The sequence below is a fragment of the Dasypus novemcinctus genome, chromosome 10, assembly GCF_030445035.2.
Source record: "Dasypus novemcinctus isolate mDasNov1 chromosome 10, mDasNov1.1.hap2, whole genome shotgun sequence".
NCBI classification, from domain to species: domain Eukaryota; kingdom Metazoa; phylum Chordata; class Mammalia; order Cingulata; family Dasypodidae; genus Dasypus; species Dasypus novemcinctus.
The window spans coordinates 2,117,507-2,403,813 of NC_080682.1; the positions used below are offsets into that span (position 1 = coordinate 2,117,507).

General features: G+C 50.6%; 4 protein-coding genes and 3 long non-coding RNA genes across 24 annotated transcripts in view; 5 read left to right on the top strand and 2 right to left on the bottom strand.

Annotated features, from left to right (window-relative positions):
- The first annotated feature begins 28,365 nt into the window (after nt 1-28,365).
- On the top strand, nt 28,366-47,060 carry TSPAN32 (tetraspanin 32). Of its 2 annotated transcripts, XM_058304956.2 has the most exons (8): nt 28,374-28,609; nt 29,268-29,376; nt 31,266-31,363; nt 34,310-34,384; nt 37,928-38,029; nt 38,385-38,471; nt 39,775-39,858; nt 39,949-47,059. In XM_058304956.2, the coding sequence occupies exons 1-8, from the start codon at nt 28,544-28,546 to the stop codon at nt 40,042-40,044; spliced, it is 717 nt and encodes a 238-aa protein (XP_058160939.1). In that variant the 5' UTR covers nt 28,374-28,543; the 3' UTR covers nt 40,045-47,059. The 2 variants fall into 2 exon arrangements, with proteins under 2 accessions (XP_058160937.1, XP_058160939.1); XM_058304954.2 differs by having other exon boundaries at nt 28,366-28,609; nt 39,775-47,060.
- A 26,778-nt stretch (nt 47,061-73,838) lies between these two features.
- LOC131279953 (uncharacterized) lies at nt 73,839-239,053 on the bottom strand. Of its 12 annotated transcripts, none has more exons than XR_011649830.1 (14): nt 238,678-239,053; nt 228,921-229,099; nt 198,357-198,581; nt 194,354-194,443; nt 192,057-192,262; nt 189,354-191,482; nt 142,918-143,142; nt 132,874-132,963; nt 127,870-130,778; nt 105,533-111,177; nt 101,526-101,615; nt 97,475-99,434; nt 96,526-96,825; nt 73,839-74,538 (listed from the first exon to the last, which is right to left on the bottom strand). It is a non-coding gene; the product is annotated as an uncharacterized lncRNA (long non-coding RNA). The 12 variants fall into 12 exon arrangements; XR_011649837.1 differs by having other exon boundaries at nt 127,870-129,541; nt 130,573-130,778; nt 189,354-192,262; XR_011649828.1 differs by having other exon boundaries at nt 127,870-129,999; nt 130,573-130,778; nt 189,354-192,262.
- Nucleotides 239,054-251,472: 12,419 nt separating this feature from the next.
- Nucleotides 251,473-266,462, top strand: CD81 (CD81 molecule). The gene is made up of 8 exons (XM_058304958.2): nt 251,473-251,717; nt 260,864-260,978; nt 263,659-263,756; nt 264,083-264,157; nt 264,336-264,440; nt 264,747-264,848; nt 265,685-265,771; nt 265,864-266,462. The coding sequence occupies exons 1-8, from the start codon at nt 251,652-251,654 to the stop codon at nt 265,924-265,926; spliced, it is 711 nt and encodes a 236-aa protein (XP_058160941.1). The 5' UTR covers nt 251,473-251,651; the 3' UTR covers nt 265,927-266,462.
- Nucleotides 266,463-268,241: 1,779 nt separating this feature from the next.
- Nucleotides 268,242-271,796, top strand: TSSC4 (tumor suppressing subtransferable candidate 4). The gene is made up of 3 exons (XM_004457591.5): nt 268,242-268,676; nt 270,293-270,428; nt 270,560-271,796. Exon 3 carries the CDS (start codon nt 270,583-270,585, stop codon nt 271,567-271,569), a length of 987 nt encoding a protein of 328 aa, XP_004457648.2. The 5' UTR covers nt 268,242-268,676; nt 270,293-270,428; nt 270,560-270,582; the 3' UTR covers nt 271,570-271,796.
- Nucleotides 271,797-272,166: 370 nt separating this feature from the next.
- TRPM5 (transient receptor potential cation channel subfamily M member 5) overlaps nt 272,167-286,307 on the bottom strand; it is a 30,564-nt gene continuing 16,423 nt past the window's right edge. Inside the window, exons 8-24 of one of the 2 annotated variants that reach the window (XM_058304964.2) lie at nt 281,984-282,102; nt 281,337-281,678; nt 280,934-281,074; nt 280,696-280,819; nt 280,269-280,414; nt 279,547-279,659; nt 279,266-279,358; nt 278,752-279,004; nt 277,915-278,033; nt 277,686-277,818; nt 277,308-277,482; nt 275,411-275,564; nt 274,278-274,459; nt 274,008-274,140; nt 273,150-273,222; nt 272,880-272,946; nt 272,167-272,577 (exon numbers count right to left, since the gene is read on the bottom strand). In XM_058304964.2, the coding sequence (XP_058160947.1) occupies nt 272,501-272,577; nt 272,880-272,946; nt 273,150-273,222; nt 274,008-274,140; nt 274,278-274,459; nt 275,411-275,564; nt 277,308-277,482; nt 277,686-277,818; nt 277,915-278,033; nt 278,752-279,004; nt 279,266-279,358; nt 279,547-279,659; nt 280,269-280,414; nt 280,696-280,819; nt 280,934-281,074; nt 281,337-281,678; nt 281,984-282,102 (2,444 nt within the window). In that variant the 3' untranslated portion in view covers nt 272,167-272,500. Of the gene's footprint in view, nt 272,578-272,879; nt 272,947-273,149; nt 273,223-274,007; nt 274,141-274,277; nt 274,460-275,410; nt 275,565-277,307; nt 277,483-277,685; nt 278,034-278,751; nt 279,005-279,265; nt 279,359-279,546; nt 279,660-280,268; nt 280,415-280,695; nt 280,820-280,933; nt 281,075-281,336; nt 281,679-281,983; nt 282,103-286,307 lie in introns of both variants that reach the window. The other variant, XM_058304961.2, reaches the window with a different exon arrangement.
- On the top strand, nt 275,470-280,183 carry LOC139439780 (uncharacterized). The gene is made up of 3 exons (XR_011649825.1): nt 275,470-277,535; nt 277,719-279,028; nt 279,259-280,183. It is a non-coding gene; the product is annotated as an uncharacterized lncRNA (long non-coding RNA).
- LOC131279954 (uncharacterized) overlaps nt 281,576-286,307 on the top strand; it is a 15,368-nt gene continuing 10,636 nt past the window's right edge. The window contains exons 1-2 of one of the 5 annotated variants that reach the window (XR_009187466.1): nt 281,576-281,669; nt 283,001-283,172. This is a non-coding gene — a long non-coding RNA (uncharacterized lncRNA). Of the gene's footprint in view, nt 281,670-282,265; nt 282,281-282,301; nt 283,173-286,307 lie in introns of those variants that run through there. The other 4 variants (XR_009187465.2, XR_011649824.1, XR_009187464.2 and 1 more) reach the window with 4 other exon arrangements.

Here is a 286,307-nt window from a genome sequence, read left to right on the forward strand (position 1 = left end):
TAACAGCCATTTCTTGTTTTTAAAATCCTAGCAAACTAGGTATAGGAAGATACGGTCTCAGTCTGATATAGGACATCTGTGGCAGCCTTACAGCTAACATCAAACATAATGGGGAAAGACTAATGCTCTTCCCCTAAGATCAGGTATAAGAAAAAGATGTCTGTTCTCACTTCTTTATTTATTTATTTATTTAAAAATTTTTTAAATTTCTCTCCCCCCTCTCCCCACTAGTCTGTTCTCTGTGTCCATTTACTGCACGCTCTTCTTTGTCTGCTGAATCTGCTTCTTTTTGTTGCATCATCTTGTTGTATCAGCTCTCCATGTGGGCGGCACCATTCCTGGGCAGGCTGCACTATCTTTCGCACTGGGCAGCTCTCCTTACAGGGCGCACTCCTTGCACGTGGGGCTCCCCTATGCGGGGACACCCCTGCATGGCATGGCACTCCTTGCGTGCATCAGCACTGTGCATGGGCCAGCTCCACATGGGTCAAGGAGGCCCGGGGTTTGAACCACAGACCTCCCATGTGGTAGACAGACACCCTAACCACTGGGCCAAGTCTGCTTCCCCACAACTTCTATTTAGCATTGTTCTGGAGGTTTTAGCCAGTGCAATAAGGCAAGAAAAAGAAAAGTAAATGTGTCCATTTTGGAAAAAAAGAGCAAAATTGTCTTTATTCACAGAAAACAGGAATCTATAAAGAAAACCTGAGAGACTCTACATATAAAGCACTATAACTAGTAAGTGAGTTTAGCAAAGCGCAGTATACAAAATCAGTTTTCACAGTCAGTTGTATTTCTATGTGTCAGTGGTCAACAACAAGAACTGGAATGGCAAATGCCATTTATAATAAACAAAAAATATGATTGGGTATAAATACGGAAAAAGATATGCAAACCCTATACATTGAAAACTACAAAACATTGCTGTGCTGGTTTGAGTCCTTTGTGGACCCCAGAAAATCCTGTTCTTAAAGTGAACCCATTCCTGTGCCTATAAACCCATTGTAGATGGGACCTTTTGATTAGATTCAGCTAAGGAATTTTTTATTAGACCACTTTTGATTGGATCACTTCAGTTCAGGGCCTTTGATTAGACTGTAGAACCCAGGGTGAGTCTTACTCCTCTTACTAGAGTCCTTTATAAATGAATGATTAAAAAGCCTCAGACACAGGAAAAAGAAACACAGAGACAAAAAGAAGCCAAGAGAGGAGCCACCCCTGCCATGATGCCCTTCCACATGTCTGATTGCCCACAGCTGAGCCTGGAGAAAGGGAGGCTGGAGGACAGGGCAGAGACCGGCCAAGCTGCCATCATGCCTTGCCGTGTGACAGGAGTCTAGGGTTGCTAGCAGTATGCCTTTGGTGAGACAGTGTACTAGTCAGCCAAAAGGGGTGCTGATGCAAACTACCAGAAACCTGTTGGCTTTTATAAAGGGTATTTATTTGGGGGAGAAGCTTATAGTCACAAGGCCCAAAAGAGTTCGACTCACAGTACCATAAGAGATACTTTCTCACCCAAAGTCATTTGTGTCTGCGAGGGTTCAGCCTGCCTCCTTCCTCTTAAGGCTCCATGGTCCCAGCTTCTTCTGATCTCTGCTGGAGGCTGGCTTAAGGCTCATCTCTCTCCCAGGACTCGTTTCTTTCCTGGCTCAGCTGCTCTGGTCTCTTCACAAGGTCAGCTGTAAATTATCAGGCAAATGGCTCAACTCTCCCCAGGGCTCCAGCGTCAAGACTAAGTTCTCTCCTCTGCCTTTTTCTGTGCTCTTCTCTGTGTATCTTGTGGGGAACAAAGGCATGTTGTTTCCATAATAGCAAGTTACTTTCTGACCACTGGGTCATGCTGTCCCTAGAGATATACGTGCAGGTGGCTAATCTCTCAGGGAAACATAACATTCTGGCAGAACCAGGACTTGATAGTACGAATAACCTGGGCAACAAGATTTATGAGTATATTTGTTTCAATAACATAATAGAACATCTTGAGCTTTGGTTACTATCTTATCCACTGTGCACTGTGTTTTCAAGAATGAGGCAATGGGAATAGTTAGCTAGAATAGTTGCTGGTTCTCACGATTGCTTGAGGTATATAAAGAAGCCCCTGAGATTAATAAACTTGTCTGATGCGCTTGAGGCTTCAATGCTCTCAGATCCCCTGATCCCAATCTCTCTTTGTCTTTCATTCCCGATACCATTCGGGTCCACAACTCTGACATCTGGCACCCAACGTGGGGCCCAAAGTAGTGACTGCAGCAGAGATTCTTCCACGGCAGTATCGGGAACGCGGAAACGGAAAACCTTCCTGAAAGGTTGAGGCATCCATTGAAAGGCGACTTGAGTCTGACAATACAGTGGTAAGAATCTTAATTAATTTTGTTTCTGCTAGCATCAGGGTATGGGAAATCAACCAGGACGTCTGGAAGAATATTCACAGGTACTAAAAACTCTTTTAAATACTGTCGGAGTCTCAGTAAAAACTGCTGATTTACTTGAACGTGTTGCTCTAGTACAAAAACACTGTTATTGGTTTCAGCCACAAGGGAAAGGTCTTTTAAATCTTAAACAGTGGAAACAGGTAATGAAGCACTACATAGAGCATATCAAAAAGGAGAAGCCATACTGTTATCAGTGTGGACGCTGGGGCAACAGATTGCAGCAGCCTTAGATCTGCTGCAGTCTGAAGTGGAGGAGGAAGAAATTACCATCTTTTCCAGGGAGCCCCATGACACGGGTCATCAGAGTGAGGACAGGGAGGAAATAGAGGACAAAGAGGAGGATGATCCTTCCAATGAAAAAGAAACTAATCCTCTTCTGCCTAAGCAAATGTCTAACTTGAATATTTCTAAAGCTGGCATTTATCCTAATTTATGTAATGCTGCCCCTACGGCTCCAGCGATTACTATGCCTGCAGCCCCGGGGATATTTACTGACCCCATTGACACCCAATCATATATTAAAAGCATATTTATACCCAGTCCAGCTCCTACGACTCCAGTGATGCATTGCTTATTACAAGGATCCCGAGAAGGGGATCCTGAGGCAATGCAATTATTACAAGCATTCCCAGTAAATATTCAACAAACTCCCCGCCCATGCCAACAACCCCCAAGGGGGAATATGTGCTCATCACGAACCATCGCCATTTAAAGTTTGGAAAGAACTTAAAGAAGCGTGTGCACAATTCGGAACTACTAGCCCTTATGCTTTTGGTTTGGTACAAGGGTTGGCTCAAACTGGCCGCCTTATTCCATGGGACTGGGAAATGTTAACTAGAGCAGCTTTAAACCCAGCTGAGCTCTTACAGTTTAAAACCCAGTGGGCGGATGAAGCCCATATGACTGCGCGCCGTGATGCTGTGCAAATCCTCCTGCTCTTACCTCTGCTGCGCAGCTGTTAGGTCCTGGTGAATGGTCCGGCGTCAGCGGCAGCTTCACTGTGACGGTCAGGCCATAGCCCAGGTGCGTGGCTCATGTCTGGCCGCCTGGAAGCGGGTTTGTGCTCCTGGAAGGCCAATGCCGTCTTTTGCGAAAGTAATGCAGGGAGTTAATGAACCTTATGTAGAATTTGTAGCCCGATTAACCGACGTTCTGATGAAAACAATCGAGATTCCAGAAGCAAGAGAGTTGATTTTGCTAACACTCGCAGCTGGTCAGGCTAATGGTAAATGTAAAAGGGGAATTCGACCCTTAAAGGCAGCAGGAGGCTCAGCCCAGGATTACAGTAAAGCTTGTCAGGATAGTGGCTCCACCACCCACCAGAGGGCGGTCTTGGCCCAGCTTTTAAAGGCAGTAAAAAGGAGGAAGGAAAGAAAGGGAATTGTTTTAAATGTGGAAAGCTTGGTCATTATCAGAAAGAGTGTCGATCTTATCCGGCTTGTCCCGCTCCGAATAGAAGTCAGCAGTCTCCATCTAAGATATGTCCAGTGTGTAGAAAAGGATATCAGTGGGCCAATGAGTGCAGGTCTAAATTTCAGAAAAATGGAGCTCCAATTGGGTCGGGAAACCACTTTGCGGGCCTGGCTCAGGGCCCTCAGACAAACAATATGAGCCTGGGCAAACAATATCCGGTCAGCAACGGCCAGTACATGCATCCCAGTTTCAGAATTAAGAGCTGCCACGAGAGGCAGTGCTGCAGTGGATCTCCCATCTACAAAACTAAGCTTATAACACCGGCAGTGGGTATGCAAACTATATAAACCAGAGTAAAAGGACCATTGCCCTCTGATACTGTCGGTTTGATAATAGGAAGAAGTAGTCTGACTATGAAGGGATTATTGGTTCAAACTGGTATTACTGATAGTGACTTTAAGACATAAAAGTAATGGTACAAGCAGTGAGTCAAGTTCAAATTAATGTTGGACGAAGGATTGCTCAATTATTGTTGCTTCCTTATCATAAACCAAGTACCCTCCCCTTTAACAGAAAAGGTGGATTTGGTTCTACAGGAGAAAGAATTTATTGGCAGACTTTTGTAGGTGATGATGGGCCAGAAACAACAATTACCATCAATGGGAAGGTATTTTTTAGACTAGTAGATACTGGTGCTGATGTATCTATTATTGCTAAGTGACATTGGCCTCCATCTTAGATGCTGCCAAAAGTACCCTCTGTGTTTACTGGCATAGGTACAATGACTGATGTATACCAGAGTACTACTACATTTGATGTTTTAGGTCTGGATGGACAGAAATCTACTTTACAACCTTATGTAGCAGATGTGGTTATTAACTTGTGGGGACATGATTTGCTTGGTCAATGAGGAGCTTTTATTGACATTCCTACTTTGTCAGAACAAGCAAAGTCTTTATATTTGGATGTGCATTATAATACTAGAAGAAAAAGAGATCACAGAGGATTTGGGTATCATTTAGGTCGACAAAATTCTGGGCAGGAAAATTTACCATAGGGGCCATTGAACAAAAGGGCAGCCCAATGCCTACAAGTTGGCTAACAGATATACCTGTATGGGTGGATCAACGACCCCTCACAGTTGAAAAACTTAATGCCCTTCATATTCTTATAACAGAACAGTTAACTCAGAAACATACTGAGCCTTCTAATAGCTCATGGAATTCCCCTGTGCTTGTTATTAAGAAAAAATCAGGGAATTGGAGACTGTTAACTGATCTAAGAGCTATCAACAAGGTCATGAGCCCTATGGGACCTTTGCAACCTGGGACTCCACAACCATCCATGATTCCAAAAGATTGGCACATAATTATTATTAATTTAAAGGATGCTTTTTTCACGATTCCTTTGCATCCTGCTGACAAAGAAAAACTTGCTTTTTCAGTACCTGCTCTTAATAATCAGGCACCTAGAGTGTCTACAACTGGAAGCGGGAGGAGTGCATCCAGTACCCATATGGAATCTAAGCCCTCACTTGACATAGATGTGCAATGGACACAACCAATCCAATGTCCACAGAGAAAATGTGGAATGGGTGTGGGAACGGTAGCCATGGGGGCTGCTGGGTGTGGGGAACGGGAGGAAGAGATGAGATGTGGAGGCGTTTTCGGGACGTGGAGTTGTCCTGGATAGTGCTTCATGGACAATTATGGGACATTATAGATCCCCCCAGGGCCCACTGGATGGAACGTGAGAGAGTCTGGGCTATGATGTGGACCATTGACTATGGGGTGCAGTGATGCTCAGAGATGAACTTACCAGGTGCAATGGATGTGTAATGATGATGGGAGAGAGTGTTGCTGTGGGGGGAGTGGGGGGCGGGGGCGGTGGGGTTGAATGGGACCTCATATTTTTCATAATGTAATTTAAAAAAATAAATAAATAATTAAAAAAAAAATCAGGCACCTATGCAAAGATATCAATGGTGTGTATTATCACAAGGTATGATGAATAGTCCTACCATGTGTCAATTGTTTGTGCATCAACCTTTAGAAGCATTAAGAGCAAAATTTCCAAAAGCAATGATTATTCATTATATGGATGATATATTGTTTGCTCATGCTTCAAATGACAAACTGCAACAGTTATTTCAGTATGCTGAACAAATTCTTCCTGAGTATGGTTTGCAAATTGCCCCTGAGAAAATTCAAAGGAATGCACCATATTGTTATTTGGGCATGAAATTGGCTAATGGACGTATTACACCACAAAAGGTGCAAGTACGCCGAGACAAGTTAAGTACTTTAAATTATTTCCAATAATTGCTAGGAGATAATAATTGGATTCAACCAACATTAGGAATCCCTAATTACATGTTAACTCATTTATGTCAAATATTAACAGGAGATTCTGATCTGTCTAGCCCTAGGATCTTGTCTAACAAGGCTGAAGAAGAATTGGTGTCGGGGGGAGTAGTGGGGTGAGGGGGGTGGGGGGTATATGAGGACCTCATATTTTTTTAATGCAATATTAAAAAAATAAATAAAGACAAAAAAAAAAGAATTGGCTTAATAGAGGATCGAATTCGAATTCTCAAGGGCAATTAACACAAATAGACCCTGATAAATCTGTTGATTTAATTATTTTCTCAACCCCTCAATCTCCTACAGCTTTATTTTGGCAAGAAGGTATATTGGAAAGGGTTTTTCTACCTAATAATAAACAGAAGAGATTGCAAACATATCTCCAAAAAATTATTTCCATACTAGCAAAAGGCCATGTGAGGTTGTTACAATTAAAGGGGTCTGACCCAGACAGAATTATTTGCAATCTTTCTCATGAAGAAATTCAACATTTATATGTAACTAATCCTCAATGGCAAATTGCTATTAGTAATTTTCAAGGCATTATTGATGATCATTATCCTACTTCCAAACTGTTAACATTTTTACAAAGAACCACTTGGATTTTACCAAAAATTGTGAAAACTGTTCCTATTGAAAATGCATGTACAGTATTTACTGATGGTCATAGTAATGGAAAAGCAGCATACATTACCTCTCATAAAGAACAGGTTTGGCAGACTCCTTATTCATCTGCTCAAAGCACAGAGCTTTCAGCCATCATTAAGTGCGGCGGCTTGCTCGGTCGGTAGAGGTGGGGTCTGGCTGCGGACGAGGGGTCGGTCCAGCTCTGGTTGAGGGGTCGGTCCCGCTTAGGACGAGGGGTTGGTCCCACCTGGGACGAGGGGTCGGTCCAGCAGCAGATGAGGGATCGGTCTCACAAGGGGTTGCGCGGTTCGGCTGACGGGGTCGCCCGGCGAAGCCGGCGACGAAGGGGTCGCCCGGAGAAGCAGGCGACGAACTGGGGACAAGGGAGGCCAGGCCCTTGTTGGGGGCTCTCAGGACTGGAGGGCGCACGGCAGAAGAACTACCGCGGAGACAAGGTAAACACGCAAGTCCACTTTATTGAGGGAGAGGCAACAGTTTTATAGGGGCTGGGGAAGGCTGATTGGTCGAAGCCACGCCCTGTTCTGATTGGTTGCCGGAGAAAGGTCAGTGGGCAGTACTGGATGGGGGAGGGGTGGTGATTAGGGATTGGCTGTTGCTGGGGGAAGGGGCAGGGTTTAGGGATTGGTGGCTGCTGTTGCTGGGGTGGAGGGCAGACTTGAGTTTTCCGCCCACGCCTGGCTGTTGCTGCTGTCGGGGGAGGGGAAAAGGGCAGACTGGAATTTTCCGCCCTGCGCCTGCGCAGGGAGAAAGAAGAAGAAGGGTGCCGCCCCACAGGCATCGTGTGGCGCTATCCGGGAGGAGGGGCGGCCGTGGAAGCATGGCTGCCGAGAAGGGGAGACCCGAGGGCACTCTGCGCCCATGCCGAGCTCCCTTCAGGGGTGGCGGTGGGTCCGACCAGCCACCCTATTATGGGGGCAGCGGCTTGGAATTAGGCCTACCGCGGCTGCTCCCCTGCCAGGCCAGCAAACCACACTTCAGCCCGAGGGGTGACCACATTTCCCCCTTCTTTTCAAATAAGGGCCAGGATGGCAGCAGCAACAAGTAGCCGAGGCCCAAGAGGCAGTAAGCAATGAGGGAAGCGGGGCTGAAGAGGGAGGTGAGTATGACGGGGATATAAATGTACAATTTGGGGGGCAGTATCTTGCCGTTGCAAGCAAGGGTGGCCAATGTCCAATTCTCGTTGATCTCGGCGGCTATAAGGTCCATCTGTTGTTAAAAGTCCAGGATGACAGCGCGTTGCAGGTAGTTGATCTCTCCTTGGCAGTGAAGACATTGTAGGAGAGGATTACTTTTTCCTGCCAGAGGCTTACTGTTCAATTAAAAGGCTGATGGCTGGGGTTGGTGAGTGCAATGGGGAGTGTGAGGAAAAGAAGGGTGACGGTTTTGGACAAGAGGAGGCTTGGCGAAGTCATTATGGGAGGAAGATAAGGAGTAAAGCATAAAAGAGGATAATAAACAGAAAGGCGATGGAGAGTAGAATTCGTTGGCCGAGGTTCCAATCTTCTGGTGCGGTAGCGGCTAGACAGATAGCGGAAAATATTATCAAGAAAGCAAAGGTTATGAGAAAGAAATAGAATATTAAAGGCTGTGGGGGAAGTGAGAAGATCATTTAGAGGATAGGGTTGAGAATGGTATGTTTAAGACAGAAGCTTTGTGGTTTGTAGGAGACTGCTTTATAAACGAAGGAGAATGAGGGCAGTAAATATAGTAACGATAGATAGGAAGATGACAGTGAGGAGGAGTCTTTGTTTAAGGTTCCAATCGTCCGGCGCAACAGTGGCTAGGCCGATAGCGAGGGGTGTTGCTAAATAGACAATGGCTGCAAAGACAAAATCATCTTCTGTTTCCTTAAGAATAACTTTTCTTTAAATACTTAGTAGCATGCAATATTAGAAACCGTTTCCTAAAAGCAAGTTGGCAGGGGAGCTTGGTTGCTGTTAATCTTTCCTGTTATAAAATTACCTTTTATTATTATTATCATCAATTCAGTTTTATATATATATATTTAAGAATGACCTTTTGGAATTAGCCATTTAATACCTTAATGTAAATTATTGAAGATAAATTTTATCTTTACAGAACACATTCCCTTACGTAAAGTTATCACAATACCTTTTACACTTGCCACATGCAAATTAAATTTCAAGAGTTTATGAAAAATTAGCCATCCTACTTTAGGACAAAATACGTCTTTTTGCAAAACTTATTACATTTCCGTTAGCATTTTTACAAACTTTTAACCTTTTTAATATTCATATAAGTTTTACATTCTTTATATTATCCTGTGAAGAAAAATAAGTTATTCATTTTAATCTAGACAAGAACAATTTTTTATGAAGACGTACAGTTAATTTTGTTAATTAAGACTTACAATTTTTTTTAAATTGTAGATACCTTATTAACATTTAAACTTATGTATTAATATAATAAACTTAAGTATTAATATAAGCGCTTATTTAATTTTTGGCCATTTGAATAGAGCTCTTTTAAAGATTTCTAGTAATTTATATTTACCATCCGGAGGTATCACAATATACATTGACATTGAACGAACAGACAGACAAACACAGAACAATTACAACACAATAACAGAAATATATAATTTATTTACAGTTGACTCATAATTCTTACTTTCTTGGTATAGCTGCTTTTAAATCCTTTTTTATATAGCATATCATAGATTATACCCTTCAAGATTTCTTCTGGACTTCATGTTGCCTGTAATAAGCCAGGAGGGAATCTTTTACCTTCCTGCTCCACAGCAAAAGTGACCCTATCTATAAGGCGAGTATAGGTGTCCGGGTCCCAAAGCTGACACGTGGTAAGCCATGGATTAAAGGGGAGAAGAAGGTCCCAATATACTTGGAGCTGTTTCAAAGAGATCTTACACCGGTGAGTGTCTAGGAGACCGGCGAGGGCCCGAACTTGTGGGGCTTGCTTAGCAGATAGGATGTTACCCATTGCTAATGGCCTTTTGGAGCCGATAAGAAAAGGGGCCCTTACCTTGAGAGCGCGGCGATGGGAGCCGAGGTGCGCAGTGAGACGAGGGGTCGGAGCCGGTGGGGCTCCGACGGTGGTCGCGGGCCAAGAGAAGGCCCCAACGAGGGGAGGGTGGAATGACGAGCAGTGGAGCAAGGCAAAGGGGAGCAAGCGCGGAGGGGAGGAGGCAGAGGTGAAGGCAGGGGTGGAGGTGCTCAGGCACGCGCTCCTGAGAGTTTTATTGGCGCCTCTTAATCATAGCGGGTCGGTATAAGCCCCCGACATGGAAGGAGAAAGCCATCCAGCGATTCTCCCAGACCGCCGTGGATCATATGAGGTAGCCAAGGCTCAGGTAGCAGCAATGTTGCACGAGAGAAGTCTCAAGGTGAGAAGAGAGAAGGGCGTAGGGCTGTGGTAGGATTACTTCAGACGTGCAAGCGCGCGCTCCCGAGAAATCCAAGGCTCCTCTTAATCATAGCGGGTCGGTATAAGCCCCCGACATGGAAGGAGAAAGCCATCCAGCGATTCTCCCAGACCGCCGTGGATCGTATGAGGTAGCCAAGGCTCAGGTAGCAGCAATGTTGCATGAGAGAAGTCCCAAGGTGAGAAGAGAGGAGGGGGGGGCCGCCAGGTTATGGAGTGAGGCTGTGGTGGAGTTGCCTTGCCCCACGTTGGGCGCCAACTGCGACGGCTTGCTCGGTCGGTAGAGGTGGGGTCTGGCTGCGGACGAGGGGTCGGTCCAGCTCTGGACGAGGGGTCGGTCCCGCTTGGGACGAGGGGTCGGTCCCACTTGGGACGAGGGGTCGGTCCGGCAGCAGACGAGGGATCGGTCTCACAAGGGGTTGCACGGTTCAGCTAACGGGGTCGCCTGGCAAAGCCGGCGACGAAGGGGTCACCCGGCGAAGCCGGCGACGAAGGGGTCGCCTGGAGAAGCAGGCGACGAAGGGGTCGCCCGGAGAAGCAGGCGACGAACTGGGGACAAGGGAGGCCAGGCCCTTGTCGGGGGCTCTCAGGACTGGAGGGCGCACGGCAGAAGAACTACCGCGGAGACAAGGTAAACACGCAAGTCCACTTTACTGAGGGAGAGGCAACAGTTTTATAGGGGCTGGGGAAGGCTGATTGGTCGAAGCCACGCCCTGTTCTGATTGGTTGCCGGCAAAAGGTCAGTGGGCGGTACTGGACGGGGGAGGGGTGGTGGTTAGGGATTGGCTGTCGCTGTTGCTGGGGGAAGGGGCAGGGTTTAGGGATTGGTGGCTGCTGTTGCTGGGGTGGAGGGCAGACTTGAGTTTCCCGCCCACGCCTGGCTGTTGCTGCTGTCGGGGGAGGGGAAAAGGGCAGACTGGAATTTTCCGCCCTGCACCTGCGCAGGGAGAAAGAAGAAGAAGGGTGCCGCCCCACAGGCATCGTGTGGCGCCATCCGGGAGGAGGGGCGGCCGCGGAAGCATGGCTGCCGAGAAGGGGAGACCCGAGGGCACTCTGCGCCCATGCCGAGCTTCCTTCAGGGGTGGCGGTGGGTCCGAACAGCCACCCTATTATGGGGGCAGCGGCTTGGCCTGCCGCAGCCGCTCCCCCGCCAGGCCAGCAAACCACACTTCAGCCCGAGGGGTGACTGCAATTAAGGTTTTACAAACATTTCAAGAGCCCTTGAATATTGCCTCTGACTCTGAATATGTGTGTTTAACTGTAGGCTATATTGAAACAGCTCATATTTTTATTACTGATGAATTGTCTCAACTTTTTGCTGACCTCCAAGCCCTCATTCGGCAAAGAAGTCAGCCCATATATATTACTCATATCCGGTCTCATTCTTCCCTTCCTGGTCCTCTAGCTACCCAAAATACAAGAGCTGATTTATTAGTAGGATGTTTGCAAGATGCTAGTAAATATCATGCATTAACTCAAATTAATACTAAGGGACTTAGACATAAACTTCCTCAATTAACAAAACATCAAGCTCAAGAAATTATTCGTATCTGTCCCACCTGTGGACCCTTAACCACAGTGCATTTTCAGGCTGGGACTACTCCCAGAGGCCTGGCTCCTAATCAACTGTGGCAGATGGATGTTACTCACATACCATCATTTGGTAAATTATGATATGTCCATGTTTGCATTGATACTTACTCTCATTTTTTGTGGGCTACTGCACAAAGTGGTGAACGTTTTCATCATGTTCATTCCCATTTGTGGTCTGCTTTTGCTGTAATGGGATGTCCCTTGAAAATTAAAACTGACAATGGTCCTTCTTACATCAGTAAGTCTTTTACTTCTTTTTGTTCTATGCATGCTATAGAGCATGTTATGGGCATTCCTTATAATCCTGCAGGTCAAGCCATAGTTGAACGCAGCCATCATACCATAAAAACTACGCTTTTAAAACAAAAAGGGGGAGATGATGGTATTATAGCACCAAAAGATCAATTGGCAAAAGCTTTATTTACTTTAAATTTTTTTAATGTTTATAATTCATTGACACCTGCGGAATGTCACTTTAGAAAATGTCGAACATCTACAGTGGATGCAAGAAATAAAGATCAACCAATATTTTTGAAAAATATTTTAAGCAATGAGTGGAAAAAAGGCAGGATCAAAGTATGGGGGCGAGGTTATGCTCTTGTCATTTCAGAAAATGGAGAACAAATTTGGTTACCTGCGAAGAAGATTAAACCTTGGAATGAAGAAATTGGGTCTTCTACAACTTCTGATGATGGTGATCCTAAGTACTGAGGAAGCTGCCGGTAATTACACTTATTGGGCCTCTATACCTAACCCCCATTACTTAGAGTGTTAACCTGGAAAGATCCATTCTTTCATATATATCTGAATAAGACCCATATATTTCCTGGACCAATTGATGATCAGTTACCAATTAAACCCCATGAGGAAGGACAAAGAACCTATAATCTCGTATTACCATTTGATTATCGACCCTTATGCATTGGTAGCCATCCCTCCTATATGTATGTTAAAAATTGGACCATGATTATATTTGAAAATAATAATAGTCTATTGTGACTTTATTTCCCTCTTACAATTTTATCATGACCAAAAATCCTACTTATGATTGTCCACAAAAAGACAGTAGGGATAAAGAAGGATGGCAAGAGTGCCATATAGGAAGAGGATCTGTAGTTTTTAATGATTCCTATGGAATAGTGTGGGAGAGTGCCCCAATGGGGAGTCCCTCTCCATAGAATGGCAGATTTATTTGGTATGGTCTAAATAGTAAAGGACAGCAAATTAGTAATATGCAATATCCTTTTCATGAATCCCTTGATTTGGATGAAAAAATAATCTTTACTAAAAATAATAGTGTTTGGAAATATAAAGGGAAATGGATCCCTTCTCCATGGTGTAACATTACATCTATACATAAGCAGAAGAATTTGTGGAAAGTTTTTCTAGGAATAGCTCTTACTATAGAATGGATTGGGAATAATAGTAAGAATGGTCAATATCTGCATTTAGATCAAATTCATCATTTTCAATTGTGTGTAAGAGATCCTTATGTGTTTGTGGTCGGAAAATTAACCATAACCAAGAATGCTCTATTTTATAAAAGTGGGGCCTTGCATATCTGTTTGTCTGAGAACATTTTACAGAATGGAGATTTCCTTACAATGGCGTGAAGGTGGCGGGGAATGTGGATCCCAGTGCGACTGAACCGAATTTGGCAATTGTCACCTGAGAGTCAACTGCTGTTCCATATGGCTCGAGAAATCCTTTTGTGCTCGAAGCGATTTGTGGGACTGATAATAGCTGGCATATTAGGACTGATTGGTGTCATTGCAGCTGCTACTACAGCTGCAGTGGCCTTGCATGAGATGGTGCAGACTCAACAATATGTGCATGAATGGCATAAGAATGCTAGTGACTTATGGCATAGTCAAGAATATATTGATGGAGAATTAAACAGTAGAGTTAATGATTTAGAATCAGCAGTTTTACATCTTGAAGATAAAGTATATAACTTTAATCTACTTAGGGGATTGAAATGTGATTGGAATGAAAGTAACTTTTGTATTACTCCACTTGCTTATAATAATTCTATGTTCGATTGGGAAAAGATTAAAAATCATTTGATAGGTCATAAAGGTAATATGTCATTAGAAATAGAAGAATTACAAAAAAAGATATTAGAAATGTCTCATAATCAGATTTATGTAGCTGAAGATAAGGATATCTTTAAATGATTTGATTTTTCATTTCAATAAGTTTAATCCAATAAATTGGTGGAAGTCTCAACAATTTTTATCAGCATTAGGAATAGGACTTTGTGTGTTAATCTTGTTGCTCATCATTGTTGCTTGCCTGGGATGGGAGGTATGCCAAAGATTGCACCATGTTGATGCGATGGGACAAGCTAATAATTTGGTACTTGCAAAAAATCTGATATAGTTCCCCATGGTCAGAGTGCTTGGCTGATAGTCAATGATGGGTAAGACTCTCAGAGGAGGGCAACCTAAGACAGGCACAGCTACCCTGACTAAAACTAAAAGGGGGGAATGTGGGAAACAAAGGCATGTTGTTTCCATAATAGCAAGTTACTTTCTGACGACTGGGTCATGCTGCCCCTAGAGATATACATGCAGCTGGCTAATCTCTCAGGGAAACATAACATTCTGGCAGAACCAGGACTTGATAGTATGAATAACCTGGGCAACAAGATTTATGAGTTTATTTGTTTCAATAACATAATAGAACATCTTGAGCTTTGGTTACTATCTTATCCACTGTGCACTGTGTTTTCAAGAATGAGGTAATGGGAATAGTTAGCTAGAATAGTTGCTGGTTCTCACGATTGCTTGGGGTATATAAAGAAGCCCCTGAGATTAATAAACTTGTCTGATGAGCTTGAGGCTTCAATGCTCTCAGATCCCCTGATCCCAATCTCTCTTTGTCTTTCATTCCCAATACCCTTTGGGTCTGCAACTCCGACAGTATCTACCTCCTTGTATTAGTCTGTTTTATCAACCAAGGGGGCTGGGACTCAACACTGAGTCACACTCGAATGATGTCATGGAATCAGAGCCCTAATCTTAACAAAATTTAATCAGACGCCTCAGCTGAATCTAATACAATCAAAGGGTTATTGCACCCAGAGGAACAGACAGTATACAAACAATCTCTCTTTGTGGAATTCGTATAATCTTAAACTGCCACAGACGGCATCACTGATGCTGCCTTAATCTGGACATTTTCACAATCTCAGAACTGTAAGCTTTTAATCTAAAAAATTCCCAATGTAAAAGCCAACCCATGTCAGGTATATTACAATGGCAGCCTTTAGCAAACCAAAACAATTGGTGAGAAAAATTAAAGAAGACTTTAAAAATGGAGAGATATATACTGGGTTCATGGATTGGAAGACCCAATATTGTTAAGATGTTAATTTTCCCCAAATTGATCTCTAGATCCAATGCAATCAGAATCCCAGCAGGCCTTTTTGTGGCAATGGACAAACAGATTTTAAAATTCTTATGTTCTTTGTTACTCATGCAAGTTTATTTTCATTCTTCCATTGATGTATTATTTCACCTGTGAAAATTTGGGGGATATCTTGGGTTGGGGTGTAGCATATCATAGTTTTTCCCATTAAAGTTGTTGACATAATTTTTTTTCCTTTAATGGCTTTTAACTTCCCAGCAGGGCTCTCAGGAACAAATTAATGTATTTTAGTGCAAGATAAGTGTGTCCAGGAGATTTTTTCTAATCTCTCTCCTCCTTATCTCTGGTCTGACTGTAGTCCTTGTGCCAGGACCATGCAGCTTGGGGTTTTGATACCATGGCTTTGTCACAGACTTGATATCAGGTGGAGTAAGTTCCTCTTCTTTGTTCTTTGTCTTCAAAGTTGACTAGCTGCTCGAGGACCTCTATACTTTGACATCAGTGTGACAGTAAACACATTGAGCTCTTCATACACCCCGATGGAGATGCAGAATGGGATTGCACCGGATGTCTAGATTAATTTAGGGAGGTATATTAGTCAGCCAAAAGGGTGCTGATGCAAAGTACCAGGAATCTGTTGGCTTTTAGAAAGGGTGTTTATTTGGGGTAGAAGCTGACAGTTACCAGGCCATAAAGTATAAGTTACTTCCCTCACCGAAGTCTGTTGCCATGTGTTGGAGCAAGATGGCTGCTACCATTCAAGATGGCTGCCGACGTCTGCCAGGGTTCAGCCTTCCTCTTCCTCTAAGGCTCCATGATCCCACCTTCCTCTGATCTTCTGATCTCAGCTGTAGGCTGGCTTAAGGCTCATCTCTCTCCTGGGCTTCTTTTTCTCTCCAGGCTCAGCTGCTCTGGTCTCTCCACAAGGCCAGCTGTAGACTCTGAGGCTCCCTCTCTTCCCAGGGCCTCTGCCGTGTCTACAGAGCCGTCACTATTCCTCTGTGTTCTTCTTCTGTGTATTTACTTCCCGGAACTCCAGCAAGAGAACTCCCACTAATTCCTGTGCCTTGACGTTTTCTCTGTAAGTCCCCTCCCACCAGGCGGACAGGAACTCAATGGCCTACTAATGTGGCCCAATCAAAGCCCTAATCATAATTTAACCACACCCAGAGGAACAGACCAGTTTACAAATATCATCCAATATCTATTTTTGGAATTCATGAACAATATCCACCTGCCACAGGAGGTTTGACATCTTTGTAATGTCTATTTACTCCACGCAAGGCCTACTAGCGTCCTTCTTTGAATCTAGCATTTTCCACATGGAGATTTGGCTTATTCTTGTTCCATTAACTTCTAGACACCTCCAGTGTTGTTGCTGTTGCAGGCGGCCTCTTGTCTTTGGTTGCACTTCCTGGTTGGTTGTTGCAGCACTGAGAGCAGCCATGAGCCCTGCTGTAGCCCTTGCAGCACCTGCCGGGATTGAGTTCTCTTCTTATTTGGGAGCTTCCTTCAACACGTTGGCGAAGGGGGTGCTGACGTGGCAAATACGTAGAGGGCTTCTGTGCATGGAAGTATCTTTATTCTCCCCTACACTTACTCAGCCTAGCACCCTGCACAATTCGATATTCAACTTCATTTTTCTTCAATGCCTTCAGAATATCACGCGTTCATCTTCTCTGCCCCGCGCTGCTCTAGAGAGGACGGACGTGATTCTCATTCTCGTCCCTTCAGGGGTTCTGTGATTTCCTCTGGAACGTTTTAGGACTCTGGCTTTGACGACACACACACTCATAAAATTTCCACTGTAACCACTTTGAAGTGCACGATTCAGTAGTATTAATTATATTTGAAAATTTGTACTACCATCACCAACATCTGTTTCCAAAACTTCCCGACGCTTTTGGAAAAGAACCGCCAGAAAGGAGCTCACACAGATCTGGAAAGAGTTTGTGTTCCCATCAAACTACACAATGCACACAATACACAGGGCAGCAGGCAGAGTCCTTGGGAGGTCTTGCCTTAGCAGTGATACAAAATTACCCTCAGATTAAATGCTACTCTGGACTCACCATAATGAAGTTTAGCAGCAAGACTCAAAGGAATTCAACTGATATCAAATAACTGTGTGCCAGAACAAAGTCTAACACTAACTAGAGGAATACAAGTATACTCAGCACCTAACAATGCAAAACCCACAGCAGAAAATTACTAGGCATGCAGAGTATACCAAAACCAGGAGAAAACTCAGTCTTAGGAACAGACCCAGATGTGACAGAGATGCTAGAATTAGCAGATAAAGACACAAAACAGCTATTATAGATATGCCCCATAGGTTCAAGAAGTAGATTATATTATATATAAAGAGAATGATAAAAGGCTTACAATTGGAGTATGGGTAGAGAAGTCAGGATATCTTTGCAGTATTCTTCTAACTTTTCTGCACATTTGAAATTATATCAAAATACAAGAGGGGAGGAGCGAGTGCCAGGGCTGGAGTCTTGGGACAGGAAACTGATGCCTTCTCTCCTACTCTGCACACCTTCTCTGAGATTCACCTTTAACCCTGGGGGAAAGGCCGGCTTGGGGAAGAGACCATCTGCTCAGCGGCCACCCCAGCCCTGAGATCAGGAGACAAAGACGGAAACGCAGCCGCTTCCTCCAAGCGCCCCAAGGAGGGTTGCGGGCCTGCCCTTCCGCTGCGCCATCTGGGCCGCGCTCCAGTGTCTGTGTGCAGGGCTCGGGAAGGGTCGTCCTGAGGCCGCCCAGGGAGAAGGCGAGGGTCCGCACCTGGTCACCGCACTGCCCTGATGCCCAGGCAGCGGCGACCACCACTACACATGCATGTGCACGCACACCGGGCACCACAGCTTGGTGCTCCTACACCACCACACACGCGTGCGCCTGCACACCAGCTCACCACAGCCATAAGTGCGTCTCGCAGTCTGTCACAGCTGGTTCTTCCGCAGCCCTGTCTTTGCCTCTAGGTCCTGGGCTTCTGCAGGGTTGATCTGGGTGGGGGCGCCAGCATCTTCAGGATGATCCTTCGACTGTCAAGTGGAGGACACAGTAGAGGGTGCAGGCAGACCAGAGAGCCCGTGAGGCAGCTGCTGTGCTCAGAGGAGTGGGACGTGACGGCCCCTGGCCTGGTCACGGCAGTGCAGGAGAGACGCGCAGGCGTGGGGACGTCTGGGGAAGCCTCAGCTGTCGCTCTGGACTGGGATGCATGGAGAGGGGTCTCAGGGGGCTTTGGGCTTTGGCTTTAGTGGATGCTGAAGCTGTTGCCTGAGATGGGACGAGGTGGCCGGCCATGGGGGAAGGATGGAGAGGAAACCAAGGGTTGCTTTTTGGGCACGTGTAGCTTGGGGTATCTGGAAAATATCCGAGTAGAAATGGGGGCTAGGCCATTGAGATTCCAACGTGGGGCTCCAAGGAGGGGTTGGAATTACAGAGACCTCCGCATTTAGTGACGCTTAAGTCCATGGGAGTTGGTGAAACCATCCAGGGGTGAGAGAGAGATGGGAAGGGGGCTTGCCTCTAGCCGGAGGAACCCCAACATTTAGGCAGCAGGGAGTGGCATAGAGCGTGGGATTTCCTCCCCTGCGGGCTTGATTAACTGGTCACGTGCAGCTCTTGGTCCTGCACCTGGTGCTGGGCCTGAAGCCAACTGCCCGGCCCAGGGGTAGGAGAAGCAACGGGAGGAGATGGGAAAAGTCCACACCTCCGGGATGGCACCCAGCAGCCACGGGCCCGGCGCCCGGAGCTCACCTGCCGAGCATAAGAGGAAGAGGGCGGCCGCTTTGCTTCCACCTCCCAGGGCCCACACGGTCACCTGGCCCGAGCTAACCTGGAACTGGGCAGGGAGGGAATTCTGGGAAAAAGAGCCCCGGTGTAGCCACGGTGACACCAGGTAAGTCCATGCATGGTATTTGCATCCTCTTTTTTTGTTTTTATTGACAGCTTTGTTGCTATAATTCACATACCATAAAGTCACCCTTTGAACGTGAGCACGCTTTCTCCCCAAGAGGAGGTGAGCCCCCCTCTCCATCCTCGGGGGCCATTCCTTCCTTTGCCAGGGGACTCATAGTCCCCCCTTGATGTTCTAGAATGCGTGCACTGAGCTATCAGGTTAACCACTAGGAAAGCATTTCACATTAAATAGTGGGAGGATGGAAGAGGAGAAGAGAAGGCACTTAGTGTCGCCGGGCACGAGACAGTCATCTCAAAATAAGGAGGAAATGCTGGTTACTGTCTCAGGCGCCGCTTCTGCCGCTGGGCAGGAGCTCGTAGCTGGGTGCTCAGCTCTCTTCTTCCATACCGGTTTGTCCTCAGCCAGTGCCACACCTGGTCATGGCCCCTTGCGGGGGAGGTGTGCAGCCGCATCCCTGGAGGGTCCGTGCCCTTAGCAGCCCTGACCGAGCGGCTGCTACAGTTTTCCACTGATTTTTTTTTTTAAGATTTATTTATTCATTTATCCACCCCGCCACCGTTGTCTGTGTCCATTTGCTGTATGTTCTTCTGTGACCGCTTCTACCCTTATCAGCGGCACAGGAATCTGTGTTTCTTTTTGCTGCGTCATCTTGTGTGTCAGCTCCCCCTTGTGGGCGGCGCCATTCCTGGGCAGGCTGTGCTTTCCTTCGTGCTGGGCGGCTCTCCTTATGGGGCGCACTCCTTGCACGTGGGGCTCCCCTACGTGGGGGACACCCCTGTGTGGCAGGGCACTCCTTGCGCGCATCAGCACTGCGCATGGGCCAGCTCCAAACGGGTCAAGGAGGCCCGGGGTTTGAACCACAGACCTCCCATGTGGGAGGCGGGCGCCGTAGCCACTGGGCCAAGTCCGCTCCCCTCCACTGATTTAATCACAGGACAAGGGACTCTTAAGAGGCCCTCTGGGGGCTCTCCGGGATTCCGACACGCTCCTCCTTGCCCCCCTTGTGTAATGACACCTGATTTCCTGCCGATGGTGGGACGGCAGTCCTCGTCCTTGCCTGTGGACTCATGGCTCGAGGCTCCCGGGGTGGCCTGGCGCTCTCAGGTCCCGTGTGGCAGCACCGCTCTCGCGCCCTCCCGTGGAAGCCCTGCTCCCCTGGGAAATCAGACTTCCCGACGAAGACCAAGAGTTCTGAGGGAGGAAGCCGCCACCTCCTAGTGAGTCACTCCGAGAACAGAGACGCCGCCGCCCTTCCCACCTCTTAGTTCCCAGAACCTTGACTGTGATGCTTGGCTGCGAGAGCAGCAGTACCAGAGACCAGGCGCTGGTCCAGGGTACACTGTATCCTGGGGACGATGTCACAACTCAGCTAGCGCCTGGCCAAGCCTCCCAGAGGCCATTCCACTCTCCTGTCAGGCCAGACGCTTCAGGCCGGGGGAGAACACGGTGAGACCTACCCACCTGGAAGCACGGGCCATCGTCACGTTTTAATTGCTGTGGAACGAGTTCCTTGGTCAGAAGAAGAGTTCCGAGCGCTCCGTGACGGCGGATGAAGCGTCCTGGAAGTCCCCGGGGGGTGGTGTGTGGGCAGCAGCCTCGTGGGTAGGGAAGGAAACGTCATAAGCAGGGTAAGTTTCCACTGGGAGACCAGAGAGGGCCCCTTCTGTGCTGGAAGGAGTCCAGTGTAATCCACTGCCACCAGGCAGCTGCTGGGTGCCCCTGATGTGGGGGGCTGGTGTTTTCCTCTGCTGGTGCCAGGTTGGGAGGACACGTACTGGTCAGCCTTGGTGCGTGGAGGTCCATATGCCGAGCCCAAGCCAAGTCCCCCCATGCTGCCAGGGTGCCTTGGTTCACGAGCTCATTGGGCAATGGCAGGAGTGGCTGGAGGAAGAGGTTGGCCAAGGTCCACAGAACGGGTCATCTGTCCGCTTCGTCGTCGGGAGTCTCCTCTGAGCCCACTTGGAGAGGTCTAACCACAGACGTCTTCCACAGATCTCCTGCTGCCAAGTTTCCAAGGGAGATCCTTCCAAGACCGTCGCAATCCTGTTAAACCATTACGACTGACCACGGCCTGGCGTCGATCTGTAACTCTGACCTCCCGGCCTTCAAGGAAAAACGAAACCACCAGGCGCGCCGCTCGGAGCTCTGCCCGCTGGGCACACTTGCCTTCACCACTTTCCCTCAGAGTGGGTTTGTGGGGCAGCCGCCAGCCGCTGGCAGATGGTGCCTGCATAGCAAGCCACGGGGAAGCCAGGCCAAGAGTTTTTCCTCCTGAGTTATCATTCGCAGGGAATGCCCCAGGAGGCCATAGGTGCAGGCTGAAAGGGAAAAGGTCGCAGGGGTGGGGGCTGCAGGATCTGCTCGAGCGCGAGCTCCTCAGTCGCCCTTTCCTGAGTGATGGAACACAGCCATGGATGTGGACTTGGTAACTTCTTACAGCTGCTGCAGCAAAATACCACAAACAACAAAAAATCCATTCCCACACAGCCCCGGAGCCTGGGGTCTGACGTCAAGCGTTGGCCAGGGCCACGCCCCTCTGAGGGCCTGCCTTGCCTCGTCCCAGCTCCTGGTGGCTGCAGCAGGCCTCGGTGCTCTTTGGCCGGTAGGTGCTCACGCCCATCGCTTCCCTGCAAGTCTGTGTCTGGATCTCCTGCTCTTTTCTCTTAGAAAGACAACAGCCCCTGCACCTCTGCCCTCCCCTCACCCACGATCCTAACAAGCTACACCTGCAAGCACCCTATTTCCACATAAAGCCACATTCTGGGGTTCTGGATGGACCTGAGTTTTCGGTGGTCACTATCCAACCCAGTCCAGTGGGCCAGGCAACACCCAATTCGTGATGGGTCACTCAGGCCACATGACAACTTGGTAGCCTATGGTCACATGCTTGTTCTCTACAAAGGCCCAGAAGCCAACCTGTGATGTTTGAAGCTGGATCGACCCCAGAAAAGTATGTTCTTAGAGTTAATCTATTCCCGTGGGTGTGGACCCCTTGTAAGTTGGATCCTTTGTTGAGTGGGATCTTAAGATGTGACCCACCTCATTCAGAGAAGATCTTAATGCTTTTACTAGAGTCCTTAATAAGATAATGAAATTCAGGCAAAGAAAGAGAAAACCAGATGCAAGAAGCTGAAAGCAATGAAACCTGGAAGAGAAGGGAGAGACCAGCAGATGCTGCCCCGTGCCTTGACATGTGACAGAGGGTCCAGGTGAGCTGACAACGGGTCTTTGAGAAGAGGCATCACCTTGCTGTTGCCTCGATTTGGGTATTTTTCTCAGCCCCCAAAATGTAAACTACTAAATTCCCATTGACAAAAGCCAACCCATTTTATGGTCTCTGCTTTGAGTAGCTTTAGAAAGCCAGTTCAAAGCCTAAATCTTTTTCTCAAAAGGAGAGGAGTAATCCACAGAGGATGGCAGGGCTTTGCTCTAAAATCCCAAAGGTTCCCGGCTGTGATTGACCTACAGGCCCTGCCAAAGGTCCCAAACAACATTCTTATCTGCCACAACACCTCGAGAAGCAGCGGCCCTGCTGCAAATAGAAGACCCAAGTGGCAGGGCGCCTCGCAGAGCAGCCTCGACCTGCCGTAGAGCCTTCTCTAGATCTAGAGCCCATTCAGGACTCACGGCTTTTTGGATCATTCGATAAATGGGTCAAAGATCTCTCCCGAATGAGGCGTCGCCTCCATAATCCAAAGGGGCACCCAAGGTGTCGAGCTTCCTGGTCAATAAGAGTAGGCGCAGACGGAGTTCTCAACACGCCCCACGCCGCCGGGCCTAGACATTTCTCCAAGGTGGAAAACTCCTGAATTTTGGTGTGGCTGTGTTTCTCACCCTGTCATACATGGTATTACCAAGACGTCTTAGAGTGACTGCTGGCTCCTGCTCACAGGTCCAATCAGCCTGGTGTCATTGACGTAACGGACCCAGATGGCACCCCGTGGCAGGGGAAAGCAGTCGAGGCCACTGTGGACTAGACAACACGGGGTTGGTAGAGCTAGTACAGGGAGGCACAGTCTGACCTTGCCGGCTTCTGGTGGTCCTTCATAAGCGGTGCGGAGAAGAAAGAGTCCACCAGCTCAGCGGCTGCGCAGCAGGTGCCGAGGATGTGTTGGTTTGCGGGAGTCAATCTCCCTCTCGCCCGTTCCCTCACTTCATGTAAGACCCTCCTCAGCTCCGTATGCCCCTCCTGAGGGTCCCTGCACTGGAAGAGGGGGGCCCTTGGCATGGTTGGGGCAGCAGACTGAGTCTGGAGCCAGACTTGGAACCAGGTGCTGGAGCTCCAGGACAGACGACACGAAGTCGGGTTACAGGGTCAGGGGCTCATCCCGGCCCGTTGCCCCTGGGTACCCCCTGTGTGCAGTTAACACACACCGACCACCAGCTGGGAATGTTTGTGCAACGACTCCCCAGGCAGGCCAAGGGCCACCAGGGGAGGGCACTGTCCCCAGCCCTTGGCCAGCAGTGGAGGCCAGGCCCCTGCGAAGGACTGGGCTGTGGGGACCCCCTCACCCCTGTATCCCCAAAGGAAGCCTGGGGAGGTCCCGCCTCAGGGAGTCACTCGGGGAGCACCCTCCTCAGTCTCCGGGCACCTGGGCCCTTCCTCTGCTCCTTCACGATCCACTGGATGCCCGAGTCTCAGGTTGGGGTGCTGGGGTGCTGGGGTGCTGGGGTGCTGGGAGGGGCAGAGGCCCTGCAGGCTCATGCAGCCCCCAGGTCTCTTCAGGTCAGAGGTGCCCCACCCCCCAGTCTGGCTCTGGCACCTGTGAGGTGCGTGCACACAGGGGTGCCTGCCGTTCCCCAAGGCTCCTCTCCACCCAGGGACAAGGAGCAATGGGGGGCCGGAGCAATGCTGGGGGGCTGGGCGGAGGGTGAGCCGTGCATAGTGCCGAGGTGGGGAAAGGGCCCAGTGCCCCGAGCCAGGAGCCTGGGCCTGAGGGCCAGTGCCGCTCAGCAAGGACAGACGGACGCCTCGGGGGGAAGGCTTGGGGACCCAAGGGACCCACACAGCTGGGCGCAGGGGTCTGTGAGGGCAGCTGTGGGGGCCACGTCTGGGCTGCTGGGGGGACAGTTTTGGAATCAGGACAGAGGACAGAAAGAAGGCTGCAGCCGGGCCACCATGAGCTCTGGCGTCCTGTCCAAGCCTCCCGGGCGGGTGACATGACCAGCTCTGCGGGCCGCACACCCGGGGCTGCAGGATCGAGGGACTCCTGGGCACCCCCAGGAGAGACAAGCCAGCGCTGTGGGAGACTCTGCGCCCCCGCCCTGCCAACCCCCTGTGCAGGCCAGACGCGGGTCTCCCCAGCTCCAGCCTCGTCCCTGATGGGGGGAAAGGGTACCTCTGCCAGGCGTCCTTCTGGTCACCGTAAGTGGCGAGCGGCCACCTCTTGGCGTGCCGGGAAGGCAGCCCTCAGGGGGAGGGCCTGCGTCAGCGCAAAGCACCCCCCTTCCCAGCTTCCCAGAGGCAACAGCCGGGTAAACCGAGGCCGCAGGTGGCAAGACCCCGGAAGGCCTGAGGTCAGGGGAGCGAAGAGCTGAAGGGAGAACAACGTGAACGAGAGGGTGCGCGAGGGAATGTGTGAGCGTGTGGACAGACAGACGGCGACGCGCGGGTGAGCAGGCGGACCTGGGGCCAGTGGGGGTCAGCGGGAGGGATGGACGCAGGGGGCTGGCGCCGACAGTGGAGTGAGCGCACGGGCAAGAGGGCCGCCAGCGGCGCGCTAAGCCAGAATTTAAGTAAGCTTTGTTTTCTGGAACACTTTCAGGCTTCCAGAAAATTCTCAAAGGCAGTCCTACTTCCCGTACGCCTCAGTTTCCTGCTGTTGACACCTGACATGCGTGCGATGTGGTCGTTTATGTAATTACTCACCAGCGCCCAGGCTGTACTCAGCTCACCTGCATTTTCACCCCTTGTTGGACTTCTCTGCCCTGGACCCCGCTCGTCAGCAGCCGTCAGGGGCCCCCAGACTTGTCTTGTTGGGGACGACCATGACGGTTTGGGGGAGGCTGGGCAGGGAGTTGCTGGGATGTGTCTGATGTTTTCTCTTGGTGGGGCGGGGGGGGGGGGTTTGGGAGTGGGGGAGAAAGACCCCAGAGGCAGGGCCGTCTCCACTTCCAAGCGCTGGTCAGTGGAGTCAGCGTGACTCTGCTGGCGCTGCCCTTGACCGCCCAGGGGGTCCTCCCGCCGGGATGGAGCCGCCCCTCCCGCTTCCAGGCTGCCCTCTCAGCAGGAGGGCCCCAGTGCAGCCCCTCGGGCGAGCACCTGCTCACACTGCTTGGATCTCCCCCGCTGGGGGCTCTGCGCCTGCGCCACCGCCTTCTCTTCAGTCAGTGGCTCGTTTGCGTCACGGGGACTCAGGGATGCGGCTTTGCACGTGGCTGATTGCATCACGCACCGCGACGTGGATGATCGGCGTGTTCCCCTCACTCCACGTTCCTGGGGCGAGGCGCCAGGGGCCCGGGGAAGGGTGTTGGAGCTAAGGTGGGGCCTCGCGGAACGAGCGAGCCTCTTGGAAAGAGAAGACCCAGAGTCAGGGGGCCGAGAAGGCCGCAGAGGCCGGGGGGCAGGCGGGAGAGGCCCAGCCCGGGCCGCGGGGGCTCCGGAGAGAGCCAGCCCTGCCGGAATCGCGGTTTTGGACTTCCCGCCTCCAAGCCAGGAGCCCGCCAGGGCCTGTTTCTGAGCCGGCCTACTCTGGGACGTCACGGCCGCCAGGCACACCAGGCAGAGACCCTCTAGGACTACTTCACGCATTTTCTCGCTCAAATTGACCCAGCGCTGGCCACGGGGGCTGGTGCAGCGGGCTCCTGCGACGAAACTATTTCCAAAGAATCAATTCATTACTAGACGAGGGCGGGAAGTGGGAGAAAAAGGAGGCCCGTGGCTGGCAAACGGCAACCGACGTCCACACACCACCCCTGATCCCTTCCTTAGGAGCGCGGAGGCCACGGGGGCTTGCGGTGTGTCAGGGGATGCAGCGGGACCAGGCAGGTGTAGCAGTTTGATATGGTTCTGAAGTTCAAAGAGAGATACTGGGTTATGTTTGTATTTGGTCTATTACTGGGCGTGATTGAGCTATGATGAGGGCTTTGATGGGGCCACGTCGTTAGGGTGTGGAGTGTCACCCCTTGGTGGGTGGGGACTCACAGATAAAAGGCATGGCAAAGGACAGAGGTGGGGGTTTTTGATGTTGGCGTTTGACGCTGAAGCCCCAGGAAGTCAGCTCACAGAGGAGAGAGGAGCCAGCCCAGGGAGAGAGGAATGCTGAGTCCAGGAAGAAGCAAATGCTGGGAAGGAAGGAATCTTGAACCCAGAGAGAAGCAAGACCCTGGAAGGGAGGAACCCTGAGCCCAGAAAGAAGCCAGCCCTGGGAAGAGAGGAACCTCGCACCCAGAGGAAAGCAAGCCCCAGGAACACAGGAACCCAGGAAGCCTGAGCCCTCGCAGACGTCGGCAGCCATCTTGCTCCAAAGTAACTTATGCTTATGGCCTGGTATCTGCAAGCTCCTACCGCAAATAAATACCCTTTATAAACACCAACCCATTTCTGGTATTTTGCGTCAGCACCCCTTTGGTGACTAACACAGTGGGTGAGGGGCTGCAGGCCCAGCTCCTTGACCCTGATCCAGCTCCTTTGGGGCCCCTGCCTGGCCCCCAAGAGCTGTCACTGCCCCCCCAGAGAGAATGGTTAGCACCCCAGGATGCCCAGAGGAGGGGGTGGGTGCAGCTGGGGCCGGGTAACGGGCAGGGGGTGGAGACTGCACCCCAACATCCCACTTCCTCTTGCAGATCAGTCAGGTGTGACTCAGCGAAGGGGCATGGGGTGGGGCCCCCCGGGGAAGGTGGGTGAGGCCTGAAATGGGCCAGGGGTCCCAGTGGGCTCTGGGAGAGGGGGATGTGGTCAGTGTCCTGGTCTTGGGGGGCCCAGCTGGGGTTTCCTGGCTGGTGAAAAAAAACAACGAGGCCACCACTGCCCCGTGCCTGAGCCTGACGCAGTCGGCGCCCAATGGGGCTACAACCCGGGCCGGACCCCGGGCCCCGGGGTGACATGCCCGTGGGGTCCCCGCCTGCACGCCCGGAGCCGCTTTTCCTCCCTGAAGCTGCAGACAGGATGCTGGGAGCCAGCAGACGTGGCGAGCGGCTCTCAGCTGGGCTGGGGTCTGGTGGGGCGGACGGAGCGGGGGGCACAGTGGGCCCGACACACCCGGAACCCAGGCCGCGCACCCTGTCGTCCCACCGCCCGCCCCTGCCCGAGCCCCAGCGTGGCCGCGCCTCGACTCTGCCGCGGGCTCACGCGTGCCAGCCCACGGGTGTGCCCGTGGTCCCACCTGCCCCCCGGCGGGGACACCCGGGCCCAGCGCCAGAGCTGCTAGGGGGTCCAGGGGAGGCGGAGGGGGCTTCCCGGCGGCCCCCACGCTCCCGCAGGGCAGGGAGGTGACTCGGCCTCACCCGGGCGCTGCTACTGGCTTCTAGAAGGCCCCGTGGACCTGCGGGGCCAGCTCCTCCCGCTGGGGGCCGGGGGGTCCAGGAAGACCCCACAAAGGTAGAGCCAGGAGGGGGAGCTGCGGCGACGTGGAGGGTCCCTGCACTGGCGCCGCGCTTCAGAGGACCACGGCAACAACCCAGAGGGTCAAAGTGGGCCTGGCCGGCGTGGTCGCGGCCGGCGTAGCGTCCGTCCCCTCCGGGCCCACGGTGGCCTGGCCACCCAGGCCCTCCTGGACAGGCCCGGCCCGTGGGCGGCCGAACTGCAGCCACGCCCCGGCCGCGGTTTGGCACGGCTTCGTCTACTCACGGCGTGGGCCCCACGTGGCCGGGAGCGAGCGCCCACCCCCGCCGCGGCCCCGAGCCACTCCTCTCCGCGTCCCCCAGGTGTCCCTCTCGGGCACAGAGAGTCTAATTGCCTCGTCCAAAATGTAGCTGTCACGTTCAAGGGGCGCTTCCTGACTCCACCCTGCCTCCCAAATTCCTCCAAGGATGTCCTCCCCAGGCAGGGCTCCCGGGCAGGAGTCCCTGCTTGCATATTCCCAGGACGGGGAGCTCACCCCCTCCCCGGCTCCCGCTCAGCCCCCACCCCGTCCCCCAAGACCGCCCAGTCTCCTCTGCGGCCACAGCAGAAGCGGGCCACGCCCTGCCCGCAGGGGCCCTGCCACCCGCGGATGCCCTGGTATCGTGGGCGGGGCTGGGGGAGGGGCCGGCGGGAGCAGGTGGGGGCAGCTGGCCCTGCCGCCCCTCCCCTCTTGCCCGCCCCTTTTCGGGGGCCCCAGGGGCTCAGTCCTCAGGGACTGTTAACGGGCGGACGGACGGTCGCGGCCTAGGTGCTGGGCGGCAGCTGTGGCCTGCGGCCCCTCCCCGGCTGGAAACCGCAGGGCAGGGTGCAGGAGAGGGCTGGCGACATGGGGCGCTGGCGGGGCGTCAGGCTCGCCAAATGCCAGCTGCTGGTCATCGGACTCTTGGTCTTGGTAACGGGCAGGCCAGGTGGGGGGCGGGCGGGCTGCGGCTGAGGGGGGCAGACACCGCGGTCACCCCCAAAATGCTCTGCAGCATGAGCCCTACTCTCCCGTCCCGCCCCTGCGGCGAGCACCGGGGTCCTGGGGCTGCCCCCGCAGCGGCCCCTGGGCACTGTCTGTGACCCTCGGGCAGTGGGGGCCTGTGGGAGGCCAGAGGGTGAGCCCGGGGTCCTGGGGGCCATGACCCGGGATGGGGGGTGCAATACCCAAGGCAGGTGTTCCTGGACTCGGGGCTCCCCCACCTCGTCCCACTTAGGGTGCCTTCCCAGGACAGAGAGGGAACACAGGGCCCGGGTTGAGCCCCGCAGCGTGGGGAGGGGGCAGGGGGTGGCACGGGCTGGGTGGTCCCACTCCCCACCCTGCAGACAAGGACGGAGGCCCTGAAAAGCTGGGTGGGGGAGGGAGTGCGGTTGCGAGTCTGAAGGGGGGTCCGGGGCGAAGACCCCCTTGAGCCCACCCCACAGAGCCCCGGTGGCCCAGGCTGAGCCCGCCTCAGGGGGCACTGGGAAGCAGGGGCCCTGGTCGGGGAGCCCCCGAGGCTGCCCTTTGTCCGGGGTGCTCTGGGGGGCCTCCCCCGGCCCGCTGCGCGCTGACTCGGCCCCCGCCGCAGCTGCTGGCCCTCTCCGTGGCCGCCGTGACGGCTCTCGCCCACACCCACTTAGCTGTCGTCGGCCGTGTGGCCTTGGAGAGGAACCCCTACCAGGCCGTGCACCGCTGGGGTAAGTAGGGGCCTGGACTGGCAGCTCTGGGGAGAGGGGCTTCTGGTGCAGAGCCGGCGGGCGGGGGTCTCCCTGGGGGGCGTCGGGCCAGTCCTGCTGTGGACAGGGCCTCTTCCCGGGGACAAAGCCATGGGCAGGTCCCCCAGCAGGCCTCTGAGGGGGCAAGCCCTTCACCCCCTTTTCCCAGTGTGCCCCCCGCTCACTGCCCCACCCTCCCTCAACCTCCCCTCTCCCGAGCCTGGCTCCCCTGGCCCCGGCAGCCGCCCCCCTCCCCCGAGGCAGCAGGGAGGGCAGCAAGGGGCAGGGAGCCCCCCGGGGTCCGAGCTCCTCGGGGCAGGCTGGGCCTGGAGCTCCTGTCCTGGGTCACCTGCCCGCACTTGGCTGGTGCCCGGCCCCATTGGGAGGCCAGGCCTCAGGGACAGAGTGGGTGTGTTCGGGGTAACGCCGCCTTCCCCTGCGCCAGGACCCCCGGCCCGCAGTGAGGGCTCGGTTCAATGCGGGGGCCGCCCGCGGCAGAGTAGGGGTGCGGCCTGGAGCTGGCGGTGGGCGCGTCAGTGGAAGGGGGCTCAGCCTGTCGTTGATGTCACGCATGCGACGGAAATGTCTGCACACCTGCGGCGCCAGCCTCTGCTCCGGGCACGCAGCGTGTCCGAGGGTGGAGGAGCAGCGCCGGTGGGGGGGCTGGGGGGCGCGCGCTTACAGAGAGCCGTGGGGCCTCTTCCACGGGCACTTGGAGCAGGCCCTGAGGACAGGAGGAAACCAGATGTGCAGACACGTGGAAGACGCAGAGTGTTCCAGAGAGAGGGGGCCACGACAGAGCAGGGAGCAGGGGGTGTATGGGCGAGGGCGAGAGGCCGAGGCGGGGACAGGGGGAGGTAGGGGCCTGGGGCGGGGGGCTGCAAGGAGCCCACACAGCTCTCCGTACACCCGGCACACCGGGAGCCTGCAAACCCCGGCTGGCCCGGCCTCGTCAGCTTTCCAAGTTCCCAGGAGCTCCTGGAACGTGCGGCCGGGGTGGGTGGCCAGGGGCCAGGCTGGAGCCAAAGCTGCGGCCAGGTGTGCACAAAGTGGGTCTCAGTGTTACCTGCTGGAGAGGGAGCCGCCAGGATGGGTGTGCCAGGCAGACGGGGCCAGCTGCAGGGCAGCGGGTGGGTGACAGGGAGACCCCCGGGAACAGTGCCGGGCAGCTGGTCCCACAACCCGACGGTTCAAGGACGGAGCCCTGAGACAGGGCGGGCTCCCCAGGAGCGCTGCAAGGTAGGGGTGGGCAGGAGGGTCCTCCAGGGGGAGCAGGGTTCCCTGGTGCCAAGGGGGCAAGGTCGCGGGACCGAGCCACTTGGAGGCCTTGGGGAACAGTGACGAGAGCCATTTGGGGTGCAGGGAGCTACCAGAGGGGGCTCCAGAGGGCTGAGAAGTGAAGCAGAGAGGAGAGGCTCCGCGGGGGAGGCAGGCGGTGCAGCCTTTGTGCAGAGGGGCTGGGGGGTCGGCGGGGGGGCCGGATGTGGCCTGGCGGGGGGAACGCCTTCCCTTCGGCTCGCTGGTGCAGAGACCGGCCTCTGGGGAGACCAAGGCCCACGGCCCCCAGGCCTCCTGCCCTCGGCTCCACTTCCTGGCACCGGACCCCAGGACCCCTGCCTGGGGGAGCAGGAAGCCGGGGCTGCTTCCTTAGATTGCCAGGGTCCCCCGGAAGGGTCCCTGCTGATAAGGCGACCAAACAAACCCTCCCTCCACGGGCTGGGGTGGGGGCAAATGTGGCTTCAAAGATAGTCCCTGGCCAGAGCAGGAAGGGCGTGGGGGGGGGGTCTTCCTGGTTTTGGGGGAGGGGGCTGCTGGGGGGGCGCCTCCCGGTCTGTGGGCCGGCCCCCCCTCACCGCCCGCTCCCTCCCCAGCCTGCTACGCGGGGATGGTCCTGGCCGCGCTCCTGAGCCTGGGGGCCCTGCTGAGTGCCGCAGCGGCGGCGCGGGAGGCTGAGGGGCTCATGGCAGGGGTGAGTTCTCCAGGCGCCCCCACCCCAGCCCCGCGGGGAGCCCGCCCCCTCAGGGAACAGAGGCCGGGCACGCGGGGCAGCCGGGCCCTCTGCCAGCTCCAAAGGCAGAGCGCAGCACCCCAGCCCCGGAGCTGGGCCCGAAGGCCACGGGGGGGCTCTGGCTCCTTCTAGAGACACAGGGGCCCCTCGGAATGGAGTTCGGGTGAATTCCATCTTCCACTGGGCACCCGGTCAGCAGCCCAGGGTGCCCGTCCCACCCGCCCCCACCAACTCCCACCTTCCTTCGCAAGCTGTCGGAGGGGTGTCCCCCCACCCTGCCATAGGCCCCTCCACCTCCACCCCACATGTAGGGCCTGCGGGGTCCCTCGCACCTGTTCGTGGGCCCCCCGGCCACCCCAGCCAGGCCCCGGGAGGTCACCCCAGGTCCTACCTGCCAGCTGCCCTGCACAGACCCCTCCACTGCCCCCTCCCCGGGGGCCACGGCTCCCCGCCAGGGCCCAGGCTCTCCACTCTACCCAGCTGCCTGGCTCTCACACCTTCCTTGCCCCAAGCCCTTCTCAGGCTCCCTGGCACCCAGAGTCAGTCCAGCCTCTCTGCGGAGACCTCCTGCCAGCTCCCCCCTTCCCCGCCCCCCTCCTAAAACACGGTCCACCCCTGCTGGGCCGGCTGTCAGGTTTGGAGCTGTCCATGGGGACAGTGGCCCTTGGGGGCTTGGGCCCAGGGCTCTGAGTCCCTGGGTGGGTTCCGAGGCCAGACCCCTCCCCTAGGCCAGAATATCCGCCAGCCTCCTTCCCCAGCAAATGTTCGTTGAATGACTGCGGGTTTGTAAATCTCTCCAAGGGCGGGCTGGGTGGCCTCCTGAAGCTTCTGCCCTGTGCCAGCAGCCCCGGCAGGCGTGGGGGGTACAGAGCAGAATCCAGGCCGCTGGGCCCTTGCCCTGGGCGTGGGCGCGTGCGCAGGGACAGAGCTGGCAGGCGTGGGCGGAAACCCTGGCTGTGCAGCCACACCCCCGCCCGGGCGGGAGGGCGGGGAAGGGAGGCCCCGCGGGGAGGCGACGAGGGTGGCGGACTGTTCCCGCCAAAGGGGGTTCCGGAAAGCACGTGGCACAGGGACGCCAGGGAGGCGCAGCCGCGCGGGGCCGCGGGGCCGGCCAGCAAGGGGCGCCGCGGGGCGGGCAGCGGGCAGGGGCGCGGCGTGGGGGGGCCGGAGCCGGGCTCCTTCAGGCCGCGGGTGTGGCCCAGTCGCCCCCGACTCGGGCTCTGGGCCCTGCCCTGGGGAGGGGCTCGGGGACCCTGGGCGCTCAGCCCGGCGACTCCCCAAAGCCGGTGGGGCTCCACGGGGCGACGCGGCCTCCGCCCCCTGCCCGCACCTCGGCCCGTGGCCCCATCTGGGAGTGGTCTCAGCGCGGCCCCCTGGGGCCCGGGGAGGCCTCTGAGGGGGCGGCACCTGCCCCTTGAGTCGCGTGCGTGCACGTGCGTGTGCCGCGTGCACGTGCGCGGGGGGGGGGGGGGGCTGGCCTGCCCTCCGGGGCTGTCGTCGTGGCGCGTGGGGCCGAGCGCCGTGCGCACCCCCTGCGTGTCTGCGTGTGCGGGCACACGGGGAGGCGGGGGGGGGGGGGGGCTGCGGAAAGCCCCTCACCGAGCCCGGCTCCGCCCGCGGCGCCCCTTCCCGCCCCGCCTCGCGCACAGGAACGCGCCCGGGCCGCGAGCTGGCAGGGCCGCCCCGTCCGCTCGGGTGTCTGCTCGTTTGCAGTTGGGAGGAGTGAGGAAGGCGCCGGGGCCGGCCGCTGGCAGCCCTGCGGCGCGGGGGCCTGGTGCAGGGCCTGGGGCTGGGGCCTGGGCGCGCCCGTGGCCGCCGAGACCCCTGCGCAGGGCGCCGAGGGGCGGGGAGGCGGGAACTGGGTGCTTCTCCCCCAGGAGTGAAAAGTTTCTGGGAAGGCCCGTCCCAAGCTGGCTCGCGGCCTCAAGCCCGGAGGCGGCCTGGAGCAATGGTTTCCAGATGGGGCAGGCAGGCCGGGGCCGGGGGCCAGGCTGGAGCGGGGTGGGGGAGGGAGAGGGGTGGGAGGAGGAGGGGGAAGAGAGAGGAGACAAAGAGGAGCGGGAAGAGAGGAGGGAGGGAGGGAGGGAGGAGGGGGTGGGGGGAGGGAGGAGAATGAGGAGGGGTGGGGAGGAGGGAGGGGAATGAGGAGGGGTGGGGAGGATGGAGGAGGGGGGGGAGGGGTGGGGGTGGGGAGGGCAGCCCCCGGAAACCGAGGCCCTGCCATCTCTGGGAAGGCAGAGGGAGGGGGCGGGAAACTCTGCCCCCCAGCCCTGCTTTCCTGAGCTGGAAGCCCCCAGTCCTGAGCCTGGGGGCGTGGGGGTGCTCGCGGGGCCGTGGCACTGCCCTGTCCTGGCCTGTCTCTCCGTCCCTGCCCGTCCTGTCCAGTGTCCTGGTGGTCTCCGTCCGTTGGTCATCTGTTCTCCGGCTGTCTCCCTGGGGGAGGCTCCCGGGCAGGGCCCGGCCACGCGACACTCACCCCAGCGCGTGGCCGCGGCGGGGAGGTGGCCTCCGGAGGTCAGGAGGCGCGGCCACCCTGGGCCCCTGCCTGGCCCACCCTGCCACCCCGACTGCGGCTTCCTGCAGCCCACGGGGGACCCACCTGGAGAGCCTGGGCTTGAGGCCCAGTGGCAAATTCCAGAAAACAGAAGGAAACCTAAAGAGAGCAGGGCACGCAGCTCCTGCACTGGGCCCTGGGCGCCTCCCTGCACAGAGGGCAGGACGGGGACCCTGCCGGCACCCCCAGACCCTGGCGCCTCCCGAAGCAGCCCCTGTGGCCGTGGCCTGGGCTACTGGCTCGACAGGCCTTCGAGCCACGGGGGCGGGGGGAAGGCGCCAGAAGAAAGGGCGGGAAGGGGCCTGGGGCCCGGAAGGGGGGGCAGCCCCGCAGAGTGACCGCCCTCCCCCCAGGGCTTCCTGTGCTTCGCCCTCGTGTTCTGCGCGCTGGCTCAGGTGGCCTTCTGGAGACTGCGCAGCCCCAGCCAGGTGAGTGCCCTGCCCAGGTGAGTGCCAGGCTGCCTGGCAGGCTGCCCGGGGAGTGGGGCCGTCAGCTCCACTGCACTCTCGTCTCCCACCGCTGCTTCCTGGGGAGACCCCGCTGCGGCTGGGTGAGGGTCCGGGGATGCGGGGGGAGGAGGAGGTGAGCGGCAGCTTTGGGCCGTGGCCGCACCCCAGCCCCTTCTGCAGGAATTGGGGTGCGTCTCCCCGCTGAGCGCCTCAGCCCTGCCGTACTCGGACCCCAGAGGATGCCCTGAGGAGCAGGAGGGGTGGGAGAGGGGGAGGGTTAGGCCAGCTCGTGGGAGACGGGTCCGGGTGCCCAGAGAGCGCCTTCGGGGTGCTGCGGCGGGGGGCGGGCAGGAACCTGGGGACAGGGTGCCCAGGCCTCACTCCAGGGTGGCCGTGTCCTGTGGGCTGGCAGCCAGGACGCTGAGCTGCCCGAGGCGGGGGGGCTGGCCCAGGTGACCCCGGCGTGGGCAAAGTGAGAACACTTCCCTGGGGACACCTGCTCCGGCTCGGGTCCCGGGAGGCGCCTCAGGACCTGGAACCGCTCTCCCGGCCTGGGGCGGGGGTTCAAGGGGGGGGCCCCCGGCCAGGTGGAGGAAGGGGTGCTCAGAGGGCCACAGAGGCCCTGCACCCAGGGACGGCCGCCCTGCTCCGCGGCCCACTGCACCCAAGCTCGGGCTTGGCCCCTTCCCAAAGGGCCCCCTGCCCACGGCCACCTCTGCCCCACCCAGCCCGCAGGCCCACTGAGGGCCTCAGGGAGGGACCCTCGTGCCCCCTGCCGCTGCCGGCCTCTGAACCCCGCTGCTGTTCCCCCCGTGTCCCCCGCTGCGGGGCCATAGGGCGCGCAGGGGAGGGGCCGGCCAGCCCCACCCCCCAGCTGTGGACGAGGCCCCGGGGCCTAACCGAGCTCCACTTCAGGGGACAGCCCAGGCCAGGCGGGCCCCCCAAGGTGGCTGGCGGGGCTGGGGGGGTGGGGTGCAGGCGTGGAGGGCTCCCATCTCCACCACCCCAAGCAGGGGAGGCAGGGGGCGTGTGCCCCCAAACCCGGGGGCCCACGCAGGCTGCCAAAGCCCTTGGGGGGGTGGGGTGGCTGGCCCAGGGGCCTGGCCGGTTCCGAGGGTGCCGTGGGGGGGATGTTGGGTCCAGGGGCTTGTGTGCCCTCTCTGGACCCTGCACCCACTTTCTCCTCGCGGGCCCTGGAAGCTATGGAGAGCACAAAGCAGGTGGGAACCCCAGCTGCTGGCTCGCCCCCTTGCTGAGCAGATGGAGGGGCTCAGGCCCAGCCTGAGCAGGGGAGCGGGAATGCGACCTGGGGGTGCCCCGGCCTCCCCCCAAAGCTCGTTTACCACGTGCGCTGCTCTTCTCCCTTCCCAGCCCGGGGCTCGCCGTTCTGTAGCCTGGGCAGAAGGCTGTTCCTTGGACTGGAGCCCCCCACAGGGAGGCCTCAATTGCTGCCCCTTCCTGGGGAGGCTGGGCTTTGGCCAGGGACGAGGCCAGCAAGTGGGTCGGGTGCAGCGGGCACGGCCGTCAGTAGGCCTCCCCGCAGCCCGCGAGCCGCTGGCCACGGCTCTCCTGTCCCCAGGAGATAGGAAAACGGACTGCCCGCTTCCGTGACAACTGCTGTGCTGGCCAAATGTGGCAGCCCGCGAGGCTGCATGCCCACGCTTTCTGGCCTCCTCTTGGGCCCCTCTCCTGAGACCACCACGTGGGTGCCGTGGCTCTCAGGGCCTGCAGGACGACCTCAGGCCCCACCCAGCGCCCCTGGCCTCCCCCAGAGCCCCCGCCCCGCCCCCTCCCGGCCACCCCGCCCGTGCAGCTGCACAGGTGAGGCCTGGCGGGGGCGACCGGGGCTGCTGTAGAGACGGTGGGACGGGGCTGGCCGGCGTCCGAGCAGATGGCCAGGGGGGTTGGTCTTGGGGCGAAGCGTGGCAGGGCCTCCCGCCCACCTGGGGGTGCTGGGAGGGGACATCTGGGGGACGAGGAGCAGCAGCCCAGGGACCCCCACCCATTCCAGGTCCTCACCCTGGACCCCCGGAAGGTGAGGTGTGGAGACCCCACAGCCTGGCGGGGGCGCCGGGGCAGGCCACCCACCGGCCTGTCTTCTCAGGGTCCCCGCAGGCCCCGGGGAGCAGCCGGCGGGCAGGCTTTGGGGTCCCAGGTGGGGGGCTGGCTGCACTGTGCTCCACTTTTCGCCCGGGCGAGGGGCTCGTCGCCCCTGCTTCCAGGGTCCTGGGGGGAGACCCCAGGTGAGCAGAATCGAGAGCCCCCGTCGCCAGCAGGGAGCGTTTCTCCTATTACTATTACTAATAACAGCGACGCCTCGCCCAGAGCCGAGCAGGCCTCGGAAGGAGTGGGGCAGCCCTGAGGGGTGGTCCAAGCGGGCCCCCACGTCACGGCTGCCTGCCCTGCCGACCCCAGCCCCAGCCTCACCAGGACCCCCTCCCGCGAGACCAGCCCACGACCTTTGTGCAGGAGCCTGGCACCGTCGGAGAAACTGAGGCCAGGAGCGGGCCCCAGCCTGCTCCTGCCCCCGGCCCAGGGCACTGCCCACTTCTGCCGGGTGGGGAGGGAAGGGCCGGCCACCTTGGGCACAGGCCTCGCCTCGGGTCTGGCTTCTGCTACCCAGCGGCCAGCGGGACGGTGAGCGCCAGGGGTGCGTTTGGGGGACAGTCCTGAGCTGCTCTGCCTCAGGGCTCGGGGCACAGCTGGCCAGGAGAGGCGCCACTGCCCACCGCCCGCCTGCGCGGCCTGAGCCCTCGATGAGGCTGGCTGCGGGGCCTGGCGGGAGTGCCCCTGGGGCAGCCCCCAGCCCCCAGCAGTCTCAGCCACTAGCCGGGCATGGGGTGTGGGGAGGGGAGGGGGCAAGCCCGGGCGACCTGGAGCAGTCGGGGGCCTTCCCGGAGGAGGCGAGGCCCCAGGTGTCTTGGAGGGAGCGCCTTGGCCAGGGAAGGGCCCTTCAGCGGGGGTGGGGTAGCGGGGGTGAAGCAGGGAAGGGGAGACGAGAGGGGCAGAGGCGAGGAGCCGGGGCCGGCTGTGCCTGGCTCGAGGGCAGAGCCCGGCCAGGCCCCCGGACCTCGTGCTCCACCATCCGCCCCAGGGGTCCCGCCCACCCAGGACTGGCCCTGGGGGCCGCAGCTTCCCTGGCCAGAGGCCTTGCTGCGAGCCCAGCTGCCGGGATCTCAGGAATGGGTAGAGGAGAGACCTAGAAGCATCCCCAGAGCCTGAGTGGCCTCTCCGCCCGGCCACCGACAGCCTCCACGGAAGCAGGGTGGACACGTCCAGCCCCTCGGGGCTCTGTGAGGCTGCGGCAGTTGGGGGGCAGCGGGGCCCTGCACCTCGGTTGAGTTGGGGAGTGGTCCCCACACCTGGGGCCCTCTCTGCTGTGGGCCAGCCGCAGCCGCTGGGGGACGGGCTCTGCCTTCCGGGGGCTCCGCCTGGCTGGGGGCCGTGGATGGGGGCAGCTGGGCAAGGCAGGAGTCCGGGGGTCTCCGGGGCCGGAGCCCATCCCATGATGCTCCCTGGCAGGTGGAGGACGCCGTGCTGGACGTCTATGACCTGGTGTACGAGCGGGCGCTGAGGGGCCCACCGGGCAGCGGGAGGCAGGAGCTGGCGGCCGTGCAGGACGCGGTGAGTGGGCAGAGCCAGGGCTGGTCAGCTCCCGCGGGCACTGGGCGGAGCCAAAGCCAGGCGCAGGGCAGGGGTCCTGGACATGGGCCCGCTGCCTCTGCCCCGCCTTGGTCCTTCTGAGATGGGTCCCTGTCACCAACCCTGGAAGGTGTCTGGCCAGGCGGCCACAGGAGGGGCAGGGTCGGGAGGGGGCGTGCCGGCAGGGCAGGGGGCACAGCCCCTCCTGCCGGGGGCCCAGGGCTCGGGGGTGCCAGTGGAGGCCACCGAATCCTCCGAGCCCCAGTCCCGGCCTCTAGCTGGCTCTACCTGGGTCCGCCCCTCCGCCGGGGACCCTGAGCTGACCGTCTTGTTCTAGTTTGGGTGCTGCGGGAAGAGCTCCCCTTTCAGCCTCCTGAGACGTGCGGAAGTGGAGCTGTGCCCCGGGGCAGAGGGGGAGAAAGAGGTGAGGAGGGGGCTGGGGGCCCGCAGGCTGCAGGAGGGTTCGGGAGTGGCCTGGGGCGGCTGGGGGTGTGGGGCCTGCAACCAGGGGCTGGCAGGGTTGTCTGGCTCCCATGGGCCTCACACACCATTGATTCATTGGCTCCTTCATTTACTCATGCAACTGTGAGCTTGTCTTAGAGGCCACTGACACTAATTTTTAAGCCACTGTCCCTGCCTGTGGAACCCTCTAGGAGCACAGGGAGCAGGTGGGAGGCAGGTTGTGGTCGGCTGTTGGGGTAACGCAGGCATCCTGTGGGGGTGGTCTTTGAGCTCCCTCCCCTCTACCCTCCCACAGAAGGGGCTGGAAGGAGAGAGCTGGCTGGAGGGTCAGGGTGGTCCCCGCTGGCCTTCAGGGACCACCAGTGGGATGGGGCAGGGGCCCTTCCTTCCTCCTCCCCCTCCTCCCCTCCACGGGCCGCCTGCCCAGATGCCCTGCCTGGCGGCGAGAGGCCCCGGCAGCCCTCCACGAGGCGGGGCGCAGGCAGCTCGAATGTGGCAGGCGGAGGGGCGGGGTGGTGGGTGGTCCAGCAGGCCTGCTCCATCCCTGATGGGCCGGGCGGGCGAGCGTGGCCTCAGGCACGTCCCGAGGGCAGGGGACGAGGGGCCCGGCTGTCAAGCCCCCCTGGGAGCAGAGGAAGGCAGCACAGGCTGGGGGTCCGCAGAGCCACTGGGGACAGTGGGCCTGCCAGGCGGGTGCTGGGGCTGGTGAGCGGGGGTGTCAGGCCCCAGTGTCCGGTGGTACCAGCATCTGTCTCCTCCCGCCTGGAGGAAGCAAGAAAAGGGGGGCTGGGGGCCCAGGGGGCTCCTGGGGTGGGTCATCCAGGGTCGCTGCCCCAGGAACCAGGGAGCCCAGAGCTCCAGGGCAACCCAGCAAGCCCTCAGGGAGGCCCAGGCCTCCTCGCCCTGCCCATCCTGCCCGCACCCACCTGGCATGCATTGGGGTCCTTCACAGAACCAAATATGTTGGCTGGAGGGGTTCTGGGTTGGCCGTCCCTCCTGCTTGGAGGAGAGACCCCGCGGGTGCCCTGCCCAAGGATGGCCCCGGGCCCTGCCCCGCCGGCTGCCTCCCTGCCGTGGCCGGCGCCCTCCCCTGCCGTGGCCGGCACCTTCTCCCGAGGGCTGAGCACCGGAGACCCAGAGCGGGACCCCGCATGGGTGACTCAGGCAGCCCGAGCCACCCAGGGTCCCCGCAGGGGCTGGCCCCACCCCGCTCGGGTGGCTCTTTGCTCGGGGGCGCCCATGACCAGCGGGGTCGCCCCCTCCAGGACTGCCTGCGCGGGATCCGGGGCCTCCTGCGGACCCTCCTGGGCACTGCCTCCACCCTGACCTGCCTCGTCCTGGCCCTCATGGTACCCGCGCCCTCCCCTCCCGGGCGGGAGAGGGGGTGGAGGGGGGCGCACCCAGCTCCTGCCGGCCCCCGACGCCCCGCCTGCGCCCAGGTGTACGCCATGCTGCTCAGCGCCTTCCTCTGGTTCGCCATCCGCGCCGGCTGCGGCCTGGACCGCAGGGGCCGCTACAGCCTGACACCGCGCTAGCCACTTCCCGCCGGCCGCCTGCACCTCTGCCCAGCGGGGCGGGACCCCAGGCCAAGGACCGAGGCTGACTCTCTACAGGGGAGGTACCTGGGGGGGCGGTGCCAGGCAAGCCCAGCCCTGTGACAGCCACACATGGACGCTCCTCTGCTCCCACCCCCTCAGACCTGCCCTCCCAAGGGCCCTCTCTGCCAGCAGGGGGAGAGGGGGTGGCTGCTCCTGGGCCCCGAGTGTGGTCCCCAGGCCAGGATCTCAGATACTGGGGAGCCCTAGGGCCCCAAAACAGGAAACCAGCAGGACCGCAGCCGGGAAGCCCCTCCTGCTCCTGGGGGCTCAGGACCACCCACCTCCCTCCCGGGCATCTGCCTCTGGCCGCCTGGACCCCCTTCCTTCCCATCGTTAGAAAGGAAGCTGCACCTGGAGGAAAACAAAGGCTCACCCGATTGTGGAGGAGAAAAGAACTTTATTAACCATCTTGCAAGAACGGACACACGACCTGGATAACACAACCAGCCCAGCAAACAGCAAGAAATGCTGACATTTATGCCCTAAACCTAACACGAGGGTCCCTCCCCTGTGCCCATTGACTGGCCACTTCAGGGGTCACAGCCTGTCGGAGAGATCTAACTAGCTCATGCAGTTCCCACTCTCAGTCCCTGCTCCCGCGTTCCCTACGCTCTGCCGGGCTGGGTGAGCTCAGCGCCGCTTTCACTCCAACAGGCTTTTCAAATTTGGCACCACTTTCACCACTGGTCCCGCCCCCAGCGCTCCCCATTGGCCCTCCCTGCTCTGGCCCCGCCCCCAGCACTCCCCATTGGCCCTCCCTGCTCTGGCCCTGCCCCCAGCACTCCCCATTGGCCCTCCCTGCTCTGGCCCTGCCCCCAGCACTCCCCATTGGCCCTCCCTCGTTTCTGCGCCACTTTTCAAATTCCTGGCTGCCAAAGCCGCTGGCACCCTTACCCTCCCTCTTCAACAGCAGAGCCGCTTCTGCTTTGTGAATATTAAACTTGACCCTTTCCCACACCATCCGGGGACCTTGCCTGGCCCCTTGCATTCTAGAATGGCCACCACCACCCCCACTGCTTCTCAGTGCCCACAGCCACCGGGCCCAGCAGCCCAGGTCCCCCTGACTCTCCTGACACACCTGTACCCAGCGCTCCTTGGCACAGGCACTGTCCAGGACCGGGCTGGTCACTGGAGCCCTCCTGGCCCTCGGCTGTGCCAGCACAGCTGTCCCAGCCCCTGCCCTGCCCCCGCCTGCCCCTGAGTGAGACGCCCCAGCCAGCGGCCCTCACGTAGCCCTTAAGAAGAGGCTGAGGGGCTGTCCCCTCCACCGCAGTGTGGGCTGGAAAAGGGGAGAAGACCCAGCTGGATGGTGGAAAAAAAGAATCATTCTGAGAAGGTGTGGGACCAGGCCGGAAGAGCCAGGCTGCAGGACTCCCACTGGGCTAGTCACCTGTGCCACGTAACAAATAGCACATGTCTAGCACCTTAAGACAATGCTATGCTAGTCACCCGTGCCATGTAACAAAACATGTAGCACATGTTTAGCACCGTGTGGGGTCCCAGCAGGTAAACTCAAGGCACCTGTGGGGCTGGGTTCTCGCCTGCAGGCTCTGGGGAAATGGCACTCCAGGCTTGTGGTTCGAGGACTGGCCGTCCCACTTCCTGGCTGGCTGTCAGCTGGGGTCCGTCCCCTGTGGTCTAGAGGTGCCCGCCTTCCCTCGCATGTGGCGCCTCCATCTCGCCATTGGCTGCAGCGTGCCCAGCCCCTCCCACGCCTTGCCTTTCTCTGACTTCTGCTCTCAGCTTCCAGGGCTCGTGGGATGAGGTCGGGCCCAGCTGGAGAACCCCTGTGGACGGGGTCCGCTAGCAAGCTCCCAGGCCTCGGGGGCTAGGGCGGGCTGTTCAATGGGGCCACTCTGGAAAGCCCGCCCCGCTCAGGCCCCCTCGGGGCGCTCAGACCCGCTCTGCGGATTCTCTCTGTTCCTGAGCGTTTGCGTCATTTCCTCAAAACCCAAAGGAGGCTGGGGGAGGCGCGGGGCCTTCAAACCTCCACAGAGGAGTCAGGCTCTGCCACCCCCAAGACCAGTAATGGGGGATCGCCCCCAAGTGAGGGGGCTCTCCTTTGGTGGGAAGCCAACACGTGCCAACTGCCCACCGCGGTCCAGTCTCCAGCACGTCCACTGAAGCCCACCCCCTTGCCTGACCAGTCTCTTGCACACACACACACACATGCACACTTCCACGTCCCAAATCAAGAACAGGGAAGTGGACTCTGCCCAGTGGTTAGGGCGTCCGCCTACCACATGGGAGGTCCGCAGTTCAAACCCCGGGCCTCCTTGACCCGTGTGGAGCTGGCCCATGCGCAGTGCTGATGCACGCAAGGAGTGCCGTGCTACACAGGGGTGTCCCCGCGCAGGGGAGCCCCACGCGCAAGGAGTGCACCCGTAAGGAGAGCCGCCCAGCGTGAAAGAAAGTGCAGCCTACCCAGGAATGGCGCCGCACACACGGAGAGCTGGCACAGCAAGATGACGCAACATAAAAAAACCACAGATTCCCGTTCCGCTGACAACAACAGAAGTGGACAAAGAAGATACAGCAAATAGACACAGAGAACAGACAACTGGGGTTGGGGGGAGAAGGGGAGAGAAATAAATAAATCTTTAAAAAAAAAAACAAGAACGTACCCCCTCACCTAGGGTCCGGTCACGCCCACAGTCGAGTGTGCGCAGGCCATGTCCCCGCGCCCCCATGCCCAGCAGCCACCTGCTGCCGGGGCTCCTCCGGTTCTGACCCCAGTATTCTGCAGCCTGGAAGTAAATATAAGAGCCCACCGGCGACACATGCTAGAAACCGCGAAGGCGCGGAGAGAAAGGTCAGGCAGGGGTTGGCTTCTGTAAAAGGGCGCACGTTGCAGGCAAGACGACGCTCCAGAACGCGCATCGCAGCAGCAGTCGCGAGGCCGCGGCTTGAACTCGTGGCTTGTCGCCGCAGCGGGCCAGGGGTCTCTACGTGGTGGGTGACCCAACTCTTCAATCCTGGGGGCTGTGCCCCGTGCCGGGCCGCCCCTTAGAGCTGCCGTGGCCCTCCGCCACTTCCATCGCCACGTGGCCGGATGAGGAGAGTCCCTCGGGCCACCCGCAGCCAGCAGTGCCGTCTCCGTTTGCTCCGGACCACCCCAGCCATCGCCGTGGCCCCCTCTGAGGCCCCTTACCCCAGTGGCAGAGAACCCCCAAATGGCCAGGTGGCGCCCACAGCTTCCAATTCCACGAGGCTGACCAAGCATTCCTTGGTTGGTTACTAAAATCTCCAAACCGGGAGAATATGGACCAAGAGGCACGAGAAGTAAAACGCGTGTGGACGCCTTGTTAGCTACAATCATAAGACGTGCCCTTGTGCCCCCCGACGTGGGGGCTCTGGTGCAGGGAAGCAGCTCTGTGCATGAGCCGGGTCCCCCGGAAGCAGCAGCGTGGCCTCCCGGCGCACTGCGGAGAAGGCTGGTCCCCCGGGCCCAGGGGCAGTGACTCTGGCGTCACGGGGGAGATGGCGGCCCGCGCACCCTGAGCTGGACCACGCCCCGGGCCTGAGCCCCGTCGCATGAACAGGGACCTTGTCTGGAAATAGGGTCTTTGCAGATGTGCCTGGTTAAGCGGGGGCCAAACTGGACTGGGTGGGCCCTGAGCCGAGAGGGCTGTCCACGTGAGAGGGCTGGGTGGACACGGGAGAAGGCCCCATGGCAATGGACAGGGGCGGGTGGCCACCACCCAGAGGCTGGATGAGGTGGGAGGGAGCCACCCCTCCAATTCGGACTTGTGACCCCCAGAGCCGCCCACTGGGACCTTGACTCCGGCAGCCGCAGGACACCATGCCATGGAGCCCTGGACCGCTTCTCAGTGTCCTCCTGCCGCTGCCAAGCCGGTGACAGCCAGTAAGAGGTGCGGGGCTTTGGGGACCAGGGTGACGGGCCTGGCTGCGAGCAAGCAGCGGCCGCAGCGGCGGGGAAGGCACCGAGGGCGCGGGCCAGCGTGCGCGCCCGCACGCGGGTGGGGAAGAGGGCCAGAAGGCGCCTGCTGCCCACTTCCTCAAGCAGCGCAGAGAAGTCCCGCACCTCCCCGGGACTGGCTGAACTGGCTCTGTGCTGACCTCATCGTAGTCGTTTGCTCTTTGTTCCTCCTGGGATAATAACCGGCACTTCCCAGTTCTGCTCCCAGGAACGTCGGGAGTAAGACAACATCTCGGCAGAACCACGGAAGAGAACCGGAGCCAGGAGCAGGACAGCCCAGGAAACCTGCCGCTTCTCGGGGAGAGAAGGCTGCGCCTGCGGCGCCAACCAGGGGCTCTGCGCGCAGGAGGCACCCCGAGAGGCCCTGCAGAGAAACCCCAGGGTCATCCCCACGGGGCAGGAAGGCGGCGCCGAGGCGTCACTGCGTCCCCAGCCCCCTCCCACTGTAGAAACCCAGACCCTCCTCTCACTTTGAACCGGCTTTGGGGAGAGCCCCCAGTTCCCCCCTTGCGCCTGCTCACGAGAGGCAGGCTTCCCCCTCGCGGGGCCGGGGCCGGCGGCCTGTCTGATGGAAACGGCTGTGCTTAGGTGACAACGTAAAAACATTTTCACAAAGCACCGTCGACCTGCGGACCACGAGGAGGAAACCTAATGGAGACGACGGGCTTTAGGTGTGCTGTAACTAGAATACGGGTTCATAAACCGTAATAATACGACAATAACTCAAAACGTCCACTGTGTGTGGGGGGCGGCATAGGAATTCTGTACTTCCTGCATGATTTTTTTGTAACCCTGAAACTGCTCTAAAGAGTAAAATAAACCTAAAAAAGGGTCAAATGATCTCTCGAGAGGAAGGGTGGCTCCCAAGGCATTAGGGCAGTTGAGCAAGTCAGGCCCTGAACACTGTTGCAAGTGTCTCTGGATGTGGCTCCTCGGGAAATGGAGATTGGCTGTCGCTGAGGGCCACAGGGGAGGGGAAAATGGATGTTGAATGGATGGAAACAAGGTAAATGTGGGGGTAAGAGAGGAGTTTTGGGAGAGTACACAAGGATGGATATAAAACATGTAATATTACACCAAAAACATATAGGGGATGACAGACTAATAATGTAAACCATAATGTAAAACATAGGATAACTAAAATTTAGAAAACTGTATATCCTAAAGTATGGACCACAATGTAAGCACAGATGTCACCTTGTTTGAAAGCTATTGTCTCGGAGTCTGTATATCAGTTTCAGTAAATATGATATGAATAAGTTATAAGATTATCACTGTGGAAGGGAAAAGGTTTTATGGTGGATGTGTGGGAGTACTGTATATTGTATACATGAATTACTGTGATCTAAGGCTCTTGTGAAGAGAAGCTCAATAATTAGGAAAAAAGAAAAGAAAAAGATAAAATGTAGAATTTTTCCAAATCAATACGTATTCTAGATCTAACCTTTAAACTCATCGCTATATTCCATTTTACTAGTAAGGAAACCTGGCACTATATTGGGCTTCACTATTCAGGAAGTTTTGGATCACAGTGGTTCAACAATGGCAGCAGAGGAACACTGGTATGGGAAGTTATGGACAGGCGATATATGGTTGACAGGGAGTTATACAGGCATATGGCCATGGTAATGTTTGGATATACTCATAGTGGAAACAATTAAAAACAACAGCTGGGGGGATACTGGGTTCCTGGCTGGGGGTGCTTTGTCGTGGTCCCTAGGGGAGCAGCGGCAGTCCCCCAGGTGCAACGGTAAGGACCAGGAAGGAATGAGGGTCCAACAGTGAGCCCCTGATACTAATGACTATGCTTGTGAGCCTATATGCCTGAAATAAGAACAAGGCCTAGAGCAGCACTGTGCCTAGGAGTTTCCTCCTGACAGCCTTCGTGTTACTCAAATATGGCCAGTCTCGAAGCCAAACTCAGCATGTAAATGCAATGCATTCCCCCCAGTGTGGGACATGACACCCGGGGATGAGCCTCCCTGGCACCGAGGGATCATTACCAAATACCAGCTGATGATGCAACTAGAAAATGACCTTGAATTAAAGGTTCAATGTGGACCACCAGAATATCCCTGTCTACATATAATAACAGGAGTTTAAAATGCTGTTTGACCTAAGGTAAGGGGGAAATGGAAAGGAGAAATGAGTTTATATGGCTATGAGTCTCTAAAAAAGAGTCTGGAGGTTGTCAGAAGGATTGCCCTTATGCACACCTGAGCAGAGTCTCAGAGACAGATAAAGTAAATACAAGCCCAGGTATTGGTTCTTTTGAGGGCTAAAGAGACCCACGGGTGCTATGGTCATGGCAGATGGGGTTCACTGCCATGTCAGTTGGCCCTTCTTTGGAGCTGGTGTTTCCGCGTGATGGAACTGGGCTCAGATGGGATCTCTTTTCACAAGTCTTTCATGATACTTTATGGGAATTGTAGTTGGTGCTGGGGTTTAAGATATATCTAGGGGATTTGAATCTCTGGACTGACAATATGATGGCCAGGCCCTGAGCCTCAACAGACTTCAACTCCTACACTCTGATTTATTGGACTTACCCCACTCAGCTAACATGGAGTTGAAGGATGTCAACCACCACACCATGGAGCCTAGAGTGCCTACAACTGAAAGCAGGAGGATTACATCCAGTATCCATGTGGAATCTAAGCCCCCTCTTGACATAGAAGTGCAATGGACACAACCAATCCAAGGTCCACAGAGAAAATGTGGCATTGGTGTGGGAAAAGTGGCCATGGTGGCTGCTGGATGCGGGGAATGGGAGGAAGAGATGAGATAGGGAGGCGTTTTCAGGACTTGGAGTTGTCCTGTGTGGTGCTTCAGGGACAATTACTGGATATTGTAGATCCTCCCAGGGCTCACTGGATGGAACATGGGAGAATTTGGGCTATGATGTGGACCATTGACCATGAGGTGCAGCGATACCCAGAGATGTACTTACCAAATGCAATGAATGTCATGATGATGGGAGAGAGTGTTGCTGTGGTGGGAGTGGTGGGGTGGGGGCGGTGGGGTTGAATGGGATCTCATATTTTTTTAATGTAATATTTTTAAAAAATGAATAATAAAAAAATAATAAAATAAAATAAAATTGTCATTATAAAAAAAAAAAAAGGGTCAAATGCGGTGGGAAAGGTCACTCACCCTGCACAGAGGAGGGGTCCCGGTGGAAGGCTGTCCTCCTGGGACGCAAGACGCCATGTCGCGGTTCAGAAATGGACGTGGCTGCTGGCTAACGGTCGTTTGGTTGTGGCGCTGGGTTCGGACGGCGTGGGCGAGCCTCGCAGCTTCTGCTCCTGCCAGCGTGGTGCCAGTATGGCCGCTTGTGCTGCAGGTCAGGGGCGCACGCCGGGCTGAGGTGGGAGGAGGCGCTCTGTCGTGCCAGAACCTTCCAAGAGTCCGGTTACACACCTGTGCCCGGTGGGCAGTGCCGTTGGGCCTGCCCTGGGGGAGGCAAGGGCAGCGGGTCAGACTGGGGCTCCCTGGGCAGGGCACGGTCTCTGCCCACCCCCAGGAGGAGCCAGATGCTGTGTCCCCAAGGGAGATGAGCCCCTCCCCATGGAGGGCCTGGCTGTGCCCCCAAAAGGACAGGCACTGCCCGTCCCCCGCCTCCACTGCCCACAGGCTCCACCGCACCTGCTCAGCCGGGACACACGGTGTGCCTGCAGGGAGCCCGGACCCTGCGCAAAGCCAGCACCCCTGGGCATGGGAGGGGCACGGGCAGATGCCCCAATGTGGTCGAGGTCCCTAAAAAGTGGGGTGCCTCTTTCTTGGTGGCCATCAACCCAGCGTGCCAGCAGCTTGAGCCCCGTCACGGAGCTGACACCCCCAAGACCACTGCGCCCAGAGAGGAACCTCATGGAGAAGACATGACCCCGATTTTCCTAGGGTCTGTGGTCCTCTTGCGGCCATGCACCCTCCTGCCGCCCGCTCTCCAGACCCGTCAGCAGTGTCCCCAGGCCCCACCCTGAGCGTCCATGGAGTCCCGACACAGGTCAGTGCTGCCGCCCTCCCAGGGCAGACCCCTCAATGGCCTCCTGCATGTTGGGACCATCCACCGCCTAAACACCTGCCTGCCAGGTGCAAAGGCCCGCCTGGCTTTGCACTCCTGAAGACACTGCAACACCACTGATCATCGCGGCCCCGTTCACAGCAGCCAAAAGGTGGAGGCAGCCAGGTGAGCCTCGACAGGTGCATGGATCAACCAATGGGGTCCACCCAGCGGGGGACGGTCACTCGGCCGAGGAAGGAACGGGGTTCTGACCCGCACCGCGCAGAAGCCCCCGGAAGCCTTGCGTGAAGTGAAAGAAGCCAGACACGAAAGGGCAGAGTGTGCGTCTCCCCTGGTAGGACATGGCCGGAACGGGCACCTTCCCAAGGCACAGAGCAGACGGGAGGTGCTCTGGGACCAGGCAGGAAGGGGGGTTACTGCTCAGTGGGTGCAGAGTTCCTGGTTCGGGTGATTAAAAGCCTTGGTAATTGGTGGTGGTGACGGTGGCACGGCATTGTGAATTTACTCAATGTCACTGAATTACACACTTGGATTAAAATGGAAAATAGTAAGTTACATGTGTCACCATAGTAAAAGATTTTAAAACAAAACGACCTAGAAAAACAAGGGCTATCTGAAACTGCTGCCACAACTGGTGTCCCCACCTGCTTCCAAAATCCCACTAAGAGACTCAACAGCCAGGTAGAAACCCTGCTCTGGGGTCTCGGCCTAGAAGAGGGGCTGTGGGTGGACAGGTGCCCCCAAGCTGGACACTGCGGGCGGTTTTCTGAGGGGTGGCCCAACCGATGCTCTTGCCACAGGCACAGGCGCCCTTGTTGGCACATATCCTTGCCCACAGCTATAAACATTTTGTTGACTGCTGCGTGTTGAGTGGCATTGCGGCATGTTTTCAGTGTTCATTTTCCTGCTTGTTGACTGGGCTTTCATGTTTATTGGTAGTTTCTGTGTCCTCTTCTGTGAAATGCCTGCTCACGTCTTTTGATCATTTTCTTTTTTTTTTTTTTAAGATGCTTTACTTTATTTCATTTTGGCTTTATTTTTTTAATGTTACATTCAAAAAATATGAGGTCCCCATATACCCCCCATCCCCCTCACCCCATTCCTCCCCCCATAACAACCTCCTCAGTCATCATGAGACATTCATTGCACTTGGTGAATACATCTCTGAGCACCGCTGCACCTCATGGTCAATGGTCCACATCATAGCCCACACTCTCCCACAGTCCACCCAGTGGGCCATGGGAAGACATACAATGTCCAGTAACTGTCCCTGCAGCACCATCCAGGACAACTCCAAGTCCCGAAAATGCCCCCACATCACATCTCCTTCTCCTACTCTCTACCTTCAGCAGCCACCATGGCCACTTTCTCCACACCAATGCCACATTTTCTTCGATTACTAATCACAATAGTTCATAAATACAATATTAGTAAGCCCACTCTAATCCATTCTCTATTCCTCCATCCTGCGGACCTTAGAATGGTTGTGGCCACTCCACATCTATGTTAAGAGGGGGATTAGATTCCACATGGATGACGGATGCAATCCTCCTGCTTTGAGTTGTAGGCACTCTTGGCTCCCTGGTGTGGTGGTTGACCTTCTTCACCTCCATGTTAGCTGAGTGGGGTAAGTCCAACAAACCAGAGTGTAGGAGTTGCAAGTCTGTTGAGGCTCAGGGCCTGGCTATCACATGGTCAGTCCAGAGATTCAGGTCCCCTGGGTACACATTAAACCCCAGCACCAACTACAGTTCTGGTAAAAGTAACAGGAGAGACTTGTGGACAAAGATCACATCTAAGTCCAGCTCCATCACACACAAACACAAACTCCAAAGTAGGGCCAACTGACATGGCACTGAACTCTATCTGCCATGACCATAGAACCTGTGGGTCTCTGTAGCCCTCAGAAGAACCAATACCTGGGGTTGTATCTACTTTATCTGTCTCTGGGACTCTGCTCAGGTGTGCATAAGAGCAGCCCCTCTGATAACTTCCCAGCTCTTTTTGGAGACCCATAGCCATATAAACTCCTTTGGCCTTTCCATTTCCCCCTTTTATTCAAGTCAAAAAGCATTTTTAACTCCTGGTATTATATGTAGATTGAGATATTCTGCTGGTCCGAGTTGACCCTTTAATTCGAGGTCAATTTCTAGTTACATCATCAGCTGGTCCTTGGTCGTAATCCCTCGACACCAGGGAGGCTCATCCCTGGGAGTCATGTCCCATGCTGGGGGGAAGGCAACAAATTTACATGCTGAGTTTGGCTTTGAGACTGGCCACATTTGAGCAACACAGAGGCTCTCGGGACGGAACTTTTAGGCACCCTGCAGCTCTAGGCCTTGTTCTTGTTTCAGGTACACAGGCTCACAAGCATAGTCATTAGTATCAAGGGCTCATTGTTGGACCTTCCTTCCTTTTTGGTCTTTGCCATTGCACTTGGGGGATTGTTGCTATTCCTTTAAGGACTGTGATAGAGCTCCCCTGGCTAGGATCTCAGCACTCCCTCAGTTGTTGTTTTTAATTGTAACCACTATGAAAATATCCAAACATTTTTATGTACCCTGGATATATGCCCTGGAGAAATCCCTGACAACCATGTGTCCCCTGTCAATAATATCCCACACCAGTATTCCTCCCCTGTCATTGTTGAACCTCCCCTGCCATTGTGAAGGACAATATATTGCCAGGATCCATTAATAGTAAAATGAAATATAGTGATGAGTTTAAAGGTTAGACATAGAATATAGATTAATTTAGAAAAATTAAGGTAAAAATAAATTGGGGTATCAAAAAATTTAAAAATGCAAAAGCAATTCCACTGTTGGGTATATACCCAGTAGAATGTTTTTGATGTTTTGCCTCCATCACTGCAATAAGTGTTGCCCTGTATGCAAATTGGAAAGGCATGGAATTGCTGGGTCATATGGCAAATCTATAGCCAGTTTTTTGAGAAACCGCCAAACTGTCCTCCAGAATGTCTGGATCCTTCTGCATTCCCACCAGCAGTGGATGAGTGTTCCCATTCCTCCACATCCTCGCCAGAACTTGCAGTCTTCTGTTTTTTGTCATAGCTGCCAATCTTATGGGAGTAAAATGGTATCTCATTGTAGTTTTGATTTGCATTTCCCTGATAGCTAGAGTTGGCATCATAGAATGAGTTAGGTAATGTTCCTTCTGTTTCAATTTTTTGGAAGAGTTTCAGCAAGACTGGCCTTAGTTCTTTCCAGAATGTGCCGCAGCAGTATGGGAGGGACCTGAGGCAGCCCTCGTGCAGCTTCACGTTCCTGGTGGAACAGCCCTCAGAGCACATCTGGACAGCAGGCAGGTCCGACGCAGGCTTTCTCCAAGTGTTTCTGTTTTTTGAGGAGGTACTGGGGATTGAACCAAGGACCTCGTACATGGGAAGCAGGCACACGGCTGCTCGAGCCTCATCCCCTCCCCTGAGCTGAGGAGGACTCTGTACTGGGTCAGGGAAGGTCTTTTGTCTTTCCCCTTGTGGCGAAGGCCCACCCAAGACCCTAAACGCACTGCTCCAGAGACAGGGATGCAGGTCTCAGGGACCAAAGGGGGCCTTTCTAAAAATAAGCATTAAAAGCCCCCCCAAAAAAGGTGAGACTAGAAGACTGGCAGCCTTGGGTCCAGCGCAGACTCGGGTTCTAGAAATAAAGCCTGAGAGCAGCTGGGGCCTTGCCCACCTGCCCAGAGGAGAGGAGAGCTGGCTCAGGTCCCTCCCACAGGGCCATGCAGAAGGCTGGCCTTGGCCTTGCTGGCCAGCCTGCTCTCCACAGGCCACACAGCCAGTATCCGCCTGCCCACCGCCCCGCCACTGCGTGGCTGCTGCTCCCTGCAGTGCCAAGAAGTGGGAGCATAGGAAGGGAGAAGTGTAGGCTAAGAAGTTATCGCACTGCCAGAAGGTCCTGCGCTCCAGGGCCTGCCTTGGGGTGCCCCAGCCCTCGGCCCACCCCCCACAGCCTAGCTCCACCCCCCAGGGGGCCTGGGGACCTGGGAGTGCTTCAGCCAAACTGCCCTCAGGAGAAACGGGCATGGAAACCCTATCCAAGGGCCAGGGGCTGCTGTGCTGCGGCCCTCGCTCACCTGCAGAGCCACAGAGCTGCCCGTGATGAGCCCGCACCCACTGTCCCTCAGGAGGGGCCCCGTGACTCGGGGGCGCCAATCGTGGGGTCGGCTTGCCGTCACAAAGGCTGCACAGGTCCCCTTTAAGGACCAGGCCCCCCTCGGGCATCCAAGACGGATCTACCTATGATACCTGTGTTCACAGGTGATGTAGGGATCAGAAGCGATGGCATAAAATGACGTGCTTGGCAGATCGGCAGGAAGTGAATGGGCCGCTTCAGAGCCAGGGAGCACGGAGGTGCCGGGCCCGTCCACGGGGCTCAGGGCTCCCTCCAGCCCCTGCCTGTCACTCCCCAGCAAGCCCTGTCGTTCCAAAAGAAACCACTCGGCCTTCCTGAAGAAACGAGAAGGGAGAACACCCCTCCTCTTTCAGGGGCAGCCCAGATGTGACAGGTGTGGTGCAGCGCCTGGCACAGGCTGTTAGGGACCGATGCTCGGCCCTGGGACAGCTGCTGGCCAAATGAGGATTCAGGTCCAGGGCAGGGGGTGCCGAGTCCACAGCCCCAGGCGTGGTGGGGTGAGTGCACACCTGCCCTGCTCTGCGGGTGCCTGGAGGTGTGCCTGTCCAGCTTGGCACCTGGGCACTGCCTGCTTCCAGCACCTCATGGAATGTTTACTTCCCACACTGCCAAGTCATCCAGAGCCACCCATCCAGGAGGTGGTCGGTGCTTGCCCTGGGGCCCAGCTGTCAGCCCTGCCTGGTCACTGCCTCTGTCCCAGCCAACCTCTGTGCCTGAGAACCAGGCTTTCTACCCCAGCCCTGCTCTGGGGTCCCCCTGTGGGCCCAGACCCTCAGCACTCGTTTCAAGGGTCCCCCACCCCTGCCCTGCCCGTGGGCTCTCACCTCTGCCTTAGCCTGAGCTCCGAGCACGCCCTGCGCTGCCCCTGGTTGCTTGAGGCCGCAGCGCTGGGGTCGGTGCATCTTGGCTCAGGGCTGGGTCTCCAGGCTCACGTAAGTGCAGAGTGAGGGTCGGTGGGTCCAGGGGCCTTCCTGGGGTGCGGTCACCAGTCGGGCTGAAGTGTGGTTTGCTGGCCTGGCGGGGGAGCAGCCGCGGTAGGCCAAGCCGCTGCCCCCATAATAGGGTGGCTGGTCGGACTCACTGCCACCCCTGAAGGGAGCTCGGCATGGGCGCAGAGTGCCCTCGGGTCTCCCCTTCTCGGCAGCCATGCTTCCGCGGCCGACCCTCCTCCCGGATGGCGCCACACGATGCCTGTGGGGCAGCACCCTTCTTCTTCTTTCTCCCTGCGCAGGCGCAGGGCGGAAAATTCCAGTCTGCCCTTTTCCCCTCCCCCGACAGCAGCAACAGCCAGGTGTGGGCGGAAAAATCCAGCCCGCCCTTTTCCCCTCCCCCAACAGCAGCAACAGCCAGGCATAGGCGGAAAAATCCAGCCCGCCCTTTTCCCCTCCCCCGACAGCAGCAACAGCCAGGTGTGGGCGGGAAACTCAAGCCTGCCCTCCACCCCAGCAACAGCAGCCACCAATCCCTAAACCCTGCCCCTTCCCCCAGCAACAGCGACAGCCAATCCCTAACCACCACCCCTCCCCCATCCAGTACCGCCCACTGACCTTTCGCCGGCAACCAATCAGAACAGGGCGTGGCCAATCAGCCTTCCCCAGCCCCTATAAAACTGTTGCCTCTCCCTCAGTAAAGTGGACTTGCGTGTTTACCTTGTCTCCGCGGTAGTTCTTCTGCCGTGCGCCCTCCAGTCCTGAGAGCCCCCGACAAGGGCCTGGCCTCCCTTGTCCCCAGTTCGTCGCCTGCTTCTCCGGGCGACCCCTTCGTCGCCGGCTTCTCCGGGCGACCCCTTCGTCGCCGGCTTCGCCGGGCGACCCCGTCAGCCGAACCGCGCAACCCCTGTGAGACCGATCCCTCGTCTGCTGCCGGACCGACCCCTCGTCCCAAGTGGGACCGACCCCTCATCCCAAGCGGGACCGACCCCTCGTCCAGAGCTGGACCGACCCCTCGTCCGCAGCCAGACCCCACCTCTACCGACCGAGCAAGCCGCCGCAGCTGGCGCCCAACGTGGGGCAAGGCAACCCCACCACAGCCTCACTCCATAACCTGGCGGCCCCCCCTCTTCTCTTCTCACCGTGGGACTTCTCTCGTGCAACATTGCTGCTTCCTGAGCCTTGGCTACCTCATATGATCCACGGCGGTCTGGGAGAATCGCTGGATGGCTTTCTCCTTCCATGTCAGGGGCTTATACCGACCCGCTATGATTAAGAGGAGCCTTGGATTTCTCGGGAGCGCGCGCTTGCACGTCTGAAGTAATCCTACCATAGCCCTATGCCCTCCTCTCTTCTCACCTTGGGACTTCTCTCGTGCAACATTGCTGCTACCTGAGCCTTGGCTACCTCATATGATCCACGGCGGTCTGGGAGAATCGCTGGATGGCTTTCTCCTTCCATGTCGGGGGCTTATACCGACCCGCTATGATTAAGAGGAGCCTTGGATTTCTCGGGAGCACGTATTTGCATATCTGAAGTAACCCTACCATAGCCCTACGCTCTCCTCTCTTCTCACCCCTATCTTTTCGCTCTGCATTGCTGCTCCTGAACCTTGGTGACCTCATACGATCCACGGCGGTCTGGGAGAATCGCTGGATGGCTTTCTCCTTCCATGTCGGGGGCTTATACCAACCCGCTATGATTAAGAGGCGCCAATAAAACTCTCAGGAGCGTGTGCCTGAGCACCTCCACCCCTGCCTTCACCTCTGCCTTCTCCCCTCCGCGCTTGCTCCCCTTTGCCTTGCTTCACTGCTCGTCGTTCCGCCCTCCCCTCATCGGGGCCTTCTTTTGGCCCGCGACCACCGTCAGAGTCCCATCGGCTCCGACCCCTCGTCTCACCGCGCACCTCGGCTCCCATCGCTGCGCTCTCAAGGTAAGGGCCCCTTTTCTTATCGGCTCCAAAAGGCCGTTAGCAATGGGTAACATCCTATCTGCTAAGCAAGCCCCGCAAGTTCAGGCTCTCGCCGGTCTCCTAGACACTCACAGGTGTAAGATCTCTTTGAAACAGCTCCAAGTATATTGGGACCTTCTTCTCCCCTTTAATCCGTGGCTTACCACGTGTCAGCTTTGGGACCCGGACACCTATACTCGCCTTATAGATAGGGTCACTTTTGCTGTGGAGCAGGAAGGTAAAAGATTCCCTCCTGGCTTATTACAGGCAACATGAAGTCCACAAGAAATCTTGAAGGGTATAATCTATGATATGCTATATAAAAAAAGATTTAAAAGCAGCTATACCAAGAAAGTAAGAATTATGAGTCAACTGTAAATAAATTATATATTTCTGTTAATGTGTTGTAATTGTTCTGTGTTTGTCTGTCTGTTCGTTCAATGTCAACGTATATTGTGATACCTCCGGATGGTAAATATAAATTACTAGAAATCTTTAAAAGAGCTCTATTCAAATGGCCAAAAATTAAATAAGCGCTTATATTAATACTTAAGTTTATTATATTAATACATAAGTTTAAATGTTAATAAGATATCTACAATTTAAAAAAAAATTGTAAGATATTTACTGCCCTCATTCTCCTTCGTTTATAAAGCAGTCTCCTACAAACCACAAAGCTTCTGTCTTAAACATACCATTCTCAACCCTATCCTCTAAATGATCTTCTCGCTTCCCCCACAGACTTTAATACTCTATTTCTTCCTCATAACCTTTGCTTTCTTGATAATATTTTCCGCCATCTGTCTAGCTGCTACCACCCCAGAAGATTGTAACCACGGCCCCCCATGCCGCCATCGCTCTCAAGCAGCTCCAGCCCCGCGAAACGGCCTGCAACCTGCTTTCCCCGGCCTGCGGCCTGCTTTCTAGCATCTAATAACATTTCTGCTTTTAACAGCTCCCCATACTTCTGCGGAGCTTCCTCCTGTCTCGACCTCACTCCTCTTCTCAGCCATCCAAAGCATCCTTTCTCGTCCCCCGCCCCCCCTCCTTTTTTCGCTTGAACCCCTACTGCGTTGCAGATTGGGCCGCCCCATGTCGGCCCGCCCCATTAACATCAGCCTCTCTCGCACCCGTGAAGACTTTGGCCTTCTTATTGTCCTCGCCTACGTCTCCACCACTCCCGACGCTGCCGCCACCACCGTCGCTGGTGCCCTGACGCGACTTGTCCTCACCGCTGCGATCCTCCAGACCATCACACAGTCTGCCTCTACCGCTCTTCGCCGCCAAGAAGAGATCAACTACCTGTAACGTGCTGTCATTCGGGACTTTTAACAGCAGATGGACCTTATAGCCACCGAGATCAACAAGAATTGGACATTGGCCACCCTTGCTTGCAATGGCAAGATACCGCCCCCTAAATTGTACATTTATATCCCCGTCATACTCACCTCCCTCTTCAGCCCCACTTCCCTCATTGCTTACTGCCTCTTGGGCCTCGGCTACTTGTTGCTGCTGCCATCCTGGCCCTTATTTGAAAAGAAGGGGGAAATGCGGTCACCAGTCGGGCTGAAGTGTGGTTTGCTGGCCTGGCGGGGGAGCAGCCGCGGTAGGCCAAGCCACTGCCCCCATAATAGGGTGGCTGGTCGGACTCACCGCCACCCCTGAAGGAAGCTCGGCATGGGCGCAGAGTGCCCTCGGGTCTCCCCTTCTCGGCAGCCATGCTTCCGCGGCCGACCCTCCTCCCGGATGGCGCCACCCGATGCCTGTGGGGAGCACCCTTCTTCTTCTTTCTCCCTGCGCAGGCGCAGGGCGGAAAATTCCAGTCTGCCCTTTTCCCCTCCCCCGACAGCAGCAACAGCCAGGTGTGGGCGGAAAAATCCAGCCCGCCCTTTTCCCCTCCCCCAACAGCAGCAACAGCCAGGCGTAGGCGGAAAAATCCAGCCCGCCCTTTTCCCCTCCCCCAACAGCAGCAACAGCCAGGCGTGGGCGGGAAACTCAAGCCTGCCCTCCACCCCAGCAACAGCAGCCACCAATCCCTAAACCCTGCCCCTTCCCCCAGCAACAGCGACAGCCAATCCCTAACCACCACCCCTCCCCCGTCCAGTACCGCCCACTGACCTTTCGCCGGCAACCAATCAGAACAGGGCGTGGCTTCGACCAATCAGCCTTCCCCAGCCCCTATAAAACTGTTGCCTCTCTCTCAGTAAAGTGGACTTGCGTGTTTACCTTGTCTCCGCGGTAGTTCTTCTGCCGTGCGCCCTCCAGTCCTGAGAGCCCCCGACAAGGGCCTGGCCTCCCTTGTCCCCAGTTCATCGCCTGCTTCTCCGGGCGACCCCTTCGTCGCCGGCTTCTCCGGGCGACCCCTTCGTCGCCGGCTTCGCCGGGCGACCCCATCAGCCGAACCGCGCAACCCCTGTGAGACCGATCCCTCGTCTGCTGCCGGACCAACCCCTCGTCCCAAGTGGGACCGACCCCTCATCCCAAGCGGGACCGACCCCTCGTCCAGAGCTGGACTGACCCCCCGTCCGCAGCCAGACCCCACCTCTACCGACCGAGCAAGCCGCCGCACTGGGGGGTGGAGGCCCAACTCCCCAGAGCCTGGCAGGCCTCGCCCTGCAGCATCGAAAGGGCTAGCACTCCTGTTTTAATTTTTTTGGAAGAGTTTCAGCAAGATTGGCATTAGTTCTTTCCGGAATGTTTTGTAGAATTCAACTGTGAAGCCGTCTGGCCCTGGGCTCTTTTTAGTTGGGAGGTTTTTAATAACTGATTCTCTATCTTTACTTGTGATTGGTTTGTTGAGATCATCAATTTCTTCTTTCATCCATATAGGCTGCTTAAGTGTTTCCAGGAATTTGTCCATTTCCTCTGAATTGTCATTTTCGTTGGAATACAGTTTTTCAAAATATCCTCTTATGATAGTCTTTATTTCTGTGGGGTCAGTGAGGAAGAGAGTGTAAGAGCAACAAAAAAGACAAAAAGAGAAGGAAAAAACATACAAACAAAATATGACAAACACAAGTCCAAACAAAATATGGCTAACAACAATAATTCTTTAAAAATAATAACACTGAATGTCAATGGATTAAACTCACTTGTCAAAAGATTCAGACTGGAAGACTGGATAAGGAAATATGACCCATCTATCTGCTGTCTACAAGAAACACATCTTAGACCCAGGGATTCAAGGAGGTTGAAAGTGAATGGCAGGAAAACAATCTTACAAGCAAACACTAACCAAAAAAAGACAGGGATAGCTATATTAATATCAGACAAAATAGACTTTAAATATGAAACAATTGTGAGAGACAAAGGTGGATACTACATATTAGTGAAAGGGATAATCTTTCAAGAAGAACGAACAATCATAAATATGTATGCTCCTAGCAAGGGCGCCTCCAAATACGTGAGGCAAACACTGGAAAAACTAAGTGAAAGAATAGATGCCTCTACAATTATAGCGGGAGATTTTAATACACTGCTATCAACTTTGGACAGAACATCTCAAAAGAGAATCAATAAAGAAGCAAAAACTTTGAACAGTATATTAGAGGAGCTGGACCTAATAGACATATACAGATCATTAGACCCGAACACAGCAGGATATACATTTTTCTCAAATGCACATGGATCATTCTCCAAGATAGACCATACGCTAGGCCACAAAGAAAAGCTCAATGAATTCAGAAAGATTGAAATCTTACAAAATAATATCTCTGACCACAGTGGAGTGAAGCTGGAAATCTGCAAGGGCCAGAGGCCCAGATTTCACACCAAGATATGGAAATTAAACAGCACACTCTTAGAAAAACAGTGGGTCAAAGAGGAAATTTCAAAAGAAATTAATAACTACCTTGAAACTAATGAAAATGATAACACAACATACAAAAACCTAGGGGATGCAGCAAAAGCAGTACTGAGAGGGAAATTTATAGGCATAAATTCATACATCAAAAAAGAAGAAAGAGCAAAAATTGAAGAACTAACTGCACATTTGGAGGAATTAGTAAAAAAACAGCAAAGTAACCCCACAGGAAGAAGAAAGAAAGAAAGAAAGAAAGAACAAAGTTAAGAGCAGAACCAAATGAAATAGAAAATAAGAAAGCACTGGAAAAGATAAACAAAGCCAAGAGCTGGTTCTTTGAGAAGATCAATAAAATTAACAAACCCTTAGCTAGACTAACAGAGAAAAAAAGAGAGAAGATAAAAATACACAAAATAAGAAATGAGAAAGGAGATATCATCTTTTGATCATTTTCTTGTTGGATAATAGGCACTTTCCTTTCTGACCTATGGGGAAGTTTTATGTATAGAGATAGAAGTGCACATGCATAGGAAGCATTTGATGCTTGTGTGTGGTAAATAACATCTCCTATTTTGTGGCTTGATTTTCATTCTCTTTATGTGAATTTTGGTGAAGAGATGTTCTTTTTTTTTTTTTACCTTTTTATGAAAATTTTAATATAGAAAACAATAGAAAGAATAACTTGATAGACACTCAAATACCCACCACCTAGACCCAGACCATTACCACTTGCATTGTTTGTGCACTTGCTATCTCTCTCGCTCTGTGTCGACACATGCACGTGTGTGTGTATAAGTGTTTTAAAGTGAATTGTGGACATGACTTCAGCCATAAATAGGTCAATGTTTTGCCACGTACCTTCTGAAATAAAGGCTATTCTACAAAACCAGAGGCTCGTTCTGCTAGTAGCATCAAAAACACAATCCATATTCACTTGTCCTCTTGTTCCCACTGTATCAATCACCAAAGGGGCACTATAGCAAAATACCAGAAATGGGTTGTTTTTTATAAAGGGTATTTATTTGGGTAGGAGCTTACAGATACCAGGCCATAAAGCATAAGTTACTTCCCTCCCCAAAGTCTGTTGCCACGTGTTGGAACAAGATGGCTGCCGACATCTGCGAGGGTTCAGGCTTCCTGCGTTGCTCCCTTGCAGGTTCTTGCTTCTTCCTGGGCTCAGTGTTACTCTCTTCCCAGGGCTTGCTTCTTCCTGGGCTCAGGGTTCCTCTCTTCCTGGGCTGGCTTCTCTTTCCTCTGTGTGCTTACTTCCCAGGGCTCTAGCTTAAGGCTTCAGCATCAAGCTCCAACATCAAAAACCCTCAACTCAGGAACCAGATTTGGCTCAATGGATGGAGCATCCACCTACCACATGGGAGATGCAGGGTTTAAATCCAGGGCCTCCTGACCCATGTGGAGCTGGCCCACACGCAGTGCTGATGCACACAAGGAGTGTCATGCTACACAGGGGTGCTCCCCATGTAGGGGAGCCCCACGTGCAAGGAGTGCACCCCATAAGGAGAGTTGCCCAGAGCAAAGAAAGTGCAGCCTGCCCAGGAGTGGTGCCGCACACATGGAGAGCTGACACAGCAAATGCACAACAAAAAGAAACACAGATTCCCAGTGCTGCCAACAAGAATGTAAGTGGACACAGAAGAACATAGCAAATGGACACAGAGAGCAGACAACGGCCGGGGGTGCGGTGGGGTTGAGGAAGGGGAGAGAAATAAAAAACAAATCTTTAAAAAAAAAGCAAAAAAACCCTCAACTCTGTCCTTGGCCATGCCTCTTATCTGTGAGTCCCCACCCACCAAGGGACGGGAACTGAAGCCCTACTGGCACAAGAGGTTGACATAATTACTTAATCAAGTAAACCTCTGAATCTAATATAATCAAATATGCCCACAGGAAATGATAACTTTACAAACATAATCCAATATTTCTTTTTGGAATTCATCAATAATATCAAACTGCTACAGCCACTGCTACTGTTTGTTCGAACCGGGACTCACCCCAACACTGGGTATGGGAGTATCTTCGGTGCTTCGTGGGGGAGAGCAGGTCCGACCCCACAGCCCCATACGCGTCCCCAAGCCGATTTCTGGCTACAGGAGCCTGCATCTGTTTTCCAAAGGCCCCAGATCTGGGTTCAATGGTTTCCTCATGTGTTGGAAACTGAGGCACAGTGGCCTCTCAAGGAGAGATGTGCTGTCTCCATGGCTACGCTTGCAACCTCAGGAATGCAGTAATTAAGGGTTCCCAGCAAATGCGATGAAGCTGTTAAAGGCTGAAAGAAAAGATGCGCTCATACCTTTGGTAGAGAATAGAATGCTTAGACGTTGTACCTTGAGAAAAGATTTTTTTAAATTCCTTAGACTATGGGTAATGCTGATAGCTAATACGTGCTGCTGCTTGATGACACGTAGGCTATGTGTTTACGCTTACTGGCACGTAGGCTACGTCTGCCTGCTTCTTGGCACGTACACTGGGTATATAAAGAGCCCCTTGTAAACTATAAAGTTGTCTGAGGAGTCATTACTCGCAGACCCCCTGATCCCAGCTCTCTCGTTCTTTCTCTTTGTTTCCTTCTCCCTTTTCTCTTTCAGTCCCGATACCCTTCAGGCCCAAATCTCCAACATCTGGTGCCCCATCGTGGGGCCTGAAGAAGTTAGTGAGTCTTCCAAATTAGTATGGGGAACCGTGGAAAAGACCTTGCCGAGGGTCGTGTGATGTCCAAAGCAGAGTGACTCGAGTCTTCTTTTAAGTAAGTAACATTTTCCGTGAAGTCATCAGGGTAATGGGTGATCAAATGGGACGTGTGGAAGCATAGTCACGAGTGCTAGGAACTTTACTGAAAGTTAATGGGGTGCCTGTAAAAACCTATGAATTACTAGAATTGTTAGCTCTAATACAAAAGCATTGTTGCTGGCTTTAGCCTCAGGGGCATAATGTTTTAAAACTGAAACAGTGGAGATGTGTAATGAAAGCTTTACAAAGAGCGTATCGAAAAATGGAGTTCATTCCATTATCAGTGTGGGCCTTATGCCACCAGGTAGCGGCGGCTTTAGATCCTTTAGTCTGAAGAAGGAGAGAAAGATGAAATTACTATATTTCCTAAGCCCATAAGTAAATTTGAAATGAAAGAAAGTAAATTGGAACAAGAACAGGAGCTTGAGGTGCTCAGGATAGTCTTACAGAGTAGTAATCCAAAAATGTGGGTTAACAGTCTGTCTAAACTGCTAGATAAGAGCTTAGCTACATTATGCTGCTCAAGATATCTTAACTGATTGCTGATAACTAATAAAAATGTTTCCAAGCACAAGCTTGCATGTTACAGGCAACATGGATTCCAGAAGAAATCTTAAAAAGTACAATCTAAGATGTGATATAACGGAGGACTTAAAAGCAGCTATACCAAGAAAGTAAGAATTATGAGTCAATTGTAAACTGTATGTTTCTGTTAATGTGTTATAATTGTTTTGTGTTTGTCTGTTTGTTCAATGTCAGTGTATATTTTGATACCTCCAGATGGCAATATAAATTAATAAGTAAAAATTTTTAAAGGAGGTCGATTCAAATGGCCAAAAATTAAATAAGTGCTTATATAATACATAAGTTTAAATATTAAAAAGATCTCTACAACGATAAAAATTGTACGTCTTGACTAACAAAATTACTATAAGTCTTTTCATAAAAAGTTGTTCTTGCCTAGATTGAAATGAATAGTTTATTTTTCTTCACAGGATAAAATGAAGGATGTAAAATAAATGAATATTAAAAGTTAAAAGAGTGTGGGAATGCTGACTGAAATTCATTAAGTTTTTTCTAAAAGGTGTGTTTTGTCCTAAAATAGGATGGCTAATTTTCATAAACCCTTGGAACTTAAATGCATGTGGCAAGTTATAGAAGGTATTGTGTAATTTTAAGGGAATGTGTTCTGTGAAGGTAAAATTTGTCTTAAAATAATAGAATTATAGTCTATATGGTTATAAATAAGTATAAGAAATTTAATGAAGCATTGTTTAAATTAAGGTATTTAAATGGCTAATTGCAGAAAGTCATTATTAAACAAAAACTGAATTGATAATAATAACAATAAAAGGTAATTTTATGACAGGAAAACTTGTTGGTGGCCAGCCTCCCCTGCTAACTTGCTTCTAGTGGACTGTTTCTGGTATTACATGCTACTAAGTATTTAAAGTGAAGAAAAGTTCATTATTTTAACAAGCTTGTTTAGTGTTGATGGCAATAACATGTTGTAAAAAGTTTGCCTGGTAACTTAATATGTAGGATATATGGAATGTGTTTTTATTGTTAAGGAAAAAGGAGATGATTTTTTCCTAAGATAAAATGATTGATTATTGGGAAAGAGTAGAGTGTGGGTCAAAACCTGAATGAATACTGGAAGTGTAGAAGGTTTGTGGAAAAGAAATTTTTATGATTAAAGTTAAATAAAATTTGATGGGCCTATCTATACAGTGTTTAAAAGTTTAGTATCAAACGGTATACTAATGCAAAATTAAAAATTTTGTCCTTTTTCAAAGTCTCAAGTCATTAGTCTGTTGGTAAGTTTCCTGAATAATCCATATACAAAGTAAGTCTATTTTATCAAAACAGCTTCTTGTGCTTTAACCTCATCATTATCTCAGTGTTCAGGGAAGAAAAGGTCTTATCTCTTCTAAAGGAAAGTAATGTAATAATGTTTAAACCTGCTTTCTTTTTATTCCAAACTAATTACAAGAGATTGGTTCCCTTACCTTGAAAGAAAAATTAAAGTAACAGTTAAGTTCATTTAATATGTTATAAGTTAAGTAGAGTGTTTAAAAGTGTTATAAAATCAACAAGATTTTTTAACCCCCTGTTAAAGTTGTATGAGTAAAAGTTTCAAATGAGTACTTGAGTGTATAAATTCACCAATATTTCAGCATAATATTAAAAAGAAGTACAATGTGGTTAGTTATGATTTTAATTATTATAAAAAGGTATGTGTCACAGAAACAACCTCTTATGATAAATTAAAATAATAACATTGTAGTATGTAGCAGTCACAAATATTGCTAGTTTGTTGCAAAAAGTTAATGTCCAGCTGTGTTGCTATCACTTTGTTTTAGAACGCGGTAAGACTTTCTTTAGTATTTCCTTAGGCAAGTCAAGTCGGCCTGCCCGCTGGCATTCTCCTACCTGTAGAAAAGTCAACAATGGACTTTTGCAGTGCCTCCCCAAGGCTGTGTGCATAGCGCAACCATCTGTCCTGGCATGGTGATAATAACCTACCTGCATAGAAAAAACTGGTGGCTAAAACCCTATTGATAACATTATTTTAACCGGAAATCCTTTTTTCAGAATGAAAAGAAATATCAGAGACACTATCTTATCTTAAGAGCCTGAACTAGGCAAACAATTGGGACAGGTTGCAAAGTCCTGGCTGCTCTATCAAATTCTTCAATGATGTTTAGTTGGGTAAAACAAAACTATACTCTCTGCGTAATTGATAAAGTGCAATGTTTTCTCATGTTAATGTAGTTTGTAATATTGTTGGAATACTGAAAATCATCTCTCACTTAGTCTCAAATATTAAAACCATTGTATATATTAATTGGGAAAAGTCCTTCATGGAAGTAGGAAAACCTCCAGCAAGCTGCTTTTAAAAATAATAAAAGGAAGGTAAATTGTGGATATTAACTTAGCCTATGAATTGGATGTAGCAAGCACCAATATTGGTGTTGGGTGGTGTCTGTGGCAAAGGCAAAATTCTAAACAAGTAACCCTTGGGTTTTAATCACAATTCTAAAAAGAGCCCAAAAGCAAAATATAGAAAAGCAATTGTGCACAGAATAGGAGGTCCTGCTAAAAGTGAAAGACTTAACCCAATAGTGTCTTGTCACTCTAAAGACTGCCATCCCTATTCAGGGGTAGATTGCAAATACTAAAAGCTAAACAAAAAATGAACTATTATAAATCACCCTCAAATTATGAAAAACCATCTGGAATACCTGCTAGTAGTAACAGGGAACTGTCTGTCATGTCCCTGCCCACTCCAGTAACATCCCTTTTAGGACTGTTGATGCAAATGCCTTTGTGAAGATCCAGGGTCCTACCACTGAAACCTGAGAAGAGGCAAAAGTGGCTCCTCTGAAAAAGTGAACACCGATGAGCCATGGCCAGAAGAAGAAAAGGCATCTGGATACCAGTAAGAATGATGCCAATTTGGCAGTCATCTACTGAAAGTCAATTATTGGTACATAAGAATTCTTGAAACAGCTATGGTGTGGAACACGGGACATGGGGTGCAGCGATGCCCAGAGATGTACTCACCAGACGCAATGGATGCGACATGATGATGGGGGAGAGTGTTACTGTGGGGGGAATGGTGGGGTGGGGGCAGTGGGGGCGAATGGGGACCTCATTTTTTTAATGTAATATCTTTTAAAAAAATGAATGAATTGAGTAGAATTTAAAAAAAAATATTTGAGACAAAGTGGAGGAGAGTCATTGATGATTTTTTTTTAAAGATTTATTTCATTTATTTCTCTCCCTTTGCTCCCCCCAGTTGTCTATTCTCTGTGTCTATCTGCTGTGTGTTTTTCTTTGTCCTCTTCTGCTGTTGTCGGTGGTGTGGGAGTCTGTGTTTCTTTCGTTGCATCATCTTGTGTCGGCTCTCCGTGTGTGCGGTGCCATTCCTGGGCGGGCTGGGCTTTCTTTGGTGCTGGGTGGCTCTCGTTGCGGGGCACACTCCTTGCACATGGGGCTCCCCTACGCGGGGACACCCCTGCGTGGCAGGGCACTCCTTGTGCGCATCAGCACTGCGCATGGGCCAACTCCACACGGGTCAAGGAGGCCCGGGGTTTGGACCGTGGACCTCCCATGTGGTGGACGGACGCCCTGGCCACTGGGCCAAGTCTGCTTCCCTCCTTGATGGTTTGATTTCTAGGGTTGCTGGCAGTGACTGGCTTCTGGCTCTGCTGGAGTTTGCCACAAGAGGTGAAATGAAAGTGGGTGGGCAGCAGTGGTGCGCCTCCTGCCACAAGTTGCCTTCTGACAACACAGCTTCTGGGTGAATGCTGTGAGCTGCCCCCAGATAACTTGCTTGTGCAAGTCAACAGGTTGTTGCCTAGCATCATTTATTAGGTGGTGTTTTTGTAGCTCATTGGGTTTTCTGTTCCTCCCCATTATCTCCCTATTCTATCCTGCCTCACAATACTTCAAAATGGTTTGTTTTCTGCTATAGAACATGTTAATATTGATATAAAATATTTTAATAAACTCATATCTAATTCTACATTAAAAAAAAAGAATTCTTGAAACGGACTAAATGCTTTAGTGGACTGCTGCTTATAAGCATTTTGGGACTGATTGGAATCATTACAGCTGCTGCTACTGTTGTGGTAGCTTTACACAATCAGGTTAATGATTTAGAATTGACTGTTTTGCATATTGGAGATCAATTGTATAATTTAAACTTAAGGGGATTGAAATGTGATTGGATCTTCCTTTCTTCTCTCTTTTTTTTCTTTTCTCTCTCTCTTGTCCCTCATTTTCTTCTTATTTTATTTTATCTTAACTATACACTAGGTGCTGCAGGGAAAACCTCACATTTGCTCGGTTTTCTCATCCTCCACTGCCTCATTTCTGTGTGAATATATTTTGGCTACCTACACTATCCCCTTTCCCCTACATCTTGATATCCTCCATCATCTACTGTCTCTCCTATATTCCACCTCCCTTTCTTTGATCCACAAAGTGTCTCTTAATTTCTAATACCTTTGTTTTGTTTTCTTCTCTGTTATCCACCCTTGAAACTATTGCCTTTCTTATGTCTTTCCCTCTCTCACGAAAACAATAGCTTTTTAATTCATACCATATTCCTTCCAAATGCAGTCGACTACCTCATTATAGGTACTCTACCTACTGGTATAACTCTACACAACTTACATGAATCTAACATCCATCCTCCCAGATCGCATATTGTTGCTCTGTTAACATATATCACCAATACTACTTTATACTTTTTCCTTGCTTACACAATTGCCTTTCCCCGGCCCTAATACTTTCCTTTAAAGTGAACTCAACCAGCAGTAAGAAATTAGAATAAGAAGAACAAAGTGACAAAGAGAAGATATAACACTTACACAAAAACAACAGCTAATTAATCTCCAAGACTAGACAAAGAAGCTAAGGAACTGATTAAACCCATCAAGATAAAATGATGACCAGACAGCAACAAAAATCTACAAACCAAACCAGTAATCAGGAAAACATGGCTGAATCCAATGAACAAACTAAAAATCAGGAAGGGGAGCAGAACTTTGCACAAGTAATGAAAGATCTCAGAACATTTATCACCGACAAATTTAATGAAGTAAAGGAAGAGGTTAACAACATGAAGACAACACTTGGAGGGGAAATTGCAGACATATGCAAAAAGAGAACAGATATGATGGGAATGAACACCACAGTTCAAGAAATCAAAAATACACTTGCAGCAAATATCAGCAGACTAGAAGAGGCAGAGCAGAGAATTAGTGATGTGGAAGACAGTACATCGCAAATCAAACAGATAGTAGAATTGGTCAATAAAAAGATAGAAAAAACCCAGCTAGGACTTAGTGACCTGAATGATAATGCAAAACGCGCAAACATACGTATTATTGGCATTTCAGAAGGAGAAGAGAAGGGAAAGGGGTCAGAAGGACTGTTGCAGGAAATAATGGATGAAAACTTCCCAAATCTACTGAAAGAGACAGATGTACATATCCAAGAAGCACAGCGCACCCCACTCGTCATAAACCCCAACAGGCCCACCCAAGACATATACTTGTCAAATTATCCAACGCTCAAGACAAAGAGAAAATTCTAAAAGCAGCAAGAGAAAAGAAAACCATCACATACAAGGGAAGCTCCATAAGATTAAGTGCTGATTTCTCATCTGAAACCATGGAGGCAAGAAGGCAGTGGTACGATATAGTCAAGGTAGTAAAGGAAAAAAATTCCCAACCAAGAATACTCTATCCAGCTAAATTAGCATTCAAATATGATGGAGAGTTCAAAATATTCGCAGATAAGCAGAAACTGAAAGAGTATGCCTACAAGAAACCTCCCCTTCAAGAAAGTCTAAAGAGAGTTCTGCAGGAAGAAAGGAAAAAAACAGGACAGGCAGAGTTGGAGGAGAGTGTAAGAGCAACAAAAAAGACAAAAAGAGAAGGAAAAAAAAAGCAAACAAAATATGACAAACACAAGTCCAATCAAAATATGGCTAACACAAATAATTCCTTGAAAGTAATAACACTGAATGTCAATGGATTAAACTCACCTATCAAAAGATTCAGACTGGGACAATGGATAAGGAAATATGACCCATATATATGCTGTCTACAAGAGACACATCTTAGACCCAGAGACGCATGGAGGTTGAAAGTGAATGGCTGGAAAACAATTATACAAGAAAACAATAACCAAAAAAAGGCAGGAGTAGCTATATTAATATCAGACAAAATAGACTTTAAATGTGAAACAATTGTGAGAGACAAAGAAGGATACTACATTTTAGTGAAAGGGACAATCGGTCAAGAAGATCGAGCAATCATAAATATTTATGCTCCTAACAAGGGCGCCTCTAAATACGTGAGGCAAACGCTGGAAAAACTAAGTGAAAGAATAGATGCATCTACAATTTTAGTGGGGGATTTTAATACACCGCTATCAACTCTTGACAGAACATCTCAAAAGAGAATCACTAAAGAAACAAAACATTTGAACAGTTTATTAGAGGAGATGGATCTAATACACATATATAGATCATTACACCCAAACACAGCAGGATATACATTTTTCTCATTCTCCAAGATAGACCATATGCTAGGCCACAAAGAAAGGCTTAATGAATTCAGAAAGATCGAAATCATACAAAACATCTCTGACCAGAGTGGAGTGAAGCTGGAAATTTGCAAGGGACAGAGGCCCAGATTTCATACCATGATTTGGAAATTAAACAGCACACTCATAGAAAAACAGTGGGTCAAAGAGGAAATCTCAAAAGAAGTCAATGACTACCTTGAAACAAATGATAATGATAACACAACATACCAAATTTATGGAATGCAGCAAAAGCAGTACTGGGAGGGAAATTTATAGCCATAATTTCATATATCAAAAAAGAAGAAAGAGCAAAAATTGAAGAACTAGCTGCACATTTGAAGGAATTAGAAAAAAAACAACAAAGTAATCCAACAGGAAGAGGAAGGACGGAAATAACCAAGATAAGAGCAGAACTAAATGAAATAGAAAATAAGAAAGCACTTGAAAAGATAATCAAGACCAAGAGCTGGTTTTTAGAGAAGATCAACAAAATTGACAACCCTTTAGCGAGTCTAACAAAGAAAAAAAGAGAGAAGATGCAAATACACAAAATAAGAAATGAGAAAGGCAATATCACCACTGACCCCACAGAAATAAAGACTATCATAAGTGGATACTTTGAAAAACTATATTCCAACAAAAATGACAATTCAGAGGAAATGGACAAATTTCTAGAAACACATAAGCTGCCCATATTGACTAAAGAAGAAATTGATGATCTTAACAAACCAATCACAAGTAAAGACATAGAATCAGTCATTAAAAGCCTCCCAACTAAGAAGAGCCCCCAGGGCCAGATGGCTTCACAGCTGAATTCTACAAAACATTCTGAAAAGAACTAACACCAATCCTGGTGAAACTATTCCAAAAAATCGAAACAGAAGGGACATTGCCTAACTCCTTCTATGATGCCAACATTACCCTAGTACCAAAGCCAAACAAAGACACCACAAGAAAGGAAAATTACAGACTAATTTCTCTCATGAAACTAGACGCAAAAATACTTAACAAAATACTTGCTAATCGTATTCAACAACACATTAAACCACGACCAAGTGGGATTTATTCCAGGTATGCAAGGAAGGTTCAACATAAGAAAATCAATCAATGTAATACACCATAGAAACAGATTGAAGGGAAAATCACATGATTATAGCTATAGATGCAGAAAAAGCATTGGACAAAATACAGCACCCTTTCTTGATAAAAACACTCCAAAAGATCAGAATACAAGGAAATTTTTTGAACATGATAAAGAGTATATATGAAAAACCTACAGCCAACATTGTTTACAATGGAGAAATCCTAAAATCCTTCCCTCTAAACTCAGGAGCAAGACAAGGATGCCCACTCTCTCCTCTTCTATTTAACATTGTCTTAGAAGTACTTGCTGGAGCACTGAGGCAAGAACCAGATATAAAAGGCATTCAAATTGGAAAGGAAGAAGTCAAAATTTCATTATTTGCAGATGACATGATCCTATACATAGAAAACCCTGAGAGATCTACAACAAAGCTTCTAGAACTCATAAACGAGTTTAGTAAACTCGCAGGTTATAAGATCAATGCACAAAAATCAGTAGCATTTCTGTACACCAACAATGAGCAAGATCAGGAGGAAATCAAGAATCAAATACCATTCACAATGGTAAATAAAAAAATCAAATATTTAGGAATAAATTTAACTAAAGATGTAAAAAACTTATACACTGAGAACTATACAAGACTGTTCAAGGAAATCAAAGAAGATGTAAATAAATGGAAGAATATTCCTTGTTCATGGATAGGAAGACTAAATATTATTAAGACGTCTATTCTACCAAACTGATCTACACATTCAATACAATCCCAATAAAAATCAACACAGCCTTCTTTAAGGAACTAGAAAAACTAACTATGAAATTTATTTGGAAAGGAAAGAGGCCCCAAATAGCCAAAGACAAATTGAAAAAGAAAAACGAAATTGGAGGAATCACACTACCTGACTTCAAAATATACTACAAAGCTACTGCAGTGAAAACAGCATGGTATTGGCATAAGGAGAGACACACAGACCAATGGAATCGAATTGAAAGTTCTGATATAGAACCTCATATATATAGTCATATAATATTCGATAAAGCCACCAAACCCTCTCAACTGGGAGAGAATGGCCTATTCAACAAATGGTGCCTGGAGAACTGGATATCCATATGTAGAAGAATGAAAGAGGATTACCATCTCACACCTTATACAAAGATCAACTCAAGATGGATCAAAGACCTAAATATAAGAGCCAAGACCATAAAGACCTTGCAAAGCAGTGTAGGGAAACATCTACAGGACCTTGTAATACAAAATGGCTTCATGACTATCACACCAAAAGCACGAGCAGCAAAAGAACAAATAGATAAATGGGACTTCCTCAAAATTAAAGCCTTCTGCACCTCAAAGGAGTTTGTCAAGAAAGTAAATAGGGAACCCACACAATGGGAGAAAATACTTGGCAACCATATATCTGATAAGAGACTTATAACTTGCATATATAAAGAACTCATATATCTTGAAAATAAAAAGATAAACAACCCATTTAAAAAATGGGAAAAAGATTTATACAGACACTTCTCCAAAGAAGAAATAGAAATGGCTAAAAAGCACATGAAAAAATGCTCCAAATCGCTAGCTATCAGGGAAATGCAAATCAAAACTACAATGAGATACCATCTTACTCCCATAAGATTGGCAGCTATGAAAAACACAGAAGAAGACAAATGCTGGAGAGGATGTGAAGAAAGGGGAACACTCATCCACTGCTGCTGGGAATGCAGAAGGATCCAACCATTCTGGAGGACAGTTTGGCGGTTTTGCAAAAAACTAACCATAGATTTGCCATATGACCCAGCAATACCGCTGCTGGGTATATACCCAGCAGAACTGAAAACAAGGACACAAACCGATATATGGACACCAATGTTCATAGCAGCATTGTTCACTATCGCCAAAAGTTGGAATCAACCCAAATGCCCATCAACAGATGAGTGGATCAATAAAATGTGGTATATACATACAATGGAATGCTACTCGGCTGTAAGAACAAATACACTACAAACACACGTGATAACATGGATGAATCTTGAGAACCTTATGTTGAGTGAAGCAACCCAGGCATTGAAGGACAAAGACTACATGACCTCAATGATATGAAATAAGCAAGCTGCCTCAGAGAGCTAGAGACTGGAAGATAGGCTTACAGGAAATCGGGGGATGGAGGAAGGATGTGAGCTGACATCTGCAGGGGTAGAATCTATGATGAGCTGGCGATAAGTATGAGCACAAAGAAGAGATAAAATGGGGGCAAGGGGTTGCCTTTGGGTGGGTCTTTGAGGGTTTGAGGGGGGCTGGGGATGGGCGGATGGGTAATATTGGCCAAAATATTGGGGGGAGGGAGGGGCAACATATGAACATAGGAGAGTGTCAGGTGTTGGTTGAGAGTAAAATGCTGAGAAAATCGTATCAAAATATAATTAGGAGGGTTACCTGTTTAGGATGCTCGGCGGGGATGGTCTGATGCAGGACGGACTCCTGGGGAATGTCTGAATGCTCATTTTGCCAGGGTGGGTTGTACCATTGGGTAGAGTCCTAAGTAGTGAGAGTGGGGGTGGATCCTCTTCCTGGGGAGGACTAATGCCGTCAAATAGAGAGAACTGTATCTCTTGAGAGGAAGGGTGGCTCCCAGGGCATTAGGGCAGTTGAGCAAGTCAGGCCCTGAACACTGTTGCAAGTATCTCTGGACGTGGCTCCTCGGGAAATGGAGATTGGCTGTCGCTGTGGGCCCCAAGGGGAGGGGCAAATGGATGTTGAATGGATGAAACCAAGGTAAACCATGTCAGTTGGCCCTTCTTTGGAGCTGGTGTTTCTGTGTGATGGAACTGGGCTCAGATGGGATCTCTTTTCACAAGTCTTTCATGCTACTTTACGGGAATTGTAGTTGGTGCTGGGGTTTAAGATATATCTAGGGGATTTGAATCTCTGGACTGACAATATGATAGCCAGGCCCTGAGCCTCAACAGACTTCATCTCCTACACTCTGATTTATTGGGCTTACCCCACTCAGCTAACATGGAGTTGAAGAAGGTCAACCACCACACCACGGAGCCTAGAGTGCCTACAACTGAAAGCAGGAGGATTGCAGCCAGTATCCAGGTGGAATCTAAGCCCCCTCTTGACATAGATGTGCAATGGACACAACCAATCCAAGAACCACAGAGAAAATGTGGCATTGGTGTGGGAAAAGTGGCCATGGTGGCTGCTGGGTGCGGGGAATGGGAGGAAGAGATGAGATGGGGAGTCTTTTTCAGGACTTGGAGTTGTCCTGGGTGGTGCTTCAGGGACAATTACCGGACATTGTAAATCCTCCCAGGGCTCACTGGATGGAACGTGGGAGAATTTGGGCTATGATGTGAACCATTGACCATGAGGTGCAGCGATACCCAGAGATGTACTTACCAAATGCAATGGATGTGTCATGATGATGGGAGAGAGTGTTGCTGTGGTGGGAGTGGTGGGGTGGGGGCGGTGGGGTTGAATGGGATCTCATATTTTTTTAATGTAATATTTTTTAAAAATGAATAATAAAAAATAAAAAAATAAAATAAAATTGTCATTATAGAAAAAAAAAAAGGGTCAAATGCGGTGGGAAATGTCACTCACCCTGCACAGAGGAGGGGTCCCGGTGGAAGGCTGTCCTCCTGGGACGCAAGACGCCATGTCGCGGTTCAGAACTGGACGTGGCTGCCGGCTAACGGTCGTTTGGTTGTGGCGCCGGGTTCAGACGGCGTGGGCGAGCCTCGCAGCTTCTGCTCCTGCCATCGCGGTGCCAGTGTGGCCGCTTGCGCAGCAGGCCGGGGGCGCATGCCGGGCTGAGGTGGGAGGAGGCGCTCTGTCGTGCCAGAACTTCCAAGAGTCCGGTTACACACCTATGCCCGGTGGGCAGTGCCGCTGGGCCTGCCCCGGGGGAGGCGAGGGCAGATGGTCAGGCTGGGGCTCCCTGGGCTGGGCATGGTCTCTGCCCACCCCCAGGAGGAGCCAGATGCCGTGTCCCCAAGGGAGATGAGCCCCTCCCCATGGAGGGCCTGGCTGTGCCCCCAAAAGGACAGGCACTGCCCGTCCCCCGCCTCCGCTGCCCACAGGCTCCACCGCACCCGCTCAGCCAGGACACACGGTGTGCCTGCAGGGAGCCCGGACCCTGCGCAAAGCCAGCACCCCTGGGCATGGGAGGGGCACGGGCAGATGCCCCAATGTGGTCTAGGTCCCTAAAAGGTGGGGTGTCTCTTCCTTGGTGGCCATCAACCCAGCGTGCCAGCAGCTTGTGCCCCGTCACGGAGCTGACACCCCCAAGACCACTGCGCCCAGAGAGGAACCTCATGGAGAAGGCACGACCCCGATTTTCCTAGGGTCTGTGGTCCTCTTGCAGCCATGTACCCTCCTGCCGCCCCCTCTCCGGACCCGTCAGCTTTGTCCCCAGGCCCTCCCTGTGCGTCCGTGGAGTCCCGACGCAGGTCAGCGCAGCCGCCCTCCCAGGGCTTCCCCTCGATGGCCTCCTGTACGTTGGGACTGTCCACCGTCTAAACACCTGCCTGCCAGGTGCAAAGGCCCGCCTGGCTTTGCACTCCTGAAGACACTGGAACACCACCGATCATCGCGGCCCCGTTCACAGCAGCCAAAAGGTGGAGGCAGCCAGGTGAGCCTCGACAGGTGCATGGGTCAACCAATGGGGTCCACCCAGCGGGGGATGGTCACTCGGCCTAGGAAGGAACGGGGTTCTGACCCGCACCGCGCAGACGCCCCCAGAAGCCTCGCGTGAAGTTAAAGAAGCCAGACACGAAAGGGCAGAGTGTGCGTCTCCCCTGGTAGGACATGGCCGAACGGGCACCTTCCCGAGGCACAGAGCAGACGGGAGGCGCTCCGGGGCCAGGCAGGAAGGGGCGTTACTGCTCAGTGGGTGCAGAGTTCCTGGATGGGGTGATGAAAAGCCTTGGTAATCAGTGGTGGCGACGGTGGCACGGCATTGTGAATTTACTCAATGTCACTGAATTACACACTTGGATTAAAATGGAAAATAGTAAGTTATATGTGTCACCATAGTAAAAGATTTTAAAACAAAACGACCTAGAAAAACAAGGGCTATCTGAAACTGCTGCCACAACTGGTGTCCCCACCTGCTTCCAAAATCCCACTAAGAGACCCAACAGCCAGGTAGAAACCCTGCTCTGGGGTCTCGGCCTAGAAGAGGGGCTGTGGGTGGACAGGTGCCCCCAAGCTGGACACTGCGGGCGGTTTTCTAAGGGTGGCCCAACCGATGCTCTTGCCACAGGCACAGGCGCCCTTGTTGGCACATATCCTTGCCCACAGCTATAAACATTTTGTTGACTGCTGCGTGTTGAGTGGCATTGCGGCATGTTTTCAGTGTTCATTTTCCTGCTTGTTGACTGGGCTTTCATGTTTATTGGTAGTTTCTGTGTCCTCTTCTGTGAAATGCCTGCTCACGTATTTTGATCATTTTCTTTTTTTTTTTTTAAGATGCTTTATTTTATTTCATTTTGGCTTTATTTTTTTAATATTACATTAAAAAAATATGAGGTCCGCATATGCCCCACATCCCCCCTCACCCCACTCCTCCCCCCATAACAACAACCTCCTCAGTCATCATGAGACATTCATTGCACTTGGTGAATACATCTCTGAGCACCGCTGCACCTCATGGTCAATGGTCCACATCATAGCCCACACTCTCCCACAGTCCACCCAGTGGGCCATGGGAGGACATACAATGTCCAGTAACTGTCCCTGCAGCACCAACCAGGACACCTGCAAGTCCCGAAAACGTCCCCACATCACATCTCCTCCTCCCTACTCCCTACCCCCAGCAGCCACCATGGCCACTTTCTCCACACCAATGCCACATTTTCTTCGATTACTAATCACAATAGTTCATAAATACAATATTAGTAAGTCCACTCTAATCCATACTCTATTCCTCCATCCTGTGGACCTTAGAATGGTTGTGGCCACTCCACATCTATGTCAAGAGAGGGATTAGATTCCACATGGATGATGGATGCAGTCCTCCTGCTTTCAGTTGTAGGCACTCTTGGCTCCCTGGTGTGGTGGTTGACCTTCTTCACCTCCATGTTAGCTGAGTGGGGTAAACCCAATAAACCAGTGTAGGAGTTGCAAGTCTGTTGAGGCTCAGGGCCTGGCTATCACATGGTCAGTCCAGAGATTCAGGTCCCCTGGGTACACATTAAACCCCAGCACCAACTACAATTCTGGTAAAAGTAACAGGAGAGACTTGTGGACAAAGATCACATCTAAGTCCAGCTCCAGCACACAGAAACACAAACTCCAAAGTAGGGCCAACTGAGATGGCACTGAACTCCATTTGCCATGACTATAGAACCTGTGGGTCTCTGTAGCCCTCAGAAGAACCAATACCTGGGGTTGTATCTACTTTATCTGTCTCTGGGACTCTGCTCAGGTGTGCATAAGGGCAACCCCTCTGATAACTTCCCAGCTCTTTTTGGAGACTCATAGCCATATAAACTCATTTGTCCTTTCCATTTCCCCCTTTTATTCAGGTCAAAAAGCATTTTTAACTCCTGGTATTATATGTAGATTGAGACATTCTGCTGGTCCATGTTGACCCTTTAATTCAAGGTAAATTTCTAGTTACATCATCAGCTGGTACTTGGTCGTAATCCCTTGGTGCCAGGGAGGCTCATCCCCAGGTGTCATGTCCCACGCTGAGGGGAAGGCAACGAATTTACATGCTGAGTTAGGCTTTGAGACTGGCCACATTTGAGCAACACGGAGGCTCTCAGGAGGGAACTTTTAGGCACCCTGCAGCTCTGGGCCTTGTTCTTGTTTCAGGTACACAGGCTCACAAGCATAGTCATTAGTATCAAGGGCTCATTGTTGGACCTTCCTTCATTTTTGGTCTTTGCCGTTGCACTTGGCAGATTGTTGCTATTCCTTTAAGGACTGTGATAGAGCTCCCCTGACTAGGAACTCAGCACTCCCTCAGTTGTTGTTTTTAATTGTAACCACTATGAAAATATCCAAACATTTTTATGTACCCTGGATATATGCCCTGGAGAACTCCCTGCCAACCATGTGTCTCCTGTCAATAACATCCCACACCAGTATTCCTCCCCTGTCATTGTTGAACCTCCCCTGCCATTGTGAAGGACAATATATTGCCAGGATCCATTAATAGTAAAATGAAATATAGTGATGAGTTTAAAGGTTAGACATAGAATATAGATTAATTTAGAAAAATTAAGGTAAAAATAAATTGGGGTATCAAAAAATTTAAAAATGCAAAAGCAATTCCACTGTTGGGTATATACCCAGTAGAATGTTTTTGATGTTTTGCCTCCATCACTGCAATAAGTGTTGCCCTGTATGCAAATTGGAAAGGCATGGAATTGCTGGGTCATATGGCAAATCTATAGCCAGTTTTTTGAGAAACCGCCAAACTGTCCTCCAGAATGTCTGGATCCTTCTGCATTCCCACCAGCAGTGGATGAGTGTTCCCATTCCTCCACATCCTCGCCAGAACTTGCAGTCTTCTGTTTTTTGTCATAGCTGCCAATCTTATGGGAGTAAAATGGTATCTCATTGTAGTTTTGATTTGCATTTCCCTGATAGCTAGAGTTGGCATCATAGAATGAGTTAGGTAATGTTCCTTCTGTTTCAATTTTTTGGAAGAGTTTCAGCAAGACTGGCCTTAGTTCTTTCCGGAATGTGCCGCAGCAGTATGGGAGGGACCTGAGGCAGCCCCTGTGCAGCTTCGCGATCCTGGTGGAGCACCCTCAGAGCACATCTGGACAGCAGGCAGGTCCGACGCAGGCTTTCTCCAAGTGTTTCTGTTTTTTGAGGAGGTACTGGGGATTGAACCCAGGACCTCATATATGGGAAGCAGGCACACGGCCGCTCGAGCCTCATCCCCTCCCCTGAGCTGAGGACTCTGTACTGGGTCAGGGAAGGTCTTTTGTCTTTCCCCTTGTGGCGAAGGCCCACCCAAGACCCTAAACGCACTGCTGCAGAGACAGGGGTGCAGGTCTCAAGGACCAAAGGGGGCCTTTCTAAAAATAAGCATTAAAAGCCCCAAAACAAAAGGTGAGACTAGAAGACTGGCAGCCTTGGGTCCAGCGCAGACTCGGGTTCTAGAAATAAAGCCTGAGAGCAGCTGGGGCCTTGCCCACCTGCCCAGAGGAGAGGAGAGCTGGCTCAGGTCCCTCCCACAGGGCCATGCAGAAGGCTGGCCTTGGCCTTGCTGGCCAGCCTGCTCTCCACAGGCCACACAGCCAGTATCCTCCTGCCCACCACCCCGCCACCGCGTGGCTGCTGCTCCCTGCAGTGCCAAGAAGTGGGAGCATAGGAAGGGAGAAGTGCAGGCTAAGAAGTTATCGCACTTCCAGAAGGTCCTGCGCTCCAGGGCCTGCCTTGGGGGTGCCCCAGCCCTGGGCCCACCCCCCACAGCCGGGCTCCACCCCCCAGGGGGCCTGGGGATCTGGGAGTGCTTCAGCCAAACTGCCCTCAGGAGAAATGGCCGTGGAGACCCTATCCAAGGGCCACGGGCTGCTGTGCTGCGGCCCTCGCTCACCTGCAGAGCCACAGAGCTGCCCGTGACGAGCCCGCACCCACTGTCCCTCAGGAGGGGCCCCGTGACTCGAGGGCGCCAATCGTGGGGTCGGCTTGCCGTCACGAAGGCTGCACAGGTCCCCTTTAAGGACCAGGCCCCCCTCGGGCATCCAAGACAAATCTACCTATGATACCTGTGTTCACAGGTGATGTAGGGATCAGAAGCGATGGCATAAAATGACGTGCTCGGCAGATCGGCAGGAAGTGAACGGGCCGCTTCAGAGCCAGGGAGCACGGAGGTGCCGGGCCCGTCCATGGGGCTCAGGGCTCCCTCCAGGCCCTGCCCGCCACTCCCCAGCAGGCCCTGTCGTTCCAAAAGAAACCACTCGGCCTTCCTGAAGAAACGAGAAGGGAGAACACCCCTCCTCTTTCGGGGGCAGCCCAGATGTGACAGGTGTGGTGCAGCACCTGGCACAGGCTGTTAGGGACCGATGCTCGGCTATGGGACAGCTGCTGACCAAATGAGGATTCAGGTCCAGGGCAGGGGGTGCCGAGTCCACAGCCCCAGGCGTGGTGGGGTGAGTGCACACCTGCCCTGCTCTGCGGGTGCCTGGAGGTGCGCCTGTCCAGCTTGGCACCTGGGCACTGCCTGCTTCCAGCACCTCACGGAATGTTTACTTCCCACACTGCCAAGTCATCCAGAGCCACCCATCCAGGAGGTGGTCGGTGCTTGCCCTGGGGCCCAGCTGTCAGCCCTGCCTGGTCACTGCCTCTGTCCCAGCCAACCTCTGTGCCTGAGAACCAGGCTTTCTACCCCAGCCCTGCTCTGGGGTCCCCCTGTGGGCCCAGACCCTCAGCACTCGTTTCAAGGGTCCCCCACCCCTGCCCTGCTGGGGGGCTCTCACCTCTGCCTTAGCCTGAGCTACGAGCATGCCCTGTGCTGCCCCTGGTTCTTTGAGGCCGCAGCGCTGGGGTCGGTGCATCTTGGCTCAGGGCTGGGTCTCCAGGCTCACGTAAGTGCAGAGTGAGGGTCGGTGGGTCCAGGGGCCTTCCTGGGGGGTGAAGGCCCCACTCCCCAGAGCCTGGCAGGCCTCGCCCTGCAGCATCGAAAGGGCTAGCACTCCTGTTTCAATTTTTTTGGAAGAGTTTCAGCAAGATTGGCATTAGTTCTTTCCGGAATGTTTTGTAGAATTCACCTGTGAAGCCATCTGGCCCTGGGCTCTTTTTAGTTGGGAGGTTTTTAATAACTGATTCTATCTCTTTACTTGTGATTGGTTTGTTGAGATCATCAATTTCTTCTTTCATCCATATAGGCTGCTTAAGTGTTTCCAGGAATTTGTCCATTTCCTCTGAATTGTCATTTTCGTTGGAATACAGTTTTTCAAAATATCCTCTTATGATAGTCTTTATTTCTGTGGGGTCAGTGAGGAAGAGAGTGTAAGAGCAACAAAAAAGACAAAAAGAGAAGGAAAAAACATACAAACAAAATATGACAAACACAAGTCCAAACAAAATATGGCTAACAACAATAATTCTTTAAAAATAATAACACTGAATGTCAATGGATTAAACTCACTTGTCAAAAGATTCAGACTGGAAGACTGGATAAGGAAATATGACCCATCTATCTGCTGTCTACAAGAAACACATCTTAGACCCAGGGATTCAAGGAGGTTGAAAGTGAATGGCAGGAAAACAATCTTACAAGCAAACACTAACCAAAAAAAGACAGGGATAGCTATATTAATATCAGACAAAATAGACTTTAAATATGAAACAATTGTGAGAGACAAAGGTGGATACTACATATTAGTGAAAGGGATAATCTTTCAAGAAGAACGAACAATCATAAATATGTATGCTCCTAGCAAGGGCGCCTCCAAATACGTGAGGCAAACACTGGAAAAACTAAGTGAAAGAATAGATGCCTCTACAATTATAGCGGGAGATTTTAATACACTGCTATCAACTTTGGACAGAACATCTCAAAAGAGAATCAATAAAGAAGCAAAAACTTTGAACAGTATATTAGAGGAGCTGGACCTAATAGACATATACAGATCATTAGACCCGAACACAGCAGGATATACATTTTTCTCAAATGCACATGGATCATTCTCCAAGATAGACCATACGCTAGGCCACAAAGAAAAGCTCAATGAATTCAGAAAGATTGAAATCTTACAAAATAATATCTCTGACCACAGTGGAGTGAAGCTGGAAATCTGCAAGGGCCAGAGGCCCAGATTTCACACCAAGATATGGAAATTAAACAGCACACTCTTAGAAAAACAGTGGGTCAAAGAGGAAATTTCAAAAGAAATTAATAACTACCTTGAAACTAATGAAAATGATAACACAACATACAAAAACCTAGGGGATGCAGCAAAAGCAGTACTGAGAGGGAAATTTATAGGCATAAATTCATACATCAAAAAAGAAGAAAGAGCAAAAATTGAAGAACTAACTGCACATTTGGAGGAATTAGTAAAAAAACAGCAAAGTAACCCCACAGGAAGAAGAAAGAAAGAAAGAAAGAAAGAACAAAGTTAAGAGCAGAACCAAATGAAATAGAAAATAAGAAAGCACTGGAAAAGATAAACAAAGCCAAGAGCTGGTTCTTTGAGAAGATCAATAAAATTAACAAACCCTTAGCTAGACTAACAGAGAAAAAAAGAGAGAAGATAAAAATACACAAAATAAGAAATGAGAAAGGAGATATCATCTTTTGATCATTTTCTTGTTGGATAATAGGCACTTTCCTTTCTGACCTATGGGGAAGTTTTATGTATAGAGATAGAAGTGCACATGCATAGGAAGCATTTGATGCTTGTGTGTGGTAAATAACATCTCCTATTTTGTGGCTTGATTTTCATTCTCTTTATGTGAATTTTGGTGAAGAGATGTTCTTTTTTTTTTTTTACCTTTTTATGAAAATTTTAATATAGAAAACAATAGAAAGAATAACTTGATAGACACTCAAATACCCACCACCTAGACCCAGACCATTACCACTTGCATTGTTTGTGCACTTGCTATCTCTCTCGCTCTGTGTCGACACATGCACGTGTGTGTGTATAAGTGTTTTAAAGTGAATTGTGGACATGACTTCAGCCATAAATAGGTCAATGTTTTGCCACGTACCTTCTGAAATAAAGGCTATTCTACAAAACCAGAGGCTCGTTCTGCTAGTAGCATCAAAAACACAATCCATATTCACTTGTCCTCTTGTTCCCACTGTATCAATCACCAAAGGGGCACTATAGCAAAATACCAGAAATGGGTTGTTTTTTATAAAGGGTATTTATTTGGGTAGGAGCTTACAGATACCAGGCCATAAAGCATAAGTTACTTCCCTCCCCAAAGTCTGTTGCCACGTGTTGGAACAAGATGGCTGCCGACATCTGCGAGGGTTCAGGCTTCCTGCGTTGCTCCCTTGCAGGTTCTTGCTTCTTCCTGGGCTCAGTGTTACTCTCTTCCCAGGGCTTGCTTCTTCCTGGGCTCAGGGTTCCTCTCTTCCTGGGCTGGCTTCTCTTTCCTCTGTGTGCTTACTTCCCAGGGCTCTAGCTTAAGGCTTCAGCATCAAGCTCCAACATCAAAAACCCTCAACTCAGGAACCAGATTTGGCTCAATGGATGGAGCATCCACCTACCACATGGGAGATGCAGGGTTTAAATCCAGGGCCTCCTGACCCATGTGGAGCTGGCCCACACGCAGTGCTGATGCACACAAGGAGTGTCATGCTACACAGGGGTGCTCCCCATGTAGGGGAGCCCCACGTGCAAGGAGTGCACCCCATAAGGAGAGTTGCCCAGAGCAAAGAAAGTGCAGCCTGCCCAGGAGTGGTGCCGCACACATGGAGAGCTGACACAGCAAATGCACAACAAAAAGAAACACAGATTCCCAGTGCTGCCAACAAGAATGTAAGTGGACACAGAAGAACATAGCAAATGGACACAGAGAGCAGACAACGGCCGGGGGTGCGGTGGGGTTGAGGAAGGGGAGAGAAATAAAAAACAAATCTTTAAAAAAAAAGCAAAAAAACCCTCAACTCTGTCCTTGGCCATGCCTCTTATCTGTGAGTCCCCACCCACCAAGGGACGGGAACTGAAGCCCTACTGGCACAAGAGGTTGACATAATTACTTAATCAAGTAAACCTCCGAATCTAATATAATCCAATATGCCCACAGGAAATGATCAGTTTACAAACACAATCCAATATTTCTTTTTGGAATTTATCAATAGTATCAAACTGCTACAGCCACAGCTGCTGCTTTGTTCGAACCTGGACTCACCCCAGCACGGGGTATGGGAGTATTTTCGGTGCTTCGTGAGGGAGAGCAGGTCTGACCCCACAGCCCCATAAGCTTCCCCAAGCCGATTTCTCGCTCCAGGAGCCTGCGTCTGTTTTCCAAAGGCGCCAGATCCGGGTTCAGTGGTTTCCTCTTGTGTTGGAAACTGAGGCACAGTGGCCTCTCAAGGAGAGACGTGCTGTCTCCATGGCTACGCTTGCAACCTAAGGAATGCGGTAACTGAGAGTTCCTGGTGAATGCGATGAAGCTGTTAAAGGCTGAAAGACAAGATGAGCTCATACCTTTTGCCGTGAATAGAACGCTTAGACGTTGTACCTTGAGATAAGATTTTTTAAAAATTCCTTAGACTATGGGTAATGCTGATAGTTAATACGTGCTGCTGCTTGATGACACGTAGGCTATGTGTTTATGCTTACTGGCACGTAGGCTACGTCTGCCTGCTTCTTGGCACGTACACTGGGGTATATAAAGAGCCCCTTGTAAACTATAAAGTTGTCTGAGGAGTCATTACTCGCAGACCCCCTGATCCCAGCTCTCTCGTTCTTTCTCTTTGTTTCCTTCTCCCTTTTCTCTTTCAGTCCCGATACCCTTCAGGTCCAAATCTCCAACATCTGGTGCCCCATCGTGGGGCCCGAAGAAGTTAGTGAGTCTTCCAAATCAGTATTGGGAACCACGGAAAAGACCTCGCCGAGGGTCGTGTGATGTCCAAAGCAGAGTGACTCGAGTCTTCTTTTAAGTAAGTAATATTTTCCGTGAAGTCATGAGGGTAATGGGTGATCAAATGGGACGTGTGGAAGCATAGTCACGAGTGCTAGGAACTTTACTGAAAGTTAATGGGGTGCCTGTAAAAAGCTAGGAATTACTAGAATTGTTAGCTTTCATATACAAAAGCATTGTTGCTGGCTTTAGCCTCAGGGGCATAATGTTTTAAAATTGAAACAGTGGAGAAGTGTAATGAAAGCTTTACAAAGAGCATATCGAAAAAGGGAATTCATTCCATTATCAGTATGGGCCTTATGACACCAGGTAGCAGCAGCGTTAGATCCTTTACAGTCTGAAGGAGAGAAAGATGAAATTACTATATTTCCTAAGCCCATAAGTAAATTTGAAATGAAAGAAAGTAAATTGGAACAAGAACAGGAGCTTGAGGTGCTCAGTATAGCCTTACAGAGTAGTAATCCAAAAATGTGTGTTAACGGTCTGTCTAAACTGCTAGATAAGAGCTTAGCTACATTTATGCTGCTCAAGTTATCTTAACTGATTGCTGATAACTAATAAAAATGTTTCCAAGCACAAGCTTGCATGTTACAGGCAACATGGATTCCAGAAGAAATCTTAAAAAGTACAATCTAAGATGTGATATAACGGAGAACTTAAAAGCAGCTATACCAAGAAAGTAAGAATTATGAGTCAATTGCAAACTGTATGTTTCTGTTAATGTGTTGTAATTGTCTTGTGTTTGTCTGTTTGTTCAATGTCAGTGTATATTCTGATACCTCCAGATGGTAATATAAATTAATAAGTAAAAATTTTTAAAGGAGCTCGATTCAAATGGCCAAAAATTAAATAAGTGCTTATATAATACATAAGTTTAAATATTAATAAGATCTCTACAATGATAAAAATTGTAAGTCTTGACTAACAAAATTACTGTAAGTCTTTTCATAAAAAGTCGTTCTTGCCTAGATTGAAATGAATAGTTTATTTTTCTTCACAGGATAAAATGAAGGATGTAAAACTTAAATGAATATTAAAAGTTAAAATTTTGTGGGAATGCTGACTGAAATTTAATAAGTTTTTTCTAAAAGGTGTATTTTGTCCTAAAATAGGATGGCTAATTTTCATAAACCCTTGGAACTTAAATGCATGTGGCAAGTTATAGAAGGTACTGTGTAACTTTAAGGGAATGTGTTCTGTGAAGGTAAAATTTGTCTTAAAATAATAAAATTATAGTCTATATGGTTATAAATAATTATAAGAAATTTAATGAAGCATTGTTTAAATTAAGGCATTTAAATGGCTAATTGCAGAAAGTCATTATTAAACAAAAACTGAATTGATAATAATAACAATAAAAGGTAATTTTATGACAGGAAAACTTGTTGGTGGCCAGCCTCCCCTGCTAACTTGCTTCTAGTGGACTGTTTCTGGTATTACATGCTACTAAGTATTTAAAGCGAAGAAAAGTTCATTATTTTAACAAGCTTGTTTAGTGTTGATGGCAATAACATGTTGTAAAAAGTTTGCCTGGTAACTTAATATGTAGGATATATGGAATGTGTTTTTATTGTTAAGGAAAAAGGAGATGATTTTTTCCTAAGATAAAATGATTGATTATTGGGAAAGAGTAGAGTGTGGGTCAAAACCTGAATGAATACTGGAAGTGTAGAAGGTTTGTGGAAAAGAAATTTTTATGATTAAAGTTAAATAAAATTGGATGGGCCTATCTATACACTGTTTAAAAGTTTAGTATCAAATGGTATACTAATGCAAAATTTAAAATTTTGTCCTTTTTCAAAGTCTCAAGTCATTAGTCTGTTTTGGTAAGTTTCCTGAATAATCCATATACAAAGAAAGTCTATTTTATCAAAACAGCTTCTTGTGCTCATCATTTCCTCAGTGTTCAGGGAAGAAAAGGTCTTATCTCTTCTAAAGGAAAATAATGTTTAAACCTGCTTTCTTTTTATTCCAAACTAATTACAAGAGATTTGTTCCCTTACCTTGAAAGAAAAATTAAAGTAACAGTTAAGTTAATTTAATATGTTTTAAGTTAGAGTGTTTAAGTGTTATAAAATTAACAAGATTTTTTAACCCCCTGTTAAAGTTGTATGAGTAAAACTTTCAAATGAATACTTGAGTGCATAAATTTACCAATATTTTAGCATAATATTAAACAGAAGTACAATCTGGTTAATTATGATTTTAATTATTATAAAAAGGTATGTGTCACAGAAACAACTTCTTATGATAAATTAAAATAACAACGTTGTAGTATGTAGCAGTTACAAATATTGCTAGTTTGTTGCAAAAATTAATGTCCAGCTGTGTTGCTATCACTTTGTTTTAAAATGTGGTAAGACTTCCTTTAGTATTTCCTTAGGCAAGTCAAGCTGGCCTGCCCGCTGGCATTCTCCTACCTGTAGAAAAGTCAACAATGGACTTTTGCAGTGCCTCCCCAAGGCTGTGTGCATAGCCCAACCATCTTTCCTGGCAGGTGATAATAATCTACCTGCATAGAAAAAATTGGTGGCTGAAACTCTACTGATGACATTATGTTAACCTTCCTTTTTTCAGAATGAAAAGAAACATCAGAGACACTATCTTATCTTAAGAGCCTGAGCTAGGCAAACGATTGGGACAGGTTGCAAAGTCCTTGCTGCTCTATCAAATTCTTCAATGATGTTTAGTTGGGTAAAACAAAACTATACCCTTTGCATAATTGATAAAGTGCAATGTTTTCTCATGTTAATGTAGTTTGTAATGTTGTTGGAATACTGAAAATCATCTCTCACTTAGTCTCAAATATCAAAACCATTGTATATATTAATTGGGAAAAGTCCTTCACAGAAGTAGAAAAACCTCCAGCAAGCTGCTTTTAAAAATAATAAAAGGAAGGTAAATTGTGGACAATAACTTAGCCTATGAATTGGATGTAGCAAGCACCAATATTGGCTTTGGGTGGAGTTTGTGGTGAAGGCAAACTTTTAAACAAGTAACCCTTGGGTTTTAATCACAATTCTAAAAAGAGGCCAAAAGCAAAATATAAAAAAGCAATTGTGCACAGAATAGGAGGTCCTGCTAAAAGTGAAAGACTTAACCCAATAGTGTCCGGTCACTCTAAAGACTGCCATCCCTATTCAAGGGTAGATTGCAAATACTAAAAGCTAAACAAAAAATGAACTATTATAAATCACCCTCAAATTATGAAAAACCATCTGGAATACTTGCTAGTAGTAACAGGGAACTGTCTGTCATGTCCCTGCCCACTCCAGTAACATCCCTTTTAGGACTGTTGATGCAAATGCCTTTGTGAAGATCCAGGGCCCTACCACTGAAACCTGAGAAGAGGCAAAAGTGGCTCCACTGAAAAAGTGAACATCGATGAGCCACGGCCAGAAGAAGAAAAGGCATCTGGATACCAGTGAGAATGATGCAGATTTGGCAGTCATCTTCTGAAAGTCAATTATTGCTACATAAGAATTCTTGAAATGTCTATGGTGTGGAACACGGGACATGGGGTGCAGCGATGCCCGGAGATGTACTCACCAGACACAATGGGTGCATCATGATGATGGGGGAGAGTGTTACTGTGGGGGGAGTGGTGGGGTGGGGGCGGTGGGGGTGAATGGGGACCTCATTTTTTTTATGTAATATCTTTTAAAAAAATGAATGAATTGAGTAGAATTTAAAAAAAAATATTTGAGACAAAGTGGAGGAGAGTCATTGACGATTTTTTTTTAAAGATTTATTTCATTTATTTCTCTCCCTTTACTCCCCCCAGTTGTCTATTCTCTGTGTCTATCTGCTGTGTGTTTTTCTTTGTCCTCTTCTGCTGTTGTTGGTGGTGTGGGAGTCTGTGTTTCTTTCGTTGCATCATCTTGTGTCGGCTCTCCGTGTGTGCGGTGCCATTCCTGGGCGAGCTGGGCTTTCTTTGGTGCTGGGTGGCTCTCGTTGCGGGGCGCACTCCTTGCGCGTGGGGCTCCCCTACGCGGGGACACCCCTGCGTGGCAGGGCACTCCTTGTGCGCATCAGCACTGCGCATGGGCCAGCTCCACATGGGTCAAGGAGGCCCGGGGTTTGGACCGTGGACCTCCCATGTGGTGGACGGATGCCCTGGCCACTGGGCCAAGTCCTCTTCCCTCCTTGATGGTTTGATTTCTAGGGTTGCTGGCAGTGACTGGCTTCTGGCTCTGCTGGAGTTTGCCACAAGAGGTGAAATGAAAGTGGCTGGGCAGCAGTGGTGCGCCTCCTGCCACAAGTTGCCTTGACAACACAGCTTCTGGGTGAATGCTGTGAGCTGCCCCCAGATAACTTGCTTGTGCAAGTCAACAGGTTGTTGCCTAGCATCATTTATTAGGTGGTGTTTTTGTAGCTCTTTGAGTTTTCTGTTCCTCCCCGTTATCTCCCTATTCTATCCTGCCTCACAATACTTCAAAATGGTTTGTTTTCGGTTATAGAATATGTTAATATTGATATAAAATATTTTTAATAAACTCATATCTAATTCTACATTTAAAAAAAAGAATTCTTGAAACGGACTAAATGCCTTAGTGGACTGCTGCTTATAAGCATCTTGGGACTGATTGGAATCATTAGAGCTGCTGCTACTGTTGTGGTAGCTTTACACAATCAGGTTAATGATTTAGAATTGGCTGTTTTGCATATTGGAGATCAATTGTATTATTTAAACTGAAGGGGATTGAAATGTGATTGGATCTTCCTTTCTTCTCTCTTTTTTTTCTTTTCTCTCTCTCTTGTCCCTCATTTTCTTCTTATTTTATTTTATCTTAACTATACAATAGGTGCTGCAGGGAACACATCACATTTGCTGGGTTTCCTCATCCTCCACTGCCTCATTTCTGTGTGAATAGATTTTATTTTGGCTACCTACACTGTCCCCTTTCCCCTATATCTTGATATTCTCCATCATCTACTGTCTCTCCTATATTCCACCTCCCTTTCTTTGATCCACAAAGTGTCTAACTCTTCATTTCTAATACCTTAGTTTTGTTTTCTGTCTGTTATCAACTCTTGAAACTATTGCCTTTCTTTTCTCTTTCCCTCTCTCATGAAAACAATACCTTTTTAATTCATACCATATCCTCCAATATTCAGTTGACTACCTCATTATAGGTACTCTACCTTGTGCTATAACTCTACACAACTTACTTGAATCTAACATCCATCCTCCCAGATTTCATATTGTTGCTCTGTTAACATATATCACCAATACTACTTTACACTTTTTCCTTGCTTACACAATTGCCTTTCCCCGGCCCTAATACTTTCCTTTAAAGTGAACTCAACCAGCAATAAGAAATTAGAATAAGAAGAACAAAGTCACAAAGAGAAGATATAACACTTACACAAAAGCAACAGCTAATTAATCTCCAAGAGTAGACAAAGAAGCTAAGGAACTGATTAAACCCATCAAGATAAAATGATGACCAGACAGCAACAAAAATCTACAAACCAAACCAGTAATCAGGAAAACATGGCTGAATCCAATGAACAAACTAAAAATCAGGAAGGGGAGCAGAACTTCGCACAAGTAATGAAAGATCTCAGAACATTTATCACTGACAAATTTAATGAAGTAAAGTAGAAGAGGTTAACAACATGAACACAACACTTGGAGGGAAAATTGCATACATATGCAAAAAGATAACAGATATGATGGGAATGAACACCACAGTTCAAGAAATCAAAAATACACTTGCAGCAAATATCAGCAGACCAGAAGAGGCAGAGCAGAGAATTAGTGATGTGGAAGACAGTACATCGGAAATCAAACAGATAGTAGAATTGGTCGATAAAAAGATAGAAAAAACCCAGCTAGGACTTAGGGACCTGAATGATAATGCAAAATGCTCAAACATACGTATTATTGGCATTCCAGAAGGAGAAGAGAAGGGAAAGGGGTCAGAAGGACTGTTGCAGGAAATAATGGCTGAAAACTTCCCAAATCTACTGAAAGAGACAGATGTACATATCCAAGAAGCACAGCGCACCCCACTCGTCATAAACCCCAACAGGCCCACCCCAAGACATATACTTGTCAAATTATCCAACGCTCAAGACAAAGAGAAAATTCTAAAAGCAGCAAGAGAAAAGAAAACCATCACATACAAGGGAAGCTCCATAAGATTAAGTGCTGATTTCTCATCTGAAACGATGGAGGCAAGAAGGCAGTGGTATGATATAGTCAAGGTGCTAAAGGAAAAAAAATTTCCAACCAAGAATACTCTATCCAGCTAAATTAGCATTCAAATATAATGGAGAGTTCAAAATATTCGCAGATAAGCAGAAACTGAAAGAGTATGCCTACAACAAACCTCCCCTTCAAGAAATTCTAAAGGGAGTTCTGCAGGAAGAAAGGGAAAAAACAGGACAGGCAGAGTTGGAGGAGAGTGTAAGAGCAACAAAAAAGACAAAAAGAGAAGGAAAAAAAAAAGCAAACAAAATATGACAAACACAAGTCCAATCAAAATATGGCTAACACAAATAATTCCTTGAAAGTAATAACACTGAATGTCAATGGATTAAACTCACCTATCAAAAGATTCAGACTGGGACAATGGATAAGGAAATATGACCCATCTATATGCTGTCTACAAGAGACACATCTTAGACCCAGAGACGCATGGAGGTTGAAAGTGAATGGCTGGAAAAGAGTCATACAAGCAAACAATAACCAAAAAAAAGGCAGGGGTAGCTGTATTAATATCAGACAAAATAGACTTTAAATGCGAAACAATTGTGAGAGACAAAGAAGGATACTACATTTTAGTGAAAGGGACAATCGGTCAAGAAGATCAAACAATCATAAATATTTATGCTCCTAACAAGGGCGCCTCTAAATACGTGAGGCAAACGCTGGAAAAACTAAGTGAAAGAATAGATGCATCTACAATTATAGTGGGGGATTTTAATACATCTCTATCAACTCTTGACAGAACATCTCAAAAGAGAATCACTAAAGAATCAAAACATTTGAACAGTTTAATAGAGGAGCTGGATCTAATACACATATATAGGTCATTACACCCAAACACAGCAGGATATACATTTTTCTCAAGCGCACATGGATCATTCTCCAAGATAGACCATATGCTAGGCCACAAAGAAAGGCTTAATGAATTCAGAAAGATCGAAATCATACGAAACAATATCTCTGACCACAGTGGGGTGAAGCTGGAAATTTGCAAGGGACAGAGACCCAGATTTCATACCACGATTTGGAAATTAAACAGCACACTCATAGAAAAACAGTGGGTCAAAGAGGAAATGTCAAAAGAAATCAACGACTACCTTGAAACAAATGATAATGATAACACAACATACCAAATTTATGGAATGCAGCAAAAGCAGTACTGGGAGGGAAATTTATAGCCATAAATTCATATATCAAAAAAGAAGAAACAGCATAAATTGAAGAACTAACTGCACATTTGAAGGAATTAGAAAAAAAACAACAAAGTAATCCAAGAGGAAGAAGAAGGAAGGAAATAACAAAGATAAGAGCAGAACTAAATGAAATAGAAAATAAGAAAGCACTTGAAAAGACAATCAGGACCAAGAGCTGGTTATTTGAGAAGATCAACAAAATTGACAACCCTTTAGCGAGACTAACAAAGAAAAAAAGAGAGAACATGGAAATACACAAAATAAGAAATGAGAAAGGTGATATCACCACTGACCCAACAGAAATAAAGACTATCATAAGAGGATACTTTGAAAAACTATATTCCAACAAAAATGACAATTCGGAGGAAATGGACTAATTCCTAGAAACACATAAGCCACCCATATTGACGAAAGAAGAAATTGATGATCTTAACAAACCAATCACAAGTAAAGAGATAGAATCAGTCATTAAAAACCTCCCAACTAAGAAGAGCCCAGGGCCAGACGGCTTCACAGGTGAATTCTACAAAACATTCTGGAAAGAACTAACACCAATCTTGCTGAAACTATTCCAAAAAATCGAAACAGAAGGGACATTGCCTAACTCCTTCTATGATGCCAACATTACCCTAGTACCAAAGCCAAACAAACACACCACAAGAAAGGAAAATTACAGACCAATTTCTCTAATGAACCTAGACGCAAAAATACTTACCAAATACTTGCTAATCATATTCAACAACACATGAAACGAATTATACACCACGACCTAGTGGGATTTATTCCAGGTATGCAAGGATGGTTCAACATAAGAAAATCAATCAATGTAATACACCATATAAACAGATTGAAGGAAAAAGTCACATGATTATATCTATAGATGCAGAAAAAGCATTGGACAAAATACAGCACCCTTTCTTGATAAAAACACTCCAAAAGATCAGAATACAAGGAAATTTTTTGAACATGATAAAGAGTATATATGAAAAACCTACAGCCAATATTGTTTACAATGGAGAAATCCTAAAATCCTTCCCTCTAAACTCAGGAACAAGACAAGGATGCCCATTGTCTCGCCTTCTATTTAACATTGTCTTAGAAGTACTTGCTGGAGCACTGAGGCAAGAACCAGATATAAAAGGCATTCAAATTGGAAAGGAAGAAGTCAAAATTTCATTATTTGCAGAAGACATGATCCTATACGTAGAAAACCCTGAGAGATCTACAACAAAGCTTCTAGAACTCATAAATGAGTTTAGTAAAGTCGCAGGATATAAGATCAATGCGCAAAAATCAGTAGCATTTCTGTAAACCAACAATGAGCAAGATCAGGAGGCAATTAAGAATCAAATACCATTCACAATGGTAAATAAAAAAATCAAATATTTAGGAATAAATTTAACTAAAGATGTAAAAAACTTATACACAGAACTATACAAGACTGTTCAAGGAAATCAAAGAAGACCTAAATAAATGGAAGAATATTCCTTGTTCATGGATAGGAAGACTAAAGATTATTAAGATGCCTATTCTACCAAAACTGATCTACACATTCAATGCAATCCCAATAAAAATCAACACAGCCTTCTGTAAGGAACTAGAAAAACTAACTTTGAAATTTATTTGGAAAGGAAAGAGACCCCGAATAGCCAAAGACATATTGAAAAAGAAAAACGAAATTGGAGGAATCACACTACCTGACTTTAAAACATACTACAAAGCTACTGCAGTGAAAACAGCATGGTATTGGCATAAGGAGAGACACACAGACCAATGGAATCGAATTGAAAGTTCTGATATAGAACCTCATATATATAGCCATATGATATTTGATAAAGCCACCAAACCCTCTCAACTGGGAGAGAATGGCCTATTCAACAAATGGTGCCTGGAGAACTGGATATCCATATGTAGAAGAATGAAAGAGGATTACCATCTCACACCTTATACAAAGATCAACTCAAGATGGATCAAAGACCTAAATATAAGAGCCAAGACCATAAAGACCTTGGAAAGCAGTGTAGGGAAACATCTACAGGACCTTATAATAGGAAATGGCTTCATGACTATCACACCAAAAGCACGAGCAGCAAAAGAACAAATAGATAAATGGGACTTCCTCAAAATTAAAGCCTTCTGCTCCTCAAAGGAGTTTGTCAAGAAAGTAAAAAGGGAACCCACACAATGGGAGAAAATATTTGGCAACCATATATCTGATAAGAGACTTATAACTTGCATATATAAAGAACTCATATATCTTGAAAATAAAAAGATAAACAACCCATTTAAAAAATGGGAAAAAGATTTAAACAAACACTTCTCCAAAGAAGAAATACAAATGGCCAAAAAGCACATGAAAAAATGCTCCAAATCTCTAGCTATCAGGGAAATGCAAATCAAAACTACAATGAGATACCATCTTACTCCCATAAGATTGGCAGCTATGAAAAAAACAGAAGAAGACAAATGCTGGAGAGAATGTGAAGAAAGGGGAACACTCATCCACTGCTGGTGGGAATGCAGAAGGATCCAACCATTCTGGAGGACAGTTTGGCGGTTTCTCAAAAAACTAACCATAGATTTGCCATATGACCCAGCAATTCCACTGCTGGGTATACACCCAGCAGAAGTGAAAACAAGGACACAAACCGGTATATGTACACCAATGTTCCTAGCAGCATTGTTCACTATCGCCAAAAGTTGGAATCAACCCAAATGCCCATCAACAGATGAGTGGATCAATAAAATGTGATATATACATACAATGGAATACTACTTGGCTGTAAGAACAAATACACTACAAACACACGTGATAACATGGATAAATCTTGAGAACCTTATGTTGAGTGAAGCAACCCAGGCTTTGAAGGCCAAATACTATATGACCTCAATGATATGAAATAAGCAAGCTGCCTCAGAGAGCTAGAGACTGGAAGATAGGCTTACAGGAAATCGGGGGATGGAGGAAGGATGTGAGCCGACATCTGCAGGGGTAGAATCTATGATGAGCTGGCGGTGAGTATGAGCACAAAGAAGAGATAAAATGGGGGCAAGGGGTTGCCTTTGGGTGAGTCTTTGAGGGTTTGAGGGGGGCTGGGGATGGGCGGATGGGTAATATTGCCCAAAAAATTGGGGGGAGTGAGGGGCAACATACAAACATAGGAGAGTGTCAGGTGTTGGTTGAGAGTAAAATGCTGAGAAAATCGTATCAAAATATAATTAGGAAAGGTACCTGTTTAGGATGCTCAGCGGGGATGGTCTGATGCGGGATGGACTCCTGGGAAATGTCCGAATGCTCATTTTGCCAGGGTGGGTTGTACCATTGGGTAGAGACCCAAGTAGTGAGAGTTGGGGTGGACCCACATCCTGGGGAGGTCTAATGCCATCAAATAGAGGGAACTGTATCTCTTGAGAGGAAGGGTGGCTCCCAGGGCATTAGGCCAGTTGAGGAAGTCAGGCCCTGAACACTGTTGCAAGTATCTCTGGACGTGGCTCCTTGGGAAATGGAGATTGGCTGTCGCTGTGGGCCCCAAGGGGAGGGGCAAATGGATGTTGAATGGATGAAACCAAGGTAAATGTGGGGGCAAGAGAGGAGTTTCGTGAGAGTACACAAGGATGGATATAAAACATGTAATATTACACAAAAATATAGAGGGGACGTCAGACTAATAATGTAAACCATAATGTAAAACATAGGATAACTAAAATTTAGAAAACTGTATATCCTAAAGTATGGACCACAAAGTAAGCACAGATGTCACTTTGTTTGAAAGCTATTGTCTCAGAGTCTGTACATCAGTTTAAGTAAATATGATATGAATAAGTTATAAGATTATCGCTGTGGAAGGGAAAAGGTTTTATGGTGGCTGTGTGGGAATACTGTATATTGTATATATGAATTACTATGATCTAAGGCTCTTGTGAAGAGCAGCTCAATAATTATGAAAAAAGAAAAGAAAAAGATAAACTGTAGAATTTTTCCAAATCAATACATATTCTAGATCTAACCTTTAAACTCATCGCTATATTCCATTTTACTAGTAAGGGAACCTGACATTATATTGGGCTTCACTTTTCAGGAAGTTTTGGATCACAGAGTGGTTCAAAAATGGCGGTGGAGGAATACTGGTATGGGATGTTATGGACAGACGATATATGGTTGACAGGGAGTTATACAGGGCATATGTCCAGGGTGCATGGTAATGTTTGGATATACTCATACTGGAAACAAAAACAACAGCTCGGGGGATACTGGGTTCCTGGCTGGGGGTGCTTTGTCGTGGTCCCTAGGGGAGCAGCGGCAGTCCCCCAGGTGCAACGGTAAGGACCAGGAAGGAATGAGGGTCCAACAGTGAGCCCCGGATACTAATGACTATGCTTGTGAGCCTATATGCCTGAAATAAGAACAAGGCCTAGAGCAGCACTGTGCCTAGGAGTTTCCTCCTGACAGCCTCTGTGTTACTCAAATATGGCCAGTCTCGAAGCCAAACTCAGCATGTAAATGGAATGCATTCCCCCCACCATGGGACATGACACCTGGGGATGAGCCTCCCTGGCACCAAGGGATCACTACCAAATACGAGCTGATGATGCAACTAGAAAACGACCTTGAATTAAAGGTTCAACACGGACCAGCAGAATATCCCTGTCTACATATAATAACAGGAGTTTAAAATGCTGTTTGACCTAAGGTAAGGGGGAAATGGAAAGGAGAAATGAGTTTATATGGCTATGAGTCTCTAAAAAAGAGTCTGGAGGTTGTCAGAAGGATTGCCCTTATGCACACCTGAGCAGAGTCTCAGAGACAGATAAAGTAGATACAAGCCCAGGTATTGGTTCTTTAGAGGGCTAAAGAGACCCACGGGTTCTATGCTCATGGCAGATGGGGTTCACTGCCATGTCAGTTGGCCCTTCTTTGGAACTGGTGTTTCTGCGTGATGGAACTGGGCTCAGATGGGATCACTTTTCACTTTATGGGAATTGTAGTTGGTGCTGGGGTTTAAGATATATCTAGGGGATTTGAATCTCTGGACTGACAATATGATAGCCAGGCCCTGAGCCTCAACAGACTTCAACTCCTACACTCTGATTTATTGGACTTACCCCACTCAGCTAACATGGAGTTGAAGAATGTCAAGAAGGTCAACCACCACACCATGGAGCCTAGAGTGCCTACAACTGAAAGCAGGAGGATTGCATCCAGTATCCATGTGGAATCTAAGCCCCCTCTTGACATAGAAGTGCAATGGACACAACCAATCCAAGGTCCACAGAGAAAATGTGGCATTGGTGTGGGAAAAGTGGCCATGGTGGCTGCTGGGTGCGGGGAATGGGAGGAAGAGATGAGATGTGGAGGCGTTTTCGGGACTTGGAGTTGTCCTGGGTGGTGCTTCAGGGACAATTACCGGATATTGTTGATCCTCCCATGGCCCACTGGATGGAACGTGGGAGAATATGGGCTATGATGTGGACCATTGACCATGAGGTGCAGCGATACCCAGAGATGTACTTACCAAATGTAATGGGTGTGACATGATGATGAGAGAGAGTGTTGCTGTGGGGGGAGTGGTGGGGTGGGGGCGGTGGGTTGAATGGGACCTCATATTTTTTGAATGTAATATTTTTTAAAAATGAATAATAAAATAAAATAAAATAGTCATTATAAAAAAAAAAAAGGGTCAAATGCGGTGGGAAATGTCACTCACCCTGCACAGAGGAGGGGTCCCGGTGGAAGGCTGTCCTCCTGGGACGCAAGACGCCATGTCGCGGTTCAGAACTGGACGTGGGTGCCGGCAAATGGTCGTTTGGCTGTGGCGCCGGGTTCGGACAGCGTGGGCGAGGCACGCAGCTTCTGCTCTTGCCAGCGCTGTGCCAGTGTGGCTGCTTGCGTGGCAGGCGGGGGGCGCACGCCGGGCTGAGGTGGGAGGAGGCGCTCTGTCGTGCCATAACCTTCCAAAAGTCCGGTTACACACCTGTGCCCGGTGGGCAGTGCCCCTGGGCCTGCCCTGGGGGAGGCAAGGGCAGCGGGTCAGGCTGGGGCTCCCTGGGCAGGGCGCGGTCTCTGCCCACCCCCAGTAGGAGCCAGATGCCGTGTCCCCAAGGGAGATAAGCCCCTCCCCATGGAGGTCCTGGCTGTGCCCCCAAAAGGACTGGCACTGCCCATCCCCCGCCCCCGCTGCCCACAGGCTCCCCTGCACCTGCTCAGCCAGGACACACGGCATGCCTGCAGGGAGCCCGGACCCTGCGCAAAGCCAGCACCCCTGGGCATGGGAGGGGCACGAGCAGATGCCCCAAAGTGGTCGAGGTCCCTAAAAGGTGGGGTGCCTCTTCCTTGGTGGCCATCAACCCAGCGTGCCAGCAGCTTGTGCCCCGTCACGGAGCTGACACCCCCAAGACCACTGCGCCCAGAGAGGAACCTCGTGGAGAAGGCACGACCGCGATTTTCCTAGGGTCCGCGGTCCTCTTGCAGCCATGCACCCTCCTGCCGCCCACTCTCCAGACCCGTCAGCAGTGTCCCCAGGCCCCACCCTGTGCGTCCGTGGAGTCCCGACGCAGGTCAGTGCTGCCGCCCTCCCAGGGCTTCCCCTCGATGGCCTCCTGCACGTTGGGACCATCCACCGTCTAAACACCTGCCTGCCAGGTGCAAAGGCCCACCTGGCTTTGCATTCCTGAAGACACTGGAACACCACCAATCATCGCGGCCCCGCTCACAGCAGCCAAATGGTGGAGGCAGCCAGGTGAGCCTTGACAGGTGCATGGGTCAACCAATGGGGTCCACCCAGCGGGGGATGGTCACTCGGACTAGGAAGGAATGGGGTTCTGACCCGGACCGCGCAGACGCCCCCAGAAGCCTCGCGTGAAGTGGAAGAAGCCAGACACGAGAGGGCAGAGTGTGCATCTCCCCTGGTAGGGCATGGCCGGAACGGGCACCTTCCCGAGGCACAGAGCAGACGGGAGGCGCTCCGGGGCCAGGCAGGAAGGGGCGTTACTGTTCAGTGGGTGCAGTTCCTGATTGGGGTGATGAAAAGCCTGGTACCCGGTGGTGGCGATGGTTGCATGGCATTTGACCCGGACCCGCCCGCGGGCCAGGCCAATATAAGAGGACGTCTCCCGTCCGACCAAGCTCGGGGATCTAGAAACAAAGCAAACGACACAGAGACGGGGACAAGAGACACGAAGAATGGAGGCAAGACAGGATTCTGATCAAGCCTCGTTTACTGGGGGTAAAACACGAGGATATATAGAGAGGGAAGGGAACGTGTCCATGGGTGATAGGCTGGTCTTGTGGGTGGCAGACGTCCAAGGAGGGGTTGGCTGAAAGTTCGTGCCGGGTCTGCAGTGTTTCGTGCCTTGCACATGCGTATTGCTGTGGTCACCTGAGTTGCAGCGGGAAGGTGAGAACAAAGAAGCAGGGAGGAAGAAGAATAAGGAAATGACAGGGCAGTTTTGTGAACTCTGCCTTGTCGTGAGCTCTGCCATGTTGTGGGAGGTTGTAGATAGGTCTCACAGCGGGTGGCTCCCCACAGGTCCCCCTTCTCTGTTTAATGTGTTATGAATTGAAGAGAGGAACAGCCAGCGACGGCTCATGATAGAGCAGGGCTTATTTTCAGCAGTGGCATGCGGCTGAAAGGTGCTCCCGTGCTGAAAGGGGGGCTGTGCCTGTTTTAGGTCGGGACTACACCCAGTAAGCAATTTGTCTTACCCGTCATGCGATCAGTCTTACCCGTCATTGGGAATCATGGCAGCAAAAGGCCATGTCCCTGTCTTAGGTTGACTGATGGGTTAGTCCAGTTGCCCGTCATTGGCTAACCAGTCCAGCGCCTCAGCAGATGGCCTGCAATTACAGTAAGCTATACTGGGGAGCTTTCGTAAGCCGTGTGTGCCAAGCATGGTGCCCTGAAATTGGGTGGCGTGGCTACACCTGCCCTGGTTTTGTTAGGCCGGAGTGCCTGTTGCTCGTTTGAGCCGCTGGATTTTTGCCGGAGCTGTTCAGTGATATAGATTTAAACAGAGAAGGTTAAGCCGTAATAAAAAGAGGTTTAGACCGTTATTGCATTTGCTCTGGCAGCCATTCTCGCTCCCCGGTATTGCTGAAGGCAGGCACTGTCCTGAATGTCCCCAACATCTCTTCCCTTTTTCTCTAAAGGGTTTGGAGGAGGAATGCTCGCTGAGCATTCTTCTGGCATTAACCTGCTGGGGGAAGTAGAGGCCTCATTCCCCATGTTGTTTGTGGCTCTGTTTTTCTGGGGAGGGGAATTTGGGGTAGGATTCACGCAGAGCGAATCTCTTGTTTGCGCAGAGCGAACCCCTATGCTAATGAGGCATGCTTCTCAAGGCGCTTGAAAACGGCCTTTTCTTTGTTTTGGCCCTCCTTTACAGTGCTTTGCCTCGCACCCAGCGGTACCAACCTCAGCTTGTGCGTTATTTTTGCCCGGTGAGGAGCATACTTTCAAGTTTTATGCTGTTCCCGTAGGAGGGGGCTGGACAGCACCCAGGTATTCTGGATTTATGCCTCGGTCAGCAAGATGGAGTTGATGGTAATGTACTTGAATGGGCTTGCTCAGAGCAAAGTCAATTTGGTCCTTGCATTATGTAGAGAGTTATCACTAGGATACTAGATAGAAAAAAGAGTTATTATGAGGATACCAGATAAGATATAAGACAACATAAGAATTTACATTTTTAAAGGTTACAAGTTTGTTTACAATATAGTTTCATCTCAAAAAACATATATTCTTTGAGGTTAGAGGTTTCTTACAGCATTATATCAGGTTGGGGGGCTTTTCGCTCGTGAGGGTGAGTTGCTGTTTTAATTAGTGTAAAGATATACCTTGATCAGCAAGGTTAAGTCGGTGATAATATACCTGAATAGGTTTGCTAAGAGCGGAATCGATTTGGTCTTTTACTAGTTGTATAATTCTTTTTATGGCCCAAGGTGCAAAGGATATTATAAGGAGTATAGTTACTAAGGGGCCTAGTATGGGGAGTAGATATGGTAGAAATCCCTGGAGTCCACTCCATATGGGGTGGTTGACTAAATCCCTTCTTCTTTTCTCCAGGTCTTCTTGAAGCCTTTTAACTTTATCTCGAACAATGCCAGACTTGGCATAAAAGCAGCACTGTTCCTGCAGAGCTAGGCATATTCCTCCATGTTCTGCTGTAAGCAGATCTAACCCTCTCCTGTTCTGGAACACTACCTCAGCTAGAGAGTCTATTTGATCTTGAATATCTTGTATAGTGCTCGACAAAGCCTGGATATTACCAATTAATTGCTTAGATAATTTTGTATATTGGGTAAGAGCGAGTCCTAACCCCGCAGTACCAGTGGCTAGGGCTCCAGAAATGCCTAAGGTAACAAAAAGTGGGGTAAGTTGCACAGCTCTCCTAGAGTGGCCGGGAATGTAGTCCATGCTGGGGACAGGTACAGGTTCAGTTCCATTAATAACACTAACATCGGGGAGGAGGAGGACTGGGAGGGCAGTATCCCTTCCCGCGATTCTCGTATTTTAACATTTTGCTCAACAATACCAGATTTATATAGTAGCAACATTCTTCCTGGGAAAAGGCAGGTTCCTCCTTTTTCAGCTGTAAGTCAAGGGCCTTGCGGTTTTGTAAAGCTGCTTGGGCGAGGGAGGTTAGTTGCTGCTGCATAGAGTTAAGAGACTGCGCACTGGGTTCTAGGCTAATTTGTTGTTGTTCAGAGTATTGCAAGCTGATAAGGCCGTGACCAAGAGCAGCACGTGCTGTGGCAGCTGCAGCGACTGAACCTGTGAGGCTAATTTTTTACCAATATAGGGAGGAAGGCGGCTCTCTTTGACACAGATGGGGATAGTAAAATTTTTTAGTTTGCCTTCTCCATAGTATGTTAGTTGCGGGGTAATGGCTACTAGGATGCAAGGCCTCATTTTTATAGAATAGAACATTTTTGGGTTATAGTAATTTTCCAACCACAAACACATAAGGATCTCTTACACATGCCTGAAGATGAACTTGATTTAAATGCAGATATTGACCATTCTTACTATTATTCCCAATCCATTCTATAGTAGGAGCTATTCCTAGAAAAACTTTCCACGGATTCTTCTGCTTGTGTATAGATGCGATATTACACCATGGAGAAGGGATCCATTTCCCTTTCTGTTTCCAAACACTATTATTTTTAGTAAAATTTATTTTTTGTTGTCCTTTACTATTTAGACTATACCAAATTAATCTGTCATTATATTCAATGGGACTCCCCATAGCGGCACTTCCCCACGCTATTCCATAGGAATCATTAAAAATGACAGATTCTCTTCCTATATGGCATTCTTGCCATCCCTCTTTATCCCTACTGTCTTTTTGCGGACAATCATTAAGTAGGATTTTTGGTTATGAATAAAATGGAAGAGTGAAATAAAGTCACAATAAACTGAGTATTATTATTTTTGAAGATAATTACGGCCCGATTTTTAACATACATACAGGAAGGATGGTTACCCATACATAAGGGCCGATAATCAACTGGCAATATGAGGTTATCGATTCTTTGTCTTTCTTCATAGAGTTTAATTGGCAATCGATCATCAATTGGTCCAGGGAATATATGGGTCTTATTCAGATATATATGAAAGAATGGACTTTTCCAGGTTAACTCTCTAAGTAATGGGGGTTTAGGTATATAGGTCTAATAAGTGTAATTACTGGCAGCTCCCTTATTACTTACGATCACCATCATCAGAAGTTGTAGAAGACTCCATCTCTTCATTCTGGGGTTTAATCCTCTTCACAAGTGGCCAAATTTGTTCTCCATTTTCTGAAATGATAAGAGCATAGCCTCACCCCCTTACTTTAATCCTGCCTTTTTTTTTTTCCTTTTCATTCATTGCTTAAAAGATCCTTCTAGAATATTGGTTGATCTTCATTTCCTGTGTCTACTGTAGATGCTTGACATTTTCTAAGTGACATTCCACAGGTGTTAATGAATTATAAACATTAAGAAAATTTAAAGTAAATAATACTTTTGCCAATTGATCTTTTGGTGTTATAATACTATCATCTCCCCCTTTTTGTTTTAAAAGCATAGTTTTTAGGGTATGATGGCTGCATTCAACTATGGCTAGACAGTAAGACTTACATATTTAGAGTCAGAGACAACATTCAAGGGCTCTCTAAACATTTGTAAAACTTTAATGATGGCTGAAAGCTCTGTGCATTGAGCAGATGAATAAGAAGTTTGCCAAACCTGTTCTTGTTGAGAAACAATGTACGCTGCTTTTTTATTACTATTACTATCAGTAAATACTGTACAAGATGGTTGGGCTATGCACACAGCCCTTAAAAGCACTGCAAAAGTCTATTGTTGGGTTTTTTAAAATAGAGGAATGCAGCTGGCTTGATTTATCTAAGAAGACACTAAAGAAAGTCTTAGCAAGTTTTAAAACAAAGTGATAGCAATACAGCTGGACATTAACTTTATGCAATATACTAGTAGTGTTTGGGATTGCTGCATACTAGTGTTGCTACTTTAATCTATGATAAGAGGTTGTTTCTGTGACACATACTCTTTTATAATTATTAAAACCATAATTAACCACATTGTACTTTTCTTTAATAGTATGCTGAAATATTGGTAAATTTATACACTCTTAAGCATTCATAGGAATCTTTTACTCATACAACTTTAATTAACAGAGGGTTAAAAAATCCTGTTAATTTTATAACACTTTTTTAAACACTCTCAACTTATAACATATTAAATGAGCTTAACTGTTTTTTCTTTCAAGGTAAAAGAACAAATCTCTTGTAATTAGTTTGAAATAAAAAGCTGCTTTTCAGGATCTGATTTTTAGAAAGCAGGTTTAAACATTATTTCCTTTAAAAGAGATAAGACCTTTTCTTCCTTGAACACTGAGGAAATGATGAGGTTAAAGCATAAGAAGCTGTTTTGATAAAACAGACTCTTTGTATACTGATTATTCAGGATGTAAACTTTCCATAAACTTTCACCAGAACAGACTAAGGATTTCAGAGACTTTGAAAAAGAACAATATTTTTAACTTTGATACATATTACTTGATACTAAGGCTTTTTCAAACTTTATAGACAGACCCATCAAATCTTACTTAACTTTAACCATAAAATTTTCTTTCCACAAACCTTCTACACTTTCAGTATTCATTTGTCCCACATTTTACTCTTTCTCAATAATCAATCATTTTATTTCAGGATGAAATCATCTCCTGTTTTCTTAGTAATAAAAACACATTCCATATATTCCACATACTAAGTTACCAGGCAAATTTCTTACAACATATCACTGCCATCAACACTAAATGAGCTTGTTAAAATAATGACCTTTTCTTCACTTTAAATACTTAGTAGCATGTAATACCAGAAACAGTCCCCTAGAAGCCAGTTTGCAGGGAAGACTAGCCACCAACAAGTTTTCCTGTTATAAAATTACCTTTTATTATTTATCATCATCAATTCAGTTTTATATATATTTAATAATGACTTTTTGGAATTAGCCATTTAAATACCTTAATTTAAACAATGCTTCATTAAACTTCTTATAATTATTTATAACCATATAGACTATATTATTTTAAGACAACTTTTACCTTCACAGAACACATTCCCTTACTTAAAGTTACCACAATACCTTCTACAACTCGCCACATGCAAATTAAGTTCCAAGAGTTTATGAAAAATTAGCCATCCTATTTTAGGACAAAACACCTTTTTGCAAAGACTTATTAAATTTCAGTTAGCATTTTCACAAACTTTTAACCAAATATTCATTTAAGTTTTACATCCTCCATATTATCCTGTGAAGAAAAATAAGTTATTCATTTCAATCTAGGCAAGAACCATTTTTTATGAAAAGGCATAGTAATTTTGTTAATCAAGACTTACAATTTTTATCATTGTAGATATCTTATTAACATTTAAACTTATATATTAATATAATAAACTTAAGTATTAATATAAGCGCTTATTTAATTTTTGGCCATTCGAATAGAGCTCTTTTTTTTTTTACTAATTTATATTACCATCCAGAGGTATCACAATATACAGTGACATTGAATGGGACAGACAAACACAAAACAATTACAACACATTAACAGAAACATACAATTTATTTACAATCGACTCATAATTCTTACTTTCTTGGTATAGCTGCTTTTAAATCCTCTGTTATATAGCATATCTTAGATTGTACCTTTCAAGATTTCTTCTGGAATTCATGTTGCCTGTAATATGCAAGCTTGTGCTTGGAAACATTTTTATTAGTTATCAGCAATCAGTTAAAATAACTTGAGCAGCAGTTAGGCAGACCATTAGCACACATTTTTGGATTATTACTGTAAGACTATACTGAGACTTGAAGTTCTGGAGATAATTATTGATTTAAAACTGAAAATTCCTTTTAGACCCTGATAAAAATTTTGTACTCATTTTATTATCTTGGTTAAATAAGCCCAATCAGAATTAGCATGGAAATAAAACAAAACACAAATGTTGCCACGTTTTTCTCTCATACCAGTGGATTAACTATATTAGCCCTCACTAGCCCAGAGCTACATTGTCATGTAGATAGTAGGGAGCCCGAAGAGCTGTGAAAGGGGTGGGCGTTTGCTGGAACAGAGTTGATTGCCTTATAAGCTTGTTTGGATTTTGGGGCTTGTGGCTGGCCTTGTTGATAGGCAGGGCCAATTTCAGAACAAAGCCTGATGTAACCAGACAAGTTATCCTTCTTTCTATAAGGTCTAACTGCGGCCTGATAAGCTGCATTTGCATTTACAAAGGCAATTTGCTTTACATAGTCTGTTTCTGTGTTGGTATCGCCAGACAGCCTTTCTGCAGCCGTGAACAATCTGCCTACAAAATCTGAAAAAGGCTCCTCTGGCCCCTGTTTACTATTAGTGAGGGAGGAGGCGGGGTGTTCTTTTGAGGGCAATCTTTTCCAAGCCTTAAGGGCAGCAGTTTGAATTTGAGCAAATAGGCCAGGGTCATACCTACATTGGTTTGTATTATCTCTATAATCATTTGACCCTGTGAGCATATCAATAGTCCACCCATTGCCGGCCTGAGCATTATGCTTGGCTGTATCGGCACAGAATTAGGCATACTCGGATTTCCATAATAGGTAATCTCCGGCACTGAGAGCAGAGCGAGCAAGAGTACGCCAATCATGAGGTGTAAGCCAGGCATTGGCAATGTGCTCCAAAATGGTAATAGTATACAGAGCAGTGGGCCCATAGATAGAGGCGGCGGACTTAAGCTCTTTTAAATTTTTAAACGGAAAAGTGGAGTGTACCCGAACTTGCTCATCATCATCATTTTTTTTTTCGGTAACCGGGTAAGCAGAGGTAATTACAGGGGGGTGGGACGGAGAAAAGTTAGGAGGGTATTTAGGTGATGGTTTTAGCACGGGCGGCTCTGATGGGGAACTACAGCTGGGCAAAAGGTCGATATAAGGGTTGTGGTTAACTTCCTTCCTGCATTTATGGTGTTGTAATTTCTTTTAGCTGCTGTAGCTCCTTTTATGAGTTGTAAATGCTCCCTTCCTATGGAAACTAGGGATAAACTTCTTTCAGGAAAGCAAGGAATTCTAGGAGCTATTTAACTTTAACCTTTACTCCTCGTGCCTTTAAAGCCTCACGTAGACCTTCTACAAACACTTTATGCTCACTCATTGCTTGTCCCATACTTTTGCCGATCACTTACCGAGATCCTAACCGCGCAGCAGGCTCCTGTGCGGTGTCTCCGTTCACTCATGGAGCTCTGACCGTGGACTAACTCTACACGGTGTCCTCTTAGATTTCTTCTTTTGGGCCCATCAATCGGCGCTCTCTACGTCGTTGCTCAGTTCTGCCCCAGGTTGGGCGCCAAAATGTCCCGCGGGCCAGGCCAATAGGACAGGACGTCTCCCGTCGGACCAAGATCAGGGATCTAGAAACAAAGCAAACGACACAAAGACGGCAACAAGAGACACGAAGAATGGAGGCAAGACGGGATTCTGATCAAGCCTTGTTTATTGGGGGTAAAACACGGGGATATATAGAGAGGGAAGGGAACGTGTACATAGCTGATAGGCTGGTTTTGTGGGTGGCAGACGTCCAAGGAGGGGATTGGCCGACAGTTCGACACCGGGTCTACAGTGTTTCACGCCTTGCACATGTGTATTGCTGTGGTCACCTGAGTTGCAGCGGGAAAGGGAGAACAAAGAAGCAGGGAGGAAGAAGAATAAGGAAATGACAGGGCAGATTTGAATTCCGCCATGTTGTGAGATCCGCCATGTTGTGGGAGGCTGTAAATAGGCCTTGCAGCGGGTGGCTCCCTACAGGCATTGTGAATTTACTCAATGTCACTGAATTACACACTTGGACTAAAATGGAAAATAGTAAATTACATGTGTCACCATAGTAAAATTTTAAAACAAAACGACCAAGAAAAACAAGGGCTATCTGAAATTGCTGCCACAACTGGTGTCCCCACCTTCTTCCAAAATCCCACTAAGAGACCCAACAGCCAGGTAGAAACCCTGCTCTGGGGTCTCAGCCTAGAAGAGGGGCTGTGGGTGGACAGGTGCCCCCAAGCTGGACACTGCGGGCGGTTTTCTGCGGGTGGCCCAACCGATGCTCTTGCCACAGGCACAGGCGCCCTTGTTGGCACATATCCTTGCCCACAGCTATAAGCATTTTGTTGACTGCTGCATGTTGAGTGGCATTGCGGCATGTTTTCAGTGTTCATTTTCCTGCTTGTTGACTGGGCTTTCATGTTTATTGGTAGATTCTGTGTCCTCTTCTGTGAAATGCCTGCTCACGTCTTTTGATCATTTTCTTTTTTTTAAGATGCTTTATTTTATTTCATTTTGGCTTTATTTTTTTAATATTACATTAAAAAATATGAGGTCTGCATATGCCCCACATCCCCCCTCACCCCACTCCTCCCCCCATAACAACAACCTCCTCAGTCATCATGAGACATTCATTGCACTTGGTGAATACATCTCTGAGCACCGCTGCACCTCATGGTCAATGGTCCACATCATAGCCCACACTCTCCCACTGTCCACCCAGTGGGCCATGGGAGGACATACAATGTCCAGTAACTGTCCCTGCAGCACCACCCAGGACAACTCCAAGTCCAGAAAACGCCCCCACATCACATCTCCTTGTCCTACTCCCTACCCCCAGCAGCCACCATGGCCACTTTCTCCACACCAGTGCCACATTTTCTTCGATTACTTCTCACAATAGTTCATAAATTCAATATTAGTAATCGACTCTAATCCACACTCTATTCCTCCATCCTGTGGACCTTAGAATGGTTGTGTCCACTCCACATCTATGTCAAGAGGGGGCTTAGATTCCACATGGATGCTGGATGCAATTCTCCTGCTTTCAGTTGTACGCACTCTTGGCTCCCTGGTGTGGTGGTTGACCTTCTTCAACTCCATGTTAGCTGAGTGGGGTAAGCCCAATAAACCAGAGTGTAGGAGTTGCAAGTCTGTTGAGGCTCAGGGCCTGGCTGTCACATGGTCAGTCCAGAGATTCAGGTCCCCTGGGTACACATTAAACCCCAACACCAACTACAGTTCTGGTAAAAGTAACAGGAGAGACTTGTAGACAAAGATCACATCTAAGTCCAGCTCCATCACACAGAAACACAAACCCCAAAGTAGGGCCAACAGAGATGGCACTGAACTCCATCTGCCATGACCATAGAACCTGTGGGTCTCTGTAGCCCTCAGAAGAACCAATACCTGGGGTTGTATCTACTTTATCTGTCTCTGGGACTCTGCTCAGGTGTGCATAAGGGCAACCCCTCTGATAACTTCCCAGCTCTTTTTGGAGACTCATAGCCATATAAACTCATTTGTCCTTTCCATTTCCCCCTTTTATTAGGGTCAAAAAGCATTTTTAACTCCTGGTATTATATGTAGATTGAGATATTCTGCTGGTCCAAGTTGACCCTTTTATTCAAGGTCAATTTCTAGTTACATCATCAGCTGGTACTTGGTCGTAATCCCTTCATGCCAGGGAGGCTCATCCCTGGGAGTCATGTCCCATGCGGAGGGAAAGGCAACGAATTTACATGCTGAGTTTGGCTTTGAGACTGGCCACATTTGAGCAACATGGAGGCTCTCAGGAGGGAACTCTTAGGCACCCTACAGCTCTAGGCCTTGTTCTTGTTTCAGGTACACAGGCTCACAAGCATAGTCATTAGTATCAAGGGCTCATTGTTGGACCTTCCTTCCTTTTTGGTCTTTGCCATTGCACTTGGCAGATTGTTGCTATTCCTTTAAGGACTGTGATAGAGCTCCCCTGGCTAGGAACTCAGCACTCCCTCAGTTGTTGTTTTTAATTGTAACCACTATGAAAATATCCAAACATTTTTATGTACGCTGGATATATGCCCTGGAGAACTCCCTGCCAACCATGTGTCCCCTGTCAATAACATCCCACACCAGTGTTCGTCCCCTGCCATTGTTGAACCTCTCTCTGACTCAAAACTTCTTCAAAAGTGAAGGCTAATTTATTGCCAGGTTCCATTAATAGTAAAATGGAATATAGTGATGTGTTTAAAAGTTAGATACAGAATTTAGATTAATTTAGAAAAATTAAGGTAAAAATAAATTGGGGTATCAAAAAATTTAAAAATGCAAAAGCAATTCCACAGCTGGGTGTATACTCAGTAGAACTCTTTTTGGTGTTTTGCCTTCCATCACTGCAATAAGTGTTGCCCTGTATGCAAACTGGCAAGGCAGTGGAATTGCTGGGTCATATGGCAAATCTATAGTCATAGTTTTTTGAGAAACTGCCAAACTGTCCTCCAGAATGTCTGGATCCTTCTGCATTCCCACCAGCAGTGGATGAGTGTTCCCATTCCTCCACATCCTGGCCAGAACTTGCAGTCTTCTGTTTTTTGTCATAGCTGCCAATCTTATGGGAGTAAAATGGTATCCCATTGTAGTTTTGATTTGCATTTCCCTGATAGCTAGAGTTGGCATCATAGAATGAGTTAGGCAATGTTCCTTCTGTTTCGATTTTTTGGAAGAGTTTCAGCAAGATTGGCGTTAGTTCTTTCCAGAATGTGCCGCAGCACTATGGGAGGGACCTGAGGCAGCCCCTGTGCAGCTTCGCAATCCTGGTGGAGCGCCCCTCAGAGCACATCTGGACAGCAGGCAGGTCCGACGCAGGCTTTCTCCAAGTGTTTCTGTTTTTTGAGGAGGTACTGGGGATTGAACCCAGGACCTCGTACATGGGAAGCAGGCACACGGCCGCTCGAGCCTCATCCCCTCCCCTGAGCTGAGGACTCTGTACTGGGTCAGGGAAGGTCTTTTGTCTTTCCCCTTGTGGCGAAGGCCCACCCAAGACCCTAAACGCACTGCTGCAGAGACAGGGGTGCAGGTCTCAAGGACCAAAGGGGGCCTTTCTAAAAATAAGCATTAAAAGCCCCAAAACAAAAGGTGAGACTAGAAGACTGGCAGCCTTGGGTGCAGCCCAGACTCGGGTTCTAGAAATAAAGCCTGAGAGCAGCAGGGGCCTTGCCCACCTGCCCAGAGGAGAGGAGAGCTGGCTCAGGTCCCTCCCACAGGGCCATGCAGAAGGCTGGCCTTGGCCGTGCTGGCCAGCCTGCTCTCCACAGGCCACACAGCCAGTATCCACCTGCCCACCACCCCGCCACCGCGTGGCTGCTGCTCCCTGCATGCCAAGAAGTGGGAGCATAGGAAGGGCGAAGTGCAGGCTAAGAAGTCATCACACTGCCAGAAGGCCCCGCGCTCCTGGGCCTGCCTTGGGGGTGCCCCAGCCCTCGGCCCACCCCCCACAGCCGGGCTCCACCCCCCAGGGGGCCTGGGGATCTGGGAGTGCTTCAGTCAAACTGCCCTCAGGAGAAACGGCCGTGGAGACCCTATCCAAGGGCCAGGGGCTGCTGTGCTGCGGCCCTCGCTCACCTGCAGAGCCACAGTTGCCCGTGATGAGCCCGCACCCACTGTCCCTCAGGAGGGGCCCTGTGACTCGGGGGCACCAATCATGCAGTCGGCTTGCTGTCACGAAGGCTGCACAGTTCCCCTTTAAACACCAGGCCCCCCTCGGGCATCCAAGACGAATCTACCTATGAAACCTGTGTTCACAGGTGATGTCAGGATCAGAAGCGATGGCATAAAATGACGTGCTCGGCAGATCAGCAGGGAGTGAACAGGCCGCTTCAGAGCCAGGGAGCACAGAGGTGCCAGGCCCGTCCGCGGGGCTCAGGGCCCCTCCAGCCCCTGCCCGCCACTCCCCAGCAGGCCCTGTCGTTCCAAAAGAAACTGCTCAGCCTTCCTGAAGAAATGAGAAGGGAGGACATTTCTCTTCTTTCAGGGGACAGCCCAGATGTGACAGGTGTGGTGCAGTGCCTGGCACAGGCTGTTAGGGACCGATGCTCGGCCCTGCGACAGCTGCTGGCCAAATGAGGATTCAGGTCCAGGGCAGGGGGGGGCCGAGTCCACAGCCCCAGGCCTGGTGGGGAGAGTGCACACCTGCCCTGCTCTGCCGGTACCTGGAGGTGTGCCTGTCCAGCTTGGCACCTGGGCACTGCCTGCTTCCAGCACCTCACAGAATGTTTACTTCCCACACTGCCAAGTCATCCAGAGCCACCCCACCAGGAGGTGGCTGGTGCTCGCCCTGGGGCCCAGCTGTCAGCCCTGCCTGGTCGCTGCCTCTGTCCCAGCCAACCTCTGTGCCTGAGAACCAGGCTTTCTACCCCAGCCCTGCTTTGGGGTCCCCCTGTGGGCCCAGGCCCTCAGCACTCGTTCCAAGGGTCCGCCACCCCTGCCCTGCCCGTGGGCTCTCGCCTCTGCCTTAGCCTGAGCTGCGAGCATGCCCTGCGCTGCCCCTGGATCCTTGAGGCCGCAGCGCTGGGGTCGGTGCATCTTGGCTCAGGGCTGGGTCTCCAAGCTCACATAAGTGCAGAGTGAGGGTCGGTGGGTCCAAGGGCCTTCCTGGGGGGTGGAGACCCCATTCCCCAGAGCCTGGCAGGCCTCGCCCTGCAGCATCGAAAGCGCTTGCACTCCTGTTTCCATTTTTTGGAAGAGTTTCAGCAGGATTGGCATTAGTTCTTTCCAGAATGTTTTGTAGAATTCACCTGTGAAGCCGTCTGGCCCTGGGCTCTTCTTAGTTGGGAGGTTTTTAATGACTGATTCCATCTCTTTACTTGTGATTGGTTTGTTGAGATCATCAATTTCTTCTTTCATCCATATAGGCTGCTTATGTGTTTCCAGGAATTTGTCCATTTCCTCTGAATTGTCCTTTCCGTTGGAATATAGTTTTTCAAAGTATCCTCTCATGATGATCTTTATTTCTGTGGGGTCAGTGGGGAAGAGACTGTAAGAGCAACAAAAAAGACAAAAAGAGAAGGAAAAAACAAACAAACAAAATATGACAAACACAAGTCCAAACAAAATATGGCTAACATAAATAATTCCTTGAAAATAATAACACTGAAAGTCAATGGATTAAACTCACCTGTCAAAAGATTCAGACTGGAAGATTGGATAAGGAAATATGACCCATCTATATGCTGTCTACAAGAAACACATCTTAGACCCAGGGATTCAAGGAGGTTGAAAGTGAATGGCGGGAAAACAATCTTACAAGCAAACAATAACCAAAAAAGGGCGGGAGTAGCTATATTAATATCAGACAAAATAGACTTTAAATACGAAACGATTGTGAGAGACAAATATGGATACTACATATTAGTGAAAGGGACAATCTCTCAAGAAGAATGAACAATCATAAGTATTTATGCTCCTAACAAGGGCGCCTCCAAATACGTGAGGCAAACACTGGAAAAACTAAGTGAAAAAATAGATGCCTCTACAATTTTAGTGGAAGATTTTAATACACCGCTATCAACTTTGGACAGAACATCTCAAAAGAGAATCAATAAAGAAGCAAAAACTTTGGACAGTATATTAGAGGAGCTGGACCTAATAGACATATACAGATCATTACACCCGAATACAGCAGGATATACATTTTTCTCAAGTGCACATGGATCATTCTCCAAGATAGACCATACCCTAGGCCACAAAGAAAGTCTCAATGAATTCAGAAAGATTGAAATCATACAAAATAATATCTCTGACCACAGTGGAGTGAAGCTGGAAATCTGCAAGGGCCAGAGGCCCAGATTTCACACCAAGATATGGAAATTAAACAGCACACTCTTAGAAAAACAGTGGGTCAAAGAGGAAATTTCAAAAGAAATTAATAACTACCTTGAAACTAATGAAAATGATAACACAACTTACAAAAACCTAGGGGATGCAGCAAAAGCAGTACTGAGAGGGAAATTTATAGGCATAAATTCATACATCAAAAAAGAAGAAAGAGCAAAAATTGAAGAACTAACTGCACATTTGGAGGAATTAGTAAAAACACAACAAAGTAACCCCACAGGAAGAAGAAAGAAAGAAAGAACAAAGATAAGAGCAGAACCAAATGAAATAGAAAATAAGAAAGCACTGCTAAAGATAAATAAAGCCAAGAGCTGGTTCTTTGAGAAGATTGATAAAATTAACAAACCCTTAGCTAGACTAACAAAGAAAAAAAGAGAGAAGATGCAAGTACACAAAATAAGAAATGAGAAAGGAGATATCATCTTTTGATCATTTTCTTGTTGGATCATAGACCCTTTCCTTTCTGATCTATGGGGAAGTTTTATGTATAGAGACAGAAGTGCACATGAAGAGGAAGCATTTGATGCTTGTGTGTGGTAAATAACATCTCCTATTTTGTGGCTTGATTTTCACTCTCTTTATGTGAATTTTGGTGAAGAGATGTTCTTATTCTTTTTTTATACCTTTTTATGAAAATTTTAATATAGAAAACAATAGAAAGAATAACTTGATAGACACTCAAATACCCACCACCTAGACCCAGACAATTACCACTTGTGCTGTTTGTGCACTTGCTGTCTCTCTCACTCTGTGTCGACACATGCACGTGTGTGTGTATAAGTGTTTTAAAGTGAATTGTGGACATGACTTCAGCCATAAATAGGTCAATGTTTTGCCACATACCTTCTGAAATAAAGGCTATTCTACAAAACCAGAGGCTCGTTCTGCTAGTAGCATCAAAAACACAATCCATATTCACTTGTCCTCTTGTTCCCACTGTATCAGTCACCAAAGGGGCACTAAAGCAAAATACCAGAAATGGGTTATTTTCATAATGGGTATTTATTTGGGTAGGAGCTTACAGATACCAGGCCATAAAGCATAAGTTACTTCCCTCCCCAAAGTCTGTTGCCACGTGTTGGAACAAGATGGCTGCCGACATCTGCGAGGGTTGAGGCTTCCTGGGTTCCTCCCTTGCAGGGTCTTGCTTCTTCCTGGGCTCAGTGTTATTCTCTTCCTGGGATGGCTTCTCTTTCCTCTTTGTGCTTACTTCCCAGTGCTCTAGCTTAGGGCTTCAGCATCAAGCTCCAACATCAAAACTCTAACATCAAAAACTCTCAACTCGGGAAGCAGATTTGGCTCAATGGATGGAGCATCCGCCTACCACATGGGAGGTGCAGGGTTCAAACCCAGGGCCTCCTGACCCGTGTGGAGCTGGCCCACACGCAGTGCTGATGCACGCAAGGAGTGTCATGCTACGCAGGGGTGCCCCCCATGTAGGGGAGCCCCACGTGCAAGTAGTGTACCCCGTAGGGAGAGCTGCCCAGAGCAAAGAAAGTGCAGCCTGCCCAGGAGTGGCACCGCACACATGGAGAGCTGACACCGCAAGATGATGCAACAAAAAGAAACACAGATTCCCAGTGCCACCGACAAGAATATAAGTGGACACAGAAGAACACAGTGAATGGACACAGAGAGTAGACAACGGTGGGGGTGGGGTGGGGTTGAGGAAGGGGAGAGAAATAAAAAACAAATCTTTAAAAAAATCCCAAAAAGAACCTCAGCTCTGTCCTTGGCCATGCCTCTTATCTGTGAGTCCCCACCCACCAAGGGACGGGAACTGAAGCCCTACTGGCACAAGAGGTTGACATAATTACTTAATCAAGTAAACCTCTGAATCTAATATAATCCAATATGCCCACAGGAAATGATCAGTTTACAAACATAATCCAATATTTCTTTTTGGAATTCATCAATAATATCAAACTGCTACAGCCACAGCTGCTGCTTTGTTTGAACCGGGACTCACCCCAGCACTGGGTGTGGGAGTATCTTCGGTGCTTCGTGGGGGAGAGCAGATCCTACCGCACAGCCCCATACGCTTCCCCAAGCCGATTTCTGGCTCCAGGAGCCTGCGTCTGTTTTCCAAAAGCCCCAGATCCGGGATCAGTGGTTTCCTTGTGTGTTGGAAACTGAGGCACAGTGGCCTCTCAAGGAGAGACGTGCTGTCTCCATGGCTATGCTTGCAACCTCAGGAATGCAGTAATTAAGGGTTCCCAGCGAATGCGATGAAGCTGTTAAAGGCTGAAAGACAAGATGAGCTCATACCTTATGCAGTGAATAGAACGCTTAGATGTTGTACCTTGAGATAAGATTTTTTAAAATTCCTTAGACTATGGGTAATGCTGATAGCTAATATGTGTTGCTGCTTGATGACACGTAGGCTATGTGTTTATGCTTACTGGCACATAGGCTACGTCTGCCTGCTTCTTGGCACGTACACTGGGGTATATAAAGAGCCCCTTGTAAACTATAAAGTTGTCTGAGGAGTCATTACTTGCAGAGCCCCTGATCCCAGCTCTCTCGTTCTTTCTCTTTGTTTCCTTCTCCCTTTTCTCTTTCAGTCCCGATACCCTTCAGGCCCAAATCTCCAACATCTGGTGCCCCATTGTGGGGCCCGAAGAAGTTAGTGAGTCTTCCAAATCAGTGTTGGGAACTGTGGAAAAGACCTCCTCGAGGGTCATGTGACGTCCAAAGCAGAGTGACTCGAGTCTTCTTTTAAGTAAGTAACATTTTCCGTGAAGTCATCAGGGTAATGGGTGATCAAATGGGACGTGTGGAAGCATAGTCACGAGTGCTAGGAACTTTACTGAAAGTTAATGGGGTGCCTGTAAAAACCTATGAATTACTAGAATTGTTAGCTCTAATACAAAAGCATTGTTGCTGGCTTCAGCGTCAGTGGTGTAATGTTTTAAATTTGAAACAGTGGAGATGTGTAATGAAAGCTTTACAAAGAGCGTATCGAAAAAGGGAATTCATTCCATTATCAGTATGGGCCTTATGCCACCAGGTAGCGGCGGCTTTAGATCCTTTACAGTGTGAAGAAGGAGAGAAAGATGAAATTACTATATTTCCTAAGCCATAAGTAAATTTGAAATGAAAGAAAGTAAATTGGAACAAGAACAGGAGCTTGAGGTGCTCAGTATAGTCTTAGAGATTAGTAATCCAAAAATGTGTGTTAACTTTCTGTCTAAACTGCTAGATAAGAGCTTAGCTACATTTATGCTGCTCAAGTTATCTTAACTGATTGCTGATAACTAATAAAAATGTTTCCAAGCACAAGTTTGCATGTTACAGGCAACATGGATTCCAGAAGAAATCTTAAAAAGTACAATCTAAGATGTGATATAATGGAGAACTTAAAAGCAGCTATACGAAGAAAGTAAGAATTATGAGTCAATTGTAACCTGTATGTTTCTGTTAGTGTGTTGTAATTGTTTTGTGTTTGTCTGTTTGTTCAATGTCAGTGTATATTTTGATACCTCCAGAGGGTAATATAAATTAATAAGTAAAAATTTTTAAAAGAGCTCTATTCAAATGGCCAAAAACTAAATAAGTGCTTATATAATACATAAGTTTAAATATTAATAAGATCTCTACAATGATAAAAATTGTAAGTCTTGACTAACAAAATTACTATAAGTCTTTTCATAAAAAGTTGTTCTTGCCTAGATTGAAATGAATAGTTTATTTTTCTTCACAGGATAAAATGAAGGATGTAAAACTTAAATGAATATTAAAAGTTAAAAGTTTGTGGGAATGCTGACTGAAATTTATTAAGTTTTTTCTAAAAGGTGTGTTTTGTCCTAAAATAGGATGGCTAATTTTCATAAACCCTTGGAACTTAAATGCATGTGGCAAGTTACAGAAGGTATTGTGTAACTTTAAGGGAATGTGTTCTGTGAAGGTAAAATTTGTCTAAAAATAATATTGTAGTCTATATGGTTATAAATAATTATAAGAAATTTAACGAAGCATTGTTTAAATTAAGGTATTTAAATGGCTAATTGCAGAAAGTCATTATTAAACAAAAACTGAATTGATAATAATAACAATAAAAGGTAATTTTATAACAGGAAAACTTGTTGGTGGCCAGCCTCCCCTGCTAACTTACTTCTAGTGGACTGTTTCTGGTATTACATGCTACTAAGTATTTAAAGTGAAGAAAAGTTCGTTATTTTAACAAGCTTGTTTAGTGTTGATGGCAATAACATGTTGTAAAAAGTTTGTCTGGTAACTTAATATGTAGGATATATAGAATGTGTTTTTATTGTTAAGGAAAAAGGAGATGAGTTTTTCCTAAGATAAAATGATTGATTATTGGGAAAGAGTAGAGTGTGGGTCAAAACCTGAATGAATACTGGAAGTGTAGAAGGTTTGTGGAAAAGAAATTTTTATGATTAAAGTTAAATAAAATTTGATAGGCCTATCTATACAATGTTTAAAAGTTTAGTATCACACAGTATACTAATGCAAGATTAAAAATTTTGTCCTTTTTCAAAGTCTCAAGTCATTAGTCTGTTGGTTAAGTTTCCTGTATAATCCATATACAAAGAAAGTCTGTTTTATCAAAACAGCTTCTTGTGCTTTAACCTCATCATTTCCTCAGTGTTCAGGGAAGAAAAGGTCTTATCTCTTCTGAAGGAAAATAATGTTTAAACCGGTTTTCTTTTCATTCCAAACTAATTACAAGAGATTTGTTCCCTTATCTTGAAAGAAAAATTAAAGTAACAGTTAAGTTCATTTAATATGTTATAAGTTAAGTAGAGTGTTTAAGTGTTATAAAATTAACAAGATTTTTTAACCCCCTGTTGAAGTTGTATGAGTAAAAGTTTCAAATGAGTACTTGAAGTGTATAACTTTACCAATATTTCAGCATAATATTAAACAGAAGTACAATGTGGTTAATTATGATTTTAACTATTATGAAAAAGTATGTGTCACAGAAACAACCTCTTATGATAAATTAAAATAACAACATTGTAGTATGTAGCAGTCACAAATATTGCTAGTTTGTTGCAAAAAGTTAATGTCCAGCTGTGTTGCTATCACTTTGTTTTAGAACGTGGTAAGAATTTCTTTAGTATTTCCTTAGGCAAGTCAAGCCTGCCCGCATTCTCCTACCTGTAGAAAAGTCAACAATGGACTTTTGCAGTGCCTCCCCAAGGCTGTGTGCATAGCCCAACCATCTGTCCTGCCATGGTGATAATAACCTACCTGCATAGAAAAAAACTGGTGGCTGAAACTCTACTGATGACATTATGTTAACCGGTAATCCTTTTTTTAGAATGAAAAGAAATATCAGAGACACTATCTTATCTTAAGAGCCTGAACTAGGCAAAGAATTGGGACAGCTTGCAAAGTCCTTGCTGCTCTATCAAATTCTTCAGTGATGTTTAGTTGGGTAAAACAAAACTATACTCTGCATAATTGATAAAGTACAATGTTTTCTCATGTTAATGTAGTTTGTAATATTGTTGGAATACTGAAAATCATCACTCACTTAGTCTCAAATATTAAAACTGTTGTATATATTAATTGGGAAAAGACCTTCATGGAAGTAGGAAAACCTCCAGCAAGCTGCTTTTAAAAATAATAAAAGGAAGGTAAATTGTGGACATTAACTTAGCCTATGAATTGGATGTAGTAAGCACCAATATTGGCGTTGGGTGGTGTCTGTGGCAAAGGCAAACTTTTAAACAAGTAACCCTTGGGTTTTGATCACAATTCTAAAAAGAGGCCAAAAGCAAAATATAGAAAAGCAATTGTGCACAGAATAGGAGGTCCTGCTAAAAGTGAAAGACTTAACCCAATAGTGTCCGGTCACTCTAAAGACTGCCATCCCTATTCAGGGGTAGATTGCAAATACTAAAAGCTAAACAAAAAATGAACTATTATAAATCACCCTCAAATTATGAAAAACCATCTGGAATACCTGCTAGTAGTAACAGGGAACTGTCTGTCATGTCCCTGCCCACTCCAGTAACATCCCTTTTAGGACTGTTGATGCAAATGCCTTTGTGAAGATCCAGGGTCCTACCACTGAAACCTGAGAAGAGGCAAAAGTGGCTCCACTGAAAAAGTGAACATCGATGAGCCATGTCCAGAAGAAGAAAAGGCATCTGGATACCAGTGAGAATGATGCCGATTTGGCAGTCATCTCCTGAAAGTCAATTATTGCTACATAAGAATTCTTGAAACAGCTATGGTGTGGAACATGGGACATGGGGTGCAGCGATGCCCGGAGATGTACTCACCAGACACAATGGATGCGACATGATGATGGGGGAGAGTGTTACTGTGGGGGGAGTGGTGGGGTGGGGGCGGTGGGGTGAATGGGGACCTCATTTTTTTTTATGTAATATCTTTTTTAAAAATGAATAAATTGAGTAGAATTTGGAAAAAAAATATTTGAGACAAAGTGGACGAGAGTAATTGATGGTTTTTTTTTAAAGATTTATTTCATTTATTTCTCTCCCTTTGCTCCCCCCAGTTGTCTATACTCTGTGTCTATTTGCTGTGTGTTTTTCTTTGTCCTCTTCTGTTGTTGTCCATGGCGCAGGAGTCTGTGTTTCTTCCGTTGCATCATCTTGTGTCGGCTCTCTGTGTGTGCGGCGCCATTCCTGGGCAGGCTGGGCTTTCTTTGGCACTGGGTGGCTTTCCTTGTGGGCGCACTCCTTGCGCGTGGGGCTCCCCTACGCAGGGACACCCCTGCGTGGCAGGGCACTTCTTGCGTGCATCAGCACTGTGCATGGGCCAACTCCACACGGGTCAAGGAGGCCCGGGGTTTGGACCGTGGACCTCCCATGTGGTGGATGGATGCCCTGGCCACTGGGCCAAGTCTGCATCCCTCCTTGATGGTTTGATTTCTAGGGTTTCTGGCAGTGACTGGTTCTGGCTCTGCTGGAGTTTACCACAAGAGGTGAAATGAAAGTGGCTGGGCAGCAGTGGTGCGCGTCCTGCCCCAAGTTGCCTTCTGACAACACAGCTTCTGGGTGAATGCTGTGCGCTGCCCCCAGATAACTTGCTTGTGCAAGTCAACAGGTTGTTGCCTAGCATCATTTATTAGGTGGTGTTTTTGTAGCTCTTTGAGTTTTCTGTTCCTCCCCGATATCTCCCTATTCTATCCTGCCTCACAATACTTCAAAATGGTTTGTTTTTGGCTATAGAATATGTTAATATGGATATAAAATATTTTTAATAAACTCATATCTAATTCTACATTTTAAAAAAAGAATTTTTGAAACGGACTAAATGCTTTAGTGGACTGCTGCTTATAAGCATCTTGGGACTGATTGGAATCATTACAGCTGCTGCTACTGTTGTGGTAGCTTTACACAATCAGGTTAATGATTTAGAATTGGCTGTTTTGCATATTGGAGATCAATTGTATTATTTAAACTGAAGGGGATTGAAATGTGATTGGATCTTCCTTTCTTCTCTCTCTTTTTTTTTTCTTTTCTCTCTCTCTTGTCCCTCATTTTCTTCTTATTTTATTTTATCTTAACTACAATAGTTGCTGCAGGGAACACCTCACATTTGCTGGGTTTCCTCATCCTCCACTGCCTCATTTCTGTGTGAATAGATTTTATTTTGGCTACCTACACTATCCCCTTTTCCCTATATCTTGATATCCTCCATCATCTACTGTCTCTCCTATATTCCACCTCCCTTTCTTTGATCCACAAAGTGTCTAACTCTTCATTTGTAATACCTTAGTTTTGTTTTCTGTCTGTTATCCACTCTTGAAACTATTGCCTTTCTTTTCTCTTTCCCTCTCTCACGAAAACAATAGCTTTTTAATTCATACCATATTCTCCCATATTCAGTCGACTGCCTCATTATAGGTACTCTACCTTGTGCTATAACTCTACACAACTTACTTGAATCTAACATCCATCCTCCCATATCTCATATTGTTGCGCTGTTAACATATATCACCATTACTACTTTACACTTTTTCCTTGCTCACACAATTGCCTTTCCCCAGCCCTAATACTTTCCTTTAAAGTGAACTCAACCAGCAGTAAGAAATTAGAATATGAAGAACAAAGTGACAAAGAGGAGATATAACACTTACACAAAAACAACAGCTAATTAATCTCAAAGACTATACAAAGAAGCTAAGGAACTGATTAAACCCGTCAAGATAAAATGATGACCAGACAGCAACAAAAATCTACAAACCAAACCAGTAATCAGGAAAACATGGCTGAATCCAATGAACAAACTAAAAATCAGGAAGGGGAGTAGAACTTCGCACAAGTAATGAAAGATCTCAGAACATTTATCACCGACAAATTTAATGAAGTAAAGGAAGAGGTTAACAACATGAAGACAACACTTGGAGGGAAAATTGCAGACATATGCAAAAAGATAACAGATATGATGGGAATGAACACCACAGTTCAAGAAATCAAAAATACACTTGCAGCAAATATCAGCAGACCAGAAGAGGCAGAGCAGAGAATTAGTGATGTGGAAGACAGTACATCACAAATCAAACAGATAGTAGAATTGGTCCATAAAAAGACAGAAAAAACCCAGCTAGGATTTAGGGACCTGAATGATAATGCAAAACGCTCAAACATATGTACTATAGGCATTTCAGAAGGAGAAGAGAAGGGAAAGGGGTCAGAAGGACTGTTGCAGGAAATAATGGATGAAAACTTCCCAAATCTACTGAAAGAGACAGATGTACATATCCAAGAAGCACAGCGCACCCCACTCGTCATAAACCCCAACAGGCCCACCCCAAGACATATACTTGTCAAATTATCCAACGCTCAAGACAAAGAGAAAATTCTAAAAGCAGCAAGAGAAAAGAAAACCATCACATACAAGGGAAGCTCCATAAGATTAAGTGCTGATTTCTCATCTGAAACGATGGAGGCAAGAAGGCAGTGGTATGATATAGTCAAGGTGCTAAAGGAAAAAAAATTTCCAACCAAGAATACTCTATCCAGCTAAATTAGCATTCAAATATAATGGAGAGTTCAAAATATTCGCAGATAAGCAGAAACTGAAAGAGTATGCCTACAACAAATCTCCCCTTCAAGAAATTCTAAAGGGAGTTCTGCAGGAAGAAAGGGAAAAAACAGGACAGGCAGAGTTGGAGGAGAGTGTAAGAGCAACAAAAAAGACAAAAAGAGAAGGAAAAAAAAAAGCAAACAAAATATGACAAACACAAGTCCAATCAAAATATGGCTAACACAAATAATTCCTTGAAAGTAATAACACTGAATGTCAATGGATTAAACTCACCTATCAAAAGATTCAGACTGGGACAATGGATAAGGAAATATGACCCATCTATATGCTGTCTACAAGAGACACATCTTAGACCCAGAGACTCATGGAGGTTGAAAGTGAATGGCTGGAAAACAATCATACAAGCAAACAATAACCAAAAAAAGGCTGGAGTAGCTATATTAATATCAGACAAAATAGACTTTAAAAGCAAAACAATTGTGAGAGACAAAGAAGGATACTACATTTTAGTGAAAGGGACAATCGGTCAAGAAGATCAAACAATCATAAATATTTATGCTCCTAACAAGGGTGCCTCTAAATACGTGAGGCAAACGCTGGAAAAACTAAGTGAAAGAATAAGATGCATCTACAATTATAGTGGGGGATTTTAATACACCACTATCAACGCTTGAGAGAACATCTCAAAAGAGAATCACTAAAGAAAAAAAAAACTTGAACAGTATATTAGAGGAGCGGGATCTAATAGATATATATATAGATCATTACACCCAAACACAGCAGGATACTCATTTTTCTCAAGCGCACATGGATCATTCTCCAAAATAGACCATATGCTAGGCCACAAAGAAAGGCTTAATGAATTCAGAAAGATTGAAATCATACGAAACAATATCTCTGACCACAGTGGAGTGAAGCTGGAAATTTGCAAGGGACAGAGGCCCAGATTTCACACCATGATTTGGAAATTAAACAGCACACTCTTAGGAAAAGAGTGGGTCAAAGAGGAAATCTCAAAAGAAATCAATGACTACCTTGAAACAAATGATAATGATAACACAACATACCAAAATTTATGGAATGCAGCAAAAGAAGTACTGGGAGGGAAATTTATAGCCATAAATTCATATATCAAAAAAGAAGAAAGAGCAAAAATTGAAGAACTAACTGCACATTTGAAGGAATTAGAAAAAAAAACAACAAAGTAATCCAACAGGAAAAAGAAGGAAGGAAATAACAAAGATAAGAGCAGAACTAAATGAAATAGAAAATAAGAAAGCACTTGAAAAGATACACAAGGCTAAGAGCTGGTTTTTTGAGACGATCAACAAAATTGACAACCCTTTAGCGAGACTAACAAAGAAAAAAAGAGAGAAGATGCAAATACACAAAATAAGAAATGAGAAAGGTGATATCACCACTGACCCCACAGAAATAAAGACTATCATAAGAGGATACTTTGAAAAACTATATTGCAACAAGAATGACAATTCAGAGGAAATGGACAAATTCCTAGAAACACATAAGCAGCCCATATTGACAAAAGAAGAAATTGATGATCTTAACAAACCAATCACAAGTAAAGAGATAGAATCAGTCATTAAAAACCTCCCAACTAAGAAGAGCCCAGGGCCAGACGGCTTCACAGCTGAATTCTACAAAATATTCCGGAAAGAACTAACACCAATCCTGCTGAAATTATTCCAAAAAATCGAAACAGAAGGAACATTGCCTAACTCCTTCTATGATGCCAACATTACCCTAGTACCAGAGCCAAACAAAGACACCACAAGAAAGGAAAATTAGACCAATTTCTCTAATGAACGTAGACGCAAAAATACTTAACAAAATACTTGCTAATCGTATTCAACAAAAAATTAAATGAATTATACACCACGACCAAGTGGGATATATTCCAGGTATGCAAGGATGGTTCAACATAAGAAAATCAATCAATGTAATACACCATATAAACAGATTGAAGGAAAAAAATCACATGATTATATCTATAGATGCAGAAAAAGCATTTGACAAATACAGCACCCTTTCTTGATAAAAACACTCCAAAGATCGGAATACAAGGAAATTTTTTGAACATGATAAAGAGTATATATGAAAAACCTACAGCCAACATTGTTTACAATGGAGAAATCCTAAAATCCTTCCCTCTAAAATCAGGAACAAGACAAGGATGCCCATTGTCTCGCCTTCTATTTAACATTGTCTTAGAAGTACTTGCTGGAGCACTGAGGCAAGAATCAGATATAAAAGGCATTCAAATTGGAAAGGAAGAAGTCAAAATTTCATTATTTGCAGATGACATGATCCTATACATAGAAAACCCTGAGAGATCTACAACAAAGCTTCTAGAACTCATAAATGAGTTTAGTAAAGTCGCAGGTTATAAGATCAATGTGCAAAAATCAGTAGCATTACTGTACACCAATAATGAGCAAGATCAGGAGGAAATCAAGAAACAAATACCATTCACAATGCTAAATAAAAAAATCAAATGTTTACGAATACATTTAACTAAAGATGTAAAAAACTTATACACTGAGAACTATACAAGACTGTTCAAGGAAATCAAAGAAGACCTAAATAAATGGAAGAATATTCCTTGTTCATGGATAGGAAGACTAAATATTATTAAGATGTCTATTCTACCAAAACTGATCTACACATTCAATGCAATCCCAATAAAAATCAACACAGCCTTCTTTAAGGAACTAGAAAAACTAACTATGGAATTTATTTGGAAAGGAAAGAGACCCCCGATAGCCAAAGATATATTGAAAAAGAAAAACGAAATTGGTGGAATCACACTGCCTGACTTCAAAACATACTACAAAGCTACAGTAGTGAAAACAGCATGGTATTGGCATAAGGAGAGACACACAGACAAATGGAATCGAATTGCAAGTTCTGATATAGAACCTCATATATATAGCCATATAATATTCGATAAAGCCACCAAACCCTCTCAACTGGGAGAGAATGGCCTATTCAACAAATGGTGCCTGGAGAACTGGATATCCATATGTGGAAGAATGAAAGAGGATTACCATCTCAAACCTTATACAAAGATCAACTCAAGATGGATCAAAGACCTAAATATAAGAGCCAAGACCATAAAGACCTTGGAAAGCAGTGTAGGGAAACATCTACAGGACCTTGTAATACGAAATGGCTTCATGACTATCACACCAAAAGCACGAGCAGCAAAAGAACAAATAGATAAATGGGACTTCCTCAAAATTAAAGCCTTCTGCACCTCAAAGGAGTTTGTCAAGAAAATAAAAAGGGAACCCACACAATGGGAGAAAATACTTGGCAACGATATATCTGATAAGAGACTTATAACTTGCATATATAAAGAACTCATATATCTTGAAAATAAAAAGATAAACAACCCATTTTAAAAATGGGAAAAAGATTTAAACAGACACTTCTCCAAAGAAGAAATACAAATGGCTAAAAAGCACATGAAAAAATGCTCCAAATTGCCAGCTATCAGGGAAATGCAAATCAAAACTACAGTGAGATACCATCTTACTCCCATAAGATTGGCAGCTATGAAAAAAACAGAAGAATACAAATGCTGGACAGGATGTGAAGAAAGGGGAACACTCATCCACTGCTGGTGGGAATGCAGAAGGATCCAACCATTCTGGAGGACAGTTTGGCAGTTTTGCTAAAAACTAACCATAGATTTGCCATATGACCCAGCAATACCGCTGGTGGGTATATACCCAGCAGAACTGAAAGCAAGGACACAGACCGATATATGGACACCAATGTTCATAGCAGCATTGTTCACTATCGCCAAAAGTTGGAATCAACCCAAATGCCCATCAACAGATGAGTGGATCAATAAAATGTGATATATACATACAATGGAACACTACTCGGCTGTAAGAACAAATACACTACAAACACACGTGATAGGATGGATGAATCTTGAGAACCTTATGTTGAGTGAAGCAACCCAGGCATTGAAGGACAAATACTACATGACCTCAATGATATGAAATAAGCAAGCTGCCTCAGACAGCTAGAGACTGGAAGATAGGCTTACAGGAAATCAGGGGGTGGAGGAAGGATGTGAGCCGACGTCTGCAGGGGTGGAATCTATGATGAGTTGGTGGTAAGTATGAGCACAAAGAAGAGATAAAATGGGGGCAAGGAGTTGCCTTTGGGTGGGGCTTTGTGGGTTTGAGGGGGGTGCGGATGGGTGGATGGGTAATATTGCCAAAAAATTGGGGGGAGGGAGGGGCAACATACGAACATAGGAGAGTGTCAGGTGTTGGTTGAGAGTAAAATGCTGAGAAAATCGTATCAAAATATAATTAGGAGGGTTACCTGTTTAGGATGCTCAGAGGAAATGGTCTGATGTGGGACGGACTCCTGGGGAATGTCTGAATGCTCATTTTGCCAGGGTGGGTTGTACCATTGGGTAAAAACCAAGTAGTGAGAGTTGGGGTGGACCAACATCCGGGGGAGGACTAATGCCATCAAATAGAGGGAACTGTATCTCTCGAGAGAAAGGGTGGCTCCCAGGGCATTAGGGCAGTTGAGCAAGTCAGGCCCTGAACACTATTTCAAGTATCTCTGGACGTGGCTCCTCAGGAAGTGGAGATGGCTGTCACTGTAGGCCCCAAGGGGAGGGGAAAATGGATGTTGAATGGATGGAACCAAGGTAAATGTGGGGATAAGAGAGGAGTTTCGTGAGAGTACACAAGGATGGATATAAAACATGTAATATTACACAAAAAACATATAGGGGATGACAGACTAATAATGTAAACCATAATGTAAAACATAGGATAACTAAAAATTTAGAATACTGTATATCCTAAAGTATGGACCACAATGTAAGCACAGGTGTCACCTTGTTTGAAAGCTGTTGTCTCAGAGTCTGTACAACAGTTTAAGTAAATATGATATGAATAAGTTATAAGATTATCGCTGTGGAAGGGAAAAGGTTTTATGGTGGATGTGCGGGAGTACTGTATATTGTATATATGAATCACTGTGATCTAAGGCTCTTGTGAAGAGCAGCTCAATAATTATGAAAAAAGAAAAGAAAAAGATAGGATGTAGAATTTTTCCAAATTAATATGTATTCTAGATCTAACCTTTAAACTTATCGCTATATTCCATTTTACTAGTAAGGGAACCTGGCATTATAATGGGCTTCACTTTTCAGGAAGTTTTGGATCACAGAGTGGTTCAACAATGGCAGCGGAGGAATACTGGTATGGGATGTTGTTGACAGGCGATATATGGTTGACAGGGAGTTATACAGGGCATGTGTCCAGGGTGCACGGTAATGTTTGGATATACTCATAGTGGAAACAATTAAAAACAACAGCTGGGGGGTACTGGGTTCCTGGCCAGAGGTTCTGTCGTGGTCCCTCAGGGAGCAGCAGCAGTCCCCCAGGTGCAACGGTAAGGACCAGGAAGGAATGAGGGTCCAACAGTGAGCCCCTGATACTAATGATTATGCTTGTGAGCCTATACACCTGAAATAAGAACAAGGACTAGAGCAGCACTGTGCCTAGGAGTTTACTCCTGACAGCCTTCATGTTACTCAAATGTGGCCCGTCTCAAAGCCAAACTCAGCATGTAAATGCAATGCAATCCCCCCAGCATGGAACATGACACCTGGGGATGAGCCTCCCTGGCACCGAGGGATCACTACCAAATACCAGCTGATGATGCAACTAGAAAATGACCTTGAATTAAAGGTTCAACGTGGTCCAGCAGAATATCCCTGTCTACATATAATAACAGGAGATTAAAATGCTGTTTAACTTAAGTTAAGGGGGAAATGGAAAGGAGAAATGAGTTTATATGGCTATGAGTCTCTAAAAAAGAGTCTGGAGGTTGTCACAAGGATTGCCCTTATGCACACCTGAGCAGAGTCTCAGAGACAGATAAAGTAGATACAAGCCCAGGTATTGGTTCTTTAGAGGGCTAAAGAGACCCACGGGTTCTATGGTCATGGCAGATGGGGTTCACTGCCATGTCAGTTGGCCCTTCTTTGGAGCTGGTGTTTCCGCGTGATGGAACTGGGCTCAGATGGGATCTCTTTTCACAAGTCTTTCATGCTACTTTATGGGAATTGTAGTTGGTGCTGGGGTTTAAGATATATCTAGGGGATTTGAATCTCTGGACTGACAATATGATAGCCAGGCCCTGAGCCTCAACAGACTTCAACTCCTACACTCTGATTTATTGGACTTACCCCACTCAGCTAACATGGAGTTGAAGAAGGTCAACCACCACACCATGGAGCCTAGAGTGCCTACAACTGAAAGCAGGAGGATTGCATCCAGTATCCATGTGGAATTTAAGCCCCTCTTGACATAGAAGTGCAATGGACACAACCAATCCAAGGTCCACAGAGAAAATGTGGCATTGGTGTGGGAAAAGTGGCCATGGTGGCTGCTGGGTGCAGGGAATGGGAGGAAGAGATGAGATGTGGAGGCGTTTTCGGGACTTGGAGTTGTCCTGGGTGGTGCTTCAGGGACAATTACCGGATATTGTAGATCCTCCCAGGGCCCACTGGATGGAACGTGGGAGAGTATGGGCTATGATGTGGACTATTGACCATGAGGTGCAGCGATACCCAGAGATGTACTTACCAAATGCAATGGATGTGACATGATGATGGGAGAGAGTGTTGCTGTGGAGGGAGTGGTGGGGTGGGGGCGTTGGGGTTGAATGGGACCTCATATTTTTTGAATGTAATATTTTTAAAAAATGAATAATAAAATAAAATAAAATTGTCATTATAAAAAAAAAAACGTCAAATGCGGTGGGAAATGTCACTCACCCTGCACAGAGGAGGGGTCCCGGTGGAAGGCTGTCCTCCTGGGACGCAAGACGGCATGTCGCGGTTCAGAACTGGACGTGGCTGTCGGCAAACGGTCGTTTGGCTGCGGCGCCGGGTTCGGACAGTGTGGGCGAGGCACGCAGCTTCTGCTCCTGCCAGTGCTGTGCCAGCGTGGCTGCTAGTGCAGCAGGCCGGGGGCGCACGCCGGGCTGAGGTGGGAGGAGGCGCTCTGTCGTGCCAGAACCTTCCAAGAGTCCGGTTACACACCTGTGCCCAGTGGCAGTGCCCCTGGGCCTGCCCTGGGGGAGGCAAGGGCAGCGGGTCAGGCTGGGGCTCCCTGGGCAGGGCGCGGTCTCTGCCCACCCCCAGGAGGAGCCAGATGCCGTGTCCCCAAGGGAGATGAGCCCCTCCCCATGGAGGGCCTGGCTGTGCCCCCAAAAGGACTGGCACTGCCCTTCCCCCGCCCCCGCTGCCCACAGGCTCCACCTCACCCGCTCAGCCGGGACACACGGTGTGCCTGCAGGGAGCCCGGACCCTGCGCAAAGCCAGCACCCCTGGGCATGGGAGGGGCACGGGCAGATGCCCCAATGTGGTCTAGGTCCCTAAAAGGTGGGGTGCCTCTTTCTTGGTGGCCATCAACCCAGCGTGCCAGCAGCTTGTGCCCCATCACGGAGCTGACACCTCCAAGACCACTGCGCCCAGAGAGGAACCTCGTGGAGAAGGCACGACCCCGATTTTCCTAGGGTCCGCGGTCCTCTTGCGGCCATGCACCCTCCTGCTGCCCACTCTCCGGACCCATCAGCAGTGTCCCCAGGCCCCACCCTGGGCGTCCGTGGAGTCCCGACGCAGGTCAGCACTGCCGCCCTCTTAGGGCAGACCCCTCGATGGCCTCCTGCACGTTGCGACAGTCCACCGTCTAAAACACCTGCCTGCCAGGTGCAAAGGCCCGCCTGGCTTTGCACTCCTGAAGACACTGGAACACCACCAATCATCGCGGCCCTGCTCACAGCAGCCAAAAGGTGGAGGCAGCCAGGTGAGCCTTGACAGGTGCATGGGTCAACCAATGGGGTCCACCCAGCGGGGGACGGTCACTCGGCCTAGGAAGGAATGGGGTTCTGACCCGGACCGCACAGACGCCCCCAGAAGCCTTGCGTGAAGTGGAAGAAGCCAGACACGAGAGGCAGAGTGTGCATCTCCCCTGGTAGGGCATGGCCGGAACGGGCACCTTCCCGAGGCACAGAGCAGACGGGAGGCGCTCTGGGGCCAGGCAGGAAGGGGCGTTACTGCTCAGTGGGTGCAGTTCCTGGTTGGGGTGATGAAAAACCTGGTACCCGGTGGTGGTGATGGTTGCATGGCATTTGACCCGGACCCGCCCGCGGGCCAGGCCAATACGACAGGACGTCTCCCGTCCGACCAAGCTCGGGGATCTAGAAACAAAGCAAACGACACAGAGACGGGTACAAGAGACACGAAGAATGGAGGCAAGACAGGATTCTGATCAAGCCTCGTTTACTGGGGGTAAAACACGAGGATATATAGAGAGGGAAGGGAACGTGTCCATGGGTGATAGGCTGGTCTTGTGGGTGGGAGACGTCCAAGGAGGGGATTGGCTGAAAGTTCATGCCGGGTCTGCAGTGTTTTGCGCCTTGCACATGCGTATTGCTGTGGTCACCTGAGTTGCAGCGGGAAGGGGAGAACAAAGAAGCAGGGAGGAAGAAGAATAAGGAAATGACAGGGCAGATTTGTGAACTCCGCCATGTCGTGAGCTCCGCCATGTTGTGGGAGGCTGTAGATAGGTCTCACAGCGGGTGGCTCCCCACAGGTCCCCCTTCTCTGTTTAATGTGTTATGAATTGAAGAGAGGAACAGCCAGCGACGGCTCATGATAGAGCAGGGCTTATTTTCAGCAGTGGCATGTGGCTGAAAGGTGCTCCCGTGCTGAAAGGGGGGCTGTGCCTGTTTTAGGTCGGGACTACACCCAGTAAGCAATTTGTCTTACCCGTCATGCGATCAGTCTTACCCGTCATTGGGAATCATGGCAGCAAAAGGCCATGTCCCTGTCTTAGGTTGACTGATGGGTTAGTCCAGTTGCCCGTCATTGGCTAACCAGTCCAGCGCCTCAGCAGATGGCCTGCAATTACAGTAAGCTATACTGGGGAGCTTTCATAAGCCGTGTGTGCCAAGCATGGTGCCCTGAAATTGGGTGGCGTGGCTACACCTGCCCTGGTTTTGTTAGGCCGGACTGCCTGTTGCTCGTTTGAGCTGCTGGATTTTTGCCGGAGCTGTTCAGTGATATAGATTTAAACAGAGAAGTTTAAGCCGTAATAAAAAGAGGTTTAGACCATTATTGCATTTGCTCTGGCAGCCATTCTCGCTCCCCGGTATTGCTGAAGGCAGGCACTGTCCTGAATGTCCCCAACATCTCTTCCCTTTTTCTCTAAAGGGTTTGGAGGAGGAATGCTCGCTGAGCATTCTTCTGGCATTAACCTGCTGGGGGAAGTAGAGGCCTCATTCCCCATGTTGTTTGTGGCTCTGTTTTTCTGGGGAGGGGAATTTGGGGTAGGATTCACGCAGAGCAATCTCTTGTTTGCGCAGAGCGAACCCCTATGCTAATGAGGCATTCTTCTCAAGGCACTTGAAAACGGCCTTTTCTTTGTTTTGGCCCTCCTTTACAGTGCTTTGCCTCGCACCCAGCGGTACCAACCTCAGCTTGTGCGTTATTTTTGCCCGGTGAGGAGCATACTTTCAAGTTTTATGCTGTTCCCGTAGGAGGGGGCTGGACAGCACCCAGGTATTCTGGATTTATGCCTCGGTCAGCAAGATGGAGTTGATGGTAATGTACTTGAATGGGCTTGCTCAGAGCAAAGTCAATTTGGTCCTTGCATTATGTAGAGAGTTATCACTAGGATACTAGATAGAAAAAAGAGTTATTATGAGGATACCAGATAAGATATAAGACAACATAAGAATTTACATTTTTAAAGGTTACAAGTTTGTTTACAATATAGTTTCATCTCAAAAAACATATATTCTTTGAGGTTAGAGGTTTCTTACAGCATTATATCAGGTTGGGGGGCTTTTCGCTCGTGAGGGTGAGTTGCTGTTTTAATTAGTGTAAAGATATACCTTGATCAGCAAGGTTAAGTCGGTGATAATATACCTGAATAGGTTTGCTAAGAGCGGAATCGATTTGGTCTTTTACTAGTTGTATAATTCTTTTTATGGCCCAAGGTGCAAAGGATATTATAAGGAGTATAGTTACTAAGGGGCCTAGTATGGGGAGTAGATATGGTAGAAATCCCTGGAGTCCACTCCATATGGGGTGGTTGACTAAATCCCTTCTTCTTTTCTCCAGGTCTTCTTGAAGCCTTTTAACTTTATCTCGAACAATGCCAGACTTGGCATAAAAGCAGCACTGTTCCTGCAGAGCTAGACATATTCCTCCATGTTCTGCTGTAAGCAGATCTAACCCTCTCCTGTTCTGGAACACTACCTCAGCTAGAGAGTCTATTTGATCTTGAATATCTTGTATAGTGCTCGACAAAGCCTGGATATTACCAATTAATTGCTTAGATAATTTTGTATATTGGGTAAGAGCGAGTCCTAACCCCGCAGTACCAGTGGCTAGGGCTCCAGAAATGCCTAAGGTAACAAAAAGTGGGGTAAGTTGCACAGCTCTCCTCGAGTGGCCGGCAATGTAGTCCATGCTGGGGACAGGTACAGGTTCAGTTCCATTAATAACACTAACATCGGGGAGGAGGAGGACTGGGAGGGCAGTATCCCTTCCCGCGATTCTCGTATTTTAACATTTTGCTCAACAATACCAGATTTATATAGTAGCAACATTCTTCCTGGGAAAAGGCAGGTTCCCCCTTTTTCAGCTGTAAGTCAAGGGCCTTGCGGTTTTGTAAAGCTGCTTGGGCGAGGGAGGTTAGTTGCTGCTGCATAGAGTTAAGAGACTGCGCACTGGGTTCTAGGCTAATTTGTTGTTGTTGTTCAAAGTATTGCAAGCTGATGAGGCCGTGACCAAGAGCAGCACGTGCTGTGGCAGCTGCAGCGACTGAACCTGTGAGGCTAATTTTTTACCAATATAGGGAGGAAGGCGGCTCTCTTTGACACAGATGGGGATAGTAAAATTTTTTAGTTTGCCTTCTCCATAGTATGTTAGTTGCGGGGTAATGGCTACTAGGATGCAAGGCCTCATTTTTATAGAATAGAATATTTTTGGGTTATTGTTAATTTTCCAACCACAAACACAGAAGGATCTCTTACACATGCCTGAAGATGAACTTGATTTAAATGCAGATATTGACCATTCTTACTATTATTCCCAATCCGTTCTATAGTAGGAGCTATTCCTAGAAAAACTTTCCACGGATTCTTCTGCTTGTGTATAGATGCGATATTACACCATGGAGAAGGGATCCATTTCCCTTTCTGTTTCCAAACACTATTATTTTTAGTAAAATTTATTTTTTGTTGTCCTTTACTATTTAGACTATACCAAATTAATCTGTCATTATATTCAATGGGACTCCCCAAAGCGGCACTTCCCCACGCTATTCCATAGGAATCATTAAAAATGACAGATTCTCTTCCTATATGGCATTCTTGCCATCCCTCTTTATCCCTACTGTCTTTTTGCGGACAATCATTAAGTAGGATTTTTGGTTATGAATAAATTGGAAGAGTGAAATAAAGTCACAATAAACTGAGTATTATTATTTTTGAAGATAATTACGGCCCGATTTTTAACATACATACAGGAAGGATGGTTACCCATACATAAGGGCCGATAATCAACTGGCAATATGAGGTTATCGATTCTTTGTCTTTCTTCATAGAGTTTAATTGGCAATCGATCATCAATTGGTCCAGGGAATATATGGGTCTTATTCAGATATCTATGAAAGAATGGATTTTTCCAGGTTAACACTCTAAGTAATGGGGGTTTAGGTATAGAGGTCTAATAAGTGTAATTACTGGCAGCTTCCTTATTACTTACGATCACCATCATCAGAAGTTGTAGAAGACTCCATCTCTTCATTCTGGGGTTTAATCCTCTTCACAGGTGGCCAAATTTGTTCTCCATTTTCTGAAATGATAAGAGCATAGCCTCACCCCCTTACTTTAATCCTGCCTTTTTTTTTTTTTCCTTTTCATTCATTGCTTAAAAGATCCTTCTAGATCAAGGCCTAGAGCAACATTGTGCCTGGGAATTTCCTCCTGTCAGCCTTCATGTTACTCAAATGTGGCCAGTCTCGAAGCCAAACTCAGCATGTAAATGCAATGCCTTCCCTCCAGCGTGGGACATGACACCCGGGGATGAGCCTCCCTGGCAACGAGGGACCACTATCAACTACCAACTGATGATGCAACTGGAAAAGGACCTTATACGGAAGGTTCAATGCGGATCAGCAGAATATCCATGTCTACATAAAATAACATGACTTTAAAATGCTGTTTGACCTAAAGTAAGGGGGAAATGGAAAGGAGAAATGAGTTTATATGGCTACGAGTTTCTAAAAAAGAGTCTGGCGGCTGGCAGAAGGATTGCCCTCATGCACAACTGAGCAGAGTCAGAGAGACAGATAAAGCAGATACAACCCCCAGATATTGGTTCCTTTGAAGGCTAAAGAGACCCATGAGAGTTATGGTCATGGCCGATGGGGTTAACTACCAGGGCAGATGGCCCCTCTTTGGAAATGGTGTTTAAGTGTGATGAATCTGGACTCAGATGGGATCTCCCTTCATAAGACTTTCATGCTAATGTGCTGGAGGTGCAGTTAATGTTGGGGTTTAAGAAATATTTAGGGGATTTGAATCTCTGGACTGACAATGTGGTAGCCAGGTCCTGAGCCTCAACAGACTCCAGCACCTACAATCTGATTTATTGGACTTACCACACTCAGCTAAGATGGAGTTGAAGAAGGACAATCACCACACCATTGAGCCTAGAGTGATTACAACTGAAAATGGGAGGATTGCATCCAGCATCCATGTGGAATCTGAGCCTCCTCTTGACATAGAGGTGCAATGGACACAACCAATCCAATGTCCACATAGAAGAGGTGGCATTGGATTGGGAAAAGTGGACATGGTGGACGATGGGTATGGGGAAAGGCAGGAAGAGATGAGAGGTGGAGGCGCCTTTGGGACATGGAGCTGCCCTGGATGGTGCCTCAGAGGTAATCACCGGACATTGTAAATCCTCACAGGGCCCACTGGATGGAATGGAGGAGAGTATGGGCCATGATGTGGACCATTGTCTATGAGGTGCAGAGGTGCCCAAAGATGTACTTACCAAATCCAATGGATGTGTCATGATGATGGGAACGAGTGTTGTTGGGAGGGGGGGGGAGAGGGGGGGTGGGGGGGTGGGGTTGAATGGGACCTCACATATATATATTTTTTAATGTAATATTATTACAAAGTCAATAATAATAAAAAAAACTGTAAAAAAAAAAGATCCTTCTAGAATATTGGTTGATCTTCATTTCCTGTGTCTACTGTAGATGCTTGACATTTTCTAAGTGACATTCCACAGGTGTTAATGAATTATAAACATTAAGAAAATTTAAAGTAAATAATACTTTTGCCAATTGATCTTTTGGTGTTATAATACTATCATCTCCCCCTTTTTGTTTTAAAAGCATAGTTTTTAGGGTATGATGGCTGCATTCAACTATGGCTAGACAGTAAGACTTACATATTTAGAGTCAGAGACAACATTCAAGGGCTCTCTAAACATTTGTAAAACTTTAATGATGGCTGAAAGCTCTGTGCATTGAGCAGATGAATAAGAAGTTTGCCAAACCTGTTCTTGTTGAGAAACAATGTACGCTGCTTTTTTATTACTATTACTATCAGTAAATACTGTACAAGATGGTTGGGCTATGCACACAGCCCTGAAAAGCACTGCAAAAGTCTATTGTTGGTTTTTTTTTATAGAGGAATGCAGCTGGCTTGATTTATCTAAGAAGACACTAAAGAAAGTCTTAGCAAGTTTTAAAACAAAGTGATAGCAATACAGCTGGACATTAACTTTATGCAATATACTAGCAGTGTTCGGGATTGCTGCATACTAGTGTTGCTACTTTAATCTATGGTAAGAGGTTGTTTCTGTGACACATACTCTTTTATAATTATTAAAACCATAATTAAACCACATTGTACTTTTCTTTAATATTACGCTGAAATATTGGTAAATTTATACACTCTTAAGTGCGGTCACCCCTCGGGCTGAAGCGTGGTTTGCTGGCCTGGCAGGGGAGCGGCCGCCATAGGCCAAGCCGCTGCCCCCATAATAGGGTGGCTGGTCGGACTCACCGCCACCCCTGAAGGAAGCTCGGCATGGGCGCAGAGTGCCCTCGGGTCTCCCCTTCTCGGCAACTGTGCTTCCATGGCCGCCCCTCCTCCCGGATGGCGCCACACGATGCCTGTGGGGTGGCACCCTTCTTCTTCCTTCTCCCTGCGCAGGCACAGGGCAGAGAAATCCAGCCCGCCCTTTTCCCTTCCCCCGACAGCAGCAACAGCCAGGCGTGGGCGGGAAACTCAAGTCTGCCCTCCACCCCAGCAACAGCAGCCACCAATCCCTAAACCCTGCCCCTTCCCCCAGCAACAGCGACAGCCAATCCCTAACCACCACCCCTCCCCCATCCAGTACCGCCCACTGACCTTTCGCCGGCAACCAATCAGAACAGGGCGTGGCTTCGACCAATCAGCCTTCTCCAGCCCCTATAAAACTGTTGCCTCTCCCTCAATAAAGTGGACCTGCGTGTTTACCTCGTCTCCGCGGTAGTTCTTCTGCCGTGCACCCTCCAGTCCTGAGAGCCCCCGACAAGGGCCTGGCCTCCCTTGTCCCCAGTTCGTCGCCTGCTTCTCCGGGTGACCCCTTCGTCGCCTGCTTCTCCAGGCGACCCCTTCGTCGCCGGCTTCGCCGGGCGACCCCGTCAGCCGAACCGCGCAACCCCTTGTGAGACCAATCCCTCGTCTGCTGCAGGACCGACCCCTCGTCCCAGGTGGGACCGACCCCTCGTCCCAAGCGGGACCGACCCCTCGTCCCAAGCGGGACCGACCCCTCGTCCAGAGCTGGACCAACCCCTCGTCTGCAGCCAGACCCCACCTCTACCAACCGAGCAAGCCGCCGCAGTTGGCGCCCAACGTGGGGCAAGGCAACCCCACCACAGCACAACGTGGGGCAAGGCAACTCCACCACAGCCTCACTCCATAACCTGGTGGCCCCCCCCTCCTCTCTTCTCACCTTGGGACTTCTCTCGTGCAACATTGCTGCTACCTGAGCCTTGGCTACCTCATACGATCCACGGCGGTCTGGGAGAATCGCTGGATGGCTTTCTCCTTCCATGTCGGGGGCTTATACCGACCCACTATGATTAAGAGGAGCCTTGGATTTCTCGGGAGCACGCGCTTGCACGTCTGAAGTAATCCTACCACAGCCCTACGCCCTCCTCTCTTCTCACCTTGGGACTTCTCTCGTGCAACATTGCTGCTACCTGAGCCTTGGCTACCTCATACGATCCACGGCGGTCTGGGAGAATCGCTGGATGGCTTTCTCCTTCCATGTCGGGGGCTTATACTGACCCGCTATGATTAAGAGGAGCCTTGGATTTCTCGGGAGCACGCGCTTGCACGTCTGAAGTAACCCTACCATAGCCCTACGCTCTCCTCTCTTCTCACCCCTATCTTTTCACTCTGCATTGCTGCTCCTGAACCTTGGTGACCTCATACGATCCACGCAGTCTGGGAGAATCGCTGGATGGCTTTCTCCTTCCATGTCGGGGGCTTATACCGACCCGCTATGATTAAGAGGCGCCAATAAAACTCTCAGGAGCGCGTGCCTGAGCACCTCCACCCCTGCCTTCACCTCTGCCTCCTCCCCTCCGCGCTTGCTCCCCTTTGCCTTGCTCCACTGCTCATCGTCCCGCCCTCCCCTCGTCGGGGCCTTCTCTTGGCCCGCGACCACCGTCGGAGCCCCACCGGCTCCGACCCCTCGTCTCACCGCGCACCTCGGCTCCCATCGCCGCGCTCTCAAGGTAAGGGCCCCTTTTCTTATTGGCTCCAAAAGGCCATTAGCAATAGGTAACATCCTATCTGCTAAGCAAGCCCCACAAGTTCGGGCCCTCGCCGGTCTCCTAGACACTCACCAGTGTAAGATCTCTTTCAAACAGCTTCAAGTATATTGGGACCTTCTTCTCCCCTTTAATCCGTGGCTTACCACATGTCAGCTTTGGCACCCGGACACCTATACTCGCCTTATAGATAGGGTCACTTTTGCTGTGGAGCAGGAAGGTAAAAGATTCCCTCCTGGCTTATTACAGGCAACATGAAGTCCAGAAGAAATCTTAAAGGGTATAATCTATGATATGCTATATAAAAAAGGATTTAAAAGCAGCTATACCAAGAAAGTAAGAATTATGAGTCAACTGTAAATAAATTATATATTTCTGTTAATGTGTTGTAATTGTTCTGTGTTTGTCTTTCTGTTCGTTCAATGTCAACCTACATTGTGATACCTCCGGATGGTAAATATAAATTACTAGAAATCTTTAAAAGAGCTCTATTCAAATGGCCAAAAATTAAATAAGCACTTATATTAATACTTAAGTTTATTATATTAATACATAAGTTTAAATGTTAATAAGATATCTACAATTTAAAAAAATTGTAAGTCTTAATTAACAAAATTAACTGTACGTCTTCATAAAAAGTTGTTCTTGCCTAGATTAAAATGAATAACTTATTTTTCTTCACAGGATAATATAAAGAATGTAAAACTTATATGAATATTAAAAAGGTTAAAAGTTTGTAAAAGTGCTAACGGAAATGTAATAAGTTTTGCAAAAAGACGTATTTTGTCCTAAAGTAAGATGGCTAATTTTTCATAAACTCTTGAAACTTAATTTGCATGCGGCAAGTGTAAAAGGTATTGTGATAACTTTACGTGGGGGAATGTGTTCTGTAAAGATAAAATTTATCTTCAATAATTTACATTAAGGTATTAAATGGCTAATTCCAAAAGGTCATTCTTAAATATATATATATAAAACTGAATTGATGATAATAATAATAAAAGGTAATTTTATAACAGGAAAGATTAACAGCAACCAAGCTCCCCTGCCAACTTGCTTTTAGGAAACGGTTTCTAATATTGCATGCTACTAAGTATTTAAAGAAAAGTTATTCTTAAGGAAACAGAAGATGATTTTGTCTTTGCAGCCATTGTCTATTTAGCAACACCCCTCGCTATCGGCCTAGCCACTGTTGCGCCGGACGATTGGAACCTTAAACAAAGACTCCTCCTCACTGTCATCTTCCTATCTATCCTTACTATATTTACTGCCCTCATTCTCCTTCATTTATAAAGCAGTCTCCTACAAACCACAAAGCTTCTGTCTTAAACATACCATTCTCAACCCTATCCTCTAAATAATCTTCTCACTTCCCCCACAGCCTTTAATACTTTATTTCTTCCTCATTACCTTTGCCTTCTTGATAATATTTTCCGCCATCTGTCTAGCCGCTACCGAACCAGAAGATTGGAACCTCGGCCAACGAATTCTACTCTCCATCGCCTTTCTGTTTATTATCCTCTTTTATGCTTTACTCCTTATCTTCCTCCCATAATGACTTCACCAAGCCTCCTCTTGTCCAAAACTGTCACCCTTCTTTTCCTCACACTCCCCATTGCACTCACCAACCCCAGCCATCAGCCTTTTAATTGGACAGTAAGCCTCTGGCAGGAAAAAGTAATCCTCTCCTACAATGTCTTCGCTGCCAAGGAGAGATCAACTACCTGCAACGCGCTGTCGTCCTGGACTTTTAACAACAGATGGATCTTATAGCCGCCGAGATCAACAAGAATTGGACATTGGCCACCCTTGCTTGCAACGGCAAGATACCACCCCCTAAATTGTACATTTATATCCCTGTCATACTCACCTCCCTCTTCAGCCCCGCTTCCCTCATTGCTTACTGCCTCTTGGGCCTCAGCTACTTGTTGCTGCTGCCATCCTGGTCCTTATTTGAAAAGAAGGGGGAAATGCGGTCACCCCTCGGGCTGAAGCGTGGTTTGCTGGCCTGGCGGGGGAGCGGCCGCGGCAGGCCAAGCCGCTGCCCCCATAATAGGGTGGCTGGTCAGACTCACTGCCACCCCTGAAGGAAGCTCGGCATGGGCTCAGAGTGCCCTCGGGTCTCCCCTTCTCGGCAACCGTGCTTCCACGGCCGCCCCTCCTCCCGGATGGCGCCACACGATGCCTGTGGGGCAGCACCCTTCTTCTTCCTTCTCCCTGCGCAGGCACAGGGCAGAGAAATCCAGCCTGCCCTTTTCCCTTCCCCCAACAGCAGCAACAGCCAGGCGTGGGCGGGAAACTCAAGTCTGCCCTCCACCCCAGCAACAGCAGCCACCAATCCCTAAACCCTGCCCCTTCCCCCAGCAACAGCGACAGCCAATCCCTAACCACCACCCCTCCCCCGTCCAGTACCGCCCACTGACCTTTCGCCGGCAACCAATCAGAACAGGGCGTGGCTTCGACCAATCAGCCTTCTCCAGCCCCTATAAAACTGTTGCCTCTCCCTCAATAAAGTGGACCTGTGTGTTTACCTCGTCTCCGCAGTAGTTCTTCTGCCGTGCGCCCTCCAGTCCTGAGAGCCCCCGACAAGGGCCTGGCCTCCCTTGTCCCCAGTTCGTCGCCTGCTTCTCCGGGCGACCCCTTCATCGCCTGCTTCTCTGGGCGACCCCTTTGTCGCCGGCTTCGCCGGGCGACCCCGTCAGCCGAACCGTGCAACCCCTTGTGAGACCGATCCCTCGTTTGCTGCCGGACCGACCCCTCGTCCCAGGTGGGACCGACCCCTCGTCCCAAGCAGGACCGACCCCTCGTCCAGAGCTGGACCAACCCCTCGTCTGCAGCCAGACCCCACCTCTACCGACCGAGCAAGCCGCCGCACTTAAGCATTCATAGGAATCTTTACTCATACAACTTTAATTAACAGAGGGTTAAAAAATCCTGTTAATTTTATAACACTTTTTTAAACACTCTCAACTTATAACATATTAAATGAACTTAACTGTTTTTTCTTTCAAGGTAAAAGAACAAATCTCTTGTAATTAGTTTGAAATAAAAAGCTGCTTTTCAGGATCTGATTTTTAGAAAGCAGGTTTAAACATTATTTCCTTTAAAAGAGATAAGTCCTTTTCTTCCTTGAACACTGAGGAAATGATGAGGTTAAAGCATAAGAAGCTGTTTTGATAAAACAGACTCTTTGTACACTGATTATTCAGGATGTAAACTTTCCATAAACTTTCACCAGAACAGACTAAGGATTTCAGAGACTTTGAAAAAGAACAATATTTTTAACTTTGATACATATTACTTGATACTAAGGCTTTTTCAAACTTTATAGACAGACCCATCAAATCTTACTTAACTTTAACCATAAAATTTTCTTTCCACAAACCTTCTACACTTTCAGTATTCATTTGTCCCACATTTTACTCTTTCTCAATAATCAATCATTTTATTTCAGGATGAAATCATCTCCTGTTTCCTTAGTAATAAAAACACATTCCATATATCCCACATACTAAGTTACCAGGCAAATTTCTTACAACATATCACTGCCATCAACATTAAATAAGCTTGTTAAAATAATGACCTTTTCTTCACTTTAAATACTTAGTAGCATGTAATACCAGAAACAGTCCCCTAGAAGCCAGTTTGCAGGGAAGACTAGCCACCAACAAGTTTTCCTGTTATAAAATTACCTTTTACTATTTATCATCATCAATTCAGTTTTATATATATTTAATAATGACTTTTTGGAATTAGCCATTTAAATACCTTAATTTAAACAATGCTTCATTAAACTTCTTATAATTATTTATAACCATATAGACTATATTATTTTAAGACAACTTTTACCTTCACAGAACACATTCCCTTACTTAAAGTTATCACAATACCTTCTACAACTCACCACATGCAAATTAAGTTCCAAGAGTTTATGAAAAATTAGCCATCCTATTTTAGGACAAAACACCTTTTTGCAAAGACTTATTAAATTTCAGTTAGCATTTTCACAAACTTTTAACCAAATATTCATTTAAGTTTTACATCCTCCATATTATCCTGTGAAGAAAAATAAGTTATTCATTTCAATCTAGGCAAGAACCATTTTTTATGAAAAGGCATAGTAATTTTGTTAATCAAGACTTACAATTTTTATCACTGTAGATATCTTATTAACATTTAAACTTATGTATTAATATAATAAACTTAAGTATTAATATAAGCGCTTATTTAATTTTTGGCCATTCGAATAGAGCTCTTTTTTTTTTTTACTAATTTATATTACCATCCAGAGGTATCACAATATACAGTGACATTGAATGGGACAGACAAACACAAAACAATTACAACACATTAACAGAAACATACAATTTATTTACAATTGACTCATAATTCTTACCTTCTTGGTATAGCTGCTTTTAAATCCTCTGTTATATAGCACATCTTAGATTGTACCTTTCAAGATTTCTTCTGGAATTCATGTTGCCTGTAATATGCAAGCTTGTGCTTGGAAACATTTTTATTAGTTATCAGCAATCAGTTAAAATAACTTGAGCAGCAGTTAGGCAGACCATTAGCACACATTTTTGGATTATTACTGTAAGACTATACTGAGACTTGAAGTTCTGGAGATAATTATTGATTTAAAACTGAAAATTCCTTTTAGACCTTGATAAAAATTTTGTACTCATTTTATTATCTTGGTTAAATAAGCCCAATCAGAATTAGCATGGAAATAAAACAAAACACAAATGTTGCCACGTTTTTCTCTCATACCAGTGGATTAACTATATTAGCCTTCACTAGCCCAGAGCTACATTGTCACGTAGACAGCAGGGAGCCCAAAGAGTTGTGAAAGGGGTGGGCATTTGCTGGAACAGAGTTGATTGCCTTATAAGCTTGTTTGGATTTTGGGGCTTGTGGCTGGCCTTGTTGATAGGCGGGGCCAATTTCAGAACAAAGCCTGATGTAACCAGACAAGTTCTCCTTCTTTCTATCAGGCCTAACTGCGGCCTGATAAGCTGCATTTGCATTTTCAAAGGCAATTTGCTTTACATAGTCTGTTTCTGTGTTGGTATCGCCAAACAGCCTTTCTGCAGAGGTGCACAATCTGCCTACCAAATCTGAAAAAGGCTCCTCCGGCCCCTGTTTACTATTAGTGAGGGAGGAGGCAGGGCGTTCTTTTGTGGGCAACCTTTTCCAAGCCTTAAGGGCACCAGTTTGAATTTGAGCAAATAGGCCAGGGTCATACCTACATTGGTTTGTATTATCTCAATAATCATTTGACCCTGTGAGCATATCAATAGTCCACCCGTTGCCGGCCTGAGCATTATGCTTGGCTGTATCGGCACAGAATTCGGCATACTCGGATTTCCATAATAGGTAATCTCTGGCACCGAGAGCAGAGCGAGCAAGAGTATGCCAATCATGAGGTGTGAGCCAGGCATCGGCAATGTGCTCCAAGATGGTAATAGTATACGGAGCAGTGAGCCCATAGGTAGAGGCGTCAGACTTAAGCTCTTTTAAATTTTTAAATAGAAAAGTGGAGTGTACCCGAACTTGCTCATCATCATCATTTCTTTTTTCGGTAACCGGGTAAGCAGAGGTAATTACAGGGGGGTGGGACGGAGAAAAGTTAGGAGGGTATTTAGGTGATGGTTTTAGCACGGGCGGCTCTGATGGGGAACTACAGCTGAGAAAAAGGTTGATAAAAGGGTTGTGGTTAACTTCCTTCCTGCATTTATGGTGTTGTAATTTCTTTTAGCTGCTGTAGCTCCTTTTATGAGTTGTAAATGCTCTCTTCCTATGGAAACTAGGGATAAACTTCTTTCAGGAAAGCAAGGAATTCTAGGAGCTGTTTAACTTTAACCTTTACTCCTCGTGCCTTTAAAGCCTCACGTAGACCTTCTACAAACACTTTATGCTCACTCATTGCTTGTCCCATATTTTCGCCGATCACTTACCAAGATCCTGACCACGCAGCAGGCTCCTGTGCGGTGTCTCCATTCACTCACGGAGCTCTGACCGTGGGCTAACTCTACACGGTGTCCTCTTGGATTTCTTCTTTTGGGCCCATCAATCGGCGCTCTCTACGTCGTTGCTCAGTTCTGCCCCACGTTGGGCGCCAAAATGTCCCACGGGCCAGGCCAATACGACAGGATGTCTCCCATCCGACCAAGATCAGGGATCTAGAAACAAAGCAAACGACACAGAGATGGCGACAAGAGACACGAAGAATGGAGGCAAGACGGGATTCTGATCAAGCCTCATTTATTGGGGGTAAAACACAGGGATATATAGAGAGGGAAGGGAACGTGTACATAGCTGATAGGCTGGTTTTGTGGGTGGCAGACGTCCAAGGAGGGGATTGGCCGACAGTTCGACACCGGGTCTACAGTGTTTCGCGCCTTGCACATGTGTATTGCTGTGGTCACCTGAGTTGCAGCGGGAAAGGGAGAACAAAGAAGCAGGGAGGAAGAAGAATAAGGAAATGACAGGGCAGATTTGAATTCCACTATGTTGTGAGATCTACCATGTTGTGGGAGGCTGTAAATAGGTCTCACAGCGGGTGGCTCCCTACAGGCATTGTGAATTTACTCAATGTCACTGAATTACACACTTGGATTAAAATGGAAAATAGTAAGTTACATGTGTCACCATAGTAAAAGATTTTAAAACAAAACGACCAAGAAAAACAAGGGCTATCTGAAACTGCTGCCACAACTGGTGTCCCCACCTGCTTCCAAAATCCCACTAAGAGACCCAACAGCCAGGTAGAAACCCTGCTCTGGGGTCTCGGCCTAGAAGAGGGGCTGTGGGTGGACAGGTGCCCCCAAGCTGGACACTGCGGGCGGTTTTCTGAGGGTGGCCCAACCGATGCTCTTGCCACAGGCACAGGCGCCCTTGTTGGCACATATCCTTGCCCACAGCTATAAGCATTTTGTTGACTGCTGCATGTTGAGTGGCATTGCGGCATGTTTTCAGTGTTCATTTTCCTGCTTGTTGACTGGGTTTCATGTTTATTGGTAGTTTCTGTGTCCTCTTCTGTGAAATGCCTGCTCACGTCTTTTGATCATTTTCTTTTTTTAAGATGCTTTATTTTATTTCATTTTGGCTTTATTTTTTTATTGTTACATTAAAAAAATATGAGGTCCACATATTCCCCACATCCCCCCTCACCCCACTCCTCCCCCCATAACAACAACCTCCTCAGTCATCATGAGACATTCATTGCACATGGTGAATACATCTCTGAGCACCGCTGCACCTCATGGTCAATGGTCCACATCATAGCCCACACTCTCCCACAGTCCACCCAGTGGGCCATGGGAAGACACACAATGTCCAGTAACTGTCCCTGCAGCACCACCCAGGACAACTCCAAGTGCCGAAAAAGCATCCACATCACATCTCCTCTTCCTACACCCTACCCCCAGCAGCCACCATGGCCACTTTCTCCACACCAGTGCCACATTTTCTTCGATTACTACTCACAATAGTTCATAAATTCAATATCAGTAATCCACTCTAATCCATACTCTATTCCTCCATCCTGTGGACCTTAGAATGGTTGTGGCCACTCCAAATCTATATCAAGAGGGGGCTTAGATTCCACATGGATGTTGGATGCAATTCTCCTGCTTTCAGTTGTAGGCACTCTTGGCTCCCTGGTGTGGTGGTTGACCTTCTTCACCTCCATGTTAGCAGAGTGGGGTAAGCCCAATAAACCAGAGTGTAGGAGTTGCAAGTCTGTTGAGGATCAGGGCCTGGCTGTCACATGGTCAGTCCAGAGATTCAGGTCCCCTGGGTACACATTAAACCTCAACACCAACTACAGTTCTGGTAAAAGTAACAGGAGAGACTTGTAGACAAAGATCACATCTAAGTCCAGCTCCAGCACACAGAAACACAAACTCCAAAGTAGGGCCAACAGAGATGGCACTGAACTCCATCTGCCATGACCATAGAACCTGTGGGTCTCTGTAGCCCTCAGAAGAACCAATACCTGGGGTTGTATCTACTTTATCTGTCTCTGGGACTCTGCTCAGGTGTGCATAAGGGCAACCCCTCTGATAACTTCCCAGCTCTTTTTGGAGACTCATAGCCATATAAACTCATTTGTCCTTTCCATTTCCCCCTTTTATTCAGGTCAAAAAGCATTTTTAACTCCTGGTATTATATGTAGATTGAGATATTCTGCTGGTCCAAGTTGATCCTTTTATTCAAGGTCAATTTCTAGTTACATCATCAGCTGGTACTTGGTAGTAATCCCTTGGTGCCAGGGAGGCTCATCCCTGGGAGTCATGTCCCACGCTGAGGGGAAGGCAACGAATTTACATGCTGAGTTTGGCTTTGAGACTGGCCACATTTGAGCAACACGGAGGCTCTCAGGAGGGAACTCTTAGGCACCCTGCAGCTCTAGGCCTTGTTCTTGTTTCAGGTACACAGGCTCACAGCATAGTCATTAGTATCAAGGGCTCATTGTTGGACCTTCCTTCCTTTTTGGTCTTTGCCGTTGCACTTGGGGGATTGTTGCTATTCCTTTAAGGACTGTGATAGAGCTCCCCTGGCTAAGAACTCGGCACTCCCTCAGTTGTTGTTTTTAATTGTAACCACTATGAAAATATCCAAACATTTTTATGTACCCTGGATATATGCCCTGGAGAACTCCCTGCCAACCATGTGTCCCCTGTCAATAACATCCCACACCAGTGTTCGTCCCCTGCCATTGTTGAACCTCTCTCTGACCCAAAACTTCTTCAAAAGTGAAGGCTAATATATTGCCAGGTTCCATTAATAGTAAAATGTTATATAGTGATGTGTTTAAAGGTTAGATACAGAATATAGATTAATTTAGAAAAATTAAGGTAAAAATAAATTGGGGTATCAAAAAATTTAAAAATGCAAAAGCAATTCCACAGCTGGGTGTATACTCAGTAGAACTCTTTTTGGTGTTTTGCCTTCCATCACTGCAATAAGTGTTGCCCTGTATGCAAACTGGCAAGGCAGTGGAATTGCTGGGTCATATGGCAAATCTATAGCCATAGTTTTTTGAGAAACTGCCAAACTGTCCTCCAGAATGTCTGGATCCTTCTGCATTCCCACCAGCAGTGGATGAGTGTTCCCATTCCTCCACATCCTGGCCAGAACTTGCAGTCTTCTGTTTTTTGTCATAGCTGCCAATCTTATGGGAGCAAAATGGTATCTCATTGTAGTTTTGCTTTGCATTTCCCTGATAGCTAGAGTTGGCATCATAGAATGAGTTACGTAATGTTCCTACTGTTTCGATTTTTTGGAAGAGTTTCAGCAAGATTGGCCTTAGTTCTTTCTGGAATATGCCGCAGCACTATGGGAGGGACCTGAGGCAGCCGTTGTGCAGCTTCACGTTCCGGGCAGAGCACCCCTCAGAGCACATCTGGACAGCAGGCAGGTCCGACGCAGTCTTTCTCCAAGTGTTTCTGTTTTCTGACGAGGTACTGGGGATTGATCCCAGGACCCCGTACATGGGAAGCAGGCACACGGCCGCTCGAGCCTCATCCCCTCCCCTGAGCTGAGGACTCTGTACTGGGTCAGGGAAGGTCTTTTGTCTTTCCCCTTGTGGTGAAGGCCCACCCAAGACCCTAAACGCACTGCTGCAGAGACAGGGGTGCAGGTCTCAAGGACCAAAGGGGGCCTTTCTGAAAATAAGCATTAAAAGCCGCAAAACAAAAGGTGAGACTAGAAGACTGGCAGCCTTGTGTGCAGCCCAGACTCGGGTTCTAGAAATAAAGCCTGAGAGCAGCTGGGGCCTTGCCCACCTGCCCAGAGGAGAGGAGTGCTGGCTCAGGTCCCTCCGACAGGGCCATGCAGAAGGCTGGCCTTGGCTGTGCTGGCCAGCCTGCTCTCCACAGGCCACACAGCCAGTATCGGCCTGCCCGCCGCCCCGCCACCGCGTGGCTGCTGCTCCCTGCAGTGCCAAGAAGTGGGAGCATAAGAAGGGCGAAGTGCAGGCTAAGAAGTCATCGCACTGCCAGAAGGTCCTGTGCTCCAGGGCCTGCCTTGGGGTGCCCCAGCCCTCAGCCCACCCCCCACAGCCGGGCTCCACCCCCCAGGGGGCCTGGGGATCTGGGAGTGCTTCAGCCAAACTGCCCTCAGGAGAAACGGCCGTGGAGACCCTATCCAAGGGCCAGGGGCTGCTGTGCTGTGGCCCTCGCTCACCTGCAGAGCCACAGAGCTGCCCGTGATGAGCCTGCACCCACTGTCCCTCAGGAGGGGCCCCGTGACTCGGGGGCACAAATCATGGGGTCGGCTTGCTGTCACGAAGGCTCCACAGTTCCCCTTTAAACACCAGGTCCCCCTCGGGCATCCAAGACGAATCTACCTATGAAACCTGTGTTCACAGGTGATGTAGGGATCAGAAGCGATGGCATAAAATCAATTGCTCGGCAGATCGGCAGGAAGTGAACGGGCCGCTTCAGAGCCAGGGAGCACAGAGGTGCCAGGCCCGTCCGCGGGACTCAGGGCCCCTCCAGCCCCTGCCCGCCACTCCCCAGCAGGCCCTGTCGTTCCAAAAGAAACCGCTCAGCCTTCCTGAAGAAACGAGAAGGGAGGACATTTCTCTTCTTTCAGGGGACAGCCCAGATGTGACAGGTGTGGTGCAGTGCCTGGCACAGGCTGTTAGGGACCGGTGCTCGACCCTGCGACAGCTGCTGGCCAAATGAGGATTCAGGTCCAGGGCAGGGGGGGGCCGAGTCCACAGCCCCAGGCCTGGTGGGGAGAGTGCACACCTGCCCTGCTCTGCCGGTACCTGGAGGTGTGCCTGTCCAGCTTGGCACCTGGGCACTGCCTGCTTCCAGCACCTCACGGAATGTTTACTTCCCACACTGCCAAGTCATCCAGAGCACCCAGCCAGGAGGTGGCTGGTGCTCGCCCTGGGGCCCAGCTGTCAGCCCTGCCTGGTCGCTGCCTCTGTCCCAGCCAACCTCTGTGCCTGAGAACCAGGCTTTCTACCCCAGCCCTGCTTTGGGGTCCCCCTGTGGGCCCAGGCCCTCAGCACTCGTTCCAAGGGTCCCCCACCCCTGCCCTGCCCGTGGGCTCTCGCCTCTGCCTTAGCCTGAGCTCCGAGCACGCCCTGCGCTGCCCCTGGTTGCTTGAGGCCGCAGCGCTGGGGTCGGTGCATCTTGGCTCAGGGCTGGGTCTCCAGGCTCACATAAGTGCAGAGTGAGGGTCGGTGGGTCCAGGGGCCTTCCTGGGGGGTGGAGGCCCCACTCCCCAGAGCCTGGCAGGCCTCGCCCTGCAGAATGGAAAGGGCTTGCACTCCTGTTTTGATTTTTTGGAATAATTTCAGCAGGATTGGCATTAGTTCTTTCCGGAATGTTTTGTAGAATTCACCTGTGAAGCCGTCTGGCCCTGGGCTCTTCTTAGTTGGGAGGTTTTTAATGACTGATTCTATCTCTTTACTTGTGATTGGTTTGTTGAGATCATCAATTTCTTCTTTCATCCATATAGGCTGCTTATGTGTTTCCAGGAATTTGTCCATTTCCTCTGAATTGTCATTTCCGTTGGAATATAGTTTTTCAAAGTATCCTCTCATGATAATCTTTATTTCTGTGGGGTCAGTGGGGAAGAGACTGTAAGAGCAACAAAAAAGACAAAAAGAGAAGGAAAAAACAAACAAACAAAATATGACAAACACAAGTCCAAACAAAATATGGCTAACATAAATAATTCCTTGAAAATAATAACACTGAATGTCAATGGATTAAACTCACCTGTCAAAAGATTCAGACTGGAAGATTGGATAAGGAAATATGACCCATCTATATGCTGTCTACAAGAAACACATCTTAGACCCAGGGATTCAAGGAGGTTGAAAGTGAATGGCGGGAAAACAATCTTACAAGCAAACAGTAACCAAAAAAGGGCGGGAGTAGCTATATTAATATCAGACAAAATAGACTTTAAATACGAAACGATTGTGAGAGACAAATATGGATACTACATATTAGTGAAAGGGACAATCTCTCAAGAGGAATGAACAATCATAAGTATTTATGCTCCTAACAAGGGCGCCTCCAAATACGTGAGGCAAACACTGGAAAAACTAAGTGAAAAAATAGATGACTCTACAATTTTAGTGGAAGATTTTAATACACCGCTATCTACTTTGGACAGAACATCTCAAAAGAGAATCAATAAAGAAGCAAAAACTTTGGACAGTATATTAGAGGAGCTGGAACTAATAGACATATACAGATCATTACACCCGAATACAGCAGGATATACATTTTTCTCAAGTGCACATGGATCATTCTCCAAGATAGACCATACCCTAGGCCACATAGAAAGGCTCAATGAATTCAGAAAGATTGAAATCATACAAAATAATATCTCTGACCACAGTGGAGTGAAGCTGGAAATCTGTAAGGGCCAGAGGCCCAGATTTCACACCAAGATATGGAAATTAAACAGCACACTCTTAGAAAAACAGTGGGTCAAAGAGTAAATTTCAAAAGAAATTAATAACTACCTTGAAACTAATGAAAATGATAACACAACTTACAAAAACCTAGGGGATGCAGCAAAAGCAGTACTGAGAGGGAAATTTATAGGCATAAATTCATACATCAAAAAAGAAGAAAGAGCAAAAATTGAAGAACTAACTGCACATTTGGAGGAATTAGTAAAAAAACAACAAAGTAACCGCACAGGAAGAAGAAAGAAAGAAAGAAAGAACAAAGATAAGAGCATAACCAAATGAAATAGAAAATAAGAAAGCACTGGAAAAGATAAACAAAGCCAAGAGCTGGTTCTTTGAGAAGATCAATAAAATTAACAAACCCTTAGCTAGACTAACAAAGAAAAAAAGAGAGAAGATGCAAACACACAAAATAAGAAATGAGAAAGGAGATATCATCTTTTGATCATTTTCATGTTGGATCATAGACCCTTTCCTTTCTGATCTATGGGGAAGTTTTATGTATAGAGACAGAAGTGCACATGAATAGGAAGCATTTGATGCTTGTGTGTGTAAATAACATCTACTATTTTGTGGCTTTATTTTAACTCTCTTTATGTGAATTTTGGTGAAGAGATGTTCTTATTCTTTTTTTATACCTTTTTTTGAAAATTTTAATATAGAAAACAATAGAAAGAATAACTTGATAGACACTCAAATACCCACCACCTAGACCCAGACAATTACCACTTGCGTTGTTTGTGCACTTGCTGTCTCTCTCGCTCTGTGTTGACACATGCACGTGTGTGTGTGTGTTTTAAAGTGAATTGTGGACATGATTCAGCCACAAATAGATCAATGTTTTGCCACGTACCTTCTGAAATAAAGGCTATTCTACAAAACTAGAGGCTTGTTCTGCTAGTAGCATCAAAAACACAATCCATATTCACTTGTCCTCTTGTTCCCACTGTATCAGTCACCAAAGGGGCACGAAAGCAAAATAGCAGAAATGGGTTGTTTTTTATAAAGGGTATTTATTTGGATAGGAGCTTACAGATACCAGGCCATAAAGCATAAGTTACTTCCCTCCCCAAGTCTGTTGCCACGTGTTGGAACAAGAGATGGCTGCCGATGTCTGCCAGGGCTTAGGCTTCCTGGGTTCCTCCCTTGCAGGGTCTTGCTTCTTCCTGGGCTCAGTGTTACTCTCTTCCCAGGGCTTGCTTCTTCCTGGGCTTAGGGTTCCTCTCTTCCTGGGCTGGTTTCTCTTTCCTCTGTGAGCTTACTTCCCAGGGCTCTAGCTTAAGGCTTCAGCATCAAGCTCCAACATCAAAACTCCAACATCAAAAACCCTCAACTCGGGAAGCAGATTTGGCTCAATGGATGGAGCGTCTGCCTACTACATGGGAGGTGCAGGGTTCAAACCCAGAGCCTCCTGACCCGTGTGGAGCTAGCCCACATGGAGTGCTGATGCACGCAAGGAGTGTCATGCTACGCAGGGGTGCCCCCCATGGAGGGGAGCCGCATGTGAAAGGAGTGCACCCATAAGGAGAGATGCCCAGAGTGAAGAAAGTGCAGCCTGCCCAGGAGTGGCACCACACACACGGAGAGCTGACACAGCAAGATGATGCAACAAAAAGAAACACAGATTCCCAGTGCCACCGACAAGAATGTAAGTGGACACAGAAGAACACAGTGAATGGACACAGAGAGTAGACAATGGCGGGGGTGGGATGGGGTTGAGGAAGGGGAGAGAAATAAAAAACAAATCTTTAAAAAAAAAAAAAACCCTCAACTCTGTCCTTGGCCATGCCTCTTATCTGTGAGTCCCCACCCAGCAAGGAATGGGAACTGAAGCCGTACTGGCACAAGAGGTTGACATAATTACTTAATGAAGTAAACCTCCGAATCTAATATAATCCAATATGCCCAGAGGAAATGAACAGTTTACAAACATAATCCAATATTTCTTTTTGGAATTCATCAATAATATCAAACTGCTACAGCCTCAGCTGCTGCTTTGTTTGAACCGGGACTCACCCCAACACTGGGTATGGGAGTATCTTCGGTGCTTCGTGGGGGAGAGCAGGTCCTACCCCACAGCCTCATACTCTTCCCCAAGCTGATTTCTGTCTCCAGGAGCCTGCATCTGTCTTCCAAAGGCCCCAGATCTGGGTTCAATGGTTTCCTCGTGTTTTGGAAACTGAGGCACAGTGGCCTCTCAAGGAGAGACGTGCTGTCTCCATGGCTACGCTTAAAACCTCAGGAATGCAGTAATTAAGGGTTCCCAGCAAATCGATGAAGCTGTTGAAGGCTGAAAGAAAAGATGAGCTCATACATTTTGTAGTGAATAGAAGACTTAGACGTTGTACCTTGAGATAAGATTTTTTTAAATTCCTTAGACTATGTGTAATGCTGATAGCTAATATGTGTTGCTGCTTGATGACACGTAGGCTATGTGTTTATGCTTACTGGCACGTAGGCTATGTCTGCCTGCTTCTTGGCACATACACTGGGGTATATAAAGAGCCCATTGTAAACTATAAAGTTGTCTGAGGAGTCATTACTCACAGACCCCCTGATCCCAGCTCTCTCGTTCTTTCTCTTTGTTTCCTTCTCCCTTTTCTCTTTCAGTCCCGATACCCTTCAGGTCCAAATCTCCAACATCTGGTGCCCCATCGTGGGGCCCGAAGAAGTTAGTGAGTCTTCCAAATCAGTATTGGGAACCATGGAAAAGACCTCGCCGAGGGTCGTGTGATGTCCAAAGCAGAGTGACTCGAGTCTTCTTTTAAGTAAGTAATATTTTCCGTGAAGTCATCAGGGTAATGGGTGATCAAATGGGACATGTGGAAGCATAGTCATGAGTGCTAGGAACTTTACTGAAAGTTAATGGGGTGCCTGTAAAAAGCTAGGAATTACTAGAATTGTTAGCTTTCATATACAAAAGCATTGTTTTTGGCTTTAGCCTCAGGGGCATAATGTTTTAAAATTGAAACAGTGGAGATGTGTAATGAAAGCTTTACAAAGAGCATATCGAAAAAGGGAATTCATTCCATTATCAGTATGGGCCTTATGCCACCAGGTAGCGGCAGTGTTAGATCCTTTACAGTCTGAAGGAGAGAAAGATGAAATTACTATATTTCCTAAGCCCATAAGTAAATTTGAAATGAAAGAAAGTAAATTGGAATAAGAACAGGAGTTGAGGTGCTCAGTATAGTCTTACAGAGTAGTAATCCAAAAATGTGTGTTAACAGTCTGTCTAAACTGCTAGATAAGAGCTTAGCTACATTTATGCTGCTCAAGTTATCTTAACTGATTGCTGATAACTAATAATAATGTTTCCAAGCACAAGCTTGCATGTTACAGGCAACATGGATTCCAGAAGAAATCTTAAAAAGTACAATCTAAGATGTGATATAACGGAAAACTTAAAAGCAGCTATACCAAGAAAATAAGAATTATGAGTCAATTGTAAACTGTATGTTTCTGTTAATGTGTTGTAATTGTTTTGTGTTTGTCTGTTTGTTCAATGTCAGTGTATATTTTGATACCTCGAGATGGTAATATAAATTAATAAGTAAAAATTTTTAAAGGAGCTCTATTCAAATGGCCAAAAATTAAATAAGTGCTTATATAATACATAAGTTTAAATATTAATAAGATCTCTACAATGATAAAAATTGTAAGTCTTGACTAACAAAATTACTATAAGTCTTTTCATAAAAAGTCATTCTTGCCGAGATTGAAATGAATAGTTTATTTTTCTTCACAGGATAAAATGAAGGATGTAAAACTTAAATGAATATTAAAAGTTAAAAGTTTGTGGGAATGCTGAATGAAATTTATTAAGTTTTTTCTAAAAGGTGTGTTTTGTCCTAAAATAGGATGGCTAATTTTCATAAACCCTTGGAACTTAAATGCATGTGGCAAGTTATAGAAGGTATTGTGTAACTTTAAGGGAATGTGTTCTGTGAAGGTAAAATTTGTCTTAAAATAATAGAATTATAGTCTATATGGTTATAAATAAGTATAAGAAATTTAATGAAGCATTGTTTAAATTAAGGTATTTAAATGGCTAATTGCAGAAAGTCATTATTAAACAAAAACTGAATTGATAATAATAACAATAAAAGGTAATTTTATAACAGGAAGACTTGTTGGTGGCCAGCCTCCCCTGCTAACTTGCTTCTAGTGGACTGTTTCTGGTATTACATGCTACTAAGTATTTAAAGCGAAGAAAAGTTCATTATTTTAACAAGCTTGTTTAGTGTTGATGGCAATAACATGTTGTAAAAAGTTTGCCTGGTAACTTAATATGTAGGATATATGGAATGTGTTTTTATTGTTAAGGAAAAAGGAGATGATTTTTTCCTAAGATAAAATGATTGATTATTGGGAAAGAGTAGAGTGTGGGTCAAAACCTGAATGAATACTGGAAGTGTAGAAGGTTTGTGGAAAAGAAATTTTTATGATTAAAGTTAAATAAAATTGGATGGGCCTATCTATACAGTTTTTAAAAGTTTAGTATCAAACGGTATACTAATGCAAAATTTAAAAGTTTGTCCTTTTTCAAAGTCTCAAGTCATTAGTCTGTTTTGGTAAGTTTCCTGAATAATCCATATACAAAGAAAGTCTATTTTATCAAAACAGCTTCTTGTGCTTTAACCTCATCATTTCCTCAATGTTCAGGGAAGAAAAGGTCTTATCTCTTCTAAAGGAAAATAATGTTTAAACCTGCTTTCTTTTTATTCCAAACTAATTACAAGAGATTTGTTCCCTTACCTTGAAAGAAAAATTAAAGTAACAGTTAAGTTCATTTAATATGTTATAAGTTAAGTAGAGTGTTTAAGTGTTATAAAAGTAACAAGATTTTTTAACCCCCTGTTAAAGTTGTATGAGTAAAAGTTTCAAATGAATACTTGAGTGTATAAATTTACCAATATTTTAGCATAATATTAAACAGAAGTACAATGTGGTTAATTATGATTTTAATTATTATAAAAAGGTATGTGTCACAGAAACAACTTCTTATGATAAATTAAAATAACAATGTTGTAGTATGTAGCAGTTACAAATATTGCTAGTTTGTTGCAAAAAGTTAATGTCCGGCTGTGTTGCTATCACTTTGTTGTAAAATGTGGTAAGGCTTCCTTTAGTATTTCCTTAGGCAAGTCAAGCTGGCCTGCCCGCTGGCATTCTCCTACCTGTAGAAAAGTCAACAATGGACTTTTGCAGTGCCTCCCCAAGGCTATGTGCATAGCCCAACCATCTTTCCTGGCAGGTGATAATAATCTACCTGCATAGAAAAAATTGGTGGCTGAAACTCTACTGATGACATTATGTTAACCTTCCTTTTTTCAGAATGAAAAGAAACATCAGAGACACTATCTTATCTCAAGAGCCTGAACTAGGCAAACAATTGGGATAGGTTGCAAAGTCCTTGCTGCTCTATCAAATTCTTCAATGATGTTTAGTTGGGTAAAACAAAACTATACTCTTTGCGAAATTGATAAAGTGCAATGTTTTCTCATGTTAATGTAGTTTGTAATGTTGTTGGAATACCGAAAATCATCTCTCACTTAGTCTCAAATATTAAAACCGTTGTATATATTAATTGGGAAAAGTCCTTCATGGAAGTAGGAAAACCTCCAGCAAGCTGCTTTTAAAAATAATAAAAGGAAGGTAAATTGTGGACATTAACTTTGCCTATGAATTGGATGTAGAAAGCACCAATATTGGCTTTGGGTGGAGTTTGTGGTGAAAGCAAAATTCTAAGCAAGTAACACTTGGGTTTTAATCACAATTCTAAAAAGAGCCCAAAAGCAAAATATAACAAAGCAATTGTGCACATAATAGGAGGTCCTGCTAAAAGTGAAAGACTTAACTCAATAGTGTCCAGTCACTCTAAAGACTGCCATCCCTATTCAGGGGTAGATTGCAAACACTAAAAGCTAAACAAATAATGAACTATTATAAAGCACCCTCAAATTATGAAAAACCATCTGGAATACCTGCTAGTAGTAACAGGTAACTGTCTGTCATGTCCCTGCCCACTCCAGTAACATCCCTTTTAGGACTGTTGATGCAAATGCCTTTGTGAAGATCCAGGGTCCTACCACTGAAACCTGAGAAGAGGCAAAAGTGGCTCCACTGAAAAGATGAACATCGATGAGCTACAGCCAGAAGAAGAAAAGGCATCTGGATACCGGTGAGAATGATGCAGATTTGGCAGTCATCTCCCGAAAGTCAATTATTGCTACATAAGAATTCTTGAAACGGCTATGGTGTGGAACACGGGACATGGGGTGCAGTGATGCCCGGAGATGTACTCACCAGACGCAATGGATGCAACATGATGATGGGGGAGAGTGTTACTGTGGGGGGAGTGGTGGGGTGGGGGTGGTGGGGGTGAATGGGGACCTCATTTTTTTTTAATGTAATATATTTTTAAAAAATGAATAAATTGAGTAGAATTTGGAAAAAAAATATTGGAGACAAAGTGGAGGAGAGTCATTGACGGTTTTTTTTTTAAAGATTTATTTCATTTATTTCTCTCCCTTTGCTCCCCCCAGTTGTCTATTCTCTGTGTCTATTTGCTGTTTGTTTTTTTTTGTCCTCTTCTGTTGTTGGGTGGTGTGGGAGTCTGTGTTTCTTTTGTTGCATCATCTTGTGTCGGCTCTCCATGTGTGTGGTGCCATTCCTGGGCGGGCTGGGCTTTCTTTGGCGCTGGACGGCTCTCCTTGCGGGGCGCACTCCTTGCGTGTGGGGCTCCCCGACGTGGGGGACACCCCTGCGTGGCAGGGTACCCCTTGCACGCATCAGCACTGCGCATGGGCCAGCTCCACACAGGTCAAGGAGGCCTGGGGTTCGGACATTGGACCTCTCATGTGGTGGACAGATGCCCTGGCCACTGGGCCAAGTCCGCTTCCCTCCTTGATGGTTTGATTTCTAGGGTTGCTGGCAGTGACTGGCTTCTGGCTCTGCTGGAGTTTGCCACAAGAGGTGAAATGAAAGTGGCTGCGCAGCAGTGGTGCGCCTCCTGCCCCAAGTTGCCTTGACAACACAGCTTCTGGGTGAATGCTGTGAGCTGCCCCCAGATAACTTGCTTGTGCAAGTCAACAGGTTGTTGCCTAGCATCATTTATTAGGTGGTGTTTTTGTAGCTCATTGGGTTTTCTGTTCCGCCCCGTTATCTCCCTATTCTATCCTGCCTCACAATACTTCAAAATGGTTTGTTTTCTACTATAGAATATGTTAATATTGACATAAAATATTTTTAATAGACTCATATCTAATTCTACATTAAAAAAAAGAATTCTTGAAACGGACTAAATGCTTTATTGTATTGCTGCTTATAAGCATTTTGGGACTGATTGGAATCATTACAGCTGCTGCTACTGTTGTGGTAGCTTTATACAATTGGGTTAATGATTTAGAATTGGCTGCTTTGCATATTGGAGATCAATTGTATAATTTAAACTTAAGGGGATTGAAATGTGATTGGATCTTCCTTTCTTCTCTCTTTTATTTTTTTTCTTTCTCTCCTGTCCCTCATTTTCTTCTTATTTTATTTTATCTTAACTATACAATAGGTGCTGCAGGGAACACCTCACATTTGCTGGGTTTCCTCATCCTCCACTGCCTCATTTCTGTGTGAATACATTTTGGCTACCTACACTATCCCCTTTCCCCTACATCTTGATATCCTCCATCATCTACTGTCTCTCCTATATTCCACCTCCCTTTCTTTAATCCACAAAGTGTCTAAATCTTCATTTCTAATAACTTTCTTTTGTTTTCTGTCTATTATCCACTCTTGAAACTATTGCCTTTCTCTTCTCTTTCCCTCTCTCACGAAAACAATAGCTTTTTAATTCATACCATATTCCTCCCATATTCAGTCGACTACCTCATTATAGGTACTCTACCTACTGCTATAACTCTACACAACTTACATGAATCTAACATCCATCCTCCCAGATCTCATAATGTTGCTCTGTTAACATATATCATCAATACTACTTTATACTTTTTCCTTGCTTACACAATTGCCTTTCCCCGGCCCTAATACTTTCCTTTAAAGTGAACTCAACCAGCAATAAGAAATTAGAATAAGAAGAACAAAGGGACAAAGAGAAGATATAACACTTACACAAAAGCAACAGCTAATTAATCTCCAAGAGTAGACAAAGAAGCTAAGGAACTGATTAAACCCATCAAGATAAAATGATGACCAGACTGCAACAAAAATCTACAAACCAAACCAGTAATCAGGAAAACATGGCTGAATCCAATGAACAAACTAAAAATCAGGAAGGGGAGCAGAACTTCGCACAAGTAAAGAAAGATCTCAGAACATTTATCACCGACAAATTTAATGAAGTAAAGGAAGAGGTTAACAACATGAAGACAACATTTGGAGGGGAAATTGCAGACTTATGCAAAAAGATAACAGATATGATGGGAATGAACACCACAGTTCAAGAAATCAAAAATACACTTGCAGCCAATATCAGCAAACTAGAAGAGGCAGAGCAGAGAATTAGTGATGTGGAAGACAGTACATTGGAAATCAAACAGATAGTAGAATTGGTCGATAAAAAGATAGAAAAAACCCACCTAGGACTTAGGGACCTGAATGATAATGCAAAATGCTCAAACATACGTATTATAGGCATTCCAGAAGGAGAAGAGAAGGGAAAGGGGTCAGAAGGACTGTTGCAGGAAACAATGGCTGAAAACTTCCCAAATCTACTGAAAGTGACAGATGTATATATCCAAAATCACAGAGCACTCCACTCATCATAAACCCCAACAGGCCCACCCCAAGACATATACTTGTCAAATTATCCAATGCTCAAGACAAAGAGAAAATTCTAAAAGCAGCAAGAGAAAAGAAAACCATCACATACAAGGGAAGCTCCATAAGATTAAGTGCTGATTTCTCATCTGAAACCATGGAGGCAAGAAGGCAGTGGTATGATAGAGTGAAGGTACTAAAGGAAAAAAATTTCCAACCACGAATACTCTATCCAGCTAAACTAGCATTCAAATATGATGGAGAGTTCAAAATATTCGCAGATAAGCAGAAACTGAAAGAGTATGCCTACAAGAAACCTCCCCTTCAAGAAATTCTAAAGGGAGTTCTGCAGGAAGAAAGGGAAAAACAGGACAGGCTGAGATGGAGGAGAGTGTAAGAGCAACAAAAAAGACAAAAAGAGAAGGAAAAAAAAGCAAACAAAATATGACAAACACAAGTCCAATCAAAATATGGCTAACACAAATAATTCCTTGAAAGTAATAACACTGAATGTCAACGGATTAAAAGATTCAGACTGGGAAAATGGATAAGGAAATATGACCCATTTATATGCTGTCTACAAGAGACACATCTTAGACCCAGAGACGCATGGAGGTTGAAAGTGAATGGCTGGAAAACAATCATACAAGCAAACAATAACCAAAAAAGGCAGGAGTAGCTATATTAATATCAGACAAAATAGACTTTAAATGCGAAACAATTGTGAGAGACAAAGAAGGATACTACATTTTAGTGAAAGGGACAATCGGTCAAGAAGATCGAACAATCATAAATATTTATGCTCCTATCAACGGCGCCTCTAAATATGTGAGGCAAACATTGGAAAAACTAAGTGAAAAAATAGATGCATCTACAATTATAGTGGGGGATTTTAATACACCACTATCAATGCTTGACAGAACATCTCAAAAGAGAATCACTAAAGAAAAAAAACATTTGAACAGTATAATAGAGGAGCTGGATCTAAAAGACATATATAGATCACTACACCCAAACACAGCAGGATATACATTTTTCTCAAGCGTACATGGATCATTCTCCAAGATAGACCATATGCTAGGCCACAAAGAAAGGCTTAATGAATTCAGAAAGATCAAAATCATACGAAACAATATCTCTGACCACAGTGGAGTGAAGCTGGAAATTTGCAAGGGACAGAGGCCCAGATTTCACAGCACGATTTGGAAATTAAACAGCACACTCTTAGAAAAACAGTGGGTCAAAGAGGCAATCTTGAAAGAAATCAATGACTACCTTGAAACAAATGATAATGATAACACAACATACCAAAATTTATGGAATGCAGCAAAAGCAGTACTGGGAGGGAAATTTATAGCCATAAATTCATATATCAAAAAAGAAGAAACAGCAAAAATTTAAGAACTAACTGCACATTTGAAGGAATTAGAAAAACAACAACAAAGTAATCCAACAGGAAGAAGAAGGAAGGAAATAACAAAGATAAGAGCAGAACTAAATGAAATAGAAAATAAGAAAGCACTTGAAAAGATAAACAAGACCAAGAGCTAGTTTTTTGAGAAGATTAACAAAATTGACAAATCTTTAGCGAGACTAACAAAGAAAAAAGGAGAGAAGATGCAAATACACAAAATAAGAAATGAGAAAGGCGATATCACCACTGACCCCACAGAAATAAAGACTATCATAAGAGGATACTTTGAAAAACTATATTCCAAGAAAAATGACAATTCAGAGGAAATGGACAAATTTCTAGAATCACATAAGCAGCCCATATTGACTAAAGAAGAAATTGATGATTTTAAAAAACAATCACAGGTAAAGAGATAGAATCAGTCATTAAAAACCTCCCAACTAAGAAGAGCCCAGGGCCAGATGGCTTCACAGCTGAATTCTACAAAACATTCCTGAAAGAACTAACACCAATCCTGTTGAAATTATTCCAAAAAATAGAAAAAGAAGGAATATTGCCTAACTCCTTCTATGATGCCAACATTACCCTAGTACCAAAGCCAAACAAAGACACCACAAGAAAGGAAAATTACAGACCAATTTCTCTCATGAACCTAGACGCAAAAATACTTAACAAAATACTTGCTAATCGTATTCAACAACACATTAAATGAATTATACACCACGACCAAGTGGGATTTAATCCAGGTATGCAAGGATGGTTCAATATAAGAAAATCAATCAATGTAATACACCATATAAACAGATTGAAGGAAAAAGATCACGTACCTATATCTATAGATGCAGAAAAAGCATTTCACAAAATACAGCACCCTTTCTTGATAAAAACACTCCAAAAGATCAGAATACAAGGAAATTTTTTCAACATGATGAAGAGTATATATGAAAAACCTACAGCCAACATTGTTTACAATCGAGAAATCCTAAAATCCTTCCCTCTAAACTCAGGGGCCAGACAAGGATGCCCACTCTCTCCTCTTCTATTTAACATTGTCTTAGAAGTACTTGCTCAAGCACTGAGGCAAGAACCAGATATAAAAGGCATTCAAATTGGAAAGGAAGAAGTCAAAATTGCATTATTTGCAGATGACATGATCCTATACATACAAAACCCTGAGAGATCTACAACAAAGCTTCTAGAACTCATAAATGAGTTTAGTAAAGTCGTAGGTTATAAGATCAATGCGCAAAAATCAGTAGCATTTCTGTACAGCAACAATGAGCAAGATCAGGAGGAAATCAAGAATCAAATACCATTCACAATGGTAAATAAAAAAATCAAATATTTATGAATAAATTTAACTAAAGATGTAAAAAACTTATACACTGAGAACTATACAAGACTGTTCAAGGAAATCAAAGAAGACCTAAATAAATGGAAGAATATTCCTTGTTCATGGATAGGAAGACTAAAGATTATTAAGATGTCTATTCTACCAAAACTGATCTACACATTCAATGCAATCCCAATAAAAATCAACACAGCCTTCTTTAAGGAACTAGAAAAACTAACCATGAAATTTATTTGGAAAGGAAAGAGACCCCGAATAGCCAAAGACATATTGAAAAAGAAAAATGAAATTGGAGGAATCACACTACCTGACATCAAAACATACTACAAAGCTACAGCAGTGAAAACAGCATGGTATTGGCATAAGGAGAGACACACAGACCAATGGAATTGAATTGAAAGTTCTGATATAGAACCTCATATATATAGCCATATAATATTCGATAAAGCCACCAAACCCTCTCAACAGGGAGAGAATGGCCTATTCAACAAATGGTGCCTGGAGAACTGGATATCCATATGTAGAAGAATGAAAGAGGATTGCCATCTCACACCTTATACAAAGATCAACTCAAGATGGATCAAAGACCTAAATATAAGAGCCAAGACCATAAAGACCTTGCAAAGCAGTGTAGGGAAACATCTACAGGAACTTGTAATAGGAAATGGCTTCATGACTATCACACCAAAAGCACGAGCAGCAAAAGAACAAATAGATAAATGGGACTTCCTCAAAATTAAAGCCTTCTGCACCTCAAAGGAGTTTGTCAAGAAAGTAAAAATGGAACCAACACAATGGGAGAAAATATTTGGCAACCATATATCTGATAAAAGACTTATAACTTGCATATATAAAGAACCCATATATCTTGAAAATAAAAAGATAAACAACCCATTTAAAAAATGGGAAAAAGATTTAAACAGACACTTCTCCAAAGAAGAAATACAAATGGCTAAAAAGCACATGAAAAAATGCTCCAAATCGCTAGCTATCAGGGAAATGCAAATCAAAACTACAATGAGATACCATCTTACTCCCATAAGATTGGCAGCTATGAAAAAAACAGAAGAATACAAATGCTGGAGAGGATGTGAAGAAAGGGGAACACTCATCCACTGCTGGTGGGAATGCAGAAGGATCCAACCATTCTGGAGGACAGTTTGGCGGTTTTGCAAAAAACTAACCATAGATTTGCCATATGACCCAGCAATACCACTGCTGGGTATACACCCAGCAGAATTGAAAACAAGGACACAAACCGCTATATGTACACCAATGTTCATAGCAGCATTGTTCACTATCGCCAAAAGTTGGAATCAACCCAAATGCCCATCAACAGATGAGTGGATCAATAAAATGTGATATATACATACAATAGAATACTACTAGGCTGTAAGAACAAATACACTACAAACACATGTGATAGGATGAATGAATCTTGAGAACCTTATGTTGAGTGAAGCAACCCGGGCATTGAAGGACAAATACTACATGACCTCAATGATATGAAATAAGCAAGCTGCTTCAGAAACCTAGAGACTGGAAAGACTTACAGGAAATCGGGGGGTGGAGGAAGGATGTGAGCCGACGTCTGCAGGGGTAGAATTTATGATGAGCTGGCGGTGAGTATGAGCACAAAGAAGAGATAAAATGGGGGCAAGGGGTTAACTTTGGGTGGGTCTTTGAGGGTTTGAGGGGGGCTGGGGATGGGCGGATTGGTAATATTGTCCAAAAATTGGGGGGACGGAGGGGCAACATACGAACATAGGAGAGTGTCAGGTGTTGCTGGGAGTAAAATGCTGAGAAAATCATATCATATTATAATTAGGAGGGTTACCTGTTTAGGATGCTCGGCGGGGATGGTCTGATGCGGGACGGACTCCTGGGGAATGTCTGAATGCTCATTTTGCCAGGGTGGGTTGTACCATTTGGTAGAGACCCAAGCAGTGAGAGTGGGGGTGGACCCACATCCTGGGGAGGACTAATGCCATCAAATAGAGGGAACTGTATCTCTCGAGAGGAAAGGTGGCTCCCAGGGCATTAGGGCAGTTGAGCAAGTCAGGCCCTGAACACTGTTGCAAGTATCTCTGGACGTGGCTCCTCGGGAAATGGAGATTGCTGTCACTGTGGGCCCCAAGGGGAGGGGGAAATGGATGTTGAATGGATGGAACCAAGGTAAATGTGGGGGCAAGAGAGGAGTTTCACAAGAATACACGAGGACGGATATAAAACATGTAATATTACACCAAAAACATATAGGGGATGACAGACTAATAATGTAAACCATAATGTAACACATGGGATAACTAAAATTTGAAAACTGTATATCCTTAAGTATGGACCACAATATAAGCACAGATGTCACCTTGTTTGAAAGCTATTGTCTCAGAGTCTGTACATCAGTTTAAGTAAATATGATATGAATAAGTTATAAGATCATCGCTGTGGAAGGGAAAAGGTTTTATGGTGGATGTGTGGGAGTACTGTATATTGTATATATGAATCACTGTGATCTAAGGCTCTTGTGAAGAGCAGCTCAATAATTAGGAAAAAAGAAAAGAAAAAGATAGAATGTAGAATTTTTCCAAATCAATACGTATTCTAGATCTAACCTTTAAACTCATCGCTATATTCCATTTTACTAGTAAGGGAACCTGGCATTATATTGGGCTTCACTTTTCAGGAAGTTTTGGATCACAGAGGGGTTCAACAATGGCAGCAGAGGAATACTGGTATAGGATGTTATTGACAGGTGATATATGGTAGACAGGGAGTTATACAGGGCATGTGTCCAGGGTGCATGGTAATGTTGGATATACTCATAGTGGAAACAATTAAAAACAACAGCTGGGGGGGTACTGGGTTCCTGGCTGGGGGTGCTTTGTCGTGGTCCCTAGGGGAGCAGCAGCAGTCCCCCAGGTGCAACGGTAAGAACCAGGAAGGAATGAGGGTCCGACAGTGAGCCCCTGATACTAATGACTATGCTTGTGAGCCTATATGCCTGAAATAAGAACAAGGCCTAGAGCAGCACTGTGCCTAGGAGTTTCCTCCTGACAGCCGTCATGTTACTCAAATGTGGCCAGTCTCAAAGCCAAACTCAGCATGTACATGCATTACATTCCCCCCAGCATGGGACATGACACCCAGGGATGAGCCTCCCTGGCACTGAGGGATCACTACCAAACACCAGCTGATGATGCAACTAGAAAATGACCTTGAATTAAAGGTTCAACGCGGACCAGCAGAATATCCCTGTCTACATATAATAACAGGAGTATAAAGTGCTGTTTGACCTAAGGTAAGGGGGAAATGGAAGGGAGAAATGAGTTTATATGGCTATGAGTCTCTAAAGAAGAGTCTGGAGGTTGTCAGAAGGATTGCCCTTATGCACACCTGAGCAGAGTCTCTGAGACAGATAAAGTAGGTACAACCCTAGGTATTGGTTCTTTTGAGGGCTAAAGAGACCCACGGGTTCTATGGTCATGGCAGATGGGGTTCACTGCCATGTCAGTTGGCCCTTCTTTGGAGCTGGTGTTTCTGCGTGATGGAACTGGACTCAGATGGGATCTCTTTTCACAAGTCTTTCATGCTAATTTACGGGAATTGTAGTTGGTGCTGGGGTTTAAGATATATCTAGGGGATTTGAATCTCTGGACTGACAATATGATAGCCAGGCCCTGAGTCTCAACAGACTTCAGCTCCTACACTCTGATTTATTGGACTTACCCCACTCAGCTAACATGGAGTTGAAGAATGTCAAGAAGGTCAACCACCACACCATGGAGCCTAGAGAGCCTACAACTGAAAGCAGGAGGATTGCATCCAGTGTCCATGTGGAATCTAAGCCCCCTCTTGACATAGAAGTGGAATGGACACAACCAATCCAAGGTCCACAGGGAAAATGTGGCATTGGTGTGGGAAAAGTGGCCATGGTGGCTCCTGGGTGTGGGGAATGGGAGGAAGAGATGACATGTGGAGGCATTTTTGGGACTTGGAGTTGTCCTGGGTGGTGCTTCACAGACAATTACGGGACATTGTAGATCCCCCCAGGGCCCACTGGATGGAACGTGGGAGAGTATGGTCTCTGTAGCACTCAGAAGAACCAATACCTGGGGTTGTATCTACTTTATCTGTCTCTGGGACTCTGCTCAGGTGTGCATAAGGGCAACCCCTCTGATAACTTCCCAGCTCTTTTTGGGGACTCGTAGCCATATAAACTCATTTGTCCTTTCCATTTCCCCCTTTTATTAGGGTCAAAAAGCATTTCTAACTCCTGGTATTATATGAAGATTGAGATATTCTGCTGGTCCGAGTTGACCCTTTCATTCAAGGTCAATTTCTAGTTACATCATCAGCTGGTACTTGGTTGTAATCCCTTGGCGCCAGGGAGGCTCATCCCTGGGAGTCATGTCCCATGCTGGGGGGAAGGCAATGAATTTACATGCTGAGTTTGGCTTTGAGACTGGCCACATTTGAGCAACACGGAGGCTCTCAGGAGCTCTTAGGCACCCTGCAGCTCTAGGCCTTGTTCTTGTTTCAGGTACACAGGCTCACAAGCATAGTCATTAGTATCAAGGGCTCATTGTTGGACCTTCCTTCTTTTTGGTCTTTGCCGTTGCACTTGGGGGATTGTTGCTATTCCTTTAAGGACTGTGATAGAGCTCCCCTGGCTAGGATCTCAGCACTCCCTCAGTTGTTGTTTTTAATTGTAACCACTATGAAAATATCCAAACATTTTTATGTACGCTGGATATATGCCCTGGAGAACTCCCTGCCAACCATGTGACCCCTGTCAATAAAATCCCATACCAGGATTCCTCCCCTGCCATTGTTGAACCTCTATCTGATCCAAAACTTCTTCAAAAGTGAAGGCCAATATATTGCCAGGTTCCATTAATAGTAAAATGGAATATAGTGATGAGTTTAAAGGTTAGATACAGAATATAGATTAATTTAGAAAAATTAAGGTAAAAATAAATTGGGGTATCAAAAAATTTTAAAATGCAAAAGCAATTCCACTGCTGGGTATATACCCAGTAGAACTGTTTTTGATGTTTTGCCTTCCATCACTGCAATTAGTGTTGCCCTGTATGCAAATTGGCAAGGCAGTGGAATTGCTGGGTCATATGGCAAATCTATAGCCAGTTTTTTGAGAAACTGCCAAACTGTCCTCCAGAATGTCTGGATCCTTCTGCATTCCCACCAGCAGTGGATGAGTGTTCCCATTCCTCCACATCCTCGCCAGAACTTGCAGTCTTCTGTTTTTTGTCATAGCTGCCAATCTCATGGGAGTAAGATGGTATCTCATTGTAGTTTTGATTTGCATTTCCCTGATAGCTGGAGTTGGCGTCATAGAATGAGTTAGGTAATGTTCCTTCTGTTTTGATTTTTTGGAAGAGTTTCAGCAAGATTGGCGTTAGTTCTTTCCGGAATGTGCCGCAGCACTATGGGAGGGCACTGACCAGCCCCTGTGCAGCTTCGCGATCCTGGCGGAGCGCCCCTCAGAGCACATCTGGACAGCAGGCGACGCAGGCTTTCTCCAAGTGTTTCTGTGTTCTGAGGAGGTACTGGGGATTGATCCCAGGACCTCATACATGGGAAGCAGGCACACGGCCGCTCGAGCCTCATCCCCTCCCCTGAGCTGAGGACTCTGTACTGGGTCAGGGAAGGTCTTTTGTCTTTCCCCTTGTGGCGAAGGCCCACCCAAGACCCTAAACGCACTGCTGCAGAGACAGGGGTGCAGGTCTCAAGGACCAAAGGGGGCCTTTCTAAAAATAAGCATTAAAAGCCCCAAAACAAAAGGTGAGACTAGAAGACTGGCAGCCTTGGGTGCAGCCCAGACTCGGGTTCTAGAAATAAAGCCTGAGAGCAGCTGGGGCCTTGCCCACCTGCCCAGAGGAGAGGAGAGCTGGCTCAGGTCCCTCCCACAGGGCCATGCAGAAGGCTGGCCTTGGCCGTGCTGGCCAGCCTGCTCTCCACAGGCCACACAGCCAGTATCCACCTGCCCACCACCCCGCCACCGCGTGGCTGCTGCTCCCTGCATGCCAAGAAGTGGGAGCATAGGAAGGGCGAAGTGCAGGCTAAGAAGTCATCACACTGCCAGAAGGCCCCGCGCTCCTGGGCCTGCCTTGGGGGTGCCCCAGCCCTCGGCCCACCCCCCACAGCCGGGCTCCACCCCCCAGGGGGCCTGGGGATCTGGGAGTGCTTCAGTCAAACTGCCCTCAGGAGAAACGGCCGTGGAGACCCTATCCAAGGGCCAGGGGCTGCTGTGCTGCGGCCCTCGCTCACCTGCAGAGCCACAGTTGCCCGTGATGAGCCCGCACCCACTGTCCCTCAGGAGGGGCCCCGTGACTCGGGGGCACCAATCATGCGGTCGGCTTGCTGTCACGAAGGCTGCACAGTTCCCCTTTAAACACCAGGCCCCCCTCGGGCATCCAAGACGAATCTACCTATGAAACCTGTGTTCACAGGTGATGTCGGGATCAGAAGCGATGGCATAAAATGACGTGCTCGGCAGATCGGCAGGAAGTGAACAGGCTGCTTCAGAGCCAGGGAGCACGGAGGTGTTGGGTCCATCCGCGGGGCTCAGGGCTCCCTCCAGCCCCTGCCCGCCACTCCCCAGCAGGCCCCATCGTTCCAAAAGAAACCACTCGGCCTTCCTGAAGAAACGAGAAGGGAGGACACTCCTCCTCTTTCGGGGGCAGCCCAGATGTGACAGGTGTGGTGCAGCGCCTGCCATGGGTGTTAGGTACCGATGCTTGTCCCTGGGACAGCTGCTGGCCAAATGAGGATTCAGGTCCAGGGCAGGGGGGGGCCGAGTCCACAGCCCCAGGCCTGGTGGGTGAGTGCACACCTGACCTGCTCTGCGGGTACATGGAGGTGTGCCTGTCCAGCTTGGCACCTGGGCACTGCCTGCTTCCAGCACCTCACGGAATGTTTACTTCCCACACTGCCAAGTCATCCAGAGTCACCCAGCCAGGAGATGGCTGGTGCTTGCCCTGGGGCCCAGCTGTCAGCCCTGCCTGGTCACTGCCTCTGTCCCAGCCAACCTCTGTGCCTGAGAACAAGGCTTTCTACCCCAGCCCTGCTTTGGGGTCCCCCTGTGGGCCCAGGCCCTCAGCACTCGTTCCTAGGGTCCCCCACCCCTGCCCTGCCCGTGGGCTCTCACCTCTGCCTTAGCCTGAGCTCCGAGCACGCCCTGCGCTGCCCCTGGATCCTTCAGGCCGCAGCGCTGGGGTCGGTGCATCTTGGCTCAGGGCTGGGTCTCCAGGCTCACATAAGTGCAGAGTGAGGGTCGGTGGGTCCAGGGGCCTTCCTGGGGGGTGGAGGCCCCACTCCCCAGAGCCTGGCAGGCCTCGCCCTGCAGAATGGAAAGGGCTTGCACTCCTGTTTTGATTTTTTGGAATAATTTCAGCAGGATTGGCATTAGTTCTTTCCAGAATGTTTTGTAGAATTCACCTGTGAAGCCATCTGGCCCTGGGCTTTTCTTAGTTGGGAGGTTTTTAATGACTGATTCTATCTCTTTACTTGTGATTGGTTTGTTGAGATCATCAATTTCTTCTTTCATCAATATAGGCTGCTTATGTGTTTCCAGGAATTTGTCCATTTCCTCTGAATTGTCATTTTCGTTGGAATATAGTTTTTCAAAGTATCCTCTAATGATAATCTTTATTTCTGTGGGGTCAGTGGGGAAGAGAGTGTAAGAGCAACAAAAAAGACAAAAAGAGAAGGAAAAAACAACAACAAAAAAATATGACAAACACAAGTCCAAAGAAAATATGGCTAACATAAATAATTCCTTGAAAATAATAACATTGAATGTCAATGGATTAAACTCACCTGTCAAAAGATTCAGACTGGAAGACTGGATAAGGAAATATGACCCATCTATCTGCTGTCTACAAGAAACACATCTTAGACCCAGGGATTCAAGGAGGTTGAAAGTGAATGGTGGGAAAACAATCTTACAAGCAAACAATAACCAAAAAAAGACAGGGGTAGCTATATTAATATCAGACAAAATAGACTTTAAATATGAAACAATTGTGAGAGAAAAGATGGATACTACATATTAGTGAAAGGGATAATCTTTCAAGAAGAACGAACAATCATAAATATTTATGCCCCTAACAAGGGCGCCTCCAAATACATGAGGCAAACACTGGAAAAACTAAGTGAAAGAATAGATGCCTCTACAATTACAGTGGGAGATTTTAATACACCGCTGTCAACTTTGGACAGAACATCTCAAAAGAGAATCAATAAAGAAGCAAAAACTTTGGACAGTATATTAGAGGAGCTGGACCTAATAGACATATACAGATCATTACACCCGAATACAGCAGGATATACATTTTCCTCAAGTGCACATGGATCATTCTCCAAGATAGACCATACGCTAGGCCACAAAGAAAAGCTCAATGAATTCATAAAGATTGAAATCATACAAAATAATATCTCTGACCACAGTGGAGTGAAGCTGGAAATCTGCAAGGGCCAGAGGCCCAGATTTCACACCAAGATATGGAAATTAAACAGCACACTCTTAGAAAAACAGTGGGTCAAAGAGGAAATTTCAAAAGAAATTAATAACTACCTTGAAACTAATGAAAATGATAACACAACTTACAAAAACCTAGGGGATGCAGCAAAAGCAGTACTGAGAGGGAAATTTATAGGCATAAATTCATACATCAAAAAAGAAGAAAGAGCAAAAATTGAAGAACTAACTGCACATTTGGAGGAATTAGTAAAAAAACAACAAAGTAACCGCACAGGAAGAAGAAAGAAAGAAAGAAAGAACAAAGATAAGAGCAGAACCAAATGAAATAGAAAATAAGAAAGCACTGGAAAAGATAAACAAAGCCAAGAGCTGGTTCTTTGAGAAGATCAATAAAATTAACAAACCCTTAGCTAGACTAACAAAGAAAAAAAGAGAGAAGATGCAAACACACAAAATAAGAAATGAGAAAGGAGATATCATCTTTTGATGATTTTCTTCTTGGATCATAGACCCTTTCCTTTCTGATCTATGGGGAAGTTTTATGTATAGAGACAGAAGTGCACATGAATAGGAAGCATTTGATGCTTGTGTGTGTAAATAACATCTACTATTTTGTGGCTTGATTTTCACTCTATGTGAATTTTGGTGAAGAGATGTTCTTTTTTTTCTTTTTTTACCTTTTTATGAAAATTTTAATATAGAAAACAATAGAAAGAATAACCTGATAGACACTCAAATACCCACCACCTAGACCCAGACAATTACCACTTGTGCTGTTTGTGCACTTGCTATCTCTCTCGCTCTGTGTCGACACATGCACGTGTGTGTGTATAAGTGTTTTAAAGTGAATTGTGGACATGACTTCAGCCATAAATAGGTCAATGTTTTGCCACATACCTTCTGAAATAAAGGCTATTCTACAAAACCAGAGGCTCGTTCTGCTAATAGCATCAAAAACACAATCCATATTCACATGTCCTCTTGTTCCCACTGTATCAGTCACCAAAGGGGCACTAAAGTAAAATACCAGAAATGGGTTGTTTTTTATAAAGGGTATTTATTTGGGTAGGAGCTTACAGATACCAGGCCATAAAGCATAAGTTACTTCCCTCCCCAAAGTCTGTTGCCACGTGTTGGAACAAGATGGCTGCCGACATCTGCGAGGGTTGAGGCTTCCTGGGTTCCTCCCTTGCAGGGTGTTGCTTCTTCCTGGGCTCAGGGTTCCTCTCTTCCTGGGCTGGTTTCTCTTTCCTCTGTGAGCTTACTTCCCAGGGCTCTAGCTTAAGGCTTCAGCATCAAGCTCCAACATCAAAACTCCAACATCAAAAACCCTCAACTGAGGAAGCAGATTTGGCTCAATGGATGAAGTGTCCGCCTACCACATGGGAGGTGCAGGGTTCAAACCCAGGGCCTCCTGACACATGTGGAGCTGGCCCACATACAGTGCTGATGCACGCAAGGAGTGTCATGCTACGCAGGGGGGCCCCCCATGTAGGGGAGCCCCACGTGCAAGGAGTGCACCCATAAGGAGAGCCACCCAGAGTGAAGAAAGTGCAGCCTGCCCAGGAGTGGCACCACACACACGGAGAGCTGACACAGCAAGGTGATGCAACAAAAAGAGGCACAGATTCCCAGTGCCACTGACAAGAATATAAGTGGACAGAGAAGAACACAGCGAATGGATACAGAGAGTAGACAGCGGCGGGGGTGGGATGGGGTTGAGGAAGGGGAGAGAAATAAAAAACAAATCTTTAAAAAAAAAACAAAAAACCCTCAACTCTGTCCTTGGCCATGCCTCTTATGTGTGAGTCCCCACCCACAAAGGGACAGGAACTGAAGCCCTACTGGCACAAGAGGTTGACATAATTACTTAATCAAGTAAACCTCTGAATCTAATATAATCCAATATGCCCACAGGAAATGATAACTTTACAAACATAATCCAATATTTCTTTTTGGAATTCATCAATAATATCAAACTGCTACAGCCACTGCTACTGCTTTGTTCGAACCGGGACTCACCCCAACACTGGGTATGGGAGTATCTTCGGTGCTTCGTGGGGGAGAGCAGGTCCGACCCCACAGCCCCATACGCTTCCCCAAGCCGATTTCTGGCTCCAGGAGCCTGCATCTGTTTTCCAAAGGCCCCATATCTGGGTTCAATGGTTTCCTCATGTGTTGGAAACTGAGGCACAGTGGCCTCTCAAGGAGAGATGTGCTGTCTCCATGGCTACGCTTGCAACCTCAGGAATGCAGTAATTAAGGGTTCCCAGCGAATGCGATGAAGCTGTTAAAGGCTGAAAGAAAAGATGCGCTCATACCTTTGGTAGAGAATAGAATGCTTAGACGTTGTACCTTGAGAAAAGATTTTTTTTAAATTCCTTAGACTATGGGTAATGCTGATAGCTAATACGTGCTGCTGCTTGATGACATGTAGGCTATGTGTTTACGCTTACTGGCACGTAGGCTACGTCTACCTGCTTCTTGGAACGTACACTGGGGTATATAAAGAGCCCCTTGTAAACTATAAAGTTGTCTGAGGAGTCATTACTCACAGACCCCCTGATCCCAGCTCTCTCGTTCTTTCTCTTTGTTCCTTCTCCCTTTTCTCTTTCAGTCCCGATACTCTTCAGGTCCAAATCTCCAACATCTGGTGCCCCATCGTGGGGCCTGAAGAAGTTAGCAAGCCTTCCAAATTAGTATGGGGAACCGCGGAAAAGACCTCATCGAGGGTCATGTGATGTCCAAAGCAGAGTGACTCGAGTCTTCTTTTAAGTAAGTAAGATTTTCCGTGAAGTCATCAGGGTAATGGGTGATCAAATGGGACATGTGGAAGCATAGTCACGAGTGCTAGGAACTTTACTGAAAGTTAATGGGGTGCCTGTAAAAACCTATGAATTACTAGAATTGTTAGCTCTAATACAAAAGCACTGTTGCTGGCTTTAGCCTCAGGGGTGTAATGTTTTAAATTTGAAACAGTGGAGATGTGTAATGAAAGCTTTACAAAGAGCGTATCAAAAAATGGAGTTCATTCCATTATCAGTATGGGCCTTATGCCACCAGGTAGTGGCAGCTTTAGATCCTTTACAGTCTGAAGAAGGAGAGAAAGATGAAATTATTATATTTCCTAAGCACATAAGTAAATTTGAAATGAAAGAAAGTAAATTGGAACAAGAACAGGAGCTTGAGGTGCTCAGGATAGTCTTACAGAGTAGTAATCCAAAAATGTGGGTTAACAGTCTGTCTAAACTGCTAGATAAGAGCTTAGCTACATTTATGCTGCTCAAGATATCTTAACTGATTGCTCATAACTAATAAAAATGTTTCCAAGCACAAGCTTGCATGTTACAGGCAACATGGATTCCAGAAGAAATCTTAAAAAGTACAATCTAAGATGTGATATAACGAAGGACTTAAAAGCAGCTATACCAAGAAAGTAAGAATCATGAGTCAATTGTAAACTGTATGTTTCTGTTAATGTGTTATAATTGTTTTGTGTTTGTCTGTTTGTTCAATATCAGTGTATATTTTGATACCTCCAGATGGCAATATAAATTAATAAGTAAAAATTTTTAAAGAAGGTTGATTCAAATGGCCAAAAATTAAATAAGTGCTTATATAATACATAAGTTTAAATATTAATAAGGTCTCTACAATGATAAAAATTGTACGTCTTGACTAACAAAATTACTATAAGTCTTTTCATAAAAAGTTGTTCTTGCCTAGATTGAAATGAATAGTTTATTTTTCTTCACAGGATAAAATGAAGGATGTAAAATAAATGAATATTAAAAGTTAAAAGTTTGTGGGATGAAAACAGCATGGTATTGGCATAAGGAGAGACATATAGACCAATGGAATCGAATTGAAAGCTCTGATATAGAACCTCACATATACAATCACATAATATTCGATAAAGCCACCAAACCCTCTCAACTGGGAGAGAGTGGCCTATTCAACAAATGGTGTCTGGAGAACTGGATAGCCATATGTAGAAGAATGAAAGAGGATTACCATCTCACACCTTATACAAAGATCAACTCAAGATGGATCAAAGACCTAAATATAAGAGCCAAGACCATAAAAACCTTAGAAAGCAGTGTAGGGAAACATCTACAGGACCTTGTAATAGGTAATGGATTTATGAATATCTCACCAAAAGCACGAGCAGCAAAAGAACTAATAGATAAATGGGACTTCCTCAAAATTAAAGCCTTCTGCACCTCAAAGGAGTTTGTCAAGAAAGTAAAAAGGGAACCCACACAGTGGGAGAAAATATTTGGCAATCATATATCTGATAAGAAACTTATAACTTGCATATATAAATAACTCCTACATCTTGAAAATAAAGAGATAAACAATCCATTTAAAAAATGGGAAAAAGACTTAAACAGACACTTCTCCGAAGAAGAAATACAAATGGCAAGAAAGCACATGAAAAAATGTTCCAAATCTCTAGCTATCAGGGAAATGCAAATCAAAACCACAATGAGATACCATCTTACACCCATAAGATTGGCAGCTATGAAAAAAACAGAAGAATACAAGTGCTGGAGAGGATGTGAAGGAAGGGGAACACTCATCCACTGCTGGTGGGAATGCAGAAGGATCCAACCATTCTGGAGAACAGTATGGCGGTTTCTCAAAAAACTAGCCATAGATTTGCCATATGACCCAGCAATACCACTGCTGGGAATATACCCAGCAGAACTGAAAACAAGAACACAAACCAATATATGTACACCAATGTTCATAGCAGCATTGTTCACTATTGCCAAAAGTTGGAATCAACCCAAATGCCCATCAACAGACGAGTGGATCAATAAAATGTGGTATATACACACAATGGAATACTACTCGGCTGTAAGAACAAACACACTACAAACACATGTGATAACATGGATGAATCTTGAGAACCTTATGTTGAGTGAAGCAACCCAGACATTGAAGGACAAATACTACATGACCTCAATGATATGAAATAAACAAGCTGCCCTAGATAGCAAGAGACTGAACGATAGGCTTGCAGGAAATCAGAGGGTGGAGGAAGGATATGAGCCGATGTCTGCAGGGGTGGAATTTAAGACGAGATGGTGGTAAGTATGAACACAAAGAAGAGATAAAAGGGGGGCAAGGGGTTGCCTTTGCTTGGGGCTTTGCGGGTTTGAGGGTGGCTGGGGAGGGACGGGTGGGTAACGTTGCCCAAAAGTGGGGGGAGGGAGGGGTAGCATACGAACCAGGAGAGGGTCAGGTGTTGGTGGAGAGTAAAATGCCGAGAAAATCATATCAAAATATAATAAAGAGGGTTACCTGTTTAGAATGCTCGGAGGGGAGGGTCTGATGCAGGACGGGCTCCTGGGGAATGTCTAAATGCTCATTCTGCCAGAGTGGGTGACACCATGGGGTAGAAACCCAAGTAGTGAGAGTGGGGGTGGACCCACATCCTGGGGAGGACTAATGCCATCCAATAGAGGGAACTGTATCCCTCGAGAGAAAGGGTGGCTCCCAGGGCATTGGGGCAGTTGAGCAAGTTAGGCCCTGAACACTATTCCATCTATCTCTGGAAGTGGCTCCTCAGGAAACGGAGGTTGGCTATCACTGAGGGCACCAAGGTGGAAGGGAAAATGGACGTTAAATGTGTGGAACCAAAGTAAATGGGGGGTAAGAGAGGAGTTTCTTGAGAGTACACAAGGATGGATATAAAACATGTAATATTACACCATAACATATAGGAGATGACAGACTGATAATGTAAACCATAATGTAAAACATAGGATAACTAAAAATGTAAAGAACTGTGTATCCTAAAGTATGCACCATAATGTAAACACAGATGTCACCTTGTTAGAAAGCTAATGTCTCAGACTCTGTACATCACTTTAAGTAAATATGATATGAATAGGGCGTAAGAGTATCACTGTGGAAGGGAAAAGGTTTTCTGGTGGATGTGTGGGAGTGCTGTATATTATATATATACATTGCTGTGGTCTAGGACTCCTGTGAAGAAAAGCTGAATAATTAGGGGGGGGGGGGGGGAAAAAGAAAAAAATAGGATGTGGAATTTTTTCAAGTCAACATTCTTTATCTAAGTTCTTTATCTAACTTTATCCAAGTTCTTTATCTATCCTTTAAACTCATCGCTATATGCCATTCCCTAGTAAGGGACCATGACATTATATTGGGCTTCAAATTTCGGGGAGTTCTGGATCACAGAGTGTTTCAACAATGGCAATGGAGGGATACTGGTATGGGATACCAATGACAGGTGATATTTGACTGACAGGGAGCTGTACAGAACATATGTCCAGGGTGCATGGTAATGTTTGGATATACTCATAGTGGCAACAATTAAAAACCACAGTAGGGGGGGTACTGGGGTCCTGGCCAGTGGTGCTCTGTCGTGGTCCCTAGGGGAGCAGCGACAGTCTCCCAGGTACAGTGGTGGGGACTGGGAGGGAGTGAGGGTTCAACAGTGAGCCCCTGATACTAATGACTATGCTTGTGAGCTGATAAACCCAAAATAATAACAAGGCCTAGAGCAACTTTGTGCCTGGGAATTTCCTTCTGTCAGCCTTCATGTTACTCAAATGTGGCCAGTCTCGAAGCCAAACTCAGCATGTAAATGCAATGCCTTCCCCCCAGCGTGGGACATGACACCCGGGGATGAGCCTCCCTGGCAACGAGGGACCACTATCAACTACCAACTGATGATGCAACTGGAAAATGACCTTATACGGAAGGTTCAATGCGGATCAGCAGAATATCCATGTCTACATAAAATACCATGACTTAAAAATGCTGTTTGACCTAAAGTAAGGGGGAAATGGAAAGGAGAAATGAGTTTATATGGCTACGAGTTTCTAAAAAAGAGTCTGGAGGCTGGCAGAAGGTTTGCCCTCATGCACAACTGAGCAGAGTCAGAGAGACAGATAAAGCAGATACAACCCCCAGATATTGGTTCCTTTGAGGGCTAAAGAGACCCATGGGAGTTATGGTCATGGCCGATGGGGTTAACTACCAGGGCAGATGGCCCCTCTTTGGAAATGGTGTTTATGTGTGATGAATCTGGACTCAGATGGGATCTCCCTTCATAAGACTTTCATGCTAATGTGCTGGAGGTGCAGTTAATGTTGGGGTTTAAGATATATTTAGGGGATTTGAATCTCTGGACTGACAATGTGATAGCCAGATCCTGAGCCTCAACAGACTCCAGCACCTACAATCTGATTTATTGGACTTACCACACTCAGCTAAGATGGAGGTGAAGAAGGACAACCACCACACCATGGAGCCTAGAGTGATTACAACTGAAAATGGGAGGATTGCATCCAGCATCCAGGTGGAATCTGAGCCTCCTCTTGACATAAAGGGGCAATGGACACAACCAATCCAGTGTCCACATAGAAGAGGTGGCATTGGATTGGGAAAAGTGGACATAATGGACAAAGGGTATGGGGAAAGGCAGGAAGAGATGAGAGGTGGAGGCGTCTTCGGGACATGGAGCTGCCCTGGATGGTGCTTCAGAGGTAATCACCGGACATTGTAAATCCTCACAGGGCCTACATGATGGAATAGAGGAGAGTATGGGCCATGATGTGAACCAATGTATATGAGGTGCAGAGGTGCCCAAAGATGTACTTACCAAATCCAATGGATGTGTCATGATGATGGGAACGAGTGTTGTTGGGGGGGGGGAGAGGGGGGGTGGGGGGGTGGGGTTGAATGGGACCTCACATATATATTTTTAATGTAATATTATTACAAAGTCAATAAAAAATAAAAAAATTAAAAAAAAAAAAAAAAGTTTGTGGGAATGCTGACTGAAATTTATTAAGTTTTTTCTAAAAGGTGTGTTTTGTCCTAAAATAGGATGGCTAATTTTCATAAACCCTTGGAACTTAAATGCATGTGGCAAGTTATAGAAGGTACTGTGTAACTTTAAGGAAATGTGTTCTGTGAAGGTAAAATTTGTCTTAAAATAATAAAATTATAGTCTATATGGTTATAAATAATTATAAGAAATTTAATGAAGCATTGTTTAAATTAAGGCATTTAAATGGCTAATTGCAGAAAGTCATTATTAAACAAAAACTGAATTGATAATAATAACAATAAAAGGTAATTTTATGACAGGAAAACTTGTTGGTGGCCAGCCTCCCCTGCTAACTTGCTTCTAGTGGACTGTTTCTGGTATTACATGCTACTAAGTATTTAAAGTGAAGAAAAGTTCGTTATTTTAACAAGCTTGTTTAGTGTTGATGGCAATAACATGTTGTAAAAAGTTTGCCTGGTAACTTAATATGTAGGATATATGGAATGTGTTTTCATTGTTAAGGAAAAAGGAGATGATTTTTTCCTGAGATAAAATGATTGATTATTGGGAAAGAGTAGAGTGTGGGTCAAAACCTGAATGAATACTGGAAGTGTAGAAGGTTTGTGGAAAAGAAATTTTTATGATTAAAGTTAAATAAAATTGGATGGGCCTATCTATACAGTTTTTAAAAGTTTAGTATCAAACGGTATACTAATGCAAAATTAAAAATTTTGTCCTTTTTCAAAGTCTCAAGTCATTAGTCTGTTGGTAAGTTTCCTGAGTAATCCATATACAAAGTAAGTCTATTTTATCAAAACAGCTTCTTGTGCTTTAACCTCATCATTATCTCAGTGTTCAGGGAAAAAAAGGTCTTATCTCTTCTAAAGGAAAGTAATGTAATAATGTTTAAACCTGCTTTCTTTTTATTCCAAACTAATTACAAGAGATTGGTTCCCTTACCTTGAAAGAAAAATTAAAGTAACAGTTAAGTTCATTTAATATGTTATAAGTTAAGTAGAGTGTTTAAAAGTGTTATAAAATTAACAAGATTTTTTAACCCCCTGTTAAAGTTGTATGAGTAAAAGTTTCAAATGAGTACTTGAGTGTATAAATTCACCAATATTTCAGCATAATATTAAAAAGAAGTACAATGTGGTTAGTTATGATTTTAATTATTATAAAAAGGTATGTGTCACAGAAACAACCTCTTATGATAAATTAAAATAATAACATTGTAGTATGTAGCAGTCACAAATATTGCTAGTTTGTTGCAAAAAGTTAATGTCCAGCTGTGTTGCTATCACTTTGTTTTAGAACGCAGTAAGACTTTCTTTAGTATTTCCTTAGGCAAGTCAAGTCGGCCTGCCCGCTGGCATTCTCCTACCTGTAGAAAAGTCAACAATGGACTTTTGCAGTGCCTCCCCAAGGCTGTGTGCATAGCGCAACCATCTATCCTGCCATGGTGATAATAACCTACCTGCATAGAAAAAACTGGTGGCTAAAACCCTATTGATAACATTATTTTAACCGGAAATCCTTTTTTCAGAATGAAAAGAAATATCAGAGACACTATCTTATCTTAAGAGCCTGAACTAGGCAAACAATTGGGACAGGTTGCAAAGTCCTGGCTGCTCTATCAAATTCTTCAATGATGTTTAGTTGGGTAAAACAAAACTATACTCTCTGCGTAATTGATAAAGTGCAATGTTTTCTCATGTTAATGTAGTTTGTAATATTGTTGGAATACTGAAAATCATCTCTCACTTAGTCTCAAATATTAAAACCATTGTATATATTAATTGGGAAAAGTCCTTCATGGAAGTAGGAAAACCTACAGCAAGCTGCTTTTAAAAATAATAAAAGGAAGGTAAATTGTGGACATTAACTTAGCCTATGAATTGGATGTAGCAAGCACCAATATTGGCTTTGGGTGGAGTTTGTGGTGAAGGCAAACTTTTAAACAAGTAACCCTTGGGTTTTAATCACAATTCTAAAAAGAGGCCAAAAGCAAAATATAAAGAAGCAATTGTGCACAGAATAGGAGGTCCTGCTAAAAGTGAAAGACTTAACCCAATAGTGTCCGGTCACTCTAAAGACTGCCATCCCTATTCAGGGGTAGATTGCAAATACTAAAAGCTAAACAAAAAATGAACTATTATAAATCACCCTCAAATTATGAAAAACCATCTGGAATACCTGCTAGTAGTAACAGGGAACTGTCTGTCATGTCCCTGCCCACTCCAGTAACATCCCTTTTAGGACTGTTGATGCAAATGCCTTTGTGAAGATCCAGGGCCCTACCACTGAAACCTGAGAAGAGGCAAAAGTGGCTCCACTGAAAAAGTGAACATCAATGAGCCATGGCCAGAAGAAGAAAAGGCATCTGGATACCAGTGAGAATGATGCAGATTTGGCAGTCATCTTCTGAAAGTCAATTATTGCTACATAAGAATTCTTGAAACGTCTATGGTGTGGAACACGGGACATGGGGTGCAGCGATGCCCGGAGATGTACTCACCAGACGCAATGGATGCGACATGATAATGGGGGAGAGTGTTACTGTGGGGGGAATGGTGGGGTGGGGGCGGTGGGGGCGAATGGGGACCTCATTTTTTTTATGTAATATCTTTTAAAAAAATGAATGAATTGAGTAGAATTTAAAAAAAAATATTTGAGACAAAGTGGAGGAGAGTAATTGATGTTTTTTTTTAAAAGATTTATTTCATTTATTTCTCTCCCTTTGCTCCCCCCAGTTGTCTATTCTCTGTGTCTATTTGCTGTGTGTTTTTCTTTGTCCTCTTCTGTTGTTGTCCGTGGCGCAGGAGTCTGTGTTTCTTCCGTTGCATCATCTTTTGTCGGCTCTCCGTGTGTGCGGTGCCATTCCTGGGCGGGCTGGGCTTTCTTTGGCGCTGGGTGGCTTTCCTTGTGGGAGCACTCCTTGTGCGTGGGGCTCCCCTATGCGGAGACACCCCTGCGTGGCAGGGCACTCCTTGCGTGCCTCAGCACTGCGCATGGGCCAGCTCCACATGGGTCAATGAGGCCCGGGGTTTGGACCGTGGACCTCCCACGTGGTGGACGGATGCCCTGGCCACTGGGCCAAGTCCGCTTCCCTCCTTGATGGTTTGATTTCTAGGGTTGCTGGCAGTGACTGGTTTCTCGCTCTGCTGGAGTTTGCCACAAGAGGTGAAATGAAAGTGGCTGCGCAGCAGTGGTGCGCCTCCTGCCCCGAGTTGCCTTCTGACAACACAGCTTCTGGGTGAATGCTGTGAGCTGCCCCCAGATAACTTGCTTGTGCAAGTCAACAGGTTGTTGCCTAGCATCATTTATTAGGTGGTGTTTCTGTAGCTCTTTGAGTTTTCTGTTCCTCCCCGTTATCTCCCTATTCTATCCTGCCTCACAATACTTCAAAATGGTTTGTTTTCGGCTATAGAATATGTTAATATTGATATAAAATATTTTTAATAAACTCATATCCAATTCTACATTAAAAAAAAAGAATTCTTGAAACGGACTAAATGCTTTAGTGGACTGCTGCTTATAAGCATCTTGGGACTGATTGGAATCATTACAGCTGCTGCTACTGTTGTGGTAGCTCTACACAATCAGGTTAATGATTTAGAATTGGCTGTTTTGCATATTGGAGATCAATTGTATTATTTAAACTGAAGGGGATTGAAATGTGATTGGATCTTCCTTTCTTCTCTCTTTTTTTTCTTTTTTCTCTCTCTTGTCCCTCATTTTCTTCTTATTTTATTTTATCTTAACTATACAATAGGTGCTGCAGGGAACACATCACATTTGCTGGGATTCCTCATCCTCCACTGCCTCATTTCTGTGTGAATAGATTTTATTTTGGCTACCTACACTATCCCCTTTCCCCTATATCTTGATATCCTCCATCATCTACTGTCTCTCCTATATTCCACCTCCCTTTCTTTGATCCACAAAGTGTCTAACTCTTCATTTCTAATACCTTAGTTTTGTTTTCTGTCTGTTATCCACTCTTGAAACTATTGCCTTTCTTTTCTCTTTCCCTCTCTCACGAAAACAATAGCTTTTTAATTCATACCATATTCTCCCATATTCAGTCGACTACCTCATTATAGGTACTCTACCTTGTGCTATAACTCTACACAACTTACTTGAATCTAACATCCATCCTCCCATATCTCATATTGTTGCGCTGTTAACATATATCACCATTACTACTTTACACTTTTTCCTTGCTTACACAATTGCCTTTCCCCGGCCCTAATACTTTCCTTTAAAGTGAACTCAACCAGCAGTAAGAAATTAGAATACGAAGAACAAAGTGACAAAGAGGAGATATAACACTTACACAAAAACAACAGCTAATTAATCTCAAAGACTATACAAAGAAGCTAAGGAACTGATTAAACCCGTCAAGATAAAATGATGACCAGACAGCAACAAAAATCTACAAACCAAACCAGTAATCAGGAAAACATGGCTGAATCCAATGAACAAACTAAAAATCAGGAAGGGGAGTAGAACTTCGCACAAGTAATGAAAGATCTCAGAACATTTATCACCGACATATTTAATGAAGTAAAGGAAGAGGTTAACAACATGAAGACAACACTTGGAGGGAAAATTGCAGACATATGCAAAAAGATAACAGATATGATGGGAATGAACACCACAGTTCAAGAAATCAAAAATACACTTGCAGCAAATATCAGCAGACCAGAAGAGGCAGAGCAGAGAATTAGTGATGTGGAAGACAGTACATCGCAAATCAAACAGATAGTAGAATTGGTCCATAAAAAGACAGAAAAAACCCAGCTAGGATTTAGGGACCTGAATGATAATGCAAAACGCTCAAACATATGTACTATAGGCATTTCAGAAGGAGAAGAGAAGGGAAAGGGGTCAGAAGGACTGTTGCAGGAAATAATGGATGAAAACTTCCCAAATCTACTGAAAGAGACAGATGTACATATCCAAGAAGCACAGCGCACCCCACTCATCATAAACCCCAACAGGCCTACCCCAAGACATATACTTGTCAAATTATCCAATGCTCAAGACAAAGAGAAAATTCTAAAAGCAGCAAGAGAAAAGAGAACCATCACATACAAGGGAAGCTCCATAAGATTAAGTGCTGATTTCTCATCTGAAACCATGGAGGCAAGAAGGCAGTGGTATGATATAGTCAAGGTGCTAAAGGAAAAAAATTTCCAACCAAGAATACTCTATCCATCTAAATTAGCATTCAAATATAATGGAGAGTTCAAAATATTCGCAGATAAGCAGAAACTGAAAGAGTATGCCTACAAGAAACCTCCCCTTCAAGAAATTCTAAAGGGAGTTCTGCAGGAAGAAAGGGAAAAACAGGACAGGCTGAGTTGGAGGAGAGTGTAAGAGCAACAAAAAAGACAAAAAGAGAAGGAAAAAAAAAGCAAACAAAATATGACAAACACAAGTCCAGTCAAAATATGGCTAACAAAAATAATTCCTTGAAAGTAATAACACTGAATGTGAACGGATTAAACTCACCTATCAAAAGATTCAGACTGGGACATTGGATAAGGAAATATGACCCATATATATGCTGTCTACAAGAGACACATCTTAGACCCAGAGACTCATGGAGGTTGAAAGTGAATGGCTGGAAAACAATCATACAAGCAAACAATAACCAAAAAAAGGCTGGAGTAGCTATATTAATATCAGACAAAATAGACTTTAAAAGCGAAACAATTGTGAGAGACAAAGAAGGATACTACATTTTAGTGAAAGGGACAATCGGTCAAGAAGATCAAACAATCATAAATATTTATGCTCCTAACAAGGGTGCCTCTAAATACGTGAGGCAAACGCTGGAAAAACTAAGTGAAAGAATAAGATGCATCTACAATTATAGTGGGGGATTTTAATACACCACTATCAACGCTTGAGAGAACATCTCAAAAGAGAATCACTAAAGAAAAAAAAAACTTGAACAGTATATTAGAGGAGCGGGATCTAATAGATATATATATAGATCATTACACCCAAACACAGCAGGATACTCATTTTTCTCAAGCGCACATGGATCATTCTCCAAAATAGACCATATGCTAGGCCACAAAGAAAGGCTTAATGAATTCAGAAAGATTGAAATCATACGAAACAATATCTCTGACCACAGTGGAGTGAAGCTGGAAATTTGCAAGGGACAGAGGCCCAGATTTCACACCATGATTTGGAAATTAAACAGCACACTCTTAGGAAAAGAGTGGGTCAAAGAGGAAATCTCAAAAGAAATCAATGACTACCTTGAAACAAATGATAATGATAACACAACATACCAAAATTTATGGAATGCAGCAAAAGAAGTACTGGGAGGGAAATTTATAGCCATAAATTCATATATCAAAAAAGAAGAAAGAGCAAAAATTGAAGAACTAACTGCACATTTGAAGGAATTAGAAAAAAAAACAACAAAGTAATCCAACAGGAAAAAGAAGGAAGGAAATAACAAAGATAAGAGCAGAACTAAATGAAATAGAAAATAAGAAAGCACTTGAAAAGATACACAGGGCTAAGAGCTGGTTTTTTGAGATGATCAACAAAATTGACAACCCTTTAGCGAGACTAACAAAGAAAAAAAGAGAGAAGATGCAAATACACAAAATAAGAAATGAGAAAGGTGATATCACCACTGACCCCACAGAAATAGACTATCATAAGAGGATACTTTGAAAAACTATATTGCAACAAGAATGACAATTCAGAGGAAATGGACAAATTCCTAGAAACACATAAGCAGCCCATATTGACAAAAGAAGAAATTGATGATCTTAACAAACCAATCATAAGTAAAGAGATAGAATCAGTCATTAAAAACCTCCCAACTAAGAAGAGCCCAGGGCCAGACGGCTTCACAGCTGAATTCTACAAAATATTCCGGAAAGAACTAACACCAATCCTGCTGAAATTATTCCAAAAAATCGAAACAGAAGGAACATTGCCTAACTCCTTCTATGATGCCAACATTACCCTAGTACCAGAGCCAAACAAAGACACCACAAGAAAGGAAAATTAGACCAATTTCTCTAATGAACGTAGACGCAAAAATACTTAACAAAATACTTGCTAATCGTATTCAACAAAAAATTAAATGAATTATACACCACGACCAAGTGGGATATATTCCAGGTATGCAAGGATGGTTCAACATAAGAAAATCAATCAATGTAATACACCATATAAACAGATTGAAGGAAAAAAATCACATGATTATATCTATAGATGCAGAAAAAGCATTTGACAAATACAGCACCCTTTCTTGATAAAAACACTCCAAAGATCGGAATACAAGGAAATTTTTTGAACATGATAAAGAGTATATATGAAAAACCTACAGCCAACATTGTTTACAATGGAGAAATCCTAAAATCCTTCCCTCTAAAATCAGGAACAAGACAAGGATGCCCATTGTCTCGCCTTCTATTTAACATTGTCTTAGAAGTACTTGCTGGAGCACTGAGGCAAGAATCAGATATAAAAGGCATTCAAATTGGAAAGGAAGAAGTCAAAATTTCATTATTTGCAGATGACATGATCCTATACATAGAAAACCCTGAGAGATCTACAACAAAGCTTCTAGAACTCATAAATGAGTTTAGTAAAGTCGCAGGTTATAAGATCAATGTGCAAAAATCAGTAGCATTACTGTACACCAATAATGAGCAAGATCAGGAGGAAATCAAGAAACAAATACCATTCACAATGCTAAATAAAAAAATCAAATGTTTACGAATAAATTTAACTAAAGATGTAAAAAACTTATACACTGAGAACTATACAAGACTGTTCAAGGAAATCAAAGAAGACCTAAATAAATGGAAGAATATTCCTTGTTCATGGATAGGAAGACTAAATATTATTAAGACGTCTATTCTACCAAAACTGATCTACACATTCAATGCAATCCCAATAAAAATCAACACAGCCTTCTTTAAGGAACTAGAAAAACTAACTATGGAATTTATTTGGAAAGGAAAGAGACCCCCGATAGCCAAAGATATATTGAAAAAGAAAAACGAAATTGGTGGAATCACACTGCCTGACTTCAAAACATACTACAAAGCTACAGTAGTGAAAACAGCATGGTATTGGCATAAGGAGAGACACACAGACCAATGGAATCGAATTGCAAGTTCTGATATAGAACCTCATATATATAGCCATATAATATTCAATAAAGCCACCAAACCCTCTCAACTGGGAGAGAATGGCCTATTCAACAAATGGTGCCTGGAGAACTGGATATCCATATGTGGAAGAATGAAAGAGGATTACCATCTCAAACCTTATACAAAGATCAACTCAAGATGGATCAAAGACCTAAATATAAGAGCCAAGACCATAAAGACCTTGGAAAGCAGTGTAGGGAAACATCTACAGGACCTTGTAATACGAAATGGCTTCATGACTATCACACCAAAAGCACGAGCAGCAAAAGAACAAATAGATAAATGGGACTTCCTCAAAATTAAAGCCTTCTGCACCTCAAAGGAGTTTGCCAAGAAAATAAAAAGGGAACCCACACAATGGGAGAAAATACTTGGCAACGATATATCTGATAAGAGACTTATAACTTGCATATATAAAGAACTCATATATCTTGAAAATAAAAAGATAAACAACCCATTTTAAAAATGGGAAAAAGATTTAAACAGACACTTCTCCAAAGAAGAAATACAAATGGCTAAAAAGCACATGAAAAAATGCTCCAAATTGCTAGCTATCAGGGAAATGCAAATCAAAACTACAGTGAGATACCATCTTACTCCCATAAGATTGGCAGCTATGAAAAAAACAGAAGAATACAAATGCTGGACAGGATGTGAAGAAAGTGGAACACTCATCCACTGCTGGTGGGAATGCAGAAGGATCCAACCATTCTGGAGGACAGTTTGGCAGTTTTGCTAAAAACTAACCATAGATTTGCCATATGACCCAGCAATACCGCTGGTGGGTATATACCCAGCAGAACTGAAAGCAAGGACACAGACCGATATATGGACACCAATGTTCATAGCAGCATTGTTCACTATCGCCAAAAGTTGGAATCAACCCAAATGCCCATCAACAGATGAGTGGATCAATAAAATGTGATATATACATACAATGGAACACTACTCGGCTGTAAGAACAAATACACTACAAACACATGTGATAGGATGGATGAATCTTGAGAACCTTATGTTGAGTGAAGCAACCCAGGCATTGAAGGACAAATACTACATGACCTCAATGATATGAAATAAGCAAGCTGCCTCAGACAGCTAGAGACTGGAAGATAGGCTTACAGGAAATCGGGGGGTGGAGGAAGGATGTGAGCCGACGTCTGCAGGGGTGGAATCTATGATGAGTTGGTGGTAAGTATGAGCACAAAGAAGAGATAAAATGGGGGCAAGGAGTTGCCTTTGGGTGGGGCTTTGTGGGTTTGAGGGGGGTGCGGATGGGTGGATGGGTAATATTGCCAAAAAATTGGGGGGAGGGAGGGGCAACATACGAACATAGGAGAGTGTCAGGTGTTGGTTGAGAGTAAAATGCTGAGAAAATCGTATCAAAATATAATTAGGAGGGTTACCTGTTTAGGATGCTCGGAGGAAATGGTCTGATGTGGGACGGACTCCTGGGGAATGTCTGAATGCTCATTTTGCCAGGGTGGGTTGTACCATTGGGTAAAAACCAAGTAGTGAGAGTTGGGGTGGACCAACATCCGGGGGAGGACTAATGCCATCAAATAGAGGGAACTGTATCTCTCGAGAGAAAGGGTGGCTCCCAGGGCATTAGGGCAGTTGAGCAAGTCAGGCCCTGAACACTTTTTCAAGTATCTCTGGACGTGGCTCCTCAGGAAGTGGAGATGGCTGTCACTGTAGGCCCCAAGGGGAGGGGAAAATGGATGTTGAATGGATGGAACCAAGGTAAATGTGGGGATAAGAGAGGAGTTTCGTGAGAGTACACAAGGATGGATATAAAACATGTAATATTACACAAAAAACATATAGGGGATGACAGACTAATAATGTAAACCATAATGTAAAACATAGGATAACTAAAAATTTAGAATACTGTATATCCTAAAGTATGGACCACAATGTAAGCACAGGTGTCACCTTGTTTGAAAGCTGTTGTCTCAGAGTCTGTACAACAGTTTAAGTAAATATGATATGAATAAGTTATAAGATTATCGCTGTGGAAGAGAAAAGGTTTTATGGTGGATGTGCGGGAGTACTGTATATTGTATATATGAATCACTGTGATCTAAGGCTCTTGTGAAGAGCAGCTCAATAATTATGAAAAAAGAAAAGAAAAAGATAGGATGTAGAATTTTTCCAAATTAATATGTATTCTAGATCTAACCTTTAAACTTATCGCTATATTCCATTTTACTAGTAAGGGAACCTGGCATTATAATGGGCTTCACTTTTCAGGAAGTTTTGGATCACAGAGTGGTTCAACAATGGCAGCGGAGGAATACTGGTATGGGATGTTGTTGACAGGCGATATATGGTTGACAGGGAGTTATACAGGGCATGTGTCCAGGGTGCACGGTAATGTTTGGATATACTCATAGTGGAAACAATTAAAAACAACAGCTGGGGGGTACTGGGTTCCTGGCCAGAGGTTCTGTCGTGGTCCCTCAGGGAGCAGCAGCAGTCCCCCAGGTGCAACGGTAAGGACCAAGAAGGAATGAGGGTCCAACAGTGAGCCCCTGATACTAATGATTATGCTTGTGAGCCTATACGCCTGAAATAAGAACAAGGACTAGAGCAGCACTGTGCCTAGGAGTTTACTCCTGACAGCCTTCATGTTACTCAAATGTGGCCCGTCTCAAAGCCAAACTCAGCATGTAAATGCAATGCAATCCCCCCAGCATGGAACATGACACCTGGGGATGAGCCTCCCTGGCACCGAGGGATCACTACCAAATACCAGCTGATGATGCAACTAGAAAATGACCTTGAATTAAAGGTTCAACGTGGTCCAGCAGAATATCCCTGTCTACATATAATAACAGGAGTTTAAAATGCTGTTTAACCTAAGTTAAGGGGGAAATGGAAAGGAGAAATGAGTTTATATGGCTATGAGTCTCTAAAAAAGAGTCTGGAGGTTGTCACAAGGATTGCCCTTATGCACACCTGAGCAGAGTCTCAGAGACAGATAAAGTAGATACAACCCCAGGTATTGGTTCTTTTGAGGGCTAAAGAGACCCACGGGTTCTATGGTCATGGCAGATGGGGTTCACTGCCATGTCAGTTGGCCCTTCTTTGGAGCTGGTGTTTCCGCGTGATGGAACTGGGCTCAGATGGGATCTCTTTTCACAAGTCTTTCATGCTACTTTATGGGAATTGTAGTTGGTGCTGGGGTTTAAGATATATCTAGGGGATTTGAATCTCTGGACTGACAATATGATAGCCAGGCCCTGAGCCTCAACAGACTTCAACTCCTACACTCTGATTTATTGGACTTACCCCACTCAGCTAACATGGAGTTGAAGAAGGTCAACCACCACACCATGGAGCCTAGAGTGCCTACAACTGAAAGCAGGAGGATTGCATCCAGTATCCATGTGGAATTTAAGCCCCTCTTGACATAGAAGTGCAATGGACACAACCAATCCAAGGTCCACAGAGAAAATGTGGCATTGGTGTGGGAAAAGTGGCCATGGTGGCTGCTGGGTGCGGGGAATGGGAGGAAGAGATGAGATGTGGAGGCGTTTTCGGGACTTGGAGTTGTCCTGGGTGGTGCTTCAGGGACAATTACCGGATATTGTAGATCCTCCCAGGGCCCACTGGATGGAACGTGGGAGAGTATGGGCTATGATGTGGACTATTGACCATGAGGTGCAGCGATACCCAGAGATGTACTTACCAAATGCAATGGATGTGACATGATGATGGGAGAGAGTGTTGCTGTGGAGGGAGTGGTGGGGTGGGGGTGTTGGGGTTGAATGGGACCTCATATTTTTTGAATGTAATATTTTTAAAAAATGAATAATAAAATAAAATAAAATTGTCATTATAAAAAAAAAAGCGTCAAATGCGGTGGGAAATGTCACTCACCCTGCACAGAGGAGGGGTCCCGGTGGAAGGCTGTCCTCCTGGGACGCAAGACGGCATGTCGCGGTTCACAACTGGACGTGGCTGTCGGCAAACGGTCGTTTGGCTGCGGCGCCGGGTTCGGACAGTGTGGGCGAGGCACGCAGCTTCTGCTCCTGCCAGTGCTGTGCCAGCGTGGCTGCTAGCGCAGCAGGCCGGGGGCGCACGCCGGGCTGAGGTGGGAGGAGGCGCTCTGTCGTGCCAGAACCTTCCAAGAGTCCGGTTACACACCTGTGCCCAGTGGCAGTGCCCCTGGGCCTGCCCTGGGGGAGGCAAGGGCAGCGGGTCAGGCTGGGGCTCCCTGGGCAGGGCGCGGTCTCTGCCCACCCCCAGGAGGAGCCAGATGCCGTGTCCCCAAGGGAGATGAGCCCCTCCCCATGGAGGGCCTGGCTGTGCCCCCAAAAGGACTGGCACTGCCCTTCCCCCGCCCCCGCTGCCCACAGGCTCCACCCCACCCGCTCAGCCGGGACACACGGCGTGCCTGCAGGGATCCCGGACCCTGCGCAAAGCCAGCACCCCTGGGCATGGGAGGGGCACGGGCAGATGCCCCAATGTGGTCTAGGTCCCTAAAAGGTGGGGTGCCTCTTTCTTGGTGGCCATCAACCCAGCGTGCCAGCAGCTTGTGCCCCGTCACGGAGCTGACACCCCCAAACCACTGCGCCCAGAGAGGAACCTCATGGAGAAGGCACGACCCCGATTTTCCTAGGGTCCGCGGTCCTCTTGCGGCCATGCACCCTCCTGCCGCCCACTCTCCGGACCCATCAGCAGTGTCCCCAGGCCCCACCCTGGGCGTCCGTGGAGTCCCGACGCAGGTCAGCGCTGCCGCCCTCCTAGGGCAGACACCTCGATGGCCTCCTGCACGTTGGGACCGTCCACCGTCTAAAACACCTGCCTGCCAGGTGCAAAGGCCCGCCTGGCTTTGCACTCCTGAAGACACTGGAACACCACCAATCATCGCGGCCCCACTCACAGCAGCCAAAAGGTGGAGGCAGCCAGGTGAGCCTTGACAGGTGCATGGGTCAACCAATGGGGTCCACCCAGCGGGGGACGGTCACTCGGCCTAGGAAGGAATGGGGTTCTGACCTGGACCGCACAGACGCCCCCAGAAGCCTTGCGTGAAGTGGAAGAAGCCAGACACGAGAGGCAGAGTGTGCATCTCCCCTGGTAGGGCATGGCCGGAACGGGCACCTTCCCGAGGCACAGAGCAGACGGGAGGCGCTCTGGGGCCAGGCAGGAAGGGGCGTTACTGCTCAGTGGGTGCAGTTCCTGGTTGGGGTGATGAAAAGCCTGGTACCCGGTGGTGGCGATGGTTGCATGGCATTTGACCCGGACCCGCCCGCGGGCCAGGCCAATACGACAGGATGTCTCCCGTCCGACCAAGCTCGGGGATCTAGAAACAAAGCAAACGACACAGAGACGGGGACAAGAGACACGAAGAATGGAGGCAAGACAGGATTCTGATCAAGCCTCGTTTACTGGGGGTAAAACACGAGGATATATAGAGAGGGAAGGGAACGTGTCCATGGGTGATAGGCTGGTCTTGTGGGTGGGAGACGTCCAAGGAGGGGATTGGCTGAAAGTTCGTGCCGGGTCTGCAGTGTTTTGCGCCTTGCACATGCGTACTGCTGTGGTCACCTGAGTTGCAGCGGGAAGGGGAGAACAAAGAAGCAGGGAGGAAGAAGAATAAGGAAATGATAGGGCAGATTTGTGAACTCCGCCATGTCGTGAGCTCCGCCATGTTGTGGGAGGCTGTAGATAGGTCTCACAGCGGGTGGCTCCCCACAGGTCCCCCTTCTCTGTTTAATGTGTTATGAATTGAAGAGAGGAACAGCCAGCGACGGCTCATGATAGAGCAGGGCTTATTTTCAGCAGTGGCATGTGGCTGAAAGGTGCTCCCGTGCTGAAAGGGGGGCTGTGCCTGTTTTAGGTCGGGACTACACCCAGTAAGCAATTTGTCTTACCCGTCATGCGATCAGTCTTACCCGTCATTGGGAATCATGGCAGCAAAAGGCCATGTCCCTGTCTTAGGTTGACTGATGGGTTAGTCCAGTTGCCCGTCATTGGCTAACCAGTCCAGCGCCTCAGCAGATGGCCTGCAATTACAGTAAGCTATACTGGGGAGCTTTCATAAGCCGTGTGTGCCAAGCATGGTGCCGTGAAATTGGGTGGCATGGCTACACCTGCCCTGGTTTTGTTAGGCCGGAGTGCCTGTTGCTCGTTTGAGCCGCTGGATTTTTGCCGGAGCTGTTCAGTGATATAGATTTAAACAGAGAAGGTTAAGCCGTAATAAAAAGAGGTTTAGACCGTTATTGCATTTGCTCTGGCAGCCATTCTCGCTCCCCAGTATTGCTGAAGGCAGGCACTGTCCTGAATGTCCCCAACATCTCTTCCCTTTTTCTCTAAAGGGTTTGGAGGAGGAATGCTCGCTGAGCATTCTTCTGGCATTAACCTGCTGGGAGAAGTAGAGGCCTCATTCCCCATGTTGTTTGTGGCTCTGTTTTTCTGGGGAGGGGAATTTGGGGTAGGATTCACGCAGAGCGAATCTCTTGTTTGCGCAGAGCGAACCCCTATGCTAATGAGGCATGCTTCTCAAGGCGCTTGAAAATGGCCTTTTCTTTGTTTTGGCCCTCCTTTACAGTGCTTTGCCTCGCACCCAGCGGTACCAACCTCAGCTTGTGCGTTATTTTTGCCCGGTGAGGAGCATACTTTCAAGTTTTATGCTGTTCCCGTAGGAGGGGGCTGGACAGCACCCAGGTATTCTGGATTTATGCCTCGGTCAGCAAGATGGAGTTGATGGTAATGTACTTGAATGGGCTTGCTCAGAGCAAAGTCAATTTGGTCCTTGCATTATGTAGAGAGTTATCACTAGGATACTAGATAGAAAAAAGAGTTATTATGAGGATACCAGATAAGATATAAGACAACATAAGAATTTACATTTTTAAAGGTTACAAGTTTGTTTACAATATAGTTTCATCTCAAAAAACATATATTCTTTGAGGTTAGAGGTTTCTTACAGCATTATATCAGGTTGGGGGGCTTTTCGCTCGTGAGGGTGAGTTGCTGTTTTAATTAGTGTAAAGATATACCTTGATCAGCAAGGTTAAGTCGGTGATAATATACGTGAATAGGTTTGCTAAGAGCGGAATCAATTTGGTCTTTTACTAGTTGTATAATTCTTTTTATGGCCCAAGGTGCAAAGGATATTATAAGGAGTATAGTTACTAAGGGGCCTAGTATGGGGAGTAGATATGGTAGAAATCCCTGGAGTCCACTCCATATGGGGTGGTTGACTAAATCCCTTCTTCTTTTCTCCAGGTCTTCTTGAAGCCTTTTAACTTTATCTCGAACAATGCCAGACTTGGCATAAAAGCAGCACTGTTCCTGCAGAGCTAGACATATTCCTCCATGTTCTGCTGTAAGCAGATCTAACCCTCTCCTGTTCTGGAACACTACCTCAGCTAGAGAGTCTATTTGATCTTGAATATCTTGTATAGTGCTCGACAAAGCCTGGATATTACCAATTAATTGCTTAGATAATTTTGTATATTGGGTAAGAGCGAGTCCTAACCCCGCAGTACCAGTGGCTAGGGCTCCAGAAATGCCTAAGGTAACAAAAAGTGGGGTAAGTTGCACAGCTCTCCTAGAGTGGCCGGGAATGTAGTCCATGCTGGGGACAGGTACAGGTTCCGTTCCATTAATAACACTAACATCGGGGAGGAGGAGGACTGGGAGGGCAGTATCCCTTCCCGCGATTCTCGTATTTTAACATTTTGCTCAACAATACCAGATTTATATAGTAGCAACATTCTTCCTGGGAAAAGGCAGGTTCCTCCTTTTTCAGCTGTAAGTCAAGGGCCTTGCGGTTTTGTAAAGCTGCTTGGGCGAGGGAGGTTAGTTGCTGCTGCATAGAGTTAAGAGACTGCGCACTGGGTTCTAGGCTAATTTGTCGTTGCTGTTCAGCGTATTGCAAGCTGATGAGGCCATGACCAAGAGCACCACGTGCTGTGGCAGCTGCAGCGACTGAACCTGTGAGGCTAATTTTTTACCAATATAGGGAGGAAGGCGGCTCTCTTTGACATGGATGGGGATAGTAAAATTTTTTAGTTTGCCTTCTCCATAGTATGTTATTGTGGGGTAATGGCTACTAGGATGCAAGGCCTCATTTTTATAGAATAGAACATTTTTAGGTTATAGTAATTTTCCAACCACAAACACATAAAGATCTCTTACACATGCCTGAAGATGAACTTGATTTAAATGCAAATATTGACCATTCTTACTATTATTCCCAATCCGTTCTATAGTAGGAGCTATTCCTAGAAAAACTTTCCACAGATTCTTCTGCTTGTGTATAGATGCGATATTACACCATGGAGAAGGGATCCATTTCCCTTTCTGTTTCCAAACACTATTATTTTTAGTAAAATTTATTTTTTGTTGTCCTTTACTCTTTAGACTATACCAAATTAATCTGTCATTATATTCAATGGGACTCCCCATAGCAGCACTTCCCCATGCTATTCCATAGGAATCATTAAAAATGACAGATTCTCTTCCTATATGGCATTCTTGCCATCCCTCTTTATCCCTACTGTCTTTTTGAGGACAATCATTAAGTAGGATTTTTGGTTATGAATAAATTGGAAGAGTGAAATAAAGTCACAATAAACTGAGTATTATTATTTTTGAAGATAATTACGGCCCGATTTTTAACATACATACAGGAAGGATGGTTACCCATACATAAGGGCCGATAATCAACTGGCAATATGAGGTTATCGATTCTTTGTCTTTCTTCATAGAGTTTAATTGGCAATCGATCATCAATTGGTCCAGGGAATATATGGGTCTTATTCAGATATATATGAAAGAATGGACTTTTCCAGGTTAACTCTAAGTAATGGGGGTTTAGGTACATAGGCCTAATAAGTGTAATTACTGGCAGCTTCCTCATTACTTACGATCACCATCATCAGAAGTTGTAGAAGACTCCATCTCTTCATTCTGGGGTTTAATCCTCTTCACAGGTGGCCAAATTTGTTCTCCATTTTCTGAAATGATAAGAGCATAGCCTCACCCCCTTACTTTAATCCTGCCTTTTTTTTTTTTCCATTCATTGCTTAAAAGATCCTTCTAGAATATTGGTTGATCTTCATTTCCTGCGTCTACTGTAGATGCTTGACATTTTCTAAGTGACATTCCACAGGTGTTAATGAATTATAAACATTAAGAAAATTTAAAGTAAATAATACTTTTGCCAATTGATCTTTTGGTGTTATAATACTATCATCTCCCCCTTTTTGTTTTAAAAGCATAGTTTTTAGGGTATGATGGCTGCATTCAACTATGGCTAGACAGTAAGACTTACATATTTAGAGTCAGAGACAACATTCAAGGGCTCTCAAAACATTTGTAAAACTTTAATGATGGCTGAAAGCTCTGTGCATTGAGCAGATGAATAAGAAGTTTGCCAAACCTGTTCTTGTTGAGAAACAATGTACGCTGCTTTTTTATTACTATTACTATCAGTAAATACTGTACAAGATGGTTGGGCTATGCACACAGCCCTTAAAAGCACTGCAAAAGTCTATTGTTGGGTTTTTTAAAATAGAGGAATGCAGCTGGCTTGATTTATCTAAGAAGACACTAAAGAAAGTCTTAGCAAGTTTTAAAACAAAGTGATAGCAATACAGCTGGACATTAACTTTATGCAATATACTAGCAGTGTTTGGGATTGCTGCATACTAGTGTTGCTACTTTAATCTATGATAAGAGGTTGTTTCTGTGACACATACTCTTTTATAATTATTAAAACCATAATTAACCACATTGTACTTTTCTTTAATAGTATGCTGAAATATTGGTAAATTTATACACTCTTAAGCATTCATAGGAATCTTTTACTCATACAACTTTAATTAACAGAGGGTTAAAAAATCCTGTTAATTTTATAACACTTTTTTAAACACTCTCAACTTATAACATATTAAATGAGCTTAACTGTTTTTTCTTTCAAGGTAAAAGAACAAATCTCTTGTAATTAGTTTGAAATAAAAAGCTGCTTTTCAGGATCTGATTTTTAGAAAGCAGGTTTAAACATTATTTCCTTTAAAAGAGATAAGACCTTTTCTTCCTTGAACACTGAGGAAATGATGAGGTTAAAGCATAAGAAGCTGTTTTGATAAAACAGACTCTTTGTATACTGATTATTCAGGATGTAAACTTTCCATAAACTTTCACCAGAACAGACTAAGGATTTCAGAGACTTTGAAAAAGAACAATATTTTTAACTTTGATACATATTACTTGATACTAAGGCTTTTTCAAACTTTATAGACAGACCCATCAAATCTTACTTAACTTTAACCATAAAATTTTCTTTCCACAAACCTTCTACACTTTCAGTATTCATTTGTCCCACATTTTACTCTTTCTCAATAATCAATCATTTTATTTCAGGATGAAATCATCTCCTGTTTCCTTAGTAATAAAAACACATTCCATATATCCCACATACTAAGTTACCAGGCAAATTTCTTACAACATATCACTGCCATCAACATTAAATAAGCTTGTTAAAATAATGACCTTTTCTTCACTTTAAATACTTAGTAGCATGTAATACCAGAAACAGTCCCCTAGAAGCCAGTTTGCAGGGAAGACTAGCCACCAACAAGTTTTCCTGTTATAAAATTACCTTTTACTATTTATCATCATCAATTCAGTTTTATATATATTTAATAATGACTTTTTGGAATTAGCCATTTAAATACCTTAATTTAAACAATGCTTCATTAAACTTCTTATAATTATTTATAACCATATAGACTATATTATTTTAAGACAACTTTTACCTTCACAGAACACATTCCCTTACTTAAAGTTACCACAATACCTTCTACAACTCGCCACATGCAAATTAAGTTCCAAGAGTTTATGAAAAATTAGCCATCCTATTTTAGGACAAAACACCTTTTTGCAAAGACTTATTAAATTTCAGTTAGCATTTTCACAAACTTTTAACCAAATATTCATTTAAGTTTTACATCCTCCATATTATCCTGTGAAGAAAAATAAGTTATTCATTTCAATCTAGGCAAGAACCATTTTTTATGAAAAGGCATAGTAATTTTGTTAATCAAGACTTACAATTTTTATCACTGTAGATATCTTATTAACATTTAAACTTATGTATTAATATAATAAACTTAAGTATTAATATAAGCGCTTATTTAATTTTTGGCCATTCGAATAGAGCTCTTTTTTTTTTTACTAATTTATATTACCATCCAGAGGTATCACAATATACAGTGACATTGAATGGGACAGACAAACACAAAACAATTACAACACATTAACAGAAACATACAATTTATTTATAATCGACTCATAATTCTTACTTTCTTGGTATAGCTGCTTTTAAATCCTCTGTTATATAGCATATCTTAGATTGTACCTTTCAAGATTTCTTCTGGAATTCATGTTGCCTGTAATATGCAAGCTTGTGCTTGGAAACATTTTTATTAGTTATCAGCAATCAGTTAAAATAACTTGAGCAGCAGTTAGGCAGACCATTAGCACACATTTTTGGATTATTACTGTAAGACTATACTGAGACTTGAAGTTCTGGAGATAATTATTGATTTAAAACTGAAAATTCCTTTTAGACCCTGATAAAAATTTTGTACTCATTTTATTATCTTGGTTAAATAAGCCCAATCAGAATTAGCATGGAAATAAAACAAAACACAAATGTTGCCACGTTTTTCTCTCATACCAGTGGCTTAACTATATTAGCCCTCACTAGCCCAGAGCTACATTGTCATGTAGATAGTAGGGAGCCCAAAGAGCTGTGAAAGGGGTGGGCGTTTGCTGGAACAGAGTTGATTGCCTTATAAGCTTGTTTGGATTTTGGGGCTTGTGGCTGGCCTTGTTGATAGGCAGGGCCAATTTCAGAACAAAGCCTGATGTAACCAGACAAGTTATCCTTCTTTCTATCATGTCTAACTGCGGCCTGATAAGCTGCATTTGCATTTACAAAGGCAATTTGCTTTACATAGTCTGTTTCTGTGTTGGTATCCCCAGACAGCCTTTCTGCAGCCGTGAACAATCTGCCTACAAAATCTGAAAAAGGCTCCTCTGGCCCCTGTTTACTATTAGTGAGGGAGGAGGCGGGGTGTTCTTTTGAGGGCAACCTTTTCCAAGCCTTAAGGGCAGCAGTTTGAATTTGAGCAAATAGGCCAGGGTCATACATACATTGGTTTGTATTATCTCTATAATCATTTGACCCTGTGAGCATATCAATAGTCCACCCGTTGCCGGCCTGAGCATTATGCTTGGCTGTATCGGCACAGAATTCGGCATACTCGGATTTCCATAATAGGTAATCTCTGGCACTGAGAGCAGAGCGAGCAAGAGTACGCCAATCATGAGGTGTAAGCCAGGCATTGGCAATGTGCTCCAAAATGGTAATAGTATACAGAGCAGTGGGCCCATAGATAGAGGCGGCGGACTTAAGCTCTTTTAAATTTTTAAACGGAAAAGTGGAGTGTACCCGAACTTGCTCATCATCATCATTTCTTTTTTCGGTAACCGGTTAAGCAGAGGTAATTACAGGGGGGTGGGACGGAGAAAAGTTAGGAGGGTATTTAGGTGATGGTTTTAGCACAGGCGGTTCTGACGGGGAACTACAGCTGGGCAAAAGGTCGATATAAGGGTTGTGGTTAACTTCCTTCCTGCATTTATGGTGTTGTAATTTCTTTTAGCTGCTGTAGCTCCTTTTATGAGTTGTAAATGCTCCCTTCCTATGGAAACTAGGGATAAACTTCTTTCAGGAAAGCAAGGAATTCTAGGAGCTGTTTAACTTTAACCTTTACTCCTCGTGCCTTTAAAGCCTCACGTAGACCTTCTACAAACACTTTATGCTCACTCATTGCTTGTCCCATACTTTCGCCGATCACTTACCGAGATCCTGACCGCGCAGCAGGCTCCTGTGCGGTGTCTCCGTTCACTAACGGAGCTCTGACCGTGGACTAACTCTACACGGTGTCCTCTTAGATTTCTTATTTTGGGCCCATCAATCGGCGCTCTCTACGTCATTGCTCAGTTCTGCCCCACGTTGGGCGCCAAAATGTCCCGCGGGCCAGGCCAATAGGACAGGACGTCTCCAGTCCGACCAAGATCAGGGATCTAGAAACAAAGCAAACGACACAGAGATGGCGACAAGAGACACGAAGAATGGAGGCAAGGCGGGATTCTGATCAAGCCTTGTTTATTGGGGGTAAAACACGGGGATATATAGAGAGGGAAGGGAACGTGTACATAGCTGATAGGCTGGTTTTGTGGGTGGCAGACGTCCAAGGAGGGGATTGGCCGACAGTTCGACACCGGGTCTACAGTGTTTCGTGCCTTGCACATGTGTATTGCTGTGGTCACCTGAGTTGCAGCGGGAAAGGGAGAAAAAAGAAGCAGGGAGGAAGAAGAATAAGGAAATGACAGGGCAGATTTGAATTCTGCCATGTTGTGAGATCTGCCATGTTGTGGGAGGCTGTAAATAGGCCTCGCAGCGGGTGGCTCCCTACAGGCATTGTGAATTTACTCAATGTCACTGAATTACACACTTGGACTAAAATGGAAAATAGTAAGTTACATGTGTCACCATAGTAAAAGATTTTAAAACAAAACGACCAAGAAAAACAAGGGCTATCTGAAACTGCTGCCACAACTGGTGTCCCCACCTGCTTCCAAAATCCCACTAAGAGACCCAACAGCCAGGTAGAAACCCTGCTCTGGGGTCTCGGCCTAGAAGAGGGGCTGTGGGTGGACAGGTGCCCCCAAGCTGGACACTGCGGGCGGTTTTCTAAGGGTGGCCCAACCGATGCTCTTGCCACAGGCACAGGCGCCCTTGTTGGCACATATCCTTGCCCACAGCTATAAGCATTTTGTTGACTGCTGCATGTTGAGTGGCATTGCGGCATGTTTTCAGTGTTCATTTTCCTGCTTGTTGACTGGGTTTCATGTTTATTGGTAGTTTCTGTGTCCTCTTCTGTGAAATGCCTGCTCACGTCTTTTGATCATTTTCTTTTTTTTAAGATGCTTTATTTTATTTCATTTTGGCTTTATTTTTTTAATATTACATTAAAAAAATATGAGGTCCGCATACACCCCACATCCCCCCTCACCCCACTCCTCCCCCCATAACAACAACCTCCTCAGTTATCATGAGACATTCATTGCACTTGGTGAATACATCTCTGAGCACCGCTGCACCTCATGGTCAATGGTCCACATCATAGCACACACTCTCCCACAGTCCACCCAGTGGGCCATGGGAGGACATACAATGTCCAGTAACTGTCCCTGCAGCACCACCCAGGACAACTCCAAGTCCAGAAAACGCCCCCACATCACATCTCCTCCTCCTACTCCCTACCCCCAGCAGCCACCATGGCCACTTTCTCCACACCAGTGCCACATTTTCTTCGATTACTACTCACAATAGTTCATAAATTCAATATTAGTAATCCACTCTAATCCACACTCTATTCCTCCATCCTGTGGACCTTAGAATGGTTGTGGCCACTCCACATCTATATCAAGAGGGGGCTTAGATTCCACATGGATGCTGGATGCAATTCTCCTGCTTTAAGTTGTAGGCACTCTTGGCTCCCTGGTGTGGTGGTTGACCTTCTTCACCCACATGTTAGCTGAGTGGGGTAAGCCCAATAAACCAGAGTGTAGGAGTTGCAAGTCTGTTGAGGATCAGGGCCTGGCTGTCACATGGTCAGTCCAGAGATTCAGGTCCCCTGGGTACACATTAAACCCCAACACCAACTACAGTTCTGGTAAAAGTAACAGGAGAGACTTGTAGACAAAGATCACATCTAAGTCCAGCTCCATCACACAGAAACACAAACCCCAAAGTAGGGCCAACAGAGATGGCACTGAACTCCATCTGCCATGACCATAGAACCTGTGGGTCTCTGTAGCCCTCAGAAGAACCAATACCTGGGGTTGTATCTACTTTATCTGTCTCTGGGACTCTGCTCAGGTGTGCATAAGGGCAACCCCTCTGATAACTTCCCAGCTCTTTTTGGAGACTCATAGCCATATAAACTCATTTGTCCTTTCCATTTCCCCCTTTTATTCAGGTCAAAAAGCATTTTTAACTCCTGGTATTATATGTAGATTGAGATATTCTGCTGGTCCAAGTTGACCCTTTTATTCAAGGTCAATTTCTAGTTACATCATCAGCTGGTACTTGGTCGTAATCCCTTCGTGCCAGGGAGGCTCATCCCTGGGAGTCATGTCCCACGCGGAGGGGAAGGCAACGAATTTACATGCTGAGTTTGGCTTTGAGACTGGCCACATTTGAGCAACACGGAGGCTCTCAGGAGGGAACTCTTAGGCACCCTGCAGCTCTAGGCCTTGTTCTTGTTTCAGGTACACAGGCTCACAAGCATAGTCATTAGTATCAAGGGCTCATTGTTGGACCTTCCTTCCTTTTTGGTCTTTGCCGTTGCACTTGGCAGATTGTTGCTATTCCATTAAGGACTGTGATAGAGCTCCCCTGGCTAGGAACTCAGCAATCCCTCAGTTGTTGTTTTTAATTGTAACCACTATGAAAATATCTAAACATTTTTATGTACGCTGGATATATGCCCTGGAGAACTCCCTGCCAACCATGTGTCCCCTGTCAATAACATCCCACACCAGTGTTCGTCCCCTGCCATTGTTGAACCTCTCTCTGACCCAAAACTTCTTCAAAAGTGAAGGCTAATTTATTGCCAGGTTCCATTAATAGTAAAATGGAATATAGTGATGTGTTTAAAGGTTAGATACAGAATACAGATTAATTTAGAAAAATTAAGGTAAAAATAAATTGGGGTATCAAAAAATTTAAAAATGCAAAAGCAATTCCACAGCTGGGTGTATACTCAGTAGAACTCTTTTTGATGTTTTGCCTTCCACCACTGCAATAAGTGTTGCCCTGTATGCAAATTGGCAAGGCAGTGGAATTGCTGGGTCATATGGCAAATCTATAGCCATAGTTTTTTGAGAAACTGCCAAACTGTCATCCAGAATGTCTGGATCCTTCTGCATTCCCACCAGCAGTGGATGAGTGTTCCCATTGCTCCACATCCTGGCCAGAACTTGCAGTCTTCTGTTTTTTGTCATAGCTGCCAATCTTATGGGAATAAAATGGTATCCCATTGTAGTTTTGATTTGCATTTCCCTGATAGCTAGAGTTGGCATCATAGAATGAGTTAGGCAATGTTCCTTCTGTTTTGATTTTTTGGAAGAGTTTCAGCAAGACTGGCCTTAGTTCTTTCCAGAATGTGCCGCAGCACCATGGGAGGGACCTGAGCCAGCCCTTGTGCAGCTTCGCGTTCCTGGCGGAGCACCCTCAGAGCACCTCTGGACAGCAGGTAGGTCCGACGCAGGCTTTCTCCAAGTGTTTCTGTGTTCTGAGGAGGTACTGGGGATTGAACCCAGGACCTCGCACATGGGAAACAGGCACACGGCCGCTCGAGCCTCATCCCCTCCCCTGAGCTGAGGAGGACTCTGTACTGGGTCAGGGAAGGTCTTTTGTCTTTCCCCTTGTGGCGAAGGCCCACCCAAGACCCTAAACGCACTGCTGCAGAGACAGGGGTGCAGGTCTCAGGGACCAAAGGGGGCCTTTCTAAAAATAAGCATTAAAAGCCCCCCCAAAAAAGGTGAGACTAGAAGACTGGCAGCCTTGGGTCCAGCGCAGACTCGGGTTCTAGAAATAAAGCCTGAGAGCAGCTGGGGCCTTGCCCACCTGCCCAGAGGAGAGGAGAGCAGGCTCAGGTCCCTCCCACAGGGCCATGCAGAAGGCTGGCCTTGGCCTTGCTGGCCAGCCTGCTCTCCACAGGCCACACAGCCAGTATCGGCCTGCCCACCACCCCGCCACCGCGTGGCTGCTGCTCCCTGCAGTGCCAAGAAGTGGGAGCATAGGAAGGCCGAAGTGCAGGCTAAGAAGTTCTCGCACTGCCAGAAGGCCCCGCGCTCCTGGGCCTGCCTTGGGGGTGCCCCAGCCCTGGGCCCACCCCCACAGCCGGGCTCCACCCCGTAGGGGGCCTGGGGATCAGGGAGTGCTTCAGCCAAACTGCCCTCAGGAGAAACGGCCGTGGAGACCCTATCCAAGGGCCAGGGGCTGCTGTGCTGCGGCCCTCGCTCACCTGCAGAGCCACAGAGCTGCCCGTGATGAGCCCGCACCCACTGTCCCTCAGGAGGGGCCCCGTGACTCGGGGGTACCAATCGTGGGGTCGGCTTGCCATCACAAAGGCTGCACAGGTCCCCTTTAAACACCAGGCCCCCCTCGGGCATCCAAGATGAATCTACCTATGAAACCTGTGTTCACAGGTGATGTAGGGATCAGAAGCGATGGCATAAAATGACGTGCTCGGCAGATCGGCAGGAAGTGAACGGGCCGCTTCAGAGCCAGGGAGCACGGAGGTGTGGGGCCAGTCCGCGGGGCTCAGGGCTCCCTCCAGCCCCTGCCCGCCACTCCCCAGCAGGCCCTGTCATTCCTAAAGAAACCGCTCAGCCTTCCTGAAGAAACGAGAAGGGAGGACACTTCTCTTCTTTCAGGGGGCAGCCCAGATGTGACAGGTGTGGTGCAGCGCCTGGCACAGGCTGTTAGGGACCGGTGCTCGGCCCTGGGACAGCTGCTGGCCAAATGAGGATTCAGGTCCAGGGCAGGGGGGGCCGAGTCCACAGCCCCAGGCCTGGTGGGGTGAGTGCACACCTGCCCTGCTCTGCGGGTGCCTGGAGGTGCGCCTGTCCAGCTTGGCACCTGGGCACTGCCTGCTTCCAGCACCTCACGGAATGTTTACTTCCCACACTGCCAAGTCATCCAGAGCCACCCATCCAGGAGGTGGCCGGTGCTCGCCCTGGGGCCCAGCTGTCAGCCCTGCCTGGTCGCTGCCTCTGTCCCAGCCAACCTCTGTGCCTGAGAACCAGGCTTTCTACCCCAGCCCTGCTTTGGGGTCCCCCTGTGGGCCCAGGCCCTCAGCACTCGTTCCAAGGGTCCGCCACCCCTGCCCTGCCCGTGGGCTCTCGCCTCTGCCTTAGCCTGAGCTCCGAGCACGCCCTGCGCTGCCCCTGGTTGCTTGAGGCCGCAGCGCTGGGGTCGGTGCATCTTGGCTCAGGGCTGGGTCTCCAGGCTCACGTAAGTGCAGAGTGAGGGTCGGTGGGTCCAGGGGCCTTCCTGGGGGGTGGAGGCCCCAGTCCCCAGAGCCTGGCAGGCCTCGCCCTGCGGCATGGAAAGGGCTTGCCCTCCTGTTTCGATTTTTTGGAAGAGTTTCAGCAGGATTGGCATTAGTTCTTTCCGGAATGTTTTGTAGAATTCACCTGTGAAGCCGTCTGGCCCTGGGCTCTTCTTAGTTGGGAGGTTTTTAGTGACTGATTCCATCTCTTTACTTGTGATTGGTTTGCTGAGATCATCAATTTCTTCTTTCATCAATATAGGCTGCTTATGTGTTTCCAGGAATTTGTCCATTTCCTCTGAATTGTCATTTTCATTGGAATATAGTTTTTCAAAGTATCCTCTCATGATAATCTTTATTTCTGTGGTGTCAGTGGGGAAGAGACTGTAAGAGCAACAAAAAAGACAAAAAGAGAAGGAAAAAACAAACAAACAAAATATGACAAACACAAGTCCAAACAAAATATGGCTAACATAAATAATTCCTTGAAAGTAATAACACTGAATGTCGATGGATTAAACTCACCTGTCAAAAGATTCAGACTGGAAGACTGGATAAGGAAATATGACCCATCTATCTGCTGTCTACAAGAAACACATCTTAGACCCAGGGATTCAAGGAGGTTGAAAGTGAATGGCGGGAAAACAATCTTACAAGCAAACAATAACCAAAAAAAGGCAGGGGTAGCTATATTAATATCAGACAAAATAGACTTTAAATACGAACAATTGTGAGAGACAAAGGTGGATACTACATATTAGTGAAAGGGATAATCTTTCAAGAAGAACGAACAATCATAAATATTTATGCTCCTAACAAGGGTACTTCCAAATACGTGAGGCAAACACTGGAAAAACTAAGTGAAAGAATAGATGCCTCTACAATTATAGTGGGAGATTTTAATAAACCGCTATCAACTTTGGACAGAACATCTCAAAAGAGAATCAATAAAGAAGCAAAACTTTGGACAGTATATTAGAGGAGCTGGACCTAATAAACATATACAGATCATTACACCCGAACACAGCAGGATATACATTTTTCTCAAGTGCACATGGATCATTCTCCAAGATAGACCATACGCTAGGCCACAAAGAAAGGCTCAGTGAATTCAGAAAGATTGAAATCATACAAAATAATATCACTGACCACAGTGGAGTGAAGCTGGAAATCTGCAAGGGCCAGAGGCCCAGATTTCACACCAAGATATGGAAATTAAACAGCACACTCTTAGAAAACCAGTGGGTCAAAGAGGAAATCTCAAAAGAAATTAATAACTACCTTGAAACTAATGAAAATGATAACACAACATACAAAAACCTAGGGGATGCAGCAAAAGCAGTACTGAGAGGGAAATTTATAGGCATAAATTCATACATCAAAAAAGAAGAAAGAGCGAAAATTGAAGAACTAACTGCACATTTGGAGGAATTACTAAAAACACAGCAAAGTAACCGCACAGGAAGAAGAAAGAAAGAAAGGACAAAGATAAGAACAGAACCAAATGTAAGACAAAATAAAAAAGCACTGGAAAAGATAAACAAAGCCAAGAGCTGGTTCTTTGAGAAGATCAATAAAATTAACAAACCCTTAGCTAGACTAACAAATAAAAAAAGAGAGAAGATGCAAATACACAGAATAAGAAATGAGAAAGGAGATATCATCTTTTGATGATTTTCTTCTTGGATCATAGACCCTTTCCTTTCTGATCTATGGGGAAGTTTTATGTATAGAGACAGAAGTTCACATAAATAGGGAGCATTTGATGCTTGTGTGTGGAAAATAACATCTCCTATTTTGTGGCTTTATTTTAACTCTCTTTATGTGAATTTTGGTGAAGAGATGTTCTTATTCTTTTTTTTTACCTTTTTATGAAAATTTTAATATAGAAAAAAATAGAAAGAATAACTTGATAGACACTCAAATACCCACCACCTAGACGCAGACAATTACCACTTGTGCTGTTTGTGTACTTGCTATCTCTCTCGCTCTGTGTCGACACATGCACGTGTGTGCGTATAAGTGTTTTAAAGTGAATTGTGGACATGACTTCAGCCATAAATAGGTCAATGCTTTGCTACGTTCGTACCTTCTGAAATAAAGGCTATTCTACAAAACCAGAGGCTCGTTCTGCTAGTAGCATCAAAAACACAATCCATATTCACTTTTCCTCTTGTTCCCACTGTATCAGTCACCAAAGGGGCACTAAAGCAAAATACCAGAAATGGGTTGGTTTTTATAAAGGGTATTTATTTGGATAGGAGCTTACAGATACCAGGCCATAAAGCATAAGTTACTTCCCTCCCCAAAGTCTGTTGCCACGTGTTGGAACAAGATGGCTGCCGACGTCTGCCAGGGTTGAGGCTTCCTGGGTTCCTCCCTTGCAGGGTCTTGCTTCTTCCTGGGCTCAGTGTTACTCTCTTCCTGGGCTGGCTTCTCTTTCCTCCGTGTGCTTACATCCCAGGGCTCTAGTTTAAGGCTTCAGCATCAAGCTCCAACTTCAAAACTCTAACATCAAAAACCCTCAACTCAGGAAGCAGATTTGGCTCAATGGATGGAGCGTCCGCCTACCACATGGGAGGTGCAGGGTTCAAACCCAGGGCCTCCTGACCCGTTTGGAGCTGGCCCACACACAGTGCTGATGCACGCAAGGAGTGTCATGCTACGCAGGGGTGCCCCCCATGGAGGGGAGCCCCACGTGCAAGGAGTGTACCCCGTAGAGAGAGCTGCCCAGAGCAAAGAAAGTGCAGCCTGCCCAGGAGTGGCGCCACACACACGGAGAGCTGACACAGCAAGATGCTGCAACAAAAAGAGGCACAGATTCCCAGTGCCGCCAACAAGAATATAGGTGGACACAGAAGAACACAGCGAATGTAAACAGAGAGTAGACAATGGCGGGGGTGGGGTGGGGTTGAGGAAGGGGAGAGAAAAAAAAACAAATCTTTAAAAAAAATAAAAAAAACCCTCAACTCTGTCCTTGGCCATGCCTCTTATCTGTGAGCCCCACCCACCAAGGGACGGGAAATGAAGCCCTACTGGCACAAGAGGTTGACATAATTACTTAATCAAGTAAACCTCCGAATCTAATATAATCCAATATGCCCAGAGGAAATGATCAGTTTACAAACATAATCCAATTTTTCTTTTTGGAATTCATCAATAATATCAAACTGCTACAGCCACTGCTGCTGCTTTGTTCAAACCGGGACTCACCCCAGCACTGGGTGTGGGAGTATCTTTGGTGCTTCGGGGGGGGAGAGCAGGTCCTACCCCACAGCCCCATACTCTTCCCAAGCCAATTTCTGGCTCCAGGAGCCTGCGTCTGATTTCCAAAGGCCCCAGATCCGGGTTCAATGGTTTCCTCATGTGTTGGAAACTGAGGCACAGTGGCCTCTCAACGAGAGACGTGCTGTCTCCATGGCTACGCTTGCAACCTCAGGAATGCAGTAATTAAGGGTTCCCAGCAAATGGGATGAAGCTGTTAAAGGCTGAAAGAAAAGATGAGCTCATAACTTTTGCCGTGAATAGAATGCTTAGACGATGTACCTTGAGATAAGATTTTTTAAAATTCCTTAGACTATGGGTAATGCTGATAGTTAATACGTGTTGCTGCGTGATGACATGTAGGCTATGTGTTTATGCTTTCTGGCACGTAGGCTATGTCTGCCTGCTTCTTGGCACGTACACTGGGGTATATAAAGAGCCCCTTGTAAACTATAAAGTTGTCTGAGGAGTCATTACTCGCAGAGCCCCTGATCCCAGCTCTCTCGTTCTTTCTCTTTGTTTCCTTCCCCTTTTCTCTTCCAGTCCCGATACCCTTCAGGCCCAAATCTCCAACATCTGGTGCCCCATCGTGGGGCCTGAAGAAGTTAGTGAGTCTTCCAAATCAGTATTGAGAACCACGGAAAAGACCTCGTCGAGGGTCGTGTGACGTCCAAAGCAGAGTGACTCGAGTCTTCTTTTAAGTAAGTAACATTTTCCGTGAAGTCATGAGGGTAATGGGTGATCAAATGGGACGTGTGGAAGCATAGTCACGAGTGCTAGGAACTTTACTGAAAGTTAATGGGGTGCCTGTAAAAACCTATGAATTACTAGAATTGTTAGCTCTAATACAAAAGCATTGTTGCTGGCTTTAGCCTCAGGGGCATAATGTTTTAAAACTGAAACAGTGGAGATGTGTAATGAAAGCTTTACAAAGAGCGTATCGAAAAATGGAATTCATTCCATTATCAGTGTGGGCCTTATGCCACCAGGTAGCGGCAGCGTTAGATCCTTTACAGTCTGAAGGAGAGAAAGATGAAATTACTATATTTCCTAAGCCCATAAGTAAATTTGAAATGAAAGAAAGTAAATTGGAACAAGAACAGGAGTTGAGGTGCTCAGTATAGTCTTACAGAGTAGTAATCCAAAAATGTGTGTTAACAGTCTGTCTAAACTGCTAGATAAGAGCTTAGCTACATTTATGCTGCTCAAGTTATCGTAACTGATTGCTGATAACTAATAAAAATGTTTCCAAGCACAAGCTTGCATGTTACAGGCAACATGGATTCCAGAAGAAATCTTAAAGAGTACAATCAAAGATGTGATATAACAGAGGACTTAAAAGCAGCTATACCAAGAAAGTAAGAATTATGAGTCAATTGTAAACTGTATGTTTCTGTTAATGTGTTGTAATTGTTTTGTGTTTGTCTGTTTGTTCAATGTCAGTGTATATTTTGATACCTCCAGATGGTAATATAAATTAATAAGTAAAAATTTTTAAAAGAGCTCAATACAAATGGCCAAAAATTAAATAAGTGCTTATATACTACATACGTTTAAATATTAATAAGATCTCTACAATGATAAAAATTGTAAGTCTTGACTAACAAAATTACTGTAAGTCTTTTCATAAAAAGTTGTTCTTGCCTAGACTGAAATGAATAGTTTATTTTTCTTCACAGGATAAAATGAAGGATGTAAAACTTAAATGAATATTAAAAGTTAAAAGTTTGTGGGAATGCTGACTGAAATTTAATAAGTTTTTTTAAAAGGTGTGTTTTGTCCTAAAATAGGATGGCTAATTTTCATAAACCCTTGGAACTTAAAAGCATGTGGCAAGTTATAGAAGGTATTGTGTAACTTTAAGGGAATGTGTTCTGTGAAGGTAAAATTTGTCTTAAAATAATAGAATTATAGTCCATATGGTTATAAATAAGTATAAGAAATTTAATGAAGCATTGTTTAAATTAAGGTATTTAAATGGCTAATTGCAGAAAGTCATTATTAAACAAAAACTGAATTGATAATAATAACAATAAAAGGTAATTTTATAACAGGAAAACTTGTTGGTGGCCAGCCTCCCCTGCTAACTTGCTTCTAGTGAACTGTTTCTGGTATTACATGCTACTAAGTATTTAAAGCGAAGAAAAGTTCATTATTTTAACAAGCTTGTTTAGTGTTGATGGCAATAACATGTTGTAAAAAGTTTGCCTGGTAACTTAATATGTAGAATATATGGAATGTGTTTTTATTGTTAAGGAAAAAGGAGATGATTTTTTCCTAAGATAAAATGATTGATTATTGGGAAAGAGTAGAGTGTGGGTCAAAACCTGAATGAATACTGGAAGTGTAGAAGGTTTGTGGAAAAGAAATTTTTATGATTAAAGTTAAATAAAATTTGATGGGCCTATCTATACAGTTTTTAAAAGTTTAGTATCAAACGGTATACTAATGCAAAATTAAAAATTTTGTCCTTTTTCAAAGTCTGAAGTCATTAGTCTGTTGGTAAGTTTCCTGAATAATCCATATACAAAGAAAGTCTATTTTATCAAAACAGCTTCTTGTGCTGTAACCTCATCATTTCCTCAGTGTTCAGGGAAGAAAAGGTCTTATCTCTTCTAAAGGAAAATAAGGTTTAAACCTGCTTTCTTTTTATTCCAAACTAATTACAAGAGATTTTTTCCCCTTACCTTGAAAGAAAAATTAAAGTAACAGTTAAGTTCATTTAATATGTTATAAGTTGAGTGTTTAAAAGTGTTATAAAATTAACAAGATTTTTTAACCCCCTGTTAAATTTGTATGTGTAAAAGTTTCAAATGAATACTTGACTGCATAAATTTACCAATATTTCAGCATAATATTAAACAGAAGTACAATGTGGTTAATTATGATTTTAATTATTATAAAAAGGTATGTGTAACAGAAACAACTTCTTATGATAAATTAAAATAACAACATTGTAGTATGTAGCAGTCACAGATATTGCTAGTTTGTTGCAAAAAGTTAATGTCCAGCTGTGTTGCTATCACTTTGTTTTAAAACGTGGTAAGACTTTCTTTAGTATTTCCTTAGGCAAGTCAAGCTCGCCTGCCTGCATTCTCCTACCTGTAGAAAAGTCAACAATGGACTTTTGCAGTGCCTCCCCAAGACTGTGCGCACAGCCCAACCATCTGTCCTGCCATGGTGATAATAATCTACCTGCATAGAAAAAACTGGTGGCTGAAATGCTACTGATGACATTATGTTAACCGGTAATCCTTTTTTCAGAATGAAAAGAAACATCAGAGATACTATCTTATCTTAAGAGCCTGAACTAGGCAAACAATTGGGACAAGTGGCAAAGTCCTTGCTGCTCTATCAAATTCTTCAATGATGTTTAGTTGGGTAAAACAAAACTATACTCTCTGCGTAATTGATAAAGTCTATGTTTTCTCATGTTAATGTAGTTTGTAATATTGTTGGAATACTGAAAATCATCTCTCACTTAGTCTCAAATATTAAAACCATTGTATATGTTAATTGGGAAAAGTCCTTCATGGAAGTAGGAAAACCTCCAGCAAGCTGCTTTTAAAAATAATAAAAGGAAGGTAAATTGTGGACATTAACTTAGCCTATGAATTGGATGTAGCAAGCACCCATATTGGCTTTGGGTGGAGTTTGTGGTGAAGGCAAAATTCTAAACAAGTAACCCTTGGGTTTTAATCACAATTCTAAAAAGAGGCCAAAAGCAAAATATAACAAAGCAATTGTGCACAGAATAGGAGTCCTGCTAAAAGTGAAAGACTTAACCCTGGTCACTGGGTTGGGTTAAAGACTTAACTCTGGTCACTCTAAAGACTGCCATCCCTATTCATGGGAAGATTGCAAATACTAAAATCTAAACAATAATGAACTATTATAAATCATCCCAAATTATGAAAAACCATCTGGAATACCTGCTAGTAGTAACAGGGAACTGTCTGTCATGTCCCTGCCCACTCCAGTAACATCCCTTTTAGGACTGTTGATGCAAATGCCTTTGTGAAGATCCAGGGTCCTACCACTGAAACCTGACAAGAGGCAAAAGTGGCTCCACTGAAAAGGTGAACATCGATGAGCCACAGCCAGAAGAAGAAAAGGCATCTGGATACCGGTGAGAACGATGCAGATTTGGCAGTTGTCTCCCAAAAGTCAATTATTGCTACATAAGAATTCTTGAAACGGCCATGGGGTGGAACACGGGACATGGGGTGCAGCGATGCCTGGAGATGTACTCACCAGACACAATGGATGTGACATGATGAAGGGGGAGAGTGTTACTGTGGGGGGAGTGGTCGGGTGGGAGCGGTGGGGGCGGTGGGGGCAAATGGGGACCTCATTTTTTTTTAATGTAATATCTTTTTAAAAAATGAATAAATTGAGTAGAATTTGGAAAAAAAATATTTGAGACAAAGTGGAGGAGAGTCATTGATTTTTTTTAAAGATTTATTTCATTTATTTCTCTCCCTTTGCTCCCCCCAGTTGTCTATTCTCTGTGTCTATTTGCTGTGTGTTTTTCTTTGTCCTCTTCTGTTGTTGTCCGTGGCGCAGGAGTCTGTGTTTCTTTTGTTGCATCATCTTGTGTCGGCTCTCCGTGAGTGTGGCGCCATTCCTGGGCAGGCTGGGCTTTCTTTGGCGCTGGGCGGCTCTCCTTGTGGGGCGCACTCCTTGCGCATGGGGCTCCCCTACGCGGGGGACACCCCTGCGTGGCGCGGCACTCCTGGCGCGCATCAGCACTGCGCATGGGCCAGCTCCACACGGGTCAAGGAGGCCCGGGGTTTGGACCGTGGACCTCCCATGTGGTGGACGGATGCCCTGGCCACTGGGCCAAGTCCGCTTCCCTCCTTGATGGTTTGATTTCTAGGGTTGCCGGCAGTGACTGGCTTCTGGCTCTGCTGGAGTTTGCCACAAGAGGTGAAATGAAAGTGGCTGGCAGCAGTGGTGCCTCCTGCCTCAAGTTGCCTTGACAACACAGCTTCTGGGTGAATGCTGTGCACTGCCCCCAGATAACTTGCTTGTGCAAGTCAACAGGTTGTTGCCTAGCATCATTTATTAGGTGGTGTTTTTGTAGCTCATTGGGTTTTCTGTTCCTTCCCATTATCTCCCTATTCTATCCTGCCTCACAATACTTCAAAATGGTTTGTTTTCGGGTATAGCATATGTTAATATTGATATAAAATATTTTTAATAAACTCATATCTAATTCTACATTAAAAAAAAACAATTCTTGAAATGGACTAAATGCTTTATTGGACAGCTGCTTATAAGCATTTTGGGACCGATTGGAATCATTACAGCTGCTGCTACTGTTGTGGTAGCTTTACACAATTGAGTTAATGATTTAGAATTGGCTGTTTTGCATATTGGAGATCAATTGTATAATTTAAACTTAAGGGGACTGAAATGTGATTGGATCTTCCTTTTTTCTCTTCATTTCTTCTCTCTTTTTTTTTCCTCTCTCTCTCTTGTCCCTCATTTTCTTCTTATTTTATTTTATCTTAACTATAAAATAGGTGCTGCAGGGAACACCTCACATTTGCTGGGTTTCCTCATCCTCCACTGCCTCATTTCTGTGTGAATACATTTTGGCTACCTACACTATCCCCTTTCCCCTACATCTTGATATCCTCCATCATCTACTCTCTCTCCTATATTCCACCTCCCTTTCTTTGATCCACAAAGTGTCTACCTCTTAGTTTCTAATACCTTTGTTTTCTGTCTGTTATCCACTCCTGAAACTAGAATTTCTTTTCTCTTTCCCTCTCTCATGAAAACAATAGCTTTTTAATTCATACCATATTCCTCCCATATTCAGTCGACTACCTCATTATAGGTACTCTACCTACTGCTATAACTCTACACAACTTACATGAATCTAACATCCATCCTCCCAGATCTCATATTGTTGCTCTGTTAACATGTATCACCAATACTACTTTACACTTTTTCCTTGCTTACACAATTGCCTTTCCCTGGCCCTAATACTTTCCTTTAAAGTGAACTCAACCAGCAATAAGAAATTAGAATAAGAAGAACAAAGTGAGAAAGAGAAGATATAACACTTACGCAAAAACAACAGCTAATTAATCTCCAAGACTAGACAAAGAAGCTAAGGAACTGATTAAACCCATCAAGATAAAATGATGACATTTTATCTTTAAATGATGACAGCAACAAAAATCTACAAACCAAACCAGTAATCAGGAAAACATGGCTGAATCCAATGAACAAACTAAAAATCAGGAAGGGGAGCAGAACTTCGCACAAGTAATGAAAGATCTCAGAACATTTATCACTGACAAATTTAATGAAGTAAAGGAAGAGGTTAACAACATGAAGACAACACTTGGAGGGGAAATTGCAGACATATGCAAAAAGATAACAGATATGATGGGAATGAACACCACAGTTCAAGAAATCAAAAATACACTTGCAGCAAATATCAGCAGACCAGAAGAGGCAGAGCAGAGGATTAGTGATGTGGAAGACAGTACATCGTAAATCAAACAGATAGTAGAATTGGTCGACAAAAAGATAGAAAAAACCCAGCTAGGACTTAGGGACCTGAATGATAACGCAAAACACTCAAACATACGTATTATAGGCATTCCAGAAGGAGAAGAGAAGGGAAAGGGGTGAGAAGGACAGTTGCAGGAAGTAATGGCTGAAAACTTCCCAAATCTACTGAAAGAGACAGATGTACATATTGAAGAAGCACAGCACACCCCTCTTGTCATAAACCCCAACAGGCCCACCCCAAGACATATACTCGTCAAATTATCCAACGCTCAAGACAAAGAGGAAATTCTAAAAGCAGCAAGAGAAAAGAAAACCATCACATATAAGGGAAGCTCCATAAGATTAAGTGCTGATTTCTCATCTGAAACCATGGAGGCAAGAAGGCAGTGGTATGATATAGTCAAGGTACTAAAGGAAAAAAATTTGCAACCAAGAATACTCTATCCAGCTAAACTAGCATTCAAATATGATGGAGAGTTCAAAATATTCGCAGATAAACAGAAACTGAAAGAGTATGCCAACAAGAAACCTCCCCTTCAAGAAATTCTAAAGGAAGTTCTGCAGGAAGAAAGGAAAAAACAGGACAGGCAGAGTTGGAGGAGAGTGTAAGAGCAACAAAAAAGACAAAAAGAGAAGAAAAAAAAAAAAGGAAACAAAATATGACAAACACAAGTCCAATCAAAATATGGCTAACACAAATAATTCCTTGAAAGTAATAATACTGAATGACAACGGATTAAACTCACCTATCAAAAGATTCAGACTGGGACAATGGATAAGGAAATATGACCCATCTATATGCTGTCTACAAGAGACACATCTTACACCCAGAGACTCATGGAGGTTGAAAGTGAATGGCTGGAAAACAATCATACAAGCAAACAATAACCAAAAAAAGGCAGGAGTAGCTGTATTAATATCAGACAAAATAGACTTTAAATGTGAAACAATTGTGAGACACAAAGAAGGATACTACATTTTAGTGAAAGAGACAATCGGTCAAGAAGATCGAACAATCATAAATATTTATGCTCCTAACAAGGGCGCCTCTATATACGTGAGGCAAACACTGGAAAATCTAAGTGAAAGAATAGATGCATCTACAATTATAGTGGGGGATTTTAATACACCACTATCAACCATTGACAGAACATCTCAAAAGAGAATCACTAAAGAAACAAACATTTGAACAGTATATTAGAGGAGCTGGATCTAATAGACATATATAGATCATTACACCCAAACACAGCAGGATATACATTTTTCTCAAGCGCACATGGATCATTCTCCAAGATAGACCATATGCTAGGCCACAAAGAAAGGCTTAATGAATTCAGAAAGATCGAAATCATACGAAACAATATCTCTGCCCACAGTGGAGTGAGGCTGGAAATTTGCAAGGGACAGAGGCCCAGATTTCGCACCACGATTTGGAAATTAAACACCACACTCTTAGAAAAAGAGTGGGTGAAAGAGGAAATCTCAAAAGAAATCAACGACTATCTTGAAAGAAATAATGATAACACAACATACCAAAATTTATGGAATGAAGCAAAAGCAGTACTGGGAGGGAAATTTATAGCCATAAATTCATATATCAAAAAAGAAGAAAGAGCAAAAACTGAAGAACTAACTGCACATTTGAAGGAATTAGAAAAAAACAACAAAGTAATCCAACGGGAAGAAGAAGGAAGGAATACAAAGATAAGAGCAGAACTAAATGAAATAGAAAATAAGAAAGCACTTGAAAAGATAAACAAGACCAAGAGCTGGTTTTTTGAGAAGATCAACAAAATTGACAAACCTTTAGCGAGACTAACAAAGAAAAAAAGAGAGAAGATGCAAATACACAAAATAAGAAATGAGAAAGGTGATATCACCACGGACCCACAGAAATAAAGACTATCATAAGAGGATACTTTGAAAAACTATATTCCAACAAAAATGACAATTCAGAGGAAATGGACTAATTCCTAGAAACACATAAGCAGCCCATATTGATGAAAGAAGAAATTGATGATCTTAACAAACCAATCACAAGTAAAGAGATAGAATCAGTCATTAAAAACCTCCCAACTAAGAAGAGCCCAGGGCCAGACGGCTTCACAGGTGAATTCTACAAAACATTCCGGAAAGAACTAACACCAATCCTGCTGAAACTCTTCCAAAAAATCGAAACAGAAGGGACATTGCCTAACTCCTTCTATGATGCCAACATTACCCTAGTACCAAAGTCAAACAAAGACGCCACAAGAAAGGAAAATTACAGACCAATTTCTCTCATGAACCTAGACGCAAAAATACTTACCAAATACTTGCTAATCGTATTCAACAACACATTAAATGAATTATACACCACGACCAAGTGGGATTTATTCCAGGTATGCAAGGATGGTTCAACATAAGAAAATCAATCAATGTAATACACCATATAAACAGATTGAAGAAAAAAAATCACATGATTATATCTATAGATGCAGAAAAAGCATTTCACAAAATACAGCAGCCTTTCTTGATAAAAACACTCCAAAAATCAAATGTTTAGGAATAAATTTAACTAAAGATGTAAAAAACTTTTACACTGAGAACTATACAAGACTGTTCAAGGAAATCAAAGAAGACCTAAATAAATGGAAGAATATTCCTTGTTCATGGATAGGAAGACTAAATATTATTAAGATGTCGATTCTACCAAAACTGATCTACACATTCAATGCAATCCCAATAAAAATCAACACAGCCTTCTTTAAGGAACTGGAAAAACTAACTATGAAATTTATTTGGAAAGGAAAGAGGCCCCGAATAGCCAAAGACATATTGAAAAAGAAAAACAAAATTGGAGGAATCACACTGCCTGACTTCAAAACATACTACAAAGCTACAGTAGTGAAAACAGCATGGTATTGGCATAAGGAGAGACACACAGACCAATGGAATCGAATTGAAAGTTCTGATATAGAACCTCATATATATAGCCATATGATATTTGATAAAGCCACCAAACCCTCTCAACTGGGAGAGAATGGCCTATTCAACAAATGGTGCCTGGAGAACTGGATATCCATATGTAGAAGAATGAAAGAGGATTACCATCTCACACCTTATACAAAGATCAACTCAAGATGGATCAAAGACTAAATATAAGAGCCAAGACCATAAAGACCTTGGAAAGCAGTGTAGGGAAACATCTACAGGACCTTATAATAGGAAATGGCTTCATGACTATCACACCAAAAGCACGAGCAGCAAAAGAACAAATAGATAAATGGGACTTCCTCAAAATTAAAGCCTTCTGCTCCTCAAAGGAGTTTGTCAAGAAAGTAAAAAGGGAACCCACACAATGGGAGAAAATATTTGGCAACCATATATCTGATAAGAGACTTATAACTTGCATATATAAAGAACTCATATATCTTGAAAATAAAAAGATAAACAACCCATTTAAAAAATGGGAAAAAGATTTAAACAAACACTTCTCCAAAGAAGAAATACAAATGGCCAAAAAGCACATGAAAAAATGCTCCAAATCTCTAGCTATCAGGGAAATGCAAATCAAAACTACAATGAGATACCATCTTACTCCCATAAGATTGGCAGCTATGAAAAAAACAGAAGAATACAAATGCTGGAGAGGATGTGAAGAAAGGGGAACACTCATCCACTGCTGGTGGGAATGCAGAAGGATCCAACCATTCTGGAGGACAGTTTGGCCGTTTCTCAAAAAACGAACCATAGATTTGCCATATGACCCAGCAATACCACTGCTGGGTATATACCCAGCAGAACTGAAAACAAGGACACAAACCGGTATATGTACACCAATGTTTATAGCAGCATTGTTCGCTATCGCCAAAAGTTGGAATCAACCCAAATGCCCATCAACAGATGAGTGGATCAATAAAATGTGGTATATACATACAATGGAATACTACTAGGCTGTAAGAACAAATACACTACAAACACACGTGATAACATGGATGAATCTTGAGAACCTTATGTTGAGTGAAGCAACCCACGCATTGAAGGACAAATACTACATGACCTCAATGATATGAAATAAGCAAGCTGCCTCAGAGAGCTAGAGACTGGAAGATAGGCTTACAGGAAATCGGTGGGTGGAGGAAGGATGTGAGCCGACTTCTGCAGGGTTGGAATCTATGATGAGCTGGCGGTAAGTATGAGCACAAAGAAGAGATAAAATGGGGGCAAGGGGTTGCCTTTGGGTGGGGCTTTGCGGGTTTGAGGGGGGATGGGGATGGGCGGATGGGTAATATTGCCCAAAAACTTGGGGGGAGGGAGGGGCAACATACGAACATAGGAGAATGTCAGGTGTTGGTTGAGAGTAAAATGCTGAGAAAATTGTATCAAAATATAATTAGGAGGGTTACCTCTTTAGGATGCTCGGCGGGGATGGTCTGACGCGGGATGGACTCCTGGGGAATGTCTGAATGCTCATTTTGCCAGGGTGGGTTGTACCATTGGGTAAAGACCCAAGTAGTGAGAGTTGGGTTGGACCCACATCCTGGGGAGGTCTAATGCCATCAAATAGAGGGAACTGTATCTCTCAAGAGGAAGGGTGGCTCCCAGGACATTAGGGCAATTGAGCAAGTCAGGCCCTGAACACTGTTGCAAGTATCTCTGGACATGGCTCCTCGGGAAATGGAGATTGGCTGTCACTGTGGGCCCCAAGGGGAGGGGAAAATGGATGTTGAATGGATGGAACCAAGGTAAATGTGGGGGCAAGAGAGGAGTTTCGCGAGAGTACACGAGGATGGATATAAAACATGTAATATTACACCAAAAACATATAGGGGACGACAGACTAATAATGTAAACCATAATGTAAAACATAGGATAACTAAAAATTTAGAAAACTGTATATCCTAAAGTATGGACCACAATGTAAGCACAGATGTCACCTTGTTTGAAAGCTATTGTCTCAGAGTCTGTACATCAGTTTAAGTAAATATGATATGAATAAGTTATAAGATTATCGCTGTGGAAGGGAAAAGGTTTTATGGTGGGTGTGTGGGAGTACTGTATATTGTATATATGAATTACTGTGATCTAAGGCTCTTGTGAAGAGAAGCTCAATAATTAGGAAAAAAGAAAAGAAAAAGATAGGATGTAGAATTTTTCCAAATTAATACGTATTCTAGATCTAACCTTTAAACTCATCGCTATATTCCATTTTACTAGTAAGGGAATCTGATATTATATTGGGCTTCACTTTTCAGGAAGTTTTGGATCACAGAGTGGTTCAACAATGGCGGTGGAGGAATACTGGTATGGGATGTTATGGACAGGCAATATATAGTTGACAGGGAGTTATACAGGGCATATGTCCAGGGTGCATGGTAATGTTTGGATATACTCATAGTGGCAACAATTAAAAACAACAGCTGGGGGGATACTGGGTTCCTGGCTGGGGGTGCTTTGTCGTGGTCCCTAGGGGAGCAGCGGCAGTCCCCCAGGTGCAACGGTAAGGACCAGGAAGGAATGAGGGTCCAACCGTGAGCCCCTGATACTAATGACTATGCTTGTGAGCCTATATGCCTGAAATAAGAACAAGGCCTAGAGCAGCACTGTGCCTGGGAGTTTCCTCCTGACAGCCTTCATGTTACTGAAATGTGGCCAGTCTTGAAGCCAAACTCAGCATGTAGATGCAGTGCATTCCCCCCAGCGTGGGACATTACACCCGGGGATGAGCCTCCCTGGCACCGAGGGATCACTACCAAATACCAGCTGATGATGCAACTAGAAAATGACCTTGAATTACAGTTTCAATGTGGACCAGCAGAATATCCCTGTTTACATATAATAACAGGAGTTTAAAATGCTTTTTGACCTAAGGTAAGGGGGAAATGGAAAGGAGAAATGAGTTTATATGGCTATGAGTCTCTAAAAAAGAGTCTTGAGGTTGTCAGAAGGATTGCCCTTATGCACACCTGAGCAGAGTCTCAGAGACAGATAAAGTAGATACAACCCCAGGTATTGATTCTTTTGAGGGCTAATGAGACCCACGGGTTCTATGGTCATGGCAGATGGGGTTCACTGCCATGTCAGTTGGCCCTTCTTTGGAGCTGGTGTTTCTACGTGATGGAACTGGGCTCAGATGGGATCTCTTCACAAGTCTTTCATGCTACTTTACGGGAATTGTAGTTGGTGCTGGGGTTTAAGATCTATCTAGGGGATTTGAATCTCTGGACTGACAATATGATAGCCACGCCCTGAACCTCAACAGACTTCAACTCCTACACTCTGATTTATTGGACTTACCCCACTCAGCTAACATGGAGTTGAAGAAGGTCAACCACCACACCATGGAGCCTAGAGTGCCTACAACTGAAAGCAGGAGGATTGCATACAGTATCCATGTGGAATTTAAGCCCCCTCTTGACATAGAAGTGCAATGGACACAACCAATCCAAGGTCCACAGAGAAAATGTGGCATTGGTGTGGGAAAAGTGGCCATGGTGGCTGCTGGGTGTGGGGGATGGGAGGAAGAGATGAGATGTGGAGGCATTTTCGGGACTTGGAGTTGTCCTGGGTGGTGCTTCAGGGACAATTACGGGACATTGTAGATTCCCCCAGGGCCCACTGGATGGAACGTGGGAGAGTATGGGCTATGATGTGGACCATTGACCATGAGGTGCAGCAATGCCCAGAGATGTACTTACCAAATGCAATGGATGTGTCATGATGATGGGAGAGAGTGTTGCTGTGGGGGGAGTGGGGAGTGGGGGCGGTGGGGTTGAATGGGACTTCATATTTTTTGAATGTAATACTTTTTTAAAAATGAATTAAAAAAAAAAGAAATGTGATTGCAATGAAAGTAACTTTTGTATTACTCCTCTTGCCTATAATTCATCTGATATAGAATGGGGGAAAATTAAGAATCATTGCTACGCCATAAAAGTAATCTCTCTAGAAATGATAATTACAAAGGAAAATATTAGAAATGTCTCGAAATCAAATTTATGTAGCCAATGATCAGGATATTTTCTCAGATATTATTTCACATATTACAAAATTTCACCCAGTTAATTGGTGGAAATTGCAGCATTTCCTGTCAGCTTTAGGAATAGGGCTAATCCTATTTGTTCTGTTGCTCCTGATTCTTGCCTGTGCCGGACAGTGCTGTCAAAGAAAATTGCAAAGCATAACAGCCGTGGGACATGCGAATAATCTGGTGCTAGCAAAAGCACTTCAATAATTTCCCCACGTTGAAGAGCTTGGCCGATATTCAAGACGGGTAAGACTCTCAGAGGAGGGCAACCTAAGGCAGGCACGGTCACCTCAACTAAAACAAAAAGGGGGAGATGTTGGATACTGAGGTACAGTGGCTTCTCAAGGAGAGATGTGCTGTCTCCATGCTAGTGCTGTCTCCATGGCTATGCTTGCAACCTAAGGAATGCAGTAATTAAGAGTTGCCAGTGAATGGGATGAAGCTGTTAAAGGCTGAAAGACAAGATGAGCTCATACCTTTTGTAGTGAATAGAACACTTAGACGTTGTACCTTGAGATAAGATTTTTTAAAATTCCTTAGACTATGGGTAATGCTGATAGTTAATACGTGCTGCTGTTTGATGACACGTAGGCTATGTGTTTATGCTTATTGGCACGTAGGCTATGTCTGCCTGCTTCTTGGCATGTACACTGGGGTATATAAAGAGCCCCTTGTCAACAATTAAAAACCACAGCAGGGTGGGTACTGGGTTCCTGGCCAGTGGTGCTCTGTCGTGGTCCCTAGGGGAGCAGCAACAGTCTCCCAGGTACAGTGGCGGGGACCGGGAGGGAGTGAGGGTTCAACAGTGAGCCCCTGATGCTAATGACTATGCTTGTGAGCTGATAAACCTAAAATAAGAACAAGGCCTAGAGCAACATTGTGCCTGGGAATTTCCTCCTGTCAGCCTTCATGTTACTCAAATGTGGCCAGTCTCGAAGCCAAACTCAGCATGTAAATGCAATGCCTTCCCCCCAGCGTGGGACATGACACCCGGGGATGAGCCTCCCTGGCAACGAGGGACCACTATCAACTACCAACTGATGATGCAACTGGAAAATGACCTTATACGGAAGGTTCAATGCGGATCAGCAGAATATCCACGTCTACATAAAATACCATGACTTTAAAATGCTGTTTGACCTAAAGTAAGGGGGAAATGAAAAGGAGAAATGAGTTTATATGGCTACGAGTTTCTAAAAAAGAGTCTGGAGGCTGGCAGAAGGATTGCCCTCATGCACAACTGAGCAGAGTCAGAGAGACAGATAAAACAGATACAACCCCCAGATATTGGTTCCTTTGAGGGCTAAAGAGACCCATGGGAGTTATGGTCATGGCCGATGGGGTTAACTACCAGGGCAGATGGCCCCTCTTTGGAAATGGTGTTTATGTGTGATGAATCTGGACTCAGATGGGATCTCCCTTCATAAGACTTTCATGCTAATGTGCTGGAGGTGCAGTTAATGTTGGGGTTTAAGATATATTTAGGGGATTTGAATCTCTGGACTGACAATGTGATAGCCAGGTCCTGAGCCTCAACAGACTCCAGCACCTACAATCTGATCTATTGGACTTACCACACTCAGCTAAGATGGAGTTGAAGAAGGACAACCACCACACCATGGAGCCTAGAGTGATTACAACTGAAAGTGGGAGGATTGCATCCAGCATCCATGTGGAATCTGAGCCTCCTCTTGACATAGAGGTGCAATGGACACAACCAATCCAATGTCCACATAGAAGAGGTGGCATTGGATTGGGAAAAGTGGACATGGTGGACGATGGGTATGGGGAAAGGCAGGAAGAGATGAGAGGTGGAGGCGTCTTTGGGACATGGAGCTGCCCTGGATGGTGCTTCAGAGGTAATCACCGGACATTGTAAATCCTCACAGGGCCCACTGGATGGAATGGAGGAGAGTATGGGCCATGATGTGAACCATTGTCTATGAGGTGCAGAGGTGCCCAAAGATGTACTTACCAAATCCAATGGATGTGTCATGATGATGGGAACGAGTGTTGTTGGGGGGGGAGAGGGGGGGTGGGGGGTGGGGTTGAATGGGACCTCACATATATATTTTTAATGTAATATTATTACAAAGTCAATAAAAATAAAATAAAATAAAATAAAAATTAAAAAAATAGATACCTTTTAAAAAATAAATAAATAAATAAAGAGCCCCTTGTAAACTATAAATTTGTCTAAGGAGTCATTACTCGCAGACCCCCTGATCCCAGCTCTCTCGTTCTTTCTCTTTGCTTCCTTCTCCCTTTTCTCTTTCATTCCCAATACCCTTCGGGTCCAAATCTCCAACACTCGTGGTGCCTTTTTACGTGCCCCTCTCTCCCCTGTTTTCCTGTAGTTAGCGCGACGGCGTCTTTCGATGGGACTCGATGCGGCAAGAACCCTCCAGGGAGTGGCAGCCATGCCACGCACTGCCCGTTGCCCCCACCAGGAGGCTCCTGGTGCCTGGCTGTCCTGCTTTGGTGAGGCTGAGTCCGGCCACACGGCGACAGCCAGCGATTTCCGTGGAAAGTTAGACCCTTCCTTTGCAACTAGCGAGGACCCGTGGGTGCAATGCTGCCGTCAGTTCCCGTCAGGCGTTCTCCTCCTGGTCCAGCCTCCGATACTGGCCTGGGTCTATTATTTCAGCAGTTTTGCAAAATGCTAAGTGTGGCTGCGGTAGGGCAGCCCTTTGAGGACCCCACCTCCTGAGTGGGCCCTGGCAGCCCCCTCCTCGAATATGGGCCGGACCTACCCAGCGACTTGCTCCTAGCTGAGAACACGCCGATGCGATGAGATGCCGCTTGCAAGGTTAGCCTCAGCACGTGCTGGCTTCCACGGCCTCGTCCTTGCTGCTCTCCACCCGCTCCCTCTGCTAGAGCGAGATGCCCTGCTGGAGCCGCCCACGGAGATGACCACGTGGAAGGAACCGAGGGCGGCCTCCAGCCCGCAGCCCTGGAGGAACTGAGGCCCTCCGTCCCCCAGCACATGCAGTTCTGAGTCCTGCCAGTTATGCAGCGAGCCTGGAAGTGGGTCCTCCCAGCTGAGCCCTGGAGCCACGGCGAGTAGCCTTGGGACAGACCTTGAGACTGAGGAGCCAGCACTAGGCATGCTTGATCCCTGAGATAATAAACATGGGCTGTGTTAACTACTGAGTTTTGGGGTCATTTGTTACGCAGCCATCTATAACCAGTACACTGATTTTGCCATTCCTTCTGCGTTCCTCAGCTGGCCCTTCTTTGGTGAGACAAGCTTTCCTTCATCCACGGGGACTCCTTGGTGTGACAGTTAAGTTCACATGTCGACTTGGCCAGGTGACAGTGTCCAGTTGTTTGGTCAAGCAAGCGCCGGCCTGTAGGCATGGATTGCATCTATGGTTGATGACATCTACAGTCAACAGAGGAGGCGGCCTTCAGCAAGGAGAGACTCTTGTCCAGCCAACTGGAGCCCTCCAGGGAGAAGCGAGGATTCAGCCTGTCAGGCAAGGACTTCCATCTCCAGACAGACAGACGGCTTCTCCTGGGGAATCCACGTCACTGCCATCGAGCTGCCACCTTGCAGCCTGCCCTGTGGCACTCAGACTTGTCAATCCCCACAGTCACATGAGCCAGTTCCTACCACGGATCTCTTAACATCCACACGTATGTATCCTGTTGATTCTGTCTCTCTGGGGAATCCTCAATAACAGACTTGGGGACCTGAGAGATTCTAAATTTTATTTCTTCTTAGTCCATTTTCTTCATTTATATTTTCGATCAACTTTTTCACCTCTTCAAGGTTTTGATTCTGGGGCCCATAGCATCCTTCTCACTTCCTATTTTGAAACAGTAGAATCATGGGAAGTTGAAACAAATGTACAAGGAGGTCCAGGCACCTTTGCGCTGCCCCCCAGCGTGGACTTCTTGCACGGCGCGGTACAGTCAACCCTGGGAAGTCAACCTGGTGCTCTCCCCGGAGCTGTCAGATCTCACACGCTCCACGCGCTCACACGTATGTGCGTGTGTGCAATTGATCACCCGCGCCGCTTCGTGGAACCAAGGTTCGGACCCGTCCCACCACAGGGCTCCCCCTGCCACCCCCTCCCCGAAACCCATTGCCTCTGACAACCACGAATCTGTTCTCTGTCGCTTCAAGGAGGTTCTCGAAGTGGAATGTGCAGTCTGCGCCTTCTGAGTGAGCCTGTCCTCCTCTGGCATGTCCCCGGGGTGAGCCGCCATGGGAGACACTCACGTGGCAGGGACCCAGGGCAGCCGCCCGCTGGCAGCCCAATTCCCAGTTGTGCACATGTCCCCTCCCCTCCCCTTTGGTGGCTGGGTCATCCTCCACGGCACAGGTGGACCAGCTCTTCTTGCCCCACTTCTTTTTCTTTGCCCCACTTCTTACACCGTTCACCCAGCGGAGGGCACACAGGTTGTCTCCAGTTTGGGGGCTCCCGGAGATAAAGCTGCCATGAACACCCACGTGCAGGTTCATAGGTGGATGTAAATCTTCATTTCAAGGAATGCCATTGCCGAGCCGATGGAAGCATAATGCCTAGTTCTAGAAGAAATGGCCAAGTTGCTCACTCCTGACCCTAGTCTCTTACTATTGTGTTAACCAACTGCTGCACAGGTTGTGGGGCACACCCCACTTTCCTTTCCTAGCATTGATTTGGTTTTTGTTTCTTTTTTTTTTATTTTAAGATTTATTTATTTCTCCTCCCCTTTCCCCGCCCCCCCCCCCCTTGTCTGCTCTCTGTGTCCATTCGCTATGTTCTTCTGTGTCCACGTGCATTCTCATCAGGCGGCACTGGGGAGCTGTGTCTCTTTTTGTTGCATCATCTTGCTGTGTCAGCTCTCCATGTGTGCGGTGCCACTCCTGGGCTGGATGCGCTTTTTTCACATGGGCTGGCACTCCTTGCGCATAGCAGCACTGCGCTTGGGCCAGCTCACCACACAAACCAGGAGGCCCTGGGTATCAAACCCTTGGACCCCTCTATGGTAGGCAGCCGCTCTATCTGTTGAGCCACATCCACTTCCCTGGGTTTTGTTTCTTGATCCAGTTCTCCAGACCTTATTAACTGTATTAATCTTTCCCAGGAAGCAGCCTCTGCCATAGACCTCCTCTGCTGTATGTCACCCCCTCCCATCTTGCCATTTTCTGATCTTATCTTTATCATCTCCTGCCCTGGACATTATTTGAGTTTATTCTATTGTACTCACCCTGGCATCTTTGCCCAGAGGCTCAGCTCGCTGACATTCAGCCTTCCACCTCACGTAAGCTCAATTTTGCTGCATCCCACAAGTTTTCCATGTAGCCTTCTTTGGTCTATTAGATTAAGTTTAGAACAATGCTTTAAACGAGCTTGTAGTTACTGATTTCTACCTTCTCTGCTGTGATAACACTGATTCTCCGAAGTCTGTCAAGGCTATCTCATGCCCTGATATGTGATCTTTTTAAAATGACCTCTCCTTCATGTGCTTTGAATGAGCATACACTGCTGGGCGCAGAGGTGTACAGTGTCTGTTAGGTTGAGCTTGTTAATGTGGGGTTCAAGTCTAACCTAGAACATGCTGGTGTTTGTATCTTCAGACCTCTCGTCGCTGAGAACCAATCTCCACGGATGGCCTCAAGCTCTAGTTCAATGTTTGCTTCGGATATCTTGGTGCTACGTTACTAGCACATGTCCGTTTGGAACTGGAACAGCTTCCTGTTGAATGGAGCCTTCTATCACCTTCTAGCGAGCTGTTTGGTCTCCAGTAATGCTTTTTTCCCAAAGGTCCGTTGGACGCAATGTCAGTGTCAACTTGTTTGGGTCAATGTTCTCCTGGAGTCGCTTATTCCGCCCGTAGAGGCTCAACTTCGAGGTGGTCTTCGTTGTGGGTGGAATATGCTTGTAACAGCATATTACTGGAAGTTTTTTCCCAAATCTAGTCTGTGTCTTTTAATTTATCATCCTTTCAAAAGAAATTTTAAAATATTTTATCCAGTATCTTGAGGGCAAGGTTCCTTGGGATAGCTGGTCCACCTTACCACACCTTCCAAACCTCGGTTGAGGCTGTGGATATTTGGGGTTCCTGGAGACCCAGTATAAGTTTCCTTTAAATCTATGTATGTATGCATACACACATATATTTTATTTTGGAAGAGTTTTAGCTGTAGAGAAAAGTTGTGACGATCATACCTAGAGCCCCAAGTACTCCCCTGAGTACTCCTTACCCCGCACCCCCTACTGTTAGCTCATCATTATTATAGTGACTTTGTCACAGCCAATTCTTACCAAAGTCCTTATTTACACAGACTGCGTGCATCCGGGACACCACACTGCGCGGTCGTCACGGCTCCCGTAGCTCCCCTTGGCTGTGACGGTTTCTCAGACTCGCCCTGCCTTTGATGGCCGTGGTGGTTTGGGGCGAGCCGGCAGGTCGTTTGTCGGTGCCCCTCTCCTGGGACTCGTCTCCTGATAGACGACGGGTGAGGGGGCCGCGGGAGGAGACGGAGGCCAGGCTGCGCTCTCAGCCCGATGTAGGCCTTCCCGGTCCCTCACCTGCCGGCTAGGGAAGGTGAGCCCAGGTGTAGCCAGGTGGCTCGTCCTGCCACAACAGCCCCCCTCCACAGGTAAGGGGCACAATGCAGGGGTTCCGCCAGTCGATGAGGCTGCCCCTGTAAACGCGCGCTCTGAAAGTTGCGCGCGTCTCCCTGGTGTGGGACACAGACCTGCCGGCCTGCGCTCATTTGGTCAATCCCTAAGGGCCAGGCAGGCCGGTCCACCGCGAGTGCCCCTGGACCTGCCCCCTGAGGCAGCTGTGCCTGGCTGGGCTCTGCGCCGTGGCGTCCTGGGCGCCTGCGGGAACCCCGGCAGCTGCCCGGGCCGAGGGCTGGGCTCCCGCGGCCCCCACGGGTGTTGGCGCTGCCGTCCCCTGCGGTGTGGGCCGTCGGCGCAGCCCTGGCCGGTCACAGACGCCAGCCATGCGTGCTTTTCTAGGAGCCACGGGACAGGCAGAGAGATTCATTTCAGCAACACGTTTCATTTACCCCAGTACACCATTACCACTTCCACACGCAATCCATATAGAAAATTAACGGTACAGAAATCAAAGAGCAACATGAACGGGCCCACGTCCCGCGCCCACGGGTTGGAAGAGAACAGGGTGGAAACACCATCTCCCCAGATGTCCTGGCTTAAACCAGTCCTATCCAAGTTCGTGTAAGACAAAGGAGTAGATTCTGAAACCTGTGTGGAAAGCAAAGGAACTACAATAGCTAAAAACAATTTCTTTTGAAAAAGGAGAAGCTGGGTAAGGGGCATTCAGGAGAGTATTCGCAGCTCAAGTATGGTCTTCACAATTTATCTCTACAGCTAAAACCGTTCTGAAATAAAATGTGCGTGTGTGTGTATGTATAAATATTTAAAAGAAAGTTGACCGGTCTCCAGGGGCCCCCACTCTTCCTTGAGCTGAGATTGGGTACGTGGCAATCAAGAGAGTGTGGCTGGCAGAGGAAGACTAGAGAACAACGGAACAGGACAGACAGCCCAGAAATAGCCCGCAGCAGAAGCGCCAGCTGGTTTTCGTCAAAGGCGCCCATAGGAATTCAGCGGCGGAAGGGGACTTTTCAACAGATGGCGCTGGAACGACTGTCTAGCACGGCGGGGCGGGGAAACCTCGACTAAACCTCATACCTTGTAGAAAAATTAACCCAAAATCGGTCACAGACCTGACTGCAAAATGTATAACTGTACAGCTTTGGGAAGAAAACCTCGGGGAGGTCCTCAGAGCCTCGGGCTTGCTGGAGCCCCCAGGCGATCTGCAAATGGAAAAAATGGGTAGACTGGACTTCGTCAAAAGCAGAAACTTTTGCTCTGTGAAGACTATGTGACGAGGATGAGAAGACAAGCCGTGGGCTTGGAGAATACATAAAGAACTCTCAAAATGCACCAGGAAAAGAAACGAACAAGCCGATTTGGCAAACGGTCACAAGACAGGACAAGGCGCTTTCCTGACGAGGGCAGGCAGATGGACGAAGCCCCTGCAAAGGTGGTGGAGCACGGCTGACCGTTAAGGAGATGACAACTAAGCCACGACGAGCCAGCGCTGCCGCCCACCAGAACGGCTGAAATGCCCACGTGACCGCAGCCGAGGCCAGGCGGCCGTTCAGCCGCACGGGGAGCCGCAGGTCTCTCGCCTGTGGCTGGAGGTGCTGGAGGATGGCGCAGCCGCTCTGGAAAACGGTTTGGCAGTTTCTTAAAAAACTGAATAAATGACCAAACGACCCAGCAATCACGCTGCTGGGTATTTAGACAGAGAAAAGAAACTTTATGTCTGCGTGAAAACCTGGACGCGGATATTGACAGCAGCTGTATTTGTAAAAGCAAAAACTACAACCAACCAAGTGGGACTCTGAGGAAGGGTCTCGACGAATCCCCAGGAGGGCCCTGCCGGCCTAATTAGAGGTGGGAATTCTCCCTCTGGCTGCCGACATCCTCCCCTCTCCTTTTAAGGCCCATTGCTCACCTGACTGGACGAGGCATCTCTCTGCCGAAGGCCACGTCCCCGGTTGATTGTAGATGGCGTCAGCCATGGATGCACCAACGAGACGTCCTCTCAGCAACAAGTGGACAGGTGAACTTTCCATCACTGCCTCGCCAGGTGAACGGTCAAACAGACTGGCGTGTCAGCACCATGGGACACCCCTCAGCAATGAGAAGGAAAGAGCTTGTCACGCACACGGCAGCGTGGGTGGCCGCGAGGATGTTACGAGTGAAAAAAGACAATCTCCAAAAAATCTCAAGGCCCCCCACTGCACAATTCCTTCTAACTTACACTCCCATGTGGTAAGAGTTTAGAGGTGGTGTCAGTCAGCCAAAGGGGTGTGATGCAAAATACCAGAACTCTGTTGGCTTTCGTAAAGGTTCGTTATTGGCATAGAAGCTTACAGACACCAGGCCGCAAAGCACAAGCTACTGCCCTCACCAAAGTCTGCTGCCACATGTTGGAGCAAGACGGCTGCTGACGCCTGCCAGGGCTCACTTTCCCTCTTCCTCTGAAGGTTCTGTGGTCCCAGCTTCTTCCAACATCAGCTGGAGGCTGGGGCAAGGGTCATCTCTCTCCCAGGGCTCGTCCCTCTCCAGGCTCAGCTGCTCTGCTCTCTCCCATGTGTTTGCTTCGCAGGCTCCAGTTCAAAACTCCAATTAATCCGTGTGCCTTGTCATTTTCTCTGCGGGTCCCTGCCTCTCTGTGGGCGGGGACTCAGCATCCTACTGACAGGCCCAGTCGAAGTCCTAATCGCTATCTAATCAAGTAAAAGTGAACCCCCTGAATTCAGCACAATCTAAGGGTAACGCTTGCCCAGAGGAGCAGACCCGTTCACAAACGTGATCGGTATTTCATCTGGGAACTCATCAATAACAGCAAACGGCCACAGAGGTGGAGGGCAGGGGGAGGGGGTGTACAAGGCGCAGCGCCAGCCGCGGCCCGTCACCTGCCACAGGCCACCGGGGATCTAAGGGCGTGGGCCCGGGCCGGCCCGCCTGCCCTCAGGAGCCCCGCTCCCGGTCGTGGTCGCTGTTCCTGCGGCGGGAGCCGGCTGGGGAGCAGGGCGCTCTGCGGGGGGTCTCCTCACCCACCGGGTGTGGACTCGTCTGTGACTCCACCTGTTAAGATCAGGTCCATCCGAACCAGGGCAGGCCTTGGAAAGGGAAGTCGGAGACCAAGGACACCACCCTGCGCCGGGGCAGGCGCCGAGGAGCCCTGCGGGTGGCAGTGAGGAAGCACGGCCGGTGGAGACCTGTCGGGGGGCCCTTACCTCTCCACTGGGCCCGCCCCTCGGGAGCACCAAGCGTCCCGTCAAGATCAAGGCCAAATCCGCCAGCTGAGGACGCCGACCCTGAGCCACCTGAGCCAGCCACGGGCTCCAGGATTTCTGGCAAGAGCACCCAATGAGATCCCCGCTCCAGGCTCTGGATCACCCCCACCCTCCCCTTCCCTGGCCTGATCCTTGTGACGGACCCTGGAACTCACAGGAATTTGGGGGGGGGTGCTGGGGCTGGGGAAGGAGCGCTGGCTTCCTTCAGCAAGGCCTTCTGTGCCCTGCACTGGGGCAGGCAGCAGTCCTGCAGCTCGCCCGGCAAGCGGAGGGTCCGCTCTGGCGGCCAGGGATGCGGGGAGCTGGGGTTCCCCACGGCGCCCGTGTGTCCCCATCCCAGCTGCAGTGCCCCACCCCTCATTTTCAGGTTAGAGAGGAGGCACGGTGCAGCTTCTACACCCAGATGCAAACGGTGAGCTTGTCCCGGCTCCTCGGCTCTGCGGGCACGTGAGCGAGAGGGCCCCCGCGCAGCGGGCTTTGGGCCCCTGGTTTCGGGGCCCCTGGGCTGATAACGGGGGGCGAGGAGGCCCCTCTCCTCTTCTCCAAGCTGCTCGCTGCCATGGGAAGCATGCAAGGTACCTAGGCCAGGGCACCTCATGTCCCCACTCAGCCTACCACGGGGTCAACTCAGCCCCCCGGGGCTCCCCCCAGGGCCCCCTAAGTGCTGGGGTGACCTTGTGACCCATTGAAACCTGGCCGGGCTGAGCAGCGACACCCAGGATCCCCGCCAGGGTGGGCACGACATGGGCCTCCCCCTGCCCCGCTCCCGCAGGACGCCCGCCCCGACGGCCTGGAGGCAGAGGCCGCCGTCCAGCCCCTCCCCAGGGCCCCGCTCACGGTGGGGTGGGGGTCCGCCCCGCTCCTCCGCCCCAGCTCCATCCTCCCCTCCCATGGAGAAGACAGAAGGAAGAAGAGGGTGGGCTCAGCTCAGAATACCAGGGATTCCAGAAGGTGGACAAGGAGAACAGGAGAAAGCAGAGGGCATCCGTGCTGCCATTCGTGGAAAGTTCCAGCACCGAAGGACGTGGGTCCGCGCTGAGGCCCGTGGCGGGCGTTGCCGGAGCTCGCAGGACACGGCTCTGGAGGAGGGAGGTCGCAGGCAGGACGGGCTTTGGGGCAGTCACACCTCTCCCCGGCAGCGGCGGTGGCGGTGGCGGGAGGTTCCGGAGGCTGACGATGTCGAGAGGCCGCTCTCGGCCCCCAGCCCCCGGCCCCCGGCCCCCAAAGTCGGGGGGCAACGGTCCCTGAGGGGTCCCTCCCACCTCCTGCCTCAAGAAGCCGCTGGAGGACACGCTTAGCACAGCAGAGGGATGCGCGGGTCTGGGGGACAGGATGCCCCCTGGAGAAGGACCCCAGGGTCCCTGAGAGGCAGCTGATGGGGGTCTCAGAATCGTGGCCCACAGTGAAACAGAGGACGAGGTGAGGGTGCCCACTGCCCCCCAGGCCCCAGCAAGCCTGGCCCAGGTCACCTGGCACCTACCTGCGGGGGCCTCCCCTCCCCTCCTGCCCCCTCCCCCTCCCCCCCAGGCACCCACTGCAGAGTCGGCCCAGCCACCCCCACCCACAGCCGGCTGGACCTCCCGCCCCACCCCGAGCACTGGGGACCGCCGCGGTGCTCCCGGCAGCAGAGAGCCAAGCCAGCTCCTCTCTTGCGCCTCTCAGCCCCCAGCTGAGGGGAGCCACGGGCTTCCCCAGGGCACCATTGCACCCCCCAAGTCCCCAGTGGGGGCTGGTCCTGGGGTGAATGTGTCCCCCCAAAGATCTGTTCACGCCTGCCCCCAGCCCCCATAGGAGGAGGGTCTTGGCAAGCAAGATGGGGTTCACTGGATGAGGCCAGGCCCTCCATGCAATGTCGGGGGGCCTAAGATCAGGGTCCCTAGACCCACACAGAGAAGGCCAAGCGACAAGCCGAGGGAGGGCAAGGGCGCAGTGGACCCCAGAAGCCGCCCGGCGCCTCCGGAAGGGACACCCTGCGACGGCTCGCCTCTGCGCTTCTCCAGAACAGGGAGCCCCAAAACGGCTGCAGAGTTGAGGTCCCCATGGGAGGCCACCCCAAAACCAAGACAGCACTCCCTGAGCTCTCGGATCTCTGCCAGGCGAGTCTGGTCCCCGAGCCCCGAGCCGCGGCCGTGTGTCCCCCTCCCCCAGCGGGGTCTCGCTTAGGGACCCCGCGCTGGCAGGCCGCGGGGCGCGAGGACACTGGCATGTTCTGCCTTTGAGCCGGGGACGGGGGCGCGGGTTTTGGCCGCATCCCCCTCCGACCTGCACGCGCATGTCGTACAAGCCCGCCCCAACCCACGAGACGTCCTGGGAGTTGAAAAGCGAGAGCAGCAGCGGGGACCGCCGCGCACTCTGCCGGCCTCAGGCCCCGGGCTCCAGGGATCCGGCTTGGCGGGGTCTCCACTCCGGGACCCCAACCAGCCCAGCCTGCCTGGCGTGGTCCTGACGGCCAAGCACTGGGCCAAAGTGTTTCACGTGTGCTGGCTCCCTCCCTGCCCGTCGGCGCCCCGGATGCTGTCGCTCCCCATCTCACATGTAAGGAAACTGAGGCACGGTGCTTGGCACGGTGGGGCAGGCCGCACCACCAGGATGGGCAGCTTGCTCCTCTGCTCTGCCATCCTCCCAGCTTCCCCAGGGAGGAGGGGGCAGCCTCAGGAGGACAGGAGGCCACACACACTGTGAAGTGCCCGATGCTGGTTCCTTGTGAATGGCAGCCCCTTGGGGCAAGGCCCCCAGGGAGCAGATCCCCTTCCTGTATGGGAATGAGGCAGATCCCCTCCAGACGGTGCCCTGGGCGGCCCCTCAAATCCACCCCGAGAGCCCCTCCAGCATAGGCACCTCCCGCTGTCAGAGCTGGGGCTTCACTCCTCGGGCGACAGGGGCGGGGGTGCTTCCTGTCCCCTCGGCCCACGGGGACAGAAAGCTGAAAAACGAGGGACAGCCAGAGAGGGGAGGCCCGAGACCACAGCCCCTGAGGCGGGCGGCCCAGCCAGGCCCAGAAGGAGCGGGGAGGCCCCAGGCACGGCCAGGCGGGGGGCTCCAGTCAGGCCGAGGCTGTGGGGCCCCTCAGCCTCCCGCGGCACCGGGAGCCCCCACGGCTGGAGAGCCGGCGCGGGCTCCTCATCAAGTGCTCCCGGGCCCCTTACCCCAGACACTGCTGGGAGTGACGACAGGAGCACCAGCCCTGGGGTCCCCCGACACCCTGAGGACGAGGGCCTTGGGTGGCAGGGCCGGGAAGGCCCCGGGGACGCAGGCTCTCGGTGCAGGCCCCTCCTGCCCCAGAAGGGCCCCCCCAGGCGGTCGCAGGACCCCTGCCCGCTGCTGGGTCCGTCCACTCCGGCCCCAGCAGCCGGGGCTCCACACTCCGGCCAGGCCGGGCTGGAGACGCGGGGCGAGGCTGGAAGGCCCCCGCGGGGCTGATTGGAAGCAGGCGCTGGGGGTCCTGCCAGCTGGCGCCTGCCCGCCTCTGCCCCTGGCACCGAGGCTCCCCCGAGCGGGTGGGGGTCCCTCCCCTTCCCGCCTCCCTTCCCCCATCCCCGTGGGGGGGCTGTCCCAGCTTGCCCTGCGGTTAGGCCTAGTCCCGCACCCAATTCGGCGCTGGGCCCCCCGTCAGTCCTCCCACCTCCCCCAGAGACCTCAAGCCCCGCCCAGGGCAGGCAGGGGAGGGGGGGCCGCAGATGAGTGGATGCAGTGCTGTGGCGGGGCTGGGGGGTCAGGGGGCAGGTGGGGAGTGGGGAGAGAATTAGGAGCAGGTGGGGAGGGACAGGGGGTCAGGGGAGGGGTGGGAAGGGGGTGGGGCAGGGGAGGGGTGGGGAGGGGGCTAGGAGCAGGTGGGGGGAGGGGTAGGAGGAGGTGGGGTGGGGAGGGGGCGGGCACCACCCGGGCACCGAATGGCAAGGGGGTGAGGGGCTTGCGCGTGTGCGCGGGTGTGCGCGGGTGTGCAGCTGCGTGCCTTGCGTGCTCTGCCGGGGGAAGCGCGCCAAGCCGAGGCGACCCTCCAGAGGCCTGGGGGAGGGGAGCCCAATGTCCGGGGCTCAGGCAGCAGCTGGGTGTGGCCAATTCCCGCCGTGGGTGGGCCCACGCCGGCCAGGGCTGCACAGGGACCGCGCTGGGGGGTCGAGGCTCGAGGGTGGGCGGTGGGAGGAGGGGCGGGGTGGGGGGCGGGGAGGCCGCCCAGCTCTGCCGCCAGTGGGCCTGTGAGCCTGCGGCCCTTGCAGGGCCCGACTCCGCCAGGCTCTGCCCCTCCTCGCCCGCACCCCCGCTGGGGCCCCCTCGTCGGCACCCCAGGCTGTACCCCAGGCTGCTCCTCGGGGGGGAGACTCCTGGGGCCCAACAGGGGTCGTGGGGGCCTCTGCAGGACTCAGGGCCCGTCGGTTCCGGCTGCCGGGTAGGGGCGGCTTTGGGCGGCAGAATGGAGGGGTGTGCGGGGGTCCCGTCGCCGTCCTGCCACCGGGGGGTGTGGGGTCTGGAGTCCCAGGAGGAGGGGCCAGGGCACAGGGTCCTCACCCAGGTGGCAATGGGGGCTGTGGGCTCGGGAAGCGGGAAGAAGGCGGCGGGGGGGGGGGGCGGGGAGCCGCGGGGGGCGCAGAGCAAAGGCGGGGCCGGGTGGCCTGTGCCACTGTGGGCAGGACTCGGCCTTGGGGGTCCCGGGGTCCTGGAGCCTTGTGGGGGGCTGGGAGAGGCGGGGCTGGCGTGGTGGTGTGGCGGTGTGGCGTGCGGACGTGTGTGCGGCATGTGTGCGTGCGCGTGCACCGCTGTGGCATGTGCGTGCACGTGGCTGTGTGTGCGCCTGCGTCCCGTGGCGTCATTTAGCGAGAAGGAACCCACCGTGGATGGGGACAGTGGCCGTGGCCTCGGAGGGGCAGGCCCCGCGGGGCCCTCTGCGGTGAGCTGGACAACATCCCCCCGGGCTGTGCGTCCACCCCGAGCCCAGGATGGGGCCTTTTCTGTGCAGGCGTCGCCCAATCACGGCGAGAAGAGGAGAGGATGGACACACAGACAGGCCACCGCCCTGTGCAGAAGCCCGTGCCCAGTGCGCCTGGTGCCCCCAAAGCTGACACAACAGGAGGGGACTCCCTCCCGCCTCCGGGAGCGGCCGGCCCTGCCCGCACCCCAATCTCGGGGCTCTGGCCTGCAGGGCCAGGACAGAATCCGTTTCTTTCGCTCTAGACCCCGGTTTGCGGTGCTCTGCAGCAGCAGCCTTCCCCCTCTCTCAGGTTTCTTTGGGGGAACCCCATCCATCTCCCTCCTTCAGCCCCTCTGACCCCGCCTCCCGGCACCCACGGACCCAGGCCTGGCCGTGCGGAGGCCGCCTGAGGCTTGGGCAGGAGTACCGGGTCTGGGGAGCCGCCTCCCTGCGTAGCTGGCCCCGCGTGGAATGGAGCTGGGAGCCACGGCCGGGACCACACGGGAGGGTCCCACCTGGGGCCAGCCCCGCCGCGCCTGGCGTCGGCCGCAGCTCGGACCAAGGGCAGGATGCGCCCAGGGCGGCAGCGCCTTCGTCTTGCGGCCCCGCGTGCTCGGGGAAACAGGAGGCCAGCTCGGCTGCTGCGGGAGCGGGCGGCGCAGGATGCGGGACCAGGACAAAGACTGGCGGCCTCGGACCATGGGGCAAGGGATTTGCACCAGGGGAGCGGCCAGGGCGGACGGGCGAACAGGGTGGGTGCCATGGCAGAGGCTCTCGTTAGTGATTGAACCGTGTCCCCGGAAAGGCCGTGTTCGGGTCCAGCCCCCCCCGGCCCGGGAATGTCAACAGATGGTCTCAGTTTGCCGAGCTGCTGCAACAAACACCACAGAGTGGGCCGCCCACGCTGCGAGCCTTTCTTTCCTCACGGTTTGGAAGGTGGGAAGGCGCAAGTCAAGGGTCAGCAAGGCTGTGCCTTCCCAGGCTCGGTGGCGCCCTGGCCATGTGGCCGTCCCTCTGGCTTCTGGCTTCTGTCTGGCTGTGCCCACGGTGCTCTCTTTATAAGGCCTCCAGCCACGGGGACTGAGGCCACGCCGTGGCTAACAGCCACACCTTCCCGGGCCCCACTCACGGGCGAAGGTAAGTGGAGCGCGGAGGAAGATTTGCGGGGGGCGTGACTCGATCCCCGCCAGGCTCTCCGAGGCCATTGCTATTTAAGCCGGGGCCACCTGGGCGAGGGTGCACCCTAAGCCCGTTCAACCGTGTCCTTACCGGAACAGGAAGTCTGGACGCAGACAAAGTGACAGACACGGGGTGGCCGGGGGACGAGGCAGACACTGCGCCAGGCCACCGCACCCCAGGGAGCCCCCAGGCCGCAGCCACCCGGCTCCTCACCGCCAGGCTGTGCCCTCTGCATCTAGACCCGGGCGCGGCCGGGCCCCCTCCTCTTCTGGGCACTCGGGACCATGCCAACCCCTGCCGCCCACGCGGCAGCGCCACCCCAGCAGCAGGGGCCACACCGCACCCAGGCCTGGCCCTGCCAGCTCCTCCACGGGCCACGACCTCCCGTCCCCCCCACCGTGACGCTGAGGCCCCGCCTTCTCGCCGGCGCTCCCCCGAGCACAGCTCCCGGAAAAGCGAGAGTTAACTGGATCTCACCCCCCCCCCCCAACAAGAGGGCAGCTGCCGGGGGCTCTCAGGCAGCGGGGGGGGGGGACAGGCCTGGCCCTCGGGCTGACCCACATGTCTTCTCAGCCTGCCCCGGGACCGGCGGGACCTTGTCCCACGAGGTCTGGTGACACCGCAGCTCCTGCAGCACAGGGGCTTTCCAGGCCTGCGGAGTTCCCTGCTTGCCGGCCGGCCTCCCTTCTGTTTCACTTTCGCTGCTTTTGCAAAGCGGGCAATCTTCCTCGAGCTCATTCCCTTCCGGTAATGCCTCGCAGGACGGAGCCAAGAGCTCCTGCTTCGGACAGGACCACTGTACCGCAACAGGACCTGGCCCCGGGACCCCGGGACCCTGTTTGGAAACAGGCCCCCTGGAGATGGTGTCGCCCGTTGAGGGGTGGGCTCGTTTCTGCACAGCCCCCGGGGAGGCCCCAGTGAAATGAGGCCAGAAGGAATGGGGGGCCTTCGCCTGCACGGCACAGGGGCCCCAAGACAGCTGGCGGCAGCCAGGACCCGGGCGGCGGGCGAGGAGAGACAGCCGCGCGACGGGGGATGCTGGGACGCCCCAGATCCGCACCCCTGGCCCTGCCGTCTCCTCGGTGTGCACTCCCCGCCCCCAAACCCGTGAGACATCGCTCTGTTGCCACGCCAGCCCATCGCGGTTTTATCCCAGCGGCCCTGGCGACCTCAGACACAAACCACAAACTGGCGTCCATGGCGTACGGGTCGGCCAAAGGCTGACGACGCAGAGGGCCGAGTGTGCTGGCTCTAGTAAAGGGTGTGCATCTGGGGTAAAGGTTACAATTTCAAGGCCGTGAGAAGTCCAAGGCAAGGCACTTAAGAGGTGCCTGCTCGCCCAAGTCGGCCACCACGTGAGCTGTGGCCATGGGCGCGCGGTGTGGGGCCGCCGCTCTCGCTGCGGACCACGGTGGGCAGGAGCTGCCGGCCCGGCAGAGCGTTCGGACAGCTCTGTGAAGGCTCAGGGAGGCCCCGGCTTGGAGTTTCATCCTGCCAGATGCAGCAGTCGCCCTAAGTCCTCAAGAAGTGGGACCCCTAAGTCAGAGCCAAGGGCCTGCCACCACACCCAGGGCCCACCCGGATGGCTGGGTTCCGAGGGCCCAGAGGCCCTGGCCTTGGCCCCATCCCCACCCGTGGACAGGGCCAGTGGAGGGGCTATCAGGTTTTGCCCGTCCAAACTTGTAAATTCCCCGAGGAAATGAGCCCATCCAGATTTCAGAGAGCATTTCCAGATTGGGTAAACTCAACACAAGTGAACTTGTCCGAGCAGAACAAGGGGTGGGCTGTAGTGACCCTGCACGCACCATCCCGACCAGGACGGCTTCCTGGGGGCCCCCAAAAGGCAAGTCCAGTCCTAGCCCAGGCCTTGTGGACGAGGCCTTACTTGGAAACAGGGTTTTTGCGGAAGTGGTTAGTTAGCTGAGGCTGGACCAGGGCTGGCAGCCTTACAGGAAGAGGAAATCTCACACAGGGATGGGCAGGGGGAGAGGGCATGTGGGGACGCAGGCCAAGGGACAGCACGCTGTCCGGGCACCTCCTGAGGAGGCCAGGAGGGGCCCTCCCCAGAGCCTGCCCCACTTTGACGGCGAACGTCCAGCTCGCGAGAGAATGAATGCTGCTCGAACCCGCCAGCTTGCGGAGCTCTGCCACGGCAGCCGAGGACCTGAGACAGGACAGGCTGCAGCCAGCTGCTGATGGCAAGGGACCTGCCCCCACCAAGTTTTCTCCCCTCCCTGGGGGCAGCCAGTGTCCGCTGGGCAAGGACGCAAAAGGCCAGCTCAGGAAGCGGATGTGGCTCGAGTGATAGAGCTTCCACCTACCATATGGATGGACGCGGGTTCAATCCCTGGGGCCTCCTGGTGAAAAGGAAGGGAAAGCGTGCCTGCGCGGTGAGCCAGTGCCTGCGCGGTGAGCCAGTGCCTGCGCGGTGAGCAGAGTGTCCACAGGGCAAGCCGAGTGTCCACGGGGCGAGCTGAGTGCCCGTGTTGGTGAACCAGTATCCACTCAAGTGAGTCACGCAGCAAGATGATGATGCAACCGAAGTGAGACATGGGGAGAGAAGGTGAAGCAGAAACCAGGAACTGAGGTGGCACAATTGACAGGGAATCTGTCTCCACATCAGAGGTCCCCAGGATCGAATACCAGTGAATCCTAGAGGAGAAAAAAAGAGAAGTGAAAGAGAGAACTAGATACAGAAGATCACACCGCGAATGGACGCAGACAGCAGGGCGGGGAGGGGTGGGGGACAAGAAGGGGGGATAAATAAATAAGTCTTTAGGGAAATAAAAAAGGCCAGCTCTGTCCCTGCGGACGCTGGAGAGCCAGCTCGGCTCCAGAAGCGCCCACGGACCTGCGAAGGCCACGCTGTGACCAGCACCGGCGGCCTCTTCCTCTGCCCCGTCCCGCTCCCCGGTGCCCCCCCTCCTCCAGGATCCGACCCAGGCCGGGGTGGGGCTTCCGGCAGCTTCCGGCAGCACCGCGGCGGGGCCGTTGGGCTGGTGAGCGCCGCGCAGGGCTGCTGCTTGAACGCGGCTGACTGCCCTGCCCGGGGCGGCAGACAGCGTTCCCCCAAAAGACACGCTCAAGTCCTGCCCCCGGTATCCGTGCGTGTCGGCGTATTTGGAAACAGGGTCACAGCAGGTGTGACCAAGGGAAGAGGATGTTGCCCTGGAGTGGGAGTCCTCGAAGAAGAGGGGCCTGGAACGCGGAGAGGAAGGGAGGCCAGGGCGCGTGGCCGTGGAGGGGGGCCTGGGGCGCGCAGCTCTGTGCACAGGGCGGCCGCCGGCAGCTGGACGGGGCCACGGAGCCCCGGGGTCTAAGGCGGGGCGCAGACCCCAACGCTCGGCTCCCGGCGCCTGCCTCCAGCTGGCGGCGCTGACCCAGGGGCCAGAGCCCTTGGTTTCAGCAGCCCAGGCCTCTGGGCCGCCAAGGCCAAGACCCCTCGCAGTAGCTGCCACATCTGTCCCATGTCCCCTGGCACCCCTGGGCCACGGCAGAGGGACTCGAGGCCCGGCTGGTCGCGAAAGCCTGACCGGGGGGATGGCCCGGCCGTGCCCCTGGAGCTCGGTCGTGCGGGGACCATGAATTCAGCAGCAGAGGAAGCGGGGCCGCGTCAGGGAAGCCCGGGGGGGAGGGGGGCGCGGGGCTCGTCCCCTCCCCCCGCATCGGGACTCTGCTCCCAGCGGCCCCCCGGGCTCCCCTCTGGGCTGGGGGCTGTGCTCCAGGGTCCCCAGGCCGGTCCAAGCGGGCCCCCATCCCAACAGCTTCTCACGGAGTTTCCCGAAACACACAGGGACCCCCCCAGCGTGTATGGGACGGGGGCGGGGAGGGGAGAGGCGTGAGAGCCAGAGGTGGCCGGACAGAGCCCCAAGGGACGGGGTCAGCAGGGCAGGAGCCAGGGACCGCGGAGAGGGTGCAGGCGGGCACGGCCCTTGGGAGAGGGTGCCGCTGTTGGGGGGGCCGCCCCCAGGCGTCGCGAAGAGAAGGGCTGAGGGACCTGCCCGGGGGACGAGGCCCCGGTCAGCAGAGGCCGCTCCAGCCCCGGGCTTGGGCCAGCCCCCTCCCCGGAGACCCTCGCCGAGGAAGCGGATCAGAGCCCAGGACTCGCGGTGTAGAGGCTCCTGGTCCCGGGGTGCGTGCGGCCCCCGCCCCCTGCCCCTGCCCCCTGCCCCCTGTCAGGTCCGCCTGGGACAGGCCTGCTATCTGAGGTCAAGGGTCAGCAGCTGCACCTGGCGCGGGCTCGGCCCCGCCCCAGCTCCTGCTGGGGCCTGAGGTGACGGCGGGGGCCGCGGGGAGCCCCCAGGCCCCTGCCCCCCCCGCACTTTTGGGGGTTGATAGGGCAGGCTGGGTGGCCCAGGAGAGCGGCCACGTCCTCTCCAGCATGGTGGGGGGCTCTGGTTGGGACGCCCCCTTCACAGGGAGGGGCTGGGCCGTGGGGTCGGAGCCACAGGCCTTGCTGGGGTCCCGTCCCACCAGCTACTCCTCAAATGAGGGGCCTCTCCCGGGAGCCCCTCTCTACCTAGCCCACCCCTGGGCCCTGCCATGGCCCCCCATCCCCAAGACGCAGGAGAGCCTGGGAGTCGCCCGTGCCCCCTTCCAGGCACCCCCTGGCCTGCCCGCTACATGGTCCACCTGGGCCCCCCGACAGCCTCTGACCGCACTCCTGCCCCCCAATACCCTCCCCACCCCCGCCTCGAGGCCGTCCCAGGTGTGGCTGCCAAAGGCCCCCAAATGCGCGCCTGCGTCACCCCCCCCCCACCGCCCCCGGGGCCAATCCCAGCAGCCCCCAGCCCCCGCCTGCTCCCAGCCCCCTCGCCCGCCCCCTTCCCGGCAGGGCGGCCGAGCTGGCCCTCAGCCCTGCCCCTCACCTTTGGTCAGCCCAGTGCCCACTCGCTAACTCACTGCCCAAAGCCTCTGCCCAGCCACGGGGCATCAATCGGAGCCGGGGCCGCTGTGCGGGGGAGCGACAGGTCGACGCCTGCACCTCGGAGCCCCCCCACCAGCACCACCTTGCACCCCGAGGACCGAGGCCCTGCCCCGCCCCCAGCTGGCCCCTCTGTCGCTGCTGTCCCCTCCCAGGGCCCTGCCTAGCACGGCGTCCCCAGAGGCCACCACCTTCCCGGGGAGCCTCCGCAGGCTGCACCCGCCCCCCGGCCACCTGCTGCTGGGCCTGGCCCGAGCCCTCCAAGGGACCCTGGCTTGGAAAGACCCTCCTTTAGTGGCCATCCTGCCCGTGAGCCGACCTTGACCCGCTGGGGACGCTGTCCTGGCCCCACCCCCGGCGGCCCCTGCCGCTGCCACCCCCACCCCGCCCCATGCCCACCAGAGACGCCAGAGGACTGGCAGGGGACAGTCGAAACTTCCTGTCCCGGGCGACGCCCACTGTCCTTGGGGTCTCGGCGGGAGTAGCCCCTCTGTGGGCGCCTTGCCGACGCCCCCAGCAGGAGGGGCTTCCTCTCGGGGGTCTCTGCCCTTATGGCGGGGACGAGGGTGTCAGCTGCGGGCTGGGGGAGCCTCTCCAGGAGGGGCCTCGGGGCACCCAGGGGAGGTGGCGTGGGACGGAAGGACAGAGGTGGGCCCAGCACGGGCGACCCAGCCAGAGGAGGTGCCTGGGTGGGCAGAGGCTGGCACGGGCCACCCCTCCCAGACCTACCAAACTCTGGGGAGCCCCTGGGCACCCCAGGGCTGCAGGCTCAGGCCAAGGGAGACCCCCCATGGCCCACCCCACCGTGCCCCAGACAATGGGGTCCTGACCAGCCCCCCCCCAACACTGCAGACAACTGCCTGGCTTAGAGGGGAACGAAGACCACCCGGGAGGCGCCCTCCCACCCCCACCCCAGCTGCGCCCAGGCTGAGGGCGGCCTCTAGGCTCCACCCCCTCGGGGCTCCCCAGCCCACGGCCCTTCAGGGGTCCCGAGGCCCAAGCCCCAGCAGGCAGACCCTCCAGGGCTGGTGGCAGGAGGCGCCTCCGCAAGGGGAGACAGGGCGCCGAGCAGCCTCCTCCGGGAGGACCCCGGGGTGGGCTGAGGGCTCCCACGGCAGGGGCGCCTGGCTGGGGGTCCCGGGCCCTGGAGCCCCCAAGGCCTCGGGTCCCCTGCTCGCTGCCAACCCCCGCCCAGGAGGCCCCCCGGCGTCTCCTGGCCTGCAGCCCGCACCCCTCCTCCTTCCCCCTCCCTCTGCCCCGCAGCTTCTGGGGGGACCCCGCTCCACCCTGCCCTGCCTAGGGACCCCCAGGGAGCCACCCCACCCTGGCGCTGCCCGCAACCTGCCCTGCACCCCCCCGAGCCCCCGAGCCCTCCACCCGTGCCCCGAGCACGAGCCCCCGGCTCCAAGCCTGCCAGGGCGGCCTCTGCTCTCCAGAGAGAAATTGTCAAGGGGAGCTCGGGGGCCACGCCCTGCTCCCCGAGTCCACGGGCGCTCACCCCCCCGGCACTGCCTGGCCTCAGGCCCTGGCTGGCTCCTGAGCTCCACGCAACCCCCCCCAAAACCCCAACAACCTCCCCCCAAAACCTCCCACGAGGGCAGCCCCCCCCGCTCCCGAAGGCAGAGCCCCCCCCCCACGAGAAAGGGGCTGGCGCGGGGTCACCTGAGCGTTTGCCACGTGCCTGTGCGCATCGGGCTGCCTTGCCCACGCGGCTCGCGGCTCGGACGGAGGGACCCCTTCCCCCTCCAAACTTGGGGCGCAAGAGGCAGAGCACACGAGGGGACACGCTGGGCATGACAACGAGCTCCGGCCTACGTGAGACGCCTGGAACCGAGCCACGGGGCCCACGCCACAGCCAGGGCGTGGTCAATAATCACCCATTTTCGCCCCCAACCCAGGACCCCCAAAACAACGGCGTAAGACGCCCCACTTCTAGCGAGCTGGCCTTCACCCTCCCCGCAACAACAGCCTCCAATCAGACCACACTTGAAGCCCCCCACCCCACTTTTCTGGTAGATTTTTTATAACTTTATTGAGTTACAAGTCACTGTAGCAGTTTGATATGGCTATGAACCCAAAAATAGATAATGGGTTATGTTTTGATCTGGTCTGTACGGGGGCGTGATTAAGTTATGATTAGGACTTTGATTGGGCCACCACATTAGGGTGATGAGTCCCCACCCACCAAGATAAAAGGCATGGCAAAGGACAGAGTTGAGGGTTTTTGATGTTGGAGTTTTGATGTTGAAGCCTTAAGCTGGAGCCCTGGGAAGTAAGCTCACAGAGGAAAGAGAAGCCAGCCCAGGGAGAAGCAAGCCCTGGAAGGGAGGAACCCAGGAAGCCTGACCCCTCGCAGATGTCGGCAGCCGTCTTGCTCCAACACGTGGAAATAGACTTTGGGAAGGGAAGTAACTTATGCTTTATGGCCTGGTATCAGTAAGCTCCTGCCCCAAATAAATGCCCTTTATAAAAACCAATCATTTTCTGGTACTTTGCATCAGCACCCCTTTGGCTGACTAACACAGTCACATACCATAAACGGTGTAAATAAATACCAAAAACATTTGAAGTATACACTTCAGTGGGTTTCCGTCTCCTTGCAAGGTTGCACAACAGCTAATTTTAGAATATTTTCAACACCTCAAAGAGAAACGCTGTGTCTTCACCTCATTCCCCATCTCCCACCCCCAGCCTCGGTCAACCACAAACCTAATTTCTGTTTCCGTGGCGTGGCCTGTCCTGAACAATCCATAAAAACGGACTTGCAGGGTAGGCGGCGCCTTCACTCAGCAGAATGTCTAAGCAGCGCACCTGGGTTGTGGCAGGTGTCGCGCCACGTTCCCCCTCGCCGCCGAGTCACAGCCCGCGGTTCTGACGGACCAATTTTGTTTCTCCGGGCGTCGGCTGAAGGGCCTGGGGGTCGTTTCCGCTTTTTGTCTATTTGAATAAGGCTGCGTCTGAGTTCGCCACGGGGCTGCACATGCAAAGTACCAGAAACCAGCCGGCTCCTGGAAGGGGATTTTAGTTAGGGTAAGAGCGTACAGGTCCGAGGCCGTCAAACGTCCACACCAAGGCACCAGCAGAGCTGCTTTCTCGGAGACCCGCCGCGTGGCCAAGCAGGTGGACCACGTTCTCGGCAGAGGTCCCTGCCTCCCCTCCAGGGCCAGCCGTGTCCCGGGGCCCAGGCCCAGGGCTCGCCTCCTTCCCGGCCTCTTCTCTCAGGCTCTGGGGCCTCTCGGCCCCTCTGCACCTGCGGGCAAACCTGGAGTCCTGTCTCGCGTGGCAGGACGAAAACCGGGGGCTCCCCTCTTTGTAAAACAAGTATATGTGTAACATGCATGCCAGTCCTGAATTAACTACCAGCCACTCTGGCAGATCTTTGGGTGCCACCCCGAAACACCCTCGCTGCCCAGGGAAACCCCGACCTGAATATTTAGCTGACACCCTTGCCGGCCTTGCTTTCTTGCTCTCGTCTCTCTCCTAGCGGCAGGAACTGTCTGGAGCCTCGCTAACCCAGTTTTGGGCTTTCTCATAAACCCTGTTAAATACCAGCAGAGCGCCCTTCATCTGTCCCTCGAAACTGTCTCTCCACCACTTCCGGTCCTCCTGAGTGACTTATCTTAAAACTAATCACATCCCTGTATTTCTAAGCAACTGCGGGCTCCTGGGCTCTTTGTAGCACGCCAGCCTCTCCAGGCCAGGGCCCCTCCACAAAGGAATGTCCAGGCAACAGCATCTCCACGGCACGGCGCTCCCCTTTCACCAGGAAAAAACCCAACATCGCCCCAGCTCAACAGAAAGCAGCCAGGTCAAACGCCGCCCAAATTCCCACGATGGGAAATGCGCGTTTAATCAGGGGAAATTGCAGGACTAGGAAAACCCAGTACGGCTTAAATAGTGAGGCCTCGTACTGAACCTTTGTATCCAAGGGCTAAGAATTATACAGATGCCTTTATTATAAAAAACATAGGTGAAGGTTAAGATCTGACTTTGCCAAAACCGGCTGGATTCAGCCTAGACCTGCTGCTACGATGGTCATTCTAACGAGGCCTGCACCCCGCTGAAGGTGACCCAGAGCTCAGCCTCTCTCTTGTGTCTACTTGCCATTGTGCTGGTGGTTCTAGACCAGGGGCTCTTAACCAGGGGTCCACGGGCCCCTTGATTTCAGGGGATCCGTGAGCTTGGATTGAAAAAAAAAAAAATCAACTTAGCGTCTTTCTTTTCTCTGACCTCCAATGTTAAGGGTCATAAAACTCCTGCCACTACCTTCTGAGAAGGGGTCCCTGGTTTTCACCTGACTGGGAAAGCCGTCCGTGGGACAAAAAAGGTTAAGGACCCGTTACCTTTGTTGATGGTTCTTTCAGAGCTAGGCCCACCCTTGTGGCTACTTGCCGTCGTGAAGGTGCCCACGCCACCCCCCGTTGAATGCCCACGTGGGAAACCTCCTGTCCGACCTCTACCCTGTGTCTTCTCATCCCAGAACCTTGACCTCTTCTGATGACTGTAACTTTGTAACAGCCCTGGCTTGGCACCCCCCACCATATCCAACGCCTTACTGTTCATTAGAGAAGGAACCTATGTCTAGCTTCACCCCAATTACCCATTAGCGTCCCGATGGTATAAAATATTAGAATTCTGCAGCTCGGGGAGACTGATTTGAGATTGTATGCCTCCGATCTCCTGCCAGTGAATAACCCCCCTTTTCCTTCCGAGCCTTAAAAAACAAAAGACAGCTTCCTTCATCTCCCGTCTCTTTGTGTCTCCATTTATATCAGCTCCAGCAAGAGGGCGGAGACTCCAGCTGGCTCTCACCTCACTGATTAAAGCAGTCTAATCAAGTGATCTCAAGTCACTCTAGGGAAGCGGACTTGGCCCAGTGGATAGGGCGTCCGCCTACCACATGGGAGGTCCGTGGTTCAAACCCCAGGCCTCCTTGACCCGTGTGGAGCTGGCCCATGTGCAGTGCTGATGCGCGCAAGGAGTGCCGGGCCACACAGGGGTTTCCCCGCGTAGGGGAGCCCCATGCGCAAGGAGTGCACCCCGTAAGGAGAGCTGCCCTGCACGAAAGAAAGTGCAGCCTGCTCAGGAATGGCACGGCGCACACAAAGAGCTGACGCAGCAAGATGACACAACAAAAAGAGACACAGATTCCCATGCCACTGACAACAACAGAAGCGGACAAAAGAAGAACACGCAGCAAATGGACTCAGAGAACAGACAACTGGGGTGAGGGAGAAGGGGAGAGAAATAAATTAAAAATAAATAAGTAAATAAATAAAGTCAATCTAATGTAATCAAACGGTACCATACCCACAGAAATAGATGAGTTTATGAATAGCTTTTTGGGGATTCACCAAATTCTAACCGTCCCAGGCTGCTGTGAACTTTTTTTTTAATCCCCCCTTGTGGCTTTTTTTGTGTGCTGTCTGCTCTCTGTGTCCATTTGCTGTATGTTCTTCTGTGTCTGTGTTTTATTTATTTCCCCTCCCCCCTTGCAGCTTGCTTGCTGCTGCTCTCTGTGTCCCTTCGTTGCGGGCTCTTCTGTGTTCTCGCTTGTCTCCCTTCTTTTTTTCTGTTGTGTCACCTTGCAGAGTTGGCTCTCCGTGGCGCTTGCGGGCCGGGCGGCTCTCTGTGGCATGCGGGCGAGCCTGCCTTCACAAGGAGGCCCCAGGACACGAACCCAAGGCCTCCCATATGGTAGACGGGAGCTCATCTGATTGAGCCACAGCCACTTCCCTGCTACGAATTTTTGTGAATGAGTTTTTGTGGGGACACGTTTTCATTCCTCCTGAGTATACACCTAGCAGTGGAACTGCTTATGTGGTGACTTTATGTTTAATCTTTTGAGGAACAAGCGAACAGTTCGCCACAGCTGCTTCACCAGTTTAAATTCCCACCAGCCCTGCACGGGGGCTCCTATTTCTCCACATTCTCTCTAACATTATTTCCCCTTTTTAAATAACAGTCATCCTAGTGGGTGTGCAGGGTTCCTCGCCGAGGTTTTGACGTGTTTCCCTAATGGCTAACCATGTGGGGCATGTTCTCCCTGCTCTGACGCTCTCTCACTCCCCTGTCTGCCAAACACAAGTGATGGCAGTTGACTCCCTTCCTGGCAGGCTCTGAGGAGAGCTTGTCTGTCTTCCCTTGGGTGGCCTTCAGTTATCTCCACGGAAACCGAGGCCCGGAGGGGGTCCCTAACTCGCCGTCGCAGGGTGCGCATCGAGCCCCAGTGGGCAGGGCTGGCTGACGCCGGGCTGTGCCTAGACGACCCTGTCCTCAGGTTTTCCGTGGATTTAACCCACGACCACCCTGTGGAGTGGCCTGCTGCAGACGGGGGAAACTGAGGAACCCGCCCAAAGTCACGGGCAGGTGGTATAAGCACCCGTGGCTGCTGTGGCCAAGCACCCCACGTGGGGGCTGAGATGTGTTCCCCAAGGGTCCGGAGGCCAAGGGGTCGGCGGGGTGGGTTCCTTGTGGAACCTCCAGCCGGAGGTCTGCTTCTTCCAACTTCCGGGGGTGGCGGGCCCCCTGGCGTCCCCGGCTCACGGTGGCATCCCTCTGTTCTATCTGCTTGTCTTCACCGGGCCTTCTGGGAAGGACACGTTGTCACTGGAAGGCCCACCTAACGCAGAGGACGCACCGAGTACACCTGCCAGGGCTCGACCTCTACATAAGGCCACGTCCTCAGGTTCTGGGTGGACATGAGTTTTAAGGGGACACTACTCACCCCAGCACAGAGCGGGGAACAGAGCCGAAGCCGGCCGGCCAGTGAAGGCCTGCTCTCCCAGCCGCGGCCGTCTCCTCCCGACACCACCAGCCCTGGGAGGGGCTGGGACCCCGGCGCGGCCCCCAGCTGGCCTCCCACTGCCCCCTCCTCCTCCACTGCAGCGCTTGGCCTTGGTGTCCTGGAGCCCTTCCTTAGCCCTCGGGTGCCCACCCCCCGAGTGGCACTGGCTCCGTCATCACTGCTGGTGGGCCCCCCACGGTGCCCACCAGATCAGGTTGGTGGCCACTGGGCAGGGCACGACGCAGTCCCCCAGGGAGAGCCCGGCCCGTGTGTGCAGAAGCCCAGGGGGCACCAGGTCCGGGAGGGGCTGCCTGCACCCACTGGTGTGCCCCTGCCAGCGTGGGGGCCGCGAGTACCCTTCCCTGCCGGCCGAGGCAGCCTCTGACCGCCTCCCGGCCACCGTCCCGGCCTCCATTCGGTCAACCCGCTCAGCCCCTGCCGGACCCTCCCCTCACTCCTGCTGCAGCTCCGATCCGAAGGTAGCCCCCTCCCCAGCCTTCAGGACCAAGTGCCGGCCCCGACCACCCCGCCAGCCCCCTGACCTCCTGCCTGGCCCCCAATCTCCCTGCCAGCCCCCTGACCGCCCTGCCTGCCCCGACTTCCCCCCGCCCCATGACCTCCCACCTGCCCCCCAACCTCCCCGCCAGCCCCCCGACCTCCACGCCTGCCCCGACTTCACCCCCTGCCCCCCAACTTCCCCCCTGCCCCTGACCTCCCTGCATGCCCCGACTTCCCCCTGCCCTCCTCTGCTGCCCCGACTTCCTCCCCTGCCCCCCAACTTTCCCCCCTGCTCCTTGATCTCCCGCCTGCCCCCCAACCGCCCTGCCTGTCCCTGACCTCCCTGCTGCCCCCCAACCTCCCTGCCAGCCCCAACTTTCCCCCCTGCCCTCCCCCGTCCCCTGACCTCCCTGCCAGCCCCCCGCCTCCCCCCTGCCCCCCGCCCTCCCCATCCCCTGACCTCCCTGCTGCCCCCCGACCTCCCTGCCAGCCCCAACTTTCCCCCCTGCCCTCCCCCGTCCCCTGACCTCCCTGCCAGCCCCCCGCCTCCCCCCTGCCCCCCGCCCTCCCCATCCCCTGACCTCCCTGCTGCCCCCCGACCTCCCCGCCTGCCCCAATTTTCCCCCCTGCCCTCCCCCGTCTCCTGACCTCCCTGCCAGCCCCCCGCCTCCCCACTGCCCCCCGCCCTCCCCCGTCCCCTGACCTCCCTGCCAGCCCCCCGCCTCCCCTCTGCCCCCCGCCCTCCCCCTGTCCCCTGACCTCCCTGCCTGCTCCATCTCCGCACCTGGCCCCAACCTGCCCGCCTGCCCCTGATCTCCCTGCCCCCTCTCAGCACCCAGCCCTTTCCTGCCACTCCCTCTGCCCCATCCCTCTGGCCTCTTTTCTGTCCCTCCAAGGCACCTGGCCCTCCGGCTACCTGGAGTGGCCTCCCCCGTCTGCAGTCTGCAGGGCTGGCCCCTCCCCACGCTGCAGGCCCTGCTTCCACGGCTGGCCCCACCCAGCCCCCACGCTGGACCCGGCACGTGCACACACACCCTCCCCGGCCCCATATCATAAAAAACAAACCTGGATTGGCTCGCGGGAGACTATTGGAAAGGATGATTGCAGGGGGCAAGGGGGCTGTTGGGAGCCTCTGCAGGGCCGGGCAAGGGGGTTTATCTTTTACGGTGGAAAGAACCGGGCACGGGAAGTGGGGTGAAAGGGCGGTGAGAACGCCTGACGCTGGAGCAGCAGGTTTCCTGGGGCGCCCTCAAAGCCAGGGGCTGGTGGGAGAGGAGGGGCTCCCCAAATCTAAGGAGGGCTGTGTCCCCTCGCGCAGTGGGGCCGCAGCTCCCGCAGGGTTTAGGAGGCAGAAAACAGGGCGTGGAGGGCTGCACTCGGCCTTGTCCTGGTGAACCGGGGGCACCCCTGAGCCCCACCTAAGGCCCTGGCACGGTGGCTCTGTGCAATGGGCGTCTCCAGAACACAAAGGGGGGCAGGTTTCTTCCCGTCGCTGCTTTCCAGGCGTCCACTTACCACGGCCACCGCAGCACGGGCACATCCGTCTCCCCACCAGGGACCTGGGTCCTCGGGCCAAGGGGTCCTGGCCGCCGGGGGCCCCCGGCCAGCGCCTGGCACAGCGTCTGTGTGCAGCAGGCGCCCAGTCGATGTTGGGCGCGTGGCTGGAGAAGGGAGAGAGGGAGCCGGCCGCGAGCCCGTGCCCTCCCCACCGGTGGGATTCCAGGGAGACAGCGGCCAGCCAGGTCCCTGGGCCAGCAGCCCATCCAGCCTCGGACACCAAGCACCCTTGCAGGTGGCAGGGAGGACTTCCTCTCGTCACCATGTCGCGCAGACACATACAGCGCAAAACTGGGTCTAAGCACAGCGTGCAGCCCTTGCCCAGGACGAAGCCAAAACAAACGGTCACGGTGACTGCACAGAAAATGACACCCCAGGAGTCCGCCGACGCGGGTGTCGGCCGCGGCCATGCGCGCCAGCACCCCTACCCACGGTGACAACGCAGCACCTTGCACAAACGCCAGGGGTTACCGCAGACACGCAACTTGCCCACCACGGCAGAGTCCTCTTGGGTGGAGCTGTGACCGTTGATGTTTTGCTAAAACCACGTGGCCACAGGCCCGTGGCCGTGGAGAGATGGTGAAGGGTGGGCTCTGTGGCCCTGGGAGGCCGCGGGAGCCCCCAGGCCGGCCCTGCCCTCCGCTGGCTTTCTGGGTGAGGACAAGTGGGACCGTCATCCCAGTGTCACCCTTCCTTGCTGGCCCCAACCTGTGAAGGGGGCGGGGCTTGGCCCCCCGACGCCTTGAGGAAAACAGAGGAAGTCGGACCTAGCCCCCAGGGCAGCGGTGCACCGCCCGCCCTGTGTGTGAACGCACAACCTGCTGGACGGTCCTCCCACCGGCCGCTCGGCCCTCCCAGCTAGCCACCACTGCTCTAGCGGAGACCCCCTGGGTTCCTCAGTGTCCCTCCCACACTCAGACCCCGTGGCGAATGGCGGCCACCCCAGCTTTCCCGCCCGGGGCGCGCCTGGCCCAGAATGTGCTGGGCTGGCGCCTCCTCTCCTCCGGGGAGCCTTCCCAGATTGCCTGGGGTTGCGGGAGGGAGACCCCGGCTGCGCTCCTCCGCGGACCCCGTTCGCCCGTGCCCAGGCGCGGCCCGGCCGCCAGCCCCTGGGCGCTCCGGGTCGCGACAGCAACTCGGGGCCGCGGCCCGGGCCCGAACGCGCGCCCCGCCGGACTCTGGCCTCGGGGCCGCTCTGCGCGCGCCGGCGGCGGCGGGAGCGGGCGGGGGCGCGGGGCGCGGGGGCGGGGCCGGGCGGGGCGGGGCGGGGCCTCGGGCGTCCTATAAGTGGCGCGTAGCGGGGCGCGCGCCCGAGCACAGAGGAGCGCGCAGCAGCGGCGGCCGCGGCGACCCGAGCGCGCACCGACCAGGCCCCCCGCGCCCGCCGCGCCCCCCGCGCCCTCGAGCCCCCGTGCCCGGCCCGTCCGGCCCCCCGGCGCCCCCGGCCCCCGCCGCCGAGCCTCGGCCCCCCGCGCCCCGCCCGCCCGCCGCCAGGCCCGGCCCCGCGCCGCCCCGCGCCCCGCGCCGCCATGGGGGTGGAGGGCTGCACCAAGTGCATCAAGTACCTGCTCTTCGTCTTCAATTTCGTCTTCTGGGTAAGCGGCGCCGGCGGGGGGCGGGGCGCGGAGCGGCGCCGGGCGGGGGCGCCCCGACTCGGGCAGGCCCGGCCCGCGGCCCCGCGTAGGCCGGAGCGCGGGCGGCGCGGCCCGCTAAGTTGCGGGGCCACCTGTGGGCGCCCCACTGCGGGCCCGTGTGCGGGGTGGGGGGTCGCCCGTGGCCGCCGCGCCCCCTGACGGCCGCGTTTGGGGGCCCCCCGGCCTCTGCGCGTCTGGGGCCCCGAGCCGCACGGCGGGGCCCGGCCGTTTGGGGGCCCGCAGGGGGTGACGTCGGCGCTCGGAGCCGCCGACCCACAGGTGATGGACGGGGTGGGGGGGTTCGGCACGGACCCCGAGACCGCGTGCCGGGGCCGCCCTCCCGAGCCGCCGATTCGGGACCACCCTTCGCAGGCGGGCGGGAGGGGGCCCAGGGGCGGAGCTCCTGGCGCCCCACCCCCATGAGCTCATAGGGGCCACCGCCCCTGCGCCCGCGCTGAGCCTGGGACCCACAGTGCCCCGGGCCTCGGGGACCGTCCACCCCAGGCCAGCCTCCAGCCTGCTGGGACCGCTCCCCAGCCTGGGCAGGGGCTGGGCCCTGGCATGTCTGCTGCTGGGGTGCTCCCCCTGCCCCTCTGTCCACCCATCCTGAGACCTCAGCTCTGGCCCAGCCCCCTGCCCCCAGGTCTGCCGTGGAGAGGAGAGGGTGGGTGGGCGTTCTGGGTGGGCGCAGGGCAGGGGCCCTGGCGCCAGTGCCCAAGCTCTGGGGGTGGGCGCTCCACCCTGGGAAGAGGAGGCCCGCCTGGGTCAGCTCTGGACGTGACCTGGGGACAGGCGGGTCCCCTGGCGGACCCCCCCTTCTGCCCTGCCCCTGCTGCTGGAAGTGGCTAGGGGCTCTTTGCTTTTGTTTCCACTCCCGGTCAGCCTTGGAATCCGGGCAGGGTGGAGACTCCCTTCAGGGCGTGGGGGGCGGGGGTGGCCTGGCAGTGCCAGGAGCCCAGGGCTGGCCTGGCCTTCCCTGCTGCCCCTGGCCTGGGTCCCCCCAGCCCCCACCAGCACCACTGACCCTGATTCTCCCCGGGGAGGGTGGGCAGTGTCTGGCGGGTCGAGCCAGGCCAGGTAAATGTAACCGTGTCCCCGAGGGCTGGACATCTCCTTCCCTTGCGGACACTTGGGGGACACAGACTGGACTGAACGCCTGGCTGTGCGGGGGCCGGGTCACACTGGTCTTCTCCAAGCCGGCCTGCGCTGGACAGCCTGCCCCCCCCCGGGCCCTGGAGCACCCAGGGCCCGAAACGGGGTGTCCCTGGGGCCTCTCTGCGGGCTGGAGCCTCGGGGGGTGCGGGCCCTGCTGGAAGGCGAGGGCGCAGGTGCTGGCAGGGCCCCCCTGCTGGCTGGGCCTCCGGGTGGTTTCCCAGGCAGCGGGGCCGCCCAGTACGTCCCCAGGGCCCGCTCTTGACTGTGGCTCCCGGAAACCCTCAGGAGCCTCTCCCCTGCCCGGGAGGCTGGCAGATCCCCTGCCCCAGCTCAGGGCGAACTGAAACCTCACCCAGCACCTCTGGGTGACCCGAGGGACACAGAGCTCAGTAAGGCAGGCCTGTCAGACGCCGCTCCGGCAGAGCCCCCCGGGGCCGCTGGGATCGAGCTGGGGGCGTCCCCGCGCCACAGCACTGATCCCAGCCTCGGCTTCCTGCCCTGTCACGCGGGGGCCCGGGGGTCCCCGGCTCCCGGGGTTGTTGGCGGATCGGCTAATGTGCCAAACGGGCTGGCACCGTGGGAGGCGGGCAGGAGATGGGGTTGGGTGCAATGACCACCAACGAGGGTGGGCGCCAGGCCCGCACGCGTCCTCACGGGGCCCCCAGCTGCGTGTGGCCAGGGGGCTGGGGGCGCTCTGAGGGAGGGGGAGAGGAGGCTGCTGCCGGCCCTTTCCTTTTTTTTAGGTACCAGGACAGGAAATTGGATCTGGACCTGGTACGTGGGTAGCCGGCGTTCAACCACCGAGCCGGGGGCTACCCCGAGGTGGCGTTTCTGTTTGTTTGCTTGTTGTTTTCAGGAGGCACCTGGGATCTCCGGGGTGGGAAGCAGGTGCTCAACCACTTGAGCCACCTCCACTTCCCGTGGGCACTTCCCAAGAGTCCATTTCAGGGAGAACGAAGCTTGCCATATGGTGTGGCGTCTCCTCCACCAATAGTCCGGGAAAGACCCTGGCCGCCCCAGGCCCCCCCATCGCTGTTATGCTTCTCGCCTCCGGCCGAGACCCCAGCAGCGGGCAAGCCCCGTCCCTCGGAGCGGTCGGGAGCTTCCTGGCGGAGGTGGCCGGTACCCACAGTTTCCTGGCGAGCGGATTGGGGAGGGTGGCTTCCCCGTGCTGACCCAGCATGAGGCCGGCCTGCCCGGGCCCCAGCTTTGCGTCGTCTGCAAGATGGCCACGATGACCGCATCTTCTCCAGGGGGGCCAGGAGCCGTGTCCCCCGCCTGGGGCTGGCGGCCCCCAGCCTCGTGGAGCTGGCCGAGCGGCCCGCCTGGCCTGGGAGGGGGCTGCTTGGACGCACTTTGCCAGCTGGCGTTTAACTCTCGCTTCCGGGCAGCCCGACTGTGATTCTGTGGGCAGGTCCGTCACCTTCCCTCCTGGGGGAGGGTGGCTCCAGCCGGGGGCAGAGAGTTCCTCTGCCCACTTCCCCCGTCGCCCAGGTGCCTGGCCAGGTGGCCGGTGGGAGCTGGCCTCGGGCGCGGCAGGACCCAGCCGTCTGGCCCTGAGACAGGCTGGCACGGCAGGGGCCGCTCGGCCCGGGGGCGCGGGGCCTGGGCACGGGGCGCCCGCCCTGCCTGCAGGGCCCCCAGGCTGCCCGAGATAGCTCCTCGTGGAGCCCCAGGCTGACCCTGCCCCGGCCTGGCTAGTTCTGCCTCCATAAGCCCGTCCAGGTGGGGACATGGACCCGTGGTACCCCCACCACTCCACTTCCCAGCCTGACGTCCCCGCCTGGGGACAGCTTCGGTCCCTGGGCCAGTGGCCTCGAGTCCAGGTGCCGGGGGAGGCAGCTGGCCATCCCCTCTGGTGCAGAGTCCCTGGCGTGGGGGTCCTGCACGGCCCACCAGGGCTCCCAGCCCGGCCGTGCCTCGAGCATGTCCCCCCCCGCAGGGCCGCCCCCCAGCTTCCTCGGCGCCCCCTTTGTCCTTGCGGGCCCAGCCCCTCCTCCTGGGGGCCTCCAGGCGGGTCTCACTGCCAGGCGCAGCGGGGCACGTTGGGGGCTCGAGGCGGTGGGGGACTGCCCCAAGCCGGTCGTCGCCCTGCCCTGCAGAGCGCAGGGCTCCCAGGCGCGGCCGTGCGTGCGTGTTGGGGCTCCCGGGCGCGGCCGTGCGTGCGGGTTGGGCGCGCGGGCGGGGGGGGGGGGCACGGGCTGCCCTGGGGTTGCTGTGAGCGGGATGGCGACGTGCTCGCCGGTCCTCCTTCGGGGTGGGCTTGAGGGCGCCCCGAGCCAGCCGTCCACGCCGTGCCCGTGGCTGGGTGCGGTGGTTTGCTGACCGGTGGCACCGGGGCCGGGCCAGGGCCACCCACCCTCCCCGACCTACCCAGGCGGGGGAGCCCGGAAGGCCGTGCCCGGGGCTCGACGCCGGGGGTCTGGCGGGGCCCCGGGGGTTCCCGGGAGCCGCGGGTTGGCGATCGCGGCTTCCAGCCGTGGCTCCCGGGAAGCTCGCCCCGTCACAGCTGCTCTCCGGGTCTGGCCACATGCCCGGGCCTCTGCGGCCAGAGCTGCTCCCCGCCCCCCAGGGCCACGGCAGCCCTCGGAGCCAGACGGAACAGTGTCTCCCTCTGTCCCGAGGTGATAACGGCTCGGTCGGGGCGGCACGTCTCCGTGCCAGGCGGCCCATCTGGCTTGTCTGCCCTCTTCGCCCTCCAGCGGAGGCTGGGCTGTGATTGGGACCTCTGGGCGATAAGGAGACCAAGGTTCAGAAGGGACCACGTGAGGAAGCCGCAGGATCCAGTCGCTGCGGTTCTGTGGGGCCCACAGCACCTGGAACAGGCAGAGGCTTTGCTGCCGGGTTGGGGGGCAGGAGCCAGCCCTTGGAAAGGCCTCTGGGCCTGGCCGCCCCTGCCCCCCGGCCCCTGCACTGACCGGCTCCTGTGCCCCCCCATGGACTCTCTCCGGCCCCCATCTGGGTCCCCTCTCTGCCGGTCACCGGGACAGTTGTGCGGCCACGTGCCACCCCCCACCAGCCAGGAGGGCAGGGGGCTTCGCGAGGAAGGGCCCTTGGAGCAAGGGCGCGGGTTCCGGGAGGAGAGCGGGTAGCAGCCTGGGGTCTGGCCAGGCGGGCACCGGGCTCCCCCCCTCGGAGCCCACACTCGCCCCTCACGTCCCCCCGGCTGGAGGCTGCAGAGGGGCCGCTGGCCTCGCCGGCTCCTATTTTTAGAGGCTGGAAGGCGACTTCCTGCAGCCCAGGAGAGCGAGCGCTTCCGCCCTCTTCCTTCCTGCCGGGAGCCCGAGGCTGGGGGCAGCGGTCCCCCTGGGGGGGGCGGGCCTGGGGTCTGGCCTGGCACGGGGCCTGTCCCCTCACGGCGGGCAGAGAGCCAGGGGCCAGCGCCCCGGGGCCTCCCGGTTGCCGGGCAGGGCGGGCGCATTGGGGTGCGTTTTCCCAGTATGCCTGCACCCCCGGGCTCCAGAGCCTCCCTGCCGTGGTGGGGCTCAGCGGGTGGACACAGCCCCTCAGCCCCTCCGACCCACCCCCCTCGAGGACGCTCCCACTTCAGGAGGCAGGTGGGGCCTGGGTGCCGTCGCCCGTGGCGGCAGGGCCTGGGGTGACCCTCCTGAGGGGTTCGGGGAGACCAGACGGCTGCCCCCTCCTGGGGAGGCAGGAGAGCCCCTGCCCTGCTGCCCGCCCCCGCCCCAGGTCTGTCGCCGGGCGGGGCGGGGGGTGGGGGGCCGGGCAGTGCCCGCTCCCTCAGTGGCTCCCTGGAAACGCGGGCGGCCGGGCAGCAGGCCAGGGTGCTGGGCAGCCCTCCCCACCCCCTCGGAGTTGACGGGCGTTCCTGCGCGGGAGGCCCCCCGGACGCTCCCCCCAGCCCTTCCCGAGCCCCCCGTGGCCCCTGCTCAGGGGTTCCCTAGGTGGGGGGCCGTGCAGGTGGGGCCCCGTGCGGCAGCTCTGGCGGCAGGTTCCAGTTACGAAGGCCCGTTAGCGCCTGCGGGCGCCCCGTGTAGGGAGCTGACGCGCCGCCGTCCCGCCCTTGGCAGGTGACACTCGAGGCACAAAGAGGCCGAGGTCACCTGGGGTCTCCCTGCTCAAAGGGGGCTCGGCGGACACCCCAGCTTGGGGCCCGGGCATTCCTCTTTGCCCCTGGGCCCGCCCCGGGTGCTGAAGTGCCACCCACCTCTGCTCCGGCCCATACGTGGGTTCGTCCCAAACCCCGGACTGAGCAGCGCCGGACGCGCCCGGAGGCTCAGCCCTGCCCACGCCGCCCTGAGCCCCCGAAGCCTGCGCTGCGGGGTCCCCGCGGGGATCGGGTCGTGGGGCTCTGCAGCTTTCTTTCAGCGTCGCTGGCACGCAGCCACCGCACACGCTTCCAGCGTACGGGCGGAAAGAAGGGTGCAGAGAGCCGCACCCCGAGAGTCCTCGTGCCCCATTACCTCGCCCTCCCTGCCCAGGGCACCCGCTGGCCTCGGTGTCACTGCACGACGCGCGCTCGTTGCGCGTTCACGCACGTGGGACCTAAAGCACCCTCGCTTTGGCTGCCCTGGGCGTCCTGTGGACACGCCCGCCCGCGGCTCGGCCCCCTTCTCCGCTGCACCCCGTGGACTGACGCCCACGCCGCGCTCCCGCCCGTTTGCCGATGGGCCTCTTGGGTGTCGGGTCTGGGGCTCTGCCACGTCATGTGCATCCGAGGACCCGGGTTTGCTTCTCCTGTGGTACATAAAGGCCGAGGGTGGCACCGCGGGCCATGGGACCCCAGCCCGCTCTCTGGAGCCGCCGAGCTCCTCCTGCCACGTCCAGGGCCCGCCGGGCCGCGCGCCTCCCCGGTGGCCCGTGCCGCGGGGCGCCTCTCCACTCCAATCGGCCGCCACGTATCTCCCTGGCAGAGCGTCTGCGCGGATCCTTTTCCTTCCTTGGAGGTGGGTGGTCTGCCCTCCTCGAGTCTGGGAGTTCTCCGCCGCCCCTGGGTGCAAGTCCCGTCCCGGCCGCGCCTCCATGGACGCCCTCCCTGGCCTGTGGCCCCTGTCCTCAGCAGCGTCTTGCCAAGCGGGTCGCCTTTTTGCTCCGGCCTCGGCAGGGCTCTGGGGTGGCGGGGAGCCCCCTGCCCTCAGCCGACGGTCACGGCGCGGAGTGGCTCCCCCGCGCCTGGAAACGGGGCGATCCTGGGATGCCCGTGTCCCCACGGCGCCGTGTCTCCTCCGTCCAGGGCTGTGGGGGGCCGGCGGGCGTTTGTCCCCCGCGCTGTGTGCGGGTTCTGGGTTGTGTCCTGGGGGGGGTCTGCCTGGGCAGTGGACCAGCCCGGAGACCCCGCCTGCCCCCTGCGCCCCGCCGTCCTCGCCTTCTCTGCTTCCTGATCCCCACGTCTCCCCCACTCAGCCCTGCACTGTGGGTGGGAACTGTACCCCTGCTCGGGCCTTTCGGGGGTCCCACCCGGCCAGCCCTGGGCAGCGACCAGAAATGGAGTGCGGCCCTGAGGGAGGGGCCTGCCCTAGTCCTCTGACCCACTGCCACCGCGTGGGGTGGAGAGGATGGGGAGACCAGGCTCGGCTCGCCGCCTGGGGACCCCAGGGAGGGCCCCGGGGACTAGAGCTGGGGGTGGGGGTGGGGGAGGTGCTGAGGGGCGGTGGGGGCAGAGCAGAGGCTGCGCGCCCTTCTCCCACCCCGGGCCTCCTGGGGGCCGTGGGGGGCAGGGAGAGGGAGCGTGGGGGCCGTGAGCACGAGGGTGCAGGCCAGGGCGTGGGGGTGTCAGTTTCAGGCGTCCCCACTGTCCCACCTCCCCCGGCTGGCCCCCTTCTCCCTCGCTGTCCTCTCTTCTCTCCCCCCTCACTGTCCCCTTTCCTCTCCTCTCACTGCCCCCCTCCCCCTGGCCGTCCCCCCCTTGCTGTCCCGCCTTCCCCCCGGTTGTCCCTCTTCTCCCCTCTCCTCCTTGTTGTTCCTCTCCCCGGCTGTTCCTCTCTCATGGCTGTCCCCTTTTTTCCCTTTGCTGTCCCCCCTCCCCACTTGCTATCCCCTCTCCCCCCGGCTGTCCCCCCCCCCCAGCTGTCTCCCCTCCCCTGGCCGTCCCCCCCTTGCTGTCCCCCCTTCCCCCGACTGTCTCCTCTTCTCCCCTCTCCTCGTTGTTGCCCCCTCTCCCTGGCTGTCCCTCCCCTTCCTCCTCCCATGGCTGTTCCCTCTCTTCCCTTTGCTGTCCCCCCTCCCCCTTGCTATCCTCGCCGTCCCCCCCTTGCTGTCCCCTCTCCCATCGCCGTCCGGCCCCCGCCTGCCCCCTCCACGTCCCCCCTCCCGCCCCCCTCCTGGAACCGCTCTCTAAGCGGGCTCTGGACCACAATTTCAAAACAAATAAACGACTTTCTGAGGCTGCCCAAGGAAGCCCGAGTTACCCCAGCAACGCGCCACCGCGCCGCCCCCTTCCTGCCCTCCGCGCCGCTGGGCGGGCTGCAGGTGGCGGCCAGCTCCAGCCCGCAGCAGGCGGGGGGGCCTGCCCGGGGTCCCAGGGCTGCTCGGGGCTCTCCTGGGGGTGGCCCTTGGCGCCGCGCCCACGCGGGGCTGCCTGGTCTGCCCCCCGGAGAAGGCGCTGGGCGGGCAGGCGCTCTGCCGGGGCCGGGTTTTCGCCTCGGGGTCAGCGGGCCGAGGCGCCGGGCGCAGGGTGGGGAAGGGCTGGCGCTGGCGCTGCGGGGAGGGAACCATGGAGGCCCAGAGCCCCCGCCCTCACCCCAGGCCGCAGCGCTGCCCCGGGGGTGCGCAGGCACTCGGAGACCCTGTGGGTGGTGGTGGCCCCTGCCCTGTCCGTCCCCCTCCTGCCCGGGTCTCGTTGCACCTCGGGAGCCCCCTCCCCGTGGCCTGCTGCCTCTAGCATCACCGAGGGACGTCGCCCCCAGCTGTCCCCTCCCGCAGCCCGGGCCACCGCAGCCCGGGACAAGCCACAACTCGGCTCCCGTCCACAGGAGGCCCACGATGTCGGGGTGGGAGCTTTTCCTGCTTCCCAGGGGGGGCCTGTGAGCACGTGCACCCACCAGCGCCCGCCGTGTGCCCAGGGGATGGGGGTCCCACACCAGGAACCCCCCCGCCTGGCTCCCCGAGGCTGGAGTGCCCCAGCAGCAGGCTCCCCCCTCCCTCCACAGCACCCAGGACCAGAGCCTGGTGGGCTTCCTGGAAGAGGCCACAGGGGAGCAGACCCAAGTGGGCAGAAGGGGGATCGGGGCAGTGGGGTGGGGGGGTGTTGGGCCTGGGTGTAGCGGGCAGCCGGGGAGGGGGCCAGCCGGCACAGGTGGGCACAGGCGGGCATATGGCCGAGGCTCCCAGCCCCTGCAGGCCGGCCCTCTAACGGAGACCCTCCCCCACGCCCCCTCAGCCATGCGCCCCGCTGCTCCCCGAGGGCTGACGGCGGCGGGGATTCACCCCACAGCCCTGCCCGGCCCCTCACCCAGCCCCTGCATGTCCCGGCCTGGCGCCCACTCCCCTCCCATGTTGCTCTGGCCAAGCCCTCGAGGGCTGGGCCTTGGACCCCCAGCTCTCCCCTCCAAAGACCGGTGGTCCCCTCTGTGGGGTGACCTGCATCCTCTGTGGGGTGACCTGGGGCACCCCGTAGGTGCTCAGGGCTGCTGGGCCGTGGCCACCCCTGGGAGGGGTCCCCGGTGCTCTCTGGGTGACGAGGCTTAGCGGAGCCACGGGGCGCCCAGCGAGAGTGGGGCGCCCGGTGAACAGTGGGTGGCCTTTTTGTGCGAGTCTCTCCCTCGGGGTGTACTTGGGCTAACGCTGTTCAGAACTGAAACTTGGTGCGTGGTCCCTGTCCCACGCAGCCACAGCCCCGATCCTTGCCGCAGGGGTGCCGGTGGGACCCCCGGCGGCTCCGAGCAGACGGCCGCGGCGGCGACACCCAGCCTGCCCCAGGCAGCGCCACACCGGGCAGCAGGTGGCCCTAGCGTCCTGGGCGGCAGGTGACACCCCTCCCGCTCTCTCCACAGCTGGCCGGGGGCGTGATCCTCGGCGTGGCCCTGTGGCTGCGCCATGACCCGCAGACCACCAATCTCCTCTACCTGGAGTTCGGGGACCGGCAAGCACCCAACACCTTCTACGTGGGTGAGTGTGGCCGGGCCCCGGGGGCGGCGGGGCGGGTGGGGGCTCCGTGGGAGAGGGGTGCGGGGAAGGGAGGAGGCAGCTGCAAGGAGGGGCTGGGCTGGGCTGGCGGCCTGGGACGTGGGGCCCCTTCCTGCCCGGCTGTGTGGGGGCCCAGGGGCTAGAAGCCGTCCACCCGGACCTCAGTTCCCAGGGGCTCTCGGGGACCCTCCAGATGGCGTGGGGCGCCCCTGCCTGCTTCAGCAGGGCTCTTCTGGGCGCGCCCTGGGGCTGCCGCGGCTGGAGGGAGGAGTGGAAAACTGTGCCCCCGGGGACAGGCCTGACTCAGCCCCCCCACCTCGCTGCCTTATTAGGCCTGCACGGCCCTCGCCCCTGGGCACCAGCTGCGGGCCCCTGGGCGTCCCCTCCCAGGAGGAGGGGGCGGCCCCGCCCTGCAGGCCTCCCCCACTTGCTTGCAGAGTTCCTGTCCTTTAAAGGTGTGGCTCGCAGCGGCCCTACCCCCACAGGCCGGGGTGGCTGGGAGCTGACGGCCTTCAGGGCCGGGCGGCACCCTCGGGCTGCGCCCCTGCCTCACCAGCTTGCCGGGACCCCCAGGGCCCGGGGTGAGCACTGGTCAGGTGAAGGGGTGCCCATCACCCCTGCGCCCGCCAGCTCCTCTGGGCTGGGCCAGCTGCCTGTAAGAGGGACAGGGTGGGTTCAGGACCGGGAGACCCCGTCGTCCTCCACCGGTCCTGGGGTCCTTGGCCCCTCCCAGAGGGCGGCAGGGCCCCTCCCCAGCCTGGGAGGCGGGAGGAAGGGGCTGCAGACCTGGGCCGCGTGAACAGGGGCCAGTCTTCTGGGTAGAGGCCCTTGGTGTGCCTGCCTGGTGACATCTGACCCCTGCGAGGTTGCCTCTTGTCCCCTCCACGCCCACCAGTTACCCAGAGCCACCCCCACCCCAGCCTGGGGCTTGCACAGTGCATCCCCAGGCCACTGCTGGTACCTGCCACTCTGGACAGAGCTGGTGCGGGGTGGGGGGGGGCTCCTCCAGGCCTCCCCAGACGGCCCCGCCCGCTGCTTGGGAGCAGGTGTCTGCGCCGCTCCCTCGCCGCCTGCCACCCCAGCTGCGGCCCCCCCCCCAGGCCAGCCGCCCAGGCTCGGCTCCAGGGAAATGGCTCCAAGACGGCGCCCGGGCAGCTTGGGCGCTTGGGCGGGGCCCTACGAAGTCTCCTGGCCTCGCGCGGCCCCTAGTGCTACCCGGTCCTGCCGGGGCGGGGGGAGGCAGGTGTGCACCCTGACGCGGCTCCTTGCTGCCCCGGGCATGGGTGCTGGTGCGCTGGGTGCGCTGGGCAGCTGGCATGCGCCCCCACCCCCCGCCTCGCTTGTGCTGCGGCTGCCGGGCCTGTGGGCTCCAGGCTGGGGCCCGTGCCGGGAGTTAGGTCTGCTGTCGGGGCCCGGGGCTGTGCGGTCCCAGAGCCGGCGGGGGGCTCCCGCCATGGGGAGGCCAAGGCAGCCAACAGGGTCCCCCCCAGCGAGGCTTCCCGCCCCAGTCGCCCCGTTTGACCTCCACTAGCGGCCTGTTGGCGGGGAGGGGTGTCGGGGAAGGCCTGGCCCCTGGGTGCCGTGCCCCCTGAGGGGGAGCCTGGGCTGGGCGTCCACGGCGGGGAAAGCTGGGCCTGCAGTGCCGAGCGGCCAGCAGGCAACGGGCCTGGGCGCGGAAGGCGAGCCCCAGGCCTCTCTGCGCCAGGCCGAGCACAATGGCCCTCCCGCCTGGCCCTGGAGCCTCATGGCTCCCCCGCAGGAGGCGGGGACTGCCTGGCAACCGCCCGAGGGGGAGGGCCTGCAGGGGCGGACTTCCCAGGGGGCAGAGGTGGGGTGGCCGCCAAGAGGACGCAGTGCGCCGCCACCCCCGGCCCTTTCTGGGTGAGCCCGGGGCACTGAGGGGGGGGTGCATGGGAGGGCCGGAAGCATTTCCAGGAGATGGCATTGTGCTGGGCCCAGCCCCCCCAGCGCAGGCTCCCCCAGGTGCAGGCCCCACCGTGCAGCCCCCCCATTGTGCAGCCCCCCAGTGCAGGCTCCCAACTGTGCAGACCCCTTATACAGCCCCCAGCTGTGCAGGCCCCAGCCATGCAGGCCCCTCATGCAGCCTCCCAACTGTGCAGGCCCCCCCAGGGCAAGGCCCCCCCTCATGCGGGCCCCCCGTAGCCCCCGGAGACGGCTGATGCCAGCGGCTGTGCCTCTGCGGCGCCCCTGCCCTCGGCTGCCGCCTTAACCGCTCTCCGGGCCTCAGCCGAGGGGCCGCTCCCCGCCCGCTGGAAGTGCGCTGGGCCCTGGGCAGGTCCACACGGGCCCTCTGTCGGGTTCCAGACCAGTCACCCCTTCGTGGGCCCAGCGCCTCCACCCTTAGACAGGGCTGTCCTTCTCGGCCTTTCACCCAAATCTCTGTGAAAGTGGGCGCACAGTGTGGCAGGCAGGTGACGGCGCAAGAGACGTGGGCTCTGATGTGCTGACTGGCCCACGTTGGGCTCGTGGGGCATTCCCCCCCAGCGGGGGAAACTGAGGCACAGGGACAGAGCCCGGGCCACTCTGGGGCTGCATCGCTTCTGGCCTCCCCTGCCGGCGGGGGCCCGGAGGGGTGTGTCTACACACCGGGAGGTGGCCGGGGTGGCGGGGTCGCGGGCCTGAGCACACGGGTGCCCCCCAGGCATCTACATCCTCATTGCCGTGGGTGCCGTCATGATGTTTGTCGGGTTCCTTGGCTGTTACGGGGCCATCCAGGAGTCGCAGTGTCTGCTGGGGACGGTGAGAGCCGGCGGCGGGGGCTGGGGGCTGGGGGCTGGGAATGGTGAGAGCCGGGGGCTGGGGCTGGGGACGGTGAGGGCTGGGGACTGGGGCTGGGCTGGGGACGGTAAGAGCCAGGGGCTGGGGCTGGGGGCAGTGGTGGCTGGGGGCTGGGGACGCTGGGGGTTGGGGCCCTGGGCTGGTGGGGAGGCGGGAGGAGGGGCGGGCACCCCTCGCCAGCCGGCCCTGGGGGTCACTGGGCAGACCGTGGGCTCCCCCAGAACGCCGGCTTCTGGGCTTTCCTGTCTGCTTCTTAAAGTAAGCCCTCTCCCCGGCCCGCCCCCCAGTTCTTCACCTGCCTGGTCATCCTGTTTGCCTGCGAGGTGGCTGCTGGCATCTGGGGCTTTGTCAACAAGGACCAGGTGAGCGCGTCCCTGGGTGGGGCGGCGGCCCCTGCCGGGCTGTGGGTGGCTGGTTCCAGCCTTAAGCAAGGATTGTGGGGGCTGCACTGGGGCCCACCCGGTAGGAAGGTCGTGGGGGGCTCCTGGGGGAGGCGGCCTGGGGGCCCGCGTCTGCTGAGGGTGCCGCGCCTGCCCCCAGATCGCTAAGGACGTGAAGCAGTTCTACGACCAGGCGCTGCAGCAGGCAGTGATGGACGACGAGGACACCAAGGCCAAGGCGGTGGTGAAGACCTTTCACGAGACGGTGCGGCCCCTGGGCGGCTCTTCCGGGGCGGGCCCCTTGGGGACCCTGGGAGGGGCCGGATCACCCGGCACTCGGGCCCCAGGGAACCCAGCGCAGCCGGGTGGGGAGCTCCCCCGCCCTCTCGGCCCCACCCTGTCCCCTCGCACCCCTGCCCTGATGAGGCCCGCGGGGCCACTTTCTGCCCGTTTGGGAGAGCTGTGGGGTGGGGCGGGCAGGCGTGCCTCTGGGGTGCCCTATCTCCGTGCCATCCGGGCCTGGCGGGACGGCGGGGAGCCCTGGCCCGACCTCTGCCCTCGGCCCCTGCAGCTCAACTGCTGCGGCTCCAACACGCTGTCCATGCTGGCCACCACGCTGACCAAGAGCAACCTGTGTCCTTCAGGCAACAACGTCATCAGCAGCCTCTTCAAGGTATGCGCCGGCGGCCGCAGGCCGGGAGACCCCAGGACGGGAGGAGGGGCCCCGGCTGGCCTGGCGGGGATGCCCTTTGCTGGGGACATGGTGGCCAGCCGGGAGGACAGCCCCGGTTGGGACTCATGGCCGAGGCAGGCCGAGGTGTCCGCCGTCTGCTGGGCTGGGGGGACAAACGTGGCGTCCGGGTGACGCCCCCAGCGCCGGAGGCGGGGTCCAGCACTGAGGGCTCGCGGGCCCTGCTTTCCCCGGGACAGTTGTGGTGCCAGCTTGGCTGCACCCTCGGGGTTCTTTGGCTGGTGACGCGCCACCACCTCGTCCCGGGGCACTCTCTGCCCTCTGGGTCCTGACCGGTGGCCTCCAAGCCGCCTCTGCTTTGAGGCCTTGTGCTGAGTGGGGCCCAGACCCCAGGCCTGGTGTGAACTGACAGGGCGGTGAGCGGGCCTTTGCTGGGGCGCGGCGTAACTGCCACATCGCACATCAGCCGCAGCCGCCTCCGGCAGGCCGTTAAGCCTCGGGGAGGTGGAGGAGCGCGCCAGGTCCCCCGGCCAGAGCATGTGACCCCGCTAGGGCCCGCAGCGACCTGGACAAACCCTCAAGCTGCACAGGTGGCTCTGAACCAGGCGGCGTGGTGGAGAGTTGGTAACGCTGAGTACTCGCGCTGGCTTAGGAGATAAGGCGTCTGCGCGCCCGCCAGCTGGCTGCGAGGGGACAGGTGCAAGGTCCGCTGGTACTTTTTCTGGACTGACCGTGCGCTGCTTTGTGACCTGGGGGAGGGGCAGGGATAGGCACTGAGTGGCGCCCTGCGGCCCTGACGGCTCTCGCGTCCCCTGCAGGAGGACTGTCACCAGAAGATCGACGAGCTCTTCTCGGGGAAGCTGTACCTCATCGGCATCGCCGCCATCGTGGTTGCAGTGATCATGGTGAGCGGGTTCTGGGGCCGGCGCCGGGCGTCTGCTCGGGCGGGGGGGCCCCGGCCGCGCCCCAGCCTCACGTGCCTGCCCTGCCCCCACAGATCTTCGAGATGATCCTGAGCATGGTGCTGTGCTGCGGCATCCGGAACAGCTCCGTGTACTGAGGCCCCGTGGCCCTGGCTGCAGGGTTGCGGGGCGGCCGCCGGCTGGTGGCCCCAGCACTCTCCGCCTGGCCCGGCCACCGCTGAGGAGGGCCCTGCACCCCTGTTTGTATATAGCGTTCCCGGTATCACCCCGCTACACTTAGCATTTTTACTTTTGAGATTTTGTTTTGCTCTGAAGTTTCCTGTTACCTTTTCAAGGCTGGCGTCAGGCATAGGGGGCAGGGAAGGGGGGCCAGGCACAGCTTGCGGGGACCCCCCGCCTTGGGGGCTGCTTGGGGGCTCTGCCTGCCCAGTAAGGCCACTCCTGGGGCTGCCCGCCTGAGCTGGGGGCCTGCATCTTCTATCCCAGCCTGCCCTGTGAGCTGACAGCTCACGCCGTCTTGAATCCTGCTCCCCTTCCTGCCCCTTTTCTAGAGCAGTGTCTCCGGGCACCCTTATACCTTCGTGCAGCTTTCCTTTTTAACGCGTCACCTCAACTGTAGCTGTAACATCTTGGGACGGCCTTGTCAATAAAGAAGGAAAACTAGGCATGCTAATGTGGTTGCCAGAGCTCCTCCCTGTGCCAGAGGCATCCCATATCCCAGAGCTGGCTGGGGGGCCAGGGGGCCTGTCTGGACGGGCCTCAGCTCTGGGCCTTGCCCAGGGGGAGCAGTGATGGGCCCCCGGAACTTTCCGAGTAGCTACAAGAGTCCCCCTTCAACCCCGCTTCCAACAGCCGTTCCAACCTTGAATTTTCCTCATACCTGCCAGGGCCCTGACCCCGTCTGGTGAGAGCCAGGGCCGCTCCGGGCCGGATGTGGCTGTGGGGCAAGGAGGGGTTTGGAGGGATACCAGGCACTGCCGGCCCTTCCCCTTGTGTGTGGGTGAGGGTCCCACTGCCTGTGGACGGAGGAGCTGGGCGGCCGTGCAGGGCTCAAGGCATCTCATGGGGCCGGCAGGGAAGAGTCGAGCCCCGACGGGGGGAACCGGCTGCTGCCGGGCCCACCGGCCGCCTCCCAGCCCTGCCCACGGGCTCTCCCCTGCGTCAGGGGTTTCTGCTGGCCAGCACAGTTGGCCCCCTGGCCACCCCCATTCCCTGGGAGCTCAGTCAGGCTGCAGTCACTCGACCCCTAGGGATGGGAGCCCACCTGGGGCTCGTGTGTCGTGAGCTCCCAGGGCCTCCTTGGGGGGGCTGAGTTCTGAAACTAACCCCAGCCCTGCATTGAGGTCTCAAAGGCCCCCACGTAGGGCAGGTTGGTGGGGGCACAGTATGGTCCAAGGAGCCTCGCCTCTCTGCTGCCCCTGGGCTGAGGCCTGAGGGACAGAAGTCTTGCTAGGGTGCGGCCTAGTGGCCTGAGTGTAGCCTGTGTGGTCAGCTGCGGGCTGTGATGTGATGTCAGAGAGCAAGCACTTAGGGTCAGCCGGACTGCAGGTTCTTGGTGAGGCTGGTGGGGACTGAACTCACCAGTGGGGTACCCTGTTTCCACCCTGGGACCCCCGGCCAGGCCACACAGGTCCTTGAATTCTTGGATACCCAACACACACCAGGCCAGCCAAACCTGGGTCCTGGGACAGGAGACTGGGGGCACGAGCCACCCCTGGCAGAGAAGGGAAGCGTGGGGCCTCATCCTCTGCCTCCCGGCAGGTGACCTGCCTCAGGCCAGTGGGTGGCGCAGCCAGGCGGCCAGCCCTCAGAAGCTGGACCCTCCCTGGGGCGACCCCCGTCCTGGCTACCTTGGAGGTGGAAATGAAGCACCCGGTCCCCTCCTCAAGTCCTCTCCTTGCCCGGCATCCCGGGGCCTACTTAGCCTCCCTTGGTGCGCCAGGACCCCCCCGGGGGCTCCGGATGGACCAGGGACCCTGGAAGGATGCATTCGGGCCAGCGCTGGGCCCTGGCTTCCCCACCTATAAGTCCTTCCTCCAATCCCCCCAAGACGCCCTTCGCACGGGGAGGCAGGTGCGCCGCTGGTGCCTCGGGGAAGGACGGATAGCGCCCGCGGTGGTGAGCGCCCAGGCTGATGGCATGGCTGGGGGGTCCCCAGGAACCCGCCCTGGAAGTTAAATGCCAAGCGGGGTCGGGAGGGCCCGCCGCTGGGAGGAGGGGTGGCAGGTACTACTCGTAGCTCTGGAGAGGCCTGCACGGAGGGGGTGTCCTCAGGGCCCAGATCTGGAGTGGGGCTGGCGGGCACGCGGGGCCCGACGGATGGGGCCCGGAACGCGGTGTCAGTTTCCCGGGACTGACCCAAGACTACGGAAAAGGCGGGGCCCCGCCTCCTCCAGCCAAGGAGGGAAGTGCCGGCGGCTCCGTGCTTCCGGCCCGGGAATCACGCGCTTCCGGCCTGGGGATACACTTCCGGCCTAGGGCGGCCACGGCCCCCGTGACTGCCGGCAGGTGGCGCTGGAGTCCCGGGGCCCCCGAGGCCCTTCGCTCTCAGGCTTCTGGGCGTCGCCGTTCGCCCTCCCGCCCCCCGGTACGCCGGGGCTAATTCCGGACTCGATTCTCGAAGAAGCGCCGCCGCTCCCTGGGCTATCGAGAGCAGGCCGCAAACGCGGGGGATGCGGAGACCGGGGAGCACGCAGGCGCATGCCCAGGACTACTGGTTCCGGCGGGCCGCGGACGCCGCGGCGCGGTGCCTTGTGGGAGATGTAGTTCCCTGACCGCGCACGCCACGGCGCTTGGCCGCAAGGAACTCGGCTTCCCAGAGGGCCCCGCGCAGCGCCCCGGCGGCCTCGGCGCTGACCAAGATGGAGGCGGTGCGCGCTGGGAGCCGGTAGGTTGCGGCCCGAGGCCGCTGTGCGCAGCACCGATCCCGGAGACCCCGCTGTATTTAGGGTCTTCTCCCTTCGCAGCCTGGCCTGTGGGACCCCGGGCTTCAGGCGCCCGGACCCGGGACCCACGCAGCCCCACCCGCAGGCCCCTGAGAGCGATTCCCTCGTTCCGATGCGGGGAGCCGCCCGCGCGCCAGGCCCTGAGCGAGGCGCCAGGCACGTGGAGTGGAGCAAGAGGAGGCCTCGCTGCTAAGGCAGGGGTTCTTAACAGGCTCCACGGACCCCCAAGGGGTCTGCGAGCTTGAATTGGAAAAAATCAACTTGTTATCTTTAATTTTCCTAACCTGTAACAGAAATCTAAGTTTTTTTCGCGTATGAAAATAATAAATTACAGTAGTATTTGTTGCATATTTCATTACAGTTGTTGTATATCTCAAAAAGTCGCTTAAGCTCATCCATGTTTGCGAATTACAGTACTTGTTAATACACGGTGCTAGTTGAGTGTCATGTATCTTCTGCTATACTGTGAGAAGGGGTCTGGAACAAAATAGTTAAGAACTCCTGTTCTAAGGAGAGAGAGAGCCAACCCGTAGGAAACCGAGGCTTCTGCTCCCTGGGTCTGCCCAGATCCCGACCCTCAGCTACTCAGCCAAGACTCAACTCTCTTCTCCATCAAGCTCTTGAACTCCCCTAACTCCCAGAGACACACTGTGGGACCCGCAAGCACCCACCAAGTTTCCCATCCACCAGACTCCTTTTTATCAGTCATGGTGGCGTCCCCAGCGGCAGGAGGACACAGTACAAATTGGGTATGCAGGAATCCTGCTAGAACCAGAAGACTTGGGCAAGTTATTTCCCGCCCTCTTCTGGCCCTGTCAGCCCTAAAATAGACGCTGCCGGTGTGTGCTTCCTTTCCCCTTTCTCTCTCCAAGCGAGAGGAGTTGAGATCCTGCCCAGGAGTATCCCTTGCTGGCCCAACTCCATCCTCAGCGGGTCCACCAGCCTGTGAGGCTCGGTGGGGAGGCGGTGGTGGTGATTGGCTGAAGGCAGCACTGAAGCCAGGGGCTCCCGGGCACCCCAGTCCCTGGCATGTCTGCTGCACTTCTCTGCCCGGCTGAATGGAGGTTGCTCCAGCTGCTGCCCATCTGTGGCCACTGAGTCCGCAGTTCCCGGAGACCGTCACCCTCCACTTGCCAAGCTCCCAGGGCGTCTACCTCCCAGCAAATAACAAATGTCCTGTCCTGGGTGAGGAAGGTGCTCCGACCTTTCTGGGCCGCTGAGCCTGCGCCGGGCACCGTGCTAAGCTGTTCATAAAGGGCCCTGCTTGGGTGAGGGGCGTGGAGTCCCCTCGGCCTAGGCTCAGGTCCCGCCCAGGCTGTGGCCTAGTAAAGCCCCCCCACGCGGGCCGCTTAGTCTCCTGTGCCTCGTTCTCTGCAACCTGCAGGCGAGACTTAGCTCAACTCGAGGGTAGGTGACGTCATGTGTCAAAAACATCTCTAATGCCTGGCACGCGTCGGGGGCCCAGTGAACTGCCTCCCTCCTGCGCAGCGCCGCTTTTATACGCTCGCTTCCTGGTCAGGCGGTTGAATCTCTCTTTTTGACCCTCACCCCTTTACAGCCGAGCAGCAGGGTAGAGTGTGCCGCGGAGGCTCCTGGGATTGCGACGACCTCGCCACTGCCGCTGAGGACCTGGGTCAGGACGCCCTGCCTGGCAGGCCAGCACGGACATCAGTCACAGGCGCCCAGGAAACGAGGTGAGAAAGGGCTTCCCACGGGCGAGGGGCCCCAGGGCCCGCCTTTGCAGGTGCCTCTTTCTGCTGAGCCCTGCCTCTTGCCCAGGGGCCTCGTGCGCACGCGGGCTTCAGTTCTGGCTGTTCTGGCCCAGGTGGGCAGCTGCCCTCGGAGCACATGGCTGAGGCAGGGGCCGGTGAGCCACCCCTTGGCCTGGAGGCCGAGCCCGGGAGCGAGCACGACGCCCTGCCTTGCGACGCAGTGTCCCTCAGCGACTCCGACTCTGACCTCAGCGGGCCGGGCTGCGCCGAGGTGGAAGCCCTGTCCCCAGAGGGGCTGCCTGGTGAGACTGGGGGGGATTCCGACCCTGACGAGCCCCCCGGGCCCCCCCCGGGCCCGCCTGCCCAGCCGTTCCACCTGAGGGGCATGAGCTCCACCTTCTCGCAGCGCAGCCGGGACATCTTTGACTGTCTGGAGGGCACGGCCAAGCAGGCTCTGCCGCCTGGGGCCTATGGCTCCAGCGTGGGTGACCAGGGGCACTTCAAGCAGCCCCCCATGCCCCCAGGCCAGCCCCTGAGAGAGGCCCTAGGTAGGACCCGCCGCAGCCCTGCCCCTCCGAGGGCAGCCCCCATCCCCGACTACGTGACCCACCCCGAGCGCTGGACCAAGTACAGCCTGGAGGACGTGGCCTTGGCCGGCGAGCAGAGCAATCGCGCCGCAGCCCTGGCCTTCCTGGGCTCCCGGGGCCCAGCAGCGCCCACCCTGTCGGCGCCCTCCTTCAACCAGGATCCCTCCAGCCGCGGGGAGGGAAGGATCGTCTTCTCCAAACCGGCCCGGGCCGCGGAGGCCAGGCCTGAGAGGAAGAGGGGCCCGGGGAAGGCAGGAGGGCCAGGCAGGAGCACCCCTGGGGACCCGGGGCTGGCCGAGGCCGAGGACTCCGTGCAGCTGGCCCACCTGGCTGGGACCCCCGAGGCTGAGGAGTGCAGCAGCCCCTGGGGGGGTCTGCAGGAGGTGGGGATGCCCGAGGGGGCCGCCCGGCCAGTGCCTGGCGCTGGGGAGGTGCCCATGGTGGAGACGGTCGGCTTCCACGGCAGCAAGAAGCGGAGCAGAGACCACTTCCGGCACAGGGGCGGCAGCCCCGAGGGCGCGGAAGCCGAGGCCTGAGCGGAGGGGTGCCCGCGGCCGCCAGGCCCAGCCTCCACCCCGAGCCCCGCGGTGCCCCACACCCTTACGGCGAGCTCCGCCCGGGAGCACCACCTTCGGGCTTAGGGTGCCTGCAGTGGCTCTGTCAGCAGCGCAGGGCGCAGGATGCAGGGTGGGAGTCGGGGCTAGGGGGCCAGGAGCCCGGCTTCCGTGGTGCTCCAGGGGGACAGTAAAGGTTTTGTACTTGACTTTGGACTCCGTCTGTCTGTCTCGGGCCTTGGCCTGGTGCTGAACCCACCCTGCAGCTGCTGGGGCGCCAAACCCCAGGGACGGGCGGACCCTCACACCCCCGAGCAGCCCCGGGGGTCCAGCCTAGTCTGCCGGTCCCATCTGGGCCACCAGCTCTACCTTGAGGGGTGGCAGGGCAGCCAGCTTATGGGGGGCAGGGAGGGCTGGTCGTGCCGTGGCAGTGTCCTGGGCTGTGAGCCCTCGGGTGTAAGCTGGGGGATGAGGCTGGGGGCTGGGGGCCAGCACACACGATCGCGGCTCTGCCCTCAGCGGCTCCCAGACCCCCGAAGGACCACGCGCATCCCTTAGGGAAGAAACAGTCACCACTGCTTTGCACATAAAGGCTGCTTTTAATGAGGCAGTACGGGGGGCGGGGTGCAGGCCCCCGGCTGCTGCCCACCCCGGAAGCAGGAGGTGCTCCCTCAGTGCTCAGCGCTGCCTGCTGCCTGCCTCCAGGCTGGCTGTGGGCACCGGGGCCTGCCCACAGGCAGCTGCTGAGCTCAGGCAGGAGGAGGGCCCAGGGGTGCTAGGCAGTCCTCCAGGAAAAGGTGGGCTTTGCAGGTTGAGGGGGGTCCGGGGGGTGAGGTGGGCGTGCACAGGCCCCAGGACCTGCTGACCTTGGCCCGGGTACCGCCTCCCCCGCCTCGGTGGCTGCAGCAGCGGCTCAGCTGCCTGAGGCTGGCCTGCCAGTGCTGCCAGGACCCCCTCCGGGGGCGGCGGAGGTCGGCGGGCTCCCAGAGCCTGGACGGGGAGGAAGACCCCTCCTCAGCCCTCGGTGCTGGGCGCCGGCTGGGCAGGCCTTGGAGGGGGAAGGGCTTCCCCGGGGGGAGGGGGAAGACGTGGCCCTCAGGGCAGGCCCTCGCAGGCCCCCTGCCTGGGGAGGTTGGAGTCAGGGGGCTCCGTCACAGGGGCCCTGCATCCCCAAAGAGCCACGGCCAGCGACTGCAACCTCCTGAGCCAGCCCCACCCTGGACCAGGGGCAAGAGACCCCACAGGCCCGCCCCAAGGTGCCCCTGCCCGCCCCGCTGCCCAGGCCCATTCACCTCTGCGGGCACCACCCCGGGCCAGCATGTCGGCCATGGAGGACAGCAGCGAGGCGCAGTGATTGAGCTGCAAGAGGGCAGGGGGCCCCGAGGCCACGACTGAGCGCCAGCGTGGAGAGCCGCTGCCCTCCCAGTCCCTCGCCACGGCCTCGGGGACTGTCACTCAAGGACAGTGAGGGCGGCCCGAAGGTCAGCACGGGATGTGGGTCCCAGGGGGCCATGCACCTGGTGGCCCGCTCGAGGGAGGACAGCCGCGCCCTGCTGGCTTACTTGTGCTTCCAGCCGCTTGACCCTCCTCTCTTGCTCTCGCAGCCCACCCAGGTAGCTGGCGATGAAGTCCACCCTGGTGGGGGTGACAGCGGGCGCTGAGGGGCAGATGGGCCCGCCCTGGGGGCCGCCCGCCCGTCCCCCTCCATGGCCTCCCAGAGGGCTTGGGACCACCCTGGGTCCCGAATCTCTCCCGCTCTCCCCACCCGTGGATCCCGCGCTGGTGGCACCCAGTCTCCTCGGGGCTGAGTCCTCAGGCACAGCTCCTTTGTCCCCTCCTGAGTTGCCGGAGGAGGGGCTGGGGTGCCCCGCCGGCCCTTGGAGCCGGGGGCAAGGGCAGGGTGGGTGTAACACGCAGGACCTGGGCCCTGCGGCGTGGGCTGGGGGGCTCCCAAGCAGAGCGCCAGGGTGGGGAGGGGAGAGAGGGAGGAGGCCGCGCCAGCAGGCAGGATGCCCGCCATGCGGCCCGGGCCCGGCCCCGCCCTGCTCGGAGCTCCGCTGCCCCAGCCCAGGTCCTACGTGCCAGGCACCAGGGCCCCCAACCTGAAGGCAGCCCACCCACCCTGGCCGTCACAGCGGAGCCACGGGCAGGGCCGGGGCCGTTTCCACAGAGCGCATCCCCGAAAGGCAGCACCCAGCACCCCACGGCGCCCCCACGCCCGCCTGCCCACCCTGTTGCAGGCCTGTGTCCCTGAGCTGCGCGCCGCTCGGCCAGTCCCGGGCAAACCAGGCGGGGCCGGGGCGCTGGGCGCTGGGGTACTGGCGCAGGGTGCGGGGCGCTGGGCGCTGGGGTACTGGCGCAGGGTGCGGGGCGCTGGGCGCCAGGGCGCCGGGCAGGTGCAGGGCCTCGCGCAGCCCCACCTGTGGGCAGCTTTGCGCAGCACCTCCTCGCTGCTCTCCTTCCTGCGCTTCTCCTGGCCGCTCAGGAGGTTCTCCTTCTGCACCGTCTCCCAGGTGACCATCTCCTGGTCCAGGGGCTCGGGCAGGTCTCTCTCTGCACGGGCACGTGGGTCTCAGGGGAGAGCCCTGGCCAGGCCTGGGGCAGGGGCGCCCACAGCCCACCCGTCACCACCGGCAGGACAGGGCGGGGCCGGGGTTGCGCCCCTGGGTGGGGCCCAGGCCCCGCCTCACCCAGATGCTCCCGCTTGGGCGCGGCCTCCTGCTTGAGCAGCTTCCTGAGCACCTGGCTCAGGTGGCTCAGCAGGATGAAGGGCGGGGCGAGGGCCGGGCGCCCGTGGTACTCCACGATCAGCCCGAAGCGCTGGGACTTCCAGAACGTGTCGGCGTTGCCCTGCACCACCTGGAACGTGTAGCTGGGGGGGTGAGCGTGGGGGGTGAGGGGGCCTGTGTGGCTGGGGGCACGTGTAGCTGGGGGCACGTGGCTCAGGGTGTGTGGCTGGGGTCATGGCGGGGGGGGGGCATGTGTGGCTGGGGTAGCGTGTGGGAGACAGCGTGTGGGGGCAGAGTGGCCGGGGGCAGCATGCAGGGGCAGCATGGCCGGGGGCAGCGTGGCCGGGGGCAGCGTGTGGGGGCAGCGTGGCCGGGGCAGCGTGCAGGGGCAGCGTGGCTGGGGGCAGCGTGGCAGAGGCGACGTGCGGGGGCAGCGTGGCCGGGGGCAGCATGCAGGGGCAGCGTGGCCAGGGCAGCGTGGCCGGGGGCAGCGTGTGGGGGCAGCGTGGCCGGGGCAGCATGCAGGGGCAGCGTGGCCGGGGGCAGCGTGGCAGAGGCGGCGTGCGGGGGCAGCATGCAGGGGCAGCATGGCCGGGGCGGCGTGCGGGGGCAGCGTGGCCAGGGCAGCGTGGCCGGGGGCAGCGTGGCCGGGGCAGCGTGCGGGGGCAGCGTGGCCAGGGCAGCGTGGCCGGGGGCAGCGTGGCAGGGGCGGCGTGCAGGGGCAGCGTGGCCGGGGCGGCGTGTGGGGGCAGCGTGGCCGGGGCAGCATGCAGGGGCAGCGTGGCCGGGGGCAGCGTGGCAGAGGCGGCGTGCGGGGGCAGCATGCGGGGGCAGCGTGGCCAGGGCAGCGTGGCCGGGGGCAGCGTGTGGGGGCAGCGTGGCCGGGGCAGCGTGCAGGGGCAGCGTGCAGGGGCAGCGTGGCCGGGGGCAGCGTGGCCGGGGCAGCGTGCAGGGGCAGCGTGGCCGGGGGCGGCGTGCGGGGGCAGCATGCAGGGGCAGCATGGCCGGGGCGGCGTGCAGGGGCAGCGTGCGGGGGCAGCGTGGCCGGGGCGGCGTGCGGGGCAGTGTGGCCAGGCGCAGGCCTGGGCGGGCACCTGAACATGGCGATGAGCAGGTTCATGAGCAGCACGTTGGTGACCAGCAGGAAGGCCACGAGCAGCAGGATGACCAGCCAGTTGGCGTAGAGGTTGGGGCAGGAGGGCGAGTCCTCCAGCAGCAGCGGGTGCACGGAGCAGTTCACGCGCGCCTCTGAAATGCGAGCGGGTGGTGGGTTGGGGGGCTCGGCCCGGCCTCTGTCCCCGGGACCATCCTCGTGTCAGCACCAAAAGCCCCCGGGTGGGAAACCCCCTGGGTCTCGGGCAGCGGGGGGCGGGCCACTCAAGCTGCTCCCACTGCCCCGAGCCCTGCGGCTGAGCCAGGGCCCTTTGAGGGGACGGGGAGGTGGGGGCATCTGATTCGAGGAAAAGGGAAGGGCCAGCTGTTGAGGGGGTGTGGGGAGCCGGCCCAGCCAGGGGAGGCAGGCGCCTGCTGCGGGACTCGTCAGGGCCATTGCCGGGCCAGCGCCCACCACGGGCCTCCAGGCCAGAGCGAGTTTGCACGTTTCCCAAGCGTATCTGAGCCCGGATGCCCTGGACGCTGAAGGCCGCGGGCTCAACCTGCTGCACTGGAGGACGCTTCGGGCTGTGGGCATGCGTGTCCCCGTGGGGGCTGCTCCGGCCTGCCCCGAACCTGCCCCCTTGCCGCCCACTGCCCCGCAGGGCCAGCCCTGGAGCCTGCCCTCCCCGGGCACGCCGGGCAGCCCCGTGTGCGCAGGGCATGAGCGGGCGCGAGCGGGCGGGGGTGAGCGCCAGCCCCTGGCCCTGCTCCTGACTGACCCGCAGCCCTGTCCCGCTCTGGCACCCCCAGGATGGGCCGGCGCCAGGCGCAGAGCCACGTGCGAGGCTGTAAGTGTGCGGCATGGCAGCAGCTCCACACTGAGACCCCGAGCCCCTGCTGGGGCGGAAGTGCGGCTGGAGCGGAGGACGGGGCTGCCTTCCCCCGCGCGTCCCGGCCCCTGCTCTTCAGAAACCTTTCTCGGGGCGGAGGGCTGGGGGCCTGGGGAGGTCGGGCTCCCTCTGACCATGCCTACCAGCCAAGGTGCACCTCAGCTCCAGGGGGGGCCGTGAACCCTTCGTCCACCAAGGGGCCCTGCCTGGGGGCAGTGGGGGTCGTGGTCCCCCAGGGCAGGGCCGACTGCCGGAAACCTAACTCAGAAACATGCCCCCGGGAGGCCGCCCGTCACCCGTGACCCGTATCTCTGGGCACCCGGCAGGCCTTGCCACGGGCCCCTCCCCACCCCTGCGGCCAGTGGGGTCAGGTCCCGTGGCGCGCTGTGGCCCCTGGTGACCTCCATGCCCTGGCTCGAGCCTGCAGCTGCCCACGCCAGCGCCAGCTGTGCGCCCACCTTGCTCCAACTCACCAGGTCCCGGCGCCTGTGCTGCGCCCACCCGCCATTGGGGTGCCCCCCCCACTAAGACCTCGGCTGCCAGGGCTCTCCCTCTGGCATGGCGCCCACTCCTTCTGGAAAGTTTCCAGCAAGCTGGCCACAAGGGAGGACAGAGGCCAGCCGAGGGGCCCCGGCCGTGGTCAGGGCCAGCCCAGGATGGGCCGCGCTCCACCACGGGGCCCGCCCACCCCACACCCCCCCCCAGACGCAGGGCCGCTCCTCCTGCCTCAGCTCCCAGCCCCGGGCCAGGTGGGGGTGCGACCCCCAATCAGCCGGGAGCTGCCCAGGACCCTGCAGTTGAGGCGCCTTCTCCGGGGCCCCCCAGGCCTTCCTGCTCCCAGCCGGCTCCAGGCCGAGGCCCCCCATACCCCAGCGGGCCCAGGGGAGTTCCCGGGGGACACCAGGCAGGGGTCCCACTCCAGCAGGCACAGGCGCCCAGGCCCTGCTCCCGGCCCGGCTGGCCCCCCCGGCCCCTCCTCTGGCCGCCCCTCCCAGCACCCCCCCACCGTCGATCTCGTCGAGCGGGATCTGCCCGAAGATCTGCAGGTAGGGCCGGTAGAGCACGCGGCGGAAGATCCACTCGAGGCGGCTGTCGTGCGGGTGCAGCAGGGCCTGCGTGGCCACGCCGTAGGCCACGAGCCACACGCCCAGGAAGAAGAGGAAGAAGAAGACGTCCTTCATCTCCTCGGGGGGAGAGGCGCGTCAGCAGGCCGCCCCCGGGCGGGGAGAGGCAGGTGTGGGGGGGGGGCCCCGGGGCAGGTGGGGAGAGGCAGGTGTGTGCAGGCGGGCGGGAGAGGCAGGTGTGGGGGGGCGGCCGCCAGGCGGGGGGCGGGGAGAGGCAGGTATGTGGGGGCGGCCCCCGGGCGGGCGGGCGGGGCGCTCACCATCCGCTCCACAATGACGATCTTGGGGCCCAGCTGCTTGTGGACGGCGAAGATGTGGATGAGCCGCAGGGCGAACACCATGAAGTCCAGGGCCAGGATGGTGCGGCCAGCCTCAAAGGCCGAGGGCAGCATCCTGCGGAGGGCGCAGCTGGGTGCTGCAGCCCCGCGGGGGCCCCCGGGCCCCGACGGCACCCACCCCGGGCTCCCACCAGGCCCCGCGCCCACAGACCTGCAGGTGACGCCCACGACGAACAGGAAGATGGCCACCAGGTCACACTTGTTCCAGTTGTCCTCCACGTAGAGCGTGAACTTCTTCACCAGGCGCGTGTCCTCGTCCGTGAAGAAGCCCTGCAGGGCCGCGCAGCTCAGACAGCCCTGCCCGACCAGCTGCGGTCGGCAGGGATCACGGCACGGGATCAGGGCTTAGCCTGCGAGTAGGGATCAGGGCTCTGCCTGTGACTAAGACTAGAGGTCATTCGGAAGGAGAATCAGGCTTAGTTCTGGGATGAGGACTGAGGTCAGTCTAGAGTTTGCGTCAGGGCCGTTCTACGAACCAGGGTCCAGGATCAATTTACCTTCAGCATTCAGACTTAATCTATGATTAGGGTCAGGATTCAGACTCTGGCTAGGGAGACCATGGTCAGGCTCATTTTGGAGCTTTGGTCAGGGCTCAGTCTAGAACTGCAACCAGGGCTCAGTCTGTTGCTAAGGTCAAGACTCAGTCTAGAGCTAGGATCTGGGCTCAGTCTAGAGCTGGGATCAGGACTCAGTCTGGAGCTGAAGTCAGGGCTCGTTCTGGAACTGGAATTGAGGATCAGTCTGGTGCCAGGATCAGGTTTCAGTCTAGAGCTGGGATTGGGGCTTAGTCTGGAACTCAGATCAGGCCTCAGTCTAGTGCTAGGATCAGGGCTCAGTCTAGAGATGGGCTCAGGGCTCAGTCTGGAGCGGGATCAGGGATCAATCTGGAGGTGGGATCGGGGCTCATCTGTACCCAGGATCAAGGCTCAGGCAGGTGTTTTACAGGTGAGGCAGCGCCAGAGGGAGCGCGGGCCTGGCCTCCACCCACCTGCCGGATCTCCTCCAGCACCAGGGTGAAGACCCAGAAGTAGAGGGTGACCTCGGGCCCCGCCGGCGGCGGCGGCCGGAAGTCCACCAGGAGCACGTGGGCGAACAGGAAGAGGAACGCGAAGTACATGACCACGTTCCCCAGGAACACGGTCACCGGGGCGCCCCAGAACTTGCGCCAGCGCGTGAGCAGGAAGGCCCCGCGCGGGCCTCGGCCGCCCGGTGCCCTCGACGCCTCCGCCGGCTCGTCCGCCCTGTGCCGCAAAGGAGCCGTGGCGGTGAGGCCTCTGCCCTACCCTCTGCCCCACGCCCTCTGCCCCACGCCCTCTGCCCCAGCCTCTGCCCCGTGCCCTCTGCCCTGTGCCCTCTGCCCCACACCCTCTGCCCCAGCCTCTGCCCCGCGGCCTCTGACCTATGCCCTGTGCCCTGCACCCTGTGCCCTCTGCCCTGTGGGCTCTGCCCTGACCTTAGCCCTGCGCCCTCTGCCCCCCGCCCCCCCGGCCCCCAGCCCCTACCGGCAGCCGCCGCGGCCCAGCAGACTCTTCTCGGCGTCCACACAGCCCTGCTCCTGGGCATCCTCGGGGCCCGTCCGCGGAGGGGTGTCCTCGCTGTAAATGACACTCTCAGGGCCGGGGACAGGCCCCGGGACCCCCACCCGGCCCCGAGCCCCCACAGTGGCGTCGTGGGCACACCCAGAAGGGGCGAAGGCGAGGTGCCCAGCCGGGCGCAGGGACGCGGGGGTGGCCACCCGCACCAGCCGCGCCCGGGCCCCTGCCCCCTCCCCGGGCGCCGATACCTGAAGGCGATGAGGTTGGTGTAGACGAGCGCCGGGCACACGAAGGCGCCCAGCAGGCGCACAACACCCGTGCCCGTGGCCATGTCCCCCCACCAGATCTTGGTCAGGAAGGCCTGGAGGGGGGCAGGGCAGGTGGGTACTTGGGGGCCCGGGGGGCCTGGGGGTGTGGGAGAAGAGCATGCCCCACGCCTTCCTGGCCCTGAAGCCCCCTGGTGCAGGCGGACGTCGGGCAGGCGGGCAGCGGCCACAGGTGGTGGGGTCAGTGGGCCCTGCCTGCCCTGTGCCTCCTGCCCCTCCCCTGCCCCACCCCTGCCCTTCACCTGCCCCTCCCGTGCCTCCCCTGCCCCACCCCTGCCCAAGCCCCACCCCTGCCCATGTCCCACCCCTGCCCTTCACCTGCCCCTCCCCCGCCCCTGCCCTTCACCTGCCCCTCCCGTGCCTCCCCTGCCCCACCCCTGCCCAAGCCCCACCCCTGCCCATGTCCCACCCCTGCCCTTCACCTGCCCCTCCCCCGCCCCTGCCCTTCACCTGCCCATGTCCCACCCCTGCCCTTCACCTGCCCCGCCCCTGCCCTTCTCCTGCCCCACCCCTGCCCATGTCCCGCCCCTGCCCTTCACCTGCCCCGCCCCTGCCCTTCTCCTGCCCCACCCCTGCCCATGTCCCGCCCCTGCCCTTCACCTGCCCCGCCCCTGCCCTTCACCTGCCCCGCCCCTGCCCTTCACCTGCACACCGTCGTGGGCAAAGAAGGCCTTGCTGTCGGCCTCGGCGGCCAGGTGCAGGCAGGTGGTCCTGCTCCAGCAGCGGTTCCTGCGCACCAGCAGGGCGAAGGCGCACTCGGCGCTGCTGCTGTAGCACTCGGAGAAGAGCTCTGGGGGGGGGGAGGCGGTGATGGATGGAGGCTGCACCCGGCGCCCCCATTCCCCTGGGGAACAGGCAGCCCCTGCCAGACGGCAGCCGGCCACACCCGCCGGGCTCCACGCGCAGCGGCTTGCCCACACCTGAACCTACAGAGCCCGCGGGGCGGGGCCTCAGGTGCCCTGGGGCGACCACCTGGGGCAGTCCCGGGGGTCCCGGGCTGGGAGTCCTCTCCGCACCCAGGGCCCCCCGCCCCCCAAAGGGCCCACCGCCTCCGTGCCCTGCGGCGCTCACCCAGGGCCAGCTGCTCGTACTTGGCCTCACGCAGGGAGCGCGCCGCTGCCGCGTCCGTCGCCAGGTGGGACATCTCACGGATGATTTTGCAGGCAGCCAGCGCGGCGGCCACGCCCTCCCGGCCCTAGGACGCAGAGTCTGAGGGGCCGGCCCACTACGCGCCTGGGGCCCACCCCAGCCCGAATGCCAGGGCCGCCTCGCACCCCGCCCTGGCCCTGAGGGGGCCACGGACACGCACCATGGCCCAGAAGTAGGTGGCCATCTCGTGGCGGTGTCGCAGCACTGCCCACAGGAACAGGTCCCGCCAGGGCTCCGCGCTCCTCTGCCGCAGGTCCAGCGTCCACTTCTGCCCCGGGGCCCGCTGGGCTGATCCTTTCTCCTGGGGGGCATGGACGTCGGCTCCTAGCCCGCCTGGGCCCTGCCCTGCCCCCCTCACCTCCCCCACCTCCCCGCCTTGCTCCCCCCACATCGCCCTGCCCTGCCCACCCCCCACTCCCCCACTCCCCTGTTCACCGCCGCGCACGGCACCCCCTCACCTCCCTGCACGGGTCCCACCCGGCCCCCCTTGTCCCCCCCACCCGCTCATCGCCGTGCACGGCCCCCCCCACCTCCCCGCTCGTCGCCCCACCGGCCCCGCTCACCGCCGCACACGCGCCCCCCGGCCGGCCCTCCTGGTAGAGGCCGCGGCAGGCGTCGTGCAGGAAGTCCTTGAGCACGCGGGAGACCTCGTGCAGGGAGAAGGCGGCCGCGCCGTCGGGCGGCTCACGCGTGCCTGGGCCCGCCAGTGCCAGCCGGCCCTCGTCGAGCTTGCGCTGCAGCAGCCTGTAGAGCAGGCTCTGGGGCGGCGTGGCGCGGTACAGCTGCTGCAGCCGCCCGAGCGTCAGGAAGTCCGCCACGTCAGCACCGTTGTCCACGAAAAGGCGCACGAACTCGGGCTTGTCATTGACCAGCGCGTCCATCATGACCTCCTCCAGGTCACGGGACTGGGCCACGGTGCGGGGGGAGCAGGAGGGTGAGGCGGGCGGAGCAGGGAGGGTCCCGCCTGGCACGGAGCCTACCCCCACCCCTAGCTGCCGGGCACCCCAACCTGTCCTGCTGCAGCCCGGGCCTGGGGCCGGCCTAGAGGGCCCGTGGGGCGGGCAGCCGTGGTGCTGGAGCATGTCCACTGTCCTCGGGGCACTGGCAGACCCTCTGAGGCCCTGACCCAACCCCAGGACCCCGCCTGCCCCCATCCTCCACCAGGCCCACCCCAGCAGGACGGGGCCCCGGCGTGGGGAAGTGGCAGCACCTTCCACTCCACGTCCCCGTTGAAGATCTCGCTCTTGGCGAGGTCGGCGCGGCCCCAGGCTACGGCCAGCTTGAGCTCGTCCAGGTAGTCCCGCGCCTCCTGGCTCTGACTCTTGCAGGCTGTGGGCAGGGCCAGCAGGAGAGGTCGGGGGTTCACGGGGCTCCGGTGGGGGCTGCCTCTGCTCCCTTGCACTCACATTGGCCCAGGACACGACGGGGGACACAAGGGGCACCGCTTCGCACGACATGTCCCCCTCAGGTGTCAGAAGGTGGGAGAAGACCCGTGTGTCCCCCCTGGGTGAGTGGACGCGTGGACTGTGGTCCACCCAAGCAACGCACTACTACTCAGCCCTGAAGAGGGAGGTCGTGCTGGCCATGCTGCCACACGGACCGGCCCTGCAGCCCTCACGCCGAGGGACAGGCGTGGGGCACAAGGCCCAACACTGGGGCTCCACTCCAGGAACCTCCTAGAGTGGCACAGCCGCTGGGACCGAGAGCAGAGGCTGCCAGGGGCTTGGGGGCAGGGGGCATGGCTAAAGGGCTGTGGACTTCCCTGAGGGCTGACAGGAAGGTCCCGCTGCTGGCCAGTGGGGATGGCAGCACAGCATGGCCATGAAATTGCACTTAAAAATGGTTAAAATGGGAAAATCTAGAGAACTTTCTATTATGCATGTCATCACAATTTCAAAAATGAAAAAGAAGTGCAGCCCAAGCCGAGGGTCAGCTTGGAGCCTGGGTGGCCACAGGGTCCTGCTGGATGGTACAGCCGAGTGGAGAGGGCGGCCGGGGCCTGAATGAAGGAGGGGCCTCAGGGGCGCTGTGGCTGTCGGACATTGCCTCGCATGGAAAATCAAGCTCCCCCCAGGCTGGGCAGCAGGTGCTCTCAGCTGGGGCCTCCCCGCACAGGGAAGGGCCGTTTTGCCTCTCTTGCCCCCAATTGGATTCAATCTGATTGAATGTTTGGCGATGGTTGTGACGGGGAGGTTCATGTTTTAATGTCGTATAGATGTTTCCACAGTTAAAAGAAAATAAAGCAAAAGAAACAATGGGACAGTGGGAATTAGTGTAACACATGAGCCAGGATTGGATCTGATGATGGAGGAGAAAGTGCCCAAAAGGACATTTTTGGGATGATGGACTGAAAGCTTTCCATTGATGTTCAATTTCTTGAACTTGATAACTGCATCAAGGTGATTACATACATGGAGTCTTTGCTCTTAGGAAATGTGCATGAAAGTAGAAGTGTCCAAGGAGCATGATGTGTGCAACCTGCACTCATATTGGTAGAGAGTGGAATAAGACAAATGGAAGATGGATGGATGATTGATGATGGATGAATAGATGATGGATGGATGCATGATGGATGCATGATAGATGATGGATGAATGGATGAGGGATGGATGGATGCATGGATGATGGTGGATGGATGGATGGATGGATGAGGGGTAGATAGATGGATGATGGGTGGATGGATGATGGATGGATGATGGATGATGGATGGATAATGGTGGATGATGGATGGAAGGATGAGGGATGGGTGATGGATGATAGATGATGGGTGGATGGTGAATGATGTTTGGATGGAAAATGGATGGAGGGGTGGATAATGGATGAATGATGGATGGATGATGGATGATGGATGATGAATGGATGATGGATGATGGATAGATGATGGATGATGAATGGATGGGTGGATGATGGATGGATGGTGGATGATGCATGGATGATGGTAGTTGATGGATGATGGATGGATGGAAAGATGAATGGATGGGTGGATGATGGATGGATGATGGATGGATGGGTGGGTGGATGTGGATGGATGATGGGTGGATGATGAATGGATGGGTGAATGACAGATGGATGATGGATGGATGATGGATAGATGAATGGATGGTGGATGATGGATGAGTGGATGATGGATGGATGATGGATGGATGATGGATAGATGATGGATGGTCAGATGGGTGAATAATGGATGGATGATGGATGGATGATGGATGGATGGAAAGATGATGAATGAATGGGTGGATGATGGATGGATGATAGATGATGGATGGATGAGGGGTGGATGGATGGATGCATGGATGATGGTGGATGATGGATGATGGATGGATGGATGGATGGGTAGATGTGGATGGATGTATGGGTGGATGATGGATGGGTGGATGGGTGGATGATGAATGGATGGATGGTGGATGATGGATGGATGAATGGGTGGATGATGGATGGATGGATGGTGGATGATGGATGATGGATGATGGAGGGATGATGGATGATGAATGCATGATGGATGATGGATGGATGATGGATGGCTGGATGATGGATGAGGGATGGATGGATGAGGGATGGATGATGGATGGATGATAGATGATGGGTGGATGATGAATGATGGTTGGATGGATGATGGACAGAGGGTTGGATGATGGATGGATGATGGGTGGATGATGGATGATGGATGGGTGGATGATGGATGGGTGGATGGGTGGATGATGGATGGATGATAGATGGATGGATGGTGGATGATGGATAGATGGGTGGATGATGGATGGATGATGGTGGATGATGGGTGGATGGGTGGATGTGGATGGATGATGGGTGGATGATGGATGATGGATGGATGGTGGATGATGAATGGATGGATGGGTGGATGATGGATGAATGATGGTAAATGATGGATGATGGATGGATGATGAATGGATGGGTGGATGATGGACGGATGATGGATGGACAGTGGATGGATGGATGATGAATGGATGGGTGGGTGATGGGTGGATGGATGAGGGCTGGATGAATGGAGGATGGGTGAATGGATGATGAATGGATGATGGATGGATGGATGAGGGATGGATGGAAGATGGATGAATGATGGATGGCTGGAATGATGGTGGATGAGGGATGGACGATGGACGGATGATAGATGCTGGGTGGATGATGAATGATGGATGGATGGGTGGCTGATGGATGGATGATGGATGGATGATGGATGGATGGGTGGATGATGGATGGATAGATGGATGGTGGATGATGGATGATGGATGGATGGGTGGATGATGGATGGATGATGGATGATGGATGGATGGATGGGTGGATGTGGATGGATGATGGGTGGATGATGGATGGATGGATGGTAGTAGATGATGGATGGATGATGGATGGATGGATGCATGGATGATGGTGAATGATGGATGATGGATGGATGGATGTTGGATGGATGGATGATGGAGGGATAATGGATGATGGATGAGGGATGGATGATGGATGGATGACAGATGATGGGTGGATGATGGATGATGGGTGATGGATGTATGGATGGTGGATGATGGATTGATGGATGGGTGGATGTGGATGGATGATGGGTGGATCAATGGGTTGATAATGGGTGGATGGTAGATGATGGATGGATGGGTGGATGATGGATGGATGATGGATGAATGGATGGGTGGATGATGGATAGATGAATGGGTGGATGATCGATGGATGATGGTAGATGAAGGATGATGGATGGATGGATGGATGAATAGATGGGAGGATGATGGGTGGATAATAGATGATGGATTATAAACAGATGGGTGGATGATGGATGGACAATGGATGAATGGATGGATGGATGGTAGATGATGGATGATGAATGGATGGATCGGTGGATGTGGATGGATGATGGTGGATGGATGATAGGTTGAGGATGATGGATGGATGGGTGGATGATGGATGGATGGATTGGTGGATGTGGATGGATGTGTGGATGATGGATGGATGATGGATGATGGATTGATGATGGATGGATGGATGATGGGTGGGTGGATGATAGATGGATGGATGGTGAATAATGGATGGATGATGGGTGCATGATGGATGATGGATAGATGATGGATTATGGATGATGGATGATGGCTGGCTGGATGATGGTTGATGATGGATGGATGGATGAGGGATGGATGATGGATGGATGATAAGATGATGGTTGGATGATGAATGATGGATGGATGGATGGAGGGGTGGATGTGGATGGATGGATGGGTGGATGATGGATGGATGATGAATGGATGATGGATTGATGATGGATGGATGGATGATGGATGATGGATGGATGAGGGATGGATGGAAGATGGATGAATGATGGATGGCTGGATGATGGTGGATGAGGGATGGACGATGGACGGATGATAGATGCTGGGTGGATGATAAATGATGGATGGATGGGTGGCTGATGGATGGATGATGGATGATGGATGGATGGATGGATGGGTGGATGTGGATGGATGATGGGTGGATGATGGATGATGGATGGATGGATGATAGTAGATGATGGATGGATGATGGATGGA

Excerpts from the sequence above, each read along its gene's own strand:
- TSPAN32 (XM_058304954.2), top strand. The coding sequence starts at position 28,544 with ATGGGGCGCTGGCGGGGCGTCAGGCTCGCCAAATGCCAGCTGCTGGTC. Across the intron at positions 29,377-31,265 it reads CCAGGCCGTGCACCGCTGGG|CCTGCTACGCGGGGATGGTC; the intron begins GTAAGTAGGGGC and ends CTCCCTCCCCAG. Across the intron at positions 34,385-37,927 it reads GACTGCGCAGCCCCAGCCAG|GTGGAGGACGCCGTGCTGGA; the intron begins GTGAGTGCCCTG and ends GCTCCCTGGCAG.
- CD81 (XM_058304958.2), top strand. The coding sequence starts at position 251,652 with ATGGGGGTGGAGGGCTGCACCAAGTGCATCAAGTACCTGCTCTTCGTC. Across the intron at positions 263,757-264,082 it reads CGCAGTGTCTGCTGGGGACG|TTCTTCACCTGCCTGGTCAT; the intron begins GTGAGAGCCGGC and ends CCCGCCCCCCAG. Across the intron at positions 264,441-264,746 it reads TGAAGACCTTTCACGAGACG|CTCAACTGCTGCGGCTCCAA; the intron begins GTGCGGCCCCTG and ends CGGCCCCTGCAG.
- TSSC4 (XM_004457591.5), top strand. The coding sequence starts at position 270,583 with ATGGCTGAGGCAGGGGCCGGTGAGCCACCCCTTGGCCTGGAGGCCGAG.